This window comes from Rhamphochromis longiceps, linkage group LG17 (assembly GCF_057381845.1).
Source record: "Rhamphochromis longiceps isolate RC_006_pf linkage group LG17, R_longiceps_female_GT1.1, whole genome shotgun sequence".
In the NCBI taxonomy this organism is placed as follows: Eukaryota; Metazoa; Chordata; class Actinopteri; order Cichliformes; family Cichlidae; genus Rhamphochromis; species Rhamphochromis longiceps.
Window position 1 is genome coordinate 34,977,012 of NC_140573.1, and position 288,358 is coordinate 35,265,369.

General features: G+C 40.0%; 9 protein-coding genes, 2 long non-coding RNA genes and 1 pseudogene across 29 annotated transcripts; 6 read left to right on the top strand and 6 right to left on the bottom strand.

Moving 5' to 3' along the window:
* The first annotated feature begins 35,017 nt into the window (after nt 1-35,017).
* LOC146650066 (uncharacterized) lies at nt 35,018-43,787 on the top strand. Its single transcript, XM_085385850.1, has 9 exons — nt 35,018-35,237; nt 37,136-37,213; nt 37,885-37,962; nt 38,634-38,711; nt 39,592-39,645; nt 39,824-41,813; nt 41,931-41,996; nt 42,445-42,759; nt 43,254-43,787. Exons 1-9 carry the CDS (start codon nt 35,118-35,120, stop codon nt 43,466-43,468), a joined length of 2,994 nt encoding a protein of 997 aa, XP_085241976.1. The 5' UTR covers nt 35,018-35,117; the 3' UTR covers nt 43,469-43,787.
* Nucleotides 43,788-47,041: 3,254 nt separating this feature from the next.
* cntn1b (contactin 1b) lies at nt 47,042-60,900 on the bottom strand. The gene is made up of 24 exons (XM_085386375.1): nt 60,781-60,900; nt 55,951-56,083; nt 55,804-55,839; nt 55,579-55,705; nt 55,313-55,494; nt 54,125-54,220; nt 53,792-54,004; nt 53,609-53,708; nt 51,872-52,056; nt 51,666-51,790; nt 51,428-51,545; nt 51,171-51,321; nt 50,958-51,085; nt 50,693-50,865; nt 50,415-50,538; nt 49,832-49,999; nt 49,488-49,637; nt 49,331-49,401; nt 48,990-49,242; nt 48,771-48,892; nt 48,492-48,681; nt 48,288-48,409; nt 48,022-48,178; nt 47,042-47,915 (listed from the first exon to the last, which is right to left on the bottom strand). The coding sequence occupies exons 2-24, from the start codon at nt 56,003-56,005 to the stop codon at nt 47,833-47,835; spliced, it is 3,129 nt and encodes a 1,042-aa protein (XP_085242501.1). The 5' UTR covers nt 56,006-56,083; nt 60,781-60,900; the 3' UTR covers nt 47,042-47,832.
* A 6,663-nt stretch (nt 60,901-67,563) lies between these two features.
* On the bottom strand, nt 67,564-145,227 carry nrcama (neuronal cell adhesion molecule a). 11 transcript variants are annotated; one of them, XM_085386176.1, is made up of 32 exons: nt 145,016-145,227; nt 112,671-112,720; nt 87,366-87,546; nt 86,885-86,902; nt 86,503-86,608; nt 86,167-86,360; nt 85,913-86,035; nt 85,557-85,727; nt 83,848-83,959; nt 83,532-83,716; nt 83,145-83,276; nt 82,868-83,011; nt 82,633-82,744; nt 82,374-82,540; nt 82,118-82,265; nt 81,913-82,037; nt 79,941-79,970; nt 78,327-78,428; nt 77,980-78,177; nt 77,823-77,893; nt 77,501-77,726; nt 77,090-77,205; nt 75,751-75,958; nt 75,266-75,388; nt 74,965-75,141; nt 74,742-74,774; nt 74,151-74,216; nt 72,807-72,929; nt 72,511-72,666; nt 70,843-70,974; nt 70,673-70,751; nt 67,564-69,318 (listed from the first exon to the last, which is right to left on the bottom strand). In XM_085386176.1, the coding sequence occupies exons 3-32, from the start codon at nt 87,457-87,459 to the stop codon at nt 69,084-69,086; spliced, it is 3,906 nt and encodes a 1,301-aa protein (XP_085242302.1). In that variant the 5' UTR covers nt 87,460-87,546; nt 112,671-112,720; nt 145,016-145,227; the 3' UTR covers nt 67,564-69,083. The 11 variants fall into 11 exon arrangements, with proteins under 11 accessions (XP_085242302.1, XP_085242300.1, XP_085242305.1 ...); XM_085386174.1 differs by having other exon boundaries at nt 87,366-87,551; XM_085386179.1 differs by lacking the exon at nt 86,885-86,902 and having other exon boundaries at nt 87,366-87,551.
* Nucleotides 92,307-93,862, bottom strand: LOC146650069 (uncharacterized). Its single transcript, XR_014908324.1, has 2 exons — nt 93,467-93,862; nt 92,307-92,839 (listed from the first exon to the last, which is right to left on the bottom strand). It is a non-coding gene; the product is annotated as an uncharacterized LOC146650069 (long non-coding RNA).
* On the top strand, nt 94,889-97,533 carry LOC146650070 (uncharacterized). The gene is made up of 6 exons (XR_014908348.1): nt 94,889-94,937; nt 95,250-95,294; nt 96,140-96,169; nt 96,631-96,699; nt 96,906-96,980; nt 97,376-97,533. It is a non-coding gene; the product is annotated as an uncharacterized LOC146650070 (long non-coding RNA).
* Nucleotides 145,228-151,877: 6,650 nt separating the features above from the next.
* On the bottom strand, nt 151,878-162,543 carry pnpla8 (patatin-like phospholipase domain containing 8). 2 transcript variants are annotated; one of them, XM_085387010.1, is made up of 10 exons: nt 161,508-162,543; nt 159,151-160,174; nt 157,973-158,122; nt 157,724-157,875; nt 157,448-157,542; nt 157,163-157,334; nt 156,929-156,986; nt 156,564-156,758; nt 153,248-153,443; nt 151,878-153,111 (listed from the first exon to the last, which is right to left on the bottom strand). In XM_085387010.1, the coding sequence occupies exons 2-10, from the start codon at nt 160,030-160,032 to the stop codon at nt 152,837-152,839; spliced, it is 2,175 nt and encodes a 724-aa protein (XP_085243136.1). In that variant the 5' UTR covers nt 160,033-160,174; nt 161,508-162,543; the 3' UTR covers nt 151,878-152,836. The 2 variants fall into 2 exon arrangements, with proteins under 2 accessions (XP_085243136.1, XP_085243135.1); XM_085387009.1 differs by having other exon boundaries at nt 159,151-160,170; nt 161,456-162,543.
* On the top strand, nt 160,566-161,447 carry akap14 (A-kinase anchoring protein 14). The gene has a single exon (XM_085387011.1). It carries the CDS (start codon nt 160,585-160,587, stop codon nt 161,095-161,097), a length of 513 nt encoding a protein of 170 aa, XP_085243137.1. The 5' UTR covers nt 160,566-160,584; the 3' UTR covers nt 161,098-161,447.
* A 3,847-nt stretch (nt 162,544-166,390) lies between the features above and the next one.
* On the bottom strand, nt 166,391-168,557 carry LOC146650073 (THAP domain-containing protein 5-like; annotated as a pseudogene). Its single transcript, XR_014908136.1, has 3 exons — nt 167,950-168,557; nt 167,558-167,744; nt 166,391-167,209 (listed from the first exon to the last, which is right to left on the bottom strand). The product of XR_014908136.1 is annotated as a THAP domain-containing protein 5-like (transcript).
* A 125-nt stretch (nt 168,558-168,682) lies between these two features.
* On the top strand, nt 168,683-171,169 carry LOC146650074 (dnaJ homolog subfamily B member 9-like). The gene is made up of 3 exons (XM_085387441.1): nt 168,683-168,808; nt 169,098-169,339; nt 169,630-171,169. Exons 2-3 carry the CDS (start codon nt 169,123-169,125, stop codon nt 170,097-170,099), a joined length of 687 nt encoding a protein of 228 aa, XP_085243567.1. The 5' UTR covers nt 168,683-168,808; nt 169,098-169,122; the 3' UTR covers nt 170,100-171,169.
* A 6,161-nt stretch (nt 171,170-177,330) lies between these two features.
* Nucleotides 177,331-181,378, top strand: akr1b1.1 (aldo-keto reductase family 1, member B1 (aldose reductase), tandem duplicate 1). Its single transcript, XM_085386149.1, has 10 exons — nt 177,331-177,443; nt 177,913-178,080; nt 178,492-178,608; nt 179,601-179,678; nt 179,779-179,901; nt 180,017-180,123; nt 180,237-180,318; nt 180,697-180,780; nt 181,047-181,129; nt 181,249-181,378. Exons 1-10 carry the CDS (start codon nt 177,378-177,380, stop codon nt 181,289-181,291), a joined length of 951 nt encoding a protein of 316 aa, XP_085242275.1. The 5' UTR covers nt 177,331-177,377; the 3' UTR covers nt 181,292-181,378.
* A 1,839-nt stretch (nt 181,379-183,217) lies between these two features.
* Nucleotides 183,218-188,761, bottom strand: LOC146650076 (aldo-keto reductase family 1 member B1-like). Of its 2 annotated transcripts, XM_085386691.1 has the most exons (10): nt 188,598-188,761; nt 187,432-187,599; nt 187,208-187,324; nt 187,038-187,115; nt 186,049-186,171; nt 185,217-185,323; nt 184,825-184,906; nt 184,573-184,656; nt 184,397-184,479; nt 183,218-184,288 (listed from the first exon to the last, which is right to left on the bottom strand). In XM_085386691.1, exons 1-10 carry the CDS (start codon nt 188,661-188,663, stop codon nt 184,246-184,248), a joined length of 951 nt encoding a protein of 316 aa, XP_085242817.1. In that variant the 5' UTR covers nt 188,664-188,761; the 3' UTR covers nt 183,218-184,245. The 2 variants fall into 2 exon arrangements, with proteins under 2 accessions (XP_085242817.1, XP_085242818.1); XM_085386692.1 differs by lacking the exon at nt 187,432-187,599.
* Nucleotides 188,762-226,161: 37,400 nt separating this feature from the next.
* On the top strand, nt 226,162-237,765 carry tfec (transcription factor EC). 6 transcript variants are annotated; one of them, XM_085387293.1, is made up of 8 exons: nt 226,162-226,299; nt 229,972-230,226; nt 230,979-231,080; nt 233,103-233,223; nt 234,084-234,140; nt 234,272-234,347; nt 235,296-235,443; nt 236,541-237,765. In XM_085387293.1, the coding sequence occupies exons 1-8, from the start codon at nt 226,243-226,245 to the stop codon at nt 237,033-237,035; spliced, it is 1,311 nt and encodes a 436-aa protein (XP_085243419.1). In that variant the 5' UTR covers nt 226,162-226,242; the 3' UTR covers nt 237,036-237,765. The 6 variants fall into 6 exon arrangements, with proteins under 6 accessions (XP_085243419.1, XP_085243423.1, XP_085243421.1 ...); XM_085387297.1 differs by lacking the exon at nt 226,162-226,299 and adding an exon at nt 226,885-226,934; XM_085387292.1 differs by lacking the exon at nt 226,162-226,299 and adding an exon at nt 228,522-229,397.
* The last annotated feature ends 50,593 nt before the right edge of the window (nt 237,766-288,358 follow it).

The window sequence follows — 288,358 nt, forward strand, 5'->3', positions numbered from 1 at the left end:
GCTTTGGCAGTAGCGTATGTTAAATCAACACAAACTATTTATGATCAATCGTCACAAACAATACCAAATTTTCCAACATTAATCCAATTCCATTAAATTAAACTTTGATCATTTTACTCCCAAACAATTTCAGCAGTTTGTCTAACAGTTACCTTTTCTTTCATCAGAGATTGATCACTCAACTCTAGTTGGAACAAGTTCAGGTATGTCCTGCTGCCCTGCTGGCAGACCCAGGACACAATGGAGACATTATATCGTTTATGTCTTATATATCTTTTATCTTGAGAACATCTCAGTATTCCCTCATAGGAGGAGGTGGTGGATGGGGAGAGGGAGGTCTCGGCTTCTCTGCTTAGGATGCTACTCCCGCGACCGAGCCCCAGATAAGTGGAAGAAAATGTATAGATGGAAGAAAATGTATAGATGGATGGATAGATGAACAACTATGGCTTGTTTGGAAGAGCTGTTCTTGAAAAATAGCACGGTAACACAACTTAGGTTTCCAAAGTTGTATCTGAACACCTAGATGTCTGGAATAAAGTTTTTTTTGGACAGATGAGACCAAGGTGAAGATGTTTGGCCATAATGCAAAGAATCACATTTAGTAAAAACCAAACACAACACATATCGGCACAAACATCTTATACCAATACTAAGCACGGTGGTGGCGGGGTCATGATTTGGGCTTGTTTGGTAGCACACACCTCTCACCTTGCAGTCACTGAGCTGATGAGGAACTCTGTATGCCAAGGTATAATAGAGTCAGCTATGAGGCTTTATGTCCGACAACTAAAGCTGAAATTTGGCCATGCAGCTGAATAGTGATTTCAGTCACAGCAGAAAATCTACAATAGAATGGCAGAAAAAGAAAAGAATCAAGGTGCTGCAATGGCCCAGTCAACATGACTCAAATGGTTTGGCGGGACCCAAAAAAAGCAGTGCATAAAAAAACTGCAAAGAATAAACTGAAGCAATGCTGTAAAGAGGAGCAGGCCAGAATTCCTCATCAATGATGTGAAATACAGATAGTAATGCAGAAAACGATTAATTCAATTCTTTGCTTACTTTGCTAGTTTATGTGATTGCACGCTTATAGGTAATCGAAATTCTAATTTTAAGATTTGCAATTTTAACAAGTTTTTCCTTGCTCATTGTTTACGTTACCCACATGTCATTTTCCCTTGCTGAATACACTGAAATGTTAATTTTGAAACTTTTAGTTCAGAAACTTGCAGGTCCTCCCTTTTACTTTTACCTCTTGTGCATGCACTTCCTCCCTTTGCCGAGCACAGCACTTTTGATTTTTATCTGTGCCCCGCTCTGGTTTAAAAGGGCTTCCCTGTTGTGAATTAATGTGGCCTTAATCTGGCGCCCCACACATGGTGATAAAGCAGTGTAAGAGACAGAGCATGTTCGGTCAGAGGACACAAGATTAGTCATACGCCACTGAGCCCGAAGTGGGGTCTGCAGTGTTGCCTGCCGTCTCACTTCTTGATACCAGCTGCTGGTGCCCCCTTTCTTGTCTAATCCTGACTGTGGGACTAAACCTTTGCCTGTCAGGAAGATAAAAAGTGTCTTTTGTCACCGTGATCATCCTTATGTCTGTATATTAAGGTGCTGCTTATGCAAACGTGCTAACGGTGTGGGGTAGTAAGAACAGGGGGGAAAAACCCAACAGGCCACAATAGCTCCATCTGGAAGAGAAGGACACAAAAGTACACCTGTTAAGGTAATATCCTTCAGTCATGTAGCTTGAGTTTGATTTTGTACTTATAATCAGACCTTTCTTAGCAGTTGGAGAAAATTGGGGCCATATACATGATCAATCACAGACACCAGACCAATGCTTAGTGCATATTAATTCCTTTACAAGCCAGGAGAAACATTCACTGAGATCACACATGAAGGCTTTGTGTTTGCCACACTGCATCCATTACAACAGGGGCCTGAGCCCATGTAGTGAATAAGCACAGTGTATTGATCTCAGTCTACGGGTTTGCTGGTCTAACTGGCAATGGGTTGTCCTTACAGTCAATATGCTCAATAAGATACACACTATAGAACATAGAGTAATTTGGCAAATCCCAAGGAACACAGATCTATAGTGGGCAAATCCATATAACAGGTCAGCTGGGAATTTCTGTAGTACAAATGTAAATGTCTATCCTTTAATTACTTGTTTTCTTAATCATAGTGTAACTTAGAGCAAATGACCTCAATACCACTTTTCTACATGATTCATGTTAAACTGCAAAGTCATTACAGTCTTGCAATCGTGTGAAGGGTCACATACACGACACCTTCTGCAAATATAAAGCAAGGTTTCTCTCTGAAAATACTATGTGCTCTAAGTGACACATGATATGATATTGATAGAAAAAATGTTAGTTCCAGATTGATCATAATATCATTTATCATAACTCCTCGAAGACATTGCCAAAAGTTGACAGTTGCGGTTCTACAGACATGTGACCACTAACCATGTGACATTAACTTGTGTGCCGTTTTAGATTTGTGCCAGTCATGGTGACAGTGTAAGATCAAGTGTATAAAGCCCCAGTCACAAAAGCTTAGAGAGTGATAGGCAACCATCTGGCTGCCACCAACCAGGAGGGGAAAAAATGAGTATTCATCAGCTAGTTAGGAGTAGTTGCCCTAAGTGGATGGCATTCGCAAGGAACATGAAATTAAATGGAAGAGACAGCCTTGTCTACAAACACTGGCCAAACTACTCTGCAAGGTGTAATGAAACTAAAGCTTTAAGGCACAAGCTTTAAAGCTTGTGCCTTAAAGGAGATGCAAAATTAAAAAGATACTTCCTTAAACAGATCTTTTATTTCCAATATGAACTCTGAATTTAATTTAGAAAGAAAATTAATAAATGCAGAGAAGAAGAATTTCAAGTTTTGTTGTCACATTATTTTTGGTGACATTTGGGCACCTGAGCCTGAATAGGTTTTGAAAAGGATGTTGTTTGGGACTTCAATACATCATGTCAAAATGTGTCTGGCTAAAAGTCTAGCGTGCAAAACCAACTAATGTGGTTGTTTTATGAAGAAGGATGACCTCCCACAGAAACACACATTTTGAATGCCGCAATTAAATAAAAATACTCCTCAAGGTAAAATCTATTGTACATTTTAGCTTTAAGGGGATATGTTTTTGAAGACTGTTTCAGGCAAAGCAATAGTTGCTGTTTCTAGAAAATGACTCTAATAAAACCATGGTGAAATGTTTTTCAATTTATTCCACATTGTGGATTTTATTTTGTTTTGTTTGAATCTGCTGGACAGCCGCAGGAGGTCTACGTCTACAAATATCCCAATTGTGCCTTCTCACAATACGGCCACTTAAATCTTTTTTTTTTCTTTCTTGGTCTTCAAAATGATCTACACACAAATAAATTTGACTGATCGCTTGATTGAGTGGGCACGCGAGTAGCACCATGCTTGTCTTTGTCTTTTTCCAAACTGACTAATAAAAAATTTACTGTCCCCTTGACACCCATACGAGAGTGAAATATTGCTTTACGAGAAGAAGATGACCAATCAAAGTTGAAAGGAACAGTTTCATTTTATTCTACAGCAATTCCAAGATTTATCTGAAGAAAAAAAGCAGCAGCAACAACAACAACAAAAAGCCGAAATCACTAACATGAAATAGGAACAGTAAGAATTTTACTTACTTATTGTGGTGTAGGTGGTACACAATATGTATAAAATGATAAATGGTACACATTTTTATGTTCAATAAAAAGTAAAAGAAAAAGAAAAACTTTAGGAGGAATTTCAGGAAGAATGTTTCTAAAATAACATTGTGCGCCAGATTTATTTAGCACTGATGTATAGAGCTACTGTGGGTCATTCTGTGTATTACAGACAGTAAAAAGCAGCTTGAACACAGATGGTTTGGTATATGAACAAAGCTTTGTCACCAGCTCTGTTATGACCCCAGAGGTCAAAGAGATGGAAGGATCAGATGGCCTCCGTCTTTAGAATGCTAATGAGGATTGTGTCTAAAGACCCGCTATACACAAGGATGCATCTATTTTTAAAGTAGCCTAGCTAAAAGAGGATTTTACATTGACTATATATTACTGACCTTTAACCTAAATTATATCTCAAAAATTTTACTTTTAAGCTAATATTATTTTATTCACCACTAAAGTCATAACACACCGGAGTGTGACACAGCTGGTGTTTGTGTAATATTTGGTTTTGAAGCTTGGTGGCAATAAATGAAAGGTTAGCTAGCTAGAAGACAGCTGGCTTTGCTAGCCAGCTAGTCTGGAAGTATCGAGAGCATGAGCTGGCACTTGTGTTTTTTTATACTCCACAGAGAATTTTTTCACTTGTGTAAGACAATATATTTAATGAAAACTAAGGAAATAAATTTATGTTTGTACTTATAAATGTATAGCTAGCAAACTCTTTAGCTTGTTTGGTTTTTTATGGCTTAGTCACACTATTTTATTTAATAAAATACACTGCAACCTCTTTACAATTAGAAAAAAGCACCCTGTAATTGGATTAAAATTTTGTTGCTATTGTTGATCGATTATAAGTAGATACAGCAAGCAATAGGTCACCTGGTGAGAGTAGCAACTTTTCTCTAGACAATCACCATCTGACTGAAATCACTCTCAGGCTAACTGGCAAAGGATTGCAAATAAGTGCGCTGTAAATTATGAACACAGAAAGGCTGCCAACATGTTGTAATCAGTATGGGTCTGTTGATGATGACCATGATTAGTCTCCAGTGCGTCTTTTCACAAAAGGAGACTTGACTCAGCTAGTTGCCAACTCGTTATGTTTTGGTTATATTCATATATAAAAGTAAGGTTACTGAATACCTGTTATTTTGCATGCATCCAGCATTATCAACATCACTTTTTTGTGGAGGAATCTCTCTGTCATATCTGAGGTTGGTAACAATTTGTAATTTTTAGTCCATTTATTCTATTGAGCTCAGGTTTATTTATCACCAAAACAAAAAAAGTCAGATCTCAAGGAGCTTTATACAATAAGGTGAAGACCTTAAAGTCAATTGCCATATTATTGCAAATTGCAAACCTGACCTCCATTCAGTCGTTAATTAATAGCAGACTAATTACACTGTTATCTCCATCTTGACCCAACACACTTGATTTGCGAGTGGTCACCGATCCGGACCCAACTTTGGAGCAGTCATTTCAAATTCATAATAATCTTTAGGAAAGTTGGTCAACTACTGGTTTCCTAGTGTGACCATCACATAAAAAGATACACTATTAATTTCTCTGTAACGCTGTTACATCTACACTATTTTATTTCACAAGAGCATTGACTTTCTTTTTTTTAAAATTCTAGTTCTCTCAGTATTAATTGCCATGGCCTGCTAATAATTGGTGCTAGATCCTCTCAGCTCTGATGTCTGACCTAATCTACCCTGACCCAGTTAATCATCACAGCTCCTCTCTGTCGCATCCCTCCAGGTGATCCAATCTAGCATCTGCCCTTGTTAATTAGTCATTGACAAAAAATAAAAATAAAGTTGATTAAAGTTCAAAGTTTAAATAAACACATAAAACTGCTTTGGGTGGCCTTTACTGAATTTGCAAAGTGCAGGAATTGCATTTAAATGAAAACAAAAGTCAAATATTCTGAATGTGAATATGTTTTGATACTAGCGTGACCTGGATTTAACACCGCTTCTCACAAGGTAAGCAATAAAAAAAATATCCACCCACTGGATGTTTACAGCTCCCTTTTACCTTATAAAAATCACTTGTTTTTCTAATCCGACAGCAGCCTTGTCAGTTGTTTATGGTCCAATATCGAGCATTTTTGTTTTTACTAGCAACGTGGACAGAGGGAGAAAAAAAGCACAGACAGTCAGTGTGTAGGTTTTTATTGGCACATACCAATGGTGTAAGTCATGGTGCTGTCAGAAGCATTTTACAGCACTTTGACTGCTTGTTAAAGACAATTCTCAGTCAGATATGATTGGATTTGTCATATATTCACGGCTTAATGCAGATCACCTGCATGTGCAATATGCGCCATATGTTTATCAAATCAGTCTTGTTTAAAACTAACAGGGTGCCGGGGACCAACACCTTTTTCTCCCCCCCCCTCCCTTTCTTGACATCATGCTGTGGTTGTCATAGCAACCATGCAATATGACAGAGCTGATGACAGAGGAGAGCTAAGCGGAGATCTGTCACTGAAATAGCCTCATATGGGGGAGCCATGCTATAATGATGTGTATACCTGTCAGCCTGCGTATGTGCGCACACGTGTCATTACTTCTTGTTTCTTGTTCTGCTGTGTCCACAGAAAAAGCCTGAGCATTTTTCCTTTGATTTGACCTGAGAGTTCTCCTGTCACCAGAAAGATGACAAAGGAGCGGTGTCAAGTGTGCTTTGCTGGTGTGTCATCTACTGATAGCAGACAAAAACTAATAAGGCTTTTCTGTTTCTTCACTTCACTGAAAGTCAAGGTTATGAGCAACCTGCAGAAAGACCTCGTGCTACAATAAAACCTGTCTGGCAAACAGTCTTTACAAAAAGCAGAGTACGTTTTATTTTTCAGGTCTTAGGTGTTTCAGGTGGAGGCGGTATGAGGTGACGCATTTACACCGGGGATGAACATTTCAGTTGTGATGTGTTGACTGAGTCCCCTTTTTGTGCTGTAAGGCCTGCGTGTGGTGTTCAAGTACTGGAACTGACAGTCCCTCTAGTTTATGGCTGTCACATTTTACTTGAAGTTAAACTACTTTCAACAATAAGGAAATTAAAATTACATCTTTTCAATTTTTGGCTTTTCACATTCACAATTAAATACATGATGGGACCTTGTCTTGATTAAAAGATTCTCAAACATCCATTCAAAAAAGCAATGCAAAAGTTAAAGTAGTGCCAATGATATCCTTTATGAACATAGCAAAATTTTGCTTCTGGTACTTTCAAATGGGTTTTTTTTTCAATAACCAAACAAATCCAAAAAAATTCAGCAATTGGTGGCAAAGTCATCTTTGTTAACAAGCCACAAAATAATATTGTGTAGCTGCTTATATTAAAAGAGCACAATTACAGGCTACTACAAATAACCCACCCTATAATATAGAACGAGGCAGGATTTTTACAAGTGGCATAAATGTTTTATTTTATTTTATTTTTTGGTCTTGAACAGTCATTTTCCAGGGTTTTCTGAAGGTCTTTCAAAATTTCTCTTTGGACGTTTGCAGCTTTATACCCATTTTCAGTCCACTCATTTGTTGTTGTTGTTGTTGTTTGTTTGTTAAGCCAGTTAAACACTGACCTATTAATCACTTAAGCACAAAAAGGCGCCTAACTCAAAGGATAACAGTTCAACAAAGAACCTGTTTTGAACTGTATCTTTGCAGTCACAAAAAAAGAAAATTGATGGAATTATATAAGTGGAGGAGTACCATCAGATTTTAATTCACCATGCAATATCATCTGGAAGCCACCTGATGACAGTGATTCCAAACATACTGTCTATGCAGTAAAAGCATACCTGGGTATAAAAACATGGAATGGAACATTATTAGTCCTCAACATTACGATTATAAAAGAGTGAGGAATGTCCTCCAAGAAACCTGGAGAACTATTCCTGAAGAAAATATAGAAAGAAGAATAAATGTGGTCATACTAAGTATTGATTTTCAAGTTTGTTAGATTTGTACAGGCTCTAATTTTGCCTGACATGCTGTAATTCAATTTATCGTTATGTTTGCACGTTCGATAAACTGCTGCACCTAGTTCCCTGACTCAAGAGTTTTGCACAGTAGTGTGGAGCTGAGTGGACATTGTGGAACTGTTTCACCAATTAAAGTTTCACAAAAAGTTCACAAATTAAAATATTGCCAGATATTTGTCTTATTTATAGCACTTTCTAAAATACTTTAGGACTGTATCCCCTCTGGCTGTCCACCTCAAAAACACACTGTTGGAACATGTGAACAGAACTGTGTGTTTAATGAGTGTTTTGAGATTTGTCACTTAAGTCTTGATGGAAGCACTTTCATTGTTTGACCTTTAGTGGTCAGTGTGTTTGAACAGATCATTAGGGCGTGTTGGGGTCACCCTGTGTCCCAGTGGGGAGGTGTCTTCTTTGGTCACAAAGATCAAAATGTTCAAGAGGTTTAATCTCATGAGGGTGAAGCTCCTCCAAGACAGGTCCGGTGAAGTGTCAGAGATCAGAAAGCACCACTCAACCTTCTTGCTTCCTTTCTAGCTTTCATCTTCTGGTGGTAAGTTCTATCAAAACAAACTCACCAGGTGAGATGATGTAGAGAAGGACTTTTGTTACAGTCAGAGAGACAAAATACTTGAAGGTTAGAACTGAGGTTGTCACATACACAGTATGAGGGTAAAACCATCAACATGCTGCATTCCTCCTGGTCTGATTCTTCAGCATTCTCAAGGCAGAAACATCTCACTTCATGGATTTATTGCTGTTTTTCTTTTTTTAAAAACTCTACTGCGTTGGAGCAGTGGTGCAATGCAGTAATTTTTCTGCTATGTTTTCTATACAGGGTACAGGAACTACAAGTGTGGTGCTAAAACATGCAGGCAGCTGTGCAAAATATGTCTGTGTATAGGAATCTCACCCTTTTCACACCAGATATTGCCACTATACAGTGCATGATGAAATTGCTTTTTTGCCTGATTCTTAAGCTTTTTACATGAGAAAAAAATTAAGTGTGTGAAAATATGATGTAACCAATAAAAAAAATAAAACGCTCCAAGATTAAAAGTGAGAAGCTTGCTCCGACCTCACTGCTAAGTATCTGGGTTATCTGTGAGGTTGCTTGACCTCAGAGGCAACATTTTTGTTTTATGATAATTTCAACTTGGTCTGGGCTTGCAGCGCCCATAAGTATCTTCAAGTGCTACCATGGCGAGCAAGACCACTCAAAGCTTTTAGAGCATTGAGGGATAAAAATACAAAGAGGTCTATTAGAGGTCCCAGCATCTAATCATACCAAACATAGTCACAGCTCAATGTAATAGGTCTTAATGGCAGAGCATTAGGTCCATTTATTAGGCCATTTCTATGTCAGCTCACATGCTTCGCCAGCTCTTAACATTTCATCACTATTTCTTTTCCTACACTGGCTATTTTTGAATACACCATTCAAACCAGTCATCCATGTATTTTGCTCCCAGCATTTCTAGAAAACTACAGAGACAGAATTTGTATGCACCTGTTCAACTGCTCATTAAAGCAAATATCTGATCAGTCAATTTGGTGCTAGATGGGCTGGCCTGAGTGTTTCAGAAACTGTTCTACTGGGAATTTCCCACTTTGCCATCTCTAGGGTTCACAGTGAATGTTTTTAAAAAGAGAAAACATAGATTGTGCAGGAGTTCTTTGGGTGAAAATGCTTTATGTCAGACTGCTTTAAGTTAACAGAAAAGCTACAGTAGGTAGGGTATCAGTAAAAACAATCACTTCTTACATAAAAACCTAGTGGTGTATTGCTGTGGTGGATATTTTTTGGCACACTTTAGGCCTCTAGGTTCCAATTTAGGAAAACAGGAATAACCAAAACATTAACAACTTGGTACACCAAGGTATGCAGCAGATTATCTCTGAATGCAAAACACATCTGATCTTGAATCACATGGGCTAAAGCAGCAGAAGACCACACCTGATGTCACTCCTGGCAGCTAATAACACAAAACTAAAGCAAAACCTTCGTGAACTTACCAAAACTGGTCAGTAGAAGATGTAAAAATATTGTCTGGTTTGGTGTGGACATGGGAGGGTCAGAATTTGGATTATTTATGAAAACATCCTACCTTGTGTCATTGGGTCAGTTGGTGGTGTAATGGTGTGGGGGTATTTTCTTGGCAGACTTTTGGTCCCTTTAGTATAGACACAGTATTCAAACTGGTTTCTTGAATAAATAGTCTACACAGTCACCAGATATTAATCCAACAGAGCACCTTTGGGATGTGGTGGAACGGGAAATTTATAGACTAGAAGCAAAGGGGTAAAGGGTGAGGGACAGAATGACAAAAAACCCAAAAAGTACAGCTTTGTTCTCGCCCTGCCCTATATAAGACAAATGGCAGTGTTGAGTCAGTATATAGTACATTGTATATATATGTAGTTTGTCTCCCCATCTATCGGTGCCTGTCATGCTACGCTGCTTCCAATGCATGGCAATTATCCTGCTCCAGACTGTGAAAACAATAAAACACACAGCTCCACGAAATGACAACCTGCCAGCAAAAAACTTCAGCTTTGGACAAGTACACTGTGGCTGGAAAACGTCTTGTAATAGTGTGGCTGTAATGTATGGAAACCATCAAAACCACTTAAGCTTTAGGGGGACAAAATTATGATTTAGGTGCAAAACACTTGTCTGCAATACTGACCCTGCATACTGAAAAATATGTTTAAATAGCATGTAACATGACACTAGGGATCCTGTCTAAATGTAACAAGTTGGGAGTGAGACTGGGCTATCAAAACTTTATAAAAGCTGTTACACACTTGAGTAAAATTGTATGAGAGGCTGTCTGTTGCTGTATGTGCTATTTTATCAGTGTGAAAGAAGTCTGTGTGTGAGGAAGTGAGTGCTGACAGTGGATGAGAATTCAAATAGGGTTGTGTTAATAATCCATTTAAAAAAAAATACAAAGTAAATACAGTGTAAAATTCTGTAATATGTGGGATTCAAAATATGGTCTCCAGTGTAAACAAGTGAATAAAGCACCCCACTGCCTACACCTCCAACCTCCAGATTTAAAGCTCTTTAAAAAGAGTAAAGATTAATTTTGTGTTCATAAACACCAGGAGAAGCCAGTCAGAAAAAAAGTCATGTTCAGGGACACAAAAATAAAATTTGGATATTTGTGTCTGAAAACACGAAGAAAAAAAAGAAAAAAGAAAAAACAAGATTGCAAACCACTAAGATAATGAAAAGTAAAAACTTAAATATAACCAATGCAGTTTAGGGTTTCAGGTATTTAATCCCCATCAGTTTGCATTTTCATGCAAAAGATACCAATCATGTGCATGTAGCAAGTGTCAAATGTAACTCAAAACACGATGTCCAATTATCCCCCACAACACTCTGTAATATGGATTTATGTCTCTTTATGTCAGAAGCCTTTGTGTCCTTTTAGCAGTGTCACAGGTCATATACTTCATGAGTCACATAAGGTCAGATGGGGACAGAGGTCACATCAGAGCACATCCTTTTGTATTTATCATCATCAGCATGCATCAAGCCCACATAAAGTGATTGAAAATATTGAGAAATTCTGTGAGATTCTTACAGTAATAGTATTACTATAGTATTAATATCAACATTTTCTTTGTTATTTGTGTTTATGAGTTAAGTGAATCAATAAAAAATGATTGCAGCTCATAAGGAAAATCTTTAACAGTATATTCTGCAGCTTTGTAGAAAACTGTGAAATAATTAGGCTGCTTTCAAATTACAAAAACCTATATAAGCTTCAAAGGCTTTGTAGCAGGGAATGAAAAATGAGATATTGAATTTTAACCCGATATAAAAGAGAAGAGCATGGTGAATGTATTATTTAGTGTGTTTTTCTTCTCTACTTTTCAGGAATGAAGGATTTCTTTTTTTTTTAAACTTTCAAACCGATTTATTCCTCTAATTACCCAAATAAAACCCACAGAAAGAAATTTAAGTGGCAACATCGATTTCAAGAGCTGATTCAAATTATATGAAATTGAACTCACAAACAGTGACAAACTAAAACAAGATCCATTAACTGCCACAAATTGGCACACACCCACAAAGACAGACACAGGCATACACAGTCCACGCGCATGGTGAGAAAGATTACAAAGAGAGAGCCTCACAAATGAAAATAATTAATACAGATCAACTGATGGAGTTCAATTTTTGGCACAATCGTGAGATGCTTATAGCAGTTAAACACGGGGTAATTAAATGTTGCATATATTTTTCATCATCTTTGAAGATGACAAATTATACATACATTCAAATGGCACTTTATAAAGATTACTAGTTCAGCTACTCATTAATGCAATTATCTAATCAGCCAATGGCACATGGCAGCATGGCAAATGCTTTTAGGCATGTAGACATGTTTGAGACCTGCTTAAGTTCAAACTAAGCATCAGAATGAGGCAGAGAGGTGACTCGGGTGAACATAACATGGTTGTTGGTGTTAGATGGGCTGGTCTGAAAAAAAAGCTGTTGATCTACTGGGATTTTCTCACTGGGGCATCTCTATGGTTTACAGAGAATGGTATGAAAAAGAGAAAATATTCAGTAAGCTGCAACTCTCTTGGTGAAAATGTCTTGTTGATTACAAAGGTCGGAGGAGGCTGTGCAAACTGCTTTGAGTTGATAGGAATGCAACAATGACTCAAATAATCATTCCGTGCTAGCAGAAAGACACCACTAAACACAAAACAGGGCAAACCTTGACGCAAATGGGCTAAAGCAGCACAAGACCACACTAAGGTGCCATTCATGTTGGCTGAGAACAAAAAATCGCTATTTAGGCTTCACAAATGTTGTCAATGAGAAGACTGGAAAAAAATTGCCTGGTCTGATAAGCTTTGATTTCTGCTCCAACATTCAGATGGTAAGGTCGCAATTTGGCATAAACAATATGGAACAGATGAATCTACAGTAACCTGCTTGTATGAATGTGTCAGGATGGTGATTGCATAATGTGGTGTAATGGTGTGGTTGATATTTTCTTGGCACTTTTTGGGCCTCTTAATGCCAAGTGAGCTATGTTTAAATGTCAGAGTCTACCTGGTGCTTGCTAACTTATCTTCTGATAGCTGTTTTCAACAGGATAACATCTTATGCCATACAACTCATATAATCCCAAACATGTTTATTGAACAAGACAATGAGTTCCCTGTACTCAAATGCCTCCACAGCCACTAGATCCCAATCCAACAGAAGACCTTTGGGATGTGGTGGGACAGTTCCATCTCATGGATGCACAGCCAACAAATCAAGAAACAGCGTCAATGTGGATCAAAGTTTCGCCAGCACCTTGTTGAATCTATAGATGGTTTTCAAAGGAACAGATGGTCCAACCTGGTACTAGAAAGTTGTACCTACTAAAAATGCCTGTTGAGTGTATGGCTGCGTATATGCAGTAATTACAGTATAATAGACAAGATCATGTCAAAGTGTGGTATAGAAATAATTCAACATTTCTAGAAATATGTATGTGTTCTTGTTAAGAGTTGAACAAATCGACTGTTAGCACTTTCAATTCTGCAGATGAAACCGCCCCTTTCCTGTGATTAGATTAGCACAGAGAACGAAACCAGCTCAACCCTTTCTTTTCCTTCACTGTTGTTGTAATAGAAGAAGCAGATGAGTCAGCTTCTTGTGTGTGTTAACGAAATAGCACGATACTTTTCTGTTTCACAGATTAGCTTGTGAGTGGGATAGCTTATTTAGTTTAGCACAAAGAAAAGCAGAGGGGGGTATTTGCTAACCTTAAGCTAGCAAGCTAATGCTAGCTTCATATTCTTAAAAACTATGAGCGAGTAGTTCTATTACCAAAAAAAAAATGTTTTAAAAAAGTTGCTTTAACCAGAATGGTCTTTGTATTGTTTGTAAGATTGAAAAGCCTATTTTAAAAGGAAATAGGCCTTATTGAGAGATTTAAGATCACTGTACTGCACATTCCCTTTGTTTCATAGCCTAAAGCAAAAATTAATGTAGGCAAGTACAGTGCCAACATGTAACTTCAAAAGGTACTCAAATGAATAATGAGTGAAACAAAACACTGATTTTCAAGAAAGATTTTTCCTCTGGTTAATCTTGAAATGCGTTTTTGCAGCATAATGTGCAGATACAGGAAATTTGGAGAATTAATTAAATTACTAATTAAATGAGAACATCTTACACTTTTTTTTTTTAGTAATGTTAACTCTTCTCCCAGTTGCAGTTAGATGTTTCTTGTACTGTTAAAAAGTACTGGAGTAAGCAATTATCACACAGTCTTACTGTATATCACGTGTTTAAATCAATGGATGCTTCACATAGCATACACAGGAAAACTGCTGGAAGTACAGATAGCTCGCACACACATACTCACTGATCAATACCACAGCAAGTAGCTGTGTTAAGGTTTTGCTGGTCTTAAGGTAACCTTGTTTGAGGATTCAGAACTGAAGCCACAGAGGCTGATAGAGATTTGTGTTATTTGTTTCGCTACATCCTTGTAGCAGGAACCCGTTGACCCCTTTGTTCAGCTGCTGATTATCTTTTCACTGGCAGACAAAAATATGTTTCTCATTACAAGCATTGGAGATTGATTGTGGTTTTCTTACCTCAGTGCAGCATGTCTGATTGGCCCGCGGTGGAGATAATTGCAAGTCTTGTTGTCTCAAGAACAGGTTCTCATACAGAGCCTCTTTCATCAGTCTCGGGGTCTTCAGGTCACAGTTTCGTTCTGCACTGCACATGCAAATATGCTCCTCAGAACAATGGTTTCTATCTTTAGTTCTCGCAGAGGTTTTAGATATCACTCATTATAGAATAAAAGGTTGGACTGTGCTGCTCACAAAAAAAAAATCATTTGAAACTGTTCAACATCATCAGTGCACTTCTCAGCACCCGAAACTCTGATCTATCCAAACTCTCTGTTGAACAAGAAGCCTTTTTAAAACGTGTCACAGTCTCCTGACGTTTAATGTCTTTCTGGGCCGGTTTGTCCAGATGCTACCTGTAATTAGGAACCGTTTCAAAAAGCTCCAGACGCACCACAACAGCTTTGTACCTCTCAACAGACAAATGCGATTCATCAGCTACGTGCCATGTCAGATTTTCAGTGACAAGCTCTTGCTCCTGAATTTGGCAGATTGTTTTGTTATATGAAAGCAAATGTTTCCAAAGTATGTGTGACAATGTGCTGAGAAAACGCAGTAAAATAAAGCAGTCATTGAAGGTGTCAGACTGATTTTGCTAGGCTAGAATTTGCAGCAAAATAATGACTTTGTGCAGCCTGCTTTTACCTGTCAAACGTATTGATGAAGAATGGATTCACAGCAGCACGTCCCTCTCCCCTCTTTCCCCTGTCTTTCCTAACAACGGTTAATAACTATAATTACTCATCATTGGTAGCTGCATCTTCAACTCAGCTGTCATTGGGTTCATTCTGAAAGTTGAAAGGTCAAGAAATAATCTTAATCATTTTTTTTTTCATACCATAAGAGCATCTTTCAAGCCACACTGTGTTAAAATGCATGGAAGAACTGATTGGAACGTGATTGCATGCTTGCATGAAAGCATAAAGCAGCTGTGTAAGACTGCAAGATGCTTGATTGAGTTCAGATGAGCAATAGTGTTAAATATTAAGAAAGATAATTCAACAAATGGTATCGACATAGTGACGCTATATTTATTCTTTTAATATTTTTTAAGTTAGATGCTGCAGAACTGATCCCAAACCAAAAGTTGATGTAAGCAAATGAACATGCACATAATAAGCATGCTTTTTTGTTTTTTCAGCTCATTGAAAGTTGTTTGCATTAAGAGTACAGTGATGTATCACTGCCTGACCTCATTACCCCAAAGGCCCTGCCCTCTGACCTTTAACCCCATCCTGACATTTCCGTACACTCTAGGATCATACCCCTTGTTCACTATTCTCACTACTTCAACCATTGTCTGTGAAGGTTCTCAGTCATCCAGGTCATCGTAGTCAAAGGAGCTTGCAAAGAAAAGCGTCTGGACTTCTTTAAGTTGCTTGAAGATGTTTCACCTTTCATCCGAGAAGCTTCTTCAGTTCTAAGGTCAAATGGTGGGGAGTCCCAGTTTTAAACCTAGTGGGAGAATAAGTACAAAACCTTAACCATTACACAGAATTAAGGCCAGAAAGTTTACTTGTTCATCCTCACGTAACCTTTTGTTTTACCCCATTTGTTGATATGTGGGGTTTCTTTGTCTTTAAATTGAATAGGCTCACGTGTAGTGATCAGCAAGCTATCCTCTCTACATTTAAGTAATGTAAGAAATTGGTTTAGAAATCACATCTGACAAAAGGTAGCCTGAAATCAATAGATGAGGGCTTACTGTGCAGATGGTTAATGGCTTGTTGAGAAAGGTCTGCTTTTTAGGATTTGCATGTGAACACAATCATAGACCAGACTTAAGTCTGAAGTGAAATATGCTGTCTCTCTGTGAGCTGATCTATGAATGACCTGGCTTTGCTGGATAACTTTAGATGAAAATTAAACATTAGCTATTTTATTGAAGCCATTTTCGTTTCACTGCTGAGAGCATAAATAAATAAATGTTATTTTTCAATTTAATGTAGGCCAAAGTCACACATGCTTAGTAATCGTTCGGGGACCCCCTGATAACCTCTGGGTGCTATGGAAAAATGTGTATTCCCCAACTAGTTGGCAAGTGGTTGCTAAAGGTTGCTGGAAGCAGCAGAGCAAAATCAATCCCAAAGATGGGTGATACTTGTCGCGATCACCAGCAGTTTGCTGATGTACCTTCTGTGAGTGTTTACATAAAAAGTAGGTTGATGATCACTGTACAGTAAACATTTCTACAGTCAACATGCAGGTATGTTAGCATGCTTTCATTATGGCACTTTCCCATTTTCACCCTGCCACCCTCACACATGGCATATTTAGTAGTTAAAGTGACAGTACACAGGCAGTCAATGCTGGATGATGTTTATTAGTCAGTGAACTCCATGGAACACACATTTATATGTAGATTTACTCTGTTTCCGAGACAAAACAGGCAGTCCACTTTCTTGTAGCAGACGGTGGTGGAGGGCGTTATAACTCAGTTTTTACTCAGCAAGCAGCCAGTATGACTTTTAGTCCTTTTCCAGGGCACATGTGGAAGACATGCAAAATAATAAAATACTCTTGTTAAGGCGTTAAATCCCTACTTGCTCACATTTCTTTTATATCTAAAAAGAAAGAGACCCCTGCTGTTTGACTTTGAGCTTCATGCAATCTTTTATCCAAATAGAACAATCCAAAAGAAGAATTCGATATCTCTTTTCAAAGAAACGGCTTATGAAGGCTTGCTCCTTCCACCAGATCATATAAGCAACTAATCTACTTCCACAGAAGAGCTCTTGTGACATCAGCAGGGCTAAGGCTTATGACACAGCTAATTTGTTTAATGTTCAGGAACAATGGAAAGAGAGGATTCACTGTGTCATCCATCAATGACTAATGCAAGGCTGTAGAATCACCTCAGCTGGGAATTAACGGGACATGCCTCTTATTGTTTGAGGGGTTCTTTACAATGAGGTAGTGATGTCATACCGGGCGTGTGAATGTGAAACGAGTGAAACCTTTTCCTCTTCTCATCAGTCTTCACCACCCTGATGGGCTGCTGGTATAGAAAAGGCTCTTGTGCATTTTACAGTGCATTTTAGTGTTTTCAGCTCCTTTTTTTGTTTATTTGTTTATTTGCAGATGTTACAGATCTACTTTTTCTTTTCTCTTTTACCTCAATCCCATACCAAGGGGCAGACATCTACCTAACTGAGCCTGGTACTGCTGGGCATTTCTTCCTCTTAAAAGGCAGTTTTTCCTTCCCACTGTCGCCTATCCATCTGATGGACAACTTCTTATTATTGGGGTTTTTCACTGAAATACTGTAGGATCTTTATCGTGCAGTATTAAGCACCTTGAGGCGAGTGTTGTGATTGGGTGTAATATAAATAATCCTGAAATGAATTGAGCAGACAGTCCTGCTGGGCTGTCTTCCAAAGGTCTTGAGTTAACTTTTTTCAGCTTACACGGGTCATCCTTCACAAAGACAATCATAAACAGAACACAGATGCTTCTCCAACCATTTTGCTGGGGCATCATTAAATAAATGACATTATTTCATGACAAGAGAACGTTAAGCAGCCTCATGTGGAATGAAACTGGCAGTCTTCTTGGAAAGATGGGTTTAGGAACTTTCAAAAAAGCAACTCAAACATCTGCTGTGCTGTTCATTTTAGCACCCAACTGTGGCACAGGCTGCAGCCAACCGTACCTCCCTTGAGGTTTCAACAACTGACAGATGGCAGCAAAGGGAAATCAGGCTGTGGATGCATGCGTGTCTATGTACCTGTCTATGCATGTATGCGTATGTGCAGATTTCTCTGCATCACATATCCAAAGGGGGGAAAAAAAGAAATGTGCACTCATCTTAACATCAGTTTGTGTCTGTCTGTATCTGACAAGTGGTCCCTGCGACATAGCAACGCCTTCTCTTTGATATTGCACGATTCTCTCCAGGTGTCACAACTGAGTTAAAATGCCACATCTTGAGTGTCGCCAGAACTTGGAGATGAATCCCACTGAACTAGGGAGGGAAACTGAAAATGTGTCTGGACAGAAAAGCAGTGAACATTAAATGTATTTGTATAACCATGAGCTGACGTCTGTGCATGTCATACAAATGTTTATGTTTGAATGTGAATTAAACAATTATGTCTTGGGAGTAATTCTAGTCTGCACAAGGAGCCTCTAAATTGCATACCAACCCTTTCAGCTTTTCAGGAATACACCAAATGCAAGTTAAAAGATTTCACCTGGGGGAAAGGACTGCTACGAGTAAGTATCATCTTTCAGCAGTAAGCCAGAATCATGGCTGAGCTATTAGCATTTTTTACTAACTTAGCATAATTTGATGCCTCTCTTGCTTTGAGCTAGGACTGGTCATTAAAAATGCATCTGTCTCAATTAAGGCAGTACCGCATGAACTCATTCGCTCACAAGGCACACTTTCACCTTTTGTTTTTTGTATTTACTAAGCACAGGTACATTTACAAAGTCTGTAAATGTACCTTATCTTCTGTTGCTCATGTGGAGATTTGGCAACAGCCTAGGAGTATCTCCGGGTTGTTATGAGAATGCATATAGGTTTTGGAGATTTTCACTTACAAACTAATGGTCACAGTCTGTCTGTCTGAATTTTAGCTTTTTTCTGGAGGGTTGGGGTGGTGGAGTGCAATCAGAAGGGAAGGGGAGTTTCTCTGTTGTTTGGTTGGTCGACCCTTTGGCCCAAACTAAACAAACAGGGTTCCCAGAGGTTGACTCTTTCTGATTTGCTGTTGACTTTTGGGTGCTGGTGTCTGCTATTTATTGAAGAATCATAATATTTGGTGCAGACTTTTGTGGTTGTCCAGTAGTTTGTTTTGTGGCATGTATGAACAAATATCTGCATGGCATTCTAATGAGTTTTGGCAAAACTGCGTGGCAGGTCCAGATGTTTCCTCTAATTAACAAATGTTTGATAAAGCTATAGACACATTTCTGTATCTGTCAGAAACCATATGTGATTGCTATTTACCACAGACCTGCTTTGGAAATTCTCTCTCTCTAATATACAAGCATATATTGTTTTTTTTAATATTTGGCACAACACTCCCTTCTGTGGATTAATAATTATTTTTAAAAAAGAATCCTAATTTTTTAGCAACTGTTAATTTTCTGCCATTAACAAGTAAACTGCTATATTAAAGAACTACCTCCTGTGACAAGCAATTTGTTAGGATATAAAAAACTTTTATACACTCAAAAGACACTTAAAAGTTTATTATTTGCTGATTTGAAACTCCTTTGTGCCTTCAGAACTACCTTAATACATTCAGCAAAGGTGCTAGAAGCAGATAGAAGAGATTTTGGTTCATATTGACATGACAGCATCACACAGTTGCTGCAAATTTGTCGAATCCACACCCATGAGGCAAATCACCTGCTTCATCACATCCCAAAAGTGCTCTCATGACATGTGTTGACAGTGTGTGTGAACTCACTGTCATTTTCAAGAAACTAGCTTGAGATGTGTTGTCCGCTTTTGGTGAGCCTGCTTGAAATGTAGCTTTAGTTTCCTGTTTTTAGCTGTTAGAAGTGGCACCTTGGTGTTGTCTTCTTTAGAGTTAAAGGGATTGAAAGTTCAACATTCTGAGATGCTCTTCTGCTCACCTCGGTGGTTATTTGAGTTTCTGTTGCCTATCCGCTCAAAGCATTCTGGATCTTTTCTCTGATCTCTGACAAAGCATTTTCTGAAAGAGACTGGTTCTCACTGGATATTTTCTCTTTTTCAGACCATTTTCTATATGAGCCCTAGAGATGATTGTGTGGGAAGAAATAACAGTAGATCAGGAGTTTCTGAAATTCTCACACCAGCCAACAACAATGACACATTGAAAATCACACAAATCCCCTCCTGTCCTCCTCATTCTGATGCTTGGTTTGAACTTCAGCAGGTCATCTTCACCATGTCTACAGGCCTGAGTTGCATTTGTATTTGACCGATCAGATAATTTGCGATATCACATTTTCAGTGTTGGTCTCCAACCAGTAAATACTTCTCTGCATGGAAGGCTGATATTGGTAGCACTTCCTCCATCGCATTAGGAACAACAAGTTTGTTCATTTCCCTTCAGAGCAGCAGCTTCAACCAAATTAAAGCTTGCTGTTTTGTAGCCATAACATCAGCATAATTTTCCCCCTCAGCAGTTCTCACTACCCTCGCTGTGAAGCGCCGGTTAGCTTGAAGGTGCTTTTCAAATTATAAACGTGGACCTCCTTAGCAGTAACTAAATAACTAATTCCCTGGACTCCATCGTAATAAAAAAAAGTAATTAGAGTACTTTAAATCTGTAATCTGAAGACCAAAAACCACTCACAAGAACCAGAACTCAACATGCATGCTGCCAGCTCTGAAAGACTCAGCAGACACTTGATGTTGCCATTGCTTTCTACAGGAAATAACTGCAGGTTTAACAAAAACTACATAGTAATTTGGAAATAAATGTATGCATCTATCCATTTGCATGTCTGTCACAGAAATCCCTGATTCTAGTGTCAAAGTGAGAGTGAAAGCGTCCCTTTCGAAAGGCAAAGAGCTTGGCTTTAGGACACGATTGTCATATCTGTAGCCGTGTTCTACTTATATACCCAAGCAGGACATTACCATTACAGCTGTTTGAGATCAGTGTCACATACTCAGATAAAGAACGGGGTACCATTGTTAAACCTGACAATGAAACATGTTTGCTACTGTTTGGCCCAGAAAGGGAAGTCATCATTCATAGGAAGTGACATATTTACTGTTGTGTTGTTGTTTTTTTTCTGTAGAGATAAAAATTTTATGGCTGAGGGCAGAGAACACTTCTCACTGAGGTGGACAGCCTCCACTGTGTACAGGTGACAGGCTGCATCTTCCATTTAATGCAATATCACTAATCACTCTTTACGTAACAACTCTTTTGACAATAGAGCTTGTCACGGGGGCTGAACCTGAGCTTGTTTGTGCCCATAACACCTGGTGCAATCTGCTTGCCTTGCAAACACGAGTCTAAGATGAAGTGAGTGTGTATGCGAGGAAAAAGGATTTCATTTGGCTTCCTGTCAGGGAGGAAAAAAAGGCAAAATCCCCCAAAGAGCTGCTTTTAAAACAGAGACAAAGGAAATTTACATGCACAAACAAAATATGCAGACAATAAAAGACACCGCACAGGTCCCATCTTGCTGTGCATCTGTTCCCACTTCAGATTTGGATGAAGTCATTTTAGACTTTTCAAGACGACATTTTCATCACAGCTTCCAGACAGACAGACATCTTGGAGCACACGGGCAGGATATTTTTGGAGGTTGTACCTAGGCACTGCTTTTAAACTATAACTACATTTGCACTTTCATATCATCTCCTCACTGCTGGAGAAAGCTACCCGGTGAACAGGGACTGTGTGATAAATCCTGCCATTATACAGTGGGTGTGTAAAGGGGAGGATGGAGGTGATCATCCTGCCTCACGGGGACTGATAGAGCCCAACGTCATTTTGACTTTCCTTCCCCTTCCCTCGTTCTATTTCTCTCTTTTTTTCTGACCCTCCCTGCTTGCATCCCTCCAGCTTGTCCTTCCAAACAACACAGGTATCACATTCCTCCTTTATCAACCGCTCATTCATCCTTTATTCCTGTGCGGCAGCTGAGAGCCTGTCTCCCCTGTCCACAGCACAAACAAGACAAGATTGCACTGATATATAACAAAGATAAAATAAATATCAGACATTTAATAGGTGAGTTTCTACTTATATTCATTTGGAAATCCAGATATTGTACAACCTCATAGAGGTTTGATAACAAGCTCTATCAAATGATTAAATCTTGTTTGTGTCATTTCCCTCAAGTTGATATCAAGTAATTTAAATAGCTGTTTTACATGTTAGATATCAAAGTGTTCCACTTCCCTTTCAACCACAAAAAGAAATAAAAAATTTACTTACTTTAGTTACCAGAAGATAAGGAAATAATTTAATAAATGCATTGTTAGAAGTAATAAAAAAACATTAAGTGGTGAGTAATTTCAACACTTTGCTCTCCTCCTCCCTCGTAATCATTATGTTAATAGCAGACAGTTCATATCCTATATAAGCGCCTTAGTTTGTGCTAAATAATAAATGAATTAGACTTGAAGCTTTGTAAGGTTGTGCTTCGTGGGGACAGCTTTGAGCTAAACACTAAAATAGGAAATACAAAACAGAACAGCTGTAAAACAAAAGAAGCAACGTACATGAAATGCTGTGGCAGAACGTTAAGAGACTGCGCATAAAAAATTCCCACAAACCTCAAGGAACTGAAGAAACAATCTAAATGAATGAGGAAAAAATTCCTCGCCAGTGATGCGAGAGACTGATACAGTCCTATGGAAAATGATTACTTCATGTTTTTGCTTCTGACATTGGTTCTACAACCTATTGTAGCTACTGTGTACCTGAATACTTTCCTTTAACATGACTGGTTGAGGTGGAGGCTTATATGCACACTGCTATATACCTTAGATTAAATATCACCCAGGAGCTCAACATATACTTTCTGTTTAAAAGTGCTGCTACAGATGTCAAACTATGACCCATTTAATTGTTTATTATGTACGTACTGCCTGTTTTGCCATTTCAGCAATCACGCCGAATGAACATTTTCAAAACAAACCTGAAAAGGTATTTATACCGAGAAAGGTTCCTGGCTCTGTGTTAATCTTTAATTGGACTAAAAAAGGATTGGAAGCAGTTTTTCTGGCATCAGCATCGGCAAGCATCAGGTCTGCCAGCACAAGACAGAGACGAAAACAGAGAGGATTTTGTGCGTCTGCCAAAGCAGACTAGGGGGTCCTGGTACAGAGTGAGCACAAATCTGGCAAGGAACTGATGAGCTACACAAAACCAAGTCACACAGTAGTAAAACCTGTGGGTTGTTATTTCAGAATACAGACTGCACTGTTGGGTGTTAGATGTGTAAGTTTCACAATTTAGGCAATGTGCTTTCTGTGAGGGAATACGAAGCGCAGTAAGCAATCAGTTCCCCTTCAATGCCACACAGTACAGCTAAAATGGTTCCCCTCAGCCTCAAGGTGCACATTCTTTGTTCACTAATAGTGAGACAGCACCAACATAAACCATTAGCCTGATAAAGTACCACCATCAAAAAGAGCCATATGTGAAGTAGCTATTCCTCACAGACTAAACAGGGTCATAAACTATCCATAGATGAGGCAATTACTTCTTGACCTGACACAACAACCCATTTCAGCCAATCAAACAGCGGTAGGGACCAGCATCCATGGTGTTACAGGCTGCTAACCAGGTTAGCTGTGCTGCTAACTCAGGCTAAATCTGTCACACTAAATTGGATGGGGAGATTTAGTGTGGCTCCTTCCAATCCTGGGAAGCCATCTGATGTTGCTCAGTAGTCCTCTCTGCTCTGTGGGACCAGTAGTAGGGACTTCTCTAGTCAGGGATAGCTAGCTAAAAAGCCAGGGAGTCCTGCCAAACGCATGTGATTTATGGGCCAGTGCAGGCTACTTTGCATATGTCCTGGTTTGGCTCTTTATTTTAAGCCTTACCTAGTGTTCATAGCTTTCATAGTATTACCTTGTGTGCAATCAAACTACTAGTTGAGAAAAACCCTGCTTACATTTATAGATTGCTGCTGCACAAAGTACAGTCTCTGGTTTATGGATAAGGATAGGGATAGCTTAGAGAAGGGAAATAGGACTAAAAGGGTTGAGAAAAGTCAATAAAAATGCAACAATCACATGCTGGAGGCAGGAAGTCACACATGCTGAACCTGCTTTGAGCACTGAGGGCTCCAGCTCTATTACTTAGTCTATTTATGTACCTCACACCATCACAGGTTCAATCTGACAGCAAACGGATCAAATGGAAAGCAGCAAAGGGAATATCTAATATATAAATAATCAGCAGCATCCCAAAGAATTCAGTGCGAGTTTATTTACTGTATCTATCATATGCAGTTAGTTTTCCTTTCTTTCAGTGATCTGTAAGTTTGCAGTGATCTGTGGACACCTTAGGTTGGTGGTTCCTAACCTGCTATGTTAAATTATTAATTGTTGTCATAGTCCTGGGTCTTGGATAAAGGGCTTTTGATTTTCTTGTAGTTTTTCTGGCTTCTTATTGTTTGTTGGTTTTCATCGTTCCTTTTGCTCTTGGTTTTCATTCATGTTTGAGCTTTGTTGTTGTGATTTTTGGAGTCTTGCTTTTATCATCCTTCCTCCATCTCAGTCTGTATTAATTTCCCTTTGTGTTTCCATTCTCTGTTCATCTTGTTAAGTGTTAGTATTCAGACTACAACAGTTTCTCTCAGGTTATTTCCATTGTACTTTGTAGGTTAATATTCAGTGGTGTCCTGTATTAGTTATACTTCCCACCCTCATTGTCTCTGTTGTGCTGATGTTAATCAGTTTCACCCGTGTCTGGTCCTCCACCTGTTCATCATCACTTCATCCCATTCTTAAAATTATCTCATGGAGGTGGGATGTTGCTTTAAGCAATGCATTGGCTACAAAATGAAAGAAATATTAAACTGTTATGTTGATTGTCCACAGTAGTGCTTCATCAATGGATCATTAATATCCCTAATATATTATACAGAACTTTAAAATTGGCTCATTAAGATTAAACTCATTTTATTTTCTGGACGATTTCTTCTACAATAATTTTTTGCTGTTGTTTTTGAAATAGACATACATCAAAACGTTTCTGCAGTGCTTCAGTAAGTAAATTTAGTTCCCCTCACCGGTTATAACAATAATTCATTTATTAATTTCCTTTCAAAAGGAAGAAATGTAATTTCCTGGCTTGACTCCTAAATTGTCTACTTTGTGTGTGTGTGTGTGTGTGTGTGTGTGTGTGTGTGTGTGTGTACTTGTTTTCATGACATCTTAGGACAATTTTATGATAACACACTCACAAAATGAGGACGCTCAGAAAAATGAGGACATTTTTGAGGTCCTCATTTTTCTGAGCCTTCTAAAGTGTTCTAGAGGCTCCCAACATGCTCCCAAACCAAAAATCTCGGAAGTCCTGAAACATCACAATTTTATGAAAAAGTGTGTTTAAGTGTGTTTAGCGTTTTTGCTCACTTTCAGTTTCACCGCCTACTGGCCAGTTTTGGAACTTAACACACTTTAAACACACTTTCAGTGACGTCACTCTGCGAGTCCTCATATTGTAGGTGTGTCAGACACAATAACACATTTGACCCAGGTTATACCCTTCTGGGGCTTAGCGGACACATGCGTGGACAGCACCTTTTAGCTCTTATGTCCACAGTCGTATTCAATGTTGAAATGGAGGTGAAATTTATTTGAAACATTCGTGGAATAGTAACAGATGAATTTTGAGGCTTCTGAAAATTGTTCGTTCAAACCTTGCCAATTAAACAATCATTCTAACACACATCAAAATCTTTTCACATTTTTATACATATTAAGGTGAACTCTAAACAAGGGTAACAACAGTTAAATCAGGCAAATCTTGACAAAAATGAAGGTCTTTAGGTTCAGTTATCAGTGCCTGCACAGCTTGGTTTCTTTTGTTGTTGACAAAATGTATCGAAATATAAAGTTTCAACATTTGTCTAATTATATTACTATTAATTAATGAGTCTTACTTCTCAAGATCAATGCACAAATTGTCTGACCTTCACTATGCAGAATGATGTGTGTGCAGATTTTGACCCTTGAAGAGTTTATATTAATCTGAATTAATATAATTGCATCTGCAATCCGCAGTTGAACTTGGAGATTCCTGCCGCTGTCATCTGATTCAGTATGATCATCAGGCTCAGTCTCGACTCTGTGTATCTACAAGAATTGATGAAAAAAGTCAACACTTTATTAATTATATTTTAAATTCAACTTACCTTATACTTTTTACAATATGGTATAAAATGCATATTGTTTCTTTAAAAACTAATAACACACTATTAAAAACTGCAGAATGCACAATTCCAGCTTCATTTAGTAATTCAATTAGTAAATAAAAGTGAGTAATTAAGTCACTTAATTAACTAAGCAACTGTAAATGTCACAGTATACAGAAGTACAATTCAATTTCAATTCAATTTTATTTATATAGCACCAAATCACAAAAAAAGTCGCCTCAAGGCGCTTCATAGGTACAGAGAAAAACCCAACAATCATACTGTATGACCCCCTATGAGCAAGCGCTTTGGCAACAGTGGAAATGAAAAACTCCCTTTTAACAGGAAGAAACCTCTGGCAGAACCAGGCTCAGGGAGGGGCGGCCATCTGTTGCGACTGGTTGGGGTGAGAGAAGGAAAACAGGATGAAAGACATGCTGTGGAAGAGAGACAGAGGTTAATAACAGATATGATTCAATGCAGAGAGGTCTATTAACACATACTGAGTTATAAAGGTGACTGGAAAGGAAAAACTCAATGCATCATGGGAATCCCCGGCTGCCTACGTCTATTGCAGCATAACTAAGGGAGGATTCATGGTCACCTGGTCCAGCCCTAACTATATGCTTCAGCTAAAAGGAACGTTTTAAGCCTAATCTTGAAAGTAGAGATAGTGTCTGTCTCCCAAATCCAAACTGGAAGCTGGTTCCACAGAAAAGGGGCCTGAAAACTGAAGGCTCTGCCTCCCATTCTACTTTTAAATACTCTAGGAACAACAAGTAGGCCTGCAGAGTGAGAGCGAAGTGCTCTAATAGGGTGATATGGTACTACAAGGTCATTAAGATAAGATGGGGCCTGGTTATTTAAGACCTTGTATGTGAGGAGTAGAATTTTGAATTTAATTCTGGATTTAACAGGAAGCCAATGAAGGGAAGCCAAAACAGGAGAAATCTGCTCTCTCTTTCTAGTCCCTGTCAGTACTCTTGCTGCAGCATTTTGGATTAGCTGAAGGCTTTTCAGGGAGTTTTTAGGACATTCTGATAATAATGAATTACAGTAGTCCAGCCTGGAAGTAATAAATGCATGAACTAGTTTTTCAGCGTCACTAAGAGACAGGATATTTCTAACTTTAGAGATGTTGCACAAATGAAAGAAAGCAGGCTTACATATTTGTTTAATATGTGCATTGAAGGACATGTCTTGGTCAAAAATGACTCCAAGGTTCCTCACAGTATAACTGGAGGCCAAGGTAATGCCATCCAGGGTAAGAATCTGCTTAGATACCATATTTCTAAGATTTTCAGGGCCGAGTACAATAACCTCAGTTTGATCTGAATTAAGAAGCAGAAAGTTAGCGGCCATCCAGGTCTTTATGTCTTTAAGACATTCCTGCACTTTAACTAATTGGTGTGTGTTATCTGGCTTCATGGACAGAGCTGCGTGTCATCTGCATAGCAGTGTAAATGTATGCTATGTCTTCTAATGATACTGCCTAGGGGAAGCATGTATAATGTAAACAGAATTGGTCCTAGCACTGAACCCTGTGGAACTCCATAATTGACCTTAGTGGGTGAAGAGGACTCTCCATTTACATGAACAAATTGTAGTCTATTAGATAGATATGATACAAACCACTGGAGTGCAGTACCTGTAATACCTACAGCATGCTCTAATCGCTCTAATAGGATATTATGGTCAACAGTATCGAACGCTGCACTAAGGCCTAGCAGGACAAGCACAGAGATGAGTCCACTGTCAGAGGCCATAAGAAGATCATTTGTAACCTTCACTAAAGCTGTTTCTGTGCTGTGATAAGCTCTGAAACCTGACTGAAACTCTTCAAATAAACCATTCCTCTGCAGATGATCTGTTAGCTGTTTGACAACTACTCTTTCAAGGATTTTTGATATGAAAGGAAGGTTGGAGATTGGCCTATAATTAGCTAAGACTGCTGGGTCTAGAGATGCTTTTTGAGTAAAGGTTTAACTACAGCCAGCTTGAAGGCCTGTGGTACATAGCCGATTATTAGAGATAGGTTGATCATATTTAAGATTGAAGCATTAATTAATGGCAGGACTTCTTTGAGCAGTTTTGTAGGAATGGGGTCTAAAAGACACGGAGGTTTGGAGGAAATAATTATAGAAGTTAACTCAGAAAGATCAATTGGAGAAAAAGAGTAACTTAACATCAACGGTACTAAAAGTAGCTGTAGATAATATTACATCTGTGGGATGATTATTGGTAATTTTTTCTCTAATGATAAGAATTTTATTTGTGAAGAAGTTCATGAAGTCATTACTAGTTAACGATGGTTGGCTCAAAAGTGCTCTGATTGTTTGTCAGCCTGGCTACAGTGCTGAAGAGAAACCTGGGGTTGTTCTTATTTTCTTCAATCAGTGATGAATAGTAAGATGTTCTGGCTTTGGGGGGGCTTTCTTATAAATCAGCAAAATATTTCTCCAATTATGATGATCCTCTAAATTTGTGACACGCCATTTCCTCTCCAGCTTACGAGTCATCTGCTTTAGGCTACGTGTTTGAGAATTATACCACAGAGTCAGGTACTTCTGATCTGAGACCTTAGTTTTCACAGGAGCTACAGTATCCAGAGTCATATGTAGTGAGGAGGTAAAATTATTATTAACAAGATAATTGACCTCTGTTGGGGTAGCGTTCAGATAGCTGCTCTGCTCTGTGTTGGTACAGGTCATTGAAGATGATAACAGTGGGTGGATTACATTCTTAAACATAGTTACAGCGCTTTCAGAAAGACATCTGTGATAAAGTCTACTCTCCACTGCTGTGTAATCAATTATTGTAAATGTAAATGTTATCAGGAAATGATCAGACAGGAGAGGGTTTTCAGGAAACACTGTTAAATGTTCAGTTTCTATGCCGTATGTTAAAAACAAGATCTAGAGTGTGATTAAAGTGGTGGGTGGGTTCTTTTACATTTTGAGAGAAGCCAATTGAGTCTAATAACAGATTAAATGCCATGTTGAGGCTGTCATTCTTAGCATCTACATGGATGTTAAAATCACCCACAATAATTATTTTATTTGAGCTGAGCACTAAATCAGATAAAAAGTCTGAGAAATCAGAGAGAAACTCTGTGTAAGGCCCAGGTGGACAATAGATGATAACAAATAAGACTGGTTTCTAAAATTTTTCAGCTGGGGTGGACAATGTTAAGCATCAGGCTTTCAAATGAATTAAAAGTCTGTCTTGGTCTTTCATTAATTAATAGGCTGGTGTGAAAAATTGCTGCCACACCGCCCCCTCGGCCTGTGCTTCGAGGTTTCTGGTAGTTAGAATGACTCGGGGGTGTTGATTCATTTAAACTAACATAATCATCCTGCTACAACCAGGTTTCTGTAAGGCAAATCGATTGTTCTTTCTTTGTAATTGTTTATGTTTAAGTTGTTTGTTGCTGGTTTTTATTTTGTTTTTCGTCTGTTTGGGAGCTGACACAGTCTCAAAGGAGATGTTTTTTTTTGGGGGGGGGTAACAGGAGAAGAGAAGCTGCAGAGAGGCGTGTAAGACTGCAACTCTGCTTCCTGGTCCCAACTCTGGATAGTCATATTATGGGGGGTTTAATTAATTTGTCCATATTTCTAGAAATGAGAGCTGCTCCATCCAAAGTGGGATGGATGCCGTCTCTCCTTACAAGACCAGGTTTCCTTCAGAAGGTTTGCCAATTATCTATGAAGCCCACATCGTTTCTGGGACACCACTCAGACAGCCAGCAATTTAAGGAGAACATGCGGCTAAACATGTCACTCCTGGTCTGATTGGGGAGGGGACCAGAGAAAACTACAGAGTCCGACATTGTTTTGGCAAAGTTACACACCGATTCAATATTGATTTTAGTGACCTCCGATTGGCGTAACCGGGTGTCATTACTGCCGACGTGAATTATGATTTTACTGAATTTACGTTTACCCTTAGCCAGCAGTTTTAAATTTCCTTCAATGTCGCCTGCTCTGGCCCCTGGAAGACAATTGACTATGGTTGCCGGTGTCTCTAGCTTCACATGTCTGAGAACAGAATTACCAGAGTTTGACCCCCGACGGGTGTGTCGCCGAGTGGGGAAAAACGGTTAGACATATGTATGAATTTGAGGAGTGGAACCAAAATGCAGACACAAAGGAACGTGAAAGAAAATTTGAATATTAACAGAAAGCAAGCCGTTTATTAATCTCTACTTTTAAGATTAGGCTTCAAACTTTCCTTTTTGCTAAAGCATATAGTTAGGGCTGGATCAGATGACCCTGGATCCTCCCTTAGTTGTGCTGCAGTAGATGTAGGCTGCCAGGGGATTCCCATGAAGCACTGAGTTTTTTCCTTTCCAGTCACCTTTCTCACTCACTGTGTGTTAATAGACCTCTCTGCACTGAATCATACTTGTTATTAATCCACAGCATGTCTTTGTCCTGTCTTCCTTTTCTCACCCCAACTAGTCACAGCAGATGCCCGCCGCTCCCTGAGCCTGGTTCTGCCAGAGGTTTCTTCCTGTTAAAAGGGAGTTTTTCCTTCCCACTGTCGCCAAAGCGCTTGCTCATAGGTGGTCCTATGATTGTTGGGTTTTTCCTCTGTATCTATTATTGTGCAATCTACTGTACAATATAAAGCGCCTTCAGGCGATTGTTGTTGTGATTTGGCGCTATATAAATAAAATTTAATTTAATTAAAAGATTACAAAACAGAAGGCAGAGGTGAAGATAAACAATAACCTAACCTGGGGAAAATATTTTTTATTAAAAAAACAAAAAACAAAAAAACCATGAAACCTGACATGGATACAAAGATACCTGGAACATGGAAACGTGGCACCAAAGACAACAGATGACCTGACACTGAACAAATTAGGACAGGACTTACAGTGGCTTGCAAAAGTATTCGGCCCCCTTTAACTTTCCCACATTTTGTCACATTACAGCCACAAACATGAATCAATTTTATTGGAATTCCACGTGAAAGACCAACACAAAGTGGTGCACACGTGAGAAGTGGAACGAAAATCATACATGATTCCAAACATTTTTTACAAATAAATAACTGAAAAGTGGGGTGTGCGCAATTATTCAGCCCCCTGAGTCAATACTTTGTAGAACCACCTTTTGCTGCAATTGGATTCCATTAAAATTGATTTGTGTCACGGCTGGGAAGGCGAGCCGTGTGGTGTGGAGGAAGGAGGACCCGAGATGCAAGCAGTGGATGAAAATGCTAGTGAAGTTTATTTACAAGGTGTAGTGGCAAACAAGCAGTGGGGCATGACAAATAACTGAAGACACCTAAACTGGGAAGAACTAAAATAACAGACCTGGGAGCATACGACAAAGGGCTGAGAGGCCGAGACGACGACCAGCAGGACACCGAGTAACACAGACTGACACGGAGGAACACAGACAAACCGGCAACAGGCAGGAGAACACACAGGGCTTAAATACACACACCAGTAATCAGGGGATGAGAGACAGGAGGGCAATACGGCTGGGAGGAATCAGAGCTGACGGGACAGGGGAAACGTAAAGTGAACACACTCACATCAGACAGAGACCTTCACAATAAAACAGGAAACTCAGACACGGGGAACCAAACAAGACACAGAACTAAACAGACAGATTCACAAACAGACGGGGTGACACCATAGACAGAGACACAGACTCAGAGGCAGACCAAATATAAGACATAGAACTCAAACAATAATAATAATCATCATCATAATAATAAACTAGAAAATGATAATAAACTAAAAGCGCTAGGTCACCGACCCAGGACCATGACAATTTGTGTTTGTGGCAGTAATGTGACAAAATGTGGAAAAGAGGGACGAATACTTTTGCAAGCCACTGTAAGTACACAGAGAGATAATGAGGGGATGAGGAACAGCTGGGACAAGGGGAAACAAAACTAGACTCATTGCATATAGGACAAGGACTTTCCCAATAAAACAGACATCACAAGGGTAATCTAATAAACAAATGAACTTAGCAAACCTAAAGAACTTATAAACAAACATCGACATCCAAACAAACTAAAACTTAAAACGCTGGGTCAACAGACCCAGGAAAGTGACAGTAAAATCATTTATTATATACATTATACTTATTTTCTTAAATTGCTTATCTATTATCTGTATTTTCACTTGGGGGTCTAGGGGTGCTGCTCTTCTTTTCATGACAAATTAGGACATGTTTATGATAACACACTGACAATATCAGGACAATTTTGGCCTTACTCTATCAGTGAACAGCATGCCCATGCTAACTTAAACTAGACCAGCAAGCTAACCCCATGTGTATTAAGTGTTACTTCAGAATAGGAACCAAACAAATTAACGGAACGAAATTAACTGTAACAGCAGTTTGCAAAACATTGTGACAGTTCTCAAGTGTTCCTACCTCAAATACAGCACGTGTTGCTGTGTTTTTGTTGTTAAATGGACGAGGAGAGACCGTGGCTGGTGAGAGGATGCAGCATTTCGTCAGTGGAGCATAGAACGACGTCTCTGATTGGTCAACAAGTGAGTAAAGATGCATCTGATTGTTCGAAAGCCTCAACCAAAGAGCTGCTGGTCACGGCAAGATACAAACTCGCCGGAGCTCTGCGTGAACGGCACATCCGGGACCTTCAGCACTCAGGAGAGATTTATCTTGACGTATGTATTTACCTTTGATATCCATGATTTCACGCACGCTTCGAGGTAAAGTTGTATGTTTAACAAGCTAATTAATGTTAGCTAAATGGAATGGAAACAACACACAATCGATTTGAATAAAGTTAAAATGGTGCATGATGATAAATGGTAATAAATATACTTTAGCTTTATCTTCAGCAACAGATATTAGAAGTTAAATTTAATTGTTTTTAAATTTCCACTGGAGTTAAAGGGCCTGCGGCCCTCTCTGCATCTGCAACTGCAGAGACAGTCAGTCTAAGCTCTTTTTAAGTGTAGGCTACTGCAACACGCATTTTATTTCAAGATATGTTTTCTGGGATTTAAATGATAATATTAATGTTTTCCTGTTTAGCACAAATCAATGACATTAGTGTTTCAGTAATGGTAGTAAAGTGCACAGTTTACAGTATTTGTCCGTGTATTGGCATGTTAAAATTATTCGTGAAGGTAATTTAATGTCACATTACATTTGCAAAGTGTTTGCACTGGTATATTAGTCTGATTAGCAAATGCATTGTGATTTAAGGCAGAAAAATACTATTTAAAATACCATGTAAAGAAAGTACTGGTTGGTTTTGTCTTGCTGACTTTTCGTCATTTTCTCATGAAGATGTGTACAGGTTGAGCAGATTGAGAGTGAAGAACATGTCAAAAAGAAGACTCAGACTTCGTCCTGAAGCAGAGGCTGCTCACTTTATTTTATCTGGAAGTGACAAGACTTGTTTAAAGGCCCAATGGATCAATGACTATAAAGGTATGTTATATGTTGTTCCTTATGGCTACTGCATGAATATTACCAGAGCTGCAACTAATGTTTATTATAATATTTAATAATATTGTCATGGCCCTGCGACCATGACTCGGTGACTTTGTGTTTATGTTCTTTATTGTTATTACTTTCATTATTATTCATGGCTGTTTTGGGATGGTTTGTGTTTGGGATTTTAGACACTGGGTTCTGGGTTTGTGCTCCCTCTGTTGGTCCCTGGTGTTAGTGTTCCCCTGTCTCATCAGGTTAATCAGGTCCAGCTGTGTCTCCCACCTGTGTGTGACTTCCCAGTGTCTCTCTGTGTATTTATAGTGTGTGTTTGCCTCTGTTCCTCGTCGCGTCGTCTGTGTTCATACCTGGTGTAATCCTCTGCGTGCTCTCCCTGCTGTTCTCCCTTCATGTTCAGGTTTCCCACTCCTCTGTGTAGTTTATCCCAGTTTAGTTTCGTCCTTAGTTCTGTTTGCCATCTCCACTTTGTGTTTGATATTATCAATAAATCACCCTCACACCTGAATAAGTGCTGCGTTTTGGGTCCTCCTTCCACTCTCCACACGGCCGCTGCCCCGGACCGTGACAAATATATAACAATTGCTTCAGTTTCCCTGAGGGAACCTCCCAAAGCTAGCTAGCTATCTATCTATCATCTAGATTAAAAAATGTTTTATATTTTCATGTATTTGAAATTTGTTGCCAACTATTTTAATAATTGTTTTTTTTATTATTAGCATTTATTTATTGTATCAACTCATTTGTTGCAGCCCTGAACGTAAGCATCTAGATCAGGGGTGCCCAATCCCGGTCCTCGAGAGCTACCGTCCTGCAGCTTTTAGATGCATCCTTGTTCCCACACACCTGAATCAAATGGTTTGATCTCTTCAGCATGCCATCATGTTTGGCAAAGGCCTGATAACAAGCCATTCATTTGATTCAGGTGTGTGGGAACAAGGATGCATCTAAAAGCTGCAGGACAGTAGCTCTCGAGGACCGGGATTGGGCACCCCTGATCTAGATGTTCCCCTCACAATTAAAACATTTTGTGATTGTTTGTTCTGCATATGTTTTGTCAGTGGCTGATCAGCTGCAGTAAACCTGATTTGGATTGTATTACTTAACGCTACTTATTGAACATCTTGTATTAGGACGTGGTGTATTTGCCTCTGAACCAATTGAAAAGGGATCCTTTGTGGTCGAGTACCGTGGGGAGCTTATCTCAGAACATGAACGGGACAAGCGGCAGAAAAAGTACACAGAAAAGCAAACTGCTTTCCTATTTGATTTTAAATGGAAAAATAGCACATGATGGTAAGTAAAGGCATATACAATATCAGTTGTTCTTTACAACATTATGTTTTTAGTGAACAAAACATATGTTCTTTTCTTCACTTTTAGCATTGATGCCTCCCGTGAAGACGACTCACTTGGCCGGCTGGTTAATGATGACCACAAGTACCCAAACTGCAAGATGAAACAGCTGGCAGTCCAGGATAAACCTCATCTCTGCTTGTTTGCTATTGAAAATATCCAAGCGGAGAGTGAAATCACCTATGACTATGGAGAATCTATGTGGCCATGGCGAGCTCTGGTAAGTAAATCCTCTTCATAGATTGTGCAGTACAGGGAATGTTAAATATTAGTAGATGAAAAGATAGATATTATTCTAGTTATGAAGACCAGAGTAGATCAGTGCAGGGTTTTATTGACAAAATTTGATATTTTTGTCCTTTTACACATGTTTTTGTCCATTTAACCTGAAGCTGATCAGTTTACATGATTGGATTTCTGGGGAAATAGATGGCTTTACATCAGTGTTGGGTTTAGAGCTTTTATTGACAACAGCAGGACAAGTTAGAAGTCAGGAACATGAACTCTACATGTGTTCAGTCGTCATGTCCTCATATTGTTTCAAGCTGTGAAGAACATGAGTGTGTTTCAGAATATATATATCTTTGCAGCAGTTACGATAATAATGTGCTGTTTGCACGATGAGCACTGCTGCTCTTTCTCAGCAAGAGCCTCCCCGAAATTGACCGTGCGCTTTGTGTTGTCCGTACGCGCATCTGTGCATTTCGTGGCGTCTGTGCAGAAATGACTCGCAAGACAAGGCTGCAAACTATTCTCACAGACTTCAAATGTGCACTTGAATCCAAGAAGATAGAAAAGGATCTCTCTCTGTCTCTCCCCCAGCTCTGCTGACTTGCCACTGAGAGAGTAACAACTGCCCCTCCCCCCTCTGCTCTGCAAACAGGTGGCTGTTTTTGCACCCCTCCCCCCTCTGCTCTGCAAACACGTGGCTGCTTTTGCACCCCTCCACTCACTTGCTCAGAGCCAGTGTGTGCAAAGTGGAGCAACATAACACTGACAGAGGTTCAGAGAAGGGAAAAAAAACAAAAAACGGAGCAGGCTGCCGTTGTTCACTTCAAGAAGGCGGCTCTATAGGCTGTTTTGTTTGCGACCGACACACAGTATAAATATATTCTCAATCACATTCACACCACTCTGTTATATCAGTTCCACTACATCAAGACTATTTTATGGTGGTGAGCTGTTTTATTGTCATGTATTTTGCATAGTAAGATAACCATGTCCTGCATTCAAAACCACTGAAAATGTCTATGGTGGTGCTGTACCTAATATTTTGCTCATTTGATCCAAAACCTATTTTTCCTTTATTTTGAAGGCTGAGGCTTAGATCCATTAGGTATTCACGAGAAAGGCATCATCACATGTCAGGATTACAGTATATCGAAAATATGTGATTATAATGGGAGTCAATGGGACCCAAAATGGTACGAGGAACACAGGAGGTAACACTTATGTGAATCTCCTTTGCTATATACCACACCATAGAGGGGATCATTGAATTTTAAAAATAATCCTAAAATGCACCTCATGGCCAAGTTTCATGCAACTAGTCTTTAAAATGATTGATATATTGAGAATCAAAAATCCAAAGGGTCCCTATTTTGACTTAAACCCTCCGAGGGTTTTAAAGCATCAATTTGGTCTTTATTCCAATTAAATTTAATATTTTTGTCCTTTTACACATGTTTTTGTCCATTTAACCTGAAGCTGATCAGTTTACATGATTGGATTTCTGGGGAAATAGATGGCTTTACATCAGTGTTGGGTTTAGAGCTTTTATTGACAACAGCAGGACAAGTTAGAAGTCAGGAACATGAACTCTACATGTGTTCAGTCGTCATGTCCTCATATTGTTTCAAGCTGTGAAGAACATGAGTGTGTTTCAGAATACGTCCTCATATGGTTGGACCAACAACTCTAGTGTGTGTGTGTTACACTGTCCTCATATTGTTGGGTAGCAGAACTGTACTGTGTTAAGTTTCTATAGAATCTGGCATAAGGAAGTCAGATCCTTCTGTAATAATGTTCACTGAAACAAGTATGATCTGTAGTTAATGAGCTAGTCAGCATTTGTAGTACAGAATGTTTCTGACATTATATTGTTGTCTTTTGTTGCAGACACCAAGTGTTGAGACCCTGTCCCAACCTCCTACAGACCAAGAAGTGAGTGACAAATCCACTTCATTCCTCCAACAGGTTACGCATAAATTTTTGTATTTGGAATCAAGTATATGAGTCAGTTGGGCCTAGTGCATAAATGAAATGCACTTTGATTGTATTAAAACAATCAGTTTGAGTGAAAGTTTCCCAAAATCAACATTAGCATTAGGAGAAGGAAATTGGCTATACCAGTTGTTAGTCCAAACTTTCCCTTTAAAGCATCAATTTGGTCTTTATTCCAATTAAATTTAATATTTTTGTCCTTTTACACATGTTTTTGTCCATTTAACCTGAAGCTGATCAGTTTACATGATTGGATTTCTGGGGAAATAGATGGCTTTACATCAGTGTTGGGTTTAGAGCTTTTATTGACAACAGCAGGACAAGTTAGAAGTCAGGAACATGAACTCTACATGTGTTCAGTCGTCATGTCCTCATATTGTTTCAAGCTGTGAAGAACATGAGTGTGTTTCAGAATACGTCCTCATATGGTTGGACCAACAACTCTAGTGTGTGTGTGTTACACTGTCCTCATATTGTTGGGTAGCAGAACTGTACTGTGTTAAGTTTCTATAGAATCTGGCATAAGGAAGTCAGATCCTTCTGTAATAATGTTCACTGAAACAAGTATGATCTGTAGTTAATGAGCTAGTCAGCATTTGTAGTACAGAATGTTTCTGACATTATATTGTTGTCTTTTGTTGCAGACACCAAGTGTTGAGACCCTGTCCCAACCTCCTACAGACCAAGAAGTGAGTGACAAATCCACTTCATTCCTCCAACAGGTTACGCATAAATTTTTGTATTTGGAATCAAGTATATGAGTCAGTTGGGCCTAGTGCATAAATGAAATGCACTTTGATTGTATTAAAACAATCAGTTTGAGTGAAAGTTTCCCAAAATCAACATTAGCATTAGGAGAAGGAAATTAGCTATACCAGTTGTTAGTCCAAACTTTCCCTTTAAAGCATCAATTTGGTCTTTATTCCAATTAAATTTAATATTTTTGTCCTTTTACACATGTTTTTGTCCATTTAACCTGAAGCTGATCAGTTTACATGATTGGATTTCTGGGGAAATAGATGGCTTTACATCAGTGTTGGGTTTAGAGCTTTTATTGACAACAGCAGGACAAGTTAGAAGTCAGGAACATGAACTCTACATGTGTTCAGTCGTCATGTCCTCATATTGTTTCAAGCTGTGAAGAACATGAGTGTGTTTCAGAATACGTCCTCATATGGTTGGACCAACAACTCTAGTGTGTGTGTGTTACACTGTCCTCATATTGTTGGGTAGCAGAACTGTACTGTGTTAAGTTTCTATAGAATCTGGCATAAGGAAGTCAGATCCTTCTGTAATAATGTTCACTGAAACAAGTATGATCTGTAGTTAATGAGCTAGTCAGCATTTGTAGTACAGAATGTTTCTGACATTATATTGTTGTCTTTTGTTGCAGACACCAAGTGTTGTGACCCTGTCCCAACCTCCTACAGACCAAGAAGTGAGTGACAAATCCACTTCATTCCTCCAACAGGTTACGCATAAATTTTTGTATTTGGAATCAAGTATATGAGTCAGTTGGGCCTAGTGCATAAATGAAATGCACTTTGATTGTATTAAAACAATCAGTTTGAGTGAAAGTTTCCCAAAATCAACATTAGCATTAGGAGAAGGAAATTAGCTATACCAGTTGTTAGTCCAAACTTTCCCTTTAAAGCATCAATTTGGTCTTTATTCCAATTAAATTTAATATTTTTGTCCTTTTACACATGTTTTTGTCCATTTAACCTGAAGCTGATCAGTTTACATGATTGGATTTCTGGGGAAATAGATGGCTTTACATCAGTGTTGGGTTTAGAGCTTTTATTGACAACAGCAGGACAAGTTGGAAGTCAGGAACATGAACTCTACATGTGTTCAGTCGTCATGTCCTCATATTGTTTCAAGCTGTGAAGAACATGAGTGTGTTTCAGAATACGTCCTCATATGGTTGGACCAACAACTCTAGTGTGTGTGTTACACTGTCCTCATATTGTTGGGTAGCAGAACTGTACTGTGTTAAGTTTCTATAATATCTAGAATAAGGAACTCAGATCCTCCTGTCAATAATGTTCACTAATGTATCTGTGACATATATGTGAACTCAATGCAGCCTTTCATCTCAGCAAATATAATTAATGATTGACAGGGTTCACAAATGAATTTTCACCCAAGATTTTATGTCAAAATGACATGACACAAAGTGTGTGATATGTATGTTAAATCATTCTCACTATTAAGTTACAATGCATTGTTTTTCATTTCTTAACCTACTAGCAATGTTTTTTACAGTATACTGAATTGCATAATAATTTTGAGTTAGTTTTCAAATGAATTATAATTACAAACATTGAATTTGTTACGTTTCATGTAAGGCCAGACAAAAATCTCGAGTTCTCACCTTTCACCAGACAGCTACCTCAGAGCAGGTAAGCCAGCTGCCTTTTTCTTCTTCATTCAAATTGTTTATGCTATGTAATTATGCATATTTACTACATGAATGCATTTTCATCAAGTCATGGATTGCAGAATGTTCTGCTACTGGAGGGGGAATGACATTCTAGCTATTAATAAATACAAAGATGCTTTTTCTCCATTTTCGTTCAGATCTCTACTGATGAATTCTCAGATTGTACGGATTATGAAGATAAAGACTATTTCCCAGATTCATGTGGCAGTTCCTCTGACACAAGTCTCCATAGTGTGGACATGAAAATCACAGAATGTGTGGTTCCCCAAAATACGTTAAATGACATGGCATTGGAGACGGCTTCAGGACACAGTGGGAAGATCACCAGTTCAGAGAAACCTACAACATTTAGTTTGTCACTGAGAAGTAGCAGTCACAGTACTTCGGTAACAAGCCGCAGTTTTGATTCATCAGGGGTCACATCACCTAAAAACAGCTCCATAAAAGTCCTACCTTTGCCAAACACGGAAAGACAAAGCAAGTACAACAAGAAGCAATACTGTCTATATTGTAAAAAGGCCATTGCTAAATTGGCAAGGCACCTTGAATCTGCCCACGGTAATGTGCCGGAAGTTGCAAGCGCCTTCAGTTATGATAAAAGATCCTGCAAAAGAAGAGATTTGTTGCGCTCTATTAAGAAGAGGGGAAACTTTAACCATAATGCTACTGTGGCAACTTCTGGTGCTGGAGAAATGGTTGCTTGTCGAAGACCCACTACTGCAACAGGATCTGAGGACTACCGTCATTGTAAATTTTGTCAAGGACTATATGCAAGAAATTGCCTTTGGAGGCATGTGAGAAGGTGCCCTCAGAGGTTTAATGAGGAAGCTCCCTCTGGGCAAAGACGGATGCATCTGCAATTACCGAAACCTGATCAAGTTCATGAAGCTGTATGGAAGATTGCTTGTGAAATGAATCAGGATGACATTTCCTTTGTAGTAACGAGTGAAAGAGACATTCTTAGCCTTGGTGAGTCACTGTACAATGGCAGAAAACCAAATGAGAAAAGGAATGATTACATACGCCAAAAAATGAGAGAGATCGCAAGGTTATTGATAACCGCCAGAGCTATGACACCTTTGAAGAGCACAGAAGACCTTGTTATGCCTACTAACTTTCCCCATGTCATACAAGCAGTCAGAGCTGTTGCTGGTTATGAGCAGGAGAGCAACTCATATAAAACCCCATCCTTGGCTTTGAAATTGGGACACAGTTTGGCTAAAGTTGCAAGCATTGTGCAGTGTAAAGCCATCATTGCAAATCGCTATGATGTTGCAGAGTCAGCCAAGCAGTTTGCCACTCTGTATGAAAAAAAGTGGTCAGAGTCCATTTCAGCTGCTGCATTGGGCACACTTCAACAAGCCAAATGGAATAAACCACAGATTTTGCCATTTACACAGGATGTGTCACTGCTGCATAAGTTTCTTGCTACTAAGTCCGCAATGTACATGAAGGACCTTGAGGAAAAACCCAACAGCACAACCTTCGGAAATCTTGCTCAAGTGACTTTGACGCAGGTAGTGCTATTTAACAGAAAAAGGCAAGGAGAAGTTTCAAAAATGGAGCTCCAGGTTTTTACATCCCGGAATCGCACAGAGTTGAATCCTGACATTATGATCGGCCTAACTGAGTTTGAAAGGAAACTTGCAAAGCACTTTGACAGAGTTGAGATTCGTGGTAAAAGATCAAGAATGGTACCTGTGCTTCTCACACCTGACATGATCACTGCAATGGAGCTCCTCGCAAAAGCCAGAAGTGAGTGTCAAGTCCACACAGAGAATGTGTACTTGTTTGCACGCCCAGGTGTCCTTTCCCATTACAGAGGCTCTGACTGCTTTCGCAAGTATGCAAATAAATGTGGTGCAAAGTACCCAGAGGCCCTTACCTCAACAAGATTGCGGAAACAAGTTGCCACTTTGTCCACAGTACTAAATCTAAAAGAAAATGAAATGGATCAACTTGCCACCTTTCTCGGACACGACATCCGTGTCCATCGAGAATTCTACCGGCTTCCAGAGAGTACCCTGCAGCTTGCAAAAGTCAGCAAACTGTTGATTGCAATGGAGAAAGGAAAACTGTCTGACCTGCAGGGGAAAGGGCTGGATGACATCGTGATCAATCCTGATGGTGAATTCTTTTTCTTTCTTTTTTTTTTGAAACATAGTTATCTTTGAATATAACATTTGTGAATGTTCAGCAGATTCTAATATAAATATTTTGTCTTGATTATTTTTCCCCAACAAGATGAAGCAGTTACAAGTGATGATGATTCCAGTGGAGAAACCATCACTGACCCTCAACAACACAAAGGTATCTTGACTTGCCCAGTGTGTGATAATATCTTTAAGTTATGAGACTGGAGACAGTTAATAGGTTCATGTCATGTTAGATGGGCTTAAGGGACAGCAGTATATAAATTAGACAGAATGGTAGACACCATTCATTAATATGGTACTAAAAGATCTGGATACATTGAAGTCTGGCAAAATGCATAAATAAGCAATACAAAGGCAAATATTAAATATAAGGATTAGGAGGTCCACTTCTGTGAGATTAGGCACACAAGTTGAGAGGTAGTGCATGCAAGTAATGTGTTTCTAGGGAGATGCCTGAGTATTGATGAGTATTATTAGTAGATTATGTTCACATGTAAAATATTCATATCAAATGTAAAATTACACACTGCCCAATGCTGACTTTGCCTACAATGCAAACAAAAAATGCATTAATTCTCATATTTCACTGTTACTTTTCAAAGGCTCAAGGACCAAGAATTCTGGGAACCAAAGCCACACACTTTACTCAGCTTCCCTGGACAATATGGAGGGCGCTTCTGCCTCAACCACCCTGGACAATATGGAGGGCGCTTCTGCCTCAACCACCCTGGACAACATGGAGGGCGCTTCTGCCTCAACCACCCTGGACAACATGGAGGGCGCTTCTGCCTCAACCACCCTGGACAATATGGAGGGCGCTTCTGCCTCAACCACCCTGGACAATATGGAGGGCGCTTCTGCCTCAACCACCCTGGACAGCAAAAACATCAGCAACACTGCACCAGGAAAGGGTAAAGGTACCCATATACAAAATGTTTTAAGTGAATATACTTGTTATCAATGGACATGTTTATTCTTTTCAGGCATGACACTATTCAGAGCTTTTATCATAAATCATTTCATCTTATTTGATTCCCAGCAGAACACAGCACTTCAAATGGTTCATTCCAAGCATCCTTAAAGGAGCAATAAGCAATATCTTTTCACTGCTAGGTGTGCTGTTTTGCACTGCCTGTAAACCAAACCAAAGTCTATGGCTGGAGATCAACACAGAGAGAGGGATTGTGACTTCATGCTGTACTCCAGATGAAATTACACCTCTAATTATTCACATAGCCATTTTTAATTCCTTCAACCTAAGTATGATGAATTGTGCTTATTGCTCCTTTAAAGTGCTCCAGTAGAAAGCAAGGTTTAAGAACATTTTGTATTCACATTAGAAACTAGAATATTTTCTCTCTTATCTTACATTCGCATTAAGATATATATTTTTTGTTTCCATTTATGACAGCTGGGAAGGCAAGGTGCAAGTGGACAGATGATGAAGTAAAGGCTGTTGAGCGGCACTTACTTCATTTCATAACAAGCTGCAAAGTACCTGGCAAAAAGGAATGTGACTCCTGCATCCAAGCAGAGCCGGCAGCTCTGAAAGGCAGAGACTGGGTTGCCATAAAGTATTACATCCACAACAGGATCGTAGCATTGAAAAGAAAGATGAATAAATAAAATTACAAAATGCAGGTTCAGGAATGCTGCATCAGTTAAAATTAACTTGATTTTCATTTTTATTTTTTTTTTAATTTTTGACTTTGTCTGTTGGGTTAGTAATGACTAAGTTACTCAGTCCTTTCTCCTGGTTTTTGCCATCATAAGTTAATACTCAAGGGAGATAGTTTGTTACTCTCAGTTATTTCAGTATTGCAGGTCACTCAGTTATTTCAGTATTACAGGTCTCTGCATTGCATTGTTTATACCCATAAATCTGTTTATTATGGGTGCATTTTGTAATTAAAAAATAAGAAAGGCAGAAAATGTTCCATGTTTTTATTCACATAAACATTCACTGCAAAATTAATGCAATACAATATTAAGACTTAAAAAGTAGACTGACCACATTTTTGAGCTATGTCTCTTTTTAAGTCTCTATACAGCTCAGATTTACTGTGTTGTATTAACACATGAATGTCTGATATTTCTGTCAGAAGTTACCCGACTGGTGAGCATTACTATTGTGCATCCATGCCTATTATATTGTAATCTCAAAAGGAGCCAAGCTGAAAATACAGACCCTACCCTTACCTGGTCCTTATAAGTCATGTATACTTGAAAATTATGTGTGTATCCATGGGCTTCACAATTCACCTAAACATGAAATATCAGTGTGTGTGACCTTATGGTACTCATAAGTCACATAAACCTGACAGTGTCCTCATAAGTAGCAGTAAATTCAGGTTTGACCAAAATTTAACCCTAGCCAAAATCTCAACAGATGGGCGTGTTCCTGGAAGCATGGGTCAAATTTTTTTGTGATTCCCATGCCTCTAGGACCTTCAGAAAGGCACGTTCCCATTTGTCACATTTTTGTCATAGGTACTGATATATCATGAAAACACGTATGTGTGTGTGTGTGTGTGTGTGTGTGTGTGTGTGTGTGTGTGTGTGTGGCAGGTTTCCTATCATAAAAAAATAAATAAATAAACTCCGAAGTCCAATGTTTGTCATAGACTGCTTTAAATAATTGTTCAAGTAAAATAAATGGAATCAATTGCTCAAATGAATTCATTGAAAGCATATTCACAGATATCAGAGCTGGACTTCAGTCTGCATATGTATTATTCATCAGGTGATGTAACCCAATCGCCTTTCTCATTTACAGTAATGATCCAGAGGATTTTTGTGCTTCCTGCACATATCGATGTTCAGTATAACACATCCTCAAAGTGACAGTGTTCAGCTGCTATATGTAATTTTCTGAATATACATGTTGGAAATCAGTCTCATTTATCAACACAACTTCAAGTTCTGCTGACAAACTAAACACAATTTCACTGCAACAAACTCCAACAAAAATACCATTTTGCAGAGCTACTGCTGTCCCTGCCACAAACAATATATTTGTGTTCATTGTCCAGAGGAGATCTATACCAAGAATGCTAATAAAAGCTGAAGGAACCATGAATCACAACAGGCTTTTCAATATCCTTCTCTGGAGGACGACTCGTTCCCCTGCCATGGAAGACTCACCTTTGCACATCTGCTGTGATTGTTTGTAAATGACTGCAGCACTGATTTCAGCCTCGCATGGGATTTTCAGTGTTTGTGTAATTTGTTTGAATGGAAGGAGGTAAAATGGGACAAAAACTGGTGGTAATGAAGGTGGCTGCAGGAGAGATAAAAGCCACCCACAGAGACTACTGTACTATATACAAGCAAGAGCACAAGTAAAAAGCATGGACTTACAAAAGCCTCCTTTTGCTCTCCAACAACATCACAGATATTATGGTCATGCTGTAGCCACTGCTTTGGACTAAGCAAAGCAATATGCTGTATGACAAAAGTCCCTCTGGGATGCAGTGAATCCCTCCTTCTTCGTCTCTCTATTAGCTTGGAAATACCATAAAATCTATACTATAAATAACATAAATATAGAAAACTATGGATTTTATTTAAGTTCTTCATTTATTTCCACCCTTGTCTTGCTGTCTAGGATTTACGGATACAGAATGTTCTGGTGCACAGGGGTGGGCAGCACGGGTCAACAGGTCACTGTTTCCATTTTCTTGACTACACACATCAAAGTCACTACATCACAAACAGACTCCCTACTTTAGGTGTGGGGGCTGTTTTGGAAAGGGTCATGCAGTGGGTCAGCTGTCTGCTGACAGGCTTTGGGGAGGGGAGAACTCAAAACTGCACAACATCAGTCACAACAACAACAGCAAAAAATCCCTCCATAGTACTTAAAACAGAGACAATCAACATTTTTAACCACATAACAACAATTTCTACTCACCTGGTTGACCTATATGTTTCCAGTGCCATTAGCCAGTTGTTTTTAGGTACACCTGTTCACCTGCAAATATCTCATGAGCCAATCACATAGCAGCAACTCAGTGCATTTAGGGATTTAGACATGGAAAGACAATCTGCTGTGGTTCAAACTGAGCATCAAAATGTTGATTTAAGAAAAGTGACTCTGAATCTAGCGTGGTTCTCAGGGTGGTATCATTATTCCAGAAAATCCTGACCCACTGGGATTTTCTACACATCCATCCGTAGAGGCTTTGGAGAGAATGGTCTGAAGATGAGAGAAATGACTTGTTGGTGACAAAATTTAGAGCAGCATGCCCAGACTCCTTTTAGTGGATAGGAAGGCAAAAGTAACTAATATAGCTCAAATAGCTGCTCAAATAAAGTATTCAGAAGAGCATTTCTAAGTGCACAACATAGCCAGCAGAGATTCTGCTGCAGCAGACGACCACACTGGGTCCCGCTCCTATCAGCTAAGAATAGAAAAATGAAGCTACAACTCACAAAGGTTCACCAGAAGATTGTGGAAGACCACAGATCCCGAAAACATTGCCTAGTGTGATAACTGTTTACTTCTGCTGCCCATTATCAGTGGTTTAGGCCACAGTGGTTGTATGATTGCATGGCATACCAAATAAGCATCCTTTAAACGTCACAACAAACCTGAGTATTTCTGCTGACCATGCCCATTCCTTTATGACCACAGGATAACGCGCCATGTCGCTAAAGTCATCTCAAACTGTGTTTTTATAAATATAATAATGAGCTCACTGGCCTCCACAGTCACCAGATCTTCATTCAGTAGAGCACTTTTGGGATGTGGTGGAAAGGAGATTTTAGGCAAACTGCAGTGACTGTATAATGATGTCATGTTAATATGGAACTAAATCACAGAGGAATGTGTCCAGCACCTTGTTGAATCTATGGCATGAAGAATTAAAGCAACAAAGGTCTTAACCCAGTATAAGCAAAGCAGCATAAGCAGTATGTGTGCCTACATACCCGCCAAGCTCTCTCCCTGTTTTCTCTACAAGCAGTGACTGTTATTAAGTTTTACTCAGGTTAAGAACAAAACACTTAGCAAGTACAGTGATGGGTAACTAAAACAGTGGCTAACAACATGTGGCTGTACTGCCATCTGTTGACTGAAAACACACATCACATTTCCACAAATCCTCCAAAAATAATTAAGTTGTGTCATTTGTTGGGACTCAGTTGGGACGCATTGAGAAAATTTCACAAGTACACAGTTGTCATTTGTTTGTTGCATTCGGTTTAATGGTTTTGCAGCTTGACACAAAAGAAGTTAGCGTACAGATCCAGGTGATATACAGTAGTAGATGTCAAAGCGATATGTCTTTCATTGTTAATAACTCCGAATAACAATTTAGAGTCATTGCGAAACCCACAGCTCCCCCACCAACATTCTGTCCCCATCGTTGGTAGCATTACTCCTATTTCAATAAATAAATTTAAAAAAGAAGAAGAAAAAACGCTATTCACAAATAACTTACATAGTTTTCATAAACACTTTTTAAAAATAACCAAAAGCATTTCTTATTATATTTTTGTGTACATACTAATGACTGATTTAACAGAGAGATGGAGACTGTCTGTGTAAAAAGAAATCATAATTTTTCCAACAAAAAGAATTAATAGAAAATAACTTAAGAGACTGGAAAATCGCACTTTTCGCTTGACAAACAACTTAAACTTTCTTTTCCTTGTGCATTTATTTCTATCTACACAGTGTTTGGAGAATCATGTGCCTTGTCATATAATCCATTCAAGACATTTTAGATCTTGTCATATGATGGTATACAAATATGGTTGGTAATTGGTCTAGAAAAGCATTTGGATTAACAACAAATCTTATTTTTGAGAAACAATTTTCTTTTTCCAGTATTGTGTTACACCTGAACAAAAGCTAGAAGGATGCAGGATGTGGCATCTTAGTGAGCATCAATGTGAAGACTGTTTGATAATAAAGACTAGATCCTCAGTATGGTCCGTGTATTTGCTTCCCAGAGTCTGTTATATACATGTTGCTTGAGGCAGGCTTAAATTTCCAGTCCCACAACGCACAGTGCCAGCAGCACCAAAGACACCAGGCTTAAGGTGGGCGTGATTGTGGATGCATGACCTGAGGAAGAAGAAGAAACAACATCAAACACACAAAAAAGTGATTGAAAAGTAGGTAAAATGGGTGAAGACTTTCATTTTTATTTAATGATTTTTCTGAGCTTTACCCAGAATCTTAATCCTCCTGATTGGGCCATCTCCTCCTTCATAACGGCCACGCACCATCAGTTCATAATCTCCAACCTGAGGCATGGGGAAGTCCATGAAGTGCCAGCCAGTGATGTAGACCTTCCCATAGATGTAGCCTGACTTTCTGAACATGACCTGGCAGATGATGAGAAACATGGAAGGTCTTCAGCAATCCTGTTATCGCTATACGACAGACGTGAGAAACTTGTTTTAACTCTAATTAAAAGAGAAACACTTTACAAACCTTGTAGTACAGCGGGAAGGAAATATTACCGAACCAGTCGTACTGGATATGATCCCACCACACATACAGCCATTTCCCTGTCCAACTGATGTATCGCCACATCCTGGGAGGATCTGGTGGTGCTGTAAAGAGATCATTTATTGAGTCTCCAAATGCAGATTTGCTCCTTATTATAAATCTTATTATAGTTATGCTCTGTCTTACGTGGCCTCTTGGTGAACATCTCACACATTTCTCCAGGGGGTCCGAGGCCTGCTCCATTGTAGGCACGGACCTCGATGAGGTAGTGTGAATCTGGCAGCATATTTTCCAGCCTTGTCTGATTGACTGAGGCTGAGACAAAAATACGATTGGCACCTGGTTCCGGATCATCATATTTTCTCCAGTATCTGACCTAGATGACAGGATATGGGATTGTTATGGAATGGACCCCTGTTCAACTGATTGTTAATGCAACTATCTAATCTCTCTGCGGTTCTGTACCTGGTATCCCTCAATATACTGTTGTAGGCCTGTTCCAGTGTCAACCACTGGCAACCACCAAACCAGAGCTTCAGTGGAGGACACAGGCCTAGCGTAGATATCTGTTGGAGATTCTGTAGATACTGAAGAAGATGGAGAAAAATGAAATTGAAAAAGGTGCTCATAGTTTCCACGGTAATAAAAACAGGAATGTGATCAAGCCCAAAGCAAAGGTCTTACCATCTCGTGGATAGTAGATGACCTTTGTGAGGGTGTAGGGTCCGTCTCCTTTCACATTAAATGACTTGATCTTCACCTGAAACTCTCGCACCTGGAAGTCTTCCTCAGTGGGGATGAAATAGGTGTCTCTGTGAACGTGTCGTCTTGTCTCAGGGTCCGAGATGGTCTCGTACCACCAGTCGTAAGCATCGTGAGGCTTAAACGCGACGATGTAGCCAAACTTCTTACCATAGAAGTACCAAGGCTCCACGGGCTAAAGGTCACAAGTTGAAACAGTTTCCAGTAAAATTCAACTGTTAAAATGGAACTTGCGAATGAGGAAGTCAAGCAGAGACACCTACTGTCCACGTGATGATTATCTCACCATTTCGACCTCCATAACCGGCCAGATTGGTGGGAGACACAACTGGTGCTGAGGGCAAGAAAATAGTTTATCATTAGTATTTTTAAAATAGCATATCTAACATATCACAACTTCAATTTCTTTTTTATCCTTACGAGCGTCCCAGGTTTTGATCTTGAGGGAGGGGATACTGGCCTCTCCAGAGCCATGCTCATTAGTAGCAATGATCCTAAACTGATATTCCATCCAAGGATACAAGTCTGTCACCTCTGCTTTCTCCATACTGCCATCAAGAACAGTTGGAGCTGAAGGACACAAGGAACATTTAAATGATGAAAATAATAATAATAAATATATCTATTATTTTTTAAGTAATTTATATCCAAAAGAATCACAGATCATACTCATTTGTTTCAGAGCCTAAAAATAGTAAAGGATGCTTTAGTTTATCATATCTGTGGCGTGAGTTGGCCCCCTGCTGGCAGCGAGCAGTACTCACAAGTGCTGGCATTCCTCCAGTCATCTTCATATAGAGCCCAGTAGTGTCTGGTCTGAATGGTATAGTAGAGAATAGGGCTATTATGCTCAGCTCCTTTAGTCCACCACAGCTTCACCCACGTGTCCCCAATCTCTTCCACCCGAATCACACCAGGAGGACCAGGAACACCTGGGGTTTGGGGATCAGATGAGGGAGGAGAATGAAAACACATGGAAAAATGAGTATAAGGGGGATAAAAATAATTCCAGTTTTTCTGTAGTCACTTATATTCAGCAGTGTTGCTTTGTTCTAGCACCTCAGAACAGACTTTAATGGCAAAAGATGTCATGCCTATTTGCTAGCATGGAAAAATATTGAGCTGGGGGTGGGTTCCCAAGTAGCTTGCAGATCTGCAGCAACACTAGGCAGGCTACAGCAGCTTACATAGCATACTTTTATATGAGATTTCCTCATTGGATCCATGAAAATGTTACAGCTTTGCCATCACTTGCTGATGTGGGCTGGCACTGAGAACTTTCCTTCATAGCTTTCTAAGACTATACTTGACTCTTTACATCTGTGTTCACCTCATGCTCAGACTGACCTACAATCTTGAGATCACAGTAGGCAGTGTCACTGTCCACAACAGTCTGAGCCGTGCAGGTGTAGCGACCTTCGTGCCAAATTTGAGCGTTCAATATTCTCAGGTCGCCAACACCATCTTCGTTCTAAATGACAGGAAACAACAGCATAATAGAAGGAAGGAAACCCAAAGGAGAAAAGGATAATGAGAAAAGTGGGTGAAGTATACAGAGGATCTTTAGTCTGCATCTTCGAAGAAGGTTTAACATAAATATGGCTGTAATAAATCACCAACCCTACCATGACACGTTCATATTGTTGCCACTCTGCATTAAAGTCGATGACTCTGAAGTCTATAGCCCAGATAAATGTGATGTCCAGCATGGGGTCGTATGAAGCTTGACACTTCAGAATCACCTCGTCACCAACTCTAACCTCAGTGTCCTCAGGTGCTACTGTGATGCTGGTAGCCTCTAAGCAAAAGAATATTATAGATACACTTAAAAATCATTCTAGATTGTGGGATCTTTACTCTGTTTAGATGCACACATATACATGCGCTGACCTGTGATGGTGAGATAGCCAGAGCTGTTGGCCTTTCCTCTGTCATTCTCCGCAAAGCAGGTGTAAACCCCTTCATCGTTTTTGGTGGCATTCAAGATCTCCAGACTCCCGTCAAACATGATTGAAATGCTGTGAATATGGACATAAGCAGTTAAGCTTCCTGATGTGCCTTTTTTCAACAAGCAAAAGAGTAAAGCTGAGGTATTAGGCTGACCGTGAGCTGTTGTAGAGGAGCTCTTTGCCCTTTGTCCAGGTGAATCGAGGTCTAGGAGCCGCTCTGGGTTTACACTCAATCACCACACGTCCGTCTTTAGCTCCGAGAAGCTGCTTCTTCACAGGGTTGAACTCGAATGTTGGCGCACAGGCTGGAGGGAGGTTAGAAGTGTCATTTTGTGTTTAATACCTGTCTTAAACCATAATATAGCAGTTCAGTTGTGCTTTTAAATGTCAAAATTCACTAAATCAGAGTACCGATGACTCGCAGCTCAGCGTTGGCGTATTTGATGCCCCAGTAGTTCTCAGCGATGCACTGATACATCCCGGAGTCAGCAAAAGTCAGGCTGGAAAACTTCAGCTCACCTTTACCATACTAGTAAAAACACAACCCAAACGTGTACTTGAGCCAAAGAAGACTTACACAAAGCAACTGTAAAGCCAAGCTGAGATATCATATTGCCCAGTTTCACACAACATGTCAAAGAGTTTTTACCATATATCCATCTTTATACCAGCGGATGAAAGGGAAGGGTTTCCCTGATGCCACACAGCGCATGGTGTGCTCTGAGCCAATGTCTTTCATCGTGTTATTGATGGTCTCTGCCCACTCCGGAGCAGCTGGAAAAATATAATGGGAATCACTATACATTACTGGATAACACAGACAGGCAAGTCACTGAGCTCTGACAAATGACTTACACTCCACATAGAGCCAGGCCTTGTGCCAGTCCTTTCCTTTAGTGTTGATGGCTTCACAGTCATAAAATCCCACATCTTCGTACTGTACATTAAACAGATGAAGCACGGCCCCCGATTCACTGATTTCATGATTAGCCGGGAGGTCTGTAGCATCAACCTTCCTCCATACAATATGTGGGATGGGACTGTGCAGAAAATACAGTTAGTTTGTTGATGTGATAGTAAAGCAAACTAACCAGAGGCTCTTCTTTGATGCAGTCCCTACAGATAAAGGTATACAAAAAATAAAAGTATTTTAAAAAGTATAAAAAAATGTCTTAGACCACCAGCCAGTTTAAATTAACAGAACTGTTCATTACCCAAATCATTTTTCTATTTCTGTAATAGGCAATCCAAGAATATTCACAAACTCTTTGTACAAAGTAATCTTAATGTAAAATATAATTGTTCTCAATAAATTTTCAATTTTACTGTTGTAAAAAAGCAAAAAAAGAAAAGACTCATTATTATTTTTGGATTAAGAAGCAAAATTACAGTTTTTTACTTGCATACTTGAACAGAAAAATTTGTTTTAATGAGATCTCCCTATTTTACGAGATGAGGAAATGAGGAAACATGGGAACCGTTTGGAATTAATCTGCATTCGTTTTACTTAAATCGCTTTGGAAAACACTATCTAATGTCTAAAGTCCTGGTTATGGTTAGGGATAAGGTTATGGTTAGGTTTAAGGTAGTGCTGTCAGCATTAATCTTGTTAAAATGACGTTAACACCATAACCGCATTAATGCGACAAATCTCCTTTAGTGAGTTAACGCGGATCTCCCCGCGTGTGGAGCTGGACTGCGCTAACGCATTAATGAGCTAACCGCGCTGATGCATCGACGCCGTGCTGACAGCACTAGTTTAGGAATAAAGTTAGGGTTAGGGCTGGAATACATGGCTGGGACGTGTATTACCCTGGGAGAGTCATTCTACTGGATTTTATCCATAACCCAGGCGTAGCATAAGAACGCAGAAGGAACACCTCAGGACTTGACAAAATCATCACTGTATTACACCTCGGGAGTGAGAACAGGCTGAATTTGAACATAAGAATGTGAATTGAGTTTGTAATTTGCCAATACAGTTTTTAGTTTTACACAGGTTTTTGACAGATCACTCGAATAGTTTTATTTTCTTGTTTTTATGACAGTTAGTCGAATAAATTGGTTAGGCACTGTACATGAATGCAAACTTAAGAATAATTTAAACGATATAACACAAGATATTCAAAAGATATAACGTTCCTATTTGGAACACGTAAGTATACAACCCCTTTAGTTACAGACTGTTTCCAGGTTTTCTTGAGTTTGAAACAGGACTATAATATTTCAGTGGTTTTTAAATATGGATTTTGACTCAGTCATTTAACAATCCAAACATTTTTTTCTTTTTGAGCCATTCTTCTTTGCATTTTTCTGCATGTGATTGTATTTCTATTGAAAGTCCAGTTTCTGTAAATGACTTACAAATGACTGCAAAAAGTTGTTTTTACGTGGCATCTGCTCGCATTTATACCAATTAATTATCAGTAAAAGGGAATCAAATGTGTGCTCTTGTTACCTTGCCTAGTTTTTAAAAAAAAAGTCAACTATTTCCATTATTGTTTCCACATAAACTCTTTCCTATGGTATTTGAATGCATCAGTGTTATGCAATGCTTGCATGTGTACATGAATTATACTAAGAAAAACTTACTTTCCAAGAGCAAAGCATTCTAATGTAATATTAGAGGCCAGCATGGCAGTCGTATCTGGGAACTTCACCCTGATGTCTGCTGGGTATTTTCTCTCCTCACCTAAGAGAAAAGGCTTCATTATATATACAATAATAAAGCATGCAAAAATCCTTTTCCGGTATCGTTGCAGCACGGTGACTAACCATCGTCAGGGGGTAAGGGGATGAGAGGGATGAATTTGGAGAAAACACTCTTTCCTAAGACGGGACTAGAAACAAAGCAAGAGTAGTTTCCCGCATCCTGAGCTTCCACCTTGGCAATGTAGAGGTTCCCAGTCTTCTGGGAGACAAACCTACGACGGTCTGTGTTCAGGAACACTGGGAACTCATTGTAGATCCAGCGGTAGGTAACCTCCTCTGAAAGGGAACAGAAAGAGGGAGAGATGCATAGGCCACGTTTTCTTGTTTGCACCTCTGAAATCTACACACTGTTTGAATGATGAATTTTAGGTGTAATTCTTGAAGACATGTACATACGTGGCCAGGCTTTTGGAGGTACACACAACAGAACTGCTCCCTGTCCTTCTTTGACATAAACTGGCTCTCTCTCTTCATCAGGAAACTCACCCAGAACTACACAGAAAGTACACGGGGGTCAAAGTTCAGCCACTGCAAAACTGCTCAAAGGTGTGAATAAGCTTTAGTCATTAAGGAGCTCAATGAGTCAACACAGTGTTTGATAAGTATTATGATTCAAAGAGCATTCCCTCAAAGATGAAAACTTGCTGTGTTGCTTTCTAGATTTTAGTCTGTGTTGTCCTCTCTTCTGTAAATGGTACTTACATAGTGCCTTTCTACGTAGTTAAACGTTCAATTTGCTTTTCCTACAAGACTCTATCACGCAATCACACACACATTTGTACCGCTCTTGTACTGGTAGATTTACTGGTAGCTTTTATTTGTTCGATTGGTAGAAGACCCGTTCTACCACCTGAGCCTCAGCCTTAGTGATTTGGAACTGCCATACCTGGCTTAGGTTTTTTCCATTTGATCTCCACTTAGTCTTTATCTGTATGCCAGTCTGAGGACGTTACAGTTGAAATTAATACATAAATATCAACACTAAAATAATCTGGACCAGTCAAGGAACTCAATCGTCACAACCTTAATGAGTTGGAGATAATGTGAGCAGACACGCTGTCGAACCTGAAGCTAAAGCCAAGAACATATTCAGCTCAAGATGTCAACACTGAACTTAAGCAGGAATGCCGTGCTTGGTGGTATTCACTTTCAAATACATTTTTAACTTTATTTCTTTGACTTTTTGCTTTTAATTTAGTTCAGTTTCAGTTTAGTTTAAAAAGCAACTTTGGTCTTTATTAGTTTTTATTGTATGGAAGGCATACGTCAGAGGCAAGACTTAGGAAAGTCAATACAGTTAATAGAATAAAAACACACAACTTGACTCACATTCTTGTAGGCATCCAAAATGTCAATAAATATGACCATCAAAGCCTTAAAAGACAAGTTTTAATAACAACTCTTTACTAAATTAACAAACACAAAAACTAAGAATCTTTCCTGTATATTTTTTGAGTTAGTTTTATTTCGCTTTTTCAAATGTCTAGTTTAAAGTTTTATTTGAGTGACCTAAAATGTTTTGGTTTTTTTTACATATAATTTTAGTTTTTAGTTCAGTTTTAACTATATTAACATTATACTCACATCCAAACTTGACTCTGGCCTCTTTGCTGATAACGGTGCCGTAAATATTCCTGGCCACACAGACGTACGTCCCAGCATGTTTCTTCTGGATTGGATTGGTGATTACCAAATTCCCCCCCACCAGGCTGTAGTGTTCATCCGGCTGCTCCTTGAGCTTGATTTCCCAGTTATCCCGACGCCACCTAGCAGCAATTCAAATGTGACATCCTGTAATGTAATTTAATGTATTTCTTATTTAGGAAAACTATCATGCACCGGCTTGTAACCTGTATGTAGCTGGGGGGTTAGCACGTGCTCTGCAGTTCATGGAGATTCTCCCATCAGGTGAGTCTTCGATGTAAACCACATCCACAGGCTCCTCTTCAAATATGGGGCCGTAACCAGTAGCATCCTCTGATACAGAACAAATTAGTTAGTTCATACATATTAGATCAAAAATAATCCTGAATTAGCTCTTTTAGAGTCCTTTTATTATGACAAAACCAACTCACCACCATATATTCTGGGCTCACCAAACAAAACTGCCACTAGAAGAGTAGAAACATTAAACATTAAAGGCTGCACAATAATATCTTTTTTCCCCTCAACATCATTTTGAGAGAGCATGTGTTATTTTTAGGCATCATTAGTTTTCTTACCTGTGAGCGAGGGGAAGGAGGAGAGAGCCAGCAGCAATAAAGCAGTGGAAGCCATGGCAGTCAGCAGACTGACTCAGAGGGATGGAGGTGGATGGAGAGAAAAGTCGATGGACAGGACATGAACCGGGGAGGGCTGAAAGAGACAGAGAGGAAGGAGAGCTTTTCCTTCAGGATCTATGTCATCATTTGTTTCATTATTCAGTGCAATTTATTTTATTTCTTCAAAACACTTATGTCACTCAAAACAGGCTAATGACACTACATGCTATTTACTGGACTTTGCAGACCAGAAGCAGTCAGTGCAGAGCAAGCTGGAATCCTCCCTGTGAATATAAATGATTCAGGATGTCAGTGACTCAGCAGTACAATGCAGTGTGAGCTGGGTGGGTGCACAACCACAAGAAAGTGCACCTGCACAAACACACATACCTGCACTGTCTGAGTGCATGCTCAAACACTGAAACCCCACAACTGCCTGCATATGAACAAAACACATTGTAGCTCAGCATTACTTAAGGGCTCCCGCAGTGCCATGAAACATGCTTACGCATCACTCCTACAGGATGAAATGACAGTACTGCTGCTGTGTGTTGGTGTGTGTGTTTTCAACAGCAGAAAACTATGTCAAACATGACAGTGTGAAAAACAGAAGGAATGACTCACAGAGGCATGGATATGTTAAGTATGACCTTGGATTGGTTAACAGGATGGGTTAAGCTGGAAATTGGATATCTCTGTGTAAAGTTTTAAAATCTCTTGTGGAGAACACATTTTATATCATTATCTCATAAAGAAATTGAGGAATCCCTTTATGATTGTCTGTTTTTCCCCTGTCTTGGCAGTGTTTGCTACTTTGCAGCTGTGCTGGGGACCAAGTGGCAACCAGTAAATGCAGTTCCAGGACTGGCCACTTGAGGCTGACTCCAAGAGCCAATTAGTTACCATAACCAGGGGTGCACATAAGTGGTCCGCAGGTGCACATTCGCACCAGATAAGAAGTTGCAACGCACGTTTGCGTACATATAAAAATCACTGTTTTTGTCCGCTAGAGTGGGATTTTCACGGCATATTCTGCACCACATCTCTGTGCATTCATCATTTGTTTGAAGCCAGCTCACCTCCTGCAACCACTTTTCCGAGAATACGCGCTTCTTTTGCGGTTCGGACTCCTTCGGACATTTCTTTGGAAGTGGAGGAACACCAGAGTAATTGCTTAAAGTAGCTTATTTCTTCGACATCTTTAAGAGTTCTAAACAAATGTCTGTCCTCTTCCAGAAAATCTTATGTACGCAAATGTGCGTTGCAGCTTCTTATCTGGTGCGCGTCTTTTATTTTGACAGCGAATGTGCACCTGCGGACCACTTATGTGCACTCCTGACCATAACTCCCATTTTAAAATACTGTTATTTACAACAGAAATACACAGGTTTACAGCCCTGTGCAGATAGGTTCTTTTTTAGTATTAATGGGTAATTTATCTCTTCATAACAACTGTAGGGGTAGAGATTAATATAACCCATTTAAGGTTTACAGCTTTGCACATGCTAGCTATCTATTTGATCTCACCATCGCTAATTAGGGTCACTGAATTTCTATCAGTTATCTAAAAGATAATATATTCTGTTTTGTTCTTCCAATAAGTCTATTTTTTGTCATCAACTTTACCATTTTATTTGTGTGTTATTTAGCATTATTGTAGCACCCATTCAGTCTATGGATGCTCCTAGCTAAATAAGCTTACTCGCCCTCAATTGTTACCTTTAACTACGATCAATTCATGCTCCAAAAAAGCAAGATGGCAACAACAGTAAGTTAAAGTTAAGGTTTTAAATCAGCAAAGCCACATCTACAACCTAGTATATAGATAGAATTTGGTTTTAATAAGCAAACAAGCCATCTCAGAGGTCATTTTAGTTATACTGTTTTATGGAAGGCTGCTTTAGTTAGCACCCTTTGTGTAAGCCCACTGATAGCTAACTAAAGGCTTCTTCCCCTTTGTGATTTCAGTTTACTGTAAATATAGATGGAAATATGGAAAAAAATTTGCATAAGAATGACAACTAAAATCTTTAGTTGTATTTTAAGCAACTCTGTTATAAACTGTAAGCTGACCTTGTTGTTGCTTATATGACATTTACATTTCAGGTTTCAATATTTAACCTCCTAGGACCTTTCGTCCACATATGTGGACATCACATTTTGGGTTATTTAGACCAAAATACTCAATTTTGCTCTACAAGGGCCTGATATCCACTTACAAGGACATTATACTGCTACTGTTCTATCGAAATTTTAAATGAATATACTCATATGTGGCTCTCATTTTTCTTAAAAACCAAAATGAGATTAAAAAAAAAATCTGCTAATTGGTAAATGGCCTGTATTTATATACCGCTTTTACTAGTCCCTAAGGACCCTAAAGCGCTTTACATATCCAGTCATCCACCCATTCACACACTGGTGATGGCAAGCTACATTGTAGCCACAGCCACCCTGGGGCACACTGACAGAGGCGAGGCTGCCGGACACTGGCGCCACCGGGCCCTCTGACCACCACCAGTAGGCAACGGGTGAAGTGTCTTGCCCAAGGACACAACGACCGAGACTGTCCAAGCCGGGGCTCAAACCGGCAACCTTCCGATTACAAGGTGAACGCCCAACTCTTGAGCCACGATCGCCCCCCGATCTTTGTTTTTACATTCATCAGGTCCCAATATGCCCAAATATGAAAGAGAAATTGAAAATGCATGCTGTGGAAGAGTTCGGGTCTCAGGAGGTTAAAAAAGGAATGAAGGAAAAGCCTGACTCTGTAATTGTGACGAATCTTGTGGGATTAGTGGGTGTAAATGCTACATTTTGGCAGCTTCTCATTTTTGTATTAGTGTTGCAAAGTGCACTGGTTCGGCACAGAATAGACAACTACTACAGCTATGTATGCAAGTTACTTCACTTTACATAGCCAAATACTATTTATAAATTTCCTTGAAGTCTCTGCTGACTTGTTGAGGATACAAGAGCTGCAGATTTCTCTTTTGTGTCTGCTGCTGGTTCAAAATGCATCGGAAATCTTTCAATTTGCTCTAAACCATCATCAACTCAGGCTTACAATGGATAATCTTCATACACTGTCACATGGAATGAGGCCGTATTAAACTGAACATATTAAACATTACATTTATATAGTTAAAGGCATATACTGTATGCACGAAAACTAAAATTAACATGCACTTCACTTTAGTAATGCAAACTTTAAAAGGCAAATTGAAGCTGAATGGTAAAAAAAATGTGGCAAAAAATAGACCTAGAAAGGGCCAAACAGCCATCATTCTCAGTTAGCAGCATCTGTCTCAAACAAGCAGAAAGAGGGAGTGAGAGAGCAGAGGCATACACCCAGTAGCTTATCCACATGCAGAGACTGCAGCAGTGACTTCTCAAAGGCCCTCATGATGACTCAGCACTAATGTCACCATAGCTGCACAGCTATGTGTCTGTGCATCTTGTCCTAAAATGAAAGTACACCTCTTGCATCTAGATATGGGTACACAGATCTGTACACAGGCTACATTGAAAGTGTGCAAACACATTCAGAAATCACTTTTATATATAGTACTTTCATACAGCTTTGCAGATTAAAGTTGCAATCTGTCATAATGGAAATTCTGATCAATTCATCTGAGTTTGTTTTCATGCGATTCCCAGCTGGCAATAATCCCACCACCATCCTCTTTGGACAGACCAGAAAAAAATTTAGGTCAGCACACGTATTAAGCCTCAAGTCTCTCTCGGGGGCTGACTGGATAACCATGTTTGCATGTGGCTTTTGTGGCTGCCAGAAATCACATTCATAGTAATGTTAGAATTCAGCAACAGGGCACTCGAGTAATGCTGCTTTAATCTTGAGTTTGCTGGGTTACTTATGCACGGGCATTTGGATCACAAGTGATGTAAATGACAGAATAAAGACACACGAGGCTGAATAAGGAATAATCTGAATCTTGCAGCCAAATCCATTTGGTGAAGGACTTTTCAGCATCTGAAAGGAGGCGTTACACTCGTCACATCTTTTACAATCTGTTAAATCCCAGCAGACAAGGGGAAAAGAGAGAAAGTGTAGGGGAGGGACACAATCCTGCGATGTGAGCAAACACATTTGAAGTTACCTTGGTTATACTGACTCCTACAGCTACTTCCATTTCTTTCACACTATGCAACAAATACACTGAACACTACAGTGCAGGCCGTTTGCGGCACTAATCTGGCTGACTGTTAAGTTCATATTCAAAGGGTATGCAGGATGTGGCTCTATAGCAATACACATTTAATTTAACAATAATTCAGAATTAATGTTTTAAGAGGATAGATGTTCCAGCGCATATATACAGCAGTTTGGGCCAATAAGGGAGTAGCCCTGTCTAATACTTTCCCAAGCAGATGCCATAATGGATCCACTGCACTCTGCGCCCTTGACGCATCCAGTATGAGACACTTTCACCTTGAGTCTCCTCCCTGCATCCACTGATGCACTTTTTTAAAAAGCATGTGCTGCAGTCGATTCACTCTGAACTAAACCTGCAGAGTGAAATGCAAAGCCAGACAGCGCTGACTTTGTCGCAGTCTTCAGTCTTTTAAAGTAACTGCGCAGTTCCTTACATCACTTCACCCCTATGACGATTGAGCGGCACCGGTAATTCACTGCTCTGCATTGCGGTACTCCAGAGCCGGTCCATTTCCACACTGCAGCTCTCAAAGCACCCCCGGTTTATTCTCACATCTCCGGACACGAAGAGACAATTGTGTCATGCACGCGCTCGTCTGCGGTGTCGTTCTTACCTTTTGAGGCGGAATGAGAAATTTCAGCGCACTGTCTTCATGGCACACCTGGACCCGAACCGCAACGTGCCACAGAGCCCACCCCGCCGGAGCGTCCCGTTCAGATGAACTTTTCTATTGGATGAGAGAGGCTGAGTGGCAGGTCATGGTTAGCGGGGAGGAGGCGGCTGCGATTGGCTTTCGAGAGAGGGAGGATGAGGATGGGAGGGATGCGAGCATCATGCTTGTGCGCATCCCAGACGAGGGAAATAAAGTCACAGTGGGGAAAAAAGATAATTGGTTAAGTCATAATAAGTATTAAAAATAAATCAATAAAATTAAAGGAGGAAATATATTAAGGCGAGTTATTGAATTGCTGTCATCTGATTGAAAATAAAGTACAAGTACAAGGGCAGGCTATAACTTGGCACTCCAACGCACTAAAGATTTCGCAGGAATTTGGAAATTTATTATAATACAAAGGGATTTGGGAAATTTGAAAAAAGACATAAAGGAAAGCTTCCTATAGCTGATGCGGCCATGTGCTGTGCATCTTAAATGACCTGCAGATTAATTATTAATGGTGGATTGCAGACCAGGCGAGGTACAAGGATTCCTTACAATACAATAAAATAAGTTGTGGTTCCAGGGTGGGGGCAAGATTTTATTTTATTTTATTTTTTTGCGGGGGGGTCATCCTAAACTTAGTAAACATAATTAATCCTACAGTTTTAGGTTTTGTTTTTTTTACCAATCCTACAAGTTTTGTACTTTTTTTTAAGTAAAAGTACAAAACTATTAAAGTAAACTACTTAAAGTATCTCAAGTAAGTTCTTACTCTATGACTAGCTAATTTTACAATGAAAAGAAGTGATTTAGTTACACATTTTTGTTGATAATCTGTCTTTAATACAAATGTAGAAGTAGAAAGGAGCACAACAGAAAAACTGAAGTATATCAGATGTTTGTATCAGTAGGGGAGACCGGGGATAGTTGTAACATTTTTGACATTTCTGTCTGTAAATTGAAGCTCTTTTAAGGTAGTGGATTCAAAATGTAATGCAAAGTATTTACATGTCTCTGCTATTAAATAGTGCAGCTATTTTCTCTGCAGCACAATTACCCATTGCATGGTATGGTCTCAAACACAAAGAGTGAAATGTTACAATTAACCCCATAGTCTGGGTTAGTTGTAACATATCCCGGGGTGAAATGTAACACAATGAAATAAGGGTACTAACAAAATATTAACATGTAATCTTTGTTTATTCAACACATGAATGCACTTAGAGCCATTTATGTAGCTGTGTGTGTGTGTGACAGAATGCAGAAATCTAGCTTTTGAACATATTCCAACCCCCCAAAAAAGACAAATTCTGGAATTTTCTGCAACTGAATATTTCATTAATTTTGATTGGTCTTCCTTGAGTTTGGCCTCATTGGCTCAGTGGGCATTATAACCTACAACTCTTGCACCAATTTTGAACATAACAATGAAGCTGAAAAAATGTAGTTGTTCACCAGCATCGCAATTCCATTACTTTTTATCATGGCTTACCTTGGTGTGGTTTGCAAAGTGCTTCAGAAAGATGAGGAAATCTGTTTCTTGCACCCATCCTGATTTATTTCCACTACCAGTACTTCCTACTGGTCCATCTCTGACACAGTGGTCTGCATAATGTATGTGTGGGAACACAAACAGTGGAGGAATTGTGTTGCCAATGGCATTAACCACATATACAAATGCGACCAGTGAACCTCTCTCTGCTGATGTCGTTGCCCCAACTTGTTTAATATAAGTTAATTATTAATATTGTTACAACTAACCCAGACTGTTGCTGTTACAACTGACCCAGACTCCTATAGCCATGAACTAGCTAACATTACAGCCAACGGCTAAAACATTAGCACTAAAGACCTACACAGAATATATCCCCATAGACATACAAATAACACAATTTAAGTTTGATGAGTTTAACTGCAAAGCAGATAATGCTATTAGAAATTGAAATAAAGTAGAAAAACTTACTTTTTGGCATACAAATTACTTTTTTTCGTGTTAAATTGTCTGTGTTTGACAAAATGTGCTGATTTTTCACATGTGATAGCAGACCTGAATTGGGCATGCACAGGATGAGTCGCATCATTTGAAACTTAGCCCTGATTGGAGAAATTGGAAGTGTTACAACTGACCCACGTTACAACTATCCCCGGTCTCCCCTACTGCAGTTACTGCACTTTTACACACTGAGGGTCCTCCAGACAGTCCTCCTCACAGGATTTACAGGATGAGACTTATGGGAGAAAATGATTTGACACTTAGAGTCCCCCGAGAGCAGCAGTGCCCAGCCTTCTACCTTTCTACCTTTAAAACCCGCCTTCCAGCCAAATGGCTGGTAGGCTTTTAGCTAGGCTTTAGCTTCAGCCAAGTGGAAGCTAAATTGGCTAGTCATTCATATGTAAATTAGGTTGTTACCTGAGAATTCTGGAGGGGAGTGGGGGGGTGTGAATGAGGGGGTGGGGGAGCTGCTAAAAGCTGTGAACTTCCTTTTGTGTTCGTCTTAATGCATTCTCAATCATCCAGGGAAATAAATCTCCAAAAGTCACCAACTTGGAGTGGTTAGTTTCCTGAGCCACAAGGAAACTTGGAGTGTTTCAGTTTGCCATCTTAGGGAGAAATCAACACACATGGGTGTATGTCCTTTGTTGCTGAGATTTATTGATAAAAACAGTACAAAAACCCAACCATTTGTACACATATTTACAAATAATAATAAAAAGTGAGTGAGTACATTTCAACATTTTCAGCAATCACTCACAATCCTGGCACTGCCATGGTATCTGTAGTCTGCATTTACCACATGTGTATCTGTAGCAGTGAACACATCGCACAGTGGCATGATTGTTCTTGCATTTGTGTTTGACCTGACACATGGCTCTTTTTCCAGGGCTAGGTGTGGAGGGTTGTGTCCAAAGCAACTGTTCTTTTCTTGCCTTCTTGCCTTCTTCCCAGCTTCCCAACACTACCAAAAGGAAGCCAAACACTGTCACCCTTTACAACAAAACAAAGTGTGGCGTGGATGTGATGGACCAGATGGTTCGGGAGTACACTGTCTGCAGAGGAACACGGCGCTGGCCAGTTGCCGTGTTTTACAACATGATTGACTGCTACAGATACACATGTGGTAAATGCAGACTACAGATACCATGGCAGTGCCAGGATTGTGAGTGATTGCTGAAAATGTTGAAATGTACTCACTCACTTTTTATTATTATTTGTAAATATGTGTACAAATGGTTGGTTTTTTGTACTGTTTTTATCAATAAATCTCAGCAACAAAGGACATACACCCATGTTAGATTAGATTAGATTAGATAGAACTTTATTAATCCCTCGGGTGGGTTCCTCTGGGAAATTCGATTTCCAAAAAAGCACAGCACCGACAGAATATTATATATATATATATATATATATATATATATATAATACACACACACACACACACACACACACACACACACACATATATATATATAAATACAGAGACAGTATAAATAAAATATACGAAGGGGATAAATAGAATAAATAGGAATAAAAATAAAAATACAAGTGAATGAATTGCACATTTCAAGTATTGAGTCTATTGCACCGTTGACTATTTACAAAAGTATTGCACAAAAGGTATTGCACAGTGAGGTGAAGAGGCACTACAGCTTAGTTGTTCCCCCCTCCTTTGTCCTCCTGTTTCCCCTCCCTCTCCCCTCCAGGGAGGAGTTAAACAGTCTGATGGCGTGTGGGACAAAGGAGTTTTTAAGTCTGTTAGTTCTTGTCTTTGGGAGAAGCAACCTGTCACTGAACAGACTCTTCTGGTTGTTAATGGCCGTGTGCAGAGGATGTCTGGCATTGTCCATAATGTCCATCAGTTTCTTTAATGTCCTTTTCTCTGCCACTGTCACCAGAGTGTCCAGCTTCATGCCGACCACAGAGCTAGCCCTCCTGATCAGTTTCTCCAGCCTGGATGAGTCCTTCTTTGCTGTGCTGCTCTCCCAATGTGTGTTGATTTCTCCCTAAGATGGCAAACTGAAACACTCCAAGTTTCCTTGTGGCTCAGGAAACTAACCACTTTTGGAGATTTATTTCCCTGGATGATTGAGAATGCATTAAGACGAACACAAAAGGAAGTTCACAGCTTTTAGCAGCTCCCCCACCCCCTCATTCACACCCCCCACTCCCCTCCAGAATTCTCAGGTAACAACCTAATTTACAATTTACATATGAATGACTAGCCAATTTAGCTTCCACTTGGCTGAAGCTAAAGCCTAGCTAAACACCTACCAGCCATTTGGCTGGAAGGCGAGTTTTAAAGGTAGAAAAGCCAAATGGCTGCTCTCGGGGGACTCTAAGTGTTGATCCACAGTGTGATTAAAGAATAGCTAACACATTAGCCTAAAAATAAATATGTTGTCTAGTCCACTGCATGCACTTACAGTGTTTAACAAATTTATCAGACCACCTGTCTTAAAAGCAAGAAAACACAAATATTTTTGATTACAAGTACAAGTGAATAACTGTAGTTTGGCATCATAATCAAACAATAATATAGTGTTTTACTTTTTTTTTTTTTTAAATAAATAAAAGAGCACATTTGAAAAGCCATGGGTGATGACAATAATTATATTTTAGCATTAAAAATATAATTCAGATTAAAGCGCTTGCACATACTGGTGAATCAAAAATTATTCTGGTGATTAATAATACTGTCAATTTAGGCTGTGGGATAAACCTTACACTGGATGAAGGTCTAATAAAATTGTTAATGTGTGTTGTCATCATTTGTATACATTTTTTCAAATTTGGATTTCCAGTCTTTTTTGCCTTAATACTGTGTATGCCTATATGCTGGGTTTTGAATTTTGTAGTCATCTTCTCTGATAGCTGTCATATTTACACGGATTTCCTTTTCAATGGAAACCAGTGTTACAGAGGAATTTGAATAAAGCACACACACACCACACATGCGGTGCCCCAGATGTATGTTAATCTTGTGAGGATTAACTTTCAGTTGTTAATCTCTGCTGGTCATTAGCTGGAGAAAAGACAAATCATGCACTAGGTGGCGCCACACACACGCACATACACACTTTTGTTTTACCCCTTGTACAAAGTCAAAGAAAAACATACGAGTTGTGGAATCCTGAAACCAACATTTATTTCATTTTTTTAAACTTCATTTAAAATACAAAATATTTTGCAATATTATATCGTAGAGTAAACCATTTTGACAGCCTTTCATGCTTCCCGTGTAGCGTTAACATTAACCAGAATGTCATATCATATACTGTGTAGCCTACTGTATGTTAACCAGTAACTAGAACATCATGTCTGGTGTATTCACACTCCAATTTGCCAGTTCGGTTATAAATCCATGCTGACCATATTTCCATATGCTCCCAATTAATATTAATTGTGGGGGTTTTTGTCTTCTTTTTGGATGCACACGCTTTAAAAGGATATCATTTTTAACTGATGTCTAGTTTAGGACAATAGTTCTTGTGCAAGCTACATCCACCCACACGGTGTTGTCCCAAAATAGATGCATGTGTTTATTTTAAATGATATAGCCTATTTAACTGTGTGCCTTTTTTTTTTTTTAATTTATTTGTAAAAAATACAGAAAATGTGCATGAACTGTCTAAAACAGAAACAATACAGGTGTCACAAGAGCTCAGTCACAAGTTAAATAATCTCCTTTGATACCTGATCGGCTAAACATTTGCAAAGTCACCTGACGGGTTAAAATATAAAATAACTTCACACCAAATGAAAAAGAATGATAACTGTAAATAGTCCCATCTCACACTGAACTGACTGAGGTCTAGCTCTCACCTTCGACCTCAACGTGCTCAATTCAAAGTATTATTTACAAAAATGCAACAGAAATATCTACACGTGGAAAGCTGACACGTTGCAACCTAAAAACTTGATGCAAGTTATGATAAACCCAACACATGGAAATGTTCTCTGAAAAAGAAAAGGAAAGGAAAGAAAGTTTTGCATGTCCTGTTGAGAGTGGGAGCAGACTGCTTGACGCACATTGGAATTATAGACTGGTACCAATGGAAACAGAAAGCAACGGCATACATTGGGCACGCTGCAACGCGGTAGCATGCATGTGGTGCACACGCTCACTCTCGTGCACCCGGACATTCACACTTAAGCTTCATTCATTTTACAGTAATATAAAACTCACTGCGCTCAGACTGAGACGACATACAGCATAAGGGTTGAATGCATAAACCGAAGTCACCAGTGTGTTTTACCATTTGGAGTGAAACAAGCAATATTTTCACATGAACAGATACACCTGTTTTCACATTCAGTATCATTTTTATGACCGCGTCGTTTCTAAGCGCTACCAGCAAATGTAAGTCTATTCCAGATGTTGAGTCTGGTTCCCACTGGCGGTTACCTGGTGAGAAGGTTGGCAGTTGTTTAGTGCTCCCAACAGGTTGGGAGAAGTTTGAAATGTACACATGACACATTTTTCCCATTTTATTATCGAGTGTTCATAGCTGGATGGTATGATTATATGATGCGTATACACTGTGAGCTGATGGTAGCTGGATAATATGATTGTCAACAAGGGCATAGCAATCTATAGGTGGAAGCGATCCCTCACAACAAACGCCACTGTGTAACATCAAAATTGTTCAAATCAAGTCACGTTTATAGCACTGTGTAGGAACCCTGGACTCCAAAATGAAAGAGGCTATTTTTTTTAAATAACTAGCCCACATACAATATTTAGTGGCATTACAGCTGATAAAATGGTCTTAGTTTTAATGTTCCCCTATGAACAACTTTATTATCAGCGAAATCCTGAAGCGCATTTTTTTGCGGTGTTGAACACTCGCGTAGCTTTTAAAGCTGTTATTAAGGTAAGGTCGGGTGGTATTCTGAATGCATCGCAGCTGTAGACTTCTTGAACTGCTCTGAGCTCTGGTCTGTCTCATGTATGTAACTATGAATCAGGTTGCCGTTCACTACAAAGGCACTAGAAACCGTGCTGAGAGCTTCTCAATCATTAACATCCAAACATCCAGACACCGCTGCACCATCTCTCAGTGAACCTTTCTCTAAATGCGACATATTTGCAGCACAGTACGCACAGCACATATGCAAGAAGGAATGCTATTGGAAGCAGTGCTGGGGTAGCGGTTAGCTCTGTCCACGTAAAACAGAGGCCTGCGCAGGGGCCACAACTCGAGGTGGAAGCACCTGGCAATGACACTGGATCAATCACCACTTAAGAGATCAGTGAGAAGAAGCGCAGGCTTGGGAAAAACACAAAAGACTGCAAAAAAGAAAAGAATGGGAGGCCGACTGCAGTTAAGTGTGGGAGGTCTGGCTAGCTGGCTGGTGTGATAAGTGGCTGAAAGCTGAGCTTATCTAATGTCTAGCCAGGTTTTTAATGACCGCAAATAGACATACCTGTCCTTAAAATATAGCTTTCTTCTTCTTCTACCACATATGTACAAAAAAGGTCAAAAACCTATGCTAGCTTCTACTTGGAGTCACACATTTCACAGCAGTCTCTGCAAAGACACTGCTGTCTTTTTTTCCCTCTATATATCATACGTGATTTGACACTTTCTGACTGATAAAAAAAAGGAAACAATAAAAGACATACCCAGCTGCTTGTAGGCGTGCATGGTATACAGTTTCAACACGCAGCTTACCTCTGCAACAACTGACACGAGTGTGGTAAAACGCTTATTAGGATCACAATTTACTCCATGCACATGTTTATGAATGGGATTGGATGCATTTTTTTTTGCCTGCCTTCTGGTTATGTACTGTAGCTTGATAAAATATATCTTTTTTGATATTTCATATCTTGTATATTTTGCAAAGGATATCAAATGGCACTAACACACTTAAAAGATTCGTGCTCAGTCTGAGTGGTAAAAACCCCTTCGGGTACATTCCTTTTGCTTTTCTGTATTGTTTGCTCTCTCCTTTCCTCATTTCACACCTTCTTTCAATGGTTATGGATGATGTGGAGCCGGTCTTTGCCATGTTGAGTGCGTCTTGATGAGTGGAGGTCACAGTGTGACCGGGGCTGGCAGGTGTGGGGATGAGGTCGTGTCAGCAGTCTTGGTGACAGTTAGCCATGGCCACCGGAGTGAGAACCACCAAGGGGTTAAGGTAGGTGTCCACAACAACTGTCACCTTAGCAGCTGTCACCACAGAGATGGTCACATTTGCCAGGGTGACAAGGGAGTGGCTGAAGCAAGCGTTGCAGCCAGGCTGTGGCCCTTTGTTAGACAAATGAATTCATGGCGTTGACAGGCGACGGGGCCTCCGAGCTCTCGTTGCCTTCATGCGTGTCTTTTTCTTTCTTGCCGCTGTACTGGCCGATGAAGGAGCCGTCCTCGTTGAACTGCCCGTCCCCACCTTCACCATAATCCACCAGACTGTCGTCGCTCTCGTCACGCCGCACCGTCCCATTGGACGGCGTCCGGCTACCCTTCAGCGGCTTGTGGTCCTCAGTGTCACTGTAAGGAGTAGGAAGATGGCTGAGAAAGAACTCGTGCAGCTTGCAGAACGTCTTCTGCACTTCTCATAACCTTTTAGAAAGAAAACAGGCTCTTCAAGCACATAAGCAGTCTGGCTTTTCCACTGCACAAGCATAGCTTACCACAGTGACAATATCACTGCAACTTTATGCCATCTTTGGTACACATTTTGATGAAGCTCACTTCAAGTGTGCAAATACATCCACAAGTGATTACTTTTTTAAACTAAAAACTTAAAATGAGCAAAATCATGGGGTAAGTGATACATTACACGTTGTGGTACTGTTATTGTACAGTGGAGCAGCTCAGTTAAATATCATTTAGGGTGTTAGTGCTGTGGTGGTTCAAGTCCGGGTGCAGCGCTGCAAGAGGAGTTTGCAAATACGTGCCGTTCAAGTCCTTTGCAATGTACCTGCATCCGAATGCAATTTCTGAAACGCTTTCAGTCAATATGCTTTCGCTTTACATGCAGGAATCCAAAATGCAAACAGCATCATTTAAACCATTTTGTCACGCTCCACCTGTATTAACACATTGAGTTTTATTCAATACTATGGCAGCTACAGTGAGGATCATACAAGTACTTTAGCACTTAATGGAGATATTAAAGACATTATCATTATTAAAACAATAAAATGAAGGGAGCTAGAAGCAGTTAAAGCAGTAATATTAAATGGTAAATCTGGAGTGTTAATGCTGGTACTATAATGAGCATCATGACACAGTAGTCTCTGCCTTCATTTTCTCTTTAATCAGAAACTCAAGGAGGTTTTATAGGTTGCTTGAATTGCATGCTGCTTTTATCGCATCTTGTCTTACCTCTCCATCGACCTAAACCCCTCCCCCCGAAAAACAAAACAGAAAGATAAAAGTGGAAGGACACATGAAAAGCAATTCATGAGCCACGGTGAGTGTCTATTTTTTGTGAGCTTTTTTTGGAAACAGACAGCGCTTTCAGCTCTCCTAGTCGAAGCATGCAAGATCTCATTTGTTTTAAGAGCAGTTAGTATACAATTTAAGAGGTCAGAGATGAAACAACTTGTTAAAATTTACATATTGTATAATATGAAAAAGCTTCTTTTATATTAGATGGGCAATGTGCAGGTGAGTTGGTAAATGTAAGAGTCAAAGCAGAGTAGTTTGGATATCGCCTTGCCTCTGTGGAGTGTTTGGTAATCGAGTCTGGAGTGGGGAGTGTTTCTGCAGCCTGGTAAAATGTTCTACATATACAAACAGCCCAGTCAGGACACAATGGACCAACACAAAGAGAACGCTCATACACTGCTCTGGTCCTATTTTAACCATGCTTCTCTGACTGAAGAACGTCTCTCACCTGTACTCTCCAAATGTCCCATCATCCTCCTTCATGGGTTGGATCTCTGGGTCTTGGTGAGCGTCTTCTTTTTCTTTCACTGTCAGTTTCAACAGCAATTAATTTAAATTTCTGCGCATTCCCGACTACAGGCTTGGACTCATAATGCACACAGATAATGTGTGGTTTACCTGGATATTTGCCACCCTTGTTTCTCTTGATGAAACACACTATTAGAAGCACCAAGATGAGGAGAGCGATGGCACACATCAGTCCAATAAACCAGCCCTGGGTAGCGATGTCTACCTGCCGGCTGGCTACAGCTGGAGAAAGAAAGAAAGAGGAAAGAAAGAAAGAAAAACGGGTGGGGAGAAGTTCACAGAAATAAGATAAACATTAAGTGTCAGCTCAAAATGTACTTCTAGGCTCCTATAACAGTGAAACTGTCCTCTTCATGCTGAGCAACACTGAGATTAACAGAAGCTGTAAACACAGGATGGAACTGTGAAATGGGTTAATATGACGATTTATATGGAGGACCAAAACAGCCAAAATTTAAAAAAAAGAATTGGGGAATAAATAAATGACTTTAAATAAATTATTATGACGCTTATGGTGATGTTCAATAAGGAAGATCTGTAATCACTACTGCTGTCAGTGCTCAAACTGCTATTCTTTATATCACTTCCACTTTCCTACGGTGTCAAACTGACAACGCTGACATCATTACTCTAGTCCAATCATTTTCTTTCCCCACCCCACAGAACAGAGCCAATTGGCCTCTATTTTGCATACTTAAAATCTCAGCACTTTTCTTTCAATCTGCTTTCGTGCAATCCGTCTCATCCAAGCCTTCATCTTCATCTTCATCACCACCAGCATTTACACTACGGTGGGTCTTGTCCTAATTCTTATCACCGCTGAGATTCTGTCCTGCTATGACAGGTTATCAGAGTCTAATCACCAAGTAGCTTAATTGAATTCTGTATCTCAGTAAATCACATTCAGTTCTTCCAAATGATCTCTCCTTATCAAAATTGTCTTTAATGCATGAAAAAGAATGCAAAACAAAAATGCACACAATATTAATGCATTGATACATGCTCTTGCAACAATATTGTTTGGTCTGTGATGTTTTTTTCTGTTGCTGGGTGGTTGTCAGACAGCGTGACCATATAATCCACAAGCAGAGACCTTGTGGATCACAGTAAGATGTGTTTACTTCTGTATGTATTTACTTTTCTATAAATTTTCTGCTTCTGTCTACTTTCAATTGTATTAATTTCATATATACTTACCTTTCCATTTTCCTATTTATTTAGCCAGACTAAATTATTTCTGTTTTTCGATTACATTGTTGTTTTAGTATTGAAACTAGGTTGCTGTCGTTGTGTGCAAAGTGTGCACCGTAGAAGTCTAATTTTTTATGTTTCCAGATTACTGGAAAAATTAGGTGTTCAGTTAAACTGGATAAGTCGAAGAAGCTAAAAGTGCCTGAAAAAGGGCAAAGAAATATGGGTGTGGGGGGTATTATTTTGTTTTACAGAGTCACGTGTTTCTGTCTTTGTTAATTTTTTATTTCAGCAGTTCTGATCCTCAATGCATGTAGGCACTAACACAACAAAATTAAAAGAGTAATAATGGTAATAATGGGTAATAATGGGCATTGCGGTGGCGACTTTAAATGACATGCATTAGACCAGAGGCTACTGATGGCAACTTCTGACATGCTTGTACGCTAACTAACTACCGTACATTCATGTCTGAGTGTAACAAACTAAATCTGATGATGAAGGAAAAAAAAAGATGAAGCAGGCACTGAAAACAAAAACCATCTATGTCGAGGCATGCTGCCTCACCTGGCACCGTAACCAACATTTCGTCTGTGCTGTGGACTGTCGGGTCAGCTGCATCTTTAGCTATCACTTTCACCCTATAGGAAGTTCCCGGCTTTAAACCTTTTATTGTATGTGAGTGTGAACCGTTTGCAAACTCCTTTTTCCACTCCTCTTTACCTGGAATCGAGGCAGTGGAAAGGAATTAGATTCAGGAATCTGATACTGGGATAAATGCTAATTTTGAAAAATCAGATCTAGTCAGTTGTAAGCAAGTCAAGACATGCACTGATGCTTTGAAATACAAGAGAAAGCCTTACTGTTCTCAACAATATACTCCACATATACATTCTTATGGTGTCCAAAGTATTCCCAACTGATCACTGCACTGTCCTCTGATACAGAAGTGTTAACTGTGCCAAAAGCACGACCCACAGGAGGCGCTGGGCACCGAAGAGAGAGAGAAAATGTGTTTTTTGCTAATATAAAACATAAAAAGTACACATTTTTTGAAGACACCTACATTTTCAACTTACTAAATTACATTAATCTAGAATAAATCCAGTAAAACAAGTAAAATTATATCAATGTTTACATCTATGAACATCTCCAGAACAATTTGCCAGCGTGTATTAAACAGCTGGTGTCTTTGGTAGTTTTTTCCACCACATGTGGTAAAGTGGACCACAGGCAAGCTTTTAAAAAGGCCATTGTTGTTATGTTTTGGCTCAATATATAAAGTGAACATTTATCTTTGGAAACTTAAAGTTAAGTCTACAAAGTACTGTAGCTTTAACGTTACAAAATAAAATCAAGAAAAGAATTACAAAATAAGTAACAACGCTGTGCAATTCTAAGCTCCTGTTACATTATTAAAAACAGGTCAGGTTAGCTGCTACAAAAATGTCCATCTCAATAAAACACCAATCAGGTGGTTAATATTACTAGCAATATTTTCTGAGCTTTTTTTTTAATTACTTTTTTGTGACCTTGTGGCAGTTTTGCCTCTGTACACCACCACAGTGGATATTAAACCAATCATTCAAGATATGATTAAAGTTCAGAATTTCAATATTGTATTAACTGTTTAGGAATTACAGCTGTTTTCTGAGACGCAATTGACTCATAAGCAGTTTCATTGCCATGTGAGACCTGTTTTGCTCATTATTCTATGAGAAATTTAGCTAATGAAAAATCTGGACTTAGGTGCCAAAGTGCTGAACTTGCATTTGATATCTCTTCACTGGAGGTCTCAGTATGCGGACTGTCGATGCAAATAAAGGAGGCCATCAGTAGTCTGAAAAGCCAGTAAAACATTTCACTGAAGCTGAAGACTTTCTCAGAGGCAAGAAATCGATGACTAAGTCAGTCTGTATAAAAATTGCAGTTATTCCTAAACAGTAATTACAATACTTTTGTTAAACCCCATAAATTAAAACTGCATTTCAATAACATCTTGATTGTTTGATTTAAAATCCACTGTAGTGGTGCACAGAGGCAAAATGACAAAAATTGTATCAGTGATAAGCTAGTTCATTACCATCACGAAATCACATTTGAGTAAAGTCGCTAAGCTAAAATTACTAAGATGGATCATTTCTGCAGGACTGAGTTCATGGGGAGATAGTGGGGGAGGGAGTAAGGGACACAGGGAGTGCTTGTACCCTTGTGAAACGGGGAATGCAGAGACTGAGTGATGGGGGAAGTTGGGTGAGGGGGCTCTGTGGGGCCTGAAAGAACACGGAAAAGAGTGAGACAAAATACATAAGCATCACAACAAAGAGCATACAGTACTGACACGGAGAGTTAAAACGTGGCAACGCTTCTTAATACTGAAAGCTAAAATGAAGCACCTGATCCAGCTCTGTATCTACACAAAGAAAAATGAGCAACTCTGCAGCAAATAAATTTCTACTTTGTTTATAAAAACAGTCAGTTTATAGCATAAATGTTAGCGCTGGAATTCAAACCATCATGCAAAAGGAATCTGCTCATTTAAAGAAGAGACATACTAAAAGATGAAAGAAAATATCATTTTACAACATAGAAATCCTATATTTCACACCGTGTGACTGTGTAAAAACGACCTATTCTTACAGAACAGGACACAAGCATGGTTTCTCACAATTGTTGGATTACCTTAACATGCAGGGAAAAGTGCAATAAACATGACATCTATGCTAGGGCTGTTTTCGTTTCTAATATCTATTAATGTAATTAGCATGCAGATACTTCCAGTGGCAAACTTGGGTTACCTTTGCCTGCCTCTACAGTGGGCCGAGTACGAGCTTCAAGGAAGAGAGAAAGAGAAAGAGACAGAACCTCCTCAGGGTTGTCATTTTTACAGAATTCCTGACATCTGTCACTGCACTGTGGCTATGGTTAGGCTGCTTTAAAACGTTTTCTTCCTATTGAGCTTTTATTTGGTTCACCTTAAGTTAAATGCTTAAACTTCAAGTTCTTGGACACAGGACTCACTTGTATGCATGACTGTGAAAGCCTCCTCTGTGATGATGGGGCCAGAGCCCTTGTTTGTCTTTGCGCTTAAGTAAAACTTGTAGAGCATGCTGGAGTTCAGGTTACTCAGAGTAATGGTGGTCTCGTTGGCTAGAAAGGTCATGACCTGGACTGGTCCCAGTTCGCTGGTATTGTTGACTGCAGACACGGCAAGAAACAGCCAACAATTGGAAAATGCAAAGATGAAAGTTGAAAGGAAAAAGCAAAAATGCTGCATAATACTGTGGCGATACTTAAAGTTGAAGGGGACTGCAAATCCTACCTGGTTGGTATTTCAGAATGTATCCAGTGAGACGTCCATTGTTGTTAATTGGTGGGCCCCATTCCAGAGTGAGAGAGTCCAAACCAGGGTTGATTACACTGAGAAAAGAAGGAGGCCCTGGGACTGAAAACAAAACCAGAATTAACTCTGAGTCTGTTGGCTACATGAGCATTTGTAGGATACAAATATTTTATATTTGAAGGTCATATAATAGTGGCTAAGGAGTACATGAACCTGTATGACTGTTAAGGCTTTAATTGGATGTTGGTTCTGTGTGCCCTTGTATTTGGTAGGCTGTCTTACTAGTACAAACAGTGCTACTAGCAGCAGGTAAAATATATATTTTGTATTAATATGTACATTTAAGATATTGTAGTATAGCAACATTCAAAGTGTGGTGATCCATTTAAAATTTGGAGGAACTTGGCATCCTATTACAGTACAAGTTTTTTTTTATTCTTCTTTGGACCAAAAGACATACACACCTCCCTCAGGTGTCTCAAATGTCTTGCTTTGGCTAGAAGGCCCTTCTCCTTTGTTATTAAGGACTCTGATAGAGAGACTATAGACACTGTAAGGCTGGAGGCCTGGCAATCGTCCCTCACTTCGGTTTCCACTGAAAGTCAAAACTTGCATTTCCTGATCAGTCTCCTCTTCTGTCTCATGCAAACCATGCTTTCGCCTGTAGTATACCTGGAGAAAAACACACCAAGAGTTAAATGAATCATTGTGATGTTGTAACCAGGTTCCCCAACACAAAACAGGAGAATTAAAGTGATGCTCAGTAAAAAAAAAAAAAACAGAGAAAAGCTTTTTGGCTCTCCTTCAAAGCTCAAAGTAACTTTTTTCTTTCTTTTTCCTTACTTCCTATACTACACTCATTCAGACATACACTCACCAGTCACTTTGTTAGATACACCTTTTCAACTGCTTGTTAATGCAAATATCTAAGCAGCCAATCACATGCCAGCACCTTCGTAGGGTTAGCCATGTAGACATGGTCAAGATGACCTGCTGAAGTTCAAACCTAGCATCAGAATGGATGTTGGTGCCAGATGCTGCTAATCTGCTGGGATCAACTACTTCTTAGAATATACAAAAAATGATTTAAAAAAAAAATCATATAGCAATAAAAGGAAAACAAGAAAATATCCAGTAAGCGGCAGTTCTCGGGGAAAAATGCCTGTTGATTCTAGAGGTCAAAGAAGAATAGCCAGACTGTTTTGGTTTTGCTTTGGTGGGAGAGCAACAAGAACTTAAAAATAACCACTTGTTACAACCAAGGTTTGCAGAAGACCATTTCTGAAAGCACAGCAGCAGAAGACCACAATTGGTGCCAGTCCTCTCAGCTAAAACAGAACCCTGAAGCTACAATTCACATGGTCTGACTAAAGTTGAACAACAGAAGATCGGAAAAATGTTGCCTGCCCTGATGAATCTTGTTTTCTGCTGAAACATTGAAATGTTGAGGTCAAAATTTGGTGTGAACAACATGAAAGCATGACTCCATCTTGGCTTGTATAAAAGGTTCAGGCTGTTAGAGGTGGTGTAGTGTTGTAGGGAAAATGTTCTTGGCATACTTTGAGCTGGTTGTGCAGCTGAAAAATGGGCAGCAGACGAATGTTTCCAGCACCTTGTTGAATCTATGCCACAAAAAAATTAAGGTACTTCTCAAGGGAAACTGGGACCCAACTACTCAAGAAGGACTATTTTCATAGTATCTATAGAGTTGGTTGTATTTATAAGTGACATTAATGTCATAAGATTGGGACATCTACTTTGACATCTCTGTGATGGAGGGGGAAATGTGGCATAAGACAATACCTTGTATCCCTGTAGTTTTCCTCTGACAGAGGGCGGTGATATGGGCTCCCAGTGTACTTCTGCCAGTGTGCTGTTATGAATCATGACCTGCACACTCTCTGGAGCAGACAAAGGCACTGCAAAACAGAGAATATGAAATATTAAGTTGAACCAGTTTGAAAACACTGTGGTGATGGATCGTGGTCTTGTAATAGTAAACACAGTAAGGTTTTATAGTATGTCACATAACTAGACTTATTTATGACTTGACCAATACTATAAAACAAAATGACAAGGGTTACAGCGCCTGTTATTGAAACCTTAAACAACAGATGCTCATTCTCAAACTTCCCAGTCTGCTTTATCTTTTTCTATCTTCCATAGTTCTGATCTAATACCGAAAAGAAACGTATTTCCACAGAATTCACTTACAGTCTTCTCCAGAGTATCCAAACGCCACTTCAGGTTCAGGCCCAACACCATAATCGTTGAAAGCTTGAACTTTGATTTCATAGGGCACATATGTTGGAGTTCCAGACACAACCCACTGGGATACATTGGCCACATTCTGTGCTGACCACTCCTTCTCAACATCCTTCTGTCTCCACTGCACTTTATATTCCAGACCGGGCCCATTGGACTGGAGTCCTGTGAGTGGCTACACAGAGAGTAATGTTAATTAGTACTTGCATATTTCATCTATACAATACATTTAGGCTCAAATCAATCTGAAATATAATTAAAACCATCTCACTGTCCAGGAGATGACCAAGTTGCCTGGCTCGGTTCCTACTCCCTGAACACCTGATGGGTTTTCATCAGGAGCTGAGAAAACCAAAGAATCCTGGTTCGGTCTGAACTTATTTTTGTGTTAAGATGATTAACATATTTCTATTTTCAGTGACTTTTACCTGCAGGGTTGGTCCTATATTGACGTGAGGACTGGCTCGGCTCACTATAGCCGATACGATTTTTAGCCAGCGCTCTGAAGGAGTAGTAAACGTATGGAGAGAGGTGCAGCTGTGCTGTGGTGCTAGTACCAGGAACCTCTGTCAGGTTTGTCCAAACTCCTGGCTGGTGGAGAAGATCCTCATACTGGATCAGAAATTCTGGAGAAGATAAAAGATTCAGATGTCATGAATGTTTTTAACAGCAGAAACTTTGTTTTCATTTGTACAGGTCATAATTACTGTAGGTTAAATCATGTCTGCCGATAGTACAATCTGAGCAAACTGCTCCAGCACTGAGAATTTCATACTCTCTATAGGACTGTTGTTTTCATCTCCTGGGGTCCAGGTGAGCTGGACACTCCTCTCTGTTTGGTCTGTCAGCTCCAGGTCAGTCGGAGGGTCAGGTTTCTCTGTGAATGCAATAAGAAATTTAGTACCTTGCTTCTGTTTCCATATAAAATTTGGCACCAATACAACACCTTTCCACAATTAAAAACATAACAGCAGTAAATGAAATGTACAGCAGGTATTTTGATGGGTAGCTAGTGAGGTTAACACCAACATTTGTTAGCCGGATTACATCATTAACTGTGTTTTTCTTATTTAAAAAACATGAATGTCAGTCAACAGTTTGTATGCACTCACACAGTCCTGAGGAGAGGTCCAAATATTGAAAACGTGGGTGCAAATGTACCCATCATTAACAGAGACGAAAAACTTTTAAAACGCTCACATGCATTCTATGCAAGTATGGTGGGATTTAAAGTTTATGGCAAGTTTTAAGACAAAATTGACCAGAAATAATCAGACTGCAGGGTCAAAAGGTTAATGGGTCAATCACAGTCAAATAGCCGAACGCTGCACATTATTGGCAAAAGTTAGGACTGTTATATCCAATTTTTTGTGACAGTTTTTGCAACTTTATCATTTTTTATGACAGACACTTTTAAAATAATGCATTTTTATATAATTGAGTAAAACATGTCAAAATGTGTCTCATTTATGCAAATATGTATGTTGCATATAAGCTCTGTGATGTATGTATGTACAAACTGAAAAAACATTAAACATATATTTAAAAACTAACTACTAGACCAAATGAAACTGTGTAATATCATAAAAAAGAGGGCATTTCCATTCATATATTAAATAAAAAACAGCTTTTAATTAATGATCTTGACCAAAACCTGTGTGATCTTCATCACCAGGACTAGCTTTATATCATCAACACCAGCTCATCAAAAGTTACTAGCAAAAGCCTGCCCTATGGGTGGTTCTGTACACGGGCAACATACGCTGAATAAAATAAATAAATAAATAAAAATAATCAAGAACTGGGATTTTTAATAAATCTTTAAAAAACAAAAAAACAAACCAAATAGATGTTAAGCAGCGCTGTATGTGTGACAAAAGTTTTTGCAAAGTTTTGTTCAGACTGGCCCACCCGTTAAGCTATGATTGTTACAGTTTAATTACTTAATTAACTTGAAAATAGTATTATTTTGTAGAATTTTGTACAGTTTTAGCAGTTGACTGTGACCAACCTGACAACACTGATGATGATACTACTGCTAGTTAGCGAACAGCACCAGATTTGTTCAGGTGTTGCAGGTAAAACCTCACATTACATACGATGTGTCATCAGAATTTAGTGTTCGTGTGTGTTAAAATGATGTCTTCCATATTGTTAAACGCACTACACTTTGCAAAAGTACATAAAATGCAGTAGCTAGCATGACAGCAGCAGGTGAAACACTGCAAAGGCAACTTTAATTACTTGTGTGTTTGATTTGAGACAGCAGACTGCCAAAATTCAAGTAGTATAAAAGTAATGTACACCATGAAAGGAAGTAGCCAAAGGACACACACAATGAGTTAAGCTAATGGAAGCTACAAATTGCGACAATGTGGACATTGTTTACCGTAGACAATTGCAGGAGTAGGAGTCGCCTCTGACAGCGAAAAGCAGGAGCAAAGTGCAAGAAGAGGGTTAGAAGTTAGGGACAGACATTTAAGAAACAGCAGAAAGATCTCAATGGTAATGTTATTTTAGGAATGTAACTAAAGCTTGAGGAGTAAAAACTAATGTTTCAGTGCAGTTATTCTGCAAAACAGAATAACTGCTACGATGCCTTCCAGTCAGGTTTTAGACAGAACCACAGCACTGAAACCGCTCTGACAAAAGTGTTTAATGACATATGTCTTAACACAGACAGTGGAAAAATGTCAGTCTTAGTTTTACTGGATCTCAGTGCAGCATTTGATACAGTTGACCACAACATATTACTCAAACGACTGGAGAACTGGGCAGGTCTTTCAGGAACTGTACTAAACTGGTTCAAAACATACTTAGAAAACAGGAAATACTTTGTATCAATAGGTAACTTCACATCTGAGCAGACTAGTATCACATGTGGAGTTCCCCAAGGTTCCATCTTGGGACCCCCTCTGTTTAACATTTACATGCTCCCACTGGCACAGATTATAAAGAACAACAAAATAAACTACCACAGCTATGCAGATGACACACAAATATATATCACAATGTCACCAGGAGACCGAGGCCCTGTACAGGCTCTTGGTAAATGCATTGAGGAAATTAATGACTGGTTGTGCCACAATTTTCTCCAACTAAACAAAAACAAAACTGAAGTAATAGTCTTTGGCGCCAAAGAAAAACGATTACAGGTCACCAGAGAACTTCAATCTATACATCTAAAAACCACAAACCAGGCGAGAAATCTGGGTGTAGTGATGGATGCAGACCTAAACTTAGAGAAACACATTAAGACAATAACAAAGTCAGCTTACTATCACCTCAAGAATATATCAAGGATAAAAGATCTGATGTCTCAACAGGACCTGGAAAAACTAGTCCATGCATTCATTTTTAGTAGGCTTGATTACTGTAACAGCATCTTTACAGGTCTACCTAAAAAATCAGTCAGACAACTACAGCTCATTCAGAACTCTGCTGCTCGAGTCCTCACTAAGACCAAAAAAGTGGACCACATCAGTCCAGCTCTGAGGTCCTTACACTGGCTGCCTGTCCGTCAGAGGATAGACTTTAAAGTTCTGACCCAGTATGAACCTTCCAGATCCCTCAGGTCATCTGGATCCGGTCTTTTATCAGTTCCCAGAGTCAGAACCAGACACGGAGAAGCTGCATTCAGCTTTTATGCTCCTTATATCTGGAACAAACTCCCAGAAAGCCTCAGATCAGCTGAAACACTCAGTTTATTTAAATCCAGGTTGAAGACTCACCTGTTCTCAGCTGCATTTAAATAAAGCACCAAATCCACACTTTTAAGCTTAAATTTCAAAACTTACATTAACTACTGATTTTATCTACTGTTCTGATTTTATCTGTTTTGATTTTACATACTGTTTTGTTTGTTTGTTTGTTTGTTTGTTTGTTTGTTTGTTTGTTTGTTAAGTGGGTTAGAGCTCTGGGTAGCTCCCCAGCTGGGTCTAGACTGGGTCTAGAGAGTATTTTAAATTCAGGGAATTTAAAATAGAAAGTAGCTCGTCCACAGAAGGACTGGTAGCTCCCCTTACGATAAGGGTTCAGATCGCGCGAACAGGTGTGAAATGTGTGTGTTTAGTTAGTTTGTTTGTTTGCTTGTTTTAATCAATTTTAAATCATACTTTTTATTTGTTTTTGTTTCTAATGTCTCTGTAAAGCACTTTGAATCACCTTGTTGTTGAATTGTGCTATACAAATAAATTTGCCTTGCCTTGCCTTGCAATTAAGGAACCAAAAGGGGTTATAATTGGGGGGGGGGGGGGGGGGGGGGGGGAAATCAAACAATAGCAGCAGGAAAGCAAAAAAGCCTCTGGATCTGTGTTAGAGCTAAATGATAACTACGTTAATAAATTAAGGTGAGAACGTACCGACAACAGTCAGCATGGCACTGGCTGAGTCCTGATCGAGGGTGGTGTTCATGATGCAAGTATAAGTCCCCTTATCATCATCAGTCACGTCTCTGATGGTCAGACTATCAGTGTCCACCTCGAACCTGAAAGTATTAACGAGAAATAACATCAGGTATTTCTACAGAGTCAACAGAATAAGTGCAGTCTCAATGGTTGGGCGTACCTCTCATCATCAGGCAACTCTCCTCTGTCTTTGAGCCAGGTCATGGTGGGGATTAGGGAAGCGTCATGCTTGACTTTACACTCAAAGACAGCGCTCATTCCTCTCTGCACCACCTTGTACTCTGGCTGCTTCAGGATACGAGTGGGCTCTGCAAAATGGATAACCATTATGTCACCGCTGATAACCTAATACCCACTGACAAAGAAGAATTGAACCACCAATGTCACTGTCTGAGTTCTGATTAGACTATACTGACCTTTAACCTCCAAAAAGACATGGTTCTCCTTGATCCCAAGGTTGTTTGTGGCAATGCAGGTGTACTTTCCGCTATTTAGCGGCTGGGCTACATTTATTTCCAGAGTACCATTCTCATGGATTACATATGGGTCAGTATTCTTAATGCTGATCTGACTGTCTTTGAACCTGCATAGAAATGGCAACCAAGGCAGCTCAAGTACAGTACAGTGCATCTTAGCTTTGAAATCTAATAATATTTCAAATGAGCTGACAGTTACCATGTGATGGTTGGAATAGGCGAGCCAAAGGAAGCACAGTGTAGTAATGCAGGGCTGTTGGTGATGACCTGGTACACTTGGTTAGGTGGAGTGAGGACCCTTGGTGGTTCAGCTTTAAAGGAAAAAAAGAGAAGATGCTTGGTAAAACTCATTAATATGGCCATTTTCCAAATCGTTTCTAACTAAAGATTTGTATGGGGCAGTTCTAATATGAAATAAATATGTTTTAACTCACCAAGAACACTGACAAAAGCATTCGCCAGGAGGTAGCCGAATTCATTGGAAGCATTACACTGGTAGACAGAGCTGGACCCTGACTGCACGTTGCTGAGAATCACAGTGTCGTCTTCCACCTTGCGGCTGGGGTCCTCAGGAGTGTCTAGCACAGGGCAAGATGATCTCTACATCATCATCTTTAATTGAAAATGAGCTGGAACTGAGAATTCAGTCCCCAGCTAATCAAGTTTACTATTTTGTCTGCTTTAAATTAGAAGTGATCTAATTTTTCTTACTCTCTATGGGAATTCCATTGACAAACCAGTCTATCCTTGGTTTGGGTTCTCCATTGACTCGACAAGTCAACACGCCAGTTTCATTAGGGGCGAGGATCAGGTTCCTGGGAATGCTGACCCAGAAAGGAGCCGCTGGGGATAATGAACAAGACTGAAAATGCTCAGTGAAATTCTTGACAAGCTATCACTATAAATCTTTCTTTAGCTTTCAACGTAATATAGGAGAGAAGACACTGGTTGTTTCTATAAATGGAAGATTCAAATGTGTATTTATCTGCTTGCATTAGAATGCATTTATGAATAAAAATTGGGGTTCAGAATAAAATATGGTAATACTGTAAAACAAATTTAAGGGCATCAGTAACATGACTGAGCTGATCTGCCTACCTTTGACAGTGACCTTGATGGTATGGTGTACAGTGCCCAAGTTATTTGTGGCTACGCAGCGGAAGTTGCCAGCATCATTTTCATTCACATCAGAAATCTTCAGTGTTTTCTTGAAGTTCTGGTAGGACACTCTGTTGCTTGGTAGCTCTCCTCCTTCTTTCTGCCACGAGATATCTGGAGTCGGCCTATCACAGAAGAAAAGAGATTACAGCAAACAACTCTTCCAGTCAGTTAGTTTTTCTTCTCTTTCAGACACTGCGGCACTAATTTGAGTAAACATAAACCCTTAGAGTAGTTACTGCATATGCCAACTTACAAGCCCTCAGCGATGCATTCTAGCTCCAGAGTCTGCCCTCTCAGAACCATCTTGGTGCTGGTGGTGCCGAGAGGCAGCATAAAACCAGGACGACGCTCGCCCTCTGGGCTGCCTGAACAGGTCAGAGCACAAGACCATATCAGCAACAGACCAAAACATTATACTTTAACACTGCTCTTCTTATAAAACAGAGCAGAAACCTCAGGGATGATTTACATTTTCAAAGGGCAAAGGAAGAGGAAAATGTAGTGTTGATGAAAAACTAATTGTGGATAGGAGAGATGGTTCAGTAGAATGTAAAAGAAAGTCTTTATTTACAGCATAAAGACAATACCAGAGCAAAGGGGATGTCTTTGAAAGACCTGAGCATTTGTTTAAGTAAACAACCCATGCATATAAATGCACAGCTGGACTGACTCCAGCCTTGGTCAAGAGAACAGTGCCAGCATGTTTTGATACAGGGTTCAAATACCAAAGGACCAGAATTTGCAGGAAAGGTCAGAAAATGGCAAATTATCCATATCAAGTTTCACAAGGTGGAGATGAACAATGTTACATAAAAAATAATGTTAACATAATAATGTTCTTTCATTTGTGACTATAGATAATTACTTAAAGGCCACAAACTGTCAGTAACAATTAATTGATAGAGTTGCATTTTACCTCGTATCACACTTTGTATCTTGTTTGTACTGATTAACGTTTAATTTGAATGAAGTAGGAGAAACCTGAGGAAGGGCAAGTGTTACTTACAGAGGAGGGGATTGAGGCCAAGTTAAAGGTGAGTGAGTGTGTAAGTCAGATATGGTTATGCAGGGCAGTAAAAACAGGGCCGGGTTCACACTGAAGGGGGCTGAATGGGTATAAACCAGCACTCACCACTATAGAAATCAGTGATATTGTATAAAGCAGCCAGAGTCTCATTCATTGTTTCCACTGTAATATAACAGAGAATCATAAGCATGCAAAACTAGGAAATGCAATGCATTTCCTAGTTTACATTGTAAAGCAAAGTATGTGTGTCACCCAAAGCCATAATTGAAAAAAACAACAACAACAACAAATAAATAAAATAAAATAAAAATAATTACACAATTATTATTAGTGAGACTGAGATAAGGACATTATAAAATCAAAGCCCTTACAGAGCTCAGGGGAGACAAACTTAAACTAACATTTATCTACAACAGTTTTGCAAGAGTGAAGTAAGGAAGTTGTAAAGTAAAAGGGTGTCTGACAAAGGAGAAAATACTAATATTCAGTTTACAATAAAAACTGAAAGTTTTCAAATGTGAAATGCTGGAAATGACTTGTGCAAGCTTAGACCAGACCTTTTTAGCTCCATAGTTATTTCTAGCTGCACAGCTTCATAGTTTAGGATTCCATTTGAGATGCTTTGCATGGTTTTAAAAACCCTTCAGTTCCTCTTCTATTTGAAACAAGTCGTTTTAGTTCCTTCCTATTAAAAAGCCTACGTTTTTCTGATTGGATGCCCCTAATCTGGCTTCCACAAACAGAAAGTGCTTGTAAACTTTGCCTTTTCATGTGAGATGACCATATAAGGAAATCTATGCTGAGCTGACTTAAGCTTGGCTCAGTAGAAAATATTGTGAGAAATTCAGAAAAAGGTACTTTTTTAATTTAAGTAATTGAGTTTTTGGCTTCTTTAAGGAGAAATCCATTGCTTATTTAAACCAGTTTTGACTTACTGTCCAGGACAGTGACTGAAATCGGCTGTTTCTGCTGGATGGTTTGTGTATGAGGAAAGCGAGCGTAACAAATGTAGTCACTCCTGGTGTCTTCTGGGAGAACATTGGAAAAGTACAAGTCTCCATTCAGGGCCTGGGACACTCGTTTATCCAGTGGTAGCTTCTGAAAGTCTGGGAGGGTGAGAGACAAGCAACTTAACAATGCAAAAAGCTTCCATTAGCTCACAAGATTGTTTTATCAACTACATTCAGAAATGAGATGGGTCAGAAAGGATTGACCCAATCTTTTGTTGGTGAAGGTGAAATTCTTTAGTCATTGCACCTTATATGTCTGCAAATATGTACACACGACTCACTATTATCCATCCAGAAGATGACAGGAGGGGGCAGCCCAGCAGGGGGTCGACATTGCAGCACAAGGGAGACCCCCTTCTGCACCATGATGGCCTCATTTCTCTCCTTTGACCATAAGGGGGACCCTGTGAGTCACAAACATCAACACCAAGAGGTTAATGCAGAGTGGATAATATTTATTTGTACTCAACTAGTCGTCACTTTTAAAGCCCAAGCTTTTAGAGCTTATGCATTTAAATACAAAGAGAAGACTTACTGGACTGCCTGATGACAATGCTGTCAGATACGGCAGTGCCATGCTCATTGTTAGCTATGCATTGGTAAGTTCCCTCATAAGCTTCAGCCCTTTCGCTGCTGATATCAATGACCAGAGTTCCTGAACCGGGCTTCATTAAAACTTTGGAGTCTTTCTCCACATCAAAGTGAGTCCCATTTCTTGTCCAGGAGAAGCTAGAACCAAGAAGTATAGAGCCATGAAGGAAACACATGGAGCAGAAGAAGATGTTATGGCACATTTATTCATGTGTCAGGCAAATTTGAATTACTAATTTGACACTAAATCATTCATTAGGCATTGCAGGGACTCTCTCACCTGGGATGAGGCTTCCCCTTGGCTTCACAGTGGATGACAATGTTCTCGCGTGGATCAAAGATGTAATCCTTTGGGGACTGTAATATTATAGTAGGGGGCTGTGGCACTGAAGAAACCCCAAAAGAAGCGTAGTTTAGATACACAGCACAACAAAACCCGAATGTGCTGAATAATGCTGAATGTGTTCAAACAGAGGATGTACAAGCAGCATGCAACAAGCAGCGACAATCAAGACATTTATAGATGAAACACTCCATGCAGCTTACCATCACATCTACAAAGCACCACTTTTTACAGTGTTGAAATAAGTGCATGCACATCATTCGCCAAAATATTAAAAAACTCCACACCAGAAACCACACCAGTGTTTGGGGAAACTTACATCCTTCCAGTACTTTAGCTTTTTGTCCACCATGACATGCCACACCACAGTAATAGAATATTGAGGAAAGGTGTTAGTTTTTGCAAGGACTAAACAACAGGTTCAGGTGAAATAGATTCAGGTACTTTTAAGCATTTGACTGAGCCTGCACACTTTTTGAGGGGAGGATGTTTAGAAAGGCAGGTGCAATAAATGCTAGAAAAGTAGATGAAGACGTTCAACGGTTCAAACAGATTGTGTGATATCAAGATAAACAGAAATCCTTAAAATCTCATTGCAAAACACCATGCTGAAACATGCAAAGTTGAAATAGAATAGATAGAATAGAAATAGATTATTGCTACATTTTCATGAGGTAAAATATCTTCACTTTATCCCACAATATGAAAGTATTTCACTGAAATTCCATTAGTTTGAAAAGAATTATGCAAGCGTAACATCAAGTCTTACAATCACAGAGCATGTAAAGGGCAACGCTTACGATCAAGAGGCACTTCAAGTGCTGAAGTCATGTGACTTAGGAGTGTCAGCAGCACAGCTCCGAAGCCTGGCACCCACTTCCTATTCCTGTCCATGCTCAGGTGTGTCAGTGGCACGGTGCAAACCTTTTCCCCTAGGTCCAACAGAGGTGAAGGTTGTAGACAGCGTGAAGAAGTCTGAATCTGCACTACACAGAGGAATAAAAAATACTAAGAAAAACTTACTGAGATTTGTCTCAGAAATTTTAATGGCAAAAAAAGATTTCAGAATCAAAAAACAAGTGCACACGCACTATCCTCAGATGTATACAAATATGGTTAAATAATGTGAGTCCATCCATTCAAATGAACTACAGGTAAATAGAGCTGAATATTTACTCTGTACTACAATGGAAAGTTTACTTTAGTTTTTCTGTGAGGTTATTTCCAAAGTTGGGTATCTAGAGTCATGCTTGGCAAGTGACTCATAGTCATGCATAGGCTATCATTCGTTCAATGTAAAGACACTGGCAGGAGAAGTCCAAACAAACCGGATTCCCATCCTTGCAACTTAAACAACTTTAGCAGTGTGCATGCATCTGTCCTTCTTCATTTTGTTTACTTTCTCTTCTGATGAAAATGCCAGCGAGACAGACTGGCCCGGCACAATGAGCTTCCGAGTGTAGGTGCTGTCAGAATTAATCATCTGGGTGTTATATTCCAAAAAGCAGACACAGACTAATATGCTTGGGCAGTTTGTGTTGACTTATTTGGCGCTAGCTGCAGTCACATCTTATTGACCTCCAGACAAAATAGCCACTCAAACATAGCATGCGCACTGCTGAGATGTCCCTCCTACCACGTGCGTGCCTGTAAACATATGGCATGTGAGTGCACTGGGCTGGAACGATCGCAGCTCTGCTGCAGATATAGCCTCACACAGATTGGCACATGCATGCAAATACATATCACATTAGAAGCACCATCGTTGCCAGTGTGTCATATATATCAAGTTACACATGAAACATGAGCCTTGGCTACTGTTGCGTAGTTCTAAACAAATAGATGCAGATTGATGAGCCGTCACAAACACACAGAATTGTGTTGAAATTAATGGGCTGCTCTAAACTGGGCCATGGGGAACAGGACATTATGCAAAAACAAACATTTTTCCCCTTCATGTCCTATGCAGTGTGCATGAACTGAAATCATGATCCTGTTTTTCTTTCATGGAAAATTCCTTCGTGCTTTACTTTGAGTTCCATGTGGGGAATTGCGAGGTAGTCCAGAATAGATATGGCTATATGGAGCTGGAGCATAAAGGTTCTATTTAATTGAGTTCCGGATTTAACAGGTTTGTAGTCATGGCGTGAGAAAGCTTTGCAGAACTTTTAAAACCTTCTTATACCCCACACAATAATGTTTTGACTCCTGGCAAACAAATATCACCATTGGGATCATATGATTTCCCCCAAAAGGTTTCATGTGATAAAACAGTTGTGATCACAAAGACAAGTATATGGAATTCCAGAGTCACTTATATGGCTAATTCTTAACCAGATTAAAATGAGAAGAACACATGAGTTATATGTAATAAGGGATCCATGTCTCGTGCATCCTGACATGTTGATTATTCTTAACCAGCACATGCATCTCTGTATACACACTATTCTATGAGCAGTGCGCACAAACACATCAGTATATTATTTTGACAGAAGGGGGTTAAGGTCCTCAGAGGCATTTGAAGGTGAAATTTTCAGGCTCATTGCTTCAGGCTATCTCTACTCTGCGGGACAGGAAGCATGTCTGATGATATGAAAAAGTATGGTAATGACTCTGACACAAGTGTTGTGCACTATTGTGACAGGGCAGAGAGTGTGAGCTAATACAACCTCAGGACACAGCTAATTACGCTGACACGTCCTATTGGATATTCCTCTCACAAATTAGTCGAGAGGAGAGACACCAGGGAGAAAGAAGCACACAACAAAACCTTTGAAACTCATTGTGGAGAGAGGCAATATGATCATGCAAATGTAATGGGCTATCTTCAGATTAATTACGATCATAGTCCATGCAGCTATAACAGTAATGGCCTCCCACACAGTGTCACTAGCCATGCTGAGCTGTGCTGGACCTTGGAGCATTTTCCCACAGAGACACATTGAGCCTGAGTTCATTCAAAAGTGATTGAAGCTTTTAAGAAGTAGTTTGGTCTAAAAGGTAATGATTAAAAAAGAGAAAGGATGGCGCTGGAACGGCTGGCAGCCTTAACCCAATTTCCCTCGAGATGAATAAAGTATTATCAATCAATCAATCAATCACCAAGAATGAAGAGAATGTTCAACGTGGGTTTGAAATTAAGATACCTATAGCATGAGTGAAGACTGAAATACGCTAAATCATCCATTTTACCATCCTATTCCTCTCCTTTAATATGGAGAGACAAATTTTAAGAAACATTTTAAGCATAGCAGATTTAATTCACTAGGCATTCAATAGCACGCTCTTTAGATCTGTCATTAAGCTAGGCTACGGATTACGCTAGGCTACTGTTTTCTATGCTGAAGAATTGAAAGAGAATTCTTTAGCATAGAACAAAAAATAGCCTTAAACAATGACCCTTAAACCATGTAACCATTTGAGAAATGTGAGGAAACAAGATTCAGTTGCTTGCTAAATTGGTAAAAATGTATTTAACAAAAGTACCTTAGCTTACCGTAGCTTAATTAAGCTAACAACACAACACAACTAAATCAGCAAATGAAGCTCTGCAGTATACATGTAGTGTATAATTAAATATCAGCTGCCTTCAAATAAATTCTCAGTTTATTAATATGTTTTCTCACTTGATATCCCATACGGTAAAAAAATACATTTTTCCTGGCCAAAATATATTTCAAATATATGGTAAATATATTTTGTATTTGTGATGCTCCAAAAAAATATATTTTTGAAATTGAAAATATATTTCTTTCAAACCAAAATACATTTCAAAACATATTTTAGGGTGAAGAAAATACATTTCCAACCTTACAGTAGAATGTATATCAAAGTATCCTTTATTTAAAATATATTTAGTGCAATAATGATGATAATGATAACAATACTAAAAGTAACATGTTTTATGCACATCTGCAAAAAACAGTTGGATTCAAACAAAACAGAGTCAAAGGTCTATCACGAATTAGGTTGTTTATTCATTTGCTTACAGTATTTCACATTACACAATATCTCACTATAATGTAGCGTTCATTGACTTTGAAATTATCTGTCAGTGATACAGTAAACAAGATACAACAACTGCTATGTACACTTTAGTTTTTGACAATATATACAATTTAGTACTTAAAGGAACACACTCCACTGTTTTGGAAATAGGCTCATTCTCCATCTCCCTCAGAGTTAAAAATGCAGCGTCTTCTTTCTAGATCCGTACGTTAATAGGGCTCTGGAGCGTGATCTTACGGGATGGGGCGTAGCCAGGATTTTTGGTCAAGGCGCCATATTAGCAGGTGTTGAAATCACCCAATTCTTTGAATCTTTGGGCTGAAGGAGGGACAATACTCGGTGTATCAATGCTCAATCAACAATCATTTATTTCCATACAATTCAACAATAAGAGCATTACAACGTCCGGACGGGAGAGATGCTACCAGAGGGTCAGGCACATGTCTTAAAATGGTGACGGGTTGCTCAGCTTTTTATAGTCTCTAGTGGCCCCCAGCTAGTCGTAAAAGCCAAAACATCACATTTTTTCTCTGTTACAGCGCCTAAGTTATGACCTCGGCAGTTGTTTCTCTGCTTTCTGTAAGGTGGGGGTGTGGAATGTGGTCTATCTATCTCCCCTGTCTTTAGACACAGAGTCTCCTGCTTACAACCTTCTCTTCATGATTCAACAATTAAGCATGTCAAGAAAACAGTGTAACACATTCCCAGCAGATCAAGGATACAGAGTGATGCACATTTATCTAATGAACTAATATGTGAATATGTTCTGTTAACTCAAAAGTATAATGAGAACTAAACTACATACAGCTCACACACTCTATATTAAAGGGTATAATGTGATCTACAGCAGTATTCTAATTCAACTACTTTGATTACATATATAAGGTAACATATAATAACAGAATAATCTAATACAGGCCAAACAAATGCTTGCTGTGTGGTCGGTTGTAATGTTAGATTGCACTACCGACAAAGGAATAAGCTTGAAAACAGGCTCTCTTTTCATTGTTTCCTCACCTGGAAACATCATGAGGGAGCTTATGTGTTGGATGTTACCAAAAGAAGGCGTCTAGCCTGGATAGCAGCTGCGAGACGAGCTGATATTCAGTTCTCTACCAGCCACAGATATCTGTTGGTGTGCTCCAGTATTTCCATTCAGGTAAGTTCTAAATAAGTTCATATTATTATTTATAGCCTGTTAATTTTATTTTCAATAGCACAAACTTAGAACAAACATGCAGAACTACCTTCTATTTATAGAGTTGCTAATTATTTGGCATTATTGCAACAAACCAGCCTATGAAATGAATGAAACAAATCCTGACTGGGTTCCAACACTACACATGGGGCACTACGAAATCCCTGCTTCAAACTACATGCTACATACCACCATGCCAATCAGATTACTTCTTCCATGTGAGGGTAAAAAGGTGACCTTCCTGGATAAGATGGCAAAGGTTTGCTGCGTTTTGGTGAACATGTGCCCCAGTGTGGTAGTAAAACCAGGGAAAAATGCTCTTGTTAAATACTTTTAAGTCTTGTGCTGTTTATGTAATGATAAGTTTTCAAAAGAGACAGTAAATTACAGAATGCTAGTAGTGGGTGATATTATACAAATGCTGTCATGATTTTATGTGAACATTTTGTCATTTGTAAACTATACATAACATTTTTTCTACATTGTAACTGATGTGATGTTCGACAAAGTGCTTTTAATTAAAAATAGGCAAACATTTCTTTGTTTCTTTATTCAACTTTTGAACAGTGGTATTTAGTAAGTACATATTCAGTAAATGCAAAGTATTTACATGGCCCCCTAAATTAAAACATTATGGGTTATTCAGAACAGAACTATGCTTGGAAAAATATTGTCCCATCAGTTGATCCAACTCCTCCACAGTAGCAGGTGGAACTTTTCTTTTTTGAGGATGGCTTCTTTTACCTGTCACAACGAATGGTCTGTTTATGTTTTGATCAAGAACCTTTTTTTTGGGCAGCTGAAGAGGAGAAGTCTATCTTATGGCCAACCTCTGGCTGTATCTTGGTCATATTACCCAGCAAAACCCAGTATGCAGGTTCATCTGTAACAGTCCTTGTGCCACAGATCCTCACTGTTGCTTCTACATTAAACAGAAGAGCAGTGACATGGCTGCAAGTCTCCACGACTCTAGCCATACAGCTGCAGTGGGCGGCTTCAACCTTCCCTGTGATGCTCACAATGACCTGTGGCTGCAATGCTGCAATTCAGTCTTTAAGAGTGCAGGACCTAAAACACACACAGACAAAGTTCATTTAAAGACAAGAACTTTAATAAGCCAAGTCCGACACAAATGTGTTTTATTTACTTTCAAATCCATTTATCATAAATGTAACAAATAAAGTGTTTTTATGTATCCATCTATAGAACGCTGCATGTTATATTCTAAATCTGCATGTTTCTTTTTAGAAACCTATCAGCAAAAAATGAACCTAAAGTATGTAATGCAAGGATGTAATCACTTTCAAGAGGGAGAAAACATAAAGTTCGACTTTAAGTGACAACTATGGACACCTAATATGACAAGCAGATTCTGCAGGTCATTAATCAATGTATAAAACTAAAACAGAATGTATTTTTAGTGACACAGGACACAAACAAGGAAGCAAGATGTGTAATTAGGATTATTTATAATAAATATGAATTAATTAGGGCAATTTCTTTAACCATAAAGAATAACTAAATCCTTCAGGACAATGTCACATCAATGCACTGAACTCACTATGTTATCCCTCTAACAGAGCCTCTACATGTTCTCACTGTAATTTCCCCCTCACGAATGAATTTTTGCTAGCACTAATTTGAATGCTGGGGGGAATCAAACGCATTTTACTCGCAGTACTCAAGCTGACTTACCTTTGCTTGAATGACGGCGTACTCACAACGTGGAGGCTTAAAAATAGCCAAATCTTGTACCCAGTCCTTGGTGAATTGGATGTGCGCCTCCAGAGATTTATAATTGCGAAATTGGTGCGCCGTGTATGCTCTGACTCCACAGACAAGGTATGAGAGTAGATCATGCTAAGTCAATAGCGGTTTGGTCTTCAGGGTTTCTACTCCACGGCTATATTTCATACGGGTCCACATTTCAACAATCAAGTACCGTCTCTTTGCATCTGGACAGAATCTGTCTCTATACCGTCATTTTCTTTTGAGCTACGTTTCAGAATGGTTCGTAGCAATCTTGTTTTGATTCGTGACCTGCCAAGATGGTGCTGCGCTCCCACAATGCATTGCGACATTACGTCAACTCCAAAGCCTTTGCGTGCAGGAGTGTATGCGCATGCGCATTGCCACGGTGGTTTAAAAAATAAAGATATAATGAAAAGTAATTAATAAAAATTAAATATTTAAACATTCCCACAAATGTGCAATGAACGTGCAAAAACTCTCTTTAGTAGTTGTTACTGTTTCTTTCTTTCTTTCTTCTTTTTTTTTTTTTGAAAAATAACGACGTCTCTGAGGCGCGAAATCTGACAGCGAGAGGAACGGCCGGATACAGGAGACGGGAAGAAACAAGCCGATTATGTTCGCGTTAATTAAGTGGTTGGAAGATGTAAAATTCTCAATTCTGCCAACTGAACATATACGAGATTTTAATGAGGATGAATAATTAGCCGGCATGGAGGAAACGGACCTTTATTTCGTGGAGTGGCGACAAGAAGCCAAGGCGGGTGGCCAGTCTAAGAAGCCTCCATCATCAAGCTAGCAGGTGCCTTTTCCCATATAATATTACTTTATTCTCGTGTATTTGGAACGGAAGCGTAGAGCTGCCACCCAGGCAAAAGAGAAATATAAGTATATCACGTTATAACGTGAAAAGTTTATCGTTCTAACAATATACTATCATGTTTGAACAACATGTTTGAACAACATTGTACGAAAAATGTACATAATTATCACGTCCGTACAATATTGTGCGAACGTGACAATTATGTATATTATAATAACGTGATATTATATTATACAAACATGAAAAGCATAATGTTAGAACAATAAACATTTCACGTCATAACGTGATACAGCTCTATTTTTCTTTTGCCTGGGTGGCAGCTCCACGCTTCCATAATTTGGTAATCAAAATATGTAACTTAATTGTAGTAATATGTAACTGGCTACAGAGTACTTACCAAGGTTAGAAACAAAGAACAGTTATGCTTAATTAATGTTCGCTAATTACAATGTTCCACATTTCCTTGCTTTTTAAGTCATTTTTAGGCTTTTTAGAGTTTTTGTTTTTTATTTTTTTTAGCAGTAATGTTTCTGCCTATTTATTTCAGCCCATGAAATCGAATGCAGATCTTCCTAATGTGAGATTTACATAAATGTAAGTAATTTTGTTTGTCATTGTCATTAATGTTGTTGCTGTTGTTGTTTTTGTGCAGTTTGCAATCATATAAACCTAGCAAGCATCAGTCAGCACAGTGACTAACCTAAACAGATTCTTGCTTTATTCACATATATTATATGTAATTATATATACCTGCACATTGTACCTAGGGTTGCAGCCACTTGGCCCCACCCCATTGTTGTGACAGCCCTGATTGTACTTATACACTGCATCTGAACAGGGAACAGTCTGCCACATTAATGTATTTTTAAGTGACTTGTTTGTAATACATGAATTTGTTTTTTACAGATGTCAAAGTCTCAACCTCATGCTGCCCTCCCCCATCCTCCTAAAGTAAGTATTTGTTGTTGTAGTTTTTTATGCGGTGTCTGTGTCACATGCTAATCATAATTATTGAAATAACTGTTTTCTAACAGATTTTCCAAAACACTAGTTATGTTTGTTGTCATTCAGACCAATACTACTGCTTAGACATTGTTTAGTGGTCATGCATGTTTGACAAGCTCGTTATGATACCAAAACAGTAGGCCTATCACAATAATCGATATATCGACTTAACACACAATACATGTACATGACCTCAATAATTGTTGATGATGTAATTTATCCGCCATTATATTTACAAAAATAAAATATAATGATAACAAAACAATAACATTAAATAACATTGTTTTCTATTTGTTAGAAAATTTACTATTTATTCAAGTTTTTAAGGTATCTAATATTTTGATTCCTAATTTCAATGATCTAAATACTTTAAGAATTAGATGTTGGTTTGTCAATTGAAAGTGTGTAGATCTTGCATTATTATGGTGTTATATTATGATTATACATTCAAAGACATAAAATGGTCTTAAAATGACAATGACATAATTTGTCGCAATTGTTTATGGGGCAATATACCGACCAACAAAAAGTCGCTATCGTAACAGGCCTTCAAAACAGACGGTTTTATGATTGATAAATTCAAAAAATAAATACATTTAATTTCTCTGAGATTCTCTAATATTCAGTTACAGTTCACAACACAGTTACCCGTACATGCAGTATTATACTGTAAATATAAATCTCTGCATTTAGCATCCCACTAGAAGCGTCACAGTTACTGCCTCTTTTTTTTTTTTTTTTTTTTACAAATACCTGTACTATCACTAACACATTTACTGTTTTACTTTTAGCCTGTGGATACAAATGCAGATTTCCTTAATGTAAGTTGTGCATTTTAATTACATCATGTTATTTTTATTATTATTTATTTATTTATTTTATTTTACATTCAAATATTTCAAGCTTCTTGGTTAAAGAAGCTTGATTGCTAGTAGGTAAAGAATAGTTCACCTATAATTCATATTCCCAATTAATTTCTCACCTCTGATTGAATGCCTTTGTTTGTTTTCCTTTTGACTATAACAAAACATTTTTGCTGGATATATATGGTGAATTTATATGCATAGATACAGTCGTAGTGCTTGACACATGCAAACAGCAGTAGATGTACTAAAAAGGAAATAATTACAATCATGATGTTGATTGCTGATGTCAGTATATATATTTTAGAGGAATGTTTTGTTTTTCACCCAAAATGAACTATATTGCTTCAGAAGAGATTTATTACCCTACCGGACTCTTATATATTGTTCTGTTTTTTGTTTGTTTTTGTTATTTTCAGGTTCAATGGTGCGTGTTCTTCTAATGGCCGCCTTCCCACTGGAGGTTTTGATCCACAGCAATTTAAAAGGTAATCAGCTTTGAAAGTCAGTTCAAATGGTTAGCTAATAGTACTTTAAAAAGCCTACAACTCTGTCACCAGTTTCTTTACCAAAAATTACCCATAAAAGTATCGCTCAATAGCATATATTGTAGTTCAAATGTTTAGTTGTACAAATATCAAATTTTTGGAAATCTAAAACTAGTCAAACACTCAAATGTTCATGCTTTTTATAGGAGGACAGAGCAAAACGGACATCGGCGCAGAGTGAAGAACTGCCCTTGATAAGGACACTATGACAGCCATATATAGTAAGTGAAGACTTTCTGTGTATCTAAAATTGCATACAGCACAAGTAACTTACTTTGCAACCATTAAAATAGGTTGTAAAGTAAGTTACCAATACAAATAGGTGATGATGCATTGTAGTGGTTGGTCTCAGACAAAGAAGGTCAACAGATTTATGAATGCTGGAAGGTAAGGAGAGACGACCAAAAGGGGTGTTAGCATTACTGTAATGTGAACTGGATAGACTTCCCATCTAGGAAAAAAAAGAGGTAAAATTATGCGTAAAATATATCTGTATTAATATCTGTATCTATATAAACAGAAATATCTGTTTGCTAAATGAAGCCAGCTAACATAAATCACATTTTTATTTTAACTCTGATAAAAGTAATAGAACTGTGACTTTTGTTTGTTACAGTGGCGGTAAGGAAGGGGTTTCCCAGCGTGTCCAGAAGGGCTTTGAGGATTGCCGTGAAAGCTGGGGGAACTGAGACTGCTGGAAAAGGAAAAGAAATTACATTTTAAGTATGCTGACTTATGTTCATACAATCACACACACATATACACATACACACACATATGTGTGTGTGTGTGTGTGTATATATATATATATATATATATATATATATATATACACACACACACACACACACACACACACACACACATACATATACATATATGTGTGTGTGTTTCTTTTAGAATGTTTGAGTATGTAATGAGAATAAACTTATAAAATGAATATTCCTTGCTTGATTGATATGCTATATGTATGTTTTAAACATCAAATAAAGATTTCTTTCAGATGTTACATGTGAATGTGTTTTCTTAGAAATATATGAAGGGTTAAATTTATATTTTTTTGAATGATTTTAAATAAATTTAAATTGTATTTTGAAATATATTTTAGAAATATATGAAGGGTTAAATTTATATTTTTTTGAATGATTTTAAATAAATTTAAATTGTATTTTGAAATATATTTTATTAATATATTTCAAAATATACAAAAAATGGCCAAAAAATATATGTGCTAAAAAACATTTCAAAATACATAAACATATTTCAAAATGTATTTTAAATTACATTTTGAAATACATTTCAAAATATACAAAAAATGGCCAAAAAATATATGTGCTAAAATACATTTTAAATATATAAATATATTTTAAAATGTATTTTAGCACATATATTTTTTGGCCATTTTTTGTATATTTTGAAATGTATTTCAAAATGTATTTTAAAATACATTTTTTTACCGTATGGGATTACCTAAAAAACAAATGAAACATCAGTTAATCAGTTTGTGCATTTGATTAGAATATTTAAAACAGTACTTTTTTATGGGAAAGCCCAGTTTGCATTGGCTCTAAGATTATTACACTTTAACTCTTCTACATATATAATATATAAGATGACAAAAGAGCATGTTAGTTAATAAATGAGTGTTACAAGCTTTACAACTGATTTTTACATGTGTAGAAAAATCAGCTTTTATATCTGACCTAAGTCACATCTCCAGAGTGAAGATTGCCTGCAGGGTAAAAAAAAAAAAAGGTAGACAACACAGATGACATAGTGAAGCATAGACACAAACACACAGATGCGTAAAATTAGCTGCATGTACAAATGTCAGCATCTGCATATTTCTACTGCTAGAACTCACTTGGGTCTAACTGGCACAGTGCTTAGACATTGTAAATACAGAAACTTTAACTTGCGTGATCATGTACAACAAAACTGAACTCTCAATCTTTGCATGACAAGGACAAAAAGTCCTTCAAACCTATTTGTTGCACAGTCAACACCGAATGTGTTTATGACTCCTGTTGATTGAATTTGTCATAATTAAAGCCACGAGGCTGTACTGTGCAGCGTGGCGGAAGATATTTCTCTGGCAGGAGACTCATCCACACAAAGATGCTTATAAAAGTGTAATTACACACATACATGTAGAGAGCTGGACATTCTTCCTGAAACTAGATGGGAAAAAAATAGTTTTTCGTTGCTCATTTTTTCAGAGGCTCCAAACAAAAAAGCCAAAGATGATGAAAACAAAGAGGACTCAATGGAGGATGAGTGGGATGACTGGCTAGTAGGCAAGTCATCTCTCATCCTTCTTTTTTTCTCTTCTTACTGACTCAAAGGTCGAAGTCCACAGGTCAAAAAAGTCACCCTAAGGCTCTGCCTTTTCCTTCTTGGTCACTCTATCCTTTCCTCTTTTCTTTCAGCCTGATCGTCACTGTGTTCTCCAATTCTTTCTTAAACCAAGCCCACGAGCAAGATATAGTTTCACTATCTCATCGGTTTAGTTTTACTGTAGAATACTCGATATTTGAAGCATTTCAAGCAAAAGGTACTCCTTTTTTTCTTCAGAGTGAATGAAAAGAGTGTTCCGTGTATATAATAAAACAAAACACAGATCCTTGTATCCATGTACACAAAACACTGACCGTTAGCAACCTGAAAATAGTTTGATTTTGACAACTTTTTGCTTGCCTTCTTGCCAGAGTCAAGAGGACTGAAAGTGCTCTCACTATGAGCACACAGCTTCTTATCTCTGTGCTTTGGTAAACTACCCAGCTTTGAGAGTTAGCGTATTATTTAGCATAGAATTGAGAGCGAACCAGGGCGTGTCATGTGGTGCCTCTAACCAAAACTAAAGGGAATGTTACCAGTAGTGAGAACACACCTGATTCAGAGAACAAAAAACAAAAAAAAGATGATTCTGGACTTGGGAGAATCAAATAGTGGCCAAGCTAACTTATGAGGTATATTATATGATATCAAGTTCACTCCTTCAAGTTTACCCATTTGTACTGATTAGTGACATTCTCCCACTGAAAAACCACACTATAAGTATTTTATGTGGATTGTTATTTTAACTGTTAGGACAAATGACAAAGGATGTTGCATATGGAGCTGCTGGGCAGAAGGAAAAGAGGAAGACCACAGAAATGATTTATGAATGTGGTGAAGAAGGACATGCAGAGGTTTAGTGTGACAGAAGAAGTGTGATGGAACCACTGTGGCAACTCATAAAGGAGAAGAAGAAGATCCTCCGGGTGTAGTAATGTAAGAGTAAATATGCATTGGTGTTGTAATTATAATTTATAATAGTAATGGTAATTCTAAATTCCCCATAGGTGTGAATGTGAGTGCGAATGGTTGTTTGTCTCCATGTGTTATCTCTGCGACAGACAAGGATAAGTGGAAGAGACTGGATGGATGGATGGATGGATGGATGGATGGATGGATGGATGGAATGGTATCCGAAGGTAAATAAGTGTTTAACTAAGCAATTATTATATGTAAATCTAATAAAACAAGTAAAAATGGGAGAAAGTATAACCTACAAATGATCTCAAATGAAAGTTCAGTCTCCAGGTTGAGGGTTTGGTGTCACTCCTCTACCCCAACGGAAGTAGCAACAAATGACCTATATGAATACTTGCAACATACAGTTGGAGGACTTGCTGATTGATACTGAACTCCTGGTTACTTTCACTCAAATTACCCTCGACAAAAGAAGTCATCATAGCCAGAGTCAACATTTCATGATGTGAGGGCAGCTGACAGAAACCCAACAGTCTTCTTAGTTCGTAAACCCTGAAGCAACTTGCTAAGTTGGTCACTACGCAGCCCTCAGTCACACTGAGAGACACTGAGAGATGACAGCCCGACTAGAGAGATGAGCGAGGCAGAAAAGGGAAGCGGGAAGAGAATTAGAGGGAGGGACAGAAAACACAATCATCTGTAGTCGCATCAAATCATAGTGACAGAGATATTTGTGAACAATAGACTGAGTCAGACTGCTTTCAGCTAGACTGGACTAGACTGGATGCTCTCTCATCTGTACTGTAGCTCAGCACTCAGATAGTTCACTCTTTTTACATAGCTGACATCACAATAACATACGTTCAGTTTGTAGAGTAAAAGCCGCAGTTCACCATGTAATCAGAATGGACATCAGATACATTTTCTTTGATTTCTGCGTTTCTTCCAGTCAGTGAAAGCAGAGTTTATACTGTCATTTCAATGTGGGTACCCAGATGTACAATAATTATATGAGTGAAATCCTTTAGAAACATCAATGAACGTATAAAAAATGATACTGAAATAATACCAGCAGCTGAAATATATTACTCCAAGTTCCAGAAAAGAAAAAGGAAGACAGAGACAGCTTCCTGTAACTAAATACAAAAACAGTGCAGGCTGATACCAAACAACTGCTTTTGTGCTACCAGTGCCTGAGGATAGAACTTTACCTCAGTGGTTTGCAGTAGCTTCACAACTGATGCTGCATTCATTGATGAAAAGCAAGTGCTGGTGTCAGTCTATCAGGGAATAGTATCTTTTTAATTTATAATATAGGAAACATAATCCAGTGATACTGTTAGACTTTAACAACCTTTTTTTGTAACCTTTTAGCTACTAAAACATAAACAGCCTGTGAACCCAAATTTTTAGACCAAACAGTGACAAACAATAGAGGCTCTTCTGTCCCTGAGGTAAATGATACCATCTTAAAGAAAAAGATCAATGATCATTATCCTTGTAGCTCAGCTTTGGTCTCCATCAGCTCCTTCAGATAGATAAATCCTACAGACTATTCTACACTAACGCCAGAGGAAAGTTACGGTATTGGAAATAAGCCAGAGATGTAATGATACACCATGAAAGAGACACTTACCTATTAAGTCTTCTGAGTAAAGGGCTCGTGTTAAAAACACCAACCTACTCCTAGTGCTGTATCTGTCACTTTCATAATCTTATTGGCTGACTGCTCGACTCATGTTCTCTATTTCTCTCTCTCTCTAGCCGATCTATGACAATGAACTGCCTGTTCTTTGGGGCAAGGCCTCGACTGTGAGTGGAAGAAAAATAACTGGTAGCACTGCCTTACTAATCAGCTTTGATAGATGAGGTGCTATTCATGCACGCTCTCATATCTTTTTACAGAACCTAGAATTATTTACTTTACTTATCTATGCTTCACTGTAGTTCTCTTTGCTTGGACTGTAAGGTGAAGCAGTACTCGGTACTCGGTCCCGGTCATAATCCCATCCCATCACAAATGGGAAGCTATGCAATGCAATTGCAGGTTTTAATGAAGAAAAGCACAAAAATTCAAACTGGTACGGATTTGATGAAATACCTATGAGATAGGGGTGCAACGATACTCGTATCGATTTTGAACTGTTCGATACAGTGCTTTCGGTTTGGTAAGCATATGTATCGAACAATACAAAATTTTAAATTTATTTTATCAACTTTTCTTCTGACGATGCTGTCTGTGTTGAGAGCTCAGTGGATCTGCGTTCGACTACTCCACCTAGGCTGCACTGTCGAGTGCAGATCCACTGAGCGCAGTGGAGATTTGCTGTGTTGTGGCGTTAACGTCATTTCAGATTAACGCTGACAGCACTAGTGGGAACACAATGAATATGAGTGCACATTTACACCGACAGTATCCTAGTGCAAAGACAAGTGGAAGCAGACAAAAACAACAAGCACGCATGCTACAAATGATACAAACTTTACCCGAGTCATTTAGACAGCCGTTAGCACATGATTCTCCTTATGGGGACCTGATATGTTTAATATGCTGCTGAGAATATAGCCCAGAAGAAGCGTATAGTATAGCTTTTATTTTGGAAAGAGCCATTACTCTGTAATAAACTCTCTTTTCCAAAGATGAGTGATTTCTCAATCAGATAGATTTATTATTTTATCCCTTTGTTGTTTCAGCAACATTAAATTTAAAAACTGTACGTTTGAGTTAAAAAATATATTTATAATTTTAATAAATGACAAATTAAAAAAGCATGAACATTGTTTTGTATCGAAAAAATATCGAACCGTGACACCAAAGTATCGAACTGAACCAAACCGTGAATTTTGTGTATCGTTGCACCCCTACTATGAGATATTATTGATGTGTGTGTGCGTGTAAATTTTTTATAGGAAAGAAATCAGGAGGCTTGTTGTGGTGCGGAGAATCTGAGAGGGAGCAGTTTCCGTCCAGGGGCAGTAGTTGCACAGGGATGAACCACTGGCATGGCCAATTTGACCTCAATCCTTTGTGCTGTGGTTGACCTCTTGCCAACCTAGGGCCTTATCCATTCTGCAAGCAGTGCAGGCCCATGCACTCTGAACCACATCTTGACTGCCTATTCCAAAGCACTGGAAGAAGGAAGCTAAAAGAAATGGCCAAATGGACATCCATAAAGTCAAAGCTAATAAATACCACCCCAACCTACCCACTCAAAGTTATTAGATCACAAAAGGAAGGAAACAGTTCCCAAGAAACTCTCCTGTTTTCTTCATGAGATCATCTTAAAACCAAAATGGCAGATGTGCAAGTGAAGAGGTACTATTCCTCATCTTCAGGTGAGGCGTACAGGTTAAGGGGTGAAATGCTGTTGACACTGCTGAAGGTTACCAACCAAGACTATCTTGAGTAGGCCACATCAGTGATTTCCTCACCTCACCTTGCTTAACATGCACTATTTTTAAGATGCACACAGTCGTATACTTGGAAGATAGGGAGTATAAGTAAGTATACATATACATACATATATATAATTTTTATACTTTTAAGCAGTGAGCAGTTTGTCTGTTGCCAAAGAGCATTTCAGCAGGATTTACCCAGCTTTGTTTACCCTGATTTCACCATCAAAGCCTCATCATTTAACTGCTGACTATCTATGAGTCTATCTGCTATTTGGAAGTTGATGTAGAGGGAGCTTTCATTACACTAACACCACTTCTTTACAGTCAAAATACAGACCTGGCAGGCCCATTGTCCTCAATAGCCCCCAAACCGGATCACACGCAGATAACTAATCAAAGCAAACCATCTAATGCTCTTTTGCATGCGGACACACATACACACAGTGTGGGTCTTCCCTTTTAGGATCAGTTATTCTAGCACCATCCGCAGAATGCCCCAGCGCCTGCTTTTCTCTGAGGCTTTGTGAAGTGCTGATGGTCAGCATGCGCCACGCCATGTCCATTGTGCTTCCTGTTGTTTACTAAAGGGATAATGCTGAAATGGCAGGGGACAAGGTCACACCTCCAGAAATAAAAGATCTAGCCACAGTGCCACCCAGTATTGTTGTGATGACAGAAACTAATACACGTCGGTACAAGTAGACCTGGTTTTGATACTCAATATTAATTTGGAAATGGATTTATAATCAATTTTGCTTGGTCCAAGAAATGACGCAATTTATAAGGGATGGTGTCATCTGCATAACCATAAATGATACATATGCAGGCTGTGTGACTGTATGATCATTATATGGTCACATAGACACAGTTGTGTTTACTTAAACCAAACACACATTTTGAAATATTTTCACTGAGTTTAATAATAATAATATGGGGGCAGGGATAGCTCAGTAGGTAAAGTGGTCGCCCCATGATCGGAAGGTCGGCGGTTCGAATCCACTTAACGGCTACCCTGAGGTACCCCTGAGCAAGGTACCGTCCCTACACACTGCTCCCCGGGCGCCTGCTTAGTGGGCTGCCCACTGCTTCACTGAGTGAATGGGTCAAATGCAGAGAAAAACAAGTAATTTCCCCATGGGGATCAATAAAGTATCCATTATTATTATTATTATTATTATTATTAATAGATTGCATTTATATAGCGACGCTCAAAGCGCTTTACAGTTCCACTATTCATTCACACACTGGTGGAGACAAGCTACAGTTGTAGCCAAAGCTGCCCTGGGGCAGACTGACAGCAGCGAAGCTGCCATATCGCACCATCGGCCCCTCTGGCCAACACCAGTAGGCGGTAGGTGAAGTGTCTTGTACAAAGACACAACAACCGAGACAGACAGAATAGGGGATCGAACTGGCAACCTTCCAGTCAGAAGATGAGCTTCCCAACCCCCTGAACCATGGTTGCCCCTGCAAGCTAAAGTCAAATAAAAGAAAAGGTAACACTCGAGTTACAGAACTAGTTGTATGTTTTTAGTCATAAACACGCACAACTAGATTTTTCCTTATTTGCCTCTGAGGTATCTGAATATTCATGTCATTGAAAGGCATGGCACACTGACTGATGGTCTTGGCTTTCTTTTTTTAGCTTTGTGCTGTTTAAAATTGTGATTTTTGTGCTAGTGTGCAGGAGCACGCAGGTGACATGAAGTGATCGAACTCATAGCAGCTATATATTTAAATGGGTTGGTGAGTGTCACCTGAGCCCCCCCGTATTTCATACTGGGATTATCACTGGTTGGTCGCTGTTTGCCTGAGGATTAAAACATCATGCCTTACAAGCCTTTAAAGCTGTCGACAACAGGTCTATTTATGAATGAGCAGTCAAAGTGAAACTAGGCTTATGTAATGTCATTCTGTACTGTTTTACTGGCCAGTTTGTACATCTGTCTTGCATAAAAGGGGACATAAGCTGTAAATCTGCTTGACCCCCCCACCCTGTAACCACTTTCAAATTCAACCCTGTTGAAGTAAATTCCCATGCATATCCAACCCCTCATAATCCCATGATATAAAAGCTTGACTGTAACAAAGCAAAAGAGTATCTTATTGTCTTTCCTTTTTTTTTCCTATTGAGGGATAGAGAAGAGCCCTGCCTTTGCAAGACGTGAATGCTAACAGCTTTGCTCCCGGCATATTTGTGTAAAAGAGTGAGAAAATAGCTAGGGAGGACTTTGAAGGTATCATTCACACTGCCTAACAAAGGAAACAAACTGCAACGTTCATTTTGTGACAAAAAGATTAATGGCACTAAGAATGGGATTGTTTTTAGATTGAAACATGAAAAAAAAAAACCCACATCAGACGATATTAGTTGTACCATCAAACCAAGTTTATATACTTAAACTATACAGGCTTTGTAAATGATAATTGCCTTAAAACAAGGACGGGGGGTTCTCATCCGTGCATAACTCATCAGAAGCTATTAACGATGGCTGTCATTAAAATTCGCTTCATCTGATGTCACATTTTACGGCTGTGATATCTGGAATATTGTGTGCATAGGGACATGCTTGCTGCTGGCTGCCGGCAGCCTGGTTGGGTCTGTGCAGGCATCAGTTGCGAGTGTCTCGCCTGTCTAAGGTCATCTCGTCAAAAGCCATGGGCTCAGTCAGAGCCGGGGGCCGTGCTGGCTCAATCCATAAGTGATTTTTTTTGTGTTTGTGTGGGTGACAGGTGGTGTGAGGAAAACTCGATAACCCTGAAAAATATGTTGATATCATGTAACAAAAGATTTTACAGCCTGTATAGCCATATTATTTTACTCGTTCATTCACTGCAATAAATGTCAGTTTGAGCTGCAATAATTTACAGAAAGATCTGCATGAAATGCAATGAATGCCTCATTTAATTGCTTTATTTTTAGTAATGAATATCCATCTTTTTTGCAGTTAATCCAAAACATTTCATCTAATCACTGTATTCTTATTCTAAAATGATCTTTCACAAAGCATTTACTATAATTGCCAAGGTCTTTGCCATCAATGATTAAGTTTGTAAAATGGGAAAGAAATCATCTGCACCATCTCTCAGCTATGAAATGAAAAGCAATGTTTTATTTAGCAAAATGAAGAGTAAACAGTGGTTCCGACTACACAGAAAACCATTAAAATCATGTATCTTAAAGTGTTTTAAAATAAAGATAAGTTGACACCAATTAAGGCACTGCACTGCAGAGGCTTCTGCTTCAAGGTGGGGCTGTATAAAGTGTGAAAAAGTGTGTTTACTGAAAAGCAAAGACTAGACATTAAAAAAACAGACCCTAAAATCAATGGGCAGTCTCATTCTAATACAGTGCTACAATGTGACAGGGCATGAACCCAGCTGGGCTTGTAACCGAGCCAAGATTCATTGGTATTCCTCTGGGGTTACTGCTAGGTAAAAGATATCAATAGATGCACATGGCCTTGGTACGTGACTCTGACATGACTTACTGTGTGGGGTCCTATAATTTATTTTGTTTCCAGCATGTGGCTGTTTTTATCCTTTGGGGCAAGACTGTTACACCTTTAACTTATTCCCACATATGGCTCTTGCAGTGGTGACATAACAAAAATAGTCACATTGTCAAACCGATGGCAGGCTAACTGACAGTCCGATCGGGGCAGGAGGGGAGAATGAAATGATTAGGGAGAAAGAAGAAAGTGGGAAATTTTTAAGGCGGAACGGGCTGAAATGTTGACAGGATGGGACGGGGGAGGGGACTGATTGACAGTGTTATAGCTGCACAACAAGCTGGCATGCCCCTTTTTTTTCTCCTCCACCCATCTGTTCGCAAGGATTACTCATAGAGACGGGTGGACAGGAGGAGAGAGGAAGCTGGAGGAAGAGGGCAGGGAGGAGAGGAGATCCATCATCGCAACCTGCGATAACTGAATTCAAACCACTTTTCCATGACTTCTTTTCAGTTAAATAAACTGCTGCGATAATGACTCACTGTTAAAATTATGGCTCACTGCAATATAGTAGAGGGCTCTCATGGGACTATTGAGGTAACAATGATAGTGCCGGAAGGTGGAAACACTGTAGTGATGTGTTATGTAATTGCTGAGTGTGCTCTACTTACTAAGACTATCGCTCCCCAGAATGCTGTGCCACTCACAAGCCATTATATTTGCTGCTCAGTATTTATTATTTTTTGTATTTATTTATTTTTTTCCTGTCTTGCAATGCAGATTTACGTTCCTAAGTGGACCTCAGTATTTGCTCAGTATTACAAAAGCAATCACATTCTTTCCAGCCTTCTAACATTTATACATTACTACTTGATAATGACTGTAAAACTCCCTGCACTGTTAATCTGAATGTGTTAATTCGCATCAATGCACCACGCTCCTGTCTGTTTGTGTGTCCTCTGCATGTGCACTGGAGTGTGCTGATTATCAGGTGAGCAGCAGATGATGCCAGGACATGTGGCTGCTATTTATCCAGTCATAAACAATCCCCTGTGTTCAAACAGTTGCTGAGTAATTACACTAACCCGTGCTGGCCTTTTAGGCTGTGGATTTATGGGGACTTTGGCTGTTTTTATTATGTGACCTTAAGGATTTTCCATGTTTACACTTGAATCTGTTCCCAAAAAAACTTTTATAGCATGTGTCTGACCTGTGAATGTCTCAGATAACCATACTACTCTAAACAAAATCAAACTTAAATGATCTGTTATAATAATTTTCATGTCTTGCACTCGAGTAGCTTTACATGATTCACAGTTTCACAGTTCAAAACAATTGTCGAAAATAGGGCACTTCAGCTACTTTCACACTCCTTTTAAACCAGCTGTCTTCTGATTGGCTTCCCCATTGTAAACAAAAGGGTTGACCAGGGTTATGGGTGGTGCTGTGTCCCAGAGATAACCATATTAGGGATATCTACTCTTACTGACAGCATACAGAGCCAAGAGTAGAAAAAACAGTCTAAAACTGAGCGTTTCGAGCTTGAGCTTTTGGCCCATAGAGTTTACTCGCACATAGGCTAATGGGGTTGTCGTAGCTATTCAGAGGTTACAGCATCCACAAGGTTTATTCTAGTGTTCTAGGTTTTCTTACTTGTACTTGCTGAGTGTACAGGGAGTGCAGAATTATTAGGCAAATGAGTATTTTGTCCACATCATCCTCTTCATGCATGTTGTCTCACTCCAAGCTGTATAGGCTCGAAAGCCTACTACCAATTAAGCATATTAGGTGATGTGCATCGCTGTAATGAGAAGGGGTGTGGTCTAATGACATCAACACCCTATATCAGGTGTTATATAATTATTAGGCAACATCCTTTCCTTTGGCAAAATGGGTCAAAAGAAGGACTTGACAGGCTCAGAAAAGTCAAAAATAGTGAGATATCTTGCAGAGGGATGCAGCAGTCTCAAAATTGCAAAGCTTCTGAAGCGTGATCATCGAACAATCAAGCGTTTCATTCAAAATAGTCAACAGGGTTGCAAGAAGCGTGTGGAAAAACCAAGGCGCAAAATAACTGCCCATGAACTGAGAAAAGTCAAGCGTGCAGCTGCCAAGATGCCACTTGCCACCAGTTTGGCCATATTTCAGAGCTGCAACATCACTGGAGTGCCCAAAAGCACAAGGTGTGCAATACTCAGAGACATGGCCAAGGTAAGAAAGGCTGAAAGACGACCACCACTGAACAAGACACACAAGCTGAAACGTCAAGACTGGGCCAAGAAATATCTCAAGACTGGTTTTTCTAAGGTTTTATGGACTGATGAAATGAGAGTGAGTCTTGATGGGCCAGATGGATGGGCCCGTGGCTGGATTGGTAAAGGGCAGAGAGCTCCAGTCCGACTCAGACGCCAGCAAGGTGGAGGTGGAGTACTGGTTTGGGCTGGTATCATCAAAGATGAGCTTGTGGGGCCTTTTCAGGTTGAGGATGGAGTCAAGCTCAACGCCCAGTCCTACTGCCAGTTTCTGGAAGACACCTTCTTCAAGCAGTGGTACAGGAAGAAGTCTGCATCCTTCAAGAAAAACATGATTTTCATGCAGGACAATGCTCCATCACACGCGTCCAAGTACTCCACAGCGTGGCTGGCAAGAAAGGGTATAAAAGAAGAAAAACTAATGACATGGCCTCCTTGTTCACCTGATCTGAAACCCATTGAGAACCTGTGGTCCATCATCAAATGTGAGATTTACAAGGAGGGAAAACAGTACACCTCTCTGAACAGTGTCTGGGAGGCTGTGGTTGCTGCTGCACGCAATGTTGATGGTGAACAGATCAAAACACTGACAGAATCCATGGATGGCAGGCTTTTGAGTGTCCTTGCAAAGAAAGGTGGCTATATTGGTCGCTGATTTGTTTTTGTTTTGTTTTTGAATGTCAGAAATGTATATTTGTGAATGTGGAGATGTTATATTGGTTTCACTGGTAAAAATAAATAATTGAAATGGGTATATATTTGTTTTTTGTTAAGTTGCCTAATAATTATGCACAGTAATAGTCACCTGCACACACAGATATCCCCCTAAAATAGCTAAAACTAAAAACAAACTAAAAACTACTTCCAAAAACATTCAGCTTTAATAATTCTGCACTCCCTGTATACACTGCAGATACAAACAGGGCAGAGCCAAGACTGCAAAGGGTATCAGTCACTGCCAGCTGTGAGTCATGCTCAACACTCAGCACTTTTCATCTATGCTAACTGACCTTTTTATTTGAAGTACAGCCAGGGATTGAGCCGCTTATAAAGTTCATAAAATGATCTGTCATGTGTATGTACAAATTATACTTGTAGGTCTGTTAGAGTCATACATTCGAGTAATATATACGTCTGTCAGAAAGGAAAAAAATATGTATTTAGCGTATAATTGCAACCAAGTGGAGTTTATGGCTTTGCAAAAACTGCAGTAGCTCCTTGAAGTGATACTAACCGTAACACAATGGGAGCATATTACTAAGACGAAAATATAAAAAGAAATGCCAACTGAAAAAAAGCACTAGAACAGACATGCCATCAGCAAAAACTGGGGCTGGGGTATTCGAAGAAGAAGCTGGCTGACACATTCAGTAACATCATTGTGCACACGTAGCATGTAGCTGCAGTAGCATTACAAGTGAATAAGAGCAAAGCATAAGCACGTTTTATAGTCACTGAACCTGGGTGACCCTCTTCTTCTACTCCAGGGGTGGCCAACCAGTCAGAGACCAAGAGCCACTTTTTTTTTACTGTGTTACCGCAAAGAGCCACATCATACGCATGGGCACACATGGACTCCTACAGTACTAAAACCACAGGCCAGTCATTTTCAACAATGAACATTGTGTGCACTGTCTCACACACACAAACTCTCAGTTCAACCAAGTCCACAAACAAGAATATAATAATCTACAATAGCATTTACTTTTGCTTTCGTGCAAGTTTTCAATCAGCGTTGCATATCTGGCTCTTTGCTTACTCAGGGCAGCACTGGCGACTTGCCCGCTGGCTTTTAGCAGAGTGGGAAAATGCGTTAAATCTCCCTTTTGAATATGTGTCTTGAACAGCTTCAGTTTGTTGACAAACGCAAACACACTTTGCACTAGGTCAGGGAGCATTTTTAACTTACCCTGCAGGGTCAGGTTCAGTCTGTCCAGTGGAAATTCCAAAAGTCAGGAATAGTTTGGTCAGCTTTGCACAGCCCCACAAGCCCGTTCACAGATCCCATCATGGCTGGTGCTCCATCCGTGGCTATTGCAGTTAATTTCGTTATGGGCAGATTTGCTTTTTCAAATGCAGCCATCATGGTTTCTTTCACATCTATGCCACGGGTTCTGTCTTTTAATGGCACAATATCCAGGAGTTCTTCTTTGATCACACAATCGTTTGAAACAGACCGTGCAAATATTGCCAACTGAGGCTTGTCTTGTATATCACAACTCTCATCCAATGCGACACTAAAATACTCACATGCTTGAAGGTCAGAGTGCAACTGTGATTCAATAGCCGTGTTAATGTCCGATATTCTGTGTTCAACAGTGTGGCGGGACAGTTGGACGTCTGATACCATGCGTTTTAATTTGTCGTTTTCAGGAGACAAGATTTCAACAACATCACTGAGGCATTTTTTAACGAACTCCCCTTCATTGTATGGCTTTTTAGCCCGTGCAATGTTCCAAGCCAGCTGATAGGATGCGAGCGTTATGGTCTCTGACCGCTTCGTAAATTTTTGGAAAAACTGTATCTGCTTTTCTGCCTGACTTTTCAAAGTGGCCAACTCGTGCTTGCGAAGTTCAGTCCCTTTTGGAAATTCCTGGTCGATGTTAGCATGGAGTGAGCTGAAGTGGCGCTGAAGATTTGAAGCTTTGAAATGCGCTAATGACGTCTGACATATAAGGCAGAATGGCTTACCATTGCGTTCAACAAAAAAATATAAACTCTCCCACTCTGTTAAAAACGTCCTGTGTTCATCTTCATATTTTCTTTTTGCTGTGCATTTTTTTCCTGCCATTTTAAGGGCGAACTTGCTCCTACTGGGAAACTTTGCGGTATTTTCATCTCACACACATGCGCATTTGATGAAAATACCGTATTGAACTCAAGCGAAGCGAACGCGCACATTTTAAAACAACAACATAAAAAAAAATCAAAACACAAACATAAACTTTGATATGAACGTAACCTGCATGAAACCAGGCAAAGAGCCGCATGCGGCTCGAGAGCCGCGGGTTGGCCACCCCTGTTCTACTCTATAGGTAGAAGCATTATTCTCTCAGTTATACACATAGACAATTAGAATAACTGAGGAAATTTAAAATCAACATTTCAAAAGATGTTTCACAATTGTTAAGAAAATGATGTGAACAAGCAGCCACTTGCTCAACCTGTTCTCAGAGAAGAGTAACACAAACAGATTTTTGAATCACATTTACAGAAGAAGAATGGGTCAGCATCCCGAGAATGTCACATGTCACTCACATTGGAATAACCGGAACCAACCATCATTCAGACTCACAATTTCATCATATATATAGAACTCGTTCAGACTGCTGTCTCCTCTCATGCTGCCATATCATCAACTACATAATGACATAATCTTAGCTACCCATTAATGGCTTAAACCTCTCCCTATATAATGATTTTTTACATCTCTATGCTACTTTTAAATTCAATAATATATCACTCATTAAAGAGAGAACAATGTAAATTGGCACATCGTGGAGAAAATGTAGTCAAGCAGTCAAAATATACTCAGAAGCAATCTCTGACTCACCTCCGAGGATTTATTCTCAGCTGCTGTTTGTCTTCAACGGATATTTCAACCTGAAAAAACAAGACGAAAATGACTATAAATAAGGAGTTTACCTCAGATTAGAAATACTATAAATAATTAACGTCTAAGCATTCATGGGGAATGACGCTGACTCCTTTGACATTATGTAGCAAGGGTGCTTTTACTGCATAATATTTGGCAAAGAAATTATAAGTCTATTTAAAGTCTATCACAGCTTCCATTTATGCCAACTCAGACCAGAAACCTAATCAGCATCATGTTAGAGGGAAGGATTTGGAGTTAAAAGACGTGTTCACTGCTCTCAAAAAAGACCTTGGATTTCAAAAAGACTCAGAAGCTTCAATTAACTAAATACACTTGGCAAACGCTTATTTAGACCTCTTTGATTCATTCATTGCACAAGGCCAGTGTTACCCACCAGCACTACATAAATACGTGGGCACCTCCACTTATCTCTCCAGGGAAAACCCAGTAAATGACTGCATATTGCTGAACACAAGGACCTCAATCAATAACCAAAATCTCTCCTGTCATTTTTATTACTTTTATCTCCAGTAGGGACACACGCACAATGAAAGGTTACCCACCACCATACACGCACTTGCACGCAGCGACCTCTGCTTCCCCCAAACGGGCGTCCCTTCGTGACCGTGAATGCATTATCATAATCTCCTGAGAGATACTCCATTCATCTCATATTAGCAAAACAAATGTGACAGACAAAGGACGGTGGCACATTTGGACGTGAAGCCATTAAAACTGTAGTTAGCTCAGATGGGAAAGATGGTGAGTCATGCAATAAAGCGAGGTTGAGCTGTTTGAATTTACTAGATGATGTAAAAAGATGAGAAAGGGTTCTTGATCTATTACTTAGATGCTATCACTTAGAGGAAGAACCTGGATGTTCCAGCCTAAGCCCAAAATGTGATCTGAAGGAAGTCAACAATAAAAAAAGGAAGGCAGTTTGTTGTTGTATAACCTCACCTTATAATTAAACAAACCCTGCATCGATTTCATCTTAATGAAGACGACTGAAAGTGCATTGATTTAAATGTGTCAGGATAAGCTGAATGAATTTTTCATTGTGAACTGATCTGATCCGATTTGAACTGAGCTGCATTGATCTTATCTCAGCTGAGTTGAAACAAATTGAACTGAGACAAAAGGGGGCACAGATCAGGGAAAGAGGAAGAAACAGTGTGAGATGTTAATGAATGGAGGCAGGAATGTAGCAAGACTTATAAAAAAAAAGGCAGAGCGAGGACGATGAGGGGGAAAGAGTGCTTTAAGAGAAAGAGAAGAAGAACAAACATTAAAAAATGAAGAGAGAGCGGGAATCAGAAGCATCCATTTTTAATCGGCAAATCTAAAAGCGCTTCATCATCTTAGCGCAAGGAGGGGGATGGAGAGAGATACACATATAGTATAAAAGGAGAGGAGAGGAGAGCTGGGAGGTGCTACAAGAGCAAAGCTAGCAGAGCTGACCCCATGCTCTAGCAGGTTGCCATGGAGACAAAAAAGAGACATGCAGAGAAGAATAAAGAATACAGTTTCCCTTTCAAGAAAACACTTAAACATATGGGGATCAAACCAAACTATAGTAAAACTTTGGGGGTGCATGTAGGTTTGTGTTCAAACAGTCAACTTAGCATAAAGTAAATCTGGTTTCAATAGCTTCATAAATTAGGTGTAAAAATAGTGATTATTTGTGAGACCTGGGTTAAGGAGATGGATGGATAGATGGATGGCTCCTTTCAGTGTGGAGCCAGCTGACATACATAGCCAAAACATAAGATCAACTTGGCTCAAACAGAAACACGATTGCTTGTAAAGGTAAAAAAAACAAACAAAAGAAAGAAAAAAATAGAAATAGAAAATTCAATAGAACATTAAATAAATCAGAACCTGTAATTTAGAATAATTTGTTAAAAGAGGTTTCAATATCACCTGTCAACAAGAAAAGAAAACCCCCCAAAAAGCAGAAACTAGAAGATCCTTGTCAGAGCAGCAGATGTACTAGTTAGAAATATTTGAACAGAATTAAGACAAAAAAGTTAAATTAACATCTCAATACATAAAACAGGGATTTCTAAATTTTCAAATGTTTAACCAGCTGCTTGCAGTCTTCCTTTTCCATCGTTTCCACCAAAATCCATAGCCAAAGAATATATAACCGCATCAGTAATTTCAATGCACCATTTGCTTTTCCTTTCACATGAATGAGCGATCCCACGATGCTGGGTTGAGTTTTTTGTTTTCTTAAACACATCACCAGCTGCTAACATCTCATCCTCGCATACCTTTGTAGCCTGGTTTTACTCAACAGAGTGATTTTACCTCAAGTGGTGTAACAAGTTTGTTGTTTCCACCTTTAGCAGTTTTCTTGAATATTTTGAAATGTACTATGCTTTGTTTGAGGTTATTGACCAAATTCCCTTTTCCTTACTCCTGTAAGAAAAATCTGTATTTTTCACATTCACATTGTTGTTTATCTTTTAATTTCTGTGATTTGCCAAAATTTGTTTTCTCCAGGTGCTTCACTGACTTCATTTTAAACAAATGGGAATTATTTTAAAACCCAGGACAAGAGACAAGTTACCTCACACACAGAACAAAGTCTTAAGTAAACATTTTCACTTCACCTTGAGAAGAATTCATGAAGTAGAAACAGATCTGATCTCAAAGAAACTAAAATAACTCTGTGACAACAGTATGTATGTGAACTGTAAGCTCCGATGATGAAGGCCACTGTTTCTCTACGTATGTGCTTACACCAACTAAACTGTGATCATCATTCTGGATTATTAAAGTCATATATGTGCCAAGGCCTGGTGAAATACCGCTTTGATTTATTATCTAGCTCCTGTTTCAATTAGCCTTCTGAGTTTATGAATCCACCGGGAGCCAGTAAACTGCAAGCATCTAAATGTATCGGTGTGTGGATTTTTCATCCTGTGATAGAATAACTGACCCCAGGCATGAATAGAAATTGTGAGTGTGGGCTGTAATCCCTTAGGCCAAGAGGGCCAGAGCAATCAGCGATGGTGGCAGCTGCCTGAAAAGCACACTTAACACATGCCCTGACTGCCTGGCCTCTTCACTCCCTACCTTTAAAGTAGTGAAATATTGTGTCCAGACAAGTGTGCCATCAAGTCTTACTCGCTTGCATTTGATCTCCACACACCATCTGACTTGAAGCCAGAGTGGGAGCAGCAAATACAGGCTTTCGGTCCCACAACAACAATAAGAAAGAGTTGCAGGTATTTGCGACCATGTTTTGGTTTCATTGTGAAATGAGAAGAAAAAAAAACAACAAAAAACGAGTGCTTCCATTGGATGTAGCACCCGAACAGTGACAAATGTCTATCTACAGATGCTTTTTTTGTGCACTTTTTCAGACATACCATCTGTGCGTAATGACATTTTGCTGTGATTGTTTACTACCGTGATTGTGCCCATGCACATCAGTCTACATGTTCCTTTAGAGACAGAAAATGACAAATGACCTTATTAAGATGCTAGCCTGGTTGGGTTCAGTGGACCGATTCATAGTGTTGTATAGATGTATAGCTCCCTTGGGCAAAGAGAAATTAAAACTGTATTAGATTTTTTTTTTTAAGCAAATCCCACCATTAATACAAGTACTGCAGTTTAAATGTTGAAGATACCACCAGTTCCTGTCAGGCTGAACCTCTTTCAGTTTACAGCTTATGCAGTCCAGACAGATGGAAATTATATAATGGTATTTCTTATGATCCGGCTACATTAAAAAAGGCCACAAGTCAGTGTCAGTTTGACCTTTCAGACTGCTTTTGAAGCCTCCCCCACAACAATTTAAACCCATACATTCCCTTGTAATGGTTGTGTGTGTGCTAGAGACACAGACTGAAAGGGAGGGTTGGTTACCATGACTGTTCTAAGGGGTTTTTAATTTTAACAGTCTGTGAGCATCCTTCAGATGACAGACAGCACACATAGTCCAGTCCCACACAGAAAAGGGCCGCCAAAGAGGAGCTGGTTTTAATCAGAGAGATTTATAACCTCCCGCAAGTTTATTTCTTCCTTCAGAGGTTAAAGAGGCAGTTCTCCAATCTGTGCTTTTCCCACTCGACACCGCACAGCGCACTCAATGGAGTCATCAAGAATGTCAAACATACACACAGAGACGGAGGAGAAAGAAAGATAAATCAAGATTAAAGAACAGCAGGAAGCAGCTTTTTAGTTTCATTGGCTGATTCTCTACTGAGCTTTCTGCAGCTGGGTGATGCATACTGTAAAAAAAGAAATCCAGGTATGAGCTCTCTGGGGATTGATCCAATCAACAAACTCATCTCAAAGTCCCAGCAGAAGGATGAAAGCACGAGTGAAGCAGGGAGGGAGTAAAAACGTGTTTGGAGCAGCAGAAGAAGAAACAGGCCGACTGTAGGGAAAGAAATGATGTGCAAGATGAGCCAATGAGCCAAAACTGGTGTAGATGAAATACTCTGACTCTGATTTAACAGTCAAGTCACAGTAAGAGGGTTGTGAGTGTCTGGATTCCTGCAGGCTTTATATGGAAATGCTCATTTGGGCTGTAAAACTTAATTTAACATAAACATGCACTCCTACCCCTAAAGCTTTAACATTTTACTTCCTTCACAGGCCACAGATCTATGCAATTAAGCACCTTGTTTGAGTTTACTATTCAGTGACACTCCACAAGAGATAACAGCTGCTCTATCAATCTGACAAGAATCTTATGATGTCCTAAATTAACTATTATTACAGATTTCAATAACAAACTTAGAACATGAAAGCAAAGACCACACTGCAAAAATCTTTATCTACAGGAGTTTTTAGACTGCAGGACTTTTTTCATAATCCATGTTATTGCTGAGGGATTTGCCTTTTTTGGTGTGAAACTGAAGAACTACATTTGTTGTGGTCTTTTATGGTCTAGCAGGCTAAGTGCTCTCCCAGCACGGTCGACACTTAAGTGCTTACACTAAGTGTTCTAACCAAGCGGCAACATCGGGGCTGAATGAAACCAACATGGTGGTTTGTTTATTTGTCACTTAAAACTGACTTCACATAAACTAATCTTTTCTGTTAAAAGGCCCAAACATAGCATAGATCAGAATATTTATGAAAAATAAATGTGGTTATAGCGTTGTACAAAATATAGTTTTCATCTCTCAATCTAAATTTCCTTTCATAACAACTTTTTATTTTTCAGCTACATATGTCTTATATAAGTTATGCATTATTTTTGATGGGCATGTCTGTGCTGACCACTGTTTGTCTACTACAGTAGGTGTCCATTCAATCAAACTGATCTGTCAATGAGCCGTAGGTTTGAGTACCAACTTAAATGGTAAATGGGCTGGTACTTATATAACACCTTTGTTCTCAAATTGAGACCAAAAAAGCACTTCCTAATAAAAGTCTCATTTGCACAGACTCACACATGGATGCATTGAACATTCAGTAAGAATACTTCAACATGTAGATGGAAGAAGTCGATGGATCGATCTACCAACCTTGGTAGATGATCCACTGCCATTCCTAAAGTACCGTTTCACACTAAATCAGCTGGTTCCAAACCTCAGAGCACACCGGGGTTAGAGGAATAAAGACAGCGAGGGGATGTGTGGTCACTCCTGTGACATGTTGAAACCAAACAAACACGTGGCGGTGGCAAACCAAAAACTGATATGTCAGGTGTGGTTACACTTTTCAAAACTCAGTGCAGAAAATGCTTTCTTTAACATCTTTATTGCAGAATGTAAAGCTGGGTATGGCAACGCATCCAACCTGAAGAAAACCCTGGTAAAACCCAAAATACAACTAAAAGCTGAGTGTACTGGATTTGAAGCTAAATTCATTGACACGCATGCTAACTTCAGTCTACCTGGGGCCTGTTCTTCGTACCTCGCTAAGTGAGTTAGCTGGATTAGATTGTTGACGATTTCGCGTGATCCTGGATCGTTCGGTTCCCCGAAGCCCATCCGGGACTTGCTCTCATAGCAACAGAGCCGTAAGCGTAAACCTGCTCGGGAGCAGGTTTACTTTATGTAAACAGGATTAGATCGCGGCCACGCAGGTATGTCCGCTTCATTTATACGAAAGCAACAGCGATATTCCACCACTGTTTCACCATAAATAAATAACATCAATGTAACTAAAGATAATGCAGCACTTGATCCTTTTATTGATGTCACACAGATACATACAGGTCAGTCCCTAAAAAAGGGAAATGTACTATTAACATTCTATTACATGTATGTGATTATTACAGATGTAATTCATATTTCAGAGTAGTAATTGTAAATTACTTCGTGTAATCAAGATGAGAGACCACGGCTATAAAAGCGAAGGTGGATTTGGGAAGCCTGTCGCAGCCATGTCCTGTCCGTATACGCGACCAACCCATTGCGGAAGGTGCAAGATTGATAAGGAGAGTCCTCAGAATACAGCGTATGTTGCGGGATAGACAGGATCCTTTAGCTCAGCGCGACAGTGTGCTCATTGAGAGATATCGATATTCCCGTGAGGGTATTATTTACTTAACCAACTTGTTGACGAGGGGGTGCAGGACCACCACCTGTCTTTTTTTGCTCTGCCCTTTTCTTGGTTGCTGTGATGAACAAACTAACAGAGTATTACAGGCCAGTATTACCTTGCCAAGAGACGAAAAGCAACCTAAGAGATAAATATTACCATTCTGTAGAATACTCCTGTATTCCACTTTTACTTGTTCCCATGTTCTTGTGGGTCCTGTTGTGGCTCTAATGTGAAAGGGGATATAATATAACGTATTATAATGTAATGTAATGCCATATAATATTGGATAATATCGTGTCATATGATAGATCTACCCTACCGCCTACTGGTGTTGGCCAGAGGGGCCGATGGCGCGATATGGCAGCCTGGCTACAACCGTAGCTGCCTCCACCAGTGTGTGAATGTGAGAGTGAATGAATAGTGGTATCGTAAAGCGCTTTGGGTGCCTTGGAAAGCGCTATATAAACCCAATCCATTATTATTATTATTATTATTAAATTACCTACGAGTCTGATTTGTCAGCAACTTTCTGCCAGCCCTCGCTCCTTGCTTTTGCAGCCTTTGCAGTGTTCTCTTGCGTTTTAATTAAACTCTGAAACTCCTGACATCCCTCACTCATGAGTTCTTGCTCTGCTGCCGGAAAATACCGAGCACGCCCCTTCGACATTTTCGCCGACCAATCAGAGGGTTGCCGATCACTGTTTCTGCTATCGATGCGTATCCCCTTTTACGACACCCAGTGATCGCACATTACTTCATCCAGCTGTACTAATCGTCAACAGCAGGTGTGTTCGGGGAACCGGATTAGCGAGCTCACGGTTAGCGCGATAGTTTGGTCTTGGATGTTTCATTTGATCTTGGATGTAGTGAGCGACGTACGAAGCACAGGGCCCTGTTCTCTAGCATAGATCAAGCTGAGCCCCTATTATAAACAAACATGTTATGTCAGATAGTATGTCTGAAACCTTAACATTTAACTCTAATCGGTAATCAAATACCATGTAAAATTATAACATATTATCACTGTAAGAGTCATGTCAACATCACAGACCTTTTTCAGGCAGTTTCCTTTGAAAGTACTAGTACCGGATTTTGTTACTTTTATATTTAAAACAAATTCCACACCAAATCCTTCTGTGCTGTTACTTTCTGGAGCATTTTGGATCTGCTGTTTCATTCATTGTATCAAAAATACTATTTAAGAAGTCAGTGCTCCGCTTTCTGGTCAGTAAAATTTTTGTATTATTTTATCCACGTCTGCACTAATTAGCAAGTATCTTTATCTGCGCATCTTGCTAACCAAGTTGGTTATATCCACTCCAAATACGGTTAGTTCACACTCAACAAATTGCAATATTAGAGCTTCAAAACAGCACTCCACACCCATCTTTTATATCTTTTACAGTATATGGGTCACACACATGTATAAATAACCTTAAACCACCATTTAAAAAAACTTGTGTAAACGTTAACAAAAGGCTGAAAATTTGAACAACAGCTCTTAATGTAGGGCTTAAAAAACACACAAACACAAGAGTACTGGGTTGACAGTGAAGTTGGGGCTATTAAGCCTGCATGCAACTAAAGAAATAGAACACCATTTTCACTGGCATACCAACAAATGACCAGCTTTAATCAATTCAGCATACATTAGAGCTAATATATAATGATATATTGAAGGTTATATAGTTCTTGGGGTAGGCCCCACTACACAAACACAGCCTTCATCACAAGTAAAGCAGCGCAGTAAAAGAGCTGCACATTTGTATTGAAAGAGACCTTTTAGTCACCCTTTCTGGTGAATGAGGCACAGGTCTAAACCAGTATTGGACATTGTGAGAACAATTTGGTTTCAAAATATCTTGAATATGCATTACAGTATGACTGCTATAAAAAACTAGGCCGCACAGAGCTTTAACTAGTGTCGCCATAGAGAGTGTCAAACAGAGTAGCATATGAAAACTTAACAGAGTAGGATGCAACACGTCAGAAACATGCTGAAAAAAGTCCATACAGCCAGAACCCCGGAGACCCTCTTAACGAAAGCAACAACACAAAAGGGATGTAAGGAAAAGCAAAGATGGAGACAGATGTAGAACTAAGCAATGAGAGTGAAAACGAGTGGAGGACACTGAGAAACAGAACGGTGGAAATGAGAGTGTGAGGAACAAAAGGCTTGTTTAAAAAAGGGTGAGCAAACAGCAGAGGTATATGGCCCTATAGGACGCCTTGGAGACATCTAATATTGACTGCACGTCTTCCACCTCACACAGAAAAAGGCAGAAGAAGAACAGATGAGGATTGAGGCCTCCTAATATTAGTAACAGAAGTGGAGAGGGATTTCTCTAAGTGATCTCATTAATTTAGAACTCCTCAAATACAAAAAAAAAAGTTCTCAGGCTTAAAGCTGTGATGAGGAAGTGAGAAGCTCATACAAAGGCTTTCTGTGTCAGCGAAGTGCAGATCTGCCTGGCAGTGTGCTGTAACCAAGAGATTAAAGCAAATGGGATATCACTTTTTCCCTTTGGTTTAAGACAGGCACCGCATGAAGACTGATGCTTGATTGTAGCTTTATCAGACTAAGAAGCACATTTCTCCCTCTCCTGTCAGTCTTACTCCAGACAAACGAACACCTTGGAGGAACAGCCATCCTGCACAGGAGACTCTAGCTCCTGTTTATTAGTGTGTTTATTAGGATGTGCTTACTGAAAGCACAGCAGGTGTGGTATTCATACATGTGCCCTAGCATTATGTTATGAATGATTTTTCTAGTTAAAAATAAAAATATTAAGCACCTATTTTTTAACCTATTCTTTTCCATTTATGTTACATAGTCAGTGTAATGAGGCAATGTTAAAAAGGATTATGTTCAGGGACTAAATACCCGTGGCTAAGTGCTTTAAAAGGCCACTTCAGGGATCTGAACAGTGACTAAATAAGATTTGAAAACACTCAATCAAGCTGTGGCTTAGCTATTAATTAATTGTTTATTTAAGATATCAGCCCAGCCTATATCTTATTGGAACGATAATGTCCTTTAAAAAGTCGATATGCCAGCCAGGCCTCATGAACGTTTGTGAAATACTCACAAAGAGAATTCTATGCGGATTTTTTTTGCATGTTTGTTTACAATTTTTACATTTTTTAATGCAATATAGAACATATTTTATGTTAGGTACATTTAAAAAGTATGTGACAGGCATTTTATTTTAAATGAACCTTCAATATTTTTGTAAAGGTAATCAACTCATATGTGGAGTTCCTCAGGGCTCCGTGCTGGAACCTATTCTGTTTTTAATATATATTTTTCCTTTAAGATAATACAGCAGTTTCCTGATGTAAAAAGATTTATCTTATCATCTTTTTGCTGACAACATTCAGCTAAACCATTCATTTAAGCCTTCTGAAGTTAATAAGCTCTCCGCTCTGATTGACTGTTTAACCAACATTAAACAATGGTTGAACAACAATTGCTTACAGCTAAACCCAGACAAAACAGAAACTTTGATTATTGCACCAGACAGCACAATACCTGATATTAAACAGTGACTGGGTGATTTAGGTTCCTCACAGAAGCATAACCTTAGAAATCTAGGTGTTATTTTTGATGAAGCTTTTTCTTTGGAGGAACATTTAAATCAGATATTAAGAACCTGTTTTTCTCAATTGAGGAACATTTCAAAACTTAGATCCATCGTGTCAACAAGTGAACTTGAGATGATAATCCATGCTTTTATCTCTACAAGACTCGACTACTGTAACAGTCTGTTCACTTGTCTAAACAAGAAAGGGCTAGCTCATCTAAAGGTTGTTAAAAAGTCTGCAGTGAGGCTACTGACCCGTTTGAACAAGGGAGCTCACAAGACCCCTGTTTTAAAGTCGCTACACTGGCTACCAATCAGATTTAGGTTTGTCTTTCTGTGAACCCCTCTTTCCGGGGAAAGCTCTAAAATGTGTACTTGAGCTCCATATCACTCTCACTGAACAAGAACAAAGCAGGGGGATATCTAAGCAGCAGCAGAGCTTTGCCATAAATGCATTAACATGTTTGTCTGTTTTTCTTCTGCATTTTGAAGTGCTATATTTGTTTATTGGCCATGGGGTCAAATAAATCTCAGTTGCCGCTCGCAAGGCTTTCAGTTCTGTGGCTCTCGGCTTTGTTAATGTGACAACGTTGTCTGGGATAACAAAGGAAGGCTAATGTGCAAATTTGCCTGACGCCTTCCTATTATCTGACAGCCATGAGTCATGCCCTCACCTGTGCAGAAAATTATGACGCTTGGTATAACTTATTTGGATGCTTTCGTGGTTCAGTGATACAGTGATGCTGTTGTTTCCTTGCTGCAGTGTGCAGGACCACTGTTGCATGAACTGGACACAGATGATTCCATACAGTGCATACACTTGGCTCACACACACCGCAAACCTCCTTTATTTGGTTCCTACCTTTGCCTTGATTTTGATTAAACAAATTCTTAATCAAACAACATTGATCTAAAGTCAAATTCTAGCACACAAAATAAACCAGACAGCAAACATCAGTCTGAGACCTACAAACCTATCAAAGATTGGCAGGTTTGAAACAGGCTAATATCACACTTCTGCCATCATTTGGATAAAGCTGTTAAGGTATTTTGATACATTTGTGACACTGTAGATAATAGACTGTGTCTGTGTCCCAGTAGCCTCATTCTTTGACACCAATCTCAGTACTATTGGGGACTTGCTATATCTATCTTTTAACACCTTTCCATGGCTTATGGAGGAGATTTAAAGATTTCATGTGTTGTTTCTTTCACTTCTCCAAACCTCTTATCATTCCTCATAAGACTAGCAAAAACCTCGTTTTGGGCCAGGTCTACAAATCTGTCCATTCCAGCAAATCATCAGCACTGTGACTATAAAAGGCAGCTGTGCTGCTAAAAAAAGCAAATGGTCCAGTAAAATGGAAACATGGGCATAGCAGGAGTAATGACAAGTCACAAGCACGATTAACACCATTGTTGAACTGTGTCGAGCTAGGCATGGTTTAATAATATTCATGACTTGTATTCTCAGTATTCTATAGTGTAGTTTGTTTTTGTATTTCACCATGGCCACACATCACGGCTGACTGGTTAGGGTGACATTTTAGGGCTGTTAAATTAAGTAACTTCAGACTGGATACTATGCCACAAAAAAGTAGTTATATCAATAAAGTAGCAAATGGTTTACTGACATTTATGTAAAGATGCCAGTTTTTACATAGTGATGAATCCACGCAAGCAAAGTGCACTTAGTCTGTTAAGCATTTTAGCATCTTTGAGCACACTGCTTTGGATTTACATTGGAAAATTTGTGTGAAACAGTTGATGAAAACTTTAAAAAGTATTAGTACTATTTGAGCACAATTACTTAAATAATACTGCCACACTGCAGTAATTCAAATAACCCCTCATTACAACCAAGGTATGCAGAATACTATAATTTTATTGTAACAGTTTGGGCCTGTTAGTACCAACTGAACATCTTTTAAATATCATACTTTGCCAATAGACAGAATAAAACATGGACCTAGCTTCCTTGTCGGAAGAAAAGGAGCTATAGAAGTCTGTGTTGTCCTGTGAAAACACTTTCCTGATGAGTTTATGGGCTTAGTCACTTGTTTGGCCGAAATCAATAACACCAGGGAAAACTAGGACTACTGGACTTAGCAAAGTAGCAGACCCCAGCAGCATGCTGTCAGCACATCTCACATAACACACACACAAAGAAGCAGAGATTATTCAGTTCTGCCCACGGGCTTCACTGCCTTGTTGGAGAGTGGAGCTGAGCCCATGGTAGGCGAGACAGCATGGACCCAGCTGTAAAAGAGAGGCTGTAGCTATCTCTATAGAATGACCCTAGTCAGCAGTTTAGTACTACTAAAAACAGATGCTGTCAGAACTAATGAGTGTAGCTCGCAGCATTGCAGCTCAGGGTTTACATTGGGACAGTCCACAACAGAATGCCTTCTATTTACTAGTTGTTTGTAATCCTGATATAATACTTTGTTCAAAAGAGAAATAACTAAAACAGTGTGTTGTGCAGGAAAGTCCTGCTTTCTCTTGCTCATTGCAATATGGTTGACAATGATAATAACAGCAGGAAAGATTTGGGCAATCAAAGACACACTGAGTTAACCCACTCTACTCAATGCAGTGTTAATGAGGTTGTGAAGGAAACATGGGGCAAAGTGTTCAGCTGCACTGATGCACTCCTGGTCCCTAACCCTAATCCCAGAATCAATACTCTTCATGTCTAGATGTGATTTGAATGCATCCGCAACTAGATGTCCTGATACTTATGGATTTGTGATGCCAGGTCCACATCATCAAACAGAAGGGTGTTAATGAAAATGTCTACATACTAGTATGTGATTATATTTTGAAGTATTAAAAACTAAAAACCAGAGGTGTGGACTCGAGTCACATGACTTGGACTCGAGTCAGACTCGAGTCATTAATTTTATGACTTTAGACTTGACTTGAAATAATGTTCTAAGACTTGTGACTTGACATGGACTTTTACACCAATGACTTGGGACTTGAATTGGACTTGAACCGGTTTACTTGAAAAGACTTGATATTTTACCCCAAATATAAAATTTAACATGCATATTATATAGAGATTGAAAATGTGACGTCATTCACGGATAGAACCGCAAAGGATTCTGGGAACTCGTGGCAAGCGGTACTAGCGCACGCAGGCTTTCAATTAAAATCAGTTATACAGTGATAAAAAGAAACACAAAAATGTCAAGAAGCTGTTGTATTATTAACTGCAATAGCCGGTCGCATGACAGCCACGGGAAGCCGACGGGTAAAGAGATCGGTTGTTATCGGATTATGTCGTTGAAGAGAAATTGTTCGAGCCATGTTTCCGAAGTAACAAAGAGGCGACTGGATTGCAGCCATTCAAAGACAAAATATAACGTCCCAGAACACTCCAGCTCACATGTTAGTCTGCTCCAAGCATTTCCACAAAGGTCAGTCTGCTGTTGTAGTTAATACGTCATTTTTTTAACATAATTGGTGATATAGGTTACAAGCAAGTCTGGCGCTGAACAGAAATGGTCGCGCTATGCTCCTTTGTTTATTGTGCATAAATAGTGAATTGTCCTGACACAATATTGCGTTTCGCTTCTGTTATTATGGTACATTGACAAAAACATATACTTTTATTCACAGGATAAAACAGTTGTTTTGTATCACTAATTGCACAGTAGGATTACAGCATACAATATTATTGTCACTGCTACATTTCTGTGATGCTACCAAAAATTATTTCCACTGCTAATTAATTACCATTGAGCTCAAAGGTCCTATTAATAAACGGTTAACGAATGTGTATTTATGACGACGATTTGTGAGACTGGTAAACTTATGATACGTACGATGGTCTTTACTTTCTACACGGTGCATTTCAAGGTCCTGCACCCATCCGTCGGTAAACTGTACCTGGGCTTGTTGCAGTGACCGGAAGTTACTAAACTTCATGAGTGTATGCACTCACACCAAGAAGCGTATAATTATAAATATGCATATAAATATGCTAAGATGAGATAGCTGACTTCATCTAACTTGCAAATGTTGTCCAGGCTACGTTGGTGATGCAGTTTTTTTTAATGTGTATGATATTTTTGTCATGTGATTTTAAAGCCAGTCCTACAACCGCATCCAAGAATAACATGCAGCTTATCTCAGAACTGTCGGTGAAAATTATTCTTGGAGCTAGGTTTAATTGAGCTGCATTTTAAAGAGGTGCAATTTCACAATTTGTGTATATTTTCTAAGTTAACTATTTTGTCATGTGTTGAGAAAAACACAGATTTAAAAATTACATGGTCTAATATTTACACTTAGCATAAAACTGCAACATGCTTTTTTTCGTTTTTTTTTTAAAGACTCAAAATGACTTGAAATTCAAAATTTCAGACTTGTGACTTTACTTGGACTTTTACACCAGTGACTTGAGACTCGACTCTGACTTGCCTGACATTACTTGAGACTTGACTTGAGACTTGAGGATAAAGACTTGAGACTTACTTGAGACTTGCAAAACAATGACTTGGTCCCACCTCTGCTAAAAACAAAACAAACATATTCTCAGACAGAGAATAGCAGAACCACTACCCTAATGTGAGCCTGTATCCAGCTACCATTTCACAGAGAGGCAAACAACAGTATATCGCCACCACTTCAAAATGTGCCTCTATAACATGGACGATTGCAAGTGCAAGTGACAAGAGGGGAAAAGCACTCAATAATTCATTATTCAGTGCAGTGTCTTTTAGCCTGGCTTTGATTCACCAAGAAGCAATGCTCCTAAGCAAGGAGATAAGATAAATATTTGCATGTTTTTGCATTTCCTGGATGCTACAGTCATAGCTCCTAGGCTGTCTGCAGCATAAACCCCTATGTTGAAGTCAGGAACATTACAGGCTACATCATCATAAACCTGAGCCTACTAAAAACGCATGGCATGAGCTACTGCCTCTTCTCCTCAGAAGCTGCTCTCTGAGGCACAAAATAATTTTTATTTAGATATAACTGGAAATTGCACTTATGAAAATTCATGTCAAATGTGCACAGGAGGATCTGGTGACAGCCTCCAGGGATGGCAGAGGGCAGCCAATGGTTTTTTTGGGCTGTGTTAATTACCCTCTGCGCAGCCTTCCTGTTCTCAGTAGTGGGCCCTGAGTACCAACCACCCCTGAGCATGCTCTCCACTGAGGAGCGGTAGAAGGCCAGCAACAGCTTCTGATCCAGGTTATTCTTCCTCAGGACACAGAGGAAGTAGACCGTCTCTGATGTGCTGAGACACTATCCACTCAAAACACTTCATGACTACAGACATGAGGGCTATAGGTCTCATCAAGGCTGTCGTTTTGGTGATGGGAATGATAGTGGAGGCATTCATATAGGTGGAAACGGTGGAATAGCCTGGTGAGGATCCCTGCCAGTTGGTCTGCGCAGGCTTTAACCACAGCCCCAGCCTCTCACCATCCTCCTGACCTCATGTTTCTAGAAGAACCCTCTTTACTCAGGTTGAGTAAAGAGGGTGTTTAACTGCTCTGCGTTTGAGGCTGCTGTCAGGGGTTGGGGGGGCTCTGGCATTTGTAGTTGATTTGTAGTAGATGAGGGCCTGGTTGGCTCTCCTCACAGGGGTTGTTGTCTGTGAAGAAGCCTCTATCCTCGTCCTGATGACCTCCATGGCCTGTTTGATGCCCAGCCTCATGTTGGCTCTGGCAGTGCTGTACAGAGAACTGTCCCTCCGCCTGAAGGCTGCGTTACGAGTTCTAATCAGAGCCTGTACATCACTCTTCATCCAAGGATTTCGGTTAGGAAAAGCCCAGATGGTTTTGGTCACTGTCATATTATCTACACAGCACTAACTGTAGAAAAGTACAGACTGAGTGAAGGTCTCCAGTCTGTCAGATCAAAACAGTCCTGTAGCTGGAGGAGAGCATCATCTGGTCACGTTTTAATGACCTGGGTACTTGGAGGGGTTTGTTTCCTGAGGGGGGTGTAGGCAGGGATGAGGACCAGAGAGTGGTGTTCAGATTGTCCTAGGGCGGGAGCCATGTTGCTCTGTAGACCTGCTCGTTGTTACTGTACACATGGCCCAGTGTCCTGTAAAACATACCTTGTCCCCAGCAACAATATGAACATCCTCCGGGTGTGTGGTTGAGTGCTGAGTTAACGTTAGCATGGGGGGGGGGGGGGGGGGGGGGGGGGAATGTAAATAATGATAACTATGGCTACTGTCAGCTTGCGAGGTAGATAGAAGGGCCTGCATTGAATGACCAGGCCTTTAGGTCTGGTGAGCAGTGACTGTCTATAATTCTACTGTCATGGCACCAGTCCTGAAGCACATAAGCACAGAGCCAACAACCTCTTCCCTTACGCGAGTCTTTGATGCAGCCCTGGCTGTGTAGGGTCCAGCACGGTAACTCCACTGAGCCATTGGGGATGTTTGGATGGAGCCATGATGGTGGTTTCTGTTGTTATCTTCACAGCTGGACGCGATAGCCAGCTCTGCATCCCTGCTTTTGGTCCCTCTCCCCCGCGCCATGTATATCAATTGCAGGTCCCAACAATAACCCACGGAGTGCCTGGTGGTCTTGCAATCGCAGGTGGGATCCTGTCCATCTCTAAGTGCTCTGTTTCAGAATTTTTTCCAACCTATCCCCTGTATGATATCATAGATAAGGGGCCTACCTATTTGAAGCCCCATCCACCTGCCGTTCAAATCTTTGGTTTGTGAAAGGCAGCCAATGAAAAGAAAGTTGGCTGAAAGGAAGCGGGAAAGGGGGGCTTGTTTCAGACAGATGAACTGAGGAGTTCCATAAAGACTCAGTATGAAATCAGTATGGGTTATTTTAATGACTATATATATATATATATATATATATATGGTGTAGTGTATTTTTTTATATACACTATGTAAAAGACATTTCTCTCACTTTTTATGCCCAGAGGCAAAGACAAAGGTAAAGATGGAGGAGCACAGGCAATGCTGCAATATTTATGAAACACAGGATCCACAATGGTAGGAGCGTGATGTCACAAAGAGTGTTGTATCCTGTCTTTTAATCATAATGAGCTACATCTTAATGTAAGGTACACACTCTTTTAGTCATGCCTTCTTTCAAATAACCAGCTTTGAAAGAAATTATAAACACTGGCAAATGGATAAGGGAATATAACAAAATCCATGAGTATGGTATTAAGGCCATAATAACACCACTGATATGGCACTAGTGGCTGCTATCATTGTTGACCGAAAAAGTGACGGTTAATGTGATCCAACCCTGACAGGACACTCCCTTGTCACCTGATAGCTTGTGTTACCTGCCTATATGAATGTGAACCCAGACGAGCTTACCATGGGAAAAGTACATGATACCGGCTTTAGAAATGTAGCTGGTCTTCCACTTATTGAGGGTCCTTTTGTGGATTGACTATCTTGCAGCTGGTATATCACATAGCTGTAACGGATGCCTGGCTTGAAATAATATATAACAAAGCAACAGTGGTTTCCTGTGCCTTTGCATTTATCACAACCTGGGGTCTTTTATGCTGTCATTTAATAGCTTAAAGGGGAAGAAGGTCTTTATGGTTAAATGCCCCACATGATATACAGCACACACACTTGGACTCTGCCAAAAGCCACATTCTACAACATTTCCATAAAAACTAGAAGCAAAGAAACAAACAAGTAAAAAAAAAAAAACAGCCTGCAGCCAGTGAATAAAGGTTAAATAGGCTTTGTGAGTCACAGATCACAGCTGAAAGTGGAGGAGAGATGGAGTGGGTTGTGGGTCAATACCAGCAGTGTGCATACGGTGGGAAAACGCTTGGAAGGACACAAGGGGGAAAAGAATGCTCGGCAAACTGAGAAGTGCAGAGATGTATGCAGTCCCTCCAGTCATGGAAGTAGTTATAGTTTAAATAATGTGGATGCATTCAAATCCCATAATTCATAACGTTACTTTTCTTCTGTTGAGAGAATTACCAAAGGAAGATATGTAACAATATATGACGTATATCAGCTGTAGGAAAAAAGCTTTACATAACTTAAATTAAAATTATTATTTTTTCAACTTAAAAAATTCTGGTACATAGAGATGCACTGACAGACCGAGCAGAGAACGCAATCAGATGATTTCCAGTGTTCTTAGCCCAGACTGGTGATGATGTCGTAAGGCTTGTACAATGATACAACTAGCAGAGTGCACAGTCACAGAGAAATGTCGTTACCATGGAAGCTCCTCACTGTGAGAGAAGACACAGAGTTTGTAACAGCAAACCTAATCACCTTCACCCAGCTGAAAAGCAAAATTTTAAAGAAGTTAAGAGACACAAAGTGGCTAAGGCTAAAGCTACCCAGGGTTCACAGCCAGCCACAAGCCAGCAGCCTCGGTATTAGCAAACGATCAAAGCAGTTTCAAGGAAAATTATGGGAGTGATTGGAAAAGAGTAAAGGATTGATGTCCTGTTATCTGATGAAGTAAAAATTATACTGGAATATGGTGCAAGTCACTAACATGTTTAATATACAAATTTAATTTATATTGATATAAATCTGTTGCACCTTCTTTTATTTGGTATAATATGTCAGGTAAAGGTGGATGTACAGCAGCTCATTTTCATTTAATTTTTGTAGCTCTTTCCAGTACCACCAACACTATTATTTTGTTATAGGACAGGAAGTTTGCTTATAGATATATACTATAGTATATATAGTTAGCATATCATACAGTTTGCTTACGTGGAGGTAGCTTGTCTGATCTCAATCTTCCTGTGAGTATCTGCAGACTATATCTGCAGCAGAGGCCTCATGGTTATCTCTTTCCCACAGAAGAGAGATACAAAAGATCAAAAGACTGCAGAAGATCTAGTAGCTCACTTAGTAGGAAACTGCCTGATTGTAATCTGTTTAATCCTTTGATCAGTATCAGCCACTGAGATTCACAAAATTGCTTCTTGCTGAACAGATGAGCATTATCAGAAGCAACTAAGGCAGAATAAAGCAAAATATAAAATCAATACATTAGAGACATATTCTATTAAAGTGTTCTTCTCTTCTGTCTGTGAAGCTCCAATAAGATAAAGTGCTATGACAATAGCCAATGATGCATTTGTCAGCCAAGGTGAGTAACACAACCTGGCACTGAAAGGACAGTACAGAGTAACTGGCAGTCCCAAAACACACCAGCTCAGCAGCTATGAAGGTGAAGGAGACAGAGAGGTCAGAGCAGCTAGAGTCACAGTCTGCAGCCTTCTCGCTGATGGGAAATGCTACTGACGTATAAATGCAGTCACACAAATGCATAAAAATAATGCTGAGTAAGAAAAAAGGGACAAGACTTCTTCTTTTCCGGCAAGTCAGACTCTGCAGCCTGGTTTTCATCAAGTCAGCTAACAAAAAAAATATGCTGGAAGTACATTTAAATGGATTGGTGCACAAAAAAGCATTATCATAAAAGCATATTTTTAGGTAAAATTGTATATTTGTTGTAATTTTTCTAGCAATTGTAATAGAGTATGTAATTTTGCATTAGCAGATTAAATGCAACTTGGTACCTTATATGTGTTATTGTGGTGACAATGGAAGATCTGTGTTGGTTCAAACAGCATGGGGATTTCCAGTCTCTCCATAGTGCAGTTTAAGCATCTGAGCATATAACTCATCCGGTTCAAACAAAATTAAAGTTTGAATAAACAAGTATTCAAAGATATATAAACTTTAACACCCAGCACGCCCCTGCGGGCGGTTTATCCTTCAAGCTCGGGTCCTCTACCAGAGGCCTGGGAGCTTGAGGGTCCTGCGCAGTATCTTAGCTGTTCCCAGGACTGCGCTCTTCTGGACAGAGATCTCCGATGTTGTTCCTGGGATCTGCTGGAGCCACTCGCCTAGCTTGGGAGTCACCGCACCTAGTGCTCCGATTACCACGGGGACCACCGTTACCTTCACCCTCCACATCCTCTCGAGCTCTTCTCTGAGCCCTTGGTATTTCTCCAGCTTCTCGTGTTCCTTCTTCCTGATATTGCTGTCATTCGGAACCGCTACATCGATCACTACGGCCATCTTCTTCTGTTTGTCTACCACCACTATGTCCGGTTGGTTAGCCACCACCATTTTGTCCGTCTGTATCTGGAAGTCCCACAGGATCTTAGCTCGGTCATTCTCCATCAGCCTTGGGGGCATCTCCCATTTTGACCTCGGGACTTCCAGGTTATACTCGGCACAGATGTTCCTGTACACTATGCCGGCCACTTGGTTATGGCGTTCCATGTATGCCTTGCCTGCTAGCATCTTGCACCCTGCTGTTATGTGCTGGATTGTCTCTGGGGCATCTTTACACAGCCTGCACCTGGGGTCTTGCCTGGTGTGATAGACCCCAGCCTCTATGGATCTTGTGCTCAGAGCTTGTTCTTGTGCTGCCATGATTAGTGCCTCTGTGCTGTCTTTCAGTCCAGCTTTGTCCAGCCACTGGTAGGATTTCTGGATATCAGCCACCTCCTCTATCTGCCGGTGGTACATACCGTGCAGGGGCCTGTCCTTCCATGATGGTTCCTCGTCTCCCTCCTCTTTCTTGGGTTTCTGCTGCCTGAGGTATTCACTGAGCACTCGGTCAGTTGGGGCCATCTTCCTAATGTATTCTTGGATGTTCGTTGTCTCATCCTGGACTGTGGTGCTGACACTCACCAGTCCCCGGCCCCCTTCCTTCCGCTTAGCGTACAGCCTCAGGGTGCTGGATTTGGGGTGAAACCCTCCATGCATGGTAAGGAGCTTTCTTGTCTTTATGTCAGTGGCTTCTATCTCCTCCTTTGGCCAGCCTATTACCCCAGCAGGGTACCTGATCACGGGCAGGGCGTACGTGTTGATGGCCCGGATCTTGTTCTTACCATTCAGCTGACTCCTCAGGACTTGCCTGACCCTCTGCAGGTACTTGGTGGTTGCAGCTTTTCTAGCGGCCTCTTCATGGTTCCCATTCGCCTGTGGGATCCCCAAGTACTTGTAACTGTCCTCTATGTCTGCAATGTTGCCTTCTGGTAGTTCAATCCCCTCAGTTCTGACTACCTTCCCTCTCTTTGTTACCATCCGACTACACTTCTCCAGTCCGAACGACATTCCAATGTCATTGCTGTATAGCCTGGTAGTGTGGATCAGTGAATCGATGTCTCGTTCACTCTTGGCATACAGCTTGATGTCATCCATGTACAGGAGGTGGCTGACAACTGCTCCGTTCTGTAGTCGGTATCCGTAGCCAGTCTTGTTAATGATCTCACTGAGGGGGTTCAGGCCTATGCAGAACAGCAGTGGGGACAGAGCATCTCCTTGGTAGATCCCGCACTTGATGGTGACTTGTGCTATGGGCTTGGAGTTGGCCTCTAGTGTTGTACGCCACATCCCCATTGAGCTGGATAGCGTAGTGGTTAGACTACACGCCTTTGGAACAGAGGATCGCAAGTTCGATTCCTGCCTGGGGCGTCTGTATCCAGTAAGGGTCCTAAGGCTAGACCCCCTATGCTAAGCGAGCCTACCGCAGACATGAGCGAGACAAATAAATATGAAGGCATGCCGGCTCGGACGTCGCCCGGATCAACAAGGTCCGCGTCAGGTGTTGAGGAACCAGGGCACCCTGACGAAAAGTGGGCTACTGGAACAAGAAGGCATCGGTGGGCAAGAGACGAAAACAGGGCGTTGTTGGAATGCTACTATGCAAGTAACCCCGGCGGAAGGGGCTACATGAATAGGATGAGGGACCTATGGATATATATATATATATATATATACATACATATATATTAACATGACAGATGCCTTTCTTTTTATCTCTTATCATCAAGGCCGACAAACTTGAGGGTCTTTAATAGGTTTATCAGTCTGCTGATGGATAGCTTTTCCACCCTGAGAACCGCTTGTCTTCTCGATCCTGCTCATCTGCTCACTGCACAGTTTATTTTTCTCCACAAAGCCATTCTTTGAGTGCAAGCCGAGGACTCTTACTGAGGGAGTGCTCAGAAGAGACTTTCTCCGAGGTCAGACAAGCAAGGTTGAGGACATATGTGGGCTCCATTGAACCGAAGCACTTCTACCACTCCTATACTGACGATTAGCAGACGCTCATTTCAGAGTAACCCCCACGAGCAACTGGGACCGGGCTCACTTTCTCCTGAGGAAACGACTCCAGTCTTCCATGCAGGTGTAGGCTACTCGGGCTGGTGTAGGTGTGGTAAGAGCACTGTCTGATTCAGGTCAGTGAACGGGCTTAAAAAGCAATGCATAATTACACACTCTGCAAATCAAGTATGAAAACTTTAGGATAAAATTCCTCCACTCCTACAGTGGGGCAAAAAAGTATTTAGTCAGCCACCGATTGTGCAAGTTCCCCCACCTAAAATGATGACAGAGGTCAGTAATTTGCACCAGAGGTACACTTCAACTGTGAGAGACAGAATGTGAAAAAAAAAATCCATGAATCCACATGGTAGGATTTGTAAAGGATTTATTCGTAAATCAGGGTGGAAAATAAGTATTTGGTCAATAACAAAAATACAACTCAATACTTTGTAACATAACCTTTGTTGGCAATAACAGAGGTCAAACGTTTACTATAGGTCTTTACCAGGTTTGCACACACAGTAGCTGGTATTTTGGCCCATTCCTCCATGCAGATCTTCTCGAGAGCAGTGATGTTTTGGGGCTGTCGCCGAGCAACACGGACTTTCAACTCCCGCCACAGATTTTCTATGGGGTTGAGGTCTGGAGACTGGCTAGGCCACTCCAGGACTTTCAAATGCTTCTTACGGAGCCACTCCTTTGTTGCCCGGGCGGTGTGTTTTGGATCATTGTCATGTTGGAAGACCCAGCCTCGTTTCATCTTCAAAGTTCTCACTGATGGAAGGAGGTTTTGGCTTAAAATCTCACGATACACGGCCCCATTCATTCTGTCCTTAACACGGATCAGTCGTCCTGTCCCCTTGGCAGAAAAACAGCCCCATAGCATGATGTTTCCACCCCCATGCTTCACAGTAGGTATGGTGTTCTTGGGATGCAACTCAGTATTCTTCTTCCTCCAAACACGACGAGTTGAGTTTATACCAAAAAGTTCTACTTTGGTTTCATCTGACCACATGACATTCTCCCAATCCTCTGCTGTATCATCCATGTGCTCTCTGGCAAACTTCAGACGGGCCTGGACATGCACTGGCTTCAGCAGCAGAACACGTCTGGCACTGAGGGATTTGATTCCCTGCCGTTGTAGTGTGTTACTGATGGTGACCTTTGTTACTTTGGTCCCAGCTCTCTGCAGGTCATTCACCAGGTCCCCCCGTGTGGTTCTGGGATCTTTGCTCACCGTTCTCATGATCATTTTGACCCCACGGGATGAGATCTTGCGTGGAGCCCCAGATCGAGGGAGATTATCAGTGGTCTTGTATGTCTTCCATTTTCTGATGATTGCTCCCACAGTTGATTTTTTCACACCAAGCTGCTTGCCTATTGTAGATTCACTCTTCCCAGTCTGGTGCAGGTCTACAATACTTTTCCTGGTGTCCTTCGAAAGCTCTTTGGTCTTGGCCATGGCGGAGTTTGGAGTCTGACTGTTTGAGGCTGTGGACAGGTGTCTTTTATACAGATGATGAGTTCAAACAGGTGCCATTCATACAGGTAACGAGTGGGGGACAGAAAAGCTTCTTACAGAAGACGTTACAGGTCTGTGAGAGCCAGAGATTTTCCTTGTTTGAGGTGACCAAATACTTATTTTCCACCCTAATTTACGAATAAATTCTTTACAAATCCTACCATGTGGATTCATGGATTTTTTTTTCAAATTCTGTCTCTCACAGTTGAAGTGTACCTCTGGTGCAAATTACTGACCTCTGTCATCATTTTAAGTGGGGGAACTTGCACAATCGGTGGCTGACTAAATACTTTTTGCCCCACTGTATATAAAGTGATGATGCAGTTATTTGCAGCTGCATATGTAGTGAAAAGCTGCCAGATTCAATTATACCCTATAAATACAGCCTTAATAGTCATTGTTAAGGCTGGTTGGTTCACAATTGTCATGTGATGCTGGTGCCTTGAACCAATTGGATGTCTGGTGCGATAAAAGAGGTTCTTTAATGGCTTCTTTGACTTAAATCCTTACTAATCATTTTAGAGCTGTGACAAAGATTCGGCTGCCTGGGGGTAATTTTATTTTTAAGCTGCCTATACAATGAATTAAAATCACACCACCGGGATTTGAGCATGCTTCCTTTGTTTCCTTAACAGTATATTTTAAAAACTTCAGGGATAAGAGGAACTGGAAGAATTTGCAGTTTGTCAGAAGTGGAAATCTATGTGGTTTTAAGAGATCTGGAGACATCTGCTATGTTGTGAAGATAATCATATCTAAACAAACTGTGCATATGTCTCAGTATATGAAATCAAATCAGCCCTTCAGAAATACATGTTGGACTTTTTTTTTTTTTTTTTTACACTCAGCAAGTGACATCTACCACCAGTCTGGCAACTCATCTGCTCTCACCCACTCTACCATCTGTTGCCCACCTGATCCCCACAAGCAACTCACCTGCAGTCTACAAGCAGGGTCACACTTACTGATTGCTTTCTATTCAAAAGGGCCTGAAATAATATTGAGGGGCAGATAGTTACAGTCATTATTGATTATCATTTAGCCTTGATTGTTGTGTTACTATATTAGTGGACACATGCAGGATTCAATATGTGTGTATACATGTGAGCCAGGAGTTCAAGATTGCTATGCCATGCATCCTTTTATTAATCTTAGTCTTGTTGTGTTCCTTCACTCTATTCTCCAGCATTGTGCCTTCCCATTTCTCTTTCCTTACCTTTCATTTCCTTTCATAATTCAATTAATAAATATTTTTAACTTTTTTTTTTCAAATTCCACAAAAGGATTTCTAAGCTCTCTGCACTGTAGCTGTGGTTTTTTTGCAGAGCGATATCAATTTAGGTTTTTTATGAACGATACCAATACTGATAATTGGTGATGTAAAAAATCTGATATATATAGAGATAGAGATATATGCTTTGCCTGACTCTGCTTGGATTTACTGGTTGTTGTCTTTGTGACATTCCAAACATGTATTGTCTTGTGGACAAAGTATGCAACATCCACCCTTATAACATGGTTGAATGGTGTTTCTCCTTGCTCTTCTTTACATTAAATTATTTACATTAAAAAACACCAACAAATTGGCAAATATTTAATATTAGCCAATAATATCAGCCTGCCCATAAATCAGTTAGGACAATATTGTTTTCTGTGTGTAACTCAGTACACAGTCCCTGCCACTTGGTTTGGATGTTGTCAGCCCAGTGAATAGACGTTATCTAGTATTATCAGTCTCATAGTGCCAGTAGGTGGCTGTCTCTGCATAATAAGACCTGGTTTCATTCTCTCAGGTAATCAAAAGTTAGCCATTGTTTTTCTATGGCAACAAAGTTCATAAAATTAGACTGCATATGTGGAAAAGGAGTAAATTAACCAACTCTCAAAGCTGTACATAAGTTCAAGACTTGTCTTTTGGACTTTAGTATTTTGTATTTTGATCTAACTCGCTGTTAGATCGTCGTTTTTTTCTGAATTAAAACCACTTGATTAAAGTTGGAAAAATATCACAGTTTGGTTTAAAATACAATTTTTGTACAACATAAAGAACATGCTTCAAACCTGCATGAGCAGCTTATCCATGGCATTCAACACTGGAGATTTAGAAGTTCTTTAAGAAAACCATGAGATGTCTCCTTCATAACCTGAATGTTTATCACTGAATGCAGTCTGCTGAGCAGTTAAAAATGCATTAAGCCTCTTGAGATATAACATCTCATTTTCAAAGGGGTCAAGTAGGTTTAGGAGGGGGGTGCCTACTGGTAGCTGCAAATAGACACCATTTTCATATGTCTAGCTTGAAGGACTGACTTGTTTAAATGAAAATCTGGTTCTAGCTCACTGTCTACCCTACGACAGTTGGAACGATGCAACTTATTGAGTTGATCACAAAACAAGACACAATCGAAGATATCAAGGCGAATCGAGATATCGCCCTGCCTTAGCTGGAGATTCAGTTTTTAATTTAAGCTCTAGCTTGGTGTTTATGTTAGCAAAGACATCAAATACTTGAATTTAGTCTTGCAGAAAATCAGATCTGCTTGACACAATACAGCTTATTTGCTGTAGTCCTCAAAGCCCCTCACTGAGCAAAACTGGGTCTCTTCCATCTTCCCGAAACAACATCATATTCCAAAAATGGAAAACACACACACACACACACACACACACACACACACACTCAATTACAAAACCATCTGTCTTGTATAAAAAAAGGAGAGGAGAACACTAGCATCTGCTCTATCAGAGACCTTCCAGCAGAAGCTACGTGTCACCCTCCCGCCCTGGCTTTAACTTGTCCCCATTCTCTAATTCATCAATCTTCAACCACTGATGCTAATTTTCATGTGTTCCAATTCGTTAATGAAAACAGCCACCCAGACACATTCAGCCATGAGCCAAGCGGTACAGCAAAGATGAGGGGTGATGTTTATGTTCCCCCACCCCACCATCGCCGCAGGGTGCTATTAACCCACAGAGTACCGAAGGATCTATGATGTACTATGATGCTAATTGTGTTCATTCGGCTGCAGCTTCCACAGCACGAATGAGTAAATCTGGTATGAAGACAAAACCCCAAGATGCTCCTGTTGTGACTTCATTAGTATGTGCACCTGAATACTTTATTGTTCTTATATAGTACTGGCAAGAAAAAAAACAATCTCTGTAGACGAATTTAACAAAAGAAGCAATGTTTCCTTGTTGTTTCAATTTCAATATATTAAACACCAATTCTGAAAGAAAAATGACATATCAAATACATACTGGAGGTAATAATGTACAAGCTCTCCTATGGGAGCCTCATAATAGTTAAAGTAGGATACTTGTATGTTTTTCCAGTTGAATTTAACAACTAATCAACAGAGAAGTTTATTTTTCAAAGTTTATGATTATAAAATGTAATTTTTACAATGTGTTTCTTTATTTTTACATGGAATAATTTGATCTGTTAGAACAAGAACAGGAATTCAAAGACATTTGAAATTAGGACACGGTAAATGTAATTGTTTTCAATGGGATTCTATTAAGTTTATGAAAAAAATTGCAAATGTATTAATAATGCTAACATATTATTTTGTCACTAATTAAATCACATTAACCTAAAAAATGGCAAAGTAAAAAAAAATTAAATTAAATGTACTATATTAATTCATCATTACTATTAGTTGCACTTTGCTTTACAGGTTGGATCTCGTTTGCCTTCAATATTAATTCTTAATTGCACAAATTCAACAAGGTGCTGGAAACATTCCTCGCACATTTTGGTCCATACTGACATGACAACATCCCACAGGCGCAGCAGATTTGTTGGCTGCACATCCACAGTATGCATCTCCTCCATCTCTCCAAAGGTGCTCTATTGGATTCATATCTGGTGAGTGTCGAGGCCATTTGAGTGCAGTGAGTTGATTTCATTTTCAGGGCACCATTTTGCGATGATTTGAGCTTTGTGACATGGTGTGCTATCCTGCTGGAAGTCGCCATCAGAAGATGGTTGAAGGCTTCAGATAGAATGAACATGGTCAGCAACAACACTCGGGTAGGCTGTGTGTGTGAGGCTGTGCAAACCATGGCCTCAGATTCAGCTTCTTAGCTGACTTGAGTGGTACTAGTTGTGGTCTTCTGCTGCTATAGCCCACCTGCTTCAAGGTTTAACATGAGGTGCATTCATGCATTTTTTTCTCTTTTTCTGACCATTCTTTGTAAACCATAGAGTTGACTGTGTGGGGGAAATCGCAGTAAATAAGCAGTTTCTGCAATACTCAGAACAGCCAGTCTGCCACCAACACCTATGCTACTGTCAAAGTCAATTAAGTGACCTTTCTTCCCCATTCTGAATCCCAATTTGAACTTCAACAGGTCACATTTATCATGTCTACATACCTAAATATACTAAGCTGCCGCTGTGTGATTTCCTGTTTGGATAATTTAGTTAATGAGCAGTTGAACAGGTGTATCTAACAAAGTGGCCATTCGCTTCATGCGCATATATTCTTTCTTCATTAATTTTTCTGGTTTTAAAAGTTGACCTAATTATGCTTGTAATTCTTCCTTGAGGTTATTTTCCACTGTAATAACCTCAAGCTCTAATCACAGCTATACTATGGAAAAGAAAACCTTTTCAGAGAATGAAACTAATTTAAATCCTTGGTCTTATATAAGGAAGCTGACCTGAACCCTGATCCCCAATCAGTCTGAAAACAACATCATACCTGTCTCTGGTTTATAGATCGTTCGATCATTTAAGTCGACAGCGGTTAGAATGAGAATACACCGAAACCAAAACTTCGAGCTCCATCGCCTGACTTCTCGTCTAATGGGCTGTGGATAAATGGGAGAGCAGGAGAGTGATGGTGACAGTGCATCTGCCATGAGTAATGGCTCAGTGCTGGCACTGCTCTGACAGGCCGGGGAGTTTTCACAGGAGACTGGAGGTATGTCGTCTGATGTCTCATGGGGGAAAAGCTCACCAACAGCAGTCATGCCCACAGTGCCAACATGCAACACCTGCCATGCCATGGGATAACAATTATAGTACTACCGGTACTATTATAACACTATTTACAGCTGCAAGAACATTTAAACAAACCCGGTGTTCGCTACTTTTAAAAGAGAAGATTATTTTAGGTAACATTTTTAAATAAAGAGAAAAGGACCTGAAGGAATTGTTGACTCGTCATATAAAAGCTGAGGTGATATGTAATAGCGGTACTGTTATATTCAAGTGTCTTGATGTAGTTCAGACTTTTCATTTCATTTTTCAAACCTGTGCTTTTCCTTGCTGTTACTTGTCAAAATGTTTTCAGTGAAAAGCTTTAATATAATTCGGTACCTGTCAGTTACAACTGTGTACAATCTTTTTTTTTTTCTCTATTAATTCTCACCTGTGCTGTGTATTTTTTTCAGTGGCCTAACATGGGCTGGCTTTGGCAGGAGATCGTATAACTGCAGAGAGCTTCGTCACGTACGTTTTAGAAGAAATTAAAACCTTAAAGGCAGTTAAAGTTAGATATGTTTTCTTGCAGTCTTAGCTCTCGCTGTGTTTTCCTGGAGATTATAAAAGAACAGAGAGTTAAATGCTGACTGGAGCTTTCGAAATGTAGGTTAGCAGGTTGATATTAGCATTCTGGTGCCGCCTCGCACAGCACAATTATAGGCTTCCTGTTCACTGCAACAATTATTAAACCTGCAAATATTTTCTGTGCTCTAAAGTACTTTCCTATGCAGGGTCAATTTTTTCAGAATTTTTTCATAGGGGTGACCATATGGAGGCTACAAAAATATTGGGGTGGCACACCAAAAACAGAAGATCGTGAGGGATGTACAAAGTGACACAATACGAATGACAAAAACTGCATATGTAGTAATAAATAACAAGTTAATGTTTCAACTCATTGTAGGCTGTCTTCCTCTCGCTTGTGCTCATGTTTACTAAAATTATTACCATCTTTGGATAGTCATGCCAGGGGGCGCTAGCAAATTTTGGGTGTGGCCAGTGCCCCCCTTGGCCCCCCCTTGGTGGTGCCCCTGGGTCAGAGTGGGCGCACGGCATCAAGTCATATTGAATCACGCTGTAAATGTTAGTACCCCAAGGAAAACCCCCCACAAAACTCACACTTTAAATTCTGCAGTGACACACAGTGCCATTCTTATTGCCTCCAAAAAGATTCTACCCACTCATGGACTGTTTTGCAGCCAGGCGTGGAAGTCACTGGTGACTTTCTGCAGCATATAGAACAAGCATGTATGCATTTAATTAAACACTACGCAAAGAGCAGTGCTTGTTTGTTTGTTTTTCACTGCATAACAGGGACACTGGGCTCAGTTCCTTGAAATCACAATGAATAAGCAAATCAGGGTTGCAGTCATTTACATTACATTGCATTTACATTTGAGTCTATATTATGTAGCGGTGGAAATCCCACAACAGAACACTATCACAATAGTTCATTCATGATATGATATGATATTTTATTTAATAAAATATCAACATTTGGTGATATCTGATATCAATCAGATATCAGTCTGCAATCGAATGGGATCACGTTAGCAATTTCATGCAATTTCTTCCTGATAATACAACAATTAACTGTGATAAATTGTCAAAAAATCCCATATTTTCTATCTACATATATTTCTTATCTACATTTCTGTCTATCATATCTACATAGACAGATATTCACATTTAACTGTTACAATTATGTCAAACTGCATCTGTTTGCAGAAATGTTGCCTCCTATCAAGCAACCTGTGCAATTACAACCAAAACTGGTACTTGTGACTGAACTATTAGCTTGCTCTGAATTAGGAGGCAGCAGTGGGACGGTTTTTCGGCTGAGCAGATTTAAAGTAAATTTGCTCAACTAACATTATCCCAGGATAGCGGTGCATGAGATGAGCCCTCTTGTTCATAATATTCACAGAGAAATCAAATTTATTTTAAAAAATACTGCTATTTGGTGTTCCTGTATCGATACACCGTCATGCAAAATACTGCGATACTATGCTATATCAACTTTTCTCCCACACTTGTGCTGTTATAGCAAATACGTTCTGTTTATTCAGCTCCACCTTCATCTCATCCACAGACACAGACCACACTGTAGCTTCAGAACAGTTTCCAGCACATTCACATCTGCAATCCCACACTGTAAGCAACTTGTCTGTTAAATTACAGTCAGAACTAGTAGAATTTAAACAATTATTTACTTTTCATCCTGCCTACATCTATACAACAGCAGAAATGTTCTGTATTGATTCTACGCTTTAATGTATAATACTGACAGCTGTTTGGATGCATTATACTATTTTTTTAGTATGCCCACCATAATCCCCACAGTAAAATCACACGTCGTCCCCAGTGTGCCCTAAACTCAGTTTCTTGTCTTTCTTGGACTGCGGCAGGACATCAGCTTTGTCACAACTCGATGCTGTATTGCACATTTCCTTCCATGCAGATGATCACTACAGCATCTACACCATCATGGCCCATCGCTAATTAACCCTTAACACTGCATCACACCATTCTAACAAAGTGCAAACACACAAAGCACTCACATAACCATTGTAATACGTCTAGATGAATGGCAGAAACGCTCACATTCCTACTGATGTTGGAGTGCTGTCTAATCCTTCGGTGACTGCAGTATTCTTTATTTCTAAATGCACATTTTGCAGTATTCAGGTGCACTCACTGAGAATCATAGATTTCTACATTTTACAGCATTTTGTCTTAAACTGTCTACACTTTAACAAACTTCCAACTCACAAGTTCATTAGAACATGGCCAACATTTGCTCAGTAATATTCACTAATCATTAATGACAAAGGACTGCTAAATGCTACTATTACAATTATATGGCAAGGTGAACAACATTTTTTTAGCTGATGTAGTAATAATAATAAGATTGGGTTTAATATGACTGCTGATGTATATTTCAAGCAAATCTTGAAAAATATTAAAGGCTGTCCTCGTCTCTGTGCCTTTGTCCTCCAAACTCATGTATAATGGTTTCGTTTTATCGACTATAATCAGTCGAGCTCTTACCCTACATCTCAAAATCTCTGATATGAAATCAAGGGCGGCTTAAGCTTCCCTTTAAGTCAAAACACTTGAAATGACACCGGGAGGATGGAGGGGGGAGCTGAGCTACAGCTGGCAGCATCACCAGCAGACATCAAGTAATCCGCTCAGCGCTTTCACGGGCCTGCCCGCACCGGCCGGCAGCACCGACCCTGCTGCACCAGCAGCTTCATTCAACGCCAGGGCCCACCGACAAACCGCTTTCCCTCCCCTCCTGTGGCTTTGATGCTACTGCTCCTCAAGATGCAGTGCGGCTAGTGCACGCACTGCAACGTCTGCCTCATACTCGGCGGCATCCAAAATAATACCGGGCGTCCATATTGCTGTGTTACCGCAAACCTGGGCATCCTGGACCAGCCAGCATCACAGGGACATCGCGGCAGATGACAAGACTTGACACACTCGCTGCACCATTACCCTAACCCTTATGTCGTGGGGGGGGATGAAAGAATAAAGACACCCCCCTCCTTCACACACCCCCACTCCATCTTTAAAGAACCAAAAGAGATGAGAAACACTCACCGTTTTCTACAACCCGACTGTTGTTTCCTCCACCCCGTCAGTGAAATGTGTGTTGATGCTGCTGAAAAGGCTGAGAGAGGCGCGCGTGTGTGCTGTGGGTAGGTGTGTGTGTTTCAGAGTCTGTGTCCGGCTGGTGCGTGTCCGCCCCCCCCCCCTCTCAGCCGCTGCTACAGCAAGCTGTGGTCCACACGGGTCCTCCGCTCTCCCCAGCAGCTCCCCTACCGCTGTCAAAACCAGCAGCGACAGAGATCGTCTACGCTCAGAGAAGATGACGCACTCCTCTCACAAAAAAGGGACCAAGCTTTAGCCCAACATTTGACTTTGTGCTTTAAACATTGTATAAACAAGGCCTACATGCCATGAAAACTTTTATGCCATTTACCCCAGCAGGAAAAGAAGCTCATCAGCATGTTTTCATCGTAATGGAGAAACAACAGTAAAAGCTAAGATTTCTGTCAAATAAGGTAACACAGACTCCCTATATGATTATATTTCTAAGGCAGGTAAATACTCTGTCAGGTACTTAACTAATATTATTAATCTATTGATTTTAGTCTAATATAAACTAGTAGTAATCTAAAACCTCACAAAAAGAAGACTATTTTCTTTTAAACCAGAGTGAGACTCCTTTGCTTTAATGTTTTCAGTCGTTACCAATGTGACGCAGATTAAAAAAAACAAAAACAACAACAAAAACAACAACAAAAAAACCACCCAACTACAGCGACCCCTCTTTAATGAGCGCAGCAGAGGGGCCTGCGGGCGAAGGTGCGTGAAACAAACAGTCCTGCCGGGATGTAAAGGCTTTATTTCTAAAACGTTGAAACCATTACTTTAGTAAATCATCATTAAGCTTTGTTTGCTTTATAGTTTTGGCTCTTGTTTTTAAAGACCTTACATTTGCAAGATTTAGATGTTGAGACATTGAGCAGTTTAGTCATTGGCACTTACGTTGGCTTTGCTGCCAGTGTTTTTCACTGGCACCTTCAAAAGTCTCCATTCAGTATAAAATTAACACAGTGTGCTGCTAATAGATGTTTCCCAATGTCACGTGCCTGGACTGGACAGATGGCCTATACAGATATGAACAAGGCCTTGCTGGTGTCAAACACTCCACTGCACATTACATTTTCATTACTGGCCCGCCATCCCACTACATATTTTAAACTGCAGATCCTTCTTCTCACATGACAGCTGTATGCGTGAACACTCCTCACCTATCCCACATAACTCAGGTCGTGTCATGTCAGGGACACAGGAAGTATGTCTTCTATAGACTGCAGCCATCAACACCAGTAATCTACAGACTCACTATCTCTCTCTCACTCACCATCACTACATACACTACTAAAAAAAAGGAACACTTTTCAATCAGAGTAAGCAGTTAAACTTATGGTATAATGAAGTGAACAGTTAAGTAGCAGGGGGGTGCTAATCAGTTTCAGTTGCTTTGCTGTTACTGAAAAAGGAGCAACAATGACACAACTCCTATAACAGAAATAGCTTTAGGCTACAGGTGGATGCCACTTTTATTTTTTTCACCAGCTTTGCATTTGTCTAGAGTAGGGGTGGGCAACTCCAGGCCTCAAGGCCCGGTGTCCTGCAGGTTTTAGATATATCCTTGATCAAACACAGCTGATTTAAATGGCTAAATTACCTCCTCAGCATATCTTGAAGTTCTCCAGAGGCCTGGTAATGAACTAATCATTTGATTCAGGTGGGTTGACCCAGGGTGAGATCTAAAACCTGCAGGACACCGGCCCTTGAGGCCTGGAGTTGTCCACCCCTGGTCTAGAGTCAGTGTCAGAATCAAAAACAGACTTCCTGAGGGTGGCTTGGGGGCCCGACGTCCTCTAGGACAGCAGCCCCCAACCTTTTTGCGCCACAGACCGGTTTATGTCCAACGATATTTTCAAGGCCTTTAAGGTGTGGCGGGTAAATACAACAAAATAAAAGCTGTACCAGTACCAAAAAAGAAGATTTATTCATAACAAATGGGAAAAGACCCAGGGAAACCCATTTAACAATAAAAACTATTTTTTTAAAAAAAGATAAAAACCCTGAAAACTATACATTTCACACCTGAGCCTCAACTCGGGGACCGCTACTCTAGGACGCTGTGCTCACTACCCAGCACCGTGTGTTTTGCCATAGAATACCAGAATTAGCATGTCCAGACATGAAAGAGTCTGGAGAAGCCGTGGCAATAGTATGCACCTCAATCTGACCAGAAACTCAGTGATGCCCTGGTTCATATCTGGGATCGGGGATTCCTTGGGACACCATCTATTGCCAAACAAACTACTGAATACCATTTTGAGTTGCTGCAATGCAACTTTGCAATTTGATGGTTGGAGTCTCTTTTAATTAAGCCCTCTATACGTTGATCATTTTAATTTCTATCAAATGTTGTAGCATCCTTTTTGTTCCCAACATATTATCCAGTCCATATCAGTATAATATCCAGCATGAGGTTTTTCTCCCATAAAGATCTGATGTTTTTAGAGTGTTCCTTTAATTATTCTGAGAAGTGTATTTTCACCATTATATGTCAGCAAAAAGAAAAACAGTGAGCTTGGAGTTTGCAGCTGTGGCTTAATCATATGTAGCTTCCCACAGGGCAGGCTCAGATCATCAACACTGTTTAGGGGGAAAAAGGATATACGTACAGTTTGTCCACGATATGTGCATGAAGTAACACTCATCTGGGCCGAGGGACATTAGCCTTCACCACTGTGCAGAGTGCTGTAACGTGCAGTAATGGTGACAAGGCCTGAGGGAAGGCCACCACCAAAACAAACACAACTTAATGTGAGATGAAAAATATGCTGCTGTGTCTGTACGTGTACGTTCAAACCTCAGAGAGAATGTTGTGCACCAGCTCATGGGTGTGACTGATATTATCCTTTTAAAGACGTGCAGACGTTGAAACGGTGGGCACAGGCACTGATGTCTGACATTTCCACAGGGCAAGTAGGATGTTTGTGTGTGTGTGTGTGCGCAGGTGTGTCTCCATATTAACTGGCTGACAGAGACCTGCAGAGAGCAATGGCACTGTGCAAACTCAGTTTTCGCTCAGTGAAAGACATGGCGAGACAAGATTATTTATTTATTTAATTTTTTTAAGAGTGCGACATTACTGGCAGACACACCACTAAGTGGAAAAACACTCCTGCAGCAGTACTTTAACATATTTTCATGCATCAGAGGCTTTCTCTGTGTCCTGGAAAGCCATCGTATTCCTATCACCAAGCATCTTTTAAGGCCAAAATATGTCGGACTTGGAGTGGGGTCTACACCAGAGCTTCTCTGTGCCACTGTATGATTTAAAAACAGTTTATACAGGACAGGATATATTATGGCAAGACAGTGTATGTTTAACATTCACCAGATATATATTTCCACACTGTTAATGTTTACACTGAAGAGAAGCAGCTAGAGTCTTCTTCTCACTCATCAGTATGAGCTAGAGGTGGGCAAATATTGATAGTATCGATACTAATGCTGGTATTGGTATTGGATCGATACTTTGTTTCTTTCCTTTAGGTTCAGTATGTAGCCCACTGAATTGTGTTGCATAAATTATTTCTTTGGAAATGAAAAAATATACCTTTAATAACAGAAATTGATCTAAAGTGGTTTGGAGACAGGCTTCTTTACATTCCAGGCACATTTATATGATACTCTGAAAAACCCAGTTTTGAAATACATGTTTGTTTGTTTTGTTGTGTTAACTCATTATAGTGGAAAGTAAAAAAAATATCACAGTGATATAGTGGCCATTAAAATGTGTTCAGAATGTGAAAATTGGTGATTATTCATCTCATAAGTATTTTTCAGACTGCTCAGCCCTGCATAAGTTAAACATATCAGTGCTGGTATTGGTATCTGCAATACTGGGCCTGTATTAGCAAGATCCCAAGCACTACTGGCTGAAATGCAGCCCCAAACCATGATAGAGCCTCCACAGTGCTTTACAAATAGCTGCATATACTCACTATTGTACTTCTTTCCTTACCTCTCCCATATATACTGACAAAGATTTAAATAATATTTCATATTGGATTTTTCAGTTCAGTTCATATGTAATTTGGGATAGCATGAATATGAACTTGTTCAGAGTACTCGGACTGCGTCAACCCAGGGAATCGTGAGAAGGAAATACACTTAAAAAAACTGAGTGAGTGCTGGGCCATTTTTTTTCTCCTTTCTTCCTTATTCATATTCATATGAGGGAATTCGAAACCTGTAACCCCTTTTCCCGTGGGTGCACTCACACAATTGGAACTACTTTAGACTGAGAGATTGCAATCTCGCATTTAGGGGGTGGCGGCTGTGAATCTCAATACAGAGTAGAGCCACGATAAAAGAGAAGTCAGTCACCTTGTAACAACATCTGGTCACATGCTACACTTTTGTTTGTATAAGAAGATGGCAGATCCTGGCAGACGTTGATCTGATAATCACATAAGCCAAGAGCGTGAACTTGAAAACAAGAGGAGAAACTTGGCACATGCTTCAAACACTGAGCAAAAAACAAAGAGACACATTTATTAAGTTCCAAATGACTTTCTATAGCAGTGAAATAAAGCAGGTCTGCTGTGTAACACATTTTTGCCAAAATCTGAGGCAATTTTAAGCAAACGTGGGCACACATACATTGAGAAGATTGTCAATGGGAACCAAAGCAGTTGCTAGGGAACACCAGGAACAGGAGGCATAGAGACAGACAGCTCTTGCTATAGTGCGGTGGTATGAACTATTTATATAGATGCTTCATGTAAACAGTGCTTGGCGGACTTCACTCTACCCTGGCATTTTGGCCTTTAACACCGAAGAGAACAGAATGAAAATTGCGTGTGAGTGTTAATGTCACATTCACCTCATTTGTCTCTCTTGACCACCCTTGTCAAAGACACCCAAGTCTCTATATCTCCATCTCTATCTCCCCATCTATCTATCTGTAAATAAACATATGTAAGAACAGCAAAGAGCAACAGCAATTATTTCAACATTTTTAATTTGCTACATAAACAGAAAACGTAGAAATGCAGCCAACCCTGACCCACTCTCTGTCTTAAACCTTGAGATATAAATTGCAGCACCTTCAGCATGAAAGTTTTACTTCTTATACAAACTCACTGGCCAGTTTACCAGGAACTCATTGGACCCTTATTTGCCTTCAAAAGCGCCTTAATTATACAAACTGGGGCTGGAAATATTCCTCTGAGATTGTGGTGCATATTGACATGACAGCATCACACAGTTGCTGCAGATTTCCTGCACACAGTGCTGCTGTACAAAGGTGCTCTACTGGATTCAGACCAGGTGACTGTGGAGTTCATTTGAGTACAGTAAACTCATTTTCCTGTTGAAGAAACCGGTTTGAGATGATTTGAGATTTGTCACAAGGTGTGTTATCCTCCTGGAAGCAGCCATCAGAAGATTGATTACACTGTAGTCATTAAGGGGTGGACACGGTTAGAAAATACACAGGTAGGCTGTGGTGTTTAAATAATGCCAGTTGGTACTAAGGGGTAAATGCTCAGTTCAAACATTTTAGCATGCAACCTAACTGTACTGAGATCCTGCCATGTGATTGGCTGTTAGTTATTTGTGTTAGCAAGCTGTTGAACCGGTATGCCAAACAAAGTGGGCTGTGAGTGTATTCCACAGTAGTGAAGAGTGAATTCTCTGCCATCTATCAAATTTTGGACAAATAACATAAAAACAAAAAGTCAGCGCTCTATCAATCATGTTAATATATCGAAAAGGGTGGAACTTTTACTTTGAAACAGTCAGGGAATTCCTGACTCGAAGAGTATTTTGAGCCATGTTTATCACAGACACTTTCAGCCACACTGGTAGCTGTACACACCCCTGCAGGATCTCTCACCCCGTTATCAGTGTTCACTTAATGAAAAAAATCACTCTAGAGCAAGGACGAGAGTAGGCAGCACGATCGTAAATCAGGATCTGACGTTTGGCTGAGGCCACGGTCAATCTCAAGCTGGTACTGAAGAGAGAAAAAAAATAAAAGGTCCATCAATCCGCATGTCAAACTGTGATGTTGACACACTGAATGCAGGAGTGAGACATCAATGCAGGGAAATACTTGCACTACTCTGATATCTGTAGCTTTTGAGTGTTTGCAGGTGCAGCTTTTAGTGGCATGCCGTTTATGTTGATGGGGTAACGGCAGCATGACTGGGAGGAATGATCCCGTGGAATTTCAAGTGACAATCAATGAGATCAAAACAACAAAGCAAAAACCTAATGCGCGCAACTGGAAAAAGAAAAGCAATTCATCATAAGACGACACTTGGCATTCTTCATTGACATGTCTTTTGTGTGGCGCGTTGTGATTTGTGTGTGTCCTTATTTTAAATGACACTGAGGCAGCAGAAACTGAAAGCAGATATACATCACACACGCACACACAAACACAAAGAGAAACAAAATCACTTCTATTTGCTCTTTAGGTGTTTAGGAACTAAGGAGAGACATTTCTGCAGTTTTGAAAACAAAATGATTTTCCATTCTTGGATGGTATAGGATTTCAACGCAATCCTCAATACACTGGGTGTTCCTTTGTCTGTTGGTTTGTTTCCTAACACCCCAAATGTTATAAATGAGTGACAGGTAAAGATGCTAAAATAATACAGAAAATCAAAACTATCAGATGAGCCCACAGTGGCAACAGTGGGAAGGAAAAACTCCCCTCTAAACAACAAGAAACTTCTGGCAGAACCAGGGTCAGGTTTAATAATAACTAAGGATTAAATTCAAAGTAGTGTGTAAACACACAAAGACTGAGTGAGTGAAGAACACTTTGTGCAAGAAGGAAGAAGGAAGAGTGGTTTGACAGTATAATTTTATTATATCATTACATTTTGTTCATTTTTGGCATTCCACTAAGTAATGAAGGAAGGGGTCGGGGCAGGAAGGATTCTCACAATGTCAAGTCTATTTAGTTTATAAATTGTGCAGAAACAGAAATCAGGCTTGATTGAGGTTCAAGGTAAAAGCTTTATTATTAACCATGGGGCCACAACTAGCTGCTTAAAGCGGGATAGACATGCTTTTTACCAGATTACAACATTTTCTTTTACTTTAGTATCAGTCTTCAAAGTAGCGGTATGTGCACACTTTTTTAAATTGTTAAATTCTAACACTTCATAATTACTTATGTCATAATTACCACAAAATGTATTTACATCATTCTCAACAGAGAGGCTAAGAATTACCCTTTAAAAAGTGCGTGAGGTGTTAACTTGTGTACAGTGTTACAGATAGGTAGTCACGCTCATGTTCTCACGGTGCAATCATGTATTAATTACATCTTTATGTATTCAAGTTACTGAAAAAGAAAACAAAGCTCACTTCCTTTACCCAATAACCATAGGTAAACTGTTGTGTATAACAGGTATCACATGCCCATCTTTGTGCGTCCCAAAAACCAGTAAACCAGCATTTTCTTACATTTTCCTCCTCCCTCAGTCATGTAAAGGTTTCCGCTGTAATGTCAAAACCTGCTCAGTTCTAATAGAACATTCCGTCTCCACTATAGACACATCCTTCCCCACCAACAGCAAATTGTATTACACTTGTTAATTATTAAACATCAATATGACCAAAGGATCTTTTCTTTTAGTGTTAGGTAGCTGCGGTAAAACAGTGTAAACATTTGTAATTTAACTTCAAACTGTCTCCTAGTATGCATCTTTTCCACAACATTGATTCCATTGGGGGTCTATTTGCCTCCCTCTCTGTGTCTTTGTACCTTAAAAAACAAACCCCTAGGGTCACACTGCTACCAGGCTAGAGCTTGGAGACGAAGGGGAAACCTTCGTACATGTCGGCCTTGAGCTTGGCCCACTCGGCCAGTCGCTGCATGGCGCTCTTCTCCTGGCCCAGGATGCTAGCCGCCTTCCTCAGCTTGGCCTCGTTGCGCTCGAGGTAGCGCTCGCCCTCGCTCTTGAGGAAGTTCAGCTTCTCTACACGGTTCTCATTCAACTGGATGTCCTCGCTCATGTAGGCGTTGAAACGGAAGTAGGTGTCCGGGGGCAGGAGAGCATCCAGCATGGTGTGTACTTCTGAAATAAGGATGGAGGGACATGTTTTTTGTTTTGTCCAATACTGGTTTTCATCACACCACCTCTAACCTTTCGTTTAGAAATAACTGCTTGTGGGATGTCAAACACTGATAAACAACATTTTGTGTGGTCCTACCCTCTGTATCTGTGGCACTGCTGATGACGTGAGCCAGTTTGGTCTTGAGGCTTGTGTAGGTTGTGCTATTCTTGCCCGCTGTCTCGTATCGCCCGGTGCCCAGAGACAGCACGCACTGCAGGGGTGTGTTTGGCCACAGACACTTACACTCATGAATGGCCAGAGCTGTGGGGTTGTTGATTAGGAGTCCTCCATCCTAGAGAGGAAGAAAGGCTGCCATGTTTTTATTGTGCAGAGAAAGATTTTTTGGTATGTGTCCTTTAGCTTAAATATATCTGTTGTGACAGCATGTTGAGGACAAATGAGGTGAAGTGGACAGGCTGTCCTGGAGCTACACAGCTTTGGGCGAGAGATGTGCTGTGCTGGAAAACGAAGTAAACAAGCCCGGAAAACAGTGGTTTTATCTGCCCTCAAAAATAAGTTGCATTTGGATCATTTGGACAGAAACTACCTACAGTACAAATGTAGCTTCACTGGTAAATCACAGTGCGTTTCAGGATTTTAATCTTACAACTTTCTTGTATTATCCCATTGCTTTTGCACTACCCATTTGGTGTGCATTTTTACTAAATAGTGTTAACAGATTCTTGACAGAATCATGAACAGAGAAAAAAAAAAGAAAAGAAAAAAGAATAATCCAGCTCAATGGCTGTCTGAACCGTTTTGCTGCTTCTGCTCTTTGTCAGCCTTTCACCAAGTTCAGTTCTGAATTTAATCCAAGCACTGAAGTTCTTTTGGCTGAGATTAAATAGTGTGAGAGTGTGGCACTCCATCTTGCCCCACAGAGAAGTGGGAAAAGGTTATTTCCACTCTTCTACAGGTGGTGGGGCAACAGAAAAGCAATGAAACTAATGCAGTAGTTTAGTTTGTAAGGATACAGAACCAGCATAAAAGACTTAGAAATCATTTTAGGATGCACATTTATATCAGACTCAAAGTGTCATCTGATGAGAGTTCCCTGTTTCACTCTTCAGTGACCGTAGGCTGTAACGGGTCAGTAGCACCAGGACAACAAACAAAAGCAGAAAGCTCCTGGTAACAAAAATCTTTTCTTCTGCTCTTCACTTATCCCACATTACATTAGACCACAGTAAATGTTGATCTTAATGGGTCTGCTCTGCTCTCAAGGCGTTCTTATGGTACAATAAAACATTAAAAGTGTCATTTTAAGCCTGATTGTGTGACTGTTAAGACAAAGGTGTAAGCAATTCATATATATTCGTATACTATAAGCTGCACTGCTGAGACAAACCACACAGATTCCTCTTGACTCTGACACTAAATGACATTCAGAACCCCTCTGATCTCAGTGACTGCAAGAAACTCCTTAGTAATGCTGTATGATGAAAACAATGGACTTGAATGTGTTCGTGTGTTTTTTTTAATCCCTTGCAGTGGCAGAACTCTCCTGAGAAATACCGCTGCAAGTGCTGAAAACTAGAGTAGGAGTGAGATCAGTGGGTGGCGAGGGTAGCTCAAAATGTTGATGAAACACTATTTGGCTCCAAGAGGAATTTGGAGAACAACGCACATAACTCTCTCAGTCTCTGTCTTTCCATCCCTGCTGTCAGCCCAGTGCATGGGAAACAGATACTTTTTGCAGAGGTGTAAGTGAGGAGAGAAATGTGCAAACACACACACACACACACACACACACACACACACACACACACACACACACACACACACACACACACACACACACACACACACACACACACACACACACACACGTTATACATGCAAACAGAAATGTAACTGTAATTGTGTTGGATAGAAAGGGAGATTACAGCCATGTCATATTTGCCTTGTTAATAAATGGAGAGAAAGCAGCAGACAGCTTAGCTTTTGTTAACTAAAGATTAGAGCACTTTTCCTGGGATAGTGCCACAAAAGAAGCTCTCCGGGCAAAGAATGAGCAGGCCTTTGGTTCTAAACCAATAACGTCTACAAGTATCAAGGCTTATGTAGACCAGAGGTGTAGATTATGACCTGTTATTGGCAAAAAAAAAAAAAAGGAAACACAAAAGGGGGGTCTACAAGGACTACTGTATTAGAAAATGGCAGGGGAGAGAAGAAGGGACAAGGCTAATTTTGCTTAAGTAGGTTATCAAAATGAAGCTAAGCCTTGAGGAGAATTGCTGCCTGTAAGATCATCTAAAGATATCCTGCCCTAATAATACCACTTCAAAATAACACTTTAATATTAGTCTTTCTGGGCAACTTCCAGATTTATTAGAGTACAGCAAAATACCAGTGTGTTTTCTTAAATTGCAGCACATTTGAACTCTCAGGGCCACCGTCTAAGCCCCACCTAATACATTAAAAGCAATCAGTTTTTAAAATGAGAAAAAAAAAACAATACATCTGACAAGAATCCAAACTAGAACCTAAATGACATATTGGGCAATATTACGGGCTGACTGATGATCTCTGTAGAGTCTGCATGTTCTCACTTTGCTCGTATGGGTTCGCCTCCCACATGCTTGTCGGGTTGTCCCGGGTGTTACCCTTCCTTTCGCTCTGTGACAACTGGAATAGGCTCCACACAGACACGGTTCCTTTAAAATATTCTCTTTCATAGGGAATCAGAAACTTTTGCAATTTCCCTCGAGGAAGGCCTCTCGGGGTGTAAAAAGGAGGATACCATTGATGTTTAAGGTCACAGACCAGGTCTGAGGACTCTCTCTCTCTCTCTCTGTACCGCCACCCCATTCTGTTGACTTTCCCCTCTGTCCTTCAGGCTCTTGACAGCCAGAAAAGAGGAAGAGCCAATTATGGGGCTGTTCCAAGGTTGTGAGTTTGAAATAGTGGAACAAATCTGCACATATATCCTTGATGCACAAACACACACGATGCACTGCAGCTTAGTTTATGTGTAATAAAATGCTCTATATAAATAAAACTGCCACTGCTGTTGCACGCAGTGCCTGTGTCCTTGGCACTGGTCCCTTAAAAAAGCAGCATCGTGGCAGAAGCGCATTGGTAGATTTCCTGTAAAGCAAACCTCTTAGAGACGTGCACTTTCACATGCCAATCTCAATCCCTGTTACTTCCATAACACTGGCTTAATTCTAGGCTTAATTTGTGACAGATAATTATTTTTATGGTTTTGAAAATGTGAAGGTCAACTGAAACCAAGACACAATAACTAAATTAATATATTGCGATTTAGTTAGTGAAGTGGATAAGCAGTTAGCAGCATGAGTGGATGGACAGATGAGTTCAGTTCAGACTTAAATTTAAGTTAAAAATAAATAAACTGAATAAACTGAACAGTCAAACATCTCCCAGTTGTCTCACATTCATGTTGTACCTGATGAAGGTCTTTTCCCAGAACAAATTCCTGAAAGTAGCCCGGAGCGGCAGACGAGGCCCTGATAGCCTGCCACATCTTGTGTTTGCAGTCTCCAAGGTAGTGAGATCTCACTCCTGGCATGAGTCGATAGTTCCTGAACACATATGCCTTCAGAGGAAGACCTCTATTCACAATAGTGCTCACTGCTGACACCTAGTGGGCATGAAAAGAACTTTTTAATTTTGAAATCAGTTTCATGAAACCCTTCAAGTCCTAAGTCCTCTGCAGTATAAACAATGAGAAAAGAAAATGAAACTAAACAGGCACATTAGAAATATTAAGATGTTAAACAAAATCCCATGGGTGTGCACTCAAACACTTACTTTTGGGCAGTGGGGATCCCTGGCACTCTCGATCATACGTCCATCACCCATCCGTTCTCTAAAGAAAACACAAAATTACATACAAATACTCTAGACTATCCTGGTGTCTTTGAAGCTGAGGACTGAAGAGAGGAAAGAAAGAATGCAAAAAGTGTACAAAAAAAGAAGAAAAAGAAAGAAAAAACAGACCTTTTTTTTTTTTAAATAAGCAATGAAAGAGTGTTGCAGACTAACTTGAGGATGTTCTCCCACATTTCACTGTCATAGAAAGCATGACTCCAGCCCATCTTCATTGTTCCAACGATCACATTCTGTTTGAACACATCCGAGCCCAGCTCCCGGTACATCTTCTCGCACTCTTCCAGGGGGACCTGGAAAATCCCCAGCATGAAAGCCAGAATGGCACCTAATGGAAAGGAACAAGTGAGGACAGCTGACACCTAAAATCCTTTAATCGATTAGATAAATGATGGATTAAGCTTATAACAGACCGACAAGAGAGAGGTGGCAACACCATACCTGTGCTGACCCCGCAGATGTAATCAAAGAGCTGGTGGACTGGTTTCCCTGTGAGGTCCTGCAACTTATGGAGAGTCTGCAGGGCCAGCAATCCCCTGGAACAGTTTAACAATATATTTCAGTCTGTGTCCGCAACACTTTTACTTTAGACAGACTGATGTCTGCTGATCACCGTGTTTAAAAAGTTTGTTTCATTTACATTCATGTGCAGTAGATTTGTACTCTGTACTAGTTTAATATAATCTGGGTGTCTGTCTTTTTTTCCAAAAGCCGCACCTTGTTCCCCCTCCATCTATGGACAGGACTCTAATTCCTCTGCCTTTGACTGGTTCAGTGTAGCCAGTCAGGGCCAACGCTTCTCTCACAGCAGCCTGAAGAGGAAGATCTCTGGCCTGGCGCAGTCGTAGAAGGCAGGGCAGCACTTTCTCCTATCAGTCACAATAGTAAACACAGAAAATGAATGACTTTAATGACCATGTAACCCACATGTTACAAGAACAAGTTGAAATTACAAACAGCACTAACCTTGATGGCCACAACTCGAGTCTCTGGGAATTCCAGGAGATGTCTGCTAAGCTCCTCCACTCGAGCAGTGAGGAGTTTGACGTCGGTGATGGCCTGCAGCCCTTTCACCAGAGCTCTGGTCCTGTTGTCTACGCTCACCCTGGCTATTATCTAGGTGACAAACGCAGACAAAATAAAGCAAAGGTCAAAAATAATGTGGAAACTGTTTGGATATGTGTTAAATGACAATGACAAATAGTAGAGCTCATCATTTATAACATTTTTGGGGGATTATCAACCATCCCTTCCATGCCCAAAGACACGCTGCGCTACGTCATACATTTTTATATATCTGGGAGCTGAAGCAATAATTATGGGTAGTTCGACATGTGGAGGGGCAGCCTTTGTGGGTTTGAAATAAAAGGTTATTACATGCAGGAAAGGATGAGTTCATTCTACTCCCTTCACACAACGAGGTGATCTAATTGTAACCGGTATGAAAGGAGAACAGGAGGAGGAGAAGAGGAAGATCCAGTCACGTGACTATGAGAGATCTCTAGTTTGAGAAACAGTTGCCTCACGTGTCCTTAACTGCCAGCTTCATTAGACAGTAAAGGGAGCAGTACACACCGATGCATATTTCCCACATGGTGTAATCTTCATTTCTTAGAACTAGTGTTAATATAGATTTAGTTTTAGTCATAATCTTTTAGTCATAGTCTAAAAGGTCATAGCTTAGTCATTGGGATTCTTTTAGATTTAGTCTAATTTTAGTTCATACACAGTTCATAAAGCATTTTAATTTCCCTTGACATAAAATTAGAAATGTGACCATATACCTGCTCTTCTCTTCCTCACAAGTGTTGATGTTTTGTCCTGTTCTCAAAAAAAAATTACGATGGACAAATCAAATGTGCACAAAGGAAAGTAAGAAGATTCCTTCTGATTGGATCACTTCCAAACTTAATTTTTCTACGTGACTTATTTAGTTCTGACAGGATCTCGTCTCTCCAGAATAATTCCATCTTATTTTAATTTACTGAAGAAAGTGTAAATACATTTCATCTATGTTTTTGGCATTAGCTTTTATTTAAATTTTTCATTGTACTGCTTCTCCTCTCCTGTTCTGTTTTGCTTGTGAATGCGAATCAAAGCTCTGAAGCATGGATCGGTCATTAGCATCACATTTAACACCTCACCTTTTCCCTTTGAGTTAGCAGCTCTTGCTTTGCTTTGTCGGCTTTCTCTTCCTCACTCTCCGTCTTTACTTCTTCCTTCTCTGGAGTGGCATCATCCACGGCAACATCTGAAGACGTGTCTGCCATTTTTTTGGAATCGCTTCTAAATTTGGGGACCAGTGGTGCGATGTAGCTGCCGACAAAAGCCTGAACACTGGGCCGAGGGTAGGACAGATAATGAGTGAAGCCTTTTCTAGGGGAGGCCGTCGCCACAGCTTTGCTTTCGGCAGAAGGAGCCTCTACTGGAGGACTAGGCGAAGAGGAAGAGGCAGGAATTTTAGCTGGCGCCTCAACACTTTTTCCTACTGGGGACAAAACAGGAATGTGGTCCCCCTTCTTCTGAGAGGAAAACTGAGGAACTGGTCCAGCAACATGATCGCCCCCTTCTATGTGCTGCTGCTCCCTGCTCTCTCCTTCTGTGCTGGGTCCGAAATAAGCGTCAATGTGGTTGGCCAGCGTTTTGTAGGTCTCATCCATGTTGGTAGACAGAGCTGCTGGCTGGAGCAGCTGCATAGTTTGTTTTGCCACATTAGAGGACGGGGCAGAAACACTTGCTGCTGAATCCAAAGTGGACATGGACTTCTTTGTGGAAACAAAGGGCTTCTCTGTAATCTGCTGCTGCTCCTTATCTGTCTCCTCACCTTCATCTTCTACTTTCATTGTAGTTTCAGGTAGTGAAGCCTTTGAGGCTACTGTCTCGGCTTTTACCCGAGACTTTTCTGCGTGGGTGCTCTCAGCTGTGCCACCGCCGCCCCCCGCCTTGAGCCGGGAGAACTTGGAGATGAAGTCTGTGCCACCTACTGCCTTGGTAACACTGTCAAGTGTGATCCTAATCCGTGACATACGTCTCCTGTTTCACTGGGGATGGCAGGAGAGAAATACTTTCCTCAAGCAAACAGATGAGGCGATAACTTCTGGCAAATTCAGCAGCATTCTGGGAGGCTTTCTGCCATGAGTTTATTGTTCGCTGCTTGCAACACACTACCTGTAAAGATAAAAACAGAGATAAAAAGGAAATTATATAAAGAGGAACACTTGTATATCAGCCGGAAACCCAGTGTCCTCATATGGAAACCTTAAATTTGGGCTTTTTTGCACTTAATAAAGTGTTTTAAACACTGTAAATCAGTGACTTTGTTTTATGCTAAAATATACCTTATAGGATGGATATGAGGAAATACTTTAAAAAAATATTCTCAGTTCAGATATAGTGCTTTTCTTTTATTTATCAGTTCAAACTAATTCCGAACAGCTAGGTGAAATCAGAAAACAAACAAAAACATCCCAAACAGAAGCTCAGGGCGATATTGGTTAACTTGCTTGCCATTGTAAATTTGGCCAACAGAGGCCGCCGTCTGACCGGTAACTATAGAAACAGTCCAACAAACAATACAAATGACCGCAACTTTCATCAAGATACTGTTAAAAAGGGGGACAACAATGAACCTAACAACAGAGTCAGCTCAGCTTGTAAAAACCCTGCTGGACCGACACCACCGCACTGAGAAGGCTGAGATGGATGATATCCCATGGGCTGCCTGCAAGGACTTCACAGTGAATGTCGGGGAAAAGCAGATTGGGGCTTACATTAAAACGTGGGAGCTCCCCTCTTGCTGGTTGTACAGTGTGGACTTTGTCTGCTCAACCGAGGAGGAGCACCGGACCTTCCACCACTACCGGGCCCGATTCAGCACCCCAACACCGAGGAAGCCAATTCGGGGGACAGCTAGCGTCTACTTCGTCGTGGATGTATCGAAGGTTAAACCTCAAACTCTACCAGTGGAAGTCAGCTTCATAGTGGAGTCAAACAAACTGGTGCACACACCGGGGAGGACCAGGTTTAGAGAGAAGTGGCTGGTGGACGTTATAGAGAACAAGACTTTGCTCCAACGAATGGTAGACCTTTAAACCCAGCAGATAAAAATATCGCTCCTTAAGTTCCTGGGTGTTAGCTCTGCACTGTGAGGGTGCTTTTAAACTTCATTAGCACCCCACCACACATACTTCGAAACACAAAAAAGGCTAAATAACGACCATTATCTGTTCTCTGGGTCCGCTTTGTACAGTTTGTTTTGGCGCTAGGCGTTAGCAGAACCAATTCAAACGTATTAGTGACTAGAAAGCTTCTTATTTTATATAACACGCTTATGTGAAGGAATAAGCACCTGACCCATGATTTCTGAAAGCTAGCTTACTAAACAGACGTCTAAACGTAAACATGTGACCTCGCTGGTACCTGACAGCAATACTAGTGAACATAAAACACCTACCTTTCTAACACTATTGGTGATAGCAACATGAGCAGATCGTCTCCTCACCTTCTGGAACCCAGAGCTCCTGGAGTGTTTCATTAGTATGAGGATGGTACCTTAGAAAAAAATAAACAGGAAGAGGAGAGGAAGTTACGCATGTGGGCATAGTTCAGCGGACCGTTTCCCCTGCAGTGGTTTAGGTGTGCCACTAGAGGTCAGTAAAAACACATTAGGAATAAGGAGATAAGAGGAGCGTTACAACATCAGTTAAAATCTTGAAATCCTTTGAGAGCCACAGGTTTTCATTTCTAAAATGACAACAAAGAGTAAGGGAGAAGTTCCTTTTCAACAAAACCCTCTTTACTGTGCTATGGTGGCAAAACACAACAAGAGTCATCTCTTTATATTGTAAGGTAAAGGCCCTGCAGTATTAGAGAAAAAATTCCAATAATCAAGCACTTTGCGAATGTGGAGGGAAGAACTCCATTTTAACAAGAAGAGACGTCTTCCTGACAGAATCAGGCTCAGGTAGGGTCTGTCATGCACAATTGGGAAGTGGGGGAAAGAGAAAAGAAGAAAGAAAAGAGGAAAGAAAAAGAGAGCACAGGGAAACAGGTTTGGGATCATTGTCTTGTTGAAAAAAGTCAGATACTTTCCAGGTGGTATTGCACGGTGGATCAAAATCTTTTGATGATCTTTACTTTTCTGTGTCCATTATTTCATTCATTTTGGTAAAACTAATGGAACACCCGTGTGTCTCTAAACTATGACATAGCCTCCACCATCTCTTCTGTACATACAGACAAAGATTTGAACCAAAAATGTCACATTTGTTGGGTTTTTTATGTGTAGGATAGTGGATCAATAGCCTAGTAGTTAACAAATATATTTAACACATGACATATAACACTTTGGTACAAGACTGAGCACAATGTCAGGGTGGACTGCATCATTAAAGACACCTGGTATAAAAATCTATGGATCCATCTGCTGTGGCAACCCCATATGAAGCTTCTTGTGTAATTTGGCATACATCAGCCTTATGTCTCTGTTTCCCTTCATTAAGAATGGCTTCTTGACAGCCCCCCTGCCCTTTGACTGAGATATAAGTGATGTCTCTTTAAATGTCTCACAAGAAATTTCAAATAAACGGTTTTTTGTGTTCTTTAACAATTAATTCTTTTTCTACAGTTAATATTTTTTTCACTTAATATGTTTGGTTCAGTCAATGTGATGAATCTCTGTTAAGTCATTAAGGTTGTGTTATCTCATGCTCTTATTAATGCTTGGTTTAAATTATCTTTCCAAATTGAGGTAATGTTACTGATCTGGTCACGACATGGCACTATTGCTCATTCCAATATGGATGGTTTCACAGTAAACACTTTTAGACTTATAACTTTTAGACTGAAGAACCCCTTCTGTTAAAACATAAGCAGGAAAAAAACTCTTCGCAGGATTTTTTGGGGGGTCTATTTGACAATAAGGCATCTATATTCATTAATTTTGGGGCAATAATCTACTGCTATTCTTATTCAATCTCACTTTTCTATTATCCTCAGTCTATATGTCAGCTGTTTTTTGATTATACCAGGGAAACTACCACCAAGCCATATGCATGACTACTTCAGTAGCTCTTAGTACAAGTCACTGCATCAAAACCTAACCTTTTTAAGACAAAGATACGTGGTATTTAGTACTTTTTTTCAGTAGCTTGAAGGTCATTTTGGCATACAGTAAACGGTTGTTTTAAGCAACAACAAATTTACAAGATGCCGTTTGAGTAGCAGGACAGCCAAAAAGCAATAGCTTATCCTATTTGTCTAGTTGTTGCTCATCTAAATCACAAATGCAAAAAGTCTGGACCTATGAGAGACGCTTATCTGTACGCTGAGTTTCCAAGGTCTGCGAAGGATATGGGCACAACCTTTAAAATCTCCCTGGTCATAGCAGATATTACAAGGTCAAACACAAAACAATCGACCTGCACATTTTAAAGAGACTCTGACATTTTTAAATGATTATTTTCATCTTAAAACAGAAGTTTTAAGAACTTCACACACAGGTTCGCTGACACTTAAAAAGTCAGTGTTCAAATAAACTTAGATATAAGTTTTAGATATATCTTTTATAATCTTTTATCATTTTAATCTCAAAAGAACAGCGTGGACAGAGTTCACTTGTCATGATGCTGTGGATAATCCTGATGTTTAAAAAAAGAATATTGACAACATATATAATATCTCAAAAGATGTGTAACTGTTGTTTTTGCACAGCTTTTGTAGAGTTATAGACAACTCTCTCTGTCTGCCTTTGTTTCTTTTTGAGTGTTTTTCGTTTTTCAAAAAAAGAGAAAGCCCACGAGTGTTGGAAATGTGCTTCCTCCAAAGGGTGTCTGGAGTCTCACTTAAAGACAGCATGAGGAGCTTGGTCACCTGGGACGGGCTCAGAGTAGAGCCGCCACTCCTCCATATAGAAAGGAGACAGCTTAGGTGATTCAGGCATCTGACTAGAATGCCTCCTGGACGACTCCTAGGTGAGGAATTTCTGGCTTGGTAACACCTAGCTGTCTATAGACTGGACTGGAAACGCCTGGGTGTCTCTAAACTGACTTGGAAACGCCTAAATGTCTCTAAACTGACTTGGGAATGCGTCAGTGTCTCTAGACTGACCTGGGAATGCCTGGGTGGTAATGTCTTTGCTTAGACTGCTGCCCGTGGTACCTGAATCTGGATAGGTATTAAAATAATGGATTGATGGATGGCTGGATGAAAGTAAAACACCTGGCTTGAAGTACCTCTTCAGACTTTTACTAGTTTAGGCTAAAGCAGGCTGTAAGAATGACTTAAAACACTTTTTACTGTGATCCACCAAAGAAGAAGAAAGCTGAGATATCTCTGAGATATATAGCAGTATCCCAATACTGAAAATGCACAGCAGCATTATTTCAATTCCAGTTTGAGAGGCATAAAGGCAACAACAGCAATTTGTGCTTAAATAGGTGCCAGCTATTGTGTAAAGCATCGTGTAAAGACAGCGATGATGATTTTCTTTCTCCAGCAGGTGGAGCTGAAGCACAAAGAGATATACTTAAGCTCACCATCATTTTCAAAGCATGAGGAGAAAAACAAATGAACACATTGTCAGTAGTCTTCAGCTCAATTTCAAACCCAGAAAATCTAGACTTGTGGTCACCTGACCCTTGTCACTTGAATCTACACTGCACAAAAAATGCCCCTGCATGAAAACTGAATCATATGCTTAGTTTGCCATCATCACAATACACCTGCATCAATGTTCACTCAATACTCTTTTTGCAGACTAAATGTTTGAAGAAAAAAAAAAAATGAATGAATGCACTGATACAACAGAGTTAAAATGGAGAGAATTTACCAGCAGCACATCAAGGTATCACAGTTTGTCCAGTTCTATTTATATTAATTCAGTCTTAAAACAAAACACAATTAAATGACTAATTGTATAACATGTAGCACTTAAGCAGCACACCAGTACATTAAATGTAAACCACTTAAATCTTGTTAAAAGAAAACATATGAAATGCATAAGTGATAACAGTGACATCGTGCAGCAAACAAACTGAATATAACAAAGGAAGCTGCCGACAGACCACACAGTGAAATGCAACAACGCTGCACAGGGCAGCAGTCAAATAACCATTAATAAGTTAGGAAGTTAAAACTGATCACAAGATAGAGTAGAAAATTACTGTGCACAAGTCTTAGGCACTAAACATTCTCGCAAATATAACTTATATAAAGTGCAGTAATGCATTTTTGGCGTGGCCAACTTTGAAACAGCAAGAACAGGAAAACTTTCACAGTTTTTCAAGCTTCTCAGCAGAAAGGCCGTTCCAAGCATCTCAGAGAAGTTGCCCCAGCTCTTTTGCAGCACCTCAGACGCATCTGCTGCAGGGCTCTTGTTCTTTATGTCTCTGGATTGCAGTCATGTTGCAGAATTTGCGTCCGTTCAGATACCACATCTAAGGTTCCTAAAACTTCTGCACTGCATCCCGTAATAATAATAATAATAATTATGCACTGTAACAAAGCACTGAGAAGCTGTAATCCAGCTCCAGCAGGTGGAACCTTAAAGATGATCTGATACACGCGTGTAATAACAGAAGCAGGGAACCGTTTTGTAGAACACTGAGCTGGATAAAATGAGGCACAATGGCCTTCTTTCATTCATTCAATCAAACATGGACACCAGCCAGTTTTCCTCATCACTATACTGATAATAACCCAACAGGCATGTGCCACATTGTTCCACCCCACATTTCTCTATATAGGAATGCGTGGAGAGACGGTGATGTGTATGGTGGAGAAAGCTGTGAGCTTACTGAACATGAATTCTGTGTTTGCACAGCAGTCGTAATGGTTAAAAAAGAGGAGAAAAAACCCACATCATATAAGCTTCTGTTCAGACAGAAGTACAAAGGTTTGATGTTAAAGACGCAATAAATGGACCAATGATGAAAGCACATCAATGCCATGCTTATTTACTATTATTATTATTATTGTTATCTGTCCCCCATTTTAACCACTTAAAGCTGGGATATGATCACAGGTGTGATAAGGTATCCCCATTTTTGTGTTATGTAAAACATATTTTGTGTTTTCTTCATTAGAATGCATTACACTTATTTCTGTGTTATAGTTTTATACATTTTTAAAACTGTAAATGAATACATGAATATATATTACATTGTTATTATTGTCATTTCTTTTTTTTTAGGTATTTGCTATATTATTTTGTTAGAAATTGTGTTTAAATTGTCTAAAACAGCCATGGCTTCATCCTTTGAGGATATGCATGGTCTGAGGCTGGTCTGACTTTATTATGTGTGTACGCATAAATTCAGGTCAGCATTAAGGAATCCAGCAGACATATGACTGAAGCGCAGCGTCTTCTGGTGTGCTTTGTGTAAGGTTTGTATGAAAGCATTTGCAACATTTCTACAAAAGCAAATTAACTGTAAGAATATATTAACATCTCGTTCCATCTTGTAAAAATTCAGACCAGCACAGATGATATACACTCTTTTAAACTTTCTGCTTCTCTTTAAAAACAGCACCATCCCTCTTCAGGAGGGCTACCTCGTTCTCCAGGGCACGGATCTTAGCCACCGTGCTCTCCTCCCTGCGATCCAGTTCTAAGATCTTTGCATGCAAACTCAAGATCTTCCTCCAGAGCTCATCTTTGTCAGTATCCGGTCTGCAGTACGAATGCTCAAAAACAGAAACCTTCTCTTCATCAGTGAGTCCACTCTCTGCTAAAAAACAGCCTGTGGTTTTGTCCTTGACCAGTTCCATGGGGACAAAGCTAAAAGCCTGACCCAGCACTGCCTGGAATGCATCTCCATCCATGTTTGCCCCTGCATCAGAGAATGAACCTGGCTCACAGCACAATACAGTCACAGTGGACTCGGCCTGCTCTTCAGAACAGAGTTCCCTGCTTGGAGACTGTGCTGCCGTTTCACCATCAAGTGGTTTCTCACAAGCACCAGTCTGTATCTCAGAACGTTCTAAATGAGAGTCCAACACTGCAGGTTCAAATACCATCTCTGTGCGTTCCCCAGACATATTGTTTATCACTGCTGACTGGGACTTTCTGCCTGTTTTGCTCAAAATGAGTGGCCTTTTTTTACTGGCAGGAGAGTCGAATGTTGCAAGCTCAGGATCACCGAGTGAAATGTTGGTTTTAGCCTTGAGGCTTCTTTTCAGGTTTGTCGTTTTCTTCTCATCGTCCTGGAATAAAAGATAAAAGGTCTTCATTAATGGGAATTAACAGAAAATCAACAAGTTTTGGCGCAACAAACGCGTGGTAAGAAACTGCTTAAATCCTTGCCTGCACTCTCTTCGTCACCACTCTTGTACCCTGTCTCTTGTTTTGATTGGTTGACCCCAGGTATTTAAACTCACCTGCCTTCACTACCTCTTTTCCTTGCAGTCACTGTTATAACATAGTACTAATATATACAAATATATATATAAATACAGGCTTAACTCCACAAGACTACGCTTTATACTCAAAGTTTAAGAAGTTATTAAGAAGCTAAAATTGTATTCTGAGCTTGATGTTTTCTAGATACATACATCTTCACTAGAAGGAAAAATGGTGGGGATGGCTGTATTCTTCAGGTACCGGATTCCCCATCGAATATCGAAGCAGTCCGCTGTAAAGTGCTCACTGCACAGATACTGATGTCGACTAGGGGTCCACTGCTCCCTCTTCATGTTGCTCACCCATTTCTGAAGCCTGGACTTGTCTTGCAAAGGAAACCTTTGAGAGATAGACCGATAATAGAGAGCTTTAACTCTAAGCACTGGAGTGTGATTTGGATCAGCCCAACACTACCCTCGTGTCATTACAAGCAAGCACTATGATATACTTAGATGACATCCTTTTTGCACCTCCTGCAAGTGACATCTTTCACCAATTAAGCCAAGCAACACGTTACAGATTAACTAAAACAACAAAAACATACGGGTAGAAGCTGATTCTCTTGCTGTCTTGTCTTGATGCAGTCCCCCCACGGTTTCTGCAAACTCTCACAGCGCAGTAGCGTGGCATATCTGTAGACAGACTACATGAAAACACATCGGCGAGACCCGTTCGAGGATACAATTAGAAAAAAAGAAAAAAAAAAACCCACACACCAGCTCGTAGATGATTATATCCGGTTTGTGGCCCTCGTAACGGAAGTGACGTGTACAGCATTTATTTTCTTTTTTACTGGCTCTTTCACGTCATCACTTATTAGACATATTTGCATCGAAATTAAGATTCCCTATGAGGATATAACTTTTTAAAATAAAATTATTATTTTCATTATTTGTATTAAATAAAAACCTACAAAATAATAACGCACGCGCTAAATAAAAAATGTACCGATGGCAAAACCTGTATAGGTCTTACGGCATTTGTCTATAAAGTACAATCGACGTTTTAATCTTTGAAATCTTTCATTTAAATTTACTATTGACTTTCAATGCTTCCGTTTTCCCCAACCCTCGGATTATTTAAGTATTCTAATTCTGCTAAATCGATTACGTCAAAATTGAATAGAAAAGCAAAGGCGGAAAAGATAAGCAGATTATTTTCTTGCGTTACCTATACCTACGTTCCGCCCTGGCCTTAAATCTTCCACGTGCGCATATTTTCCACCAATCACAACGGTCTGAATCACTGTGTTCGGAAACCCACCAATGGCGTTGCGAGTCGTGGTGTTACGGCTCAGGAATGCAGCTAGACAACAACTGTTAGCTTTCGTTTCACATCAGCTGAGCTGGAACCTCCGGCGATTAACACCAGTATCCCCAGGCTGTTTGTTACCTTGTATACAGGTAAGCTCTCAGTTTTAACTTAGCTACTTTAACTTAGCTGCCGCCGGTGGCTCTTTATAGGGTATAATTTACAAGCTTTTAAAAGGTCAAACTAGTTACTCCTCTTTTCCAGTAAAAGTTGTCATTTTTCTTGTTTGCGACGCCTTCTGCCTTCAGACTCGCTCGAAAGTTAATAACTGCTTGTATCGTTTGACAAAACGGTAACAATTTTATCCTTTTAAGGCTTCAGAAGTGTTTCAGAATTGTGTGAAACGTTTTTAACACAGTTGTCTAAATGCTGTTCTCACAGACGGAAAGGTGTCTAAACCACCAGTATGGCCACAGCGCAGTCGACGTTGCTGCTAGCAGTGCATATTCTGCTCATCTCAGAGTTCATTCTGGCCAAAAGGGACTACTACGACATACTAGGGGTGCCGAGAGATGCTACCGAGCGGCAGATCAAGAAGGCCTTCCACAAGCTGGCCCTGAAGTACCATCCTGACCGAAACAAGGGGCCAGACGCTGAAGCCAAGTTCAGAGAAATAGCAGAGGGTAAGTTACACATTATGTCAGTCTGTATTGTTGGGAAAGAGTCCTCATACAGTTGATCTAGAGACCTAAAAGCAAAATAGTTGCTACTTAAAAGTTTTTTTTTTTTAAGGATTCTGATGTTAGAGTGGACTTAAAGGGGAGGATCTGCCCCAGCAGTCGCACCTTTCCTTGTTTTTGTTGACGTAATTGCACACTATGGTAACGGCTAAAGGGTTACACGCCCCATTCTGTGCTTTTTGTAACTTATTTCCTAATGAATTTAATCTTATATATATATTTGTGTCCTCCAGCATATGAAACCTTATCGGATGATAAGAAGAGGCAAGAGTATGACCAGTTTGGACATAGTGCTTCATCAGGGGAGGGCCAGAGAGGAGGAGACTACGACTTTAACCAGCACTTCAAGTCATTCAACTTTGATGACATTTTCAAAGACTTTGACTCTTTTGGTCAACATCAACAACAACAACACCACCAACACCACTTTCACTCCCACTCTAATTCCCACCACAAGAGACACTTTGACAGCCACTTCCAGGCTCATCGAGAGGCCATGAATGGGCACAGGAGGCAGTTTCAGCAGGGCAGCTTTGGCGGAGGACTATTTGATGATATGTTTGAGGACTTGGAGAAGATGTTTTCCTTTCACACGCACAGCTCCAGGACTGAGAACAGATTTCAGGGCTCAGGGAAGCAACACTGCAGGACAGTGACGCAGCGTAGGGGGAACATGGTGACCACCTTCACTGACTGCTCTTAAGACAGGCTGGATAGTGGGGGGGGGTTCTTTGTGGTTTTTGAAATTGAAAGCTAATTTATCACTTGGTGAAACAGAGTGGCTTTGTGTGGCTTTTTGTAATTGCATGTAATTTCCTGTATGAACAAATATCTAAGCTAGCCTGAAAAATGGCTGCTTCCAAGCAATAACTCATTCATATTATTATTATAGCATAGTAATAAGTCTTAAGATCAGTCAGATACCTCCCTATCACCTCGCTTTCCAGGTTCGTTATGTTTACAATCTGATTCTCAGGCATGGCCTATGCTTAGTTTAAAAAGAGTACTTTTCTCTTGAGCAGTGAAGCAATTAGATGCGTTAGAATTCACATTTGTGAAAATGGGAAACCATAACTCTGCAGCTATATAGGCCATATTTTATTTTATCTCATCAATAGAAACCTTTTTCTCATCCAAAACCAAGACTTGCAGGTTTTGCACATTTGGTTTCCTGACAACCCCCTTTTTTTTTCTTTATTTTGGTGAAAGGATACATTAACAATCAATTCTTCTAACTGCATTTGTGGATGCACTACATTCACCTGGAATGTGTACAGTTTGGCCATTATCAACTGTTACCTCGTTTAGGTTTTTTTTTGGTTGTTGTTGTTTTTTTTCCTCTTCCAACAGAGTGGCATCTACCTTTTACTCAGTCAGGGTTGGAAATTAACATCAGTCCTATGACAAAAACTGGCAGACTTGGCCACAGGCAAAGTCGGCGGAGGTGTTTGCATGCGTGATTGCTTGGCTGTTTGTTTGTTTGTTTTTTGTTTGTTTGTTGTTTTGTTTTTTCATTTGGACCAGCTATCACAAAAACCACCCAGGCTCATCTGCCAGTCAAACTGAGTGGTCTGACAAGTTAAGATTCCCTAAACTGATCATAATGTGCAATATTTAGCACCTTTGCTCTTCATGTTGCCTATCTTCTATAGACCGTGCTGTGTAAATGTCATTGTCTAATGTCTGCACTTTGAATGCGTGCGTGAGTGTCTTGAATATCAATTGGTTGCAAAATGTTTGGAGAATGAATAAAAAAATATATATTAGAGGAAAGTTTGTGCTTGTGTTTAACTGAATTGGGAAAGGAGGGAGGCAGTAATGCACTTGTGTAATTGGTCTTTGTTATTAATGTGCTTTATTGTTTATGATTGTATTCTGATTATAAAATATGAATTATATTTGCATGTGAAGCACACACCAATGCAAATGTAGAATAAGTTCCGTGTCATGTGGTCTCATGAGATGAGATGCAACTAAAAGGAGAAGCTGCTTGATGTGTGAAGCCACAAAGTGCAAGTTGCTGCACTGGCTTCTGCACACTGTTTTACATGCATACGTGTTATACAGTCTCAGATAAACAGACTGTATCAGTTTTGTACAGTAAGTGAGAGATCCACTCAAGGATATTTACATAACACAACACAACTGCACATTGGATGATTCTTATGTGAAACTTAATAGTTGATTTGACTGAAAGACAGTTTTTCACGCTCTTTTTAAGGGTTCAAATGCATGGATCATAACCCACCCCCCAATTTTACTTATTTGGGTCACCCAGTTACCAAAATACACAAGTAACCCACTTTCAGTTTTGCCAGCATTTTACCTGATAAGCAATTCTTGCCTACTTCCAGTAGAGGTCATACTTTCTTAAAGCAGGAAAAGTGTTTTGAGCGCAATCTGCAACATTCATTGGCTTATCAGGTGACACAGAGGCAACCTTGACAAAAATAACAACATGGTGGGTTAGAAACCTAGGTAATGCTTTTTATTAAAATTCGGGCTATAATGCATTACAAGAAGGGTGAACCGTTCCTTTGATCGTATACTCATAGGGGTCTTTTGAAACACTCTTTGTCTGCTCCCTCACCCAGTTCTAATTTTCCATGGGAGACCCTACCAGGGTGCAAAATCTCTCTGACAGCATAGCTCCTGGGATCTCTGGGACACACAAACCCCTCCACCACGATAAGGCAGCGATTCACAGAGGGGTATCTGTAACACCTATACACTCAATACAATACTTTTATTAAACACTTTTAAATAAAGTCAAAGTTTGAATTTCTCTCATAATCCACTGAGAGACTATATTTTCAAAAAAATCTGCTGTTGTCAAAATACTTATGACTCTAACTGCATCTCCTCTCCTTAAATCCCCTCCCTGTTTTATCTTTCAATCTTGAAATCTAAAGTTGGCTTAATTACATATTTTTACCCACTGTTTATCCAGCACAGCAATAAATAACATAATTATTTCATTTCATGAAATGGCAAACCATTTTCCTACAATTTCTCTATGTCATTTAGTGGGTTTTCCTCAAGTACAAAGCAAAAGCTTAACTTAATTGCTGTACCTGAGAAACAAACATAGCAGGAGGGTTAAAGCATTAAAACCGAATGCTCATGAGATCCAACCACAAGATAATAAAATAAAATATTAAAAACAACAAGAGAGAAAGTAGAAGAAAAAAGACTGTGGCATAGCAATCCCCTTAACGTCTCCATTTGAAAAAAAAGAATGAAGTGAGCATGTGTATTAGCAGAGAGCTCTGTGGTGATAAGGTTGGCTAATAAGTAATAAACACTGGTTAACAAGTAATCCTGATGGCCATCATATTTTTCATAAATTTGAATAAGGTTAGAGATCCAGCACACCATGGTCTTGCAAATCTGCAGCGTCACAGAGCTAGCATGACACTGCAGATTTCTTTATAAAGCTCTAATAAAGCATTTGTTATCTTGTCTTTTATGACAACACACATATAACACTGTGATACAAATGAGGTAACTGGTTTGGTTAAATTGTAGGGCAGGCTCTGCTAGTTGGGCATGAAGCCATCTCACATTAAATACATATTATTTTTTTATGCAAAATACTCAAGCGTTTAATATCTATTTCAGAGATGGTATTTCCCTTTCGATGTAAGTGGCCTCCTTGACTCCTACAAATACTTCCTTACTATACTTAGGTACAAATTTCCGGTAAAGGTAGTTGTTTTTCCCGACCACTTTTACTCCCTACATGTTTTAACAAATATCTGTGCTTTCTTCTCCTTACATTTTCAAAACAGACTCATTACTTTAGCTTTAATGCATTTGAGGGAAGTTTTGTCAGTGCCAGCTTTCAGGCATCAAAGCGATTTGAGACTAAACTGTAACATGAAAGGCAGTCCTGTTCGTGTATTAATCTTCTTTCTTTCTTTCTTTCTTTCTTTCTTTCTTTCTTTCTTTCTTTCTTTCTTTCTTTCTTTCTTTCTTTCTTTCTTTCTTCCTTCCTTTCTTTCTTTCTTTCTTTCTTCCTTTCCTTCTTTCTTGCTTGCTTGACACAACACCAGAATGACTGCAGGTGTCTATAAGTTGCGGTACTTCAGGATCTAGCTAGCCTTACTGAAGAGGAGCAAACATAAAGGGAGTGGCTTAAAAAAAGTGGCAGGTAGTTTCAAATGCAAGGTATCTATCAGCCTAACAAACATCAGCAAACACAAACTGTTTGTGGGCAGTTTGTCACACAGTGTGTTGCTAGCTAAAGGTCCAGTTGCTGTATTTCACAGGAGAGAAAAGAAAGAGGGCTAACTTTACTCAGAGATGGAGAAAGATAAGAAAGACATGAGAGAAAGAAGAGAGATTGGATTTAAATGTAAGGACTGTTTAGTGGTATTTGATAAACTGTAAATGTAAAGCTTACATGTAATTCCTCATGTTTTTAAATCAGATATTCGGTCTGTACATTCAACATTATGTTTTTTTCATATTGTGAAATGTGCTGTAAAACAAATCGAGGTAGACTAACTGCTATTTAAAAGCTGCATGAAAATAAACAGGTTAGTGCAGGATAAACAGGTTAATTCGCTGTACTGTGATGGTTCTAAAGTAAAGAACAATGTGTGACTGGTGCCCAGTGACTGTCGTTCATGGTCAGAGTAAGGTTGCATCAAGTGTAGCAGACATTCATATGAACCTCAGCTGATGATGCTTAGATTCATTGACTGAATTGCACCTTCATACCAAATTTATACCATCTAGAAAAAAGGCAGCAGAAACAATGCTTGCTGTCAGTGGAGGATGGAATCAGCAGGACAACTCATGAAATATCTGCTGACATCTGGTTTAATTACGTTGTGTAAATCCACAAAGAGCAGCAGGTCAGCGGATCACAGCCTGTACACTAGTCTGAAAGTCTCCTGAAGTTCTCAATAGAAATTATTGTCAGTTATGATTTTTTTCCCCCTCCACACTCAGCGATTACAACCAATTTTAGGGTTCCCCCACCTGCTGAATCCCACTTTACTGTACACATTTTCCTGTTTTGAGGCAAAGTCATCCTCTACAATGTAGGCAACAGAAAATAGATATATTTTCCTTTTTTTCCCTTCAGATTCAAGCTGAGTATAATTAGAATTTTAAAAAAGTTAGACTGAACGTTTGTATTCCCATCTATTAATATTATTTTATCATTATGTTAATATAACACAATAATATAACACAAGGTTCATATAGCTTTGCACACAAATAGAAACATCCTCCAAAGAGCTACTTTTTACTTTCTTACTTTGAGTGCATTTCAGAGCTTGTACAGTTCTATTTTTACTTAAGTAAAGAATTTGACTCAGTACTTCAACTTTTACTGGAGTAGTTTTTAACAGTAGTATCTGTACTTCTACATAAGCACAGAATATCTGTAGTTTTGCCAACTCGGCTTGTTCATGGAAATCAAAACCACCTTTTTTGAAATCCGGAAACGGGAGAAAAACCCCACCAAACTCCGTGCTCCCAGCGTCTGACGAAAAGCCACAGACTGAGCAGCAGGTATATTCTTGCCTCACCATCCGTCCGTGGTGAGTCAATTCAAGTAGGTACTAATGCAAAGGGTCACTGAGCAGTGACAAAATTTTCTCACAATAATCTTTCTGGTTTAGCAAAACTGTGCACTTACCCTTGTCTGCTGGACGGATGGTATTGCTGTTCTCATTATTAAGCGATGTGAATGCTTTCTTCTCCTCCTCCTGCATTGCTGTATCATCACCGCAACCTTTGCATTGCTGGGACAGGCCGAAACCTTCATCTGTAGTTGCTCTGCTTCCACATCTGCAATGTTGTTATTTTGAATTGCTGTTTCTGTGACTGTGATCAGTTCCACTAGCGGGATTTGTCTTGGTGTCACAGCAAAGTTCAACCCTTTTGCTTTGCTTGGGTGAGTTGTCTGTCAGATAAAATTTTCACCCACTTGCTCACATCTTCGGTGTGGCCGCTGAGGACACACACATATTTTTCTGGTATTCTTTATGGCATCAATTTCAGCAATGTCCTGAAAACATTCCTCAGAAATTTTGGTCCATATTGACATGATATCATCGCACAATTGCTGCAGATTTGTCTGTGCGATTTGTCTTGTTCCACCACATTCAAAAGGTAATCGAGTAGATTTCGATCTGGTGCTTTGGAAAGAAAACCTTGGGCCTAACTTTTATCTCCTTGAAGGAAGTTTGGTGTAAAAGAGAAGTCATAATCAAAATCAGTTTGAAAACAAAAAATTGTGAAAATATATATACATAGATTGTGTCTACATTTTTAACGCAACTGATAAAAACATACATATTATCAGGATAATAATGGATTGCATTTATATATATCCTTCCACTATTCATTCACTCTCACACACTGCTGGAGGCAGCTACAGTTGTAGCCACAGCTGCCCTGGAGCAGACTGACAGAAGCGAGGCTGCCATATCGTGCCATCGGCGCTTCTGGCCAACACCAGTAGGCGGTAGGTGAAGTGTCTTGCCCAAGGACACAACGACCAGAACAAAGAGCCCAGGGATCGAACCGGTGACCTTCCGGTTACATAACATAGTTATTCTTTTGGAATTCAGCTAAACAGGGTCAAGCACCCATTAGGAACAGTTTGTTCTTATGCATAAGAACAAACTGTTCCTGACAAAGAGGAGGACTGTATATCTATATTAACTCTAATGAGCAGAGAAACGTTTTTAAAGTTTTTATCATTAACGTTGTGATCTTTGTGAGAACATCTGCATTTAGACATATTTCCATTTTGACATGTCACGTTTAACATATCATTGAATCTGCAGCTGTAGTTTTCAGTGTGTTGCTGAAGTAATATTCACTGCATGATTCAGCATTTTGTTCTGAGAACAGAGTGCTGAATCACATGTTATCTTTTGCCTTCTGAAGATAACATGCACCAACATCTCAATAAACGCACTTATATTTACAACGTCTTCACCTTGACAGAACAGGCCTTTAGTCAACAAAAAGTTACTGCTTCACTATCCTACTGCTGTAAACCCAACTCAGTCAGAAAAAGAAAATTTTTCTTTTGTGTGTGTTTCCCACTAGTTTATAGTAAGTGAGTTCTGACAGATTTTTGGTCTTGGGAGCATATATTTTGAAAGGCTTTCCTAACCTTGGTTTGCTGAATAAACCCTGCAGCAATCTTCCGCTGAAGCTTTTTAATTAACACACGTTGCTGTCTCTTCTCCTCCGCGTCCTGTGTTCAAAGATTATTTTTGAGGGGGGATTAATTCATTCAGACTGACCTAAAATCGCAAGCCGTGCTAATAGAAACTTTATCAAATTGCATAATCTTATTTACAATACTTTGTGTTCCTGTGATGGTTGTATACTAACTTTTCACTTTCCTGTAAACTCTTGACACAACTGAGACTGCTTACTGCCTCGATTCTGACAAGTTTACAGCACTGTATATGGTTGTGAACGTTATAGTGACTATACACTAATTGATGTCACAGACATGTTTTTTGTAAACTCTAGAGGAGTCATCTATTGCTGCATCGTTGTAAGAGGTATCAATGGTAAGTGTCAATTAAAAAATTTCATTTTACTTTGTCTGCGGATTTATGTTTACACATATAAGAGGTTACCAATTTAAAGTGAGATGCAGTCAAATGTCAGTTTCAGTAACACAATAATTTTGTTTGCAGCTTTTCAGAATTATGCTCAGACTGAATAAAGACATTACTTTCAAATTTTCCACATTATCCAAATTGTGGAAATTATAGAACTACCCGTTAAAAAATTTTATGTACACCTAACAGAATATTTCTGCACTGTGTGTAAGAAAAGCGGGGCCCATTGAAAGCCTTCCTATTTCACTGATATTATGATTATGTAAGAGACGGTCTCCTCCTACTACTAGAGAGAGTATATAGTAGCATGAGTCAGCACATTCAAACAGTGAGTGTTCCGACTAGGTTGAGAACGTTACTTCAAAGCTACTAAGATGATACCTGCTGTTACACTTAACAATGGAGCAAAGATGCCAATAGTGGGTCTGGGCACCTGGAGGGTAAGTCTTAGATTTTTTTGTTTTAAACTAGCTCTGTGGGAGACTGCTAATCTGTCCATGCTCACCCTACTTTTCAATGAATATTTCTGCTACTCTCATTATTTTTCACTGGTTTCACTCGTCTATGTTATCTGTACTATTTATATTTAATTTGTTTTTATATAACAAATTCCCTATCTTGCTGATAGAGTCTGGTTACAAAAGAAACCAAAGTAACATGTTATTTACATAGTGCAACTAAAGTAAAATAAACTGGATTGTAGAGGCTAATCCTACGTGACGCGATGTCACTGGTATGCATGAATGAATTAAACAGTCCAATAACTCCAGCAGTACTTATCTTGTCCTTTTTGGTCTTTATTCCAACATCATTTTACCATAACAGCGCAGCGGTCACAAACTGCTTGCCTTCTTGCGATTCACACTTGCTTTATTCATTCCATGTTTTTCTATCACCTTACCTGTGCAGTCAGAACCAGGAAAAGTGACTGAGGCCGTGAAAGTCGCCATAAGTTGTGGCTACAGACACATAGATGGCGCTTATGTGTATCAGAATGAAGAAGAAGTTGGAGCTGGAATCCATGCAATGATTGATCAAGGAGTGGTAAAGAGGGAAGACCTATTCATTGTGAGCAAGGTGAGCTTTAGAGAGAGCCAATAAAAATGTGTATAAACCATTTTATTATCTCAGGTTGTCTTCCAAAGCAGTGGCTTTGGAAGACAACCTGAGGCATGTGGCTTTCCACACCATGGTGATCCCTTTACATGAAAGATCCCCAGCTGAGATGGGATAAAGACACAAGCTAGTGAATTCCTAGTGCTGGTTCCAAGGGTCGGTGGAAGGGTTGTGTCAGGAAGGGTATCTAAGCTGAATCAAAAGCAACCACTCTGGAAATAAAGGAGCAGCTAAGCAGCAGTACCTTTATAGTAGTTATGTTGTTAGTTGCATAAGGAAATAATGAGGGTACAATGGTCATACTATAACATGTTTACAGCGTTGGGGGAAATGAGACACCTTGTTTGTAAAACTCCTGCTTATTTTTCCTAGTTATGGTGCACCTTTCACCTTCCATCTCTGGTGAGAACAGCTTGTGAGAAGACTCTCAAGGACCTGAAGCTGGACTACCTGGATCTTTACCTCATGCATTTCCCAATGGGGACCAAGGTCTGGAAACTTCTGTCCAGTCCTTACAATACAGTTAACTTTCTCTAAAATCTCTGTGATATAATAGTGTTTATAATGAACTGCAATTCATTATTATCAGGATGTCCAAAACACTCGCTGAAAAGCCTTCAGCTAATCCAAAATGCTGCCGCAAGAGTCCTGACAGGGACTAGAACGAGAGAGCATATTTCTCCTGTTTTGGCTTCCCTTCATTGGCTTCCTGTTAAATCCAGAATTGAATTCAAAATCCTGCTCCTCACATACAAGGTCTTAAATAATCAGGCCCCATCTTATCTTAATGACCTTGTAGTACCATATCACCCTATTAGAGCACTTTGCTCTCGCTCTGCAGAACTACTTGTTGTTCCTAGAGTATTTAAAAGTAGAATGGGAGGCAGAGCCTTCAGTTTTCAGGCCCCTCTTCTGTGGAACCAGCTTCCAGACAGACACTATCTCTACTTTCAAGATTAGGCTTAAAACTTTCCTTTTTGCTAAAGCATATAGTTAGGGCTGGACCAGGTGACCCTGAATCCTCCCTTAGTTATGCTGCAATAGACGTAGGCTGCCGGGGATTCCCATGATGCATTGAGTTTTTCCTTTCCAGTCACCTTTCTCACTCACTATGTGTTAATAGACCTCTCTGCATTGAATCATATCTGTTATTAACCTCTGTCTCTCTTCCACAGCATGTCTTTTATCCTGTCTTCCTTCTCTCACCCCAACCGGTCGCAGCAGATGGCCGCCCCTCCCTGAGCCTGGTTCTGCCGGAGGTTTCTTCCTGTTAAAAGGGAGTTTTTCCTTCCCACTGTCGCCAAAGTGCTTGCTCATAGGGGGTCATATGATTGTTGGGTTTTTCTCATACGAAGCGCCTTGAGGCGACTTTTGTTGTGATTTGGCGCTATATAAATAAAATAAAATTGAATTGTATTATCAGACTGAACTATGCAGTCTAAATTTAATACTGTCTTGAACACATCTTTTGGCCACTGCAGCCAGGAGATGATCTTTTTCCTGTGGATGAGAATGGGCAGGTTATTTCTGACAACAGCAACTTCTTGGACACTTGGGAGGTAATATAAATGACTTATTGCACAGTGATAATCCCGTGGACTTGCTGACAACCAAATTAAAATATGCTGTGCTAAAACCAGTTTATGATTTATCTTAAAGGCCATGGAAAAGCTGGTGGATGCTGGTTTGGTCAAAGCTATCGGCATTTCCAACTTCAACAAAGACCAGATTGAAGCCATACTTAACAAGCCTGGCCTCAAGCACAAGCCTGCCAACCACCAGGTAGATTTTGCAAAATTGTTTTTTATTTATTTTGAATTCTGGAGGCATGCACTGTTAAAAGATGAAATGAAAATAAAAATAAAACAAAGTCCCCGAAATGTGGTTGTTTTCTTAGATTGAGTGCCACCCATATCTGACTCAAGAGAAGATGATCAACTACTGCCACTCAAAAGGCATCACAGTGACAGCATACAGTCCTCTAGGCTCCCCTGACAGACCCTGGTAAGAGGATGTACAATCTATTGTAAACAAAGCTAATGTAGGAGTATAATCAGCTTTACTTCTCGAGGATATTAACAGTGTCACATTGTTTTTCTTGTCCTCTTCTACTAAAGGGCTTCATCTGATGAACCCTCGCTGCTGGAGGAACCTAAGATCAAGGCCATTGCTCAAAAGTACAAGAAAACTCCAGCACAGGTACTGAGGAATTACACAAGTCAGGAATTTTGAAATTTGAATTTCTAAATGAGACATCTCATGTTGGGTAAAAGGTCAGATATCAGACAGTAGGATCACGAGTGTGCAGCACAACCAGAGAACAACGAGATGCAGTATTTAACTAATATTGAATATCTTAGTTATTGGCTGCATGTTGTCTCCCATGGAAAACCAAAACCTGTGTGCTTACAGTTATGCAATGCAACATTTCAAAAGTTAAATTACTGACGTCAGCAAGAAGAAAATCAATACTGTCATGTGGTGGATTAGAAGGCTTATTAAAAAAATATTTAAATCATGGGAAAGTTAAATAATACTGAACTGAATGACCACTGCTCGTTTGAACCATATCCCCAGGTTCTGATTAGGTTCCACATCGAAAGAAATGTGGTTGTCATTCCAAAGTCAGTAACACCCCATCGTGTCAAGGAGAACTTCCAGGTACAGTAATCATAAATATTCATGAGCAGATTTTGTTTTTAGTCTTTTTTAGCTAATATAGTGTATTCACACTGAGCAGTTATCATATTTAGATTTATTTGTGTAGAAATCTGCATTGTTGGGGGGAATTTAGGTCATGGACTTATGCAAAAATTTGTGTTTTTCTATGTTCTCATTTGGATTTTCATTATACGTGTTGGGTTCCATAGAGCAGCTCATATAGTTTGTGCAGGTTATAAGTTATTTTTCGGTTCTTTCTTTTTCAGCTGTTTGACTTCAAGTTGAGCAAAGATGACATGAAGGACATCCTCAGCTTGAATAAGGACTGGAGAGGCTTCACATTACAGTGGTGAGTAAAAATAAAGGAAGATTAAGGGTAAAGGGGATACAGAAAAAATAAAGACGTGGCATTATTCTAAAATAAACTGTGCTATCAATTAATGGCTATTTCTTGTCTTCTCTTTCCAGGGCTTCAAAACACAAAGACTTTCCCCTTAATGCAGAATACTAAGTTAATATGGTTCACCATGCCTTGTTTATATCAGTTTTGCTTGAATGTTTCCTCCAGAATTTAAAAATAAATCAATAAAATGAACAATGCAACTTGTGTGGCTTTGTTAAAAATCCTGTTAGGACATTTGTGTTTGCATTGGATGAATGTGAGTTCAGCTGCTTTTTAAGCCACAGTGAGGGTTTTGGAATGAGAGAGGCATTTCAGTGAAAATGTCAAATAGTTCTGCCAGAACTAATTTACAGTTTGTAAATGCATCATGTTGTAATCCATGTAATTAAAATTATGGATGAAAAGGCACAAAATAAGCCAGTAATTAAACTGTAGATCTACCAGTACAAAAAACCCAGCATCTTCTTGTTGACATGATTAAAAAAAAACAACAACAAACATTTGTCCTTTCATACCTATATGGTATTAATTTTTTTTTCTTAGGAGAAAGGGGGAAAAAAAGCACCTTACTTTTGGGAGCTTGGGGGACTTTGTTGGTAAATCAATCATCATCATCTCTTATTGTGTCAGACACTACTACCTTATGTAGGACTTTGGGAGGAAACCACTGGCAGGTGTGGCTTTTACATGTGGGTACCTTAATAAGATCTAAAAGCACATATCACATTGGATGCCTGACCCCTGACCTAATCCTGGGGTGCACTCATCCTCACTGCCAGAAGGGATGATCATAACTGTCCAATCAGTCTTTTCTCCCATTAAAATATATAGTGTCCATTTTCTGTAAGTTAGTACAAGTTCATTGTGGTGCATAGTTTGACTACGTGTATATCCCATAACTCAGTCATCTCGAAACATTAGAGGCACTAATGATTAAATGATCAGCTGGCATTAAATGCTGAAGTTGCCTGATAATAAGATGAAAATTTAAATCACGTGCCCTAAGAAGAGAATCCTAACTGTATACCGTTGCTCTGAGGGAATAAATAAACTTGTTTTAATTTTACCAGTTGCTGGTGCTTTGGTTCCTGAAAGGATTGCTTCACCCTTGGGTGAAAGGTCAAATCCCCTTCTATTCCTTATTTTATCAGACATTGATGTCTTTTGTGTTACTGCATTTTAAAATAAATACATAATTTAAAAAAAATGAAAAGACAGTGTAATAAGAAAATATGCAGTTTGCTGCCCAAGAGCAACAAGATGACAGCACCCTGCTGACATGACAGAAACCTCTACAACTATATGCCCTGAATGTTAAACATGTTGCCTGTGGGCCAAGAGTGTTTAATTCATAAATCATTCATAAGACAAACTATTTTTTAAAAGACCAAAAAGGTACTGCTACTTCTGTGTGGTGATGCAATGCTAGCATCACTTTATGGGAGTGAACAGATTCACGAAATACAATAGTGTAGCCAACTTTCATAAACTCTTTTATGAAGTTTTTATTCTTTTTGTAGATCCAATTTGAGCTGTACATTTTACAGTTCCTCATTATGCTTCTTTTTATTTATACTAGTGCTGCCAGCGTTAATCTCACTAACATGACGTTAACGCCATAACCGCATTAACACGGCAAATCTCCGTTAACGTTAAATAAACCTGAATTGAATACAATAAATCTCTGCTTGGGCTGGTCCTTCCTTCTTATTTTTAAATATAATTATTTTATTCTCTTCCACGGGACTTTATTAAACTAGCAACAACTGAAGCAGGATTTCTAGTCCCACAAATGTACCTATCCGTGTACAATTTTCAGTCACACAGGAGGAGAAGAGCTCTAACAAGCGTGCTGCAGGGTAGTCTTCGAAGATCCTGACTGTATGTCGCTGGAAGTAGATGACTTATGTGACTGGCTATTGACAGCTGGTTGACAAGTGCGCCGGAATACGGAACACAGGGGTTCATGGGAAACGGAGAACAGTAAATAAACTTCAAAGATCATAAAACAAAGCATGAAAAGCACAGACAATGGCAGGAGTAAGACTTTTAATTGTTTTTAAACACTCAGTTTAACGTCAGCTCTTTGTATCCTACAACTTCGCTCTTTTCTACGGCCGGCTCGCAGAACAGCAACAACACAAGAAAGAGTGGCCTACAGACCGGTTGTAGCACATAACTTGTACATTGCCTCCATCTGACAATAGATTTCACTGCAGATAGATGGGCAGACCCTAGTGTGGAGTGAACGCGCTCGCTTTGCTCGACAATAAAACGAGCATGAGAAGCAAAAGCCACACCATTATAACACAGTAATACACAGTAATACAAAGCACCAAATACTGTATGGCATGACTCTAAGGCAACATGTGCTTCACAGAGATAAGTTTATAAATTCGCCATTTTTTTGCCTCTGTCAGGGACTGCAGGTTTCACGTTTAATGCAAATTAAATCAAATTTTCTATATAAATGAAATACATTTTTAAAAATTGTTGGACATGAAAGCTTAAAGGTAGTTAAGATTGCTCTTGCATGTGACACTACTAGACATGAAAAACTACAAACTAAATGACATTGTAAAGTCTGTTTTATTCTCTTCAGTAACTTAACAAATACATTTACTTCACCCCAAGGCTCAATGCCAATATGCCACTACAGGAGTGCAAAATCCAAAACATAATTATATGTTATAATAACCCAAAGATCAAATTAAGCATCAAGTTGTCTTTGGAGTGTGTGTATAAACTTTAGTGGTAACACAGGAAGCAGGTGTTTTTTTACCTGAGAAATGTAAAAGGAGTCAAAGCTACAGCAGGGTCATTCCATGAAAAAAATAAAATAAATAAAAAAAAATAAAAATCAGTGTTTCCACCTAACCCCTCATGTCAACTGACTTCTTTTGTACAATAACTTTCACGTGCTTGAGTGTGAAGTGGGAACTTTTTTCCAGATTTGATTGATTTTATATGCAATAACCCAACAGCATAAACACATAAAGAAGAGGAAAGTAAGCAATAACAAAGACCCAGCGTTAACATGTGGAAACTTTCCAGTTTTCCTCTCAGAATTCAGCGTTGAATGGAAAGTCCTTGTGCTTTGTGGCACTACAAAGAGAGAGAGGGAGAAAAGAAAAAAATGAAATTCAAGTCATGACTCCCTGTTATCCAACTCACAACTCTTTGTTTAAAGCGCACACAATTATCCTGTCTCACCATTGCATTGGACAGACTCTCCAGTTCCTATTAAATCCCAGTATAGTCTTCATTTCCTCCTCAGTTAATTCAAAGTCAAACACCTGCAAATGTGTATAAAATATAAGAATAATGACCCAATCAAAAGAAGTTTAAGTAACAAAATGGAAGGATAATCAATCTCCCCAGCTAAAGACCTGGAAATTCTCTTGAATGCGCTGCGGTGTGATTGACTTAGGGATCACAATCACATTTCTCTGGACGTGGAAGCGGATCAGAACCTGGAAATAAAAGAATTCAGGCTATTAACATGATAAGGTGATTACGCTCAATATAATGTTCCAGAGTACAACAGGCAGATTGATTTTACTTTTTTCTCTTGGATAGAAGTTACTCAAAATAAAATAGAATATATCAGTGGCATGTTCTGCCCAGAAGGACAGCTGTACCTGAGCAGGTGTCTTCTTGTGTTTCTCAGCAATGACTTTAATGTTGGGATCCTCCAGGAGTGAGGGATCTTCTGGTTTAGCCCTGCATTTTCAATACATGTTCAATAAGATTTTCTCTGTGTACAAAATAGTGTATTCTGTAAAAAAAATAAATAAATGAGACCCTGGTCTCATTGGCTTGTTACTTAATATCAAACTCGTGACAACATATGCCACAGAGAGAAAGAGGAACAAGAGTCATGAGTTGAAACTCGCTAAAGGGATATAATACGCTGAACAGTATTGATAAATATTATAAAGGGAATCAACCAATGTGAGTGTGGAGTATTTGGTCACTTTTCAAGGCCTGTTGAAGTCATTTTGAGGCAAACATATTTGCCATGCCTACTGACCATGGTCTGTCAGGGGATCCCAGGGGGCTGTAAGCTGTCACAGAGATACCCTGGGAGTGGCAGTAGTTGATCAGCTTGTCCTGGGTCAAGTATGGGTGGCACTCCACCTAGTGGGAAAAATGAGAAGCAAATAAAAGTGATAAATCTATGCATGTATCATTTCACTGAACCCCTTCAAAACAGGCACATATTATTATTATTATTATTATTATTATTTATTATTATTACCACTTTAGTATTTCCATTAAATGACTGAAGAAAAGAGAAGGAAAAACAGCTTCACTTAAAAATTCTGCATTGAATGTCTTGTCAAAGGACTAATATTTGTATATAAAGACTCTTAGCATGGTTAAATGAAGTATTTTAGTACTGGCTTAGAAGAAGATACAAGACCATAAGCCTTCAGAGTCTGCTGGATCCATTTGGCATCATTTTCAGTGATAAATTTCCTGATAAGCAGCTATAGCACTGCTGTGCTCTGATGACAAAAAGGAAAAGAATTGTGCTTTAATCTAATATAAGACACAACGTGACGTTGATGGTAAACCATGATTCTGAGAACAAACAAAAATATAAGGTCACCTCAACTAATTGGCCCAGCCTGAGGGGAAACTGCTGCGGCCCATCATGAACTAACAAGACATTTATTTCTCAGGCCTCACAGGAGGAGACAGATAATGCTATTACGGCCTCTTGCCCTTTAAGAACAGCAAGCATGAAACATTAATGTTTTCTTGTTCCTTCATAGCCCTGAGTATTTAACTTTCACAACAGCTAACTCCAACAACAAACAGAAACGGTTATTTTATACAATACAAATCATTTAGCATACCTGGTTGTTGGCAGGCTTGTATTTGAGGCCCGGCTTGTTGAGAATGGCTTCAATCTGCTCCTTTTTGAAATTGGAGATCCCAATAGCTTTGACCAAACCAGCATCTACCAGCTCTTCCATTCCCTGAGAACATTTGGGATAAAAAAATAAACACAAGGACTTTGGTGCACAAGGACTTTTGGTGTGAGCACGCATGATATGCAATGATATAAAACCCTTTTTTCCTTCAAGATGATGATTTTGTCTGAAAAATTAAAAACAGATTAAAAAAATAAATAAAAGTAACTAATCAGAATTACAGACAAGTAACCACTGAAGCAGAAAAGATATTTTCATTAATAATGAAATTATTAATGGCTACAGAAAAAAAAGAAAGTTGGAAGTAGTGGAGGCCTATTTCTTGTAATTACCTCAGTATATCTGCAGAATTGTTTTTTTTCTCTCTTCCCATATTTTTTCACTGTTTGATAACTGTGGTGGTTTCCTCGGCCATAACTTTGTCCTCAATGAAAATCCCACAAGTTCTCAGTTGGGTTCATTTCAGGACTCTGGACTAGTCATTTCATTATTTCATTTTTGTCAACGTCAAGGAAGTGGTTTACCCATTGTGCAGCGTGACAAGGAGAACTGTCTTGCATAAAAAATGCTGACTGATTGGAAGCAGATGGGACTGAGGAAATAATGTGCCAATGAAGACATTTCTGATAAATGTTAGTGCCGTGTATCTGTATAACATGACCATCTTTTCCCTTAAACCACGATCCTTCCTGATCCAAAATGACTGACCCTGTCACACATTCTCGGTGCAGTTTTTCCTGGTTTGACACGCAACGCAATTTCTTACCTCCACAAAACAAAATGAAGTCTGCCATTGTCACTAAAGTGATATACTTTGACCTCTGTAATCCTCACACCATACACAAAATTATTAGCACAGCACTATAAGTATGGCAAAGTGTAATCTATCCCACACAGTCTTATTAACTTACCTCCCATGTCTCCAGGAAGCTGGTGTTATCACTGATGCTTTGTCCTGTACTGTCCAAAGGAAAAAGCTCATCACCTGCCTGTAACATGACAAAGGATTATATGCCACTAAACAAGATGAGGGCAGCAAAGAGTTAAAATATTTTTATGTTTAAAACAAAAGTGGTCCTACCTTAAAACCCATGGGCCAGTGCACTAAATAGAGATCTAGGTAGTCCAGTTTAAGATCACTGAGAGTCTTCTCACAACCCTTCCGAACCAAGGACTTTTCATGAAAAGTACACCACAGCTGGGAAATGAAAGCACACATAAGCACTGCTCATCAATTTAGTATAAAATCTTAAAAACAAACAAACAAACAAACAAACAAAGGTACTTTTTGCACCAATAGCTCACCTTGCTTACAATAAAAAGATCCTCTCTTTTGACCACACCATCCTTGATTATAGTGTGGATACCTTCACCCACCTCTACCTCATTCTGGTAGACGTAGGCACCATCGATGTGCCTGTAACCTGCAGAAATGGCTGCTTTCACTGCCTCGGCAACTTTGCCAGGTGGAGACTAACAAACAAGAGATGGTTAGCTGTTGTGGTACTTCACCCTGGCAGTTAAAAGAATCATTTAGACTGCTGTACCAAAACATCATGGTAGACTTATACATGGACCTGTTGTCTCTATGCAGATAACATTTTGCACACTTCACAAAATGTAACTTAGAAAACACGAGTTCCAGTTCCTGATTTTGTCTTGTTGGGAAAGGACCACTAAATAGGTTACATCTACACTGCCCTTGTCTCGTGTCCTCTTCACATATACCTTTCGTCCAGTGATGCTATAGTCTAACTGTTTTCCTAATGTTAATTGCTACTTTTTCCATTATACCCACTTAGCTAAAAGCAACATCTGGGGGACAAATTCAATTTCCATCCTTTATTTAAGAAGGAAAGGTCAATACATTTAATATTCATTAAATGTACCCCGCCTTTCGCCCTATGACAGCTGGGATAGGCTCCAGCGCCCCCCGCGACCCTGAAAAGGAGAAGCGGTAGCGAATGGATGGATGGATGGATGGATATATATATCTAAAAGGAGAATACAGCGATCTCAGCTTTCAAGTACACTAAACTTGCTGCCCTTACTGTTTACACAAGCAGGGTAAATGTATCAGCTGTGTTTCAGCAGCAGTTACGTAGCACGACTTGCAACAAATCCTTAAACTACTCTTGATTCTGCGCACTGAATAACAGTGAAGCAAACGTGGGGCATTAGAGGACTGCCCCAGCTTCGCACAGACTTTGTCATGGTTCTAGAAACTCGGCCAAGGTTGGCTCCACTCCCAAAGGTGGGGTCCTAAAGTGAAAATAATGTCGAGCAGTAATTTCTGTAGACGGTATATGCAATTTACCTCGAAATGTCGAAAGATAATACGATAGAAACTTGTTTTAAACGGCCATTATTCGTCCTCCAACCATATTTTCTGTTGGCATGTTAGCCTACATAAAAGGCTAACTACAAACTTGTGCAAAGTCGGACGGCATAATAAATGAAAGCAGACGCACCTTCCACGTCCCCAGTCCCAAAATGGGCATTTGTGCACCGGTGTTGAGTTTCACTGAAGTTGCCATTTCTGTAGTGAACGAGCAGAACCTGAATGTGGTTGAAAGCAGACGACGAGCGAGAGCAAATGCCAAGTGCACCGCAGAGAGCTAGTAGATCGCTAGCATCGTCGATCGATCGATTAATGATGTCTTTTAATTCTTTTCTGCAGGATGTGCTACAGGCGGCAGTCGCACGCACCTTCCAGTGTATTTACTGATAAGCAGCATCATTTTACATTGATTGACATTTTTTTAAAGGGAAGCTCAAGTACCTTTACAATCGTAAGTAACTTAGAAATAAATATTAATAAAATACTGAAGGACTATGGATAATGCTCCAGAAAATACTGACCTAAAAACAAACAAACAATAAAACATGTAGTACAGTGCAAAAATCTCATACTACCCCTCATTTCTTTATATTTTGCTAGGAAAATGGGAACAAGCATAGATGAAAATGAAACAAAAAGACAGTTTGTACAATTCTAACAGTCAGCATGTGGTATCACCACCTTTATTTTTTTTAATGCAGACTGAACTTTTTCAAGCAAGCGTTTCTGGTAGTTTTTTTTAAGTAGTCTTCAGAAATTATTTCAGTTAGTCTCCAATAGCCGGAGAATTTAGTTTTTAGGCCTGCAACTTGTGCTCAATAAAGGACACACTGCACACCACACCAAGATATGTAGAGTTTTTGGGTAACACGAATCACCTTGTTTCTGCAGAAATACATTTTAAGATGACCTTTATTAGTCCCACAGGTGGGACTAATAAAACTAATTTTTGGGGTATTTTTTAATAGATTTAACTAAAGAATCTGCAACAAAGTTTTTGACAGGCTGCCAATAACAAATAGCATAAAAACACAACATTTAGCTAGGTTTTTTGTTTGTTTGTTTTTTTGCCAAGTTGACTGTTATGTGCAGGAACAATACTGGTTCATCTCTTGAGTTAGGTGCCTTTTTTATGCTTGAATAATTATTATGATGAGGTAAAAGGACATGTCTGACAAATAAGTGAAAAGGGAGCCAAAATCCAAAGAAATAATATGGAACAGTTCAGAAAAATCTGGAGAACTATTGTCCAAGGCCACCTAAAAAATACAACCGAGTGTGACTCATTGGAAGAAAAATATAAAGACATTGAGGGACAGGTCAAGACCTTTGCATAGTACGATACCTGCACAGTTTTGTTTTCTGTCTTGCAGTGTGGCATTTATATGATTTCACCTAACCAAACTCCAGAACTAACTGGCAAAATAAAACCTCTTTGCTTTTATCTTCAATTTTGTTCGAGTCTACCATTGCACCACTAGAGGGCACCGTTACGCTTTACAAATCTGTGAAACAGTCTCCTCAAATCACCCAACTGAGGCTCAAAGGAAATACAGTTCCATAATTTTAGACATTTGTCAGTGTACGCAGTAATTACAGTAAATGAAATGATTGATATTTTAACTTGAGGCTCCCAAAAACTCATGCTCACATTTACATTTTAATTTCAATTTACAATAATTATTCTAAGCACACTGACTGGACATAGGATGTGATATTTAAAGACTTTTGTTTTATGTTTCTAGGATTATTTTTTTTAGGAGATCTTCATTATATTCTTACACTAAATTCTTAAAGAGGATGTGTAGCATTGTTCAGCACACACCGGCCTTAAACCTTCAGAGACAGTTGAAAGAGGGAACAAATACAAGGTGACTTGTTTTGGCGAAATCAGATAAAACCTCGCAGACCTTTAACTGAGCCATTCAACTTCTGCGACGAAGATAAGAGAGGGAGAAGATAGCCATATGAAAAAAAGAAAAACACACACACACAAAGAGAAAAGTTACGGGAGCCAGCAGCTACTGTGTACCTCACAATGGCTCTCGCTAAAGTTTGTGTCTCTTCTGATCTTCTCCCAGCTGGACGCCTGCTTTTCAGGCCCTCTCTCCTCTGATCTAACTTCAGACACTGGAGGGCCTTTTGCCAGCCTGCAAACTGTCAAAGTACCCCAGGAATCAAACGCAGTCGCACACTGTCAGGATCAAAGACCCGCAGGTAAACCAGACGAAGATACAGCCACATACAATTGCCACCTAAAAGGGAGGTTTTCATTTCAGAGCTTCTTATTTTGCGTCTGCAGGCAGACACCGTTTCACTTTGCCAAGTGCATCGATTAGAATAAAAGAAAAGAAAAACGAGCGGGCATTTGAAGAGACAACAGAGGCTTCGAGTTAAACCGAGTGTCTCTCAAGGAAACTTTTGGACAAAGAGGGTAGGTTTGTGTTGGAGGAGTATATTCTCAAAGAATCTGCAGAGAACAGATAGATTTTTATAGGATGGTGAAGTGGAACGGGCAGAGAGGGGCGTCACAAATAAATACATAGATTCCAATGTATTTCTCCTCTTCCAGTACGTGTGGCTGTAATGAATGCCTTGTGCAGCTGGAGGTGCTTTCAGTGGTTCTACATCAGATCAGACACTCCACGGGTAAGACCTGGCCTGTCCTGGAGAGATCAAACACCTCATTTCATTTCTTGGCATTTGCTCCGTTCTCCCTGCCTTTTCTCTCCTCCTCTCGTCTGTACCATTGGCCTTGGCTTTGCTGTCTTTTTCTCTGTTTCTGCCAGAGCGCCCTGGGTCATAATCTTCACCCATAAATCTAATGTCGAGTGTCGGCTCTCGCTGAGTTCACTCACACACTGGCATTCCGCACATTCCGCCTGTTGAACAATAACAAGATCAGGGAGAGAAATCCCTACGTCATAAGTAAATCATGGTCATTTGTCAGGTGCATTACATGTTCTTGGAGGCACGGGAGATAATTTGGGCTGATTCGAGCCCTGCAGACATCAAGGAAGAATAAACTTAGAATAATCCAGCTGATATTTAAATTCAGCAGACAGTCTAAATAGATTTAGATCTAAAGCTTTTACTTAATCGGCTGATTAGTTGATTGGCGATTGCTGGTAATTTTTAATCAACTACAAAAATAAATACTGTTTATTAGCTTTTATCCGTATTATAAAGCAGCAAGTTGAACATATTTTGGCACTTAGTCTACAGGATGTTGCTGGATAGTTTCTACTGACTAATGCAGGGGCATGTCTTGTGATATACAGTATGTATAAAATTACCATATTAATGTGAGCGTGCACTTCACGCACGCAGTCACAGATTCACGACTGTTTTTTCTATCATATTTTACAGAGATATGTAAAAACGAATCGAACGCTTTTATGGTACTAAATCAGTTAAGACAGTTTGAAGGGGAACATCAGTGCTCCAGTTCCATCCTGAGATATCGTGTTAATGCATCTAACTTCAGACAACAGAGGACTTGTGCCCTCTCTGTTGGTGTGTGAAGGCTCACATAGCCTTAAAATTGTGTTAAGACCCTGATTAAGCGAGAAAGAGAAGAATCTATCTCTACCAGAATAGTTCAGACTATTTTTTTTTCTTAAATAATGTTAGGGAATGTGTGTGTGTGAAAAGGACTATGTACTAACATAACCCGACAGCATCTCTGACGTTTTGACTGAATGCCTAAATTCCCTTTGGATTCATTACAGTATTTGTTTGTTTTTCTGTCATACAGTACATGTCATAGAAATAATCCAACTTACTCATTCTAAGAGTAGAAGAGTTGTACACTGTAACAAATTGCTTTAAAAATGTAAAATAAATAAAAATACAGTAATAATAAAGTAATCTACCATTTTTTGTGTGTTTTGAATACAGTTGAATACTGTAAATGCTGATGTTGATGAGAAAACCACTGTCTTATGGTATAATTCAGCATCTTTTTCCTTCTAATTAATAATCAGTGTGTTGACTTTAATTGTGGTGAATGTGCTATGTGCGTTCCATTATAATGGGCCATTATCACAACACGCTTACAGTTTTTAATTTGATAGGGACAATGTAGTTTAAGATGATGTGTTGCGTTAAGACTTTGTAGGTTTTTAATAGTTTCCTAATGTCCATACACCCTCCTCCATATGTGATTAATCATATTTAGTGATTAATCACTTCATCTTTGGGGGTTTTTGTTGGAAAATTTACCACAGCAACATTCCTGTAACCTATGGGAGTTGCGAAAAAGCTAACATCATGTGCTAGTTCGAGGAAGACAAGATACTTACTGCATGGTACATGGGCAAGAACATTAAACTGTTCATAGGGAGAACAGTAGGAACACTGAAATAACCATAGAATGACAAGCTGACAGTATTAGAAAGCTTGTACTCTCGACAGAGACTTATTAAAAACAAATACAGTTATTGTTGATATAATACAAAATAACAGTTAAATGCTGGTAAATCTAGATGCCAGTACTTTTCCCGTAATTCTAACAAGGAAATTACCCACAGAGTATCAAAATCAAAAACAAGTCACGGATATCTCATAATAATTATTTTTGAGTGTTATCCTTTTCTTATGAGTTTCTAAAAACACATAGTTGTGTATTTTCACATGTGCTGACATACTCACAGCTTTGGCCTTGTCTGCGAGCAGAGGTGCCTCCTCTCTGGCCCCTCAGACGAGGTTTGGTTTTTGGCTTGATTAACCACTTAGTTCAGTCTCTCAGACACAAGATTGCAGGGAAAAAGCAAGTAATGAAGTGCTTTTGAATTTGCATTCCTGAGAGCTTTCACAGACGCCTTGATTTCAGTCTGCCTTTGCTGTTTGTTCTTTGTCAAGAGATGTCTGCTATTTTAACGGTAACGCGTAACAAGTGTCCATCCAGCCTCCTCCATATTGCTCCCTCATCAACCTAACTGCCATGAATAAACACAATCAACATGCATCTGAAGGGGAATTTGAAGGCTTTTTCTCTTAAATCGTCCCTGATGGGTTGTTCATCATTGTTATCATGCAGATTACAGTGTGACCGTGAATGCAGTGTTGAAGCCCTTTCCATCTGGAACCAAATGCCACAATTTCATAAAGCTGACCGAAAACACTTGTGTGTTTTGTTCTTATATTTCAAGTAGTCCTGATCAGTTATGAACAAACTGTCTCAAGAATATGAAATTAACAGTATTCTGTCTACACTTGAAAGTCAAGCCTTTATTTTTAGTGTCGACCTTGACAACAATATCAAAGTGAGGCAGCATGCTGCATTATCAGCTGGAGTGTAATTTACCTGGTAAGTACTGTGGTTTTGTTGAGAATTTCCAGTAAAAAACCCCTCAAAGTCAGGTATAAAGTAAGTTCTGTTCACCACTTTACACTTTTCACATAAAACTTTAAGACGCTAAGATTAAAGTAACCATCATTATGTCACACAATGACTTGCAAGAATCTGTGATTTTTTTTTTCCTGTTAGAGTGGCAGAGGGGCAGTTGACGTAAAAGCTTCCCTTTGCACCCCGCTTGAAAAGAGGAAATAGAATTTGGTTTAAATCTGGGGCCCTTTCACTGGCTCGGGCTTCCATGTGTCACACGTCAACAAGCACTTTGACTTGGATAAACTGAAGCTGCACTTGGATATAGAAAAGCTACATAAAATATACCAACGAGACTTTCAACAAAGAGTCCAAACAAACAGGTAAATGAGAATGTTTTCTTTGACAGACACACTAGAATGCAATTAATATTGTGCAGGCTATAATTTTACTTCTATATGTATAATGCGTATCACCTGTTCTTGCTGTCATGTGTGATGAAGAGGAAGAATTGTCCTTCACTTCTCCACAAGTAACATCCTGTTTAACAGGAAGTTTGATACTTCCCGGTAGGCAGGTATGTTTTATTGGGTTCTTAAATAAATAGATTTTGTGCTCACGTGTGAGCATAGTGCTGAGAAATGTAAGCAATTTGGATAGACATTATTGAGATATAAACATGTTGCTCATATTTTAAGATTATTGAGTGGTGTCAGCATAATCATTTTACGATAACTCGAATGCTCAACTTTTTCTTACGCAAGGCTCACATTTCTCATATTTCTGAGACGGGACATCTCAGAGATGGTTATGTAACACAATGAGGATATTTTAGTTTGCTGCTATACACTAAAATAATTTGATTCTTCATTATATTCATTTTTATATTCATATTTTAAAAGTAAAGTTAATATTTGGACAAGATAACCATGCTGCATCAAGCCCCACTGCATCCTTTGTTTCCAGTTGCAACCTAACAACAAGTTATTATCGCGTGGGCATGTGGTCTGTTTGTGTATGTTTGTCTGGGTGCCGCTTTTAGAAATCAGAATGACACAGCGGGAAAAGTTCCTCATGGGGGACTTCCTCGTTTTCAGTCATCTGATATTATTTACAATATTTTAAGAAAAACTTCTCTAATCTTGCATCACGGGAATGTTGTTTTTGGAGTGCGTGTGCAGCGTGGGGGCTTGGGGAAGAGAAAAAAAAAGCGTGGAGAGACTGAGCGGTGTGGCAAAGAGTGGGGATGTGTGTAAAAGACTAATGGGACAGTGAGTCACAATGAAGATCAGTGGTAGAGCAGTATGATGAACAGAAATGATCATAAAAGGTATAATTACGAGATTGCATCCAGTTATGTTTGGGGGCTTTTAGCTGTTATTAAAAGGTCAATGACAGAATTCAGTATGGCTTTTAATCAAAAATATGAGAAGGTGAAAGAAATTGTGTCAGTGGTGTGTGCAGGGGTGCAGTGTGCAGCACCACAGATGTGTGCAGCGCTGCAATTCCAGTCTATCTTCAAAGGGTGGAGTGCAAATATGGAGTAGCGTGCAGCTTTGTGGAAGTGGTACTTTGACATGACTGACTGCACTCATTGCCCTCCATATATTTTGCAATTTTGAGAAATCATTCTTCTCTGAGTCATGACTTGTCAGTAATGACATTTGAAAACTGACACTCATTCTGCCTTTCAAATATTCTAGGATTTGTTTCTTCTGTTTGTGGGGGCAAAACAGTTTCAAGAAGGAAATAAAAGTTGGGGTTTTTTGTTCTTTCTTTTTAAAGCTTCTGAAGTGAGTAAGTGAGAGCACCACAGCACCACCTTGTGGATAATATGAAAATGACAATTTGGTCTGTTTCACCTCCTCAGAAGCACATATTTGTTTACACATGGTTGTTAAGACTTTGTGAAAAAATATAATCTCGGCTTTGAGAAACAACAAAAATAAGAATAAGAAACCTGGAAGACCAAGCCCAGTATCATGTGGCTTCAAGTAGTAGGTTCTAGGTGCCATTTCTGCAGGCGGTAGACAGATGTATGTAAGAAATGATGGGCTAATGGGGTAATGTGCTGGAAGAATGTAAACATTGTCTGCTCTGAGGACTGACTTCAAAGTGAGCCTGTGGCAACCTCCTCTCAGCTGTGGCCCTTGACCGATGAAAAGGGAAGGTGAATGCTCATCCACTCTCAACAGCTTCTTCCTGAATCCGCTCTTTGATGTCACTAAATGGATCTGATTGACACATACAGAACCTCTCTGTTTCCCATCTCTGGAGAGGGGTTGTTTTCGGCAATGCACGAGCATGCTTTAGCATGTGTTTCATCCCCTTTTCTGTTGTTGTTCCTTCATCAGAATTATCATTTTCATCTTTTAGCATTCAGTTTAGCAAGCGTTAGAGAAGAGAAAGTGCTTTAGTTTTAAAAATGTATACTTTTAACTGGAGATCTCATAATTAACACACATCCTGGCAGTTATTTTGCAGACACATAACAACCACAGGGATGAGTTTGCACAAGTATCAACTTCATGATTCTGTGGTTAAGGGTTAGCCCCAGGTGAGTGTTGTTTTGGTTTATTTATGTGACAAAAATTCCCAGCAGTTTCATATTTGTTAGACAATAAAAGCCGATTCCCCTTTTTCTTTTTCACAAAACCTAATCTGTTTCATAACTATTATTAAATGTACCCACAGAACAACCGTCAAGTCTCTCCGTTGACCTTGCATTGACCCCTCTGGTTTTAAGTTTATTTTAGTTAAATTGATTTCGCTATCATCATTTTTGAGCTTCTATATGTCACGTTGTCAGCTAGTGGGACTAATACAGACAAGCATATCTGGGGCTTCTTAACATGTGGCAAACAGTTTTCAGTCACAATTTTGTTTAGGCCTCAAAGATCATATTATATGAGATTAGCTAAATGTAATGTTATTATCATCATCTGAGAGACATGCTGTGAGGTTTAATGAATTCTCGGAGCTTAATGTTTTATAGGTGGACCTCATCACCCAGTGCAGCTTATTAATTTTTTTTTCTTTAATGGAATGAAAACAGAATCATAATAAAGTGACATTGGAATAAATATTGTTGCATGGATCTCAAAACCCTATTTAAGTGACTGCAATCTAACCCAAAATTTGATGACCAGTTAAAACGCACAGGTTTGTAATACCTCGGCTCTTCAGACAAACTGAAAGCCCTCTGTAATAATGACCTCCTACGAGCGGTGTGTGTTTGCTGGCACGATCGGTGATAGAGGCTTGATCTGCAGTGTGTCTGAGCTCTTCATCATTATCTTGGTTCAGTGATTCATGTCTTGGGCACAGAGAACAAAACTCTTGTGGAGGCCTTGTTCCTGACGCAGTGGGATGCTGGGAGTGACAATAAGAGAGAATTAGGGGTGGAAAAAGCAAGTAAATAGGTTCCTAAATACATGGCAGCCCAGTGACAAAGCCCACTGTGGATAAGACGGCGAGCGAGAGAGGCAGAAGGTGGGGAGAGAAGCCTTGATGAAAATAAGTAGCGAAGCTCAAAGGGAGGCAAGGCTTGAGCGGATTGGAGGTGATGATGAGTGAAGAGCTGCACAAAGTAGTACATCTATGGGATAGGTTTTAATGAGGCAGACGTCCGTGTGTGTGTATGTGTGTGTATGTTTTCTCATCTGTGACACAGACACTCAGAAAATCCTCAGCAATGATACTCCTAACTTCCTGCCTCAACATGGGTGGGTAAAGGTTTGTGTGTGCAACATGGACACAGAGACAGTTATGATTTAAAATAGATTATTTGATTATCGGGGTCATGATCAAAGTAGTCAATTAATAACGTAGACTGAATATAAAAGATGGACAAGGGTTTCAACTTTTAGAACAGTTCCTACCTGAGCATCTTCAAGTTGTATCATTTTTTATGGTACAAAGTTTGAACATATAATGAGTGCTGTCATATTTTAGCTTGGAAACAATCTGATATTAGCTTCAAATATCAGATTGTCTTCAGGAAAAACATCTTAAAACTATTAAAGATAAAAGCCAGAAGCTTTCACTGGTCTTTCTTACCATTAATCGGGATCTAACATTTGAGACCGAGCCATCAATGTAATGTCAGATTACTGGCTTGTTAAAATATGAAAAAAAAAAGTCCCCCATTCCTTCAAAGTCCCGTATTTGATCACACATTAATGAAAAACGTCAAATTGCAAAAGACAACTAGTGACGATATCTGAATGGGATGTAGTTGAATTACACAATGCTGAAAAATGTAGGATGTAGAATACTTTTTAACGGAAATTCTTAGTCACAAAAATGAAGAAAATGCTATTTGCATGTAATTCTCATGCTTAGATAGGATTGTGCAAATATCAGAAGCCGTACCAGAAAAACGAAAATATCAGAACATAGTCTATCCCAAATAGAAGAACATTATGGAATCTTTATTTTTTAAGACCTACTCTACCTACCTATAATCTTGAGACCAACTGCCCCGAGAAAGTCTGATAAATCAGAGTAAAATATACTGAGAGGACAAAAAAAATTATATATTTAACAAAATTATCTTCTCAGTTATAACTAGAATAGTTAACACAGTGTGTGGAAAAAGGCCTTAAAGTGGGCAGACTGACCCTTTCCCCCAAAATGTATGTGATATATGAAGGAAAAATTTCACAACAACCATTATGAAAGTTTTCTAACATAAAATTTTTTATGTAAATTGGAGATGGTTGAGCTTGGTTTGGTTGATAGATGGAATGACTGTAGAAAAAGGTCATGCATTAAATATGCATTCTTTATAATTTCCCCTGCGTAAAAAACAAGTCCACTTTCAGTATATCAAATTCTCTGTGGAAACTACCTCGCTCATAGACTAGAAGCTTTCTCCAATACAGTGTGATGTATGTTTTGTAAATTTAGGAAAAAAAAGATTGTAAAGGAGTGCTTAACTGGACACACTGCGAATGGTAAGACAGTGCCGTTAATGGGAAGGAGGATCTGTATGTAGGAAATGAAACACTGTTGAACCATGTGTGAAATAAATAAAGAAATGAAATGAAATGAAAGAATGTCGAGTGTACTTGGTTTCTCTCCTCACTCTGAGGGTGAGTCCACAAACTAATGATAGCATCACAATGGCTATGGCCATCTTTTATATACAGACTGTGTTTGATTACTAAAACTCTGATGCAGTTCAATTCAGTTCAAGTTAGTTTTTCAAACGGTGCAGTTCACATCAACAGTCAAGGTGCTTTATACTACAAATCCCTTCAATATTGGAGGGAAAACCCCAACAATTCAGCAATTCCCTATGAGCAAGGCCTTGGCTAAAGTGGTAAGGATAAAACTCCCTTTTGACAGGAAGCAACCACAGACACAGCCCAGGTTCAGGAAGTGGCAGCCATCTGTGGATGGACTGGAAGGGCATAGCAGGAGAGCACAAAAACATAACTAAATTTGTCAAGATCAAGATAAAAACTAGTCACTCATGACAGATAAAAAGGTCATCTATCATCTACAGAGAATGGCACCAGGCCTGTAACCTAATGAAAAGAGATGTAACCCCTGTAGTGCTGCTGCTTGTTGTTTTTCAGTGACCCCCGTGGCTTAGTTTAACTGTAGTCGGTGTCTTCAGAGCAGCAGGAGACCTTTAATACTGGTGTTAGTTCTCAGTTGCAACAAAAGCAAATCAAAAGGCTCAATTAGGGGTAACACTTGTTAAACAAGCAAGGGGTCATAAGATGGTGGTCTCATGAGATCGGGACATCACAGTCACACTGTTTAGAGTGTTGCATGGTCATTCAACGTGTAACTTTTAATGAGCCATGTTAACTAGGGTAACGTAATTAAAGAGACTGAGCGAACACAGGATGCTATGTGGTTGCGTTTTGTCTTAGAAATCTCAGATTAAGGTAAATGAATAAAAAGGAAAATGAATGAATAAGGTAAATTCATTCAAATAATCCATGTTGGTCTATAATAGTGCAAGAATGAGACGCAACCTGGATTCAAAGGAAGGAAGACAAAAAACACATTCAGGCTGTGCTTTTAAAATATACATTTTTAAAAGAAATCAATTAAATAATTATCGTCCCTTTCTCCAACTGATTCATTCTATTGTAATGTAAGGGGAATATTAGAGTAAATGATAAAATGGTTATTACAGGCACAAACTGTACCCCTGTTGATATGACATGCATCTAGCCACATATGACTGTAGTAACTGTATGGCAATTTAAAGGCAGCTGCAGTTTCTCACACACAGTGCTTTCACACATTTGGGAAAAAGTTGGGCTGTTGTGTAAAATATAAATAAAAACAAGATTGCAAATCTCATATACCCAGATTTTATTCACAATATAACATAGAAAAACTGTTTAAACTGAGAAAATGTATCACTTAAAGAAAAACATGTTGAATTTGATTGCAGAATCACATTTTTAAAAATTTGACACAGCTTTTTGGAGATTGTTTTTTCAAGAAATAGTAATATTTCACAGTATAAACATTTGATACATGTTCTGTTGCAAATTATGGATTTATGAGATTTGCAGATGTTGCATTTTTTGAATCTACATTTTACACAGCATTCCAATATTTTGGGATTTGGTTTTATAATGTCTTGAAACTGTGAAAACTGGCATTAAACATTCACTTAAGAAGACAGGCAGTGATACTGTGTTTCACTTCCAGCCATCCATTTGATCTAAATGTGCACTTTATGAATTAGTAATGGAGTAGGGATAACTGGGTGACAAAAGGTTTGTTGAGTGGCATTGCCATCCCCACAAAACACTTAGTTAATTGTTAATTAAGAAAGATGCCTTGCTCATGGCCTAACAGAGAGGCCCACAAACCACAGACAAAGACTCACACTAAACCCACACAAACAAACCACTTGTTCCAGATGACCATTTTTGCAGGAATGCAGCTAGGTGGACAAAACCCTTTCTCTACATTTACAAAAACCTGTTTTCTCATGGCAGGCCTACGTCATCTACACGGTTTTACACGGTGCATAGAAGTGCCTGGCAGATTCTGCGATGTTGGCTTCAGAATAAAAGGCAATTAAGCACTGTTTGCACTGTGCTTAGACAGCCATATGCCTAGCTAATTAACCTCCCACATAATAAGGAGGGAAGGAAGAAGACACTGCAAGATTATAATCGCGCACATCCTTCGAGTCTCTCACCCTTCCCCCTCTTTGTGTTCAATCAGTTCTGCTTGCTGTTCTGCTGTAATAAATGCTCTCTTATTTTGCATGTATTCTGTGTTACTACTCCTCTATGACAGCTAATTTGCACTCAGATATTGTAATTTTGATATGAAGTGCTTACTTACCTCCACATTTGCACCCTTGCTTGGCTCCCCCTCAGGATCATCGGCTATTGTCGACTTCTCCCCATCTAACCTACTTCTGGGCTTGTCTCCCCAGTCTGTTTCCGCGAGGACCAATCACCTTTATTTTAGAGTGGAACATTTTAATTCCTTTCATGTCACCAGTGATTCTCCATGTTAGACATCTTCTTGAATCTTTTGAAGGCAAAAAATAAAAATAACTCCAAGAAAGTGAGATTTCTTTTCCCAACCAGTTAAAACATAGTTTCAGACTTTTTAAGCACAGCACTCTGTAAAAGTCTTGAATAACCCCTCTTTTCATCTATATTTTACTTTCTAGGAGTCAGACTTTCTTATAATAATTTTAAAGTGGTTTTGAGAAATAGTTCATTTCCAGTCCGACCATTTTTAGGGGAATGGTCAAGCCACTTAGCACTGTCCTGTGAATCATTCAAGCATAAAAAGGCCGCTCACTCAAGTGATGAGCCAGTGTTGTGTCAACACAAAACAGACAACTTAGCAAAGAACTGTATCACACTGTATCTTTATTCATTTTGTTACCAGCAGCCTGTCTCAAAAACACATAATTTCTTCCAATTTCTTTAGTTGAAATGCCAAGGATTACACAGTTGACAGGCATAAAACAGCATTTTTGCACCAACAAGGTAATTCACAAACAGCTATTAGCTGAGAACTTGGCATATCTCAGCATGGTGGGAAATGTGTCTTTAAAAAATCTGAGGAAATTGAACAAGTGGAGGACAAAAGATGAAGTGTCAGTCCCATAAAACAACTGACAGCTGATGAACTAAATCTGAAAGTCATGTCTTTAAGAAATTGGGGGGGAAAAAATCCAATAAAGACCTGACACAGGTCCCAAGAGATGCATCTGGCTTTCTGTTTGTCCAACTATTGTTAACTGAAGCTTCATTAGAAGTGGTCCCTGTGGAAAGGTGGCTGTGAAGAAGACATTCTTAAGGAGAAAATTCTTAGGTTTTCCAAATTAAACAAGAACTGCACTGGACACTTGTGGCAAGAGGGCTATCTGTAAAACACACTGGAGACTCTCTCATGGTTTGGGACTGCATTTCAGCCTGCAGCATTGGAGATCTTGTCAAAACTGATGGAATCACGAACTCATCAGCATTAGATTTTGATCCACAGTGCAATACAGTCTGGAAAGGATTTGATTGGCAAAAACTTCATTTTTCAGCATTTTTTTTTACTGCCAATCCAGTAAAAGCATACCTGGATAGAAATTGACTATCAGTCGTGGATTGGCCTCCCTAAAACCCAGACCTCAGCATTATTGAAGCTGTGTGTGGAACTTCTTAGCAGCGAAGAGACCAAAAGGTAAGAAGGTCTTTAAATGTCCTTCAAGAAGCCTGGAGAAGCATTCCTGAACACTCCGTAAAGAAATGAGAAGAAAGTTAAAGTGCCTAAGAGAGTTCAGGCTGTGTTGAAGAATAAATGTGGTCACAGCAAATATTGACGTGTAAAACTGTTTTTGTCTTGTATACTGTATTTGCATATACGTTTGCGTGTTTTGATAAACTGCTACATGTGTTTCCATCTTCCTAGCAAAATATAAAGAAATGAAGAGGTGCACAGTAATGTATTAAGTGATAAATAGAGTTAAGTTAGAAAAATCAAATGTGTTTGCCCCTGTCTGGCACTGCTAATAGATCTTTAATGTCTTGGTTTCCAGCAAGTAAAATAATAAATATAATAATAAAAGAAAATACAATAGGCCTGCTATTTGCCTAATAGGCCCTTGCCATTTCAATGGCTGATAATATTAACAATTAAATATAAAAGGCTGGTTGACATAAATGTTTTATTCCAATCAAACTTGCTTTTGATTTTATACATCAACTGATTCTGCTTAGGCCACAGCCTCAGAGATGCTTTCATCTGGGGCATGCTGCTTGTTGTTATTTCAGTCGTACAAGTAATCACGTTTGCTCGTCTATTCACTCGTTAATGGAAATACTAAACGTTTTATGGAATTAAACCTTTAGTAAATCAAATGTTGAGCCATTTAGTCATTTCACAAATAAACTCAAGTAAGTTACTATTGTTCCTGAACTCAATACATTTGAGGGAATCCTGTAAGTGGATGCAATCAAGTTCTCAAATCTGATGGGAGACAGCAAGGCTCCCAGACAGAAACAAACAAAAAAAGACACTAAGGAAGTAGTAGTATTAGCAGTTGTAGTAGTAAAGTTAGTGACCTTTTTGCATAACCACTTATGTGAATGAGGCAAGTGAATTGTGAAGGACAGCTGTTCTGCTAAATGCCTAAAGTCTCCTACAAGTTGTTTCCACGTGATAGATACATCCCACTGTGACTGATGTGTGCTAATGTAGTTGGAAATTATTCCTCTAATGTCTTTAGGGAAAACGCCCTACTTTCAAGATTAACAGCATGTTAGACTTTGGTAACTAATCAGCTGGAGTCTATAGCTGTCTAAAAAAACCCTGCTGATTTAGTAACGAATATAAACTCATGCAAACACAGGCCCCAAATCCAACAGTGCAGCCACTTTCTGCCCTCTTGCTTCCCTTTCTTTAACAAGATATTTGCTGAGAAATTAAAGTATAAATCATGATTTAATAAGGATAATGTAACAATTTCATTACAAGAATTGGTTAATTTGCTGACTAATTGTTATTTCCTTTTTTTCCTTAGATCCAGTTTTGGGTTGTTCGAAAATGTTCCAGTCGGGCTCCAGTCCAGACAACCAGTGCATGATTAATGGACAGGGTTTATATGATTCTGAGCCACATCCACATTGGCCTCAGTTCTGCCCCTCTCATCCCAGTGGCGCCATCCGTAATGCTCGCTCCCAGTGTCCCTATGGTGAAGTCTACACCAGGCCACCAGCTCCATTTTGGAGGCAGTCCAAAAACATGTGGAAGGTAGGTTATGAGTTATGAGGTTATGAGATCATCAAATACCACTGAAACATTATTAAATATGATAAATACAACTGACTGAAAGAAGAGATTTGTGGCGCTTTGCTGAACAGATATCAAGGACTGTCAATAAAATACAGAGAATTATTTGAAAAAGGTGATGTGGCAGAGTTTAATTAATTTCAACTCAGTGCTGTGCCACTGAAACGACTTGCTAATGAGAGTGAATGTTATTGATTGTAATATGGCGGAGGTTTACCTTCATGACCAGAACCTACAATGTACACTAGCAACCAATGATAGGCATGATCGGTATCTGTTAGCAATCAGAATCCCGTTATATGGGGTTTAGGTACAGATATCAGAAGGAAATACAAAAATACAAATGAGTACAATCAATGAAAAAAAATCACAATTATATTCACAATAGAACATTAATCTCAAATGTTTAAACTTAGGAATGTCCCATAAAAATTTATTTTGAATTTGATGTCAAAAATCATCTCTAAAAAAAGTCGGGATGGAGTAAATACACAGTTAGAAAAGCCAAAAGAACATTTTGGAACTCATTAGGTTGATGCGAGCGTCTTAGTAGGTTCACTAATTTGTAAAAAACTGTGTCTACAATTTGTCGAATAATTTAAGATGAATTTTCTTAACTTAGAATTTAAAGACTTTGATGATCTCATCATATAACATACCTAATATTGTCAAAAGATTCTGAGAATCTGGAGAAATCTCTGTGTGCAGACAATTGGTAAATAAAATCAAAATAAGATGCTTCATGATCTTTGGGCCCTCAAGCAGCACTTCATTAAAAACAGGCATGATTCTATCACGGAAATCACTGCGTGAACTCAGTTCCCCGTGACATCCAGAAATAAAGGTTAAAGCTTTACCATGCAGAGAAGACGTATGACAGAGTTTTAGTGGCATTTCTGTGCCCACTGAAATGCATTAGTGGCATTCCTTATCTTCTCTGGGCCAAAGCTCATTTCAAATGGATGGAGGTAAATGGCTTAAATGCTTTGTGTTCAGACAAATCAGTTTTTGGAATTTGTTTTTGGAAATCATGGCTACCATGTCCTCTGGACTCAAGAGGCCCTGTCCCAACTTTTAAAGATGTGATGCTACCATCAAATTCAAAATTAATTAAATTAATTAAATTTATCTATCTATCTATGGTATCTGCCATATCCTTGTTTGTTTTGGGGTTTTTTGGTGCATTCCTCTCCCTTTGTTTTTCTCTGTCACTTTACATTACATTACACTAATGGTGAGGAAATAAAACTGTGACCTGAGCATAAACAATTAACACCTGTAGCTAAAAAGACTAACAATGTGTGTTTTTTCTTATTCACACACTGTGCTAATAGCCCATATATCACCACAGGTATTTAATTACTGAACTGTCAGGTTAAAAAAAATGTTGTCACATGTATAATTACGAAGCTCTATGTAATGCATCAACTGACATAAATATAGCATGCAATCAGGTCGTAAACACAGAGGGGACTCTCCTGGTGAACCTCCTCTTGCCTGCCACATGTAAATACCAATGAAACGTTACTCTCTTTTCATCAAAGCTATTTAGAGGCCTTTGAAAAGGTCAACAAAACTGTGTCTCACAGTAAAGGTGACTGTGGAAGAAATGCTCATTTGTTGGATATTTTTTTTTACTGTTAATAATCTTTTCTTAGTATTTGCTAATAAGATCTTATATATATATATATATATATATATATATATATATATATATATATATATATATATATATATATATATATATATATATATATATATATAATATATACTAGCCTATTTGTGGCTGTTGTTCACACATGGCAAGAACCATTTGAATGATCCAAGTTTTAGGGGTCACTTCCTTGATATTTTGTCTCTGGATATTGTTGCCAGATTGTCCAAGGAACTCCAAAAACCACACACACAATGTGCTGACAGCTCACTGAGCCATAACTGGCTTCTGCAATTACTGTATGCCACTGAAAGTATGCATAATTTGGGTATTCATATCATGTACTGTTGCATATGTGTGTATTTTCTTAGATTGCACAAAGATTGCATGCGTCGTCTAGGACCATTTATTTTCCTGCTTTGCTTTGATGCAAAAAGTAAGGCTGAATTTTGGATGTTTGGGATGTGTTAGGGGGGTATTGTGAAAAGAGTCAAATGACTCCCAGATCGGCTGGAGTCGTCTCTTGGCTTTGGGGAGGTAAGTTCTGCAAGGGATGCATGAATCAGACTTTTAGAGGAGGAGGAACGGAAAACATCAGATGGATGACTAGTAGACTTCAAAGCATTGTTGGAGCATGTTTTTCACTTCAGTGGGAGGCCTTTCATGTGCTAAAGTTTCTCTGATGTGTGATGTGTGTGTTTGTGTACATGCACAAATACTTGCGGGTGTTTGTGAGTTGATGTCTGCCTCAAGGTAAAAGCTAGCCCTTTCACTAGTGGCTAGGTAGAGTCAGGTAACTTCCTTCTCCTAATTAAAAGAACTACTTAGTTGAGTCTATCTATCTATCTATCTATCTATCTATCTATCTATCTATCTATCTATCTATCTATCTATCTATATAAATGTATATTGTTAATTAGGCAAATACCAAACTGAATTAATGTTTTTTACTTACACACTGAATTTCTCTCTACACTAATTATATTGGCATTAAAACTCTATATAATTTCAGTCAAATAGCTAGCCCATATTGTCTACTGCAAGTGAATCTCACTATACAACCAACAACACAAACATTGTTTGTCTAATATTCACAGCAGGGCATTTGAGTCAGTGAGGAAACACAAAAAAACCTTCAGTGTGTTGCTGGGTGTGTAATGATTTAATGCAGCAGTCCCCAACCCCGGGGCCTCGGACCAGTATCGGTCCGTGAGTCGTTTGGTACCGGGCCGCGAGAGTTGAGGCTCGGGTGTGAAATGTATGGTTTTCAGGGTTTTCAGCGTTATTTTGTTATCGTTTTTATCGTTAACTCGGTTTTCCTTGGTCTTTTCACGTGTGTTATGAATAAATCTTCTTTTTTTCGGTACCCGTACTGGTTTTATTTTGTTGTATTTATCCGCGACACCTTAAAGGCCGGTCCGTGAAAATATTGTTGGGCATAAACCGGTCTGTGGCGCAAAAAAGGTTGGGGACCACTGAATTAATGGATAAAATTAAATGAAGACTCCTCAATTTGCAAACGTTGCAGATTTCTAAATCAGATCGATTCCACACTGGAAAAGTATTTCTTGTTCCACCTAGAAGGTCAGCTACAACTCCACTACACCTAGCAGACCATCAGTGATTATCGGCTCTAAATCCCAGTCACACAGGCTGAGAGATTATTTGGTAACCAGAAAATATAATGAAAATATAGGTGAAGTGTAGGTATGGAAAAAGTGTTATTCTTTGACCAGTGGTAAGTGGTTACTGAAGGTTACTGCCAGCTGCCTCAGCCATGTCTAGAAACCGGTCAGTAAACCATTGCTAAAAAAGAGTTAATATGGAAAAATGTGTATCCTCCAACTGGTTGGTGAGTGGTTGCTGGAGGTTGACATACAGCGCTGCAACAAAACCTCCTTGTGATTGCTTTGGTCCCTAGCAGTTGCTCCTAGTTTGTATAAAGGACAAAGACTTATTTGCAAACATTGGCCTAAAACTGGCTTAGCAGTAGTGAAACTGAAATGTGTGACACAAACTGGAAGTAGAGACCCTTTGCCTTCAATGCATAAGTTGCACCTTTTGAAATGTGTTGGTTTTAAGGTAACGTTTCCTTTGAAGGTGAATGTTCTTCATTTCTGGTTTGTGCTGCACTTTTATAAGTTTCACTACCGCTCCATGATTCCTTCGTGAGTATATACAGACAATTCACTTTCTTCCATGCAAAACAAAGGCAGAATGTGGCAATCTGCTTGTGACCGAAGCAATCACAAGGAGGTTTTTAGTGCAACGCTGTCTTTGTGACTGAATGAAATGAAACGAACTAACAAAGCATTTAAGGTAGAAAAGAAATAAGGACTTAGTTAAGATTGAAGTGAGGGCTGAAAGGAGAAGAATCAGAAGAAGAAAGATAGAAAAAATGTATCAGGGCAACAAGGACATTAACAGGCCAAAGCATGAGAGAGCAGCAGTGATGGGTGTAGACCACCCATCTGGACTGGCTCAGCGCCTGGGCTGGCCCGGGTTAGCCCACAGGACTGGATGTATGCATGAGTGAAGAAACAGAGGTCCTATGCAATAATTCAAAGAGATGAATCAAGGCATCGGAAATATTAAACATATAAATGAAAACAGACATATTTCCTGCATTGACTCTGTGAACCTGGAATAACCGAGAGTCCCTTAAACTAGAATTAAACTTCACAACTATGAAATAAAATAATAGTAAGCATGTAGTTGAATCATCTTTCAGTTAGCAGGCATAAAAGAAAGAAAAAATTGTGTATTTTTTGCACTGGGGGAAAGAAAAGTAACAGTTTATTTTACCATTTCTGTCATTTTTGTACACCATAAAATGGTTCATTAAAGAGTCATGTACATAATTAGAACACATTTTCTGTTTATGATGTGAGTATAGACTTCGAATTCATCATTTAAAAGTTGTTACGTTGAGTCAAACACAGGCTGAGGGTAAAGACTAAAGTTTTATATGTGCATTTCCTGATTAGATCTGTGCATAAAAATTCTAATTATCAAATATCAACTAATTCAGGCTTTTTTATGGCCAGACCAATTGTGCAGCTTTTTGGCTTCTTCATTATGCTCAACAGAGTCAGATTTACACAGTATACTGTAAATAAAATTAGCTAATCAAATAAAGCCTCGGTTTTAAATCCTGTTTTCTCTAAGACAGTTATCCTCACAGAGACAACAGTTTCCTTGTCTCTCATATTTAAATCAGTCCGTCCAAAGCAGGACTACACACAGGTAAAGTACTGTAATTTTATCTTTTTTTTGTACATTTCATGACCGCAAATACTAAACTGAAATTGGATTTTCTACTCACTAACAAAGCTATGAGTGAAAGGGAGAAGTTCTCCTTACACCCAAACTGAGACACACAGTTTAATGACAATGAAAAAAAACTGTCAAAATTTTAAATATGTAACAGTGATGCTATTACAACGCTAGCACAGAGTCAATATTAAAAGTTTCCTTGTAATTACAAACCTGGTTTAATGCATACTCACAGATACAGATGAGCTCAAATTGACATATAATTATTTTTATAAACCAAAATAGAATATAGTTGTTGTTTCTTTCAAATTGCTTATGAGTAAAAGTATTTTTTCTTCTTCTTTTTTCTGCATTATTTAGTGATGAAATTGCTATCTTTGTGATATTTTTCCCACAGAGGTATTTTCCCTGACCCTTTCTGATATAAAAGAGCTCTAAGACACTAATAGGATTAGACAAGAATGACCCTCTAAATGCTTCACATTCATTTCTTCAGTGTTTCACACTGAAAATAACTAACTAACTCCAGCTTGTGCAACACACACACACACACACACACACACACACACACACACACACACACACACACACACACACACACACACACACACACACCACCACCACCACCACCACCACCACCACCACCACCACCTGTCCAGCTTGCCCCTGATCTCCTCCTGCACCAACTGTTCTTACAACACCACAGATCAAGCCATTCATTAGACTGTCCCAATAATTGACACAAAGAAGAAAGCACAGACCACTTCTGGTTAAAACATATCATAATCCCTCTAGGTGGGGTGGGAGGGGAGTTTTAAGGCCACCAAGAAAGCTATTCATAGCATCCAGAAACATGTAGAGACCTCCGGGAAAGACATTATGAGGTGTTGGTTGAGACTTGGTATGACACCCCTGGGAAGAATGGTGATTAAAAATGAAGAGGATCAACTGCACTCTAAGACTTTTACAACCTGTTATTAGGTGTTAAAATACCGACTAATGTGTTAATGATGCTGCAAGAATACTAGCAAGTACGTGAAGATGTTGCACTTGAGGAGAAATGTCTTGTGCTCCCTGTAAATCTGTGCCAGCAAACCTGTAAGCATTCCAGTGTCGACAACCCAAAGTTCAAAGGGCAGAATGACAAGAGCTTCAAGAAAAATTCAACATTTTTGAAAATTATTTGTTTTGTTCACAACTTTTTTCAATTTTAAAGTTTTAAATTGTGAATTTACTTTAGCAATCTTGATCTTTATCTAGTGGTTTTAGTTTGATTGTAGGTTTTGAAGTGCTGTGAGTTACTCACTAATTTATTTCATTAATCAAACCCATTGAGTCTGCATGCATAATCATATTGATTTACATATCTGTTTCACACAAAGATTAAAAAATATAATTTAATTCAAAATTTTTTCTTTAAGCCTCACATATTTGAACGGTTTGTGTTGAAGTGATTAGGTATTGTGTGAATCAAGCAGTAAAGTGATCAGTGACATGGTAAAAAGCCACTGTTTTCAGTGTATTAAGAGACAGTAACTGCTAGTAATTATCTTAAGAGCATGAACCACATCAAGCCATTTTCTCCCCTGTGCCACTCTTATCTATCTCCATTTCTTTACTTTTATGGTGTTGTTTCCCATGACAATGAGTGGGTTCATGTCCTCTGGCAGTCTCTGTGACTGCAGTCCTTCAGGCATTTCTGACCTAATGAAGTGAATTTGTGAATTGAAGCCTAAGCTAGATTTTTTTTTGATTAGTATATGTTCATATAACTTTCTAACAACTAATTGTAATTGTTGTTCCATTAGAATAATATGATACCAATATTGTCATAAAGTGAAAAAGTCCCTTTTGATAGGGCTGAGTACTTTGGCTAACACTCTGTAATTATTTGGGATATGAAGAGACTTATTTATGTAATTTTGAACACCCAAGATGTTTAGCATTATTTGTTGATATGAGTTTGAGCTCTTTAAAAGCATTTTAAAATGTTGTAAATGAGTGGCAGGTCTGGACATTCCTGGTGTGATACTGGAAAGTCCAGGGAAGGAAGGAAGGAAGGATAGATAGATGGATAGATGGATGGATGGATGGATGGATGGATGGATGTTCAACATAACTGAAAACATTAACATGTAATCTTTAATCAGATCTAAAAATAAAATAGGGAATGTCTGGGTTTATAATAGAATAAGACTTCTCAGCATATTTTTAAAATGATCAAAGTTCTAAATCATTCTGCAACGTAATTACATTCAGTAATGTAATGTTCAGTGTAAAAGATTTAAACAGAGTAATGCTTAATGCTTAATCTATTATTGGCTACTTCTGATGTAGAATTGGAACTCTCAAGAAACTATTTTTGTAATCATATCTATAACATTACTTCATATTTCAAGCTTTCAAAACATAAAGGTTATCATAGCAGCATCCAACAGGATTGAACTGCAACATACTAAAATAACCTCAAAAAATGTATCTGCGGTGAGAAAATTCAGTAGGAAACCATTGGACATGTGAAATTTAAAATTTACTTGTGACGTTTCTTCTGAGCTTTAGTCAGTTTTACATTATTGATCAATGTTTACATCTTACAATAAAGAATGTTCCCAAGCTTCAGTCATCAGTTCCTTGGATCCATGTGCTTTCTTCTTGTTTCTAGGAATTCAGATGACTCTATAGGCTTTCATAAAAACTGGAAAACAATTTCAAATAACCTTTTTTAAGTATAAACAGAAAGACTTAATGGTATATTTGGTATATAAAAGTACAGTTCTTAATTCTTATGATCTCATTTAAATTAATGGAATCATAACTGTTACATGAATAATGATCTCTATACCTGCAACCACTGGGTCCACGTATGCCCTCTTTTATCACTGGGCTGCACTTCCTCTAATACCTACGTACCTAATACAGCCATTCATCCAACCATTCAACTCTGGGCATCAGTGGGGCCCCCACATAGTCTATAACCTTTATAAGATTAATGCAATGGATTGAGCAGGTGTCTGCCAAAATTCCATTCCCATTTAAACCTTCCAGCCCATACCCACAGCCTAATCCTATTAGGCCCAATTGAGTGAAGTCCACAGTCTTTTTCAGTTAAACTAAGTTCATGCACTAATAGGATTCAAAAGGGGGCAAAAAAGGTACAACGAAGAGAGCAGCAGTGTTAGTGTGTGGCTGGGGAAGTGGACAGTATTGGGACCAGTAGGGGCTTCCTGCTGAGTTTGGGGATATGTGGGAGCGAGGAAACAAGCCAGAGGTCTCCCTCAAGGTGGACAAGCAAGAACAGCTGGCGTCTCTCTCTTGCATGTTTGTGTATGTATGCGCTCCATGGATAATAAATGGTGTGATTTATAAGTGAACAGTTTAATTGATGAAAGATGATTGGAGGAAGATTATCACATTTATCTGCATGTATGTGATCTGTATATATACATACATGATTTAACTACTTGCTGCTCATTGCTGCAAGCTGTAATAGATCAATGTTCTGCCAAGTGAAAAGGGAAATGAAGACAAAATATGTGGTTTAGAGAATGTGATAAATTTATCTTAATCTTTCAAACATTCATCTGAATGTCAGCACATGAAGTGGATTTTGTAGTGAGACATATTACATTATGTGTCATAATGCATGTCACAAGGGCCATGTTATTTTCTTTTCAACAAATAAATCACTGTAATATAAGGGACACAGATGCAGACAACAAACAAGACAAAAGGGTACATAACATTCATATAAAATAAAATAAAATAAAATAAACCAAAAAATTGCGTTTAGCATCACAATTAGAATTTCACTTGTACCAAAAACTTCCTGGTAAGAATGAAATCCCAAGATGCAATCTAAATTGAGGGGTCCTCGAGTCAAAAGACAGTAGGAAACACCACTCTTGGCCTTAAACAATCAAAAACTTTGTCACCTCATTGATTCCTTTCTATTTTGGGTTTGTAGCTACAACATATTATCAAGACCCTTTGTTAACCGCCCCCTCTGTCCTTTTGTGCCTGCCAAAAGACAAGATGAGCACTTGTGATAGGCAAAGCAGCACATACTCACGCACACCAAATTAAGGAGGTCAGAAGAGGACACAGTGTTTAGCCAATGGTATCAGTGACACAGATATACCCTGAGGATTTATCCTTTCAGGACGGACCATAGCCAGAGGTGCTAAATGGGATTCCCTTTGAAGAAAACAAATCCAAAAGGACTTGAGAGACAAAAGGTTAGCACAGGATTTCATTCATCTTACATAGTCTCATGTCTTGAAAAACAAACAAGGAACAAAGACTCTGAAGAGATACTTGACATTAACTGCAAGTACTAAAGCTTATTTAACGTAGGCTTTTAAAGTAATAGCACTGAGTTAATAGAATAATAACTGTTTTATTATTACAACCCTGTTTCCCCCAAAACGTTGAATGCTGTTTAAAATGTCAGTCAAAAATGGAATACAATGATTTGTGAATCTGGGACATATATATAAATTTGTGATACAAAAACACTGCATCCTCAGTTCAGATGAATAGAAGTAGAACTTGCCAGACAGATAATTAAACCATTATATGCTGTCTATTCTTATAATGGTGTTAAAGAGGGGCCATGTTACCTAACCTGATTACATCTTTCCTTTGCTTCTTCATTTGCTTTACCTTTGTTACCGTTTTTTATCCTTAGTTGTCAAAAAGTCTTTATTTTCGGGATGCTTCCATCCATATAATGAAAATACAGAAACAAGGGTAACACAAGAGAATAGAGTGATATTTCTACAGGACTGTATGCAATCCTGTGAAGGGCACATTTCAGTAGTTTGTAGAACCACTTTTAGCAGCAACACTTTGAAGTGCTTCACATTATTTTGGTTCACTATTCTTTACAAGTTGTTTCAGTTCATTAGGTTTTGCAGATTTTCATTTATAACAGTTGTCTTCAGGTCCTGGCACAGCATTTTAATCAGAATGAAGTCTGGGATTGGGTGTAGCAATGACTGCAAATAAGTTTAAACACCTTGAGTCTTTGTTCATTTCAGCCATTCTGTTGCATGATGCAATTTCAGCCAAACTTTAGTTGTCAGATAAATGGCCCAATATAGGACTCTAGAATACTTTGAATACAGAGGAGTGCATTTTCAACTCATTGAATACTAGGTGCCCAGGTCCCGTGGCTGCTTTTGGTTGATATGCTGTGTCTGGATTTCTCTGAATGTGGCCCTGTGCATTATGACCAAACATCTCCACCTGTGTTCTAGACACTGTTTCTGATTGCACTGTTATGAGCTTTCATGCTAACTGGGGTCTGTAGAGTCTCTACAATTAAGTCTATGTAGGTTCTCAGTCTTCCAGGTGAAGGTAGTCTAAGAAGCTTGGGGGGGAAAAACAAGTAATTATATTTTATAAATTGTGTATAAACCAACAAGACCTATTCCTGTGATTTGCTCAATATTATAGTTCCATATTAGTTCAGTGGTCAGCTAGTAAGCTTAGCTTAGCCTAAAAAATAGAAACATGGGGGAAAATGAGCCTTGTTTTCTTTAGAATACAGCTATTTTTTTTTAAGCTTACTAATTCTATTGTTGTTATGGAAGATTGCGTGTTTATCTACTATTAATCTGGTGATTCAGTTATGAAAGTGGCATTATTAATCATGTCATCTCATTCTTGGCAAGAACACTAGATCTACACTTAACAAATGTGCACTTAAAAGAGCACAAAACTTTTCCTTTTATGTGTTATAATGGGTTAATACATCAGAATGGTGCTCTTCTTGTGAGTAGATTGTGTGACACATTTTGTAGTGTAGATCTGCTGAGTGTATAATTCAATTATGAGTCAGATTTTATCCTTAGAAGACCCTAATTGTCCAGCTCAAATGCCATCATTGCCAAAATATTATGTACTGGTTTGAGTGTGTGTGTACGTGTATGTGTGTGTGAGAGAGAGAGATAAGAGTCCAGTGATGTAGACTAAACTACGAAAAGGCAGGAGGGAGGGAGAAAGAGTAATATAGCTGAGTACAATGATGGAACAGAGAGTAGGAGGGGAAAAAAAATCAAAGAATTGGAATAATTGGCATAATTCAAGGTGGCTGGGCACAGTCAGGGGGAGTGTCAGTGTTGGGCGAATCTTTTGCCATCCTCAAAGAGAGACAGTCTGCACAATTAGCCAGTCGAACTCTGACCCCGCTCAGAATAATTAATGAATAACAGAGAGGATAAAGACAAAAGGCGCAGAGCGGTCTGGTTGAGTGGTGAGCGAGGGTAATACATCAAAGAATGCCGTTAATTGGCCCTGTGGCTTTCATTCTTTGCCCTATTTCTTTCAATTCATTGACTCAAAATAATGGGTTCAGGTTCATTATCAACAGGTTGTAAGCCCTGGGAGTGCCAAAATTCAACTGGAGAGTCAGGGGTGTGTGAGTGAGCGTGCATATGCTTGCCAGTCCATGTGTACAAAAACGTGTGTAATGGCTTAGATTTTTGCCTGCCCCCCCTCCAAGTCTTGACAACATCAATTCCACACAGGAAAACTAAGAGTTGTACAGGCAGGTTGAGAGCAAAGAGCAATAGACTGCACTTTTTAACTTAATTTTTTTATTTTTAAATAGTTGTGCAAGAACGTAGACATACAACTTTTACTGTTTATGTTTGTGAGTCCTACAAGTCCTGTAGCGATGCTGGAATATAACTGGTACGGACAGGTAAGTGAAGCTGACGCACCAATCCCTGCATTGATGCTTTCAAAAGTATACTGATGTAAACCTCTGCTGATGTATCTGCGTGAGTCTGCAAAGCTTTCAGAATTGCTAATGTTGAATTACTATACTGCTGTGCATTGACTGCTTACATTGTTTAACAATGTTAAACGCCATTTATTGTTTAACATTCAGACTGTAGACAATCAGACCAAGTCTACCCTCGTTCTATACTACATGCTCAATAAAATCAAAGCAATTATTTGGACTCTTACTCTATACATTTACATAACTTCATATCCCTAACTTTAAAATAATATAATTGTATTGTGTGACTGCTTAAATGCTTAGCATAAAGAACAGCCTGGTTTCACATAGCACAAAAAAAGAACTTGATGACTCTATTAAATGTTAAATAAAATGAAGTTTGTACAGGGCATAGTTAGAGTAAATAATGTGCATTTAAATGGCATCAGACTCCGTCAAATTCTGTTTAAATTAACAAGGCCGACAGTATTACCTCATCAGTGACATAGCAAAACACTGCAGACTCATTAAAAGATAATCTCCTTAAAGGAGCTTAACTTTACTTCTGTTTCATTCACTTGTTATGAACACTATTTGTTGTCACAGCAACTATGAGGGCTACGGTAGTGTTGCCCCTGGCTTTAGTGGTCGCTAATATTCACAAATCCCGACTAGCTTTCTTTGAAGTGATGTAAACACGTGCAAGGTAGAATTACGTTATAGTAAAAAACACAGTAAATAGGTTTTGGACAATAAAGCATGTTGACAATAAGTAATTCAATTTGTTTCTTTAGTAGTTACATGCTGTTCTATGTCATAATGTCACAGGAACTGTTTAGCACACTTCGTTATCTGTTAAGTCAGTGTAAGTATTTTCATCATAGTACTAAACAACGTAATTGTACTTCACAGATTTTCTGATGTGTTTAATGAATATCATTAATTGATATTGTTAATCATTAAATGAGAGAATTTCCTGGGTTTTTAAAAAATGTATCTTTGTCATTTTTTTTCTGACAAACTTCATTTTATTTACACATGTCAAAACCAGCTAGTGTGGCTTTGGGCTGAAAAACCCTTCTTGAAATGCTTGTGCTTGCATACATAACCAAAGGAGATGTGAAGGAGCAAAGGATAACAGGAGAGTTACTTCAATTGCCAGAACTTTGTCTGTTCACAACACGTGATTTTGTTGGAAAACATAGCTGCGTGTTACACACCGTGAAATACTTCTGCCATCCTCTTAGCTATTGCAGAACGGTCTTTTCCCCTCTTTTAGTCTTTTAACTGTGAAACCAAAGATTTACCATACCTGGGTAAGCCATGTCAAGCAATTAATACCCTGAAAAACGCCTTTTAAGTGAGTCTTTTGGTCTGTGGACCTCCCAATTGTGAAAAGACTGGTGTCGTGTCTTGTTATCCTCGCACAAGCGCATTCTCCGCCAGCACATCTGATAATTACCATAAGTTGAGATGGAAAGAGAAACATACTTTCAGGGTCCTATAAAATATAAAATAGCCAAAGATTTGTGGAAGAAAGTTATATTTTCTAAAACATTCTGGGATAATATGAGGCATATGGCTGTTTAAACAGACAAAGATGAAGCTAAAATGCTCCAGAAAATGTTTAGCTATAATTATACGTATACAAAGTTTTTATTTCACACGTTAAAACATGCATAACCACCAGCAAGATCCTTTAATCCATCATTTCTTTGTACTGTGCACCTTTCTACATGACCAGTTTGAATTATGTTGCTCATACTGTATATAAAGATATGAAAAGGATTATATATGATTATAAATTATGTAAAACAGCAACGGTTCATGGTCATTTCTGGTTCACTGACATCGCAAACGTTTCACACACAGAAGCAGAAAATTGTAAAGCACCAATCATTTTGGTTCACACACAGAGTAATACCATGGAGTAGAGTAAATGCAACAACACATGCTTGAACACAGACAATGGAAGCATGCAGAAATGAGCAAGTAGTATTCAGGGAGTGTCAGCAGGGTTTTGAGGAAGAAATAAATAAACCGCCCATCCCTTACAACATTATAATTACAAAAATGAGTGAAAATGTGTTTATGCTTAGTTACTGAATGTAAGTATAAGAACTGGTGTTGGACATCCAACAGTTAAAATAAAATACAGCAAGTTAATATTCATTTCAATGACAAGAAAGTTTGGTTTTAAGCATTTTTAACTTTGTATTTGGATTTTTTTAAATATAAAAATTCTGTAAAAATGTCTGAGAAGGATCTTTAAGAGTAAAACAACACGCTCTAACTGCATTCTACAATTAATAATAAATGAAGGCTTCCTGATATTGAGGTGGGAGCTTTGGGAAGATATTTGGGAATATAAAGCACAGGATTGGTCAATAGGGAATTGTTGCATTTCCCTTTGAAAGACATCTTTGGCAGCTATAACACTTGGTTAAGGCTTGGACCAAAATCTGGTCTTCTACATGTAACTCATATCCCTGACACTACTGCACTAACACCCCAAACTTCACCCCCAAACCTTAATGTGTGGTGCAGATTCCCTCTACTCCTGGCACTAAATGTTGAAAATGGATGTCAATTGCAAGCAGACAATCTTTGGTATTCTGGTAACCCTTTGGTATTCTAGTCTGTTATAGAAAAACAAATAAAAGCGCCAGTTTACTTTTAAAATATGGCGAAGACGCAAGAAAGATTAACAAATGCCATTATGAACATCGATGTGATGTGCAGCAGCTCATTTTGTTGGTAACAGAAATCAAAACATTCATGTTAAATTTAAGGTTTAAAACTGGTGAACCTGTAGTTGATTTGAACTTTATTTTGAGCGGCAGGGGAGTGCATCGTAGCCTACAATGAAAAAGTTGGCACTGGCAGAAATTCTGTAACACACTTGGAACTGGCAGTACCCAAATGATGAAATAAATAATAATAAATTGAACTCAGGCAAAGCTAATTACACAATTTACCCCAGACTAGGAGTTGGAGTGGTGGGAGAGTGTGGCTCGCAGTGTAGCATGATCCAGTAGTATCTACGCAAGAAGGATATTTAAAAAGAAAAGAAAAGAGAAAGCCTGCTTTTGAAGTCTTGAGAAAAAAATACTTTCATTTTGGTCAGTGCGCATATATGGAAACACATTATGTTATGTAGGAAGGTGATGTGATACGATCTAAATGCAGATCAGCGTCTGATCAGAGCTGCATCCTGCTTGTGATTGCTTTTCACTTCACAGCAGCTCGCTCGTTCAAACAGCAAAAGCACAAAGATAGCCAGACGGAGCAAACAAACAGCTCTTTGTCCACAGCTCCACTATATATTATTAGTTCGGGTAAGGTCAAAGCTGATTTAATTTTCTGCTTAGTTCTCATTAAACAGCTATTGCATTATTTAATTTCCCACAATCAAGTTAAGGAAGAAGAGTAGGGGTTGACTAATCAATATATGTCCACCAAAAGCTTTTGAACAGTAGATTACAAATTTAGCCCACAAAGCTTTATACTAGTTAGGAACAGTACGATCCTCTTTTTGATGCCATATTAAGCTTTAAAGGTCAGCACTATATTGAAATATTGAAATATTTCCGATTCTGATTTTCTGGCCAAAGACTTTAGTTCATCAAAAGTTTTTGAATGTTTATGAGGACTTAGAATAAACACTCATCAAACCCTGATGGCCTGTCCTGTTTACCCTGTGGGATACAGTGGAAGTTACTAAGTGATATATGTAAAGATTTTTGAGTATCCCAACTAATTAAAAAAATGTGGCAAATATAAACATGAACTATAAATTGCTCATGAGAATGAATGAACAGAGAAGCACTGGAGAAATGGTTTAAATACTTAAATAAACAGAGTAAGTTAAAAGGGATCTTTCCAAGGTGGAAAGACTTGGAAAGACTCCATACTCCTGCGACAGCTAGTTAGATAACTGGTTAAAAACACTGATTGATGATAAGTTAAAAACACAGATGAAATAACTTAAAATAACAGATAAATGGGATAAACAGCTTGCTAAATTAACGAACAATTCTGTAATGCATGCTGAAGTCTGCAACCAATGCACTACAGTCCACCTGAAGCGCACTACTATATAAAAACTAATAGATAGATGTCTGAAATAGTAAGCTGAAATGAAAAGTAGCTCACAGAATAAATTAAACGCTTGAAAGAGTGTTTAAACAAATTGCTAAATGTGGGGTGCAGGTAACTGGTCCAATTGAATCCATGATTTTGCCCCCAAAAAAAACAATATATCAGAGGGGACAGTGGTCAGCGCTGTTACCTCACAGTAAGAAGGTCCTGGATTTGAATCCACCACCTGGTTAGGGCCTTTCTGTGTGGCATGTTCTCCCCAAGCCTGTATGGGTTCTATCCAGGTACTCCAGCTTACTCCCACAAAGATGCTTCTTCCAGCTGCTCCCTTATTTACAAGGAGTCACCACATTTGGTAGGCCCACATATTTGATTTTAAAGTGTCTTTTAAAACCGGGTGGACTTTGTGACGCAACACCAAAGGGATTTGTGTCTCCTCCCAGGATCAAACAGCGGATCTTGGCCACTAGACTGGTTTACATAGATCCAATAGTGTCCAAAGACATGCACGTCAGATTAATTGATCCTCTCCATTACCCCTACAACAGACTGGCAGCTTGTCCAAGGTATAACCTGCCTCTTGCCTCATGACCGACTAGATAGGCTCCAGCCCCCTCACGACCCCGAATTGAATAAGTGGAAGAACGTAGGTGGATTGATAAGTGGAAAATCATCATGTTCTGTTCACAGTAGCATCTCAGCTAATACGTTTTTTTTTATTACCAGATGAAATGACAAAGGGCCGACAAGGTGCAACTCCCCGAACAGCTAAATCCAGACAGGAAATACAAACCGCCAAACACTATGCATGTGACTTCAGAGATTTGGCTTGCATCATTCAAAGTAATGTTGTGCACCCTTGTTGGAAAAAGTTACAATCTAGTTTTTGTATTTTCCATTATCTTCAGACACAAAAAGCACGTCTAATGTTCCACTTATATGTTACATCATGTTGCCTAATGTTTTTATATTGATTCAGAATACTACAGACTAAGTTGATCATTCTGTAATAGGTTACCCAAGACTTAATTACAAGTCTTGATGCTGTTAGATTATTAAATCTTTTTTGGCCAGCTCTACCGATTCTTTCCTGACTATTAAATTCAATAGTCTGTGCTTCATCCATGACTATACCTTCATGTCATATGAATAGTTTCATTCAGGGTGTTTATCTAAGAGTGTAATTTTACAAGAATTGCCAGTAGACAGTTTCATTGAATTCTTAAAAATTGTTATGTTTTCTTAGTAACTGATAGATGCAGACTCATTGTGAGTGGACTGCGGATATATAGATATGAGCTGGGCTGTGTTTAAGTAATTAAATAATGGATTTAAACATATTCCAGTAGATGATCTTTGAGTGTTATTTTTGCTGTTCTAAATATTAATACTAATTGCAACTATCTAGCTAGAAATGTCAAAGAATCCAGATTAAAACTTAAACTCCCATCAGTGCAGATGTAAAAGGTTCTAGTTTTATGTCTGTAAGTGTTATTTCAGTATAAGTTTTGTTGGAGGTGGGTAAAAGACCAACCTCCATGCTATGAAATGACAAGTCTTCAAAGCAGGATTACCAATCACCGATTATTGACAACCATTGTAGTTTCTGATTTTATTTTCAGCTTGTCTGCTAAACAAATCAGATAGAAATGACTGAAATTGGTGAATTGATACATAAAAATCTATGCCTATAATAAAACCAGTAGCAAATTTAAGCTGTCAGTCAGCCTGGTGTAGACACGCAGACAGCTGGTACTGAGGACTGAGAGGTCAGAGTCTCTGTGAACTGAACAGATCAAACGCTTCAATAAAATCCTACTTACACTCATGTCTCTTACTGTGGTTTCCCACCAGGATGTATAACTTCAGAACAGATTGAATTAGTGAGAGAGAATAGATTCCTAATCGATTAGACTAAGTGTATTTAGACTCAGTTTGACATGCAGCATTTGTACAAAAGGCACAGTGAGTCAAATCTTTTGAGATAAATAGATAAATATATCTGTCCTTTACAAAAAAGTAGGGTAGCACAGTCGTACTTAACCGCATCTTTCTTTTAAGGAAATCTAATTCATTGTCTGTATTGTAACTATTTTGTCTATAATCCTTTATCCAGTCTTGAAAAGTCTTTAGTTTGGTAAGCTGGGATTGTCTTGCAATCAATCATGTGCATAATTTTAATAAGACTTCATCTTAATAGTTATAGCTGGGGCTCACTGGGGCTTCTTTTCACCGTCTGCCAAAGCGAGAGATTAAAGTTTGTCTATGGTGCAGCTTTCTGACATCATCCAAAGAAGCAATACTAAACATCGCTCTATCCTGTTCTAGCTCACTGGACAGTGAGGGTCAAGGCTGAGATTCCCCTTTCAGAACTACTACACAGTAGTTTACCCATAATCCTGTTCTGTACTGCTCAACAGCTTCTGTTTAAACTTCTTTTGAGGAAAACTTGTCCTGTGTTTCTTGCTCAAATCCACCAGGTGGCCTGGTGCGGTAAATTAGTGCGGTCAGTGTTAATCTCGTTAAATTGACGTTAACACCATAACCGCATTGGATGGCGCTAACATGTTAACGAGCTAACCTCGCTAACACGTTGATGCCATGCAGCCCCACGCACGCATCGGGCGATCCGTGCTAACTCACTAACAGAGATTTGCCAGATTAATGCAGTTGTGGTGTTAATGTCATTTTAAGGAGATTAATGCTGACTGCACTAATTTAATTATATGCAAACATGCCTAAAAATGTAGTATATAATAACAAAATCAAAGTTTGGATCATTGTAACAAGCTTTAGAGTCAATATTTGGTATGACTACTGTTATCCTTTAATACAGTCCGAACTCTCTTAGAAAAACTTTCTCATGTTTTCTTAAGGAAAGATTCTCCAACCTTCTTGAAGAACATTCAAAGCTCCTCTTATGCTGCATTTTTTTCTGTTCTTTGTCGAGATGATCCCACACTGCTTCAATAATTTTGAGAGGTTCTGGGGAGGCCAATCCATGACTGACAGTGTGTCATAGAAATGTGTTTTTCTGCCCGGGTATGCTTTTACTGCATTGGAAGTTGAATTTTTCATCACTGTCATGATGAGAAATGAAGCAGTTGACAATTCGATACGTTTGAGATGGTATTAAAACCTGATCATACTTTTCCATACAATATTTCCATCAGGTTTGACAAGATTGCACAACGCTACTGGCTGAAATGCATGCAGTCGCAGACAGAGCCTATGTTGTACAAATGACTGATTGTCAGGTTCTTGTGTAATGTGGCATATTTCAGTCATTTCTTCCTGGTTCCTTTTATTAGACCATTTCTGATGAGGTTTCAGTGAACAGTATAGGGCTCACCTGTAGGGCCATATGCAACAGTCAGGTCCTGTGTCAGGTCTTTGCTGGATTTTTTCCCCTATTTCTTAAGGACTTTTAGAAACGGTTCATCTGCTGTTATATATTTTAGGCCTACAACTTCTTCTTTTATCCTCCATGGGTTCCATTCCCACAATTTTTTACGGACAGACTGCACATTATATCGCAATATGCCAATATTTCAGTTACTAGCTCTTTGGGAATCACCCTGTTGGTGCAATAGCACCAACTTATGTCAAATTTTATGTTATTCTGTTACCATTTTACTTATATTTGACTAAAGAAATTAGAACAAATGAAATGTATTTGCAGCAGGCTGCTAGTAACAAAGTGGCTAAAAATACAATTTAAAATGAGTTCTGTGTAAACGCATCATTGGTTAATCCCCTGAGTTAAATGGCCATTTTATGTGTGAAAAATATACAGGTCAGTGTTAGGTGGCTTAACAACAACAGGACAGTGCACTTTAACATTTTTTTAAATAATGTTTAGTTATTATATGTCTTATAGTCTTATCATTAAAAAACTAAAACCAACCAATGTAAACAATACAGTGTCATTAACAGCAAAAGGTTTTATTCACAAATATACAGTTTGTGTAGACCACTTGTGAAGTTAAAAAAAATATATAAACCAAAAAACATAGTCTACAAACCTGGATTTATTCTGTGCTATTTCTTCATGTTCTTAACTAGCGCGTGTCTGTGAAGTAGTGTGCATGCATGTGTGCATGAGGGTCTGCGACCTCTCAGGTGTTCCTGTGAACAGGCTCCTTTTTCACTGCTCACAGAAAGAATAATGCGCTCTAACTGATTTAGCAGCAAAAATTGTATTATTGCATTTTGACTAATTACATCTACCCTGTACTGACAGAGAGGACAGGCTGCACTGCGTCGCTCTTTCTCCTACTCCTCTCTCAGCTTTCTGAAGACCTTCAGCTGACTGTAGCTATTTATGTAATACTCATTTGTAAAATTAAAGGTAAATGAGTCAGCCACAAATGTATACTTTGTTAGTCTATTAGTGTGTTATGTCAGGTATTTGCACTTTGCTACAGTAGCTCACATTTTTAGTTCACTACATTTTTAAACCAAAATTCAGTGGAAAGTGAACTGTTAAGTAAAATGATTATGAAAATATTTTTCTATATATGACTTGGTGTTAAAACCAGAGAAAATAGTTTCACAACTAAGTCCTCTGCTTGCTATATCAGTCAAATATAGTTAAATAGGTTTTGTTTGTGTACTTACAGGAATCAGTTTTTCTTTTTTAACCACAGCTGTAGTTATGTACCGCTAATGGCGCTGTACGAATTTACATTTCATTTTCTCTCAGGCTTCAAAATATTACCCGTGTTTTTGTAATTAATGATGGCATTTAAAAAAAAAAAAAGAAGTTTGTTTACAATCAAACCTCCACAGGGCACCTTTAAATCATTTTACAGTGAGATGTCTTTACTTTAAGTATGAATTTTAATTATTTTCGCAGCACTGCTGAGGTGAACCATTTTCTTAAATTCAATATTTCATCAAGGTAACAAGCGCATGCTCTCGCACACAGTTTCATGTGTAATCCAGTTAAAATAGCTGTAATATTTAATTCATATGAGAATCATTAAAAGTGCAGTGGTGCTGTGTCCATTATGCATTCCTTTTCTAGCAGGATAAAACAGTCCTCAGATGTGGGCGCTGCACTTTGAAGTGTTGTCTCAGAAGCAGGCCAACTCTTACAGGAAGTCCCTGATGTTTAAAACATGCTATGACGGGGGACTAACAAAGGTGAGCACTTGTGGCTTGCCCCAAGATGAGCCAAAAATGGCCAGCCAGGAATTTTTGCCTAGATCTGATGGAGCGTACATACAGCAGACATCAAATAAACAAAATAGTGGACAAATATACACATGGGTAATGGTTAGAACAGTACAAAAACGAGTGCAGGAAAACACAGCAACAGATAAGCTGGAGAGATGGGCATGCCTCGTGTTGATGGTCAAACAGCAGCAACAGAATCCAGATAGTGCAGCATAAATATTACCTAATGATCTAGATCCGCTATATACACAGAAGATTACTGTGCACAGTAGCATCAAGAAGGGCATTCTTTGCATAATGAAAACATTGACCATAGACATGTGTGGGGCAGGCTGCATTTAAACTGCTGAAAGAAGACTTTTAAAACCCAAAGTCTGCACAGGATTGATTTAATTGATTCAGTTTAAGCCATTATGTTCAATGTCCTCAAATTAATCCTGATGTGTTTATTACAGTGAATCAAAAATAATTACTATATGAAATTTGAGTTCTTAAATTGTCAGGACCAGTGTGGAGTTCACCCCAGAACATGTATCGGAGCAACTCTGATTCAGATTTATTCACCTGCTAATATAAAAACTTGTAAATCTTGGGATTAAAGGGAGGACTTTTCAGGGATTTTTGGCCTAATAATAACTAGAACATAATAAAAATGTGTGTTTTAGCATGTTTGCACACATTCTCAAGATTCCTGTTTCCCTGTGTTGGAAAAGTGACTACAGTTTTGTGGATAAAATGACTTCCACTGGGAAGTTGGTGTCATGAAGACAGGAAACTGCGCTGAGCTAGGCTGGATGTTATGTGGGAAAAGCAGGAAAGTGTAGTGATCCACAAGCAAGCAGGAATTCACATTCTGTCAACTTATTATGGCTTCGCACACACACATTCACACACTTACTTCAACCCCCTACTGTAAATGCCATCTGTATTTCTGCCTCTGTCAGGCCTTTTCCTTGACCAAACACACACACAGACACACAGCTACAGAGGGGAAACGGCTCGTGCTGCTCCCAAATAAGCTGATGTGTCATGGCTTCCTTTCTGATATTTCTGAAAAAAAAAAAAAAATTCAGGAAGGAGGCTGCAGCACCTCTCTTTTTCTTCCTCTTCTTCTCCTCCTGTCACGGTGTGAGACGAAGCTGTGGCTGTGACAGTTGTTCTTCTTCTGTAAGGATTTGCAGCTCCTGTGGTGGGAGACGCTGCCACTCTGGAGAGCCATGAGCCGCTGTTGTGTGGTCAAAGTAATCACCTTGACAGAGATCCAACTTTTACAGGTAGGGGAAATGACTTATTTACAGCCCAGGAATTTTGAGGCAATGACACACACTGAAGAAAACATTGTGTTAAATTCTATGTGTGCATTTGTTTGCACGCAAGACACATTTGCAGTTACAGCCAGACTAACCATGGAGGCACCGTGGAATGGGACTTTTGCTATCAGTTCGCTATCCCAGTCTTATCTTTCCTCACATTGCACAATCTAGTGGGTGGTTACAGCTATTTACTGGTTAGCAGGCTCAGCAAAATACAGTAAGCATGACCGAGGAAGAGTTTTGTTCCACTTTCAACTCATCTCCATCCATTTGAGATGGGAAAACAAGATGTTAGATGTTAATAATCTGCATCAATATGTCGCAAAGTGCGGCATTTTGCAGAAATGAATCCAAAACTCCTAGTAGGTTTTGCCCATAATTTGTACAGCTAGCTAATGTCACCATCACCCAGTGTTTCATAAGTTGTTGGATTTTTCTGAAGTGAAAGGAGAACTTGGGCAAGACTGAAACTGGATTAGGCAAGAGCTTTGTGCATTTCAATGTAAAACCTGCAAGGTTGTCTAGTACAATGGCTTTGTGAGTGCAGCATTTCGGGGGGAGAGGGCCACTAAAGAAATACGCCTCTTAACTGCGAGGTAAATGACACCACTGTTAAATGGATCTCACAAATAGAGGCTAAAGAACTGGGCTTACGTTTAGCTGTGAAGGTGTTACTGTAATTTCGGGCCTGCTGCTATCTGTAAGTAGAAGCTGAGGTTTGGGATGTTGCTTTATTTTAAGCCTGACAGAGCTTTGAATTGATATGTTGAAGAGCTGCAGTTGTATTCACTTGTGATGGGATTTCTTGGGCGTGTACTGTAGAGTGCTTTAGATTTGATTAGGACATATGTAGGGACAAAGGCATGTTCTGGGTTTTGGCATTTTTATTTTAGTGGTCTAATATCTCTAATGACGAAAAGTGAGGAAGATACAGATATATATTATTTTATTCAAACACTCTGAAATATGCTGACAAGAAGGTGTGTTCTAAAGTTAAACTATGTGCATTAAGTCAAAAGGCAAAAAGCTTTCATAGTTTAATGTAGGTTTGCATGTTAGGAATAACTGTACAAATGTGTGTAAATAGAAAACTGAACCCATGACCTCCTCTGTGCCAATAATCTCAAACACTGCCTCGATTGTTGTAGCAGGTGCTGGTAGCCGTGCCGAAAAAGAGGAAAACAACCAAAACAAAACAAAACTGAAGCATCTGAATAGCTACAACATGCCCAAACTCCTGATTGATTACATTCTTATATTCTCTCCTGACCCATGTGTATGGCGGGCACTGATAATTTTCCTGCATGCCCGCTTCACACATGCACAGGCCTGCCATTGTCGAGGCTGGCCTTGGTGACTGAAGCACCATTACTCCTCAAATCTAATCAGATTTCCTTAAGTGGATAACAAGCGTGTCTCCGGCATTTACAGTAGTGAGAAAGCTGAAGTGAAACCAGGACAATCCGCTGTCACACAAAGCAGATGTGGTGTGCAGCGGTCCTGGCATCCCTCCTGCTATCCAAAGTGGAAAAAAATGTTGATTGGCTAACAACTGGCATCTTGTTTAGCCTGGAGAACTCAGATAACAACTCTTAGTCACTACTGACAAGATGAGTATTGTGATGAGCCTGGTCTTAGTTAGGTGGCTGAGTTGTGAATAAGGTCAGCTAGTCTAGCTGACAAGGGGGAATTTAATGCTGACTTTTAGCATAAAGACCAATTCTAAAGCTGTCAAAGCTAAAAACTCCCTACAGTTCAGCAGCTTTGTGCCAGACAGCATTTGAAGAATAAGAAGTTTGGTCTGAAAGCATGACGATATAAAGGATAGCTGCATAACAAATCAGTTCTGACTATTTTTTTTTTCTGAGGCAGCGTAAAAGAAGAAGTAACACTTGGACTGTTCTAACCAACAGCTGATGATACTTTTTTTTTGGCATTTTAAATAAGCTAGCTGCTTTCCTCATCTCACATAAACGACACCTGTCGCCTGTTTTTAAGGCTGAGTACTGTGATCTAAATGTGTTACCATGAAATTAGGAACACATTAAATATCGGCATTTTCAAATCATGTTCGAGTAATACTGGTCTGGCCAATCGAAGCTTCTTGAGCTTGTTGTTGCTCAGTTTTTGGTGGGTCCTGATTCCGTCAGTCCCTGAAAGAGCATCTATTCCATGGTTTAAAATAACTGAGAGCTTGCTGTTTTGACCAGTAAATAAAACAGATTTGGGAGGAAGTACGCGAGACACAGGCAAACTGACCAACCTATTACAGTCAACAAGACTACCATTCTTAAATCATAGCACTTCATGTACTCCCCTAAATACTCTGCAGCCCCTAAACTAATAAAGCAAGTCACGACAGCAACCGTCTTTGTGAGCACCAACAAGCATGAAAATTTGATATTTTAGGGGGGATGTTCTTTCCTAAATTTGCCCTCAACTTACACCAAAGGAGACTTCAAAACAGATTTACTGCAGTTATTGTATGGGGAACGCATAATACTAAACTATTTACTTTAAAAGCCTTGAATGAATTGAAAGGCTTGGTTAAAAATGGCATTGGAGGAGTTATTTAAAAACTTCACTGGGGAACAAGGGTCAATTGTGCTGCCACAACCCCTACAGAAGGTTGCAGAGGACTTTGGGAGATCACCACTGATTGGTCAACCAGAAAGAAAAGGGCGGTCTGAGGGAGTTAGTGATAGATGCTAAAGGCAGATACCCTGCAGTGATCAAACCTTGGATGATCTAACAGTCCAGTGTTTGAAGTGATTATCATTGCTACGCAACATAAAGGCTTACACCCAGCTTTGGGCCTAATTAGTTCACTTAGGGCCCTTTATAAAGAGCTGGTAGGGAGACTGGAAGGGACAGACACTCACTGAGAAGTCACCAGATCAACAGGATAGCAGCAGCAGCAGCAGCAGCCGTGGATCCCTAAAGTTGACCTGCTGCCACACCAGAACAAATCAATTTGAAGATTATCTGCTTTTCTGAGAATGCCACACTTAAGTGACTGCAGTTACTACACAATGCGGGATGCAACCAGAGCTTCAAATGTAAGAATACCAACTTTTAGAAACATTGTGAGCGGCTTGGTAAAGTTTATTTAACACTGCTTTCATAATGTTTTTTAAGGTTATCTTGACTATTGCTGTACTGACATGTAATTCAAGATCAACTGAAGATTAAATATTAAGATTGATTGTAAAAATAGTCAGCTTAGTTGGTTAAATTCAGCTGAAGTCTCAGGGGGGAAGAAAAGCTTTTTGCTTTTAGGTTTGTTTTTTTAACTTTTAGACTGTGAAAATGAGTTCAGAGAATGAGATCAAATTCCCATAAAGACACTTTCAACATTTTTATTTCTGTACATGATTCACTTTATTATGAGTTCTAACTTACAGTTTGCAAGTCTGTAAATTTACTGCGCATAAGTGACTAATCACGGCAAACTAGTTATGTGTGTTACTTTAGATATTCTTTTCATAAAGTCAACAGCTGTTTTGGACAACCCCTGTGCAAATACTCTGAGTCAGCGCTGTTTCAGCGGTATGGGAAACAGTGCCCAACCTTGCGCTTCCTGGACTAACTTAGTCAGCTTGCTGAACTGTTGAATGATCTGTTCTGCTACAGGTACAGAGCCACCTGGAGAACTCCAAGTTCCATCTCCACCAGAGCCAGAATCAGCCCGTGAAGCAGTACCTGACGCTGGGCTCCAAGCTGGCCTCCTCGGCCGCATCAGGCCACGCCGTGACACATCCGCACACCCCTGGCCAGGCACTCGCCACCGTGCCGATCATGAGGAACGGACACATGCCCCCTGTCAGTGACAGCAGTAACCCCAACAGCCCTGTTACCCTGCTTACGATGGCCAATCATGACAGTGAGGTGAGTGGACGCATGGAAAAGGAAAGAATCTCAGTCATGACTTTGTGGAACTGAAATTCAGAGCTCCGACCGTGAAATTGAAACAGAAGTTTTGAACCACAGACTGGGTCACTTACGGATGAACTGTGGTTCATGGTTTTTGTAGATTACACAACATCCTTACAAGGTTTTCCTTTCAGCACAGCCTATTACTTTAAAGCAAAGCTTTTCTTCTCTGTTGATTTTTAATAAGCACTTGTGAAAGATTTGTTGCTGCCCCTCTAATTTCTTTCTAAGGGTGATAAATAATGGCTGACACTTTGTTGAGATGGATAGCTGACACGGTGCATACTTCAGAAGCATCAATTATGACTAAATGTACTATCTGGATTGGGTCTGAATCTTAATGCAGGGAGCAGGTCCAACTAATCATCTAAACAAAGTGATGCCATTATTGATCGCCCTCTCTCTCTGATGTGCTCATCAATAACTTCAGACATGCAGTCTCTGATGAGAGAACCCCTTTCAAAGGAGGAAACTAGGTTGGTAACAGATGCCTGTTTTTTCCCGCCAGCACCACTAACAAATCTGAGAACATGGCGGCGAAGAGCTCGTCTGTTATTGAATTAATCTCTCCACAGTTCCTCCCTCTTTTTCCCTTGTCTATTCTGGTTTGAATGTTGAGATTTCAAACGAATTGGACAGCATTGAAATTCTGGTACAAACATCATCAGTCTGTCCTTGAGTACACTGAAATCACTGTTTTCTTTTAGTTTCCAATGGATGAAGTTATTGATGACCTAATTAGTCTTGAATCCGGTTTCAATGATGGAGGCTTGGATTGCATGGAGCCTAACATCATAATGCAAAACAATGTAAGTATGAATCACATCAACTTTGCTCTAATAGCTACTCATTACCCCCCCCCCCCCCCTTTTTTTTTTTTTAAATAATGCTTTGTGCTGATTTCTGCATTTCTGCATGGCTGCCTCTGTGGGTTAGACTAGGTGAGCCTAGATTTGTGACAGTCCCCTTAACTAATCACTTCTCTGTTTTTAAAGTTGAATGGGGACTTGAAAGTGAGGTTTCTTTACCCAAACCCTTAGGTGCTGGTTTGACTCGCTTGGGAAAAAGGGGACCCGACTCAGTTTGAGGTCAGCTTAAGTCTAGAAATGAGTCAAAGTTCACTTGAGATTAGCAACATTACTAAAGAAGTTTAACAAAGCAGATTAAGAACTTTTTTTTTAAAGGAAAAGTGATGACATGCGTTTAACAACTAAAGCTAAATGTATAGTAAATTCATAAATTCATAGGAAAATCACATGTGAGAAAGGTCTTTTTATACTAGTCTGTAATGATGTGCGCATAACAAAAAAAATCAAATAAATGCTCTCAAAGTAATCAAATCTAAACCTGACATTTAGATTAGTGCATTAAAGCATTTAGTAACATAAAGGAAAACTTTAAATCAGTCTAAAAAAAAACACATAAAATGCACACTTTTTAACTCTTTAGCAAAAATGAAGTGGATGCACTGATGCACCAGTAGGATTCACAGACAGGGAAGAATTCAAAAACTCTGGGACAAGAGGTCAGTTTGGCCAGAGAACATAGCTACACAATGGGAATCAGGCCTAACTCCATAAATAAAAAGAGGCACACACACAGATAAAGCAAAACAGAGTAAAACACAACAGACATTGTAATGGAGGAGGAAGAATGAGGGCGAGTCAGTGGGTTTCAAATGTAGACAGGAATGCAACAGCCAGGAGCGAAGAGTGAGAGATTTTGCCAGAGAGAGTTACTGAGCCAGTGGATTGGCCTAATGCACATAGTCCCCATGGGCTTGTTCAGAAATGATACCGTGCTTAAATGGATCAATTCATCCTAATTAGTCATACAGTACGATGCATCACATCGTTTCGCTGTGTCAACACACTCAGGAACGCAGACGGGAGAGGAATTGAAGTGATTACAATTTTAGTAGTAGGGGAATTGTTCCTATCTTTTATTTTGATATGCAATTTTGTCCCCTCCTCCTATATATATATATATATATATATATATATATATATATATATATATATATATATATATACGTACATATTTTTAAAACCAGCTAACACTCATTTTCTCTTGACTTCCTTTTTCCACATATAAGAGCGTGGTTGTTAAATCTAACACACGTTGGAGATAAAATTAGTTGGAATCCGTGGTGGCTTCTGGCATGCTTTTTTTTCGACATAAATACACAAATGCGAATTAGACACACACGTGTGCCATCATGCTAAAGATCCAGACATCTCTGTCCCTCCACTCCATGAAAAGGCCGTATTATTGCAGAGGGGGATACATGTGTTCTCAGACAAGAAGACACCCGTAGGAAAACAGTTTTGCCTCTGTTCATGCAGTTGACCTAGCTAGCCTTTTCATCTAATGGGATGCTATTTTCAACACAGAGCGAATCAGTGTTAGGAGCACTTTCATCTGGAGGGGTTCTGAAAATGGTACCATTAGCAAATCAAGGCGCTATGTTTGGTCAAATCGCCCCCTTGGCGAGCAGCAAGCCTGGGTTCGAGGTCAGGGGTAAAACGTCTTACAATTAGGTTGCGTTTCTGTTAAGTTGTTTTTACTCCATTGCCACATTCCCGGGTAGAGTGGAGGAGATGCTAACAATCTTTTCTTCAACGCTCTGATCACTCCACATGTCTCTTGTCAGTTTTGCCAAACAAAGCCACACAGCAGTTAAAAACAACTGTTTGTTTGGCGGCTTTTGTGTCAAAGTGTGAAAGCCCTGTTTGTTTATGTGCGTGTGAATGTGTGAAATGTAAATGCACTTCCCATTCACTTAACTCACTCCCCTTTCTTCCTCTGCATCTCCCCTCTCTCCTGCCTAGGTGTCTCTCAGCAGCAGCATGTTGGACGTCTATGGGGGTGAACAAGGTATGAACGCCCCTAATGGTGGACTGAGTCCTACATCTAACCCTACAAAGCTCACTGTAAAAAGGGAATACACAGGTATGAACTCATACCATAATCTGACCAAACAGCTAAACCATTAAAGAGTTGCTCACATTGTGAAACCTAAAAAAATAGAAGCTAAAACAAAGTTCCCTTTGTTAGACACTAGTGGAGACTTTTCATCTCAAGGCAACAACAACAACAACAACAACAACAACAAAAAAGAGATCCTTTTAGGTTTTTTTGTTCATATTAATTACAAACACCCAGACGAAAGCTGATTAGGAAACAGAAAGGATGCCTGACCAAAAATAAATAAATAAATGAAATCCTTCAGTCTCAATGGGCAAATAAGAACATTGCCATCTGTTTCATTTGAGAGTAGGCAGAGGGGACAATGGGCTGTTGCACAGAGTTCAAATTGTCCTGATTAAATCAACAAGAGACAAATTGGGAAATCCAATCTCAGGTCCCCAATTATGTAATTTAGGAGAACGTGACTACAAATATGGATACACTGGAATTTTTGTCCTTCTCGGACGGATGAGTCAATTCGCTAAATCTTCTTAATTATAGAATGTTTTGCGGTAAAAAAAAAATGGGGTTACCATTTTTCTTTTTCTTTACAATGAGCTTCATACATGCTGAAGGGGGATGAACCGGGGTCAGCGTGTGTGTAAGGAGGTCAAATTTATGTCCGTAGTGTAGACTCGCTGCACAGACACTCCTCATTCTGACCCCGGCGCTGAACTCCCCTCAAAACGGCTGATTGTGCGTCTCCTGACTGGACCTTCTGTGGCTTTTTGTATTTGTTGTCTTTCAGTTTCTAAATCTGTGTGCATTGCTAATCCATTCGTTCTCCTGCGTGATTTATTTATTCGTGTATTTTTATGGTTTTTTTGCTTTTTTTTGGACAGAACACGACACAAGGGTGATGGCCAAAGAGAGGCAGAAAAAAGACAACCATAATTTGAGTAAGTGTCACCCCCTCCAACCCACGCTGTTCAGCTCCATAATACCTTAACATCTGGGATAACCTTTGGTGCAGCATCTGACACTGCTCTCATCAACTTTTGCTCCCTTTTTTTTCTTTCTGCTTGCACAGTTGAAAGAAGGCGACGATACAACATTAACTACAGGATTAAGGAGCTTGGAACACTCATACCAAAGTCGAATGATCCGTAAGTTGCAAAATCCTAAATATATTTACTGAAAAATTCTCCCCCGCCACCCCACCTCCTGCTTCGCTTCACTTCACGCCACTGAAACAACTGCAAGAACCTGTGTGTTGGGTATTAAATTCACAGCACAAAGACACTCGAAAAGTCGTTCATTGAATTCAAATGAGTGCTCGAGCACATTTCAGTCATATTTCAAGGGTGCACTTGAACTCTCATTGTAGTCGACGCTCTCCGAGCTGTACGTCTCCTCGCCGGGTCCCGGCAGTTCAGCTCAAAGCATGAATGATGAGGAAAGGGTCAAATGCAAAGAAGCGGGCCACGGCATTTGAATCAAAGTTTGAAGCACAATTGGAACACCGAGACGGAGCGTGGAACTGAATTGAAATCCCGCGGCCATCTTTCACAGTTGAACTTTGCTTCAAATTTAAATGGAAGGTTAGCGTTGTCGTCGTGCCATTAACGCGGGATAAAAGAGATTATTAGCGCTGATCAGGCCAACGTCTCACTCGTGTGGAAAAGGACAATTTTACTACAGCTTCCCTGTCCTCTTTTAAAAAAGTAATAATATCTCCAAAAGAATGACTTGCACTCTAGCACCTTAAGTCCATTTCTCCATTTTTCTCCTTGCCTTCCTGCTTAGCTCATTTTCCCTTCACCTATTTTTATTCGAGGATTAATTTTACCGTACAAGGAGGTACAAGAATGGACTTTCCACATACCTACTTAACTATTCTATTAAAATTCCCATTCAGTGTCCCCATGTAATGTCCAAGGATGAATAATTGCCCCGTGTAAATCACCATTTCTTATTCATATCATAAAAAAGGGGGAGAAAAAAAACCTCTGTTAAAACTTTTCCCTGCATTTTTTTTTTATTGCAAAGGATATTCTGCCGACATAAGGGGGTTCTGTGTAAAAGGTTATCTTTTACGTTTCTCCTTTCTGCAGCGACATGCGGTGGAACAAAGGCACCATCCTCAAGGCCTCGGTGGAGTACATAAGATGGCTGCAGAAGGAGCAGCAGCACGCCCGGGAGCTGGAAAGCCGTCAGAAGAAGCTGGAGCAAGCCAATAGGAGGCTGCTCCTGAGGATCCAGGTAATAAGATGTGAATGTCTCAGTGGGTTTACTTTATATCTGTGGTATAAATGCAGATAAAGTGCTTGACACATTTGATAAACACAGAGAGAAAAAGAAGGAACTTATATTTCATATACATTTTTACAAGCCAATCAGCACACAGCATAATATTTTAATTCTATTTTACAATACTGAGTTCTTCCTGCCAAAGATCAGCTGGTAACTGCCAGTCCCACATCCATCATCCCCAGGTACTTCACGCTAATTTCCACCTGAATGCTTTACGACACCACAACGCAAACTTAGGGACTCCCACAGTCCCCGCCACCTTCACCACCACTCTCTTTTACAAAAGATCCCTCACATCCCATAATCTTATCTTATAGAGGTCAGTGCTAATTACCTGATAAATAAACACAATGACCTCAGCTCTGCGACCTCAGGGAATGCAGCAGGGGCATAAATAGATGAAGAGCACTTATAGAAGAGATGCTTACTGATAAATGTGTGCTGATAGGATTGCACTATGCACATGCAGACTTTCACACTCATTCACTGTGGTTAACCAGAGTAGATATCAATGATGGGAATGCTAAAAAAAAGAAAAGAAAAGTATGTGTAATCAGAAATGATGATAAAAGTATGTGTGAAACAATAACCAACCCCGACAAAAGGGCAGCAAACAAAGGGCTTAATGCAACAGCAGGGCTTTGTGGTGTCACTGATGGGTGATAAGCGCAGATAATGTACTCTGTAAAAGTGTGAGAAGATTACGCAGTGAACCTCCCAATCCAACCTCAGAATGTGGAGGAGCCAGGGTGTGACTGTGATTGTGTCAGAGCTACTCCCATATTAGTTAAAGACGTCAGCTCATAACTGATGAATTTCACACAGTTTTAGATAGTTATTCAGATACTACACATAGCTTTTTTTTTTCAAAAAAAAGTTGACGTCTCAGCTTACATCCATCTGTGCATCCAGTTGGCAGCTTCACCTACAGCTGCAAACTGCTTTGCAACCCAGCCCCAGCACCTTTGAACCTATGCCTGCTCTCGCCATGCACACATTTTCTAAACCTATTATTTTTTAAAAGGTTTCTTTTCTTTGCTTTCCAGGAGCTTGAGATTCAAGCACGAGCTCACGGGCTACCAAACATGGCCACAGCCTTGGGGACGGTCGAACTTTCCTCCCACCTACTCAAACAACAACAACAACAACAACAGCAGCAGCAGCAGCAGCAGCAGCAGCAATCATCTCCCCAGGCCCAGCAACCTCAGCAGCCAACTCTCTACCAAGAGGACATCAACAACGACTACCTCCAGAGGATAGCTGCGGCATCTGGCGTGCCATCCACTGCCACCGTCAGCGGGCCGCAGGATCACATTAGTGGCACTGACGCCTGCACCACCTTCTCCGACCCGCTGTCCCATTTCACAGACTTCTTCACCACCACGCTTAAGGAGGAACACCAGCTGGATGAGATCCTGATGGATGACCCACTGTCGCCGTTTGGCACCGATCCGCTCCTCTCGGCCGGCTCCCCCGGAGCTGCATCCAAGGACAGCAGCCGCAGGAGCAGCTTCAGCTCTGCCGAGGGTGATGACCTATAAGGGTGCCCTCAGTCTCGTTATCACCTATAATCCCTGTCGGTAAAGGGCATCCACGTGGCCTTTAAATGACTGAGTGATGGCTCCGAGCATACATTTAAGACTCCTACTAGGGTTGCAAGTAATTTAAACGACAGCTGACAGCACTCCTTTAAAGTGCCACCTGTGCATTAAGCGTGTAGTTCTTGTCGATCAGTTGAGTGTTGAAGCTACAGAACACTGACGTTCGCCAAAGCTGAGCGGGAACAGAAACATCCTGTGAGCACACCACGGACCGGCTGCTCTTTTTAACTTTACTACAGACAGTTTCAACTATTCTCTGCCTCCCAGACACAGCTGAAAAAGACTTATAAGAAAAAGGGAGACAATTATAAGTACATAATGTTAATGACTACTGTTTTTTAAACACACTGTGGTGGCCACACACTGTAACATATGCAAAATAACCACTAAAAACATACCAAAGGTGTTTCCTTTCATGAAAGCATTAATTCTTTACAAAAGATCATGTTAATACGTTGCAGATGGTTGCATTATTTGATGTGCCTTATTTGACCAGTACTGATGTACTCACCCCAATGCCTAACACGTCCTCATCAGTGTCTTTGAAATGTTTTTGTTTGAAATGTTGGTGTATTTATATGTTTTATTCCATTTATTCATAAAAAGTATATATATTATTATCTAACACCTTTTTTAAAAACTTCTTTGTAGGGGTGGGAACGACGTAATAAACCCCTTTTTTTGTATTTCTTATTTCTTGTCATGCTGGATTCATTGGTGCACCCTTCCTCAAACAGTTGTTCCTGAGTGTCACACCTGTTGTAGCCACCGTCAGGAATTTCAGTTAGCAATCTGTCACATCCAAGCAACACATTTCTCACTTTGCTACAAAAACTTTTACTTCTAACTCAACACCCACAAACCTGCAGGTAAAAACTTGATACAAAGTGACTAGTTGTAAACTGGGGGCAATAAAAAAGAAGAAAAAGAAAAGAAAAGCACATTCTGGATGACAACAGGAGTGAATAAAAAAGCCTGGAAAGATTCATAGTGAAAGGCGAGGAGCCTTACAAGGTGGCTGATTGGCAACGAGAGGCCGAAAGGAAGAGAGAGGAGGGAAATTAGATAATAAAGACAAGTGGAGGAGGAGTAATAATTCTGATGAGCCCACTGTGAGCTGATGAGCCCTTGAGGATGAATAATGGCGACGGATAAAGAGTTGCTCTGAGAGCTGTTAGCCGAGAGCCGAGAAAGTTTCCTTTGAGGTAAGAGGTTGTGGAGATGGTGTCCTTTTCGGAATACGATTATAAACAATCTGTATCCAAGTTAGCCGCAGAAACTTTCTGTGTGACACAGAAATAAAAACTCTTTGATCTCATATTGACAAAAAAAAAAGTAGCTGTGTCATTGACAAAAATCATACATCAACAAGCGGTTTTCTAATCATGAGGTCATGCATTAATAATACAACAAACACGCCAATACTTCCCAAATGGATTTCTCATCAAAGCCTCTTCAAATTAATGTTTCAGAGTCTTATTAGTGTGTACTGAAATCGAAACGTATCCCACTCGCATCTCCTCTTCAGCTGCAAATAAAGAGAAGATCCAATCAATTGGTTTGGAGCAGAGCCACTTCAAACTACAAAGTGATTAGTGATGTTTACGAGTAACTTTCCAAATCAGTTATAGAAGGCAAATACAGATTTCTGTTATGCTAAACAAAACAAAGCAGCACTCTCTGTTGTAGTTAAAGTATTGGAAGGATATGAAGCAAGAACATTTTAAAAAGGTGTTAATTAAAAAGAAAACCAAAACATTCACACTCTATAGACAAAACACACTTCCTAACTAATTCATTTCCTCCATATCAAAAAGCTATCACAGGCAAAGTTCAAGGTCCGTTGTGCACATGCTTCAAAAGGAAATGTGGTCGGATGAGGCAACAGTGACATCAGAACAAGTGACTTTTTATTAGGAATATCACAGCTCATCAAGCCCAGGTTTGAAAAACTCGGAGGGTTTGTGTCTGTGCTGGATGGAGAAAACATGTCTGCCTGCATGTTAGAGGCATTAGCTGCATGTGTAAGGAGTTAAACTTGAACATGTAAAACAAATTTGGGTATATTTCCAATTGCGCAACTCTCTCAATCTTTGTCTCACTCGCTATAGTCCTTGCCTAATTTCCGTCGTAGAGAAACAGATGGGATTCTAGCTTCTTACAGAATCTGCAAAGAAAAAAAAAGTGCACCTAGTAAAATAATACTTCACCTCCCTTCTGTTATACTACAAGCACCCACAGGAACATGGTCCCCTTCGGTGAATCACCTCACTTCCACGACTGCAAAAAAAAGGAGGAAAGAAAAGAAAAGGCTGCTGCTGTATCCTGATTGCAACAGCAGGTGGCAGCAGCTGGCTGTGTGTTGTTATCACACTGTGCAGTAATGAAAAGAAACTCAATGCAGGACTGTGGTGCCAATAGGGAACGTTTGTGGTGGATTATTTAAGAAAAGCCAATAAAAGAAGAATAAAAAAAACCTTTACTGTGTAACAATGGCTGGAAAACACTACTTTCCCATATGGAACTGTGCCTTGGCAGTATATGCTAAAGTCCAGGGTACTCCATATACTTCCCAGCATAAACTGACAAATCTAAAGAAGGCAAGTGATGTCGTGAACCTCACAGCGCAGTCGTTCTGTCACCAAAACAACGTTGTCAGACCTCCTGCCACCCACCAACACTGACGCCACCGCCGAGCAGGAGAAGCTGTCACCTGCACAGATGCCAGAGCTGCCAGCATGCTACAATGCGCTCACCTGTCGAGCCTGCCATTGGCAACTCTTAATCACCTCCCGCTGAGGTGACTCACTTTGGAGGCATGGCAAGCTCGGAGACATATGCACGGGGGGCCGCGCGCTCGCTCGTGCACACAAACAAGCCTAATCAAATGTGCTCGTGTGTAAACACAAACACACACTCGCCGCACAAATGCACGCGCAGGTGTGTGTATCACTGAGCTTCGTTGCCACACATAGGTGGAAGAGAAGGTGAAAAAAGAGAGAGAGAGAGAGACAGAGAGAGAGAAATCCACGTAAAAGCCCTCATCAGGATCTGGACTGTGACAAGACTTGTGCACAAATTAGGTGAAATTTGAGTGGGAATAACAATATGACAGCCGGCAGTGAGGAACCAAACATCAAGTGTCATATCTATTTTCAGCCATGACTCAGAGCTGTGTGACAAACAACACCATGCTGCTTCTCAATCAGTCAACCCATCTACTGGAAATGTGGCAAACTACCCCGCCCCCCCCTCCCCATGAGTTTTTTTCCCCCCTTCAGGAAAATAAGAAGCGATCTGAAGCTAAGGTCAAAGTTAAAGGTGAAAAAAAATATATAAAACTTCGCCAAAGTCTGAGCATCACATTTTAATGCTCATACCATTGACTGTGTTCTTCCATTGCACCAGAGTAATACTTCCCATGATTCTCTAAGGGCTGATTTTATTAGGGACCACACCCTGACCAACGCTCGACAAACTCCCACGTCAATGGACCGCCGAGGCCCCCACGTGCATTAACAAAGGAACACGAGAGACAGAGAATTGAATTTTTTTTAAAAAGGCCCTTCTCAAGATGCTATAAAATTAATGCGATTTCCAGAGTTTTTATGAATCGCACCAGATGCCAAATACATAACTTCAAACAAATTGACTTCCAATTATTGGTGCCGCACTCCACTTCCAGATGTGCAACAGATGGAGCCGGGGCAACCGAAGGTGTCTCGGCCCGCTCTTTTTTTTGTGTGTGTGTTTTTTTTGTTATTCCGCAGTAAAAAACAGCGGCACAGTTGTATGCATTTTAAATCACAGTGGGCTGTGGGCTGGAGGTGAAGGGAAGGACACGGGGGATAAGAGGAGGAAAAATGAAAGCACATCATTAGGAAAAATGTAAATCGGCACAGCACAGACAGTGCCATATGTAGCATTAATACGCCCTGATATTATGTAAAGGCAGATGAGATGCCGGGGCTGAAAGCTGGAACTGTATCAAGGAGGTGGAGGGATTCAGAAATGTAAATGTTAATGTGATCTCTGCTGTATCTTCCAGTGCCTGGGATTAAATGGTAAAAAGGAACAATTATGGGGCTTTCTTTCTTTTTTCTTTCTTTTTTTTTGCCGCATATGTTAATAGCTTACAATATCCTTGCATACATAAAGAACATTAGATATGATTAGAAGATATCCACAGTTTATATACTAGGAGGGTTTTACGGCAGCCATAAGAAACGCTGCACTCTGCTCTGTTGTTAATAAAGTCTCTTCCTGGAAACTTGAAGTAATTCGATTAGTCGCTGTTAAAACCGACATAAAAGTAAAACAAATGTGATCCGGAGTGAGGAAAGTAGCTGAGCACGGAGTTCTTTTCACTGCAGAGAAAACTAATAGAATATCCAACAGCGGTACGGTGTCCTGGGAGGGTCATGGCTCTGATCCCATTATTACCACAGACTCGGGGCCCCGAGGGAGCCAAAATGGCTATGTATTTTTCCCAGAGCCCACAGTGGAGCTGTCTGCTGGGGCCCTATCGACTTCACTAGCAGTCTGAGTTGAGCACCACAGGTCCTCCCCCCTCTGATCCTCGGGGCCACGGAGCTTCTCCTCGCTTCCTCACTCTGTTTTCACGTATCTTAGGCTTTCTATTCAAATACAGCAGCGAGCGGGGACCATTTTGCTTGGCCATCGTACCTCTGTGCTGCCTTTAATTCCCTTGCTCTGCCAGTGCTGTATGCTAATCCAACTTGCAAGCCCCCCTCCTCTCTACACCACCACCACCCTAAGTCTTCCTGCACGTGCACACTTTAACCTTGTGTAATCTGGGTGACCTTGGACTGAATGCGAAGCGGCTGAAGAGAAGTCCCTGATTGATTTGAAATTCACAAAGAGCAGGTATGACCACTGACCACCAACAGGAAGAAAAATAAATACATTTTGGATGCCCCTCCAAAATAAAATAAATGCTGGTTAACGCGCCTCCTGGCTCGTGTTGTGCAAGTTGGGTGAGGTGAGGTGAGGTGTGGGAGCAGCTGGGTAAATGTCAGATTTAGGCATGGCAGTGTTAGGGGGTGTAAAAGGGGAGAGCATCAAGATGATCATCATTAGCAGTCGAAGATAATTGGCACTGCGTTTTGGGCGCTCTGATGGGCAACTCCGCTGCATTATTCATTCACCTTCCCGCTCTCTCTCTTCCCTCTCTCCAACCCAGGCCAGGCACTGGGCCTTAGGAGCTGGACTCATCTATTATAGATGGGTAATTGTTTATTAAATGCAGGCATGACCCTATTATGCCTATTACCCAAGTGCCGCACACCAGTGTGGCTGGCAAGCGACTGTGTTTTTTCCATATTCTAGAAGATCTGACAATCCCCTTTCAAGGACGTGAGACTGCTTTGGCATGAGTAAGTGTCAGCACAGCTCAGGATGTAGAAAATACAGGAGAAAAAAAAGTAGGTAGAGATGGGAAAATAGGAGGAAGTTGGCAGGGAGGAGAGGAGCAAAGGATGATGAAAAATAAAGCTAAAGCTTGTGTGGATGCCACTGGCTAAAGAAGTAAGTCTCTCCTTCTCCTCGAAGGCTCGGTGGATGGAGGCAAAGACAAAGGGTAAGCTAAAGAGATGCTTTGCCTCTCATTACACTGGCTCCTAATCTACCTTTACCCTATCGTGGGCAATCCCCGCTGCAGGCGTTTGGAGGCTAAAGCTTCGAGGCAGTTTGGCCAAAGCGGATTCATTACCTTAGATAGGACTACCAATGTGCCTGCTAAAATGTCACATTTAAAAAAAGAAAAAGAAAACCCTCACACAGCGAGCCACAGCTGGGGCGAACCGACACTAGAGGTCAGTGTTGTAACAGAGTTCGGACACCGGTCTTCGGTAGCAAACAACAGCACGCTTAAAGCAGACATTACAAAAGACAGGAGAGACTGGGAAAAATAATTCAGGTAATGGAAATGAATTGAAATGAAATGATTAAGTCCAGTTAATTACTCGGTAGCTTAGGCAAATCAGCTTAACTTATATCAAAATTATTATTTCATCCAGAATGGCAGATTCACTGAGAAGATATTTTAGCCAGCATGCACTTAAACCAGTCTATGTGAAGTGGGATCAAGCTAATGGATCAGATCTAATGCATGTGGCACTCGGTATGGTGACATAAATGAATGTGCGGAAACAAAAAGGATTGATTGAAAGGTGGGGACGACATGTTTCTTTGTCACTGTTGAAGTGTTTATAATATATCAGTTTCACTTCCCACGTTAAATGGCAACTCACTGGTTTGGTAACACAGATGAAATATTTTTCTCTCGTCCTGTGAAAGAAGTCAAAATACCGACGGAGAGTTTCGTACAACAAAAACAGCGAGGATCGAGGGGTGGGGTTGGGGGGGATATCGCCCAGCTCGGATGTGCTGCTGTGCTGCGGTATGATAAAGTGATCTGCATGATGGCATGTCACTGGTTATTGGCTGGGTTGAGAGTGATTAACATGGGGTGTTAATTAGTGGGTCGTCAGGAGTGAGTGTGCGGCTAACGACACGGCTCCGAAACAGCTCGGTCTCACTCACACACACACACACACACACACACACACACACACACACACACACACACACACACACACACACACACACACACACACACACACAGTGTTGAGCTTCGGCCTTCTTTTACAATTAAAATGAATTTGACAATTAGTGCTGAGCAAAATACTTTAATATGTTAGCTTTAATCAAAGGGAAATAAAATTATATTTTTTATGCCATCAAACAAAATGAAAGGATATCTTTAGGATGTGTAAGGAAAATAAATTCTAAATAAAACCCTTTTTTTATTATTAATGTATAAAAACAACTGTAAGTCATTCCAGGCTCTCTTTTAATTACATCCAATTACTTAGCATCTACAGCAGAACAGAAGGTATGACTGTGATATGACTTTTTAGCCTCTTACTTAATAAAAATGATAATTTCTAATAAAATTATCATGGTGAGAATATTTTCATTAAATTGCTGGGAAAGATGATGAAAAAAAGAGGAGAAAATATGCAGGTTTTCAAGCGAATGAACCATAAACAGAATCAAATAATAATAATAATAATAATATTGATAAGTGCAAATCAGTGACACGTTATTTGCAGCCTTTTTCTAATTTAATAGCACTCGTACAGAAATAGGAATTCTGCTGGCAGATTTGCCCTAATGCTGTTGAGTTGATTAGAAGTGTGAGAGGCGAATGACGGAGAGCGAGCGGGCAAGTAAGAAGAGAGGAGGGAGTGAGCGTGCCGAGCCGCCCCTCTTTCCCCTCTGAGGTTTATTTATTCCTCTAGCATCCGGCCCACTGATTAGCCGGCCACATACGCATTTAACACTTCCCCACAATGAACTGCCGGCTGCCGTTTCAATGGGCTTATCTGTTGTACCGCGTGCTGTAAATAATGCTGCAGCTGTCAGCTGGCCTCAAACGCATCATCCCATGTAGCTAGTGCTACGCTGGGATTAGCTGTGCTGAATGAAGTCTTGTGTCAGAGCAGGGGGAGAGCTGTGCCAAACAGTTTACAGGACCCCTCCGCCCCAAGTGGAACAAATAGAATGTAGTTAAGGAGAGATGAGAGCACGGAGGAGGTGCAGTTAGACACGGATGCTCACGCGCTAACATTTGAGCGCACAAACACACATTTACTCCTGCCACATGCAAATGGTTCTTTGTTAGTTGCTGTGCCGGTTTTTTTTAATACCCAGAGAGAGTAAAAAAAAAAGAAGCTTTTTTACCTTTCTTTTCCATATTATGGAATTTGTCATGTTCAGTTGGAGCTGTCATAGCTAGAACAGTGTGCGCTAATGTGTGTAATCTGCTTTGCAACACATCAATTATGATGGATATTGCTCCACCGCCATGCTTCCAGGGTTTTTATACAAGCCTGCAGGGGAATCCGTCTTTTCTTGTTAGGCAACCTGTTTAGTAAATAATGATCCACTTTGAGCCCGCCTGATGTCGTATAATGGGATGCGTGTGCTCGCGTCTGCACGTGTGAGTGCGTGCGTGTGTGTGGCGCTGCTTTGGTGCACAAGGATCAAGCCTGCTAGATCAAAAAACACTTACGTGCAGACTGGAATTCAATCAAGCCCGCGCTGTGTGAAAGCCACGTCGTGGAGAAACCTCAGCTGCTCCTGGATGTGTTACAAACACATATGTAAAAATTATGAACACCATCAATGACCGGTTCAAGTATACCGTCTGAGCTAACAGGGAGGCAGAGACGTAAATATTTAGATCTCACACTTTTCATTCAAAATCATATTTTCTTCAAATTAAATTTCTTATTTTTCAAGCTTACACATACCCTACTTTAACCTCCCCCCACTAGCTAAATTTCCACTCTTTTCTGAACTCTTTTTTCCCTCCTGTGGTGATTTGTTACTCCCTATCATGCTTTTTCTTTCCCAAGCAACATCAGCTCATGAACTCCTTTTGCTTGCCTTATAAATTATGTTCCTCCATCTTTAACGTTCTACCACACGGTCTCCAGGACAGGGTACCAGAAAACAAGGAGAGAGTGGCACAGATTTAACCTCACACTTTCCACAGATTCGAAGAAAAGGCCATCCACTCCAAACAGCTTGCTAACTTTTGCTCACCTTTGAACCATTAGCCTCCTGGCTCCTGGCAACATTTAGTTAACTTACCCAGAAAAACCTCCGGTGACCCCAGAAGCCCCACAAAATAATAGAGATTCTGTTTTTGGGAGTACATTTTGACAAAAGACATCAGTTCTTGGGAGTTTTTCAGCGAAAGCTTGACTAAAAAGCTGGGCCACCCTGCAAGTTGGCTCTGCTCAGATGGAGCACTGTTTTGCCAGCACGCTCAGGGAAAGCTTTAGCTCGGGGTCCTTTGGGAGCTGCATCGGATCACGTCGAGATCCCTGTCAGATCTCCGCTGCACTGCACTTCATTCAGTCAGTCAATCAGTCAGTAAGTCGGTCTGTCGGTAAAGCAGGGAAGCAGGTAACAGACAGGCAGAGAGAGGCCCTTCACTCATAGATGAACACATTCTTTAGTGTCAGCATAAACCCCTAGCTGCACTGGGACCCACTCGTAGACACTGTTTTCTGTATGGGCTGATTTTCACGTGCGTGTTGAAAGCATGTTGTAGAAACATATGTACACATCTCTGTCAGAGAGAAAAACTGCTGAGATTTGGTGGCTTAATCTGAGATTGGGACAGATACTGTTGGAGATTCTATTTACTCCTTGCAAGCAGCTCCCCGATGTCCCATAAAGCCTCTCGCCTCTGAACTAAGCTGGTCAGGGTTTCAGGGTTAAAGCTCCCCAGCGACAGCAGCCTGAGTACCTGCCCGCAGTGTGAATGTCAGCCTGTTTATGTGTGTATGTGCCCCCCCAATTCCTCCCACCCTGGATCTGAAGTGCAATGGCTTTATTTATGAAGTGGCTTCAGCTGTAACAGGCAGGTGATAAAGGAGATACCACGATCTGCAGCCATGTTATCCCCATGGCTTTTAAGGAACGACAAGGAGGCAATAATTCTCTAACTGAGGGAAGTTTACCTCGACTGCTGTGAATCATCTATATCTGGAAATCAAAGGGAAGAAGCCAGAATGGCTCATTACTTCAATTACCCTCTCTAAACCGACTCATTCTGCTCTTTTGCAACATAATGCAATGGCCCAATTTTCATATGATGGATTTTTGCAAAGGATTTTTGCCTACTGTTTTTCTATAAATACAGGCTCTAAGCCAAAGACTGCAAGTCTGTCTTATTGCTGTAATAAATGCATGCTAAGTCCATAATGTCTCAACCTTTAATCCACACTATAAAAGCACTGTTTTCACCAGAAACCAGAACACAAAATCCCTAAAATTCCTAAAAACATTTAGCTCTTATTAGCACAAAACAACTCAACAGGCTTGAAAAAGACACAAATTGTATTCCTTTTTTTAAGAGAGAGAATTATTTTCTTGACCTGCACCTGCACATGAACAGAATTGGGCCTCTAAAAACAGAAAATGAGGACATTTCCTCAGTATTCCCAGAAGGCAGCAGCCTGCTGGCCAACAAGACCAGCAAGGTTTCCCGGAGATGCAGAAACCTGTTAGAACACACAGAACTCATTCAAACACTCGTCTCCCCGTCCTCTTTCTCCTTTGCAGGCGACCTCTGCTTCGACGCACCTGTGCCGCTACTCAACCGGTCATTAAAATTTACATCTGAACACTTTTTCCTGTGTTTTATTTTTTTTCTTCAGCGGCGCGCCTTTGCTCGTGAAATCAAATGTTCTCTGGGGTGTAGTTGCTGAGGTTGTTTACCTGAGTAACTAATGTGATTTACAGTTTCTTTCAGACCCAAAGACGCTGAATTGATGGCGTCTGGCTGTGGCCAACAGCGCATGACAGCAAAAACAGCGACGCATTGGGGCCCGGTTTAATGTAAACCAAATGCCTACATGAGTACTGATGCAGATTGAGGTGGGATTTGTGAGGCCAGAGTGCTATCATTGCGACCACCTGATCTGTGCATAAGAACAACCTATGACTTTGTAAGATCCTGTATTTCTGTCTGAGCCCAGTCTGAAGACAGAGCAGGCGTACGTGCGGGCCGTTCAGATGTGTCATCTCAGTAAGCAGCTCGCTTTGCTAGCAGAGATGTTATCCTCTCTGTCATGCCGAGGTCCCATCTTGTTTTGCCAGGTGAATCTGAGGGCCCTTTCCTTCCCGCTCCAAACTGACTGTCTAGATCCAAAGCAGCTGGTAGGACACAGAGCCCGTTTAGTCTGGGAAATCAGCTTGTACAAACAAACACCTTGCTTGCTCTGCGGGCCCGGTGCAGGCCAGCGCATCTGCCAGCCATTATAACCTCATATCTGCCTCATATCACTCGTCTCGCAAAATAATCCAGATTCTGCTTCCAGTCCGACAAATAAACCCGACAAGACCACAGGCATCATTATTCATTATTAAAGATGATACGGCAGAGTTGGGGGCAGTGTACAAAGTACACCTGCACCACCCACAGAATTCTAAAGTGACCCAAGGGAGATGCCAAATGCTCCTCACAGGTGATATGGGTTATTCATGCTAACTGACAAGGAGGTTAGGAGTCATGTCTTTAGGATATGCTATTACCTCATATAGAATTCATTCATTTTTATTCATTTATTCATCTTGTCATCAAACGCAAAAGCCTAACTGAAAGTCAGTCTAAGACGAGCAAAAAAACCTGTGAAAACTCCAACTTATGGGAAACTCTTGTAGTCTTCCAGACACATACAAGGTACAAACATGAAGCTGATGGCTGTATGTTGTCAGTCATTCCAATACAAAACTGCCAGGCTGATGAAAAAAAAAAAAGTGCTGCGTTAAGCAACTGTGGAGTGTCACGGCGGTTGAAGTTAACTCGTAGGCCTACTGAGTACTTCTCCCCGGAGTACAAAATTGTTACAAAGTAAGGAAGTGGCTTTTTTTTCTCTTTTTCACGTCGATGGAGGGGAAACTGAACGCCGCTGCGGTTGGTTACGAAAACTCGAAGCTTGAAGAGACCTCGCTGTACTGCCAGGAGGAGACGGGAAGAAAGAGAGCAAGAAAACAAGAGTGAGGGCAGATTGTAAGGTAAAGAACGGGGGTGGGAGAAAAAGAGGGGTTGGAAGAGACGTACCGTTAGAGAAGAGATGGAACGAGGGAAGAAGTGTGTGCGCGCAAATTAATGTGGATGTGTTTGAAAGGGAGAACGGGAGGGTGGGTAATTTTGGCATGTTTTCCTTGGCGCACCTGCCCGGAGAAGCAGCCATGAACAGGAAGGTCTAAAAGTTAATTACATCAGTTGTTCGAGCCAAAATAAATGTCAGCCCCTGATGGACGCTGCAACACCTCCTCGACTCTTGTTTGCCTCTCAGCAGGCACTCCACCTGCTTTGAGTTAGATATTTGAGCACAAATGACCTCGATTCACGTCGATGTAGTATCTGTCGACTCACAGAAATACGTATAGGCACTTGTGTCTCAAACCGGGCATGTTTGCATGAAAGTTATTTTGTGCCTCTTTGTAAAGCAGAAAGCTCGAAGGACCTAGTTCAGTATATTTTTGTCCGTCTTTCTTTCAATGTGTCCGTCCGGGTACATGCATGTGACTTTTTACTGCATTATTCATTAAGTACGCCTTACTGCAAAGCGCTGCTCCTGGTCTTTCTTACTTCTTAATCATTCCTAATTTCACATGGCACCTAAGGGTGCCCTGCCTTGCCTCTGCTTTCACCAATCCAGCCCCTCTGGCCTCCCCTCCCTTGGCCCAAGTCATTATGCCTTAGCTCCACACACACATACACACTTCGAAAGGCCGCCAGTGCCAATCCAAACCCAAGCCTCAACACCATTCAACCTCCCAGCAATGTGGACTTTAAAACATGTTGTTATCTCCTTTTACACTCTGATGATCCCTGTAACATTAACATAACTTAACCCGGCACCTCTGGTCAACCTATATGGGTTAGTACAGAGAGAGAGAGAGAGAGAGAGAAAGCTTAGACATTTGGAAGAATCTGGCGCACTCTTCTAAATAGTCACACTTGAGAGAGATCTGCAAATAAAGGAAAACAATTTTATTTACTTTTAGCATTTTAAGCCTTTTTTGACCGCGGATGAAAGCAGGAAATTGAGGAAGACACAAGGGGAATAGAATCTGGGGCCAAGGGCGTATACAGCCTAAACACTAAGCTAAACTTCACATTTCACCACCTTCACTAGCCTTAGATCGATGAGGCACTGAGGCCAAAAACAGCCTTCCAACAGAAAGCAAGAAATAAAGACTGCAGAAAAAAGGAAGGTCTTAGCAAACATTTTTCTGTTTTTATAGGATCCAGATCCAAAAAGATCTGACAAAAACATGCGGAGCGATCAAGAAAAAGAAAAAGTTCTGGCGCAGCACAACACAACATTGCTGCCAACACACTGCACTGGCCAGTCAGATACACATACACAGAGTTCTGGTCATTTATTTTGAAAGATTACTATTGTAAGCTTCCAAAGTTTGGAAACTGTGTGTTACTGTACCACACACTACTTGTTTGGACCTCTAAAAAAGCTTCCATACTTCTGAATGTGCTAATTAAACATACAAAGACTGCTTCTACCACAGAGAATATATTATTTAAAAACAAAACAAAATAAAAGTTAATATTTAGTCTTTGGTTTTGTCTGCTAATGCTAATGCCAATCCCTAAATGCCAAGGCAATGAAAGCAACTACTTAATTTTCTAGCACATGCTAATTAAAAAAAACTTGAACTAACCCGCCCGAAAGTTCTTTGTGTGAACTCTGTTTTGCTTGTGGATTTTTTTAAAATCCATAACATGGTGATGGAAGAGTGGGTGGGGAGATGTTGGATGGTGGCTCATCTAACATCTTCCTCTCGCTGTCACATCTGGCATCATCTCTTTCCTGCCTTTCCTGTCGCCTTTCCTCTCTTCTCCTCTCTCCTCTTTCCACTCATGGCGGGAGCAGTGCGTGGGAGTTGCTCAGGAGACATCATCATGAGCCACTTCACTCGAGTGTTGCCTTCAATCAGCCCTTGAATTAATATTAATCATTTCTCCACCCCCCCACCCCGCACACACAACAAGCCCTCCATCTCGTTGCTGCTGTGTTAAATACAGATGTGGGGGTGAAAAAGGCATCAAATAAAGCGTTTACAGTCATTTTATGGACATCTGCTAATGACCACACCTTGGTAAATCCTCATGTCTGTTCCCCCTCTATCTTTCTGTCTGAGTAGCTTTATGGTTCAAGCTGCTGTTGAAGACATAATTGTCCCTAATCACCGCTGAAGGTCATGGCTACTCAGCAACACATCTCCCTTCCTCTGACCTGTCCTTCTCCTCTTTTCTTTTTTTCCAGCCCCCTCCCCCCTTTTTTTCCAACAGCAGCTGCCACTTGAACCAATAGTCCATTAGAGATCTTCAAAAGAAAGAAAGAAAGAAAGAAAAATGGGAGTCAAAATGTAACAAAGACCTTCGTTCAAAAGGAAAAGTTATCAGTTATCAGCTTGGAAACATTTACAGTGTTGCTATTACCAGCAGGTCTGGGAAAGAGGGAAAAAAGAGAGCGACAGAGCCAAATGAGCGATAGGATGAAGATATGAGGCCTAAAGTCAGAAGTGATCATCCAGAGGAATGTTTATATATGTGTGTGTGTGTGTGTGTGTGTGTGTGTGTGTGTGTGTGTGTGTGTGTGTGTGTGTGTGTGTGTGTGTGTGTGTGTGTGCGTGGGTGGGTGGGTGTGTGTGAGAGCAAAAGAGAGAGAGCAAATGAGAGAGACCTGAAGATGGCTGAAGGTCAGGAAGACATTGAGGCAATCACACTAATGAAAACAAACGAGGGATAGAGTTGGAGGGAGCGAAGGAACGTCAGGAAGGGACGTGGAGAGCGACAGAGTAAAAAAGAAAGAAAGTGCAGTGTGTGTGTGTGTGTGTGTGAAGAAATAACCTGCCTTACCTCAGACTAATCAAACACAACGGGGTGCTTTAACAGGCAAGTGAGAATGCACAGATACATAAGCAAACTATCAGAGCCTGCCATGTACTGCTCTTTTATTTACATGCCCTCCTAACCTTTAGTCAGGCTTGGCACACACACACACACACACACACACACACACACACACACACACACACACACACACTGTACATATACTGTACACACAAACACATACACAAGGCAGTAGCAATATGTGAAGGTTATTCCTACAGAGGGATGACAGTGTTTATTCAGGGCTACCAGGCAGACTCTGTGACATTCAGCTTGGAGAAAATGATTAATGCAACAATATACATAGGCACGAGGAGAAGGAAGAGGAAGGCACTGTTTCTTCACAAAGAGCCAAGGTCTTTGTACCCACATATACATCCAGCTGTCTTTTCCTAACTCGACTGTGCTACATTTTCACATCGAGTTTGAACACCAGTGATTATGAATGTGATATCTGATGTCAGCATTCGTATCAAGCCCCTTAATTCCTTTTAACATGTTTTAATATACAGAGACAAGACAGGATGAACCAAAGAAATTTAAAAAAGGAAACAAAAGTTTGATTCTGAAATGAGAAGAAAAGGCTGAGATGAGATGTAATTGAATAAAATATCCATTACTTGACTGAATGTAAAGGGAGGGGGGTTAATTAACATCACAGCTAATTAAAGTGGTTATAGATCAAAAAGAGCGAGATACAGAAGCACACGAAGATGTACAATACGCTCACACAAACTGCCTAACACACCGCTGCTCCTCACCTGATCACACCGTTATCTGACCAATCAGTAAGCACAGCAGCTTCCCTCCAACAGCACAAGGTGGAGATCACTGAGACATTAGCAGCGATCAATAAGTAGATGGTCTACCACAACATGTAAACCTTCCCGGAGGAGAGGCACTGCCTCGGGCAGAGACGAGAGGGAGGAGGAGGAGACCGCGGCTAAAAATTACAATTTTCTTGTAACAGGTGGGAGCTATGTGAACTTACTGTGAAATCACAGTGCAGGGAAGTTTCTTTCAAGTATTTTGTGTTTTTTTATTCTCACAACACTGGAGCAACTTAATTCATCTTATTACCAGAGCATCTTTAATAGATCGTTTTCAGATTAAATGGTTGATTCAGAATTTGAATAAACTTTAATTAACCACCCACTGATCTGCCCGCAGGAAGCTTACATTACGTAAAACATTCATGGCTTGTTAGCATTAAAAAGGGAACAAGCTTATGAAGTGTTTTAAGAACCTCGACTTCTGTCTTGTTTATTTGTTTTACTGTGGTCATTTTCAAATGACCTTGTTACTAAAAGGGTATTAAAGGAAGAAGAGAGATTTCTGCAATAAATAAACGATGTTTAACAGGATAAAACTGTCCATACTTCAACCTTCAGCCTTTTAAGATTCATTTTTTAATTCTTGGATGAAAATAACTTCAGTGACAGCCTGAATGTGACATCAATTACACATTGATTGTTTGATTTACCATCCACTGTGGTGATGTATAAGGGCAAAAATTGTGTCTTTGCCCCAAACATTATTGAGGGCACTGTATGTTTATACAACTGAAAAAGATCTGCCAATCAGGCTGTTACAATTCTTGCTAATAAGGGATACTCTGCATGTCTGTCTTCTTGTGTGTGTGTGTGTGTGTGTGTGTGTGTGTGTGTGTGTGTGTGTGTGTGTGTGTGTGTGTGTGTGTGTGTGTGTGTATTTGTTATCTACTTATCTATTTGTTATCTACTATCTCATAAAGGTTATCTTATCTTACTTACACAATTGGTGGGTGTATGCTGGGGACCCAAGGAAGTGCAATTTCTTTAAAGTGATACATCTTACTCTTGTAAGTAAGGTGCTGTGGCAATATGAGTCATTTGCAGCCCTTTCATATTTTGCATTTAAGAAAAGAAAAACACAGACATTCAGTTGCTCTACAATCCACCAGTCAACACAGCCAATCACACTGACTCAGCAGCTCTCAGGCAGCATCATGGCTTAACTGAGCTGCTCCATGTTGGCCCATTCTACTTCAGAGGAAGCCCACTACTTTATTTTTCATTGAAAGGGGATTTGGCTTCTATCAACTGGTAGCAGTCCTTATCAAACACACGTCTGGCTTGTAAACAGGCAGCTGGCAGCACTCCAAGCTCCCCACGGCGTGCAGCAATGCCGGGCTGAGCCGAGCGGGGCTGTGACACTGATCCCACCCCTATCACTCCCGCACTGTCTGTGCTAATAGCCCCTTCAATCACTCTTACCTCTATCTATATTTTATTTGAGACAAGTCCGTTATGTTTATGTGTGTATTTGAAGGCTGTGGATGAGGATGTGCATCATGTTGACTGTGTGTGTGTGTTTCTGTGCGTGCACTTGTATTCTGTCTCCCCCATATCTCTCTGGATGAGGCATCTTCTTTATTGCTTGTTGTTGACATGGATCCCTTTAGCCCTTAACAAGAGTCAGCAGGAGGGTTAAGCTGCTAACCACCCACTCTGAGGCGTACACACAAACACACACATGCAGACACTCACACATTGCACTGCTTCAACAGTCTGAAAGCATTATTCAGCAGGTCAACAGCCACTCTCGCTGCTTGGGAGTCTGTGTTTGTGTGTGTGTGTGTGCCAATGTATACAGTATGTGCATGTCTGTTAGATGTGTGTGCTTGTGTACAGCGCTTCAGGCTAAGGCACTCTGAGTGAAATTATGTTCTCAGACTAGCTCCGTGTTGCCCTCTTTATCCTGACAGCCGAGGAAACAGCCACAAATAAATAAGCAGAGAGCTCTCTCCCCAGACGTGACCGCCATGGCATACAAGCACGCCAGAAGCCAGCGTGAAGAAAACAGAATTGTGTTTTATTGTAGGGGTGGCAGGGGACTGTGACTTGATAAGCATGGTGTATTTGTTGTATTTGTGCCACTTAAAGTAAAGCTCCTTGTGTGGGAAAAGATGTTAGGGGGCGTGTAAGGACACAACAAGCATAGAGGAATTTGTTACTGTGGCAAAGGCCATTTATAGTTCCAGGCATTTTTTAATGGAATAAAATGTCAAATATTTTTATATAATATAAAAATAGATTTAAAGGTTGAATATGAGGTGAAAATGATTTTGTTTTGAAAGGTTTAATAGCCTAATTTTACTTGCTATTTTAGTGAAGTATGGCTACAAAGATGAAATGCGATACAGTGGTCCCTTGCTATAACACGGTATTACCTTTAGCGGCCTCGCTGTTTCGTGGATTTTTTCTGTGCAATTTTGCAATTTTTTCCCCTTTTTTTTCTTTACAGCGCATTTTGTTCTGTGTCCTGATCAGCTGTAAACCATTGTCAATCAATTTCGTGCCGTGTTTCCTGTACAGTACAGAATGGCTTCAGCTTGTCAAATTTACATAAATCTTCGATCGCTAGCAGTGTGACTCTGAAGTGCTGTACTGTATGTTTGTACGTTTTCTCCCCAACAAGCACAACAATGTCGACGAAACGTTTTGCACCCTCAAAGGCACCTGCGCTAGCACCCAAAAGGCAGAGGAAGATGCTAACCATTGCATAAAAAGTTGGACTTCTGGACATGCTAAAGGCAGGTAGAAGTTACTGTATTTTTCAGATGATAAGGCGCATAAGCAAAATAAAACAGTCAAACTTTACTCAACTCATTCTTCTTGCTTCCTCTACTTCTGTACCATTGATTCATTAATGTTGAATTCTCTGGCAGCTGCTCTATTCCCTTGTCCTGGACATGAAAACAGGGTTTGATCTTTGGTTTCATTCTATAATATTGGACTTTTTTTTCTATGAAGGTTTGAACTTTGAGAGTGTATAAACAAGAGAGAAAAGTGTGAAAATGTCCATGCCTGTCTGAGAAAAGTACATAAAGTGTGCAGTGAGGGATTTTTACAGCTTTAAAACATCTACAATAATTGTAAAAAATAAAGCTGACTACTTCCCAGATTTCACCTATCACGAGTTATTTTTAGAACGTAACTCTCACGATAAACGAGGGATCACTGTATTCATGATCGACAGAACTTCACTCTAGAACTCTGCACACTTTTCTACATGGCGTAAAAGGGAATATAGTCTTTAGCGCTAATTTGCATAATTGGTCATGCTAATGTAATTGTAACCTACATTGTAGGAGAGAAAAAATAATATCGTGGAAGAGACATAAAGTGAGTTAAAAAGTCCTAAATGCATTTAGAATTTATTTAGAACTACAAATTAAATTTCTTTTAGCAATTATTGTTTTTTGTTTTGTTTTGTATAGTTATTGTATCTTTGTTAGTTTTTATGATCATTAAGTCCCTCTCTTTATTGTTAAAGAGCTTAGAACTGTACTTGAAGGCTCAACAAACTGTAAATGTTTACAAGACACACTTGATAGCAGGACAATAGCAGCCAAATATTGTAATCGCCATTTCTGGTAAATACGCAACTTGCTGTGTTTGAGACAACACTGACCTATTTAAGTTCATGCTTTACAAAATTAAGTACATAGTATTCATAAAGTCCTAAATTTAAGTGGTTTACTAAGAAGAGTCCACACAGTAAGCTATTTGTTCATTGTGCAATGCTATGTTGATCGTTAGTGGATCAATACAACAACCTTTCACTAAGGATAAAATTTATATACCCAAATGGTTGGCAATGGTTTCTGGAAGTTTCAGTTTCTCTTTCTGAGAAAATCGGTTGCAAAGAAGGAGCAGTGTCAAAAACCTCCTAGTGATTGCTTTGTTTGCTAGCAGGCTGCATGTCGTTTTTCCATGTTTTTCTGAAAATGGTAGCTTACTACTAACCAAGCGGTAGTGCCGCTTGGAAAAGTGTCACCGGAAATGGCAAAGACTTGCTTTCAAAGCAAAAGTTGCACATTTTAAAACATGCTAGCTTCAGCGGTGAGGCAAAAATATTACTTTGAAGGCAAATTGGTTGGGGACCCGCCTAACTGAACACTCTAACCTTCACTTTCTCTACAAGTGCAATCCACCTCCAGGAAACACTCACAACTGGGAATGTTCCTTTTTCCCTCAGAATGGGTATTACCAGAAGGGCAGCGGACCAGTCTCTAGGTCTGTGTGACTGGGGTCTTATTGACTTCACATTCTTCACTACATCACTGTGATTATCACACATACAGAATCGTTCATGTCACATGGTTAGCAGTTAGTGTCTTCAAAACCTTAGTATTTGCCATCTTGACATACATCACTCATTGGCATTTCATCAGTAATCACTTCAATCTCCAGAGTTTTTTTTGCCTGCATTGCTTAAAGTCACTGAATCTCATTGGCTTCCTATGGTCTCTAGTCACTATGTTGCTGGTACTCACCTTCTGCATGGATCCCCCTATCCAGCTATACTATCTGACAAAGAGTGATGAAGTGTAAAAAAACAATGCTGAAGAGATTCACACTAAAGATTTCTCTCTTTTCAAGAAGCACCCATCCATATGCCTGTTTTTACTTCTCAAGTTGAAATGAAGTTATACGAGATCATCATGAATCAATCAGACTTCTTTACTCTGATAGGCTCCGCAAATAAAAAGAAGAACTAAGGATTTGTCAATCAAGCACACAGAGGGATAATTTAGAAAAAATGAAAAATGCCTGAGGGAGCAGGGCCTGTAAACTGACTGTACCTTTGTACAAGTCAGCAAAACCTGTGAGACATTCTAAGAGGTCAGCTAAAACCCTAAAAGCCTGTCATTTCACAAATTGTAAGAATTGCTCAAATTATAATTATGCCCCATGTAAAAAAAAAAAAAAGGACAATAGCTTCATTAATAGTAGACTTTTGGGATAATGATGAACATTTTTACATTTAAAAAAAAATCTGATAATCTTTTGGTATACTGGTAAATCTTAAGGACAAAAAACTTTTTATTGAAATTACACAAAAGCCTGACTAGTCACAATACTTTGGAAGAAGCTACTATCGGCTACTATTACAGCAGATAACCTTCCTAACACAAAGTAATTTGTGTTTCCTCCTGGGACCAAACCAAGAACCCATTGTTTCTTAGGTGAACGTGTGAATTACTACATTACATTACTACACTAACACATCTCTGTAATATATTAAAGTCAAAACTTCAATTTTAGGAAATCCTAATCTCTGCAAACATAAAAAACTGACACGATGACTGAAATTTGTGGTCATTCATTTGATATAAACAAGGTCTTGTTGGAAAGACTTACATTACCGAGCACACAAAGGCCAAGTTGTGCAATTTAATAATGAGCAGCCATTTTGTTTTTTCTTTTCTAGCTGGAGGGAAACTTAATCGATTTTTCAGTGTTGACAGTGGTTTTATTTAAATGTCCACAGCCATAGACAAAAAAAGAAAGAAAGAAAAAAACGAAAAAGAAAAAATGAGTGTTCAAATGGTGGTTGATGACAATGAAAAGAAACCCCCCTCCCCAGCTGGCCTATAAAAGACTTGCAGAGAGACATCTTTGAAGGTTCTCCTTCAAAGCCCCGGCTTGCCTCCACGGCCGCATCAGGGGATTTCTGTTATTAATTGAAGTTAATTTTCAGGGATATCAGTTTGCTGGGCACGTGGGAAAGATTGATAGCCCCCACGCGTCTCCCGAGTACTGGGATGTGGAGGGGGACAGGGCGAGAGGACAGAGAAATGACACTGTTCCCTCAGCATCCCAGAACCCGGCTTTCACTTTTATCATCACCAAATCAAATTACAAACATCGGAGGCCAACCTTGGCTGGAGGAGATTTCCATAAGATTAATTAGACTGGCTAGCCAAAGACAGAGTGGGCAGAGAAAATATAAAATAATAAATATAGGAAGGGTGGGGGGTTAGTGATGTAGATGGGGGTTGGTAGGGGGTGAAATGCGTGTGTCTGTGTGTGGGTGTGTGAGAATGGGCAAGTCAATGGACAATGGGTAATTAGTGCGAGCACCAGAATCTCAAAGGCATGGGGAAGACAGCCGAGCGGGAGCTCTTCGTTGGCCCCGTGATGTGGAGGGCCGTACAGCGGGGCCCACATTTAATTAGCGCCACTTTGATACCCACAGGAGTGCCAGGGGCCCCGGGGCAACCTAAACAGTGACTGACAACCCCACACCTCTGGACGCTCCCTGCTCTCCAATTATAGATGCACCAAGCTGAGAGAGCCCAGTGTAAACCCTCGTACAGGGGAACTTGCGTGTGCATGCGCACACACGCATGCAGATACTTTCACACACCTTTGTACTGTATGTGCACAAAATGCCCAAACAAGCCAGCCAACCAGGCAGCTGGCTCCAGCCTCTTCCTATTTGTGTGCTACAAATTGGCATTTGGATTAAATGGAGCTTGAGATGCCCTGAAGGCGGGAGGAGAAGACAATCTCTCACCTGGCCTGATCTGCTACCAGAGCAGACGTTTAAAATGAGGATTAATTTTGGGGGTTGTCGGGGTAGCGGTGGTTGGAAGCAGCGATGGAGGGGAAGAAGCAGAAACAGGAAAAATCCTCAGGACAAGGCATATTAGTGAACTGGGGTAAAAAGGCACACAAACACACACCCACACACACAAAAAGCTTTGTCGTGCCAGTGTACGGTTTGCAATATTAATGTGCGGAAGCGAGTCTGAATAAGTGACTGGAAAGAAGGAGCTTTTTCTGTGTTGCACTAGTCTATATTTAATGCGCAGGGATGTGCCCGACACCACAACATTTTGCAATGCTTGAGTTACGTGAACAAACAACTCCTGGCTCCATGAATTATGCAACTGTAGTGTTCTGATCCAGCCTAAAACACATATTTAGTAAACAAACTGCTTACTCTTTAGCTAACAAGATGTTTGTGTAAATAATAGATATTCAAATCTGCTCTCCTGACACACAGGGAAAAAGTTGCAATGTAATTTGTTGTATTATTTAGCATGTTTTCTTTTCATCTTGCTCCGTAACTCCCTCATCGCCAATTCGCGGCAGGTCATTGACAAACAGCAACAGCAACACGATTGTTGTTGGGGTTTTTTTCCTCACTATGCAGCGTGAAGACGCTTCTTCCCCCCCGTAACGAGCTCTTCCTGCCATAAATGAATTACCAGACTTTGAAATATTAATCCACATGACACATATCCCTCACAAAGGAGGGGAAATGTGAAGATTTTCGCAGTGACAAGCCAACACTGACTGCTTAGATTTTTAATCAAAAGAAATCAATAGGATAAATATTGTATGTAAAAGATGGCAGCACAATATGGCATCTAATCACATGCCTTTGCTTGTGCTGTCACAGATAATTCCTCTGCACGTCTCTTATGGGAAACCACAGCACTGTTCAGTTGTTATGAAATGTGGAGACTTTTCCAGAACAGATTGGTGTCGCTGCCCCCCACAAGCCGTGTCTTGTTTATCCAGGGACCTGGAGGTCGTGTTGTTACATCCATAAAGTTTGTTTGATCGGGGACTGGCTCCAATCGATAAAGCAAATCAAATAAACAGACACTGCTAATGGCAGGATAATCAGTGTCACAGATCTGAAATCTACTAAAAGCCAATGGTTTAATTTGACTCACACCCCAGGGCAAAGAGCTGGTCATGGATTCTTCAAATGGTTCTGTATCTCATTAAAAGCAGTCTAAATTCACAAGATTTTCAATAATACCAACATAAACATATGCATTCTTTTAACATAAACACAAGTCTGTCTTATCAAAAGGAACCTGGGTTTATGCACGTTGGCTCACTAATCACTGATTTAGACTTCTGTGGGAAATTGACATCATAACTTTTGAAGCAACTGGAAACCTCTTTTAAATGTACAGCGTAACCTTCTACAGAACCTGATGTGCACCTCCTGAGAAACTGAACTACACACACTGTCAGTGCAGCCAGCATTAGTCTAAATCAGACATCGGTCAGTGCTACAAGCTAAATGTTTCCTATACGAGGTCTATGAGATATGTTTTATACCTGGGAGCACTCTGTCTGTGAATATTTGTAGTGTTAACTAGTTTGTGGTTTGTCATTATTTGACAGAAATCACTGTATTAATTTTTTTTAATCCCACCCCATTTAAATCCACAAAAATTGAATTTCTAAATCAGATACTTTTTGGATATGCAGTATAGCTATACTGCATATACACTATAGCCATTACTACATTAGCACAACCTATATGGCTGAAAAATGAAGCCAATGCAAAGTGCTAAAAGTCCCTTAAATGGCCAATGGCAGCAAAAGTGACTCTCATGTTAAAATAATAATAATAATAATAATAATGGATACTTTATTGATCCCCATGGGGAAATTACTTGTTTTTTCTCTGCATTTGACCCATTCACTCAGTGAAGCAGTGGGCAGCCCACTAAGCAGGCGCCCGGGGAGCAGTGTGTAGGGACGGTACCTTGCTCAGGGGTACCTCAGGGTAGCCGTTAAGTGGATTCGAACCGCCAAATATTACAGCAGGGTATAAAATGTTTACAGTTTGATACAAAAAAAAACCAAACACTTTTTCTCTATAGCAATTTTCTTAGAAATAGCAGGGGCTCTAGGTTTTGCGCTATTAGCAGCTGGCTGCTAGGTGTACTAACTGAACCTCTGAACTGGGCCTCAGCATTCGCTGTGAGGTCAATTGTCCAAGAATTCTGTGCTGGTGCTAATCTACTGAGTACTCAGCATTCATATGTTGAACCTTACCAATCTGCAAATTCTGCCTCCAAAATTATGTGACTTTTGCATAGTTGTGGGCTATCATGCAGACAAAATCTGTTGAAAGAAAGACTTCAGCGGCTGATGGTGTGTGTATATATATATATATATATATATATTAGGGGTGCAACGATATTCGTATCGATATTGAACCGTTCGATACAGTGCTTTCGGTTCGGTACGCATATGTATCGAACAATACAACATTTGTAATTTATTTTATCAATTTTCCTTCTGACGATGCTGTCTGTGTTGAGCGCTCAGTGAATCTGTGTTCGACTACTCCGCCTAGGCTGGACTGTCGAGCGCAGATCCACTGAGCGCTCAACACAGACAGCATAGTCAGAAGGAAGAGCGCAGGGCAAGCTAGCGAGACAGAAGTTAAGCTCTACTTGCAACAGGCAAATTGAACCTCATTCAGATCTGGCGTTTGGAATTATTTTGGTTTTCATGTGACGTATGACCCTGAAGGTAAGCGAGTCATGGACTAAAGTAAAACAGTATGTTGGATGTGCCATGCAATGCTCAATTACATTGGTGTGAACTAGTGTGTTAGCGCAGTTAGCTCGTTAACGTGTTGGCCGTCTAGCCCCATGCACGGAGCGATCGGCGGTAGCTCGTTAACGGAGATTTGCCGTGTTGTGGCGTTAAGGTCATTTCACTGAGATTAACCTGAAAGCACTAGTGGGAACACAACGAATATGACTGCACATTTACGCCGACATCATCCTAGTGCAAAGACAAGTGGAAGCAGACAAAAAAAAGCAAGCATGCTACTAACTTTAGCCGAGTCATTTAGACAGCTGTTAGCACATGATTCTCCTTATGCTGCTGAGAATATAGCCCAGAAGAAGCGGATAGTATAGCTTTTATTTTGGAAAGAGCCGTTTCTCTGTAATAAACTCTCTTTTCCAAAGATGAGTGATTCCTCAATCAGATACAGGGCTCGCAATATCGCTAGCCCGACGTCCCGGAGCTAGCGATTTTTTCAGTCGGGCTACCAAAATCTATCTCTTCCCTGCCCGTCGGGCTATTGTAGGAAAAATATATGTCAATGCTTTTGCATTCTTTCAGAAATGTAGCTGGGTAATTATGTCATTGGCATCGGTGAGCCACTGTCAATATGTGACATATTGAAGTCGCGTTTGAATTTGCGCTTGTTTTTTTGCTTTCACTTTGCAATCGTGCGAACTGTGTATAGAGAGCGACAGCACTGATCTGTGAGTGATGATAATTTGTGCACCAATTTCTCTGACATCGTCTTATTAATCGTTAGCTTACTATGCAAACATGACAAGTGAAATCTCCCGCAGCAAGCTTAAACATGTGAGAGGTTGATCGCGCAGAGAATCGCTGAGCTTATGTGAGTGCATGTGTAAAAGCATTTCAGTTCTGCTGAGCCAAATAAGACAGGTCAGGGTGAAGAAGTGACAGCCAAAGAAAAGCTTACCACAAAACGGAGAAGTTATGACAAATCAGACTATAAGGCAAAAAGAAAGTGCAGCTTTATGGTTTCATGGACAAAAGAATTTCTGTGGCTGCAATATGACGAGCTATATAACCGGGGCTGCACATAAGTGGTCCGCAGGTGCGCATTCGCTGTCAAAATAAAAAACACGCACAAGGGTTAGGGTTAAATTTAAAAACTGTACTTTTGAGTTAAAATATATATTTATAATTTTAATAAATGACAAATTAAAAATGCATGAACATTTTTTTGTATCGAAAAAATATCGAACCGTGACACCAAAGTATCGAACCGAACCGTGAATTTTGTGTATCGTTGCACCCCTAATATATATACATATATATATAGGGAGTGCAGAATTATTAGGCAAATGAGTATTTTGTCCACATCATCCTCTTCGTGCATGTTGTCTCACTCCAAGCTGTATAGGCTCGAAAGCCTACTACCAATTAAGCATATTAGGTGATGTGCATCCCTGTAATGAGAAGGGGTGTGGTCTAATGACATCAACACCCTATATCAGGTGTGCATAATTATTAGGCAACGTCCTTTCCTTTGGCAAAATGGGTCAAAAGAAGGACTTGACAGGCTCAGAAAAGTCAAAAATAGTGAGATATCTTGCAGAGGGATGCAGCAGTCTCAAAATTGCAAAGCTTCTGAAGCGTGATCATCGAACAATCAAGCGTTTCATTCAAAATAGTCAACAGGGTTGCAAGAAGCGTGTGGAAAAACCAAGGCGCAAAATAACTGCCCATGAACTGAGAAAAGTCAAGCGTGCAGCTGCCAAGATGCCACTTGCCACCAGTTTGGCCATATTTCAGAGCTGCAACATCACTGGAGTGCCCAAAATAACAAGGTGTGCAATACTCAGAGACATGGCCAAGGTAAGAAAGGCTGAAAGACGACCACCACTGAACAAGACACACAAGCTGAAACGTCAAGACTGGGCCAAGAAATATCTCAAGACTGGTTTTTCTAAGGTTTTATGGACTGATGAAATGAGAGTTAGTCTTGATGGGCCAGATGGATGGGCCCGTGGCTGGATTGGTAAAGGGCAGAGAGCTCCAGTCTGACTCAGACGCCAGCAAGGTGGAGGTGGAGTACTGGTTTGGGCTGGTATCATCAAAGATGAGCTTGTGGGTGTCATGATCCTGGGTCTGCTGACCCAGCGTTTTGTGTTTAGTTTATGTAGCCTTCAGGTTTCCTAAGTTCATCGTTTTTATGCCTAGGTGTTTCTAGTTATTTTCCCCTCGTGTTTCCACCATGTTAAGTCTCCCCTGCTTTTCATGTATTTCATGTCTGTGGCTTATGTTGTCAAGTTCAGGTTGTCATGTCTATGTCTCACTCTGTTTCCTGTTTTATTGTGAAGAGGTCTGGCGTTTCTGTGTTCATCGTGTTCAGTTTTACTCTCCCACTGTGACGTCATTATGTTCATGTGTGCCAGCTGTTTCCCCAGGTGTTGCCACTTCCCTCATTATCTTCCTGTGTCCATTTAGTCTGTGTGTTCTCAGTCATTCTTTGTCAGGTCGTCCGTTGTATTCACCCGTTGTATTCGTCCGTTGTTTCCTATGTCTCCGCTCCAGGTATCCCTGTCAGTTTGTTATGTTTAGAGTTTTCTATGTTTTGTTTTAGTTCACCCAGTTTAGGTCATTGTTTAGTTTTCATCGATTCCCTATTATTTTGTACCCTCGTTTCTTGCCTTAATAAACGGCTTGTTTTGTTATTCACATCTCATTTCGGTCTGCGCTTGAGTCCTTCCCTGCAACATACGGTCTGCCCTAGCCAGACCGTGACAGTACGACCTGACCACTATGGACTCAGCAGACCGCGAGCTTTACGAGCGTCGGGAGGCAGCCTTCGCCCAGCTGGAGGAGGAGCTCCGCTGGAAGCCGTGGCGCGCCCCCGACTATGAGCGGATTTTCCACGGGACTCGGCTAGCTCTCGGAGGTCCCAAGAGCTGCCGTAAGTCCCCGCCTGTTTCCAAGCCTCGTCCGCTTCAAGTGGGAGTTTTTCGCGTGGCTACAGGCGCTCACGCTCCAGCCTCGTTGTCGCCGTGTTGTGCACCGGGGGCTCAGTCGCTCGCTCCGCCGGCTTCCTCCGCTCGAAGGAAGCGGCGCGCCCGTCGCCATAAACTGGACAATGCCAAGCTCACGGTGGTGAGTGACATTGACTTTTATTCTCACGTCCCGTCTGACATTAAAAGTAATCAGCTCACTTCTGATCCGTGGGGAACTTCCCTTATGGATGACGACGTGGACTGGGAAGAATCGTTTTGCTTTGCTCCCTCTACACAGGGAGAGATGAAAAACAATACCCGCTCGCCTAAGTCTGCACATGCGGTTAAAGGGAAAACTGTGAACCACTCTACCAGGTCAAACACCTTCAGTTCCGGTTCCGTCTGTTCGGGTTTTGTCAGGTCCGGTTCAGTCATCCCCGAGTCAACCCGCTCTGCAACTGTTAACCCAAGGATTTTGAAAACTGTTAAAACTAAGACTGCTATTGCTAAGACTGCTAAACATGAAGTGGACGGCGGGCTCATTTTTGATAGATCCGTTTTTGTCGACCCTATATATGTTGACCCTGAGCCTGCCGTTTCTGCGACTGTTTTATCTGAGCCTACTCCCGTTCCTGCTCGTGTTTCTCCTCCCGGGGCAACTCGGGCCCAGCGTACCTCTGCACCCGTGTCTGTTCCTCGGGTGGGGGAGACTGAGGCCCGGTTGGCTCCCGCTCTGGTTTCCAGGCCGGCTGAGGCTCTGACCCTTTCTGCACCCGTACCTGCTCCTCGGATGGGAAGAGCAGTTGCCCAGCCGTTGCCGGTACCTGTTCCGGTCCCCAGGGTGAGGGCAGCCAGGATACAGCCCGTCTCCGCACCTGTACCTACTCCTCGGGTGGAGTGGCTAGTGTCCGGCGTGCTCCTGCACCCGTCCCTGTCTCTACTGAGGGCTCAGGAGAATTCGGTCTGCAATCCACACCGCCATCGCTACTGCATGCCTTTCAGTCATTAGCTCAGTCGTTAGCTCTGTTAGCAGCCCAGTCCGTAGCTTACATTCCTGTGCTTCCGTTAGCCCAGCCCTTAACCCACTGTGCAGCTCAGTCATTTGCTCCATCACCTGCTCAGCCTTCTGTTCAGCCGGTGGTCTCTGCACCTACTGGTCATGCCACGTCAACTGGAGGGCCCGAGGAGCCCGTCCAGCAGCCTTCCTCGTCAGCTGGTGGTTCCGGAGAACCACACCAGCCTCATGCCTCGTCAGCTGGAGGGCCCGAGGGGCCCGTTCAGCCACCCGTCTCCGCTGGAGGGTCCGAGGGGCCCGTTCAGCCACCCGTCTCCGCTGGAGGGTCCGAGGGGCCCGTTCAGCCTCCTGTCTCCGCTGGAGGGTCCGAGGGGTCCGTTCAGCCTCACGCCGCGTCAGCTGGAGGGTCCGAGGAGCCTGTCCAGCCGCCACCTGCGGCCGCCTCGTCGTCACCTGGTCCAGCTTCATCCGAGTCTTCATCCTCACCTGGTCCAGCTTCAGCCGAGTCTTCATCCTCGCCTGGTCCAGCTTCAGCCGAGTCTTCATCCTCGCCTGGTCCAGCTTCAGCCTGTGCTTCGCCTGGTCCGGCTTCATCTGAGTCTTCATCCTCGCCTGGTCCAGCTTCAGCCTGTGCTTCGCCTGGTCCGGCTTCAGCCTGTGCTTCGCCTGGTCCGGCTTCATCCGAGTCTTCATCCTCGCCTGGTCCGGCTTCAGCCTGTGCTTCGCCTGGTCCGGCTTCATCCGAGTCTTCGTCCTCGCCTGGTCCGGCTTCAGCCTGTGCTTCGCCCTCGCCTGGTCCGGCTTCATCCGAGTCTTCGTCCTCGCCTGGTCCGGCTTCATCCGAATCTTCGTCCTCGTCTGGTCCGGTCTCTGCTTCTGCTACGCCTGGTCCAACCTCTGCCTCTGCTTCTGCTACGCCTGGTCCAACCTCTGCCTCTGCTTCTGCTACGCCTGGTCCAACCTCTGCCTCCGCTTCAGCGTCGCCTGGGCCAGCCTCTGCTTCAGCGTCGCCTGGTCCTGTGCCCTCCAAGCCTCGGCCGGTACGCCTGACACTTGGGAGCCGCCGCTGCCTTCCGCGCGGCCGGCCCCCTGAACTGCTCCGTGGTCTCCTTTGTCGCCGCCGCTGCCTTCCGCATGGTCGGCCCCCGGATCGCCGTCGCCTGTGTCGCCGCCGTTGCCACCCGCACGGCCAGCCCCCGGAACTATTTGAATGTGTTCTCCTGTGCCGTCTGCCGCCGGGCCGGCCCCCTGCTCGAGTCAACTATGGACTTCTGGACCGTCACCCTCCGGGTCGGCCCCCTGAGGAGTTGCGAACTGTTTCCTGTGCTCTTGTTGGACGTTTTGTTTTGTGGCCTTGTTTCTGGCCCTCCGTCCTGGGCCCCCGCCGCCCGCCCTTGGTGGGTTGCCTTGGTTTTGTCTTTTCGGGGTTTTGGGCGTCTGGAATCCGCCCTTGAAGGGGGGGCTCTGTCATGATCCTGGGTCTGCTGACCCAGCGTTTTGTGTTTAGTTTATGTAGCCTTCAGGTTTCCTAAGTTCATCGTTTTCATGCCTAGGTGTTTCTAGTTATTTTCCCCTCGTGTTTCCACCATGTTAAGTCTCCCCTGCTTTTCATGTATTTCATGTCTGTGGCTTATGTTGTCAAGTTCAGGTTGTCATGTCTATGTCTCACTCTGTTTCCTGTTTTATTGTGAAGAGGTCTGGCATTTCTGTGTTCATCGTGTTCAGTTTTACTCTCCCACTGTGACATCATTATGTTCATGTGTGCCAGCTGTTTCCCCAGGTGTTGCCACTTCCCTCATTATCTTCCTGTGTCCATTTAGTCTGTGTGTTCTCAGTCATTCTTTGTCAGGTCGTCCGTTGTATTCACCCGTTGTATTCACCCGTTGTATTCGTCCGTTGTTTCCTATGTCTCCGCTCCAGGTATCCCTGTCAGTTTGTTATGTTTAGAGTTTTCTATGTTTTGTTTTAGTTCACCAGTTTAGGTCATTGTTTAGTTTTCATCGATTCCCTATTATTTTGTACCCTCGTTTCTTGCCTTAATAAACGGCTTGTTTTGTTATTCACATCTCATTTCGGTTTGCGCTTGAGTCCTTCCCTGCAACATACGGTCTGCCCTAGCCAGACCGTGACAGTGGGGCCTTTTCGGGTTGAGGATGGAGTCAAGCTCAACTCCCAGTCCTACTGCCAGTTTCTGGAAGACACCTTCTTCAAGCAGTGGTACAGGAAGAAGTCTGCATCCTTCAAGAAAAACATGATTTCCATGCAGGACAATGCTCCATCACACGCGTCCAAGTACTCCACAGCGTGGCTGGCAAGAAAGGGTATAAAAGAAGAAAAACTAATGACATGGCCACCTTGTTCACCTGATCTGAACCCCATTGAGAGCCTGTGGTCCATCATCAAATGTGAGATTTACAAGGAGGGAAAACAGTACACCTCTCTGAACAGTGTCTGGGAGGCTGTGGTTGCTGCTGCACGCAATGTTGATGGTGAACAGATCACTGACAGAATCCATGGATGGCAGGCTTTTGAGTGTCCTTGCAAAGAAAGGTGGCTATATTGGTCGCTGATTTGTTTTTGTTTTGTTTTTGAATGTCAGAAATGTATATTTGTGAATGTGGAGATGTTATATTGGTTTCACTGGTAAAAATAAATAATTGAAATGGGTATATATTTGTTTTTTGTTAAGTTGCCTAATAATTATGCACAGTAATAGTCACCTGCACACACAGATATCCCCCTAAAATAGCTAAAACTAAAAACAAACTAAAAACTACTTCCAAAAACATTCAGCTTTGATATTAATGAGTTTTTTGGGTTCATTGAGAACATGGTTGTTGTTCAATAATAAAATTATTCCTCAAAAATACAACTTGCCTAATAATTCTGCACTCCCTGTATATGTATATAATAGCACACTGTAGCTAACTTCACAAAAATGAAAGAGAACCTGCAGTCACATATAAAGTGTTCAGGCATTCACAACTTACTTAACTTAAACTGTCTTTCTATTCAGCACAGATTATTTCTATTCTTGGACATGACTTCCCAAAACTTCTGATCAGACTTCACACAGGCTTGCATGCTCACACCCAGACGTATTATACACATATCTGTATATATGTGTCACTAGCACGCATCCTACAGGCCTAATGTCATGCCCACCCATCTGTATCACTACAAAGTCAGTCCAAATGCCAGACTTCAGATGCCCACGGTAGGGCAGAGTCGACCCTCTTGACCTAGAAACTCTCACATTGCTACCTCGGGAGCCTGAAGTGTCCCTTCTGTAACCACATAATACTCCCTACCACACATTCTACCCACACTTCCCCCACCCTTTGACCAAACTCTCCCCAGTCTACACATGAAGCCCGGGGAACCTAAAGCAGCGCCAGATGGGGCCTCTTGTTACAGCAGGAAGTCATCCATTCTTTGTAAAGCAGTCTCTTTTGCTCTCGCTCTCCTTTGCCCTGTCGGCCTCTCTTTTCACCTTATACATATTGATGTACAGAAAACTTGGCATGACACATAGAAATTGACTCAATTCATGGAACCGCCGACAGCTGTCAGACATTACGTCCAATCAGTTTGGCTCTAAACAGCCACTGGGCAATGAGCCCAGACTTTTGAGCAACAATGGCCTTTATTGGAAACGACAAATTGGGGCCTCTAAAAAACTAGCCTATTTGCCCTGTAATGCAATTTGTCACCGCCTTGCCTAAATTTTTTGGTGGTCAGTGACGGTGTATCAGCTTTCCTAGAGGACATGTTTCTATACATGCATTAGAAATTACCCGCATGTTTGCAATCTCTGCCTTTCATCCACCTTGTATCCCTTGTGTGAATGATTTTGATTCAAGTGACCGACAAAGGAAGCTGCCAGCATCTCATGTTTATCTGCCTTTTACATTCAGATAGCTTACCTTCTTCACAGGAGGCTCTCACATTATGATGTACATATGTATCCATGTGGTTGTGATTTCTTGATAAAAACTATATGCGTAAAATTCCATATCAGCTCACCAGCCATTCAGAATCCAAATATGGAGGTAGTCACTGCGCCATGAATCTGTCACGCAATGGTGTACTTGAGGGTCTGGGGTTTTCAGCTAAATCTATCTGCGTAGATTAAACGATCAAATCAATGGGAAAGCTGAAAACATTTAAACTCAGTTTCCTACTAAGCTTGTTTGAGCTCGCTCAGCACTTTACTTTCCTTCTCATGGTCATCTTAAATCTAGCCCCTCAAACTATCTGCCAGTTACTGGATATAATAAAGTAGCCATAAACTTCCCATTACGACAGGTAGTGGGCAGGGAACAACTTTAAAATTGGGCACACAACTCATGTTGAAGCCATCAAGCCATCAACTGACACCAAGCCCTATCCATCCCACATGTGCAAATCATTATCATTTGTTATAGATTCTGTATATCAACAAGGAAAAACTTTACATAAAGGCTTCCATATGGTCACGAAATGGCATTTTTGTGTGCTGGACACTAAACGGTTCGGAGTAATTTAACAAGATCCCTTTGGAGAAGGAATTTTGCCCCCTTCCAGTGAAATTTCCAACAAAAGACACACACACAAAAAACATATGGCGTTGATGCATGCAAGGGCAATAACATTTACTCTGCAAATCGCTACCAAATTGAGCTGTGTTGTATAAGGTAAGCCGCCCCAACAATAACAGTTTATGCAGGGAAATGTTGTTTTTGTTCATGATGTGATTGACGTAATTGATTGGTTGATTTTAATACATCTGTAGCACAAGAAAATGAGCAATTACAGTTTATAAAAATGCTCCAGACACATGCAGAACACATTTAGTCAGTGCTAAATATTTATCAAAACTATTTTATCATTTAAATAGTTTAAATTTCACCGTTTAGACGTTGTACATTATTTATACTTGACGCGCGACAAAAATTCCACTTGTTGAATGAATTTGTCTGCATGCATTTTTTTGGGTTTTTTTTTTCACTGGCAGGCCCGTGCTGCCTCAGACCTGTTGTTTCTTGGCTGCCGGTGTTGGCAGGATCCCAAGATTTCCAGTTAAGATGAAGTGCCAACAGCATGCCCGGCTCTGGCTGTTGCATCATCACGCGTGCCAGACAAAGTGGGGGCAGTCGAGTCTTTGCTCTGTGATGCTGTGCTGCATTAAGGTTTTAATGGTTGTCAGTTTGTTACTTAACTGTTGTAAACACGCCTCACGACCACCACCGCCCCCTCGTCTGTGAACGGCGAGCAGCCCTTGGCAATCTGTTGGCAAATTAATGAGGAGGGGAGGGGTGGGATTCCTGCCCAGCACTGGCGCTGTGCCAGGCTGAGGCTGTGGAAGCAACAGGCTGATACGAAAGAACACACACACACACACACACACACACACACACACACACACACACACACACACACACACACACACACACACAAGGCAGGGAAAGGTTGGAAGAAAGTGAAGGAGAAAAAGGATGATGAAGAAAATCCAATAAGACAAATTACATTAAAGTACTTTCTGTTTAATAAATGTGCTGTTTTGTTAGATGCTGCTATGTTACACACAAAATCACAGTTATTACCCATTGACGACTGAAAGGGAGCTCAGTTTTTTAAATGTGCAAAAGTCTTAAGCCACCCTACATTTATTTAGAGAAATGTGCAGTCATACATGGAAATATGGTCTATAACAGTGGTCCCCAACCCCCGGGCCACGGACCCGTATCGGTCCGTAAGTAGTTTGGTGCTGGGCCGCGAGAGTTGAGGCTCAGGTGTGAAATTTATGGTTTTCAGGTTTTTTATCGTTAACTCGGTTTCCCTGTGTCTTTTCCCGTGTTGTAGTTGTGTGTCTAATTTTGAAAGAAATATTTACGCATTACCATAGTGACCAGAGAGCATTAAGGGGCAGAGAGGAGGATATTACTCTCAATGTTGTTGACGTATTTCAGGAGGACGCTGCTAATACAATTACACAATTGCACAAATAATTCACATTTTTTCTTATATTTACAAAATACCACAGTTTTTGTCTTGGTCGTATCATTTTATTTTGTTGCATTTATCCGCGACACCTTAAAGGCTGGTCTGTGAAAATATTGTCTGACATTATGAAAGTCAGTATTTTGTATTCTTTAACAAAATCTAAACTGATTTCAGTCCAGTTTATGTGTAATTTAACCTACCTTACCAGTAATTAAAAATACCTCACCAATGGAAAGGTGGCTATCAAGAAGCCATCTCAGCTATCACTGAGACTATTTCTGATGAGGATTCAGGGGTTAAGAATCATCTGAAGATCCTGCTTCAGGTCTTTGCTGCATTTTTTATTCTATTTCTTAAGGATGTGATTTTTAGTTACTGTTCATCTGTTATTGACAGCATTTTTGGCCTGTCGCTTCTTATTTCTGTCCTTCACTCGAGCAGTTTCCCCAAATCTTAAAAAGATACATGCACATGATGTCGAGAAATGCCAAGTTTTCAGCTAATAGGTCTTTGGAAATCGCCTTGTTGCAAAAATGCTATTTAACGCCTGTCAAACTGCGTTATCTTTGGCATATTTGGTAAAGTAAACTAAAGGATGCGTTTTTGTGACAGACTGCTAGTAACAAAGGGCCCAAAGATGTAAGATAGAGTTTAAAATTGGTTCTTTGATTAATTGTCTGTTATGTGTAGACATAACAAGGTTGCTCTCATTCCTCTGAAAATGTATGAAGAGTGGACTGAAAATGAGTGAAAAATTAGCCAATGTCCAAAAAACCTTTGAAAGACCTTCAGAAAGCCTGGGGAACTATTGCTCAAGACCACTTTAAAAAAAATTACAAGAAAGTAGAAAATAAACCATTTGACTTTCTTAAATACATTTCCATTCAACAGCCACTTGTTAGAATATCAAATATTCACGTTTCCATCCAAAAAGCTGCAAAAACAGCCAAAAAGCTTGCTTTGAATTGCAAACTGATTCTGGAGAACATCCAACATCCAAATGTACTGAGAACCAGTATTTACTCTAAGGCTGTGTTGATAATCAACTAACTCTATGAGGCCAGTTCAGCTTTCATGCTGAGTGTTCCAGCCGTCGCCAGCAGTGATGCCTCTGCTGAGCTAATTTACTAAATAGAGTGTGTGAACAACCCTTGGCCTTACTCCACCCCTTTTCCTCACTTCAAAGAAACTTTATTAGTGGAGAGATTAGACTGCACTTAACCTCTAATGATGGCTGAAGAAAGAAGTTTCTGCACGACACTTTTTTTATTTGATAGTTTCAATGTGAAGAAAGGAAGGGGAGCAGCGGGGGGAGACGAGCACGCCTGCTGCATGACAGCTCCATATCTGAAAGCAGGGTTCTTTCGCAGGGAGACCGCCACCACTCCTTCCCCACCCTCTCTCTGATGATGTACAGCTGTTTCCTTTCCCTTTTTCCTTTCCCTTCTCCCCGTTCCTTCTCTCTAACCTCCCACCATCTCTTTTGCTAGTCAAAGGCCCTTCCCCTCCCCCTGTCTTCGCCACAAAAAAATAGGCCAAGGTAACTTGTCGGCGCCTCCCCCTGCCCCCCTCCCCGGGGGTTTGTGTGATATTTAACTACGGCTACAGTGGCATTTACTAATTTTATATGTGCAGAATTTATGTCAGATTCTTATTCAGCGAGAACAGGGGAGAGGAGCAAAGGTGGCTGGCTCCGTGTCCACTGTGTATACACTGGTATTATGTGAACTATTCACAACACGTCCACTGACATGAGCATCGCTATTTTGTCTATAACTCTGCTGCTTTCCGACCCAGGTGCCACAATTAAAGCCTAACCTTAGCATTTGGAGAGGGAGACATGAAGAGCCAATTTGTTGTCTGCAACGCAGCTGCCTTTGATACAAAGAAGTGAGTAAAGTTTTTTTTTTCTTTCTTTTTTTATGGAACTCGCAGGCCTGGCTCTACATTTTGTTGACAGGGATGTGAGGTCAATCAGATCCTACAGACAGCGACACACAAAAAATGGCATTCGGTGGTATACTAAAACACACTAATGACACATGCAGAGCCACCCACATATATACACCATATGCAAGCACGCATTCACACAGGCATGCTGTGCATCACAGTCAATCTTGTGTAGTGTATATAACTTAAGAAATGCATTAATTAATTCATTTTCTGAATTAAAGTTAACGTAGTCTGCTTTAAAGTTACACTTTATAAAAGCTCACCACTAGATGTCAGTAGATTGCCGATTGCGGTCAAATTTGCAGAATTATGTTTTTTAATCCATCCCATTCAAGGGTATAATTCTTGCTATGGTGGACACTGTAAGAAAAAAACTCTAGTATCCGTTCATCTGTAGCGAATGTAGGCTGTTAGTCCGCTGTTTATTTCTGCCTCACTATGTATCCCTATCTATTTACTCTGCAGGAGGCTGTAAAAATTCATGAAAGAAGTCCGATCTGAGACACTGAGTCAGTGAACCTCACTTCTCACTGATGAGTGATATGAAGTTGTTGAGGTATCCTGTACTTTTCTGATGCTGTTAGCCTCTGTTAACTGCTGTTAGCCACTGTCAGCTGTTGTTAGCTGGCATTAGTAAAACTTTCTTTGAAATGGATCTAAAATTGTTGTCTACACGCTTGACAATATTCGGAATAAATAAGCATATTTCTGCACATTTTCTGATATTAGAGCCCTGACTTCGGCTCAGTATTTGAGGCTTAGAATGAGGAGGAAGAGGATGAAGTAGAAAGGAGATAAGAGAGATCTTATAAGAGGTACTATGTATGTGGCAGTTCTCTAGCCACATGCTTGTCCATCTGACAATGTCCATCTGAGTCACTCTAATCAAGATGGCAGGGCAAAACGGCAGCTTCGCAAACTGGCGCTGCTTCCTATGTATTTTTAATGGATAAATTCTAAGTTTACGAGAAGAAAGTTTGTTGGAAGATGTAATTACGCACTAATCAATGTTTATTTATGAGTACAACATTTCTTCTTTCTTCACTTCTTTTTCTATTAAATAACCTCAGAAGAATTACTGCTGAAACTTTAACAACTGCATCAAGTTACTCGATATAAAAACAGGCTTTAACCCTTGTATGGTGTTCGGGTCTGTGAGACCCGTGTTCAGTTTTTTTCAAAAGAAAAATTAAACAATTAATTATTTTTTCACGTGTAAATGTGTTGTGTCTTTCCACTCACTCCACTTGATTATCACTGATTTATTTATAACATTTTATATAAAAGAAAAACGAGAAGCACATTAATTCATAAATGTGATCTAACAAAGGTAAAGGGAAAAAATTAACCATGTTTGCTGTTCATATGTCTTGTAATTGGGATGAAGTAAACATCTGTTGAGTAATTTAACATAAAATTGTTTGATAGTGTTAATTTGGAAAGCCAAAACTCTAGCGGGTCCACCAGACCCATGAACACTGGCTGAGTAACAAAAATACGAACACCACACAAGGGTTAAACCCTGAATGAACTTTGACTGCATAGTGGACCCATAAAAATCCAAAAAAGATTCTTGAATTATATTTGTGTCTCGGCTTCCAGTATGGCTACTATTTTTAGGTCACCCTCGGGAAGTCCCATTCTGACCACTTGCATGTGCACATCTGCAATTTCAGCACGGGCCTCAAAACCTCCAACCTCAACTTCCAGCTGACCCAACTTTGAATCAGTTGTGATGAGAGATGGATCTCCCACCCAGAGACCAAACAGTAGATTTCTAGTCAGTGTGCAAAGTTCAAGTGAGGAGGAGGCACATGAGGTGAGGACTGTGCACTGTAAATTCACCCCCAAGGTGATCGTCAGCGTAGAGTTCTTCTACAAGAACTAAGGTGTGGTGACACTTGTTGGACACAGCCTGAGCTGTCTGGGTCGTTCTTTAAGATTACACATTGCATTAACAAACAGCAAAAACTTGTGCTGCATTCAAGTGATTATCCTGACACCTCCATACAAGATTGCCATAATTTGTTATTGTTCAAGGATTCAAAGTATATGTTATAATGGGCCAAATAATGAGCACGAAGTGCATAAATGCAAACACGAATGCACCAGTTCTTACTTGTTTGTCCCATTTTGTGTGCAGCGCATCTGTTTTCTTGCACTGAAGTGAATAACTACTTGCCACTCAGTGGTGACCATAAAGAAACGACATCCTGACATTTAAAATCCATATTTGTGGCTGTTGCATATTTTGATGTGACCACCAACCTTCAAAGAGAGACCGCTCTGAGAGCAACTTAAATGCACTTCTGCTAGCGGTTTAACACAGAGAGTTAAAAAAAAAAGAGTAATAGAGACAAAGGGTTAGAGAAAGCAAAAGAGAATGAAAGTGAGGGGGGACGATAGAGACTCAGAAAGAGAAAGCAAATGACAGATGTGAAGGATGGGGAGGGAATGATAAAAGGCGGCACCTGAAAAGGGGGTTCAGGAGATTGACCTGTGGGGCTTAAAATCAAATTGCAATGGTATTGTATTCCCTCCCATTTCCAGTACAGCTAGTAAGCTCCTTATTGATAGAGAAGAGATGAGACCACCCATACCTGGGGCTCATCCTGCTGTCACCGTGCAGGACGGGCACCAGGAGGAGGGAGAAATCACACATCACATGCAGGGGGCCCTTTTCTATTTTGCAGCCAAAGCCAAAGCCAAATCCTCAGGGTGGGATCCCGCCTCATCCCACAACTCAATAAAATAATTAGCTTTTGGACAGCCCTGCCGTTAATCAAGCTGCTCTAACATATGCAAAGGCGAAAAGAGAGGAAAAAAAGATATTCTTTTTTTTTATCTGTCTTTTCACTTGGCAAGCCATGGCACTTTTATCTGTAAAAGTCGCTGATGTGAGTTCTTTTTTCCCCCAGATTTTCTATAAAACATACAGGAGAACCAGATTGCTTTTTAATTTTATGTTTAGTCTACAGGAAGCCAGATTATTGCTCCGCGGACTGAGGGGGTTGAGAAGTAAATGAGAGAATCAGCACAAACTGTTTCATTTTAAATAAATCTGCGGGGTGCTGGAGAGAGGACGTGTCATGTGAAGAATCTGTTTAAATAAACTCATGCCTTTTTTTTTTTACCACCCCCTCCATCCCAAAACTTCTCGGGGTGTAATTGTTAGCTGTAAATGAAACATCTGTTTGGCTGTGGCGCTGCAGTCAAAGAATCCAGCGACCATCAGATAAATGTGAATCGATAAATGTCCGAGAACAGAGTTTCTGTCAGAAATCCAAAGAGCGACGCAAAACCTTTGCACTAACTCTGCAGTTTGGGATTATTTTTAATGCCAGTACTGCAAAAAAAGATGCAACCTCAAAAATAAAAAGCCTGGTTCTTAATTCACTGGCTCACACATAACCAGATCGTATGCAAATCCTACAAAGGTGTAGCAGAGGTGATAGAAGGTTGTCTGACAACAAGTGAGATGCCTCTTGTCTGTGGAGGCCTTTGCGACGTGCTACAGTTGAAAATGGCACTAAAATATGGAGCGTTAATTTAAGGCTTAACACATGTCAGTGTCTAATTTTCCTATTGCTACACTTTACAATCAAGAGAATGCAGATATGTATTTTACACTCACCCCTTTGGGGGATTAATCAGTATTTTCTCACCTATTCTATAGGACGGGCAGCTGGGTTTAACATTAGATATGCAAAATAGACTCTGTTCTATGTATTCCACACCCAAGAACGTCTTTCTAGGCAAAGGAAAAGGTCACACGGGAAATGTTGATGATACGGTACCGGACTGAAGGATCATAAAAGAGACAACAGTCTCTTTTATTCCTGTCAACATGGAGCACAAGTTTGAGCAACAAATTTTTAAAAAACAAAAAAACAATGTTATGAACCTGCTGAAGAAAGAAAGACAGTGTGTGAGCAAGGCTAAGAGCACTTGCAGAGCTCTTATCCTTAAGAGGGAATCTGTGAGAGCTATCATGGATTTTTCTTTACAGGGAGCAAGAACTAATACTGAAACACTAAATCACAACGACTTCTATACAGCTCACCAAAACAGAGAGAAACACCCGCCCTCCCAGTATTTTCTTTCAAACCCTCTCCAGCCGCCGTCCGCATCTCACATCTCTAATGCATGAGTTCATCGCCAGGCATTGTGGAGGGCTCCAGCATCAACCAACAAAGTGTTCAATAAAATATGGCGGCATGGCGTTCAAAGCCATGCTAAACGCACCTGACGTTGGGGGAGTGAGAGCGGGACGTGCAGCTCTTGTCAGATGGGGGGAAAAGAGTGAGGCTGCACATGAGAGAAGCCGAGAAGAAAAGTGCTGGGAGGAATATTGTAACTTTCAGATCTGAACACTCGGCTCGGGATCCGCGATGGTGCGCTCGTGGCCTTTGCAGATCGTGCCTGTGCGTGCGTTTGAGTGAGTCCACTTGTGTGTTTGGGTTTTGAAAACTGTGTGGCGTGATTTAACGCAGCAGTTAAATTCCACGCCGATTAGTTTTGTCATTAATAAGATGCACGATGGTTCTTACTAGAGGTAAGTTTACTTAAATGGAATGTGATACTTAAGAATGAAGGACTAACTCAAATTCAGTGGAACAGATGTTTAATTCACATTTAATTGCACTTTGTGAAATGCACTTACTATCTTGCAGAGGGCTGCATGAGAAGACATTGTCTTTATAACTACAGCTAGCTGTTGACACTGCAGAACTGCCTATAACTGCAGATCTTTTAATGGCCACATGGGGTAGGCTTTAAAATAACCTTGCCCCCCATTGCCCCCCATGGTATCTGCAGTGAGTATTGCTCACAACTGTACAGGTATTTTGTGCATCACTGCTTTAAGTAAACAGTGGGTGCTGAGTCATGTGTTCTACTACTACGAGTTCCTCAACTGGACCTTTTGGCTTTGTTATTATTGTCTGAGAAATAGTATCTTATCTGTTGTATTAAAAGCCTGTTCAAGACGTTTGGGTTGCACTTTTTACCTAATTTCATTTTATTTGCACGAGTTTACATTTTAGTACCAGTACTGAGTTAGATCCCCTTTTGTGTCTGCCTCAGGTCTCTGTGGGATAGATTCAACAAGGTGCTGGAAACATTCCTCAGAGATTGTGGTCCATATTGACATGATAGCATCACGCAGTCACTGCAGATTTGTCAGCTGCACATCCATGAAGTGAATTTCCTGTTCCACCACATCCCAAAGTTTGTTCTATAGTATTGAGATTTGGTGTCGATAAAGGCCATTTGACTACAGTGAACTCATTATCATGTTCAAGAAATCAGTTTGAGATGATCTGAGATTTGTGACATGGTGTTTTATCCTGCTAGAAGCAGGCATCAGAAGTTGGGTACACTGGGGTCATAAGGGAATGTGCAATGTCAGCAACAATGCTCAGGTAGGCTGTGTGGTTGATACAAGGCAGGATAGATTCATGCTCTCTTGCTAAATTCTGATCCTACTGAGAAGCAAGAGACCAAGGAGCAGACCACACTGGAGTGGCTCCCAGTGTGCTCTTCTGCTGATGTAGCCCATCTGCTTTAAGGTTCAACATGTTGCTCAAACAAAGATGCTCTTCTGCATACTTTAGATCTAACAAGTTGTTATTTGAGTTAGTGTCACCTTCCGCTTAGCTTGAAGGTGTCTGGGCCTTCACCTCTGACCTGTAGCATCAACTAGCGTTTTTACACATAGAACTGCTGCTCACTGGATAGTTTAAATTTTTTGGACCACTCAGCCCAGTCCATCTGGCAATAACAACAACCACGCCACGTTCAAAGTCACTTGAATCGCCTTCCCTTCCCTCTTCTGATGCTCGGTTTAAACTTAAGCAGTTTGAATTAACCATGTCTACGTGCCGACATGCATTGAGTTACTACCATGTGACCGGCTGAATAGATATTTGCATTAAGCAAATTTGCATTAAGCAGCTGAGCAGGTGTACCTGGTTAGCACCTTGCTGGTCAAGTTAGTTAGCATTAGCTGAAAACGTAGCACACAAATTTCTTGTGCAAATACAAAAAATGATTTAAGTATTCAGAAACTGAAGCTTCCGAAGAAGAGTTCACGAACTAACGGGTGAAGCCACAGTGGCTACAGCCAACATTTTTATCCACTTTACGCTGGACACAGGGATTTCCCCCCATACTTAACAAATGATTCTGGGATTTAAACATTTTTCCTGCCTTACAAATGTTACAAATGATGTACTAAACCCCGACTTTGATTTTGTGTACACAGTAATATAACAAGATAATAACAAACTCGCTGAAAAAACAAACCTTCATACTTTTGGTGCTGCTTAATGATGCCCACCTGCTTTTTGACACCATTTGTTTGTAAGAAATCTTTTGTGCTGCTCTGAGAGCGAGTGAGTGAGTGAGCCAGTGAGGCACAGAGAGCCAGCGAGAACTGGGGAGACTGAGCACAGCAGACTGTGTGGCCAATGATGTCTGCAGATCATCATGTATCATAATTACCCACAGTCAAAATTAGAGCAGGGATGTTGAAATTTCCATCATGTCTGTTTTCTTTGGGCCTCGTGCACCTAATCACCTCCAACGGAATGCGGCTGTCAATCATCGCATGACTCCTGTCCTCAATCCATAATTCCAGGAGTCCCCTGAGTGGCGCTGCCTGCTGGACCGAGCTGCAGAGAATGTGTGCACACATCCAGAGACTCACACACGCATACTTGACTGCATCCACACAAAGGTACAAGTGCTTTCAGGAATTCAAACACACTCACACACACACACACACACACACACACACGCAAAGATCAGCAAAATTAGTTAAGAAAAAGAAGCTGAAAGAAAGCAGCCAAATGAAATAAATAAATAAATAGATAAATAAAATACAAGCTGGTGTTCTCATAAATTTTAGATGACAGGCTTATATTGATTGGGTTGTGTTTGAAACTAAACAAGTTATATCCATAGCCCAGAGCACTGAACATGCACTCCGTAATAATTATTTATGATATATTTGGAGAAGGGGCCAGTGATGTTTTGCCATAATAAGCTGGAGCAGACTACAGACTGTAATCACTTGGGCTATCCTTCAGCACCGAACACCAAGGCCAGATGGAAGCTCACGTTATGAGAAATACAAACTTCTATTTTCTTAGGAACCCAGAGAAATAATCAAAATTGTCTTCCCTTATGAGTAGTTTGGCGCTCAAGTCAAACTCTATTCACTAAGGATGAGATGAAAGGAGAACTTACAAATGATAGGGAGTAATCACATGATTGATATTACTTGACATGAATTTTAATCTATAGGAGCGATCTTGCCTCGTGTTCTTAGTCAGTTCAAAGAAGAAAATCAACGGTAGATCAAATGTTTAACCAGGCACCACCCCTACATAACTATTGCCACATTAAAATTAAAATAGAGCTACAGCTATGTTAACAGAGGCCCTGAATAAGAATACCAAATGGATGATAACCCTATTTAGTCGGCTCCATGTCACCCAGTAGCTCATAACATCCTGATATAATAGACGGTACGGTGATAAAATCAGCCCGCGTCCCATACGATATCTAAATCTGATTTGCAAAGTGGCCAGATTGTATTTTGTGCACACGTGCGCGAGTTTGTGTGCTGAGAAGCCCAAAGAAGATGAGACAGGGACCTGTAGGTGACAGGTGAAGCACTTCACATTTAACAGGCTTACACTCCAGTGTGTCTGTACATACAAACAAGGCGTAAGTAGCTTGGAAATCAATGGCCTCTACAAGGAGAGATAGCAGTTCCAACCCCCTCTTCTCTCATTCATGTCTGATCAGCGAGAGCTTAGACACTGCTAATCCATGTTTAATATCAAAGAACTTGTGGCGTACAAGAAGAGACAAAAACACAGAGCCCTCAGATTTCCAATTTGGAACGAATAAAAAATTGAACAGTAATGCAACACTAATCAGGGATTGTTGTTTACGTAGCTGTGATCTCTGACTCGATGTGTGATGGTGTTTTCCCAAGGGGGCTTGGTGTCTATGAATGTTTGTGTACACATATGTGTGTGTGTCTAAATTACACTGGGCCGTTTGGCTCTGTTTGTTGAGCAGTTTCTTCCATCCAAATACTGTCACACCACAGATCGCTCTCCCATGTATGAAAACACAGATGGTGTTTGTCTAGCAAGAAATTAGCCACAGAAGCAATGTAATTTCCTGGGTCATTCTCTTTATGTGAGATGTCCTAATTAGCTCGAACAACTTTTGGACTACTCAACAGACAATGTTTTCCATATGTGGATAGACTCATTCGTCAGATTATCATCTCTAGAGTACAGACCTAAATGCAGGATCTCAGGACTGAGGCAGGTGAGTAATCAAAAGACAGCTTCAGTGTCACAAAGAAGAGTAGACCTCCACCAAAGCTGAAAATTCACTCCACACCACGAGACCACAGATAGGCTTTCTTCATTTTTTGTCTTATAGATTATATATTTCTAAAGGTATCTCAGATGACTTGCAATGAATCAATTTTAAATTGTCTTTTGTTAATAGCAGCCTGTCAAAAAACACTTAATTTGTTTCCATTTCTGAATGTGTATGTGAATGTCATATCCTTAAAAAACAAGAACTATGACCTGACCCATTACCTGAGAGATGCATCTGACCCTTCAGTTGAAACGCATTACTAGTAACGCGTTACTAGTAATGCGTTACTGTAATCTGATTACTTTTTTCAAGAAACGAGTAAAGTAAGGGATTACTATTGCAAAAACGGTAATTAGATTACCGTTAATTTCCCGTAAGAACGCTGCGTCACTGCGTTACTAAAACCGTGATTTTTTTGCAAGAATGTCTCATGACAGTGACGTAAGCGAGTGCGACGTTCGTGAAAACAGCTGTCTGCAGATCAACAATGGATCACATATCGAGTGCAGAGAGAGTATGAGCATGCAGCGTTTAAAGCGTGGAAGTACTGACCTTACTTTGAGTTTGATTCCATAAAAAGTGACAAAAACATTAGCGTCCATCGTGCGTGGGAAGAAAACTTCTTTTTAAAGCGAAAAAAACCCCTAAACTTCTGAGCAAGCACCGAGTGCACAACGAGGTAATGAGAAACTCACAGAGAAACTCACGGATTCTTCAACTGACCGCGGCACACCTGCACCAGGGTAAACCTCCGCCTACCGCAGTCCTGCTTTACAGGTGAAAATAGAGGAACAGGACCGCTAGTCTTTGACTTTATTTATTTTCTGCTGTGTTTTACTTGCATCTATTTGAAAGAGTGAGTGTAAACACAAAAAGTATTTTATTTTATGTCATGGAATGTGTAGAAAATAGGTTTAAATGTTAAACTAATTTATTCAAGTCAGAGAATGTTGCATATAATTAAATTTTTGCTTGATGCATAAAGTTAAAAGATTAAAACTGATAAAACAAGTTTTAAAAAGAGACTTTTCCATTTGATTACATTTTGTATGATGGATTATGTAGAAAAAGTAGAATTGGGCTGAAAGATCTATCGCTTTATCATCTCTTCAGGTTGTAAATCGTGTTTTTAAAAAGTAACTAAGTAACTAAGTAATCAATTACTTTTGAAAATAAGTCATCAGTAAAGTAACGGGATTACTTTTTGGGGGAAGTAATCAGTAATTAGTTACTGATTACTTTTTTCAAGTAACTTGACCAACACTGGTCAAGAAGTTATTCTTAATGAATGGAAACAGGTAGAAAAGGTGAAGTATGTAAATATACAAGAACTGGACTGAGTGACAACAGTGACGTCACATTTTGATGCATAATGCAATGTCATCCAAAAAGCATCTAAATGGCAAAAATGTAATATTTCACCATGGCAACCATGCAGTAAAAGCTTACCTGGAGAGAAAAACACATGGATTGGCCTCCCCAGAAACAGGACCTCAATATTACTGCTGCAGTTTGGGATCATCTCGACAGAGGACTGAACAAAAGGAAGCCATCATCCAAAGAAGAGCTTTGAATTTCCTTCCGTAAGTCTGGAGAACTATTCCTGAAGACTACAAAGACTGCTTAAAGAAATTACAAGAAAGCTTCCTATGAGCTCAGGCTGCACTGAAGAAATATACAGCCTGAAGAAAAATACTGAAGTAAATTGCACAAACTCTCTTTTTGCCTTTTCCACATATGTTTGCATGCTTCAATACATTTCCACACCTATTTCCCTATTTCCCATTTTCCTTGCTCAGTATTCTATAACCATCTTTCAGCCTTACCATTTGAAAATGTTAAATTCTACACACCTATAAAACAAACAAAGAAAAACATATACATACAACAAGCAAGTTATGCTAGGCCACACATACAAACACACACTCTCAAACTCACAAGAGAGAGCTGGGGGAGGATCCTGCAGAGGTCAGCAAAGCAACACCAAATGATCAAAGCTTTTGACTTCACACGAGAGTGTGCGTGTGTGCAAGTTTTTGTGTGGTTGTTACAAGTGAAACAATTTCTCTCAGCAGAAGTGCTGTCCATGTGAGTCAAATCAGTCAGCCATCGCAGAATAACGGACTCCTCCAGTTGGCACAACAAATCTAACTTTCCACCGTTTCTTTATTAAAGTGTTTGTCACATCTGCCCCCACCTGCTATCACAGGAGCAGAAACTAAAAAGCTAAAATTATCAACTTCAGCTCAAAGCAGCGGTGAGATTTCCTTTGTTAATTAATTCCATGCCTGCCATTCTCATAAACTCTGGATTTCTAACACATACATGTGTATCGCATGTATGAAAGGTTGTCTTGCTGATGGGAAGGCAGTAGTTGCTGCTGAATGAGGGGTGGGGGTTGAAAGTATATTCTTTTTCCTCCGCCTTTCCTCTGGTTTTAATTGCGAGGTGCAAAAGTGAAATGGCTGTGCTACATGATAGTGTTACAGGAAACAGGGGTGTCAATGAGTGAAGGAGGTGGTGGAGAGAGGGGGATGAAGAGGTGGAAAGGGGAAGACAGGCAGACAGTACAGAGGTAGATCGGAGTTGGGAGGTGGGGTGGACCGGGGTCGAGTGTGGATGGTGTGTGTGTGTGTGTGTGTGTGTGTGTGTGTGTGTGTGTGGACGTGACAGACAGCACAGCGAGTCCACAAGGTGCTCTCCAAGGAGCAATAGATAAAGATTCTCTGGGGAAATTTCTCTCATTAGTCCTTAGACACAGTTCAGTAATTCAGCCGTGTCAGGTTACTTCATGAGACCAAAAGAAAAAAATATCAGACTACGAAATGAATTGAAAAGCATCATTTCACTTTCTTTATTTGGATATGCCACCTTAAAAGAAAAAAAAAAAGGATTTAAACTCCAGTCATCAACTGTCGTCATTATTCTAAGGAACCCCTTGTAGATAGTCATCACCCCTCTGCTCTGCCGATAAGCCAACTTTCATGATTAAATGAATTAATGCTGTCTTTGTTGGAGTATTTTAAACCCGATGGCAGCAACACAGTTTGTAACCAAAGCAGGCTACAGCAGGATATATGTGTCGCTAAACTGTGCTGGTTACCATTTCAGCAGAATGAGCACGCTCATGAGCCGGATTCAAAGAAAGAGCCGTGATGGTGACACCAGAGACACAGCCAGAGCAAGAAAACACCCCCGGTCTAAACGGCCCAACATATTAATCTTGCCACCAAACACAGTGTTGCAGTTATCTCCTCTGTACAACAGCTTCCCCAGGAACAAAAGGAGCTCTCCCTCAAACAGAGTTGCAAGTTTTGGACATTTTTATTACACAGTTGGCGGTATCAATTTTGAGCAACAAAAGGAGCCCCCGCTCCCCAACCACCACCACCCTGCTTGTGTGTCACCTCTGAGACAAAGCTAAACCAAGACAAATGAATTCCTTGGAATGTGATTGTTAAAAACGTCTGTGTGCGTGTGTGTACGTGTGTGTGTGTGTGTGTGTGTGAGCGAGAGTGAGAGAGAGAAAGGACCCATTTCTTTTCCACACACATCGCCTTGACACAACAGCAGACGTACAACAAATTTGCCCTTTCGGTGACAGAGACAGACACAGCGCTGTGACAGTCGGTAGCCTCAGAATGTATGAGGGAAAACTCAATTCTCATATCTACTTCATTATATTTTCAGCATTGTAATCGATAATCGCGGTCGCCTACCTGCCTGCCTTTTCCTCCTTTTTCCCTCTACTCCTGTCTGGGATTTAATGAATAATAGAAACATCATGAAATTCATTTTTCATATTTCAAAAAACCTGTGAGGCCTTGGAATCTGAGAATAGATGCTAGCAGCCGCTGGCCTCTGTCACCCTCTCCAGCTTCCTGTTACACTTTGGCCCTCTGCATGCCTAAGCGAGAAGGCCACGGCCTTTTACTCAGTTGTCAGATGGAAATGGGAGACTCTTTCTCTCGGTAATTGCTCCTCTGTGTCTGTATCATCTTTAACAACGAGGAAAAAGAGAGAAAGCAAAGACGTGAGGAAGCATGGGAGGCCTACCCCCCCTCCGCCACCGCCTCTGCTATAATACTATCAACCTCAGCAGTCTATTATACCTGCCAGTCCTCATTTCATTCATTATCCTCATGGGTTAAAGGTCAGCCCATAGCCATCCCGAGTGGTCATTTAACTCTTCTTAACACAACAAAGAATGCAGATGACATCTCTGCAACCCAGAGAGGTCTCTGATGGGTAACTCATTGCATATATATATATATATAATTTTTTTTAAGCAGAAAAATAAGCATTTCAGTGTTGTTGCTCATCTCCATCTGCTGGAATGACCAGCGGTTCGCCTCTCTCCGTGTGTGGGGAGAATAACAGTTCAGCCTTGTGGTGACCTTGGATATATCCTGGGCCAGTGGTGTTTTAATACAAGCCCAGCTCCCCACTTTATGGATGCCTCTGTATTATTAATACCATGAGAAATGAGAGGCGAGAGGTGAGAGACTGCAGGTTGGGTTTATGGATACTGTAGTGCCCGGCAGCGCAGCCGGGCCATAGGAGTAGAAGAAGGCTGAGTAGTGAAATAATTCTGAAGCCACATAAACTTTACCTGAATAACAGAGGGACTGTTTGACGCTCAGGGCCACACACCAACAACAAATTAACAAGGGTTCATTTTTAATGCATTTTTATCGCTCTCCTGGGATTAACATACCACTAATATATCACATCCTTCCTTTCCAAATCCCAGTGCCAACGTCAAGTTTAATAAAAAACTGGAATGGCCTGTAAATGTAATTTGGCGAGTGGGCAAAAACACCGATGTTCTTCAAGCATTGTACCTATAACCTCTGGACTCGAAAAAAGCCCACAAAATAGAATTATTACACCGCAAGTAGTCGAGCTGGAGTCAGTCATGCACTGCTGAAAGTCCTGCCTCTGTCTGTGATGGCACATTGATCAACTGTATGTCCTCAGGCGCAGCTGGGCTAGCCAAGCAGAAGCAGCGAGAGCACATAAAACACTTTTAACCAAACTCCAGGGCAAAAAATCAGGCTGAGGATAAGCTCCTTTCAGAGGGAAAGGCAGATTTTGGTGTGCGATTCTCTGTGTTTGGTCAACACTGTGTGGATGTGTGACGATGTGTTTGAGCTGGCGGGTGGTGTGTCACAGAACCTCTGGGCCTTTCTCTGAAACAAAGTCTTTGAAAGTGGGACAACCCCCTGCCAAATGTACGACACACACACACACAAAAACCCAATTTAGAGCAGCACAAAGTCAGCAGAAAGTCGCGTGTGTTACAAGATGAACAACAAATTAATCTTCCCATTGGCTAGCAATTCATTGGCATTCATCACAAAAAAACGGTGACATGCATCACAAACCAGGGACAAAGTATACAAAAGCGGACGTGTAAAATTTGTGTGTGCGCGTGTGTGTGCACGACACAGCCATGAAACGGAAGAAGATGTAAAACTGTACGAGATTATGACTTCTCCCTTCATTTGAATCTGCGCTCAAGTTGAATAAAGCTATTTATAGAAGTGGCTTTTGAGCCACACAGAGAATTATGTAAATTCAAATAACATATTCTTTATATCAGAGTGAAAATAATGAAGGCACTATAATGTGTTTCTTGTAACAATGAATAAGTTTGAGGAAATTTTCTTCAGACCCTGATCTTGCAGAACAATGTCTTGTTCATGGACAACTAAGACAAAGAGCAATGGGGGTTCTGCTGGGACGAGGCGATGAGCATAAATGTCCTTTATGGGCTATTGTCCCCTTTTTATGATAGTTTAGCTGGCTCGACCTTAAAGACGGAAAAGAAAATCTTGGAACCCCCCCTCCCCCATCATGCCTATGATTTTCAATCATTTGTCATTTTCCTGTAGTATTCAGTATCTCTGTTTCCTTTTTTCCACCACCTTCCACAGCTGAAGGAAAAACGGCATCTTGGTTTACTACTTATGTAGTTTAGCTCCTTGTGTTTTTCGCGTGCTTTTGAGTTTTCTTGGTTTCTTGTTTAGTTTTTATGACATTTACTGCCAAGCTGTGCTTTCATTTCTCACTTTACTTACCAGACGTTATTTACTTTCCTCCACTTCCTTCTGTTGTTCATCCAGGTTGCTGAATTTCCTTGTTCCAGTTCTTGTTATCCACCTCCTGTTTTACTTTGGTAGTTACTTGTCTTTCATCACCCAACTGTGCCTACCCCACAATCAGCCATGTGTGGTTTTTATAGTCTCCCC

Excerpts from the sequence above, each read along its gene's own strand:
- LOC146650066 (XM_085385850.1), top strand. The coding sequence starts at position 35,118 with ATGAAACAGCTGGCAGTCCAGGATAAACCTCATCTCTGCTTGTTTGCT. Across the intron at positions 41,997-42,444 it reads TGACCCTCAACAACACAAAG|GCTCAAGGACCAAGAATTCT; the intron begins GTATCTTGACTT and ends TACTTTTCAAAG. Across the intron at positions 42,760-43,253 it reads TGCACCAGGAAAGGGTAAAG|CTGGGAAGGCAAGGTGCAAG; the intron begins GTACCCATATAC and ends CATTTATGACAG.
- cntn1b (XM_085386375.1), bottom strand. The coding sequence starts at position 56,005 with ATGGCTTCCACTGCTTTATTGCTGCTGGCTCTCTCCTCCTTCCCCTCG. Across the intron at positions 54,221-55,312 it reads GGCCAGAGTCAAGTTTGGAT|TTCTGGGTGAGTTTCCTGAT; the intron begins GTGAGTATAATG and ends CTTTCTGTGTAG. Across the intron at positions 51,322-51,427 it reads CGCTGAGCTGCGAGTCATCG|CCTGTGCGCCAACATTCGAG; the intron begins GTACTCTGATTT and ends ACCTCCCTCCAG.
- nrcama (XM_085386176.1), bottom strand. The coding sequence starts at position 87,459 with ATGGACAGGAATAGGAAGTGGGTGCCAGGCTTCGGAGCTGTGCTGCTG. Across the intron at positions 77,894-77,979 it reads ATATAGGACCAACCCTGCAG|CTCCTGATGAAAACCCATCA; the intron begins GTAAAAGTCACT and ends TGGTTTTCTCAG. Across the intron at positions 69,319-70,672 it reads GGGACATTTGGAGAGTACAG|TGACACTGAGGACCACAAGC; the intron begins GTGAGAGACGTT and ends TACTCCTTACAG.
- pnpla8 (XM_085387010.1), bottom strand. The coding sequence starts at position 160,032 with ATGTCACGGATTAGGATCACACTTGACAGTGTTACCAAGGCAGTAGGT. Across the intron at positions 157,543-157,723 it reads ATAGATGGAGGGGGAACAAG|GGGATTGCTGGCCCTGCAGA; the intron begins GTGCGGCTTTTG and ends AAACTGTTCCAG. Across the intron at positions 156,759-156,928 it reads GGGATCCCCACTGCCCAAAA|GTGTCAGCAGTGAGCACTAT; the intron begins GTAAGTGTTTGA and ends CATGCCCACTAG.
- akap14 (XM_085387011.1), top strand. The coding sequence starts at position 160,585 with ATGACCGCAACTTTCATCAAGATACTGTTAAAAAGGGGGACAACAATG.
- LOC146650074 (XM_085387441.1), top strand. The coding sequence starts at position 169,123 with ATGGCCACAGCGCAGTCGACGTTGCTGCTAGCAGTGCATATTCTGCTC. Across the intron at positions 169,340-169,629 it reads GTTCAGAGAAATAGCAGAGG|CATATGAAACCTTATCGGAT; the intron begins GTAAGTTACACA and ends TGTGTCCTCCAG.
- akr1b1.1 (XM_085386149.1), top strand. The coding sequence starts at position 177,378 with ATGATACCTGCTGTTACACTTAACAATGGAGCAAAGATGCCAATAGTG. Across the intron at positions 177,444-177,912 it reads TGGGTCTGGGCACCTGGAGG|TCAGAACCAGGAAAAGTGAC; the intron begins GTAAGTCTTAGA and ends TTACCTGTGCAG. Across the intron at positions 178,609-179,600 it reads ATTTCCCAATGGGGACCAAG|CCAGGAGATGATCTTTTTCC; the intron begins GTCTGGAAACTT and ends TGGCCACTGCAG.
- LOC146650076 (XM_085386691.1), bottom strand. The coding sequence starts at position 188,663 with ATGGCAACTTCAGTGAAACTCAACACCGGTGCACAAATGCCCATTTTG. Across the intron at positions 187,600-188,597 it reads TGGGACTGGGGACGTGGAAG|TCTCCACCTGGCAAAGTTGC; the intron begins GTGCGTCTGCTT and ends CTTGTTTGTTAG. Across the intron at positions 184,289-184,396 it reads AGAGTCTGTCCAATGCAATG|TGCCACAAAGCACAAGGACT; the intron begins GTGAGACAGGAT and ends CTCTCTTTGTAG.
- tfec (XM_085387292.1), top strand. The coding sequence starts at position 229,338 with ATGCCACACTTAAGTGACTGCAGTTACTACACAATGCGGGATGCAACC. Across the intron at positions 229,398-229,971 it reads ATGCAACCAGAGCTTCAAAT|GTACAGAGCCACCTGGAGAA; the intron begins GTAAGAATACCA and ends GTTCTGCTACAG. Across the intron at positions 234,348-235,295 it reads ATACCAAAGTCGAATGATCC|CGACATGCGGTGGAACAAAG; the intron begins GTAAGTTGCAAA and ends TCCTTTCTGCAG.